The 287,933-nt window shown below is 48.8% G+C and overlaps 6 protein-coding genes across 11 annotated transcripts; 2 read left to right on the forward strand and 4 right to left on the reverse strand.

The window, feature by feature from the left end:
• Positions 1–44,598: 44,598 nt before the first annotated feature.
• LOC144718772 (receptor-type tyrosine-protein phosphatase beta-like) lies at positions 44,599–87,766 on the reverse strand. Of its 2 annotated transcripts, XM_078594298.1 has the most exons (22): positions 87,458–87,766; positions 72,985–73,324; positions 71,371–71,643; positions 68,776–69,048; positions 68,297–68,569; positions 67,809–68,081; positions 67,320–67,592; positions 66,195–66,467; positions 65,762–66,034; positions 63,679–63,945; positions 62,474–62,737; positions 61,779–61,869; positions 60,299–60,346; positions 59,175–59,201; positions 58,501–58,564; positions 57,217–57,307; positions 56,725–56,801; positions 54,988–55,122; positions 54,408–54,530; positions 52,340–52,500; positions 50,719–50,854; positions 44,599–50,223 (listed from the first exon to the last, which is right to left on the reverse strand). In XM_078594298.1, the coding sequence occupies exons 1-22, from the start codon at positions 87,545–87,547 to the stop codon at positions 50,038–50,040; spliced, it is 4,011 nt and encodes a 1,336-aa protein (XP_078450424.1). In that variant the 5' UTR covers positions 87,548–87,766; the 3' UTR covers positions 44,599–50,037. The 2 variants fall into 2 exon arrangements, with proteins under 2 accessions (XP_078450424.1, XP_078450425.1); XM_078594299.1 differs by lacking the exons at positions 67,809–68,081; positions 68,297–68,569 and having other exon boundaries at positions 87,458–87,765.
• A 7,872-nt stretch (positions 87,767–95,638) lies between these two features.
• On the reverse strand, positions 95,639–99,923 carry TSSC4 (tumor suppressing subtransferable candidate 4). Of its 2 annotated transcripts, none has more exons than XM_078594304.1 (3): positions 99,726–99,923; positions 98,370–98,439; positions 95,639–96,835 (listed from the first exon to the last, which is right to left on the reverse strand). In XM_078594304.1, the coding sequence occupies exon 3, from the start codon at positions 96,752–96,754 to the stop codon at positions 95,825–95,827; it is 930 nt and encodes a 309-aa protein (XP_078450430.1). In that variant the 5' UTR covers positions 96,755–96,835; positions 98,370–98,439; positions 99,726–99,923; the 3' UTR covers positions 95,639–95,824. The 2 variants fall into 2 exon arrangements, with proteins under 2 accessions (XP_078450430.1, XP_078450429.1); XM_078594303.1 differs by having other exon boundaries at positions 99,650–99,918.
• LOC144718773 (tRNA (cytidine(32)/guanosine(34)-2'-O)-methyltransferase-like) lies at positions 99,738–110,331 on the forward strand. 3 transcript variants are annotated; one of them, XM_078594302.1, is made up of 10 exons: positions 99,738–99,842; positions 102,188–102,359; positions 103,372–103,441; positions 104,314–104,416; positions 105,367–105,445; positions 105,963–106,015; positions 106,329–106,485; positions 107,427–107,510; positions 108,790–108,893; positions 109,399–110,331. In XM_078594302.1, the coding sequence occupies exons 2-10, from the start codon at positions 102,239–102,241 to the stop codon at positions 109,741–109,743; spliced, it is 1,116 nt and encodes a 371-aa protein (XP_078450428.1). In that variant the 5' UTR covers positions 99,738–99,842; positions 102,188–102,238; the 3' UTR covers positions 109,744–110,331. The 3 variants fall into 3 exon arrangements, with proteins under 3 accessions (XP_078450428.1, XP_078450426.1, XP_078450427.1); XM_078594300.1 differs by lacking the exon at positions 99,738–99,842 and adding an exon at positions 100,615–100,751; XM_078594301.1 differs by lacking the exon at positions 99,738–99,842 and adding an exon at positions 100,622–100,757.
• Positions 110,332–116,044: 5,713 nt separating this feature from the next.
• Positions 116,045–152,382, forward strand: BAX (BCL2 associated X, apoptosis regulator). Of its 2 annotated transcripts, XM_078594306.1 has the most exons (6): positions 116,045–116,332; positions 119,400–119,448; positions 129,606–129,773; positions 140,010–140,145; positions 148,212–148,316; positions 150,427–152,382. In XM_078594306.1, the coding sequence occupies exons 1-6, from the start codon at positions 116,221–116,223 to the stop codon at positions 150,526–150,528; spliced, it is 672 nt and encodes a 223-aa protein (XP_078450432.1). In that variant the 5' UTR covers positions 116,045–116,220; the 3' UTR covers positions 150,529–152,382. The 2 variants fall into 2 exon arrangements, with proteins under 2 accessions (XP_078450432.1, XP_078450433.1); XM_078594307.1 differs by lacking the exon at positions 116,045–116,332 and having other exon boundaries at positions 119,398–119,473.
• A 9,236-nt stretch (positions 152,383–161,618) lies between these two features.
• LOC144718777 (uncharacterized) lies at positions 161,619–168,229 on the reverse strand. Its single transcript, XM_078594309.1, has 4 exons — positions 166,256–168,229; positions 163,694–163,813; positions 163,071–163,167; positions 161,619–162,534 (listed from the first exon to the last, which is right to left on the reverse strand). The coding sequence occupies exons 1-4, from the start codon at positions 166,309–166,311 to the stop codon at positions 162,466–162,468; spliced, it is 342 nt and encodes a 113-aa protein (XP_078450435.1). The 5' UTR covers positions 166,312–168,229; the 3' UTR covers positions 161,619–162,465.
• A 110-nt stretch (positions 168,230–168,339) lies between these two features.
• On the reverse strand, positions 168,340–194,966 carry LOC144718776 (uncharacterized). The gene is made up of 6 exons (XM_078594308.1): positions 194,533–194,966; positions 193,364–193,413; positions 192,432–192,612; positions 175,800–175,945; positions 173,583–173,897; positions 168,340–172,771 (listed from the first exon to the last, which is right to left on the reverse strand). The coding sequence occupies exons 1-6, from the start codon at positions 194,547–194,549 to the stop codon at positions 172,650–172,652; spliced, it is 831 nt and encodes a 276-aa protein (XP_078450434.1). The 5' UTR covers positions 194,550–194,966; the 3' UTR covers positions 168,340–172,649.
• Positions 194,967–287,933: the final 92,967 nt, after the last annotated feature.

Below are 287,933 nucleotides of genomic sequence, written 5' to 3' on the forward strand. Positions count from 1 at the left end.
CACGGTTCTGACTCAGGGACAAGTCCGTGGGAAGGCGAACAGTCACAGGCGGAGTTTGACTTACAGCATCTATATTTTGGGGGGGGGGAGGTGGGCCAGGGGGCAGAGGTTCGATTTGTCCCTCGCATTAGGAATCGCGGGTAAATATAATTAATTAAATTTCGATTTAAAGCTTTCGTGACTGCAGGGATTCATCTTCTTGGTTCTTTCGGTAAAGTCACGTAGAATGGAAAAAAAATAATAAAAAGAAAACATAAAAAAAAAATCTAAAAATAAAAATAATAATATAATAATAGAATAAAATATTATTATGTTTTATTTTTATTTTATTATGTTTTATTTTTATTATTTTATTATTTCCATTCTACGTGACTTTACCGAAAGAACCAAGAAGATATAATTCATTAATTTATTTACTTTTTAAAATTTTATTTGCGCCGTTGAGGGTGGGGGGATAGCCCCTTTCACCCGTGCCCCCCCCCCCCCCATCGCTAACTTCACCCAACGGCTGACCGTGCGAGCGGATGGTCCCTCGGTCGCTTTCAGAAATTTCTCGCATTTGTCCAGCGGCACGCGCCTACGGGTTGTCAAACGTGATTCGGGTGAGAGTTGAGAGAGAGAGAGGCAGGTGGATCGATCGCCCACGACTCGAGGCTGCTCGGAGAGTTTGTTGAGGGTGGTGTTGGTGGTGGTTCGGGGCAGAGGGTTTTGGCGTTAATCAGCGGGGCGGGGGGCGGGATGGGGGGTTTCTTTCTCCGACTCTGGCCGCTTGTCAACGTCCTCGTTCGGCGACGGCGGCGCTGGCGGCGCCCTCTGTGGCACCGCAGCCTCAGCACCAATTTTGGTGCCGCGTGTCGCGGTGATTCACCCGCAATTTATTGTCTCTGAAACAAGCCCCTCGGTGCCAATGCGGAGCACACCCCTCTCACCCACCCACCACACCCCCCACACCCCCCACCACCCCTCACACCCCACCACCCCTAACACCCCCCAAACCCCCAAGTCCCCCACCACCCCCCACCACTCCCACCACCCACACCACCCCCACCACCCCCTACTACCCCCACACCACCCCCACCACCCCCCACACCCCTCACCACCCCCACCACCCCCACCACCCCCCACACCACCCACACCCCCACCACCACCACACCCCCCACCACTCCCACACCCCCACACCCCCACCACCCCATACCCCACCACCCCCATCACCCCCTACTACCCCCAAACCCCCACCACCACCTACACCCCCACCACCCCCACACCCCCACCACCCCCTCCACCCCATCTTTCCCCCCCTTTCCCCTCCTCCCCAGCCACGCTCCCTTGCCCCCTCCCACCACGTCACCCATCCCCGCAGTTCTGTCTCTCACCGCGGGTTATTTTGGTAGCATTGTGTGCCACCACGGTCCAGGCGACACGTGTTTTTCTTGTTACCCCCCCCACCACCACCCCGCGCGAAACAATTCAAACCAAACGCTGCGGCCATCGCGCTGCTTGTTACTGTAGACGTTTTTCAAGATGTCCGTCGGCCTGCTGCAGGAAGGGGTGAGCAGCCACATCACGGGGAGACCTCCCTTGCCAGTATCGAAATCGAATAAGACGTTGTACACTTTCTGGCAATAAAAGGAGCGTTGTTCGTATACAAGTTGAAGCGGTGTTGGGTTTTTTTATTCAACGGTTTTACTTAACTTGACTCCTCTGTTTGTCGTGGTCAAATCTTGTAATCAAAATTTCGTCCCCTTCCCGTTGTCCAATCAATTCCACATTTTGCACACGTGCTCAGATCGGGTGACAATGCATGCCTGTATCAAAATCGGCATCAATCAATTAATTAAATCGCTGCTTTAAATAAATTAGAATTTTGTATGAACGCCTTATTATGCATATATATATATATTGTGCTTAGGTCAAAAACGCCGCGGTCCCCAAACTCTCGAATCGCCTGCTCCGTGTGAACGAGTTACGGAAGGAATCAATTAAGCGTTGATGTGGGGAGCAGGCGCCTCATCATTGACGTACTTATCGACCGTGAGTGAAACGAAGTTGTTTTTAAAAAAACTTTTTTAAAGGAGTCTATTTTGTGTGGCGCTTTTTTGAGACAGAGAGAAATAGAGAACCAAAAATGTTTTTAAGCGGAGTGATTGACAGAAGGTTGAAATCCAATATTCAAAATATCATCATCACGTTACGATTTATCGATTGAAAATATACATCTGGCAGTCACCTTCATCAGCATCGTCGTGGTATTGCAGCATTGATGGATTGAGAGATGTTTGTAAGTTTGTTATTTCAGATTTAAAAATATTTTTTAGATTGTAAACTCATTCTAACCATCGAACAAAGACCGCCATCGCATCTGTGCGCCTTCACATGCGCTTCTGCGGCCGTCTGGAACGCTCTTCCTTCGGATTTTCGTAAGCCACTGGAGCTTTGCACTTTTCAATCTAAATTTAAAACTTAATTTCTTTCGAACTGCTTTTTGCGTTTCGTTTGCTGTCCTTTTCCCCGCACCTCCGACATGCGCGTCTCGGCTGCGTGCGGTGCAAAAGAAGTTCAACGCACGCGCAGAACATATGACACTTTTAAACTCGAGAGAACCCCAGAGTAGTGTTACAAGCGTGAGTACACAGCCGCCGTCGTGCGTGCGAGGCGGCGGTGACACGGTGCCAAAGGTGGTGCCACAGCTCCTGCCAAGCAGCGTCGTTGCATCATTGAAGGCCACGTGATCAAAAAAATAGTGCGTTGCGTAGTGTCGCGGTGTCATAACAAGCCTGCGTGTGCGCATTCCCATGCTATTGTTTACACCACGAACATTAAAAATCCTGGCTAGCGGTCAACTCGGTCCATCATCAATCCAGGGTGGGTAAAATGAGAACCGCTTTTTTTCGTTGGGAAGCCAACAGCGACGGTTCAATCAGAAGAGACTGTAACCCGCCATGGGATCGTGGAATGAGGGTCGCCCTAAAGTTTGTTTGGAAATTAACTCTCCATTGTTTTAACATTTTAATTATCGCGCGTCGTTCCGCATGATGTCTGATTTTTCCCATCCTTGTTCTGGGAGCTTCTTGGGGAATAGAAAAACACGTGGAACAACCTCAGCACTCACCGGGGAGCTGTACACACGCAGCACAAAGCCCTAAAACCTACGCGTTCATTTTAATATCATCACCCATCGCAAGATTGTAGGCGGGTGTGTAATGAGGCATCAATTTAACACTTAACATAAATTATTTTAGTAACAATGCGTGCACTGAATTCTGCGTGTGTGTGTGTGTGAGAGTAAATCATTTACGAGATATATAAACGAAAACTATTGTTTATTTTAGCAGGTCAAGCCCGCTGAGCTAAATAGCTCTTTTTTTAGAAGCGACCTGACCACAAATGATAAATCAACCTCGTGAAAATGTATAGCAGCCAAATACTCTAAACGTATGTTCATTCTAAATGTTGGAGGGAAAAATTGGAGGACCCGGAGGAAAATCCATGCGACCACGGGGAGAACATGCAAACTCCACATATACAGCCGTCAGGGTCGGCATCGAACGTATACCAGGCAAGGTAGTTAAATTATATCCACCGTGAGAATGATACACATTATATGCAAACAAGACAGAAAAAAACAAGAAACAATAAAAACGAGATGGTAAAAACGAGACAAAAACGAGTTGGATGGTGAGTTGATACATGTCTGGTTGCAGGACACTGCCATCGATGGATGCACCTTAGAGCAGCGATGATTAAAGTTCAGTTTATGAGAGTGCAAGGGGTTAACCAACTTCAAATGACAATATAAGGGGGCGAGTTTTATCGTGCAGCTAAATTTGATAAAGAAAAGCAACAAACAGGGTGCCAAAAGAGTAAAGTTTTCAATCAGGGAACATTGCCGACGATGAGATTCATAATCGCGAAACGTGACAAAATGGGGAAAAATACTTAAAAAAGTGTGCAAAGAATCATGCTGAGATGCATGCTGGGAATTACACTGAGATACAGAACGAGGAGCATAGTGAATGAGAGAACGAACACCAGTTAAAGACACCCGGTGGACTGTAGAGAAAGAAACAAGTATGTACCGTATGCATGCTAAACTTATTTTGCACCATATGTAGCGAAGCGTGCTAATCGGAGGCGCGGAATGTGGGCTTCGAAGGAACGAGCGTGGGCCAATGGATGAGATCAGTGACAGAATGGTAGCCAAATGAGAGGAAACGCGTCCAAGAATACAACCGCCGTGAGGATGGAGAGATGAGATTGGCTCGCGTGCAGGAGCGAGGCGGATCGTGACATCGCGTGACTACGAGGAATGGCGACGGCATCGGATCGTGTCCGTTCAGCGGCTGTCAATGACGACGATGGATGCGCCAACTTGGAAGGAACACGTGCATCTCTCTCCCTCATACCCAGAGTGTCGGCGTTCTAAGTAATTATTTATGTTCGGAAGGAATTCGAAAAGCATCGGACCGGTTTTTGTCGCTGTCACACACAGACGTCGCACGATGATTCTGGAGAGGCCATTCGATAGCGGCTGGGGTCGCCAAATGGATCCCCGCTCCCTGCAGAAGCGCGCGTGGTGGCAGTGATCGACGGTTGCGCCGTCGCGGATTTTCATTTCATCACAGTCACAATGAGTGGCTTCCCTACGGACTCACAGCGAGGCTCACAGACTCACACCGGAGACCCGCAGATACTCCGCATGCAGGCTCCGTGCGTACCCTTAAGACGCAACGCGATGCGAGTCGCGGATTGCGCATCGCCGCAGTCACGGTTAGCCTCGCAAACGGCTCGCGTTCAGACGCGCACACACGCGCACAGAGACCCATGGGCGCGCAGAGACCCGCACTGTGGAGTGCGATGTGACGTGCAGATGATGGACTGCTCGTCACCGAGGTCACAATGCGGCGGAGGGGGTGGTGGCTGCACCTGGCACGTGCTGTCCTGACCCCAGGTTTTAGTTGTGGTCCAGTGTCTTGGAGATGAGAAGCCACGCAGTTCCGTTTCGGTAACTCGGAAGGATAAACAATCGGTTTCAATTACGGCTGCCGTTTCCTGTGCTAACTCCCCCACGCGCTGGCTGCCCGGTGTCACGTGTAACGAATGACAAATGCACGTGCTTCCTCGCCACACGTTTGACATTTTTCATTGAGCTGGGGGGGGGGGGAGTCACGTTTTCTCCACTGCCACCACGAGACCGTGAACTACCACCCCAGCACCAACCCCCACATTCCACCACCCCCCCCCCCCACCACCATCACCCACCAGCACTACCGCAACCACTAAAACTATCCACCACCCAGCACCACCAACATCATCACCATCATCACCATCATCACTACCACCATTAACTACTACCAGCCACCAAGGACTACCCACCAGCCGCCAACACCATTTGGGGTGGTTGACAGGGCCCAGCGGTCGCGTGTCTGTCGCTTTCTCTAGAGGTTTATGGTTCGAATCGAGGAGGCCGCCATGGTTAATGTTGCGGGTGTATTGGAACTGCAAACATCCTTGCCGTGTGCTTTACAATGGGCATTAACGATCCCCTGCTGTTGTGTAAGACGACGAATAAGCCATTATGTGCTGGCGTCATGGTCCAGATTTGCCCAATTTGAAAAACGTGAAACTACTTGCCGGCTATGTCTGTAAGTCATTGCGTCTTTGGGATAGCTTCCAACTGTACGAATTTGCACGAATAATCCATCATTTTTACTATCCATAATTATTACTAATACCACCACCACTATCACTACACCACCACTACCAAAAGCCATCACCACCACCTCCGATTCTTGTATGTATGTTGAACTTATTTCGCACCGTACGTAACCAACCGCGCTAATCGGAGGTGTCCATTTACAATTACCCCGAATGTAACAGCAGGCTACTTTTCACATCATTTGCACACATTTTTCAATAGCTCATCTGCGATTATTTTACACTGCGTCTTGAAATACCCAATTAAGCGGCGACTAAGTTGGAATTGACCATGAATAAACCACATTCTCCACAGGTGTCCGTACAGGTACGACTGCCGCGTGTCATATGAACACGATGAACACGATCAATATGATGAACACGATGTTCATGAAGGTGAGGTCAGAGACACTGAGTGGGCAACCGTGAGACCCGAGTTCAAATTCCAGGTTTTAGCCTGTCCGTGATGAAACTAGGTTCTTTGCTCGGCTGTCAAAAGCTGATGTTCTTAGCTCAGTCACAAATGACCACTGACATGTACCCATTATGTCACATCAGTTTTTGTTCCTGCTGTACTTGATTCGGCAGAAGTTTTACTCCGAGTTGTTTGACTGTCACGCGATGAACATTTCTCGGTCTCTTGCTCTCTGGCAGGGCGCATGAGAAAATCCGCTCCCTCGTGTGGATCAGACGTCACTTGACGAGATCTCGGATTTGGTTCTGCGACATCTGCTTCTGCGGACCATTCTCCGACGCGCCGCTGATGCTCTCTGCACGAGAAGTCGCGAATGGGAGCGATCTCACGGCGCGATGCAACACCGATACCACGATGTTTTCGAATACCCACCACGTTTTGCGAGGGTGACCCCAGGTGTGTGATTGATTGTACGCGGCACGAGATGCAACGTTCGGACTCAAACGGGTTGAGATATGAGAATAGGTTTTCCCCTTTTTTTCTGGCAACAGAACAAGTGTTGAGATGTTAGAACACCGAACTGAAACCATTTACAAGGAATCATGTCTGCATTAAGCACAGTGCCTGTGGTCAGCATGCAGGCTGTCTCTGGTGTGGACCAATCAGTGTGGTTACTGCAGACATGATTCCTCGTGAAAGGTTTCAGTTCGGTGTTTTAACATCTCAACACAACTGTTTTGTTGACAGAAAAAAGGGGAAAACCTATTGTCATATTTTGGTACTGGCAAAGGGGAGGTCCCGTGATGGGTTGAGATAATCGAGGTCGTAAATCATATATCTGCGTTCGTTTAGGGAGCCCCCCAATTCCCCACTGAGACACACGCACACGCACACACCTACAACACGCAAAACAAGTACGCGTACAGTCCACAAAGACAAAGATCCCCGGTATAGCCTAAACAGACTGTTGGGGCAAGTGCCGTTAGCGAGTAGCACCTATGAAGGTCGGCACGGCGCGCGACGGGGGTTGTTTTGGTCAGCACCACGGCCGGCCGCCTTTGTCTCACACCACACCAGGCACTCATTTGAGGCTGAGTCGACTTAACGGAGACCCGGGACCGGTTCAGATAATCGTCACTCGTGTTGGCCCTGAGCGGGAATCGAACTCGGCGCGCCGGGTTCGTAGCGCAGCGTGGCGCTAACCGCTGCACCACCGCTGATGATGACCGAAACGCCGGAGATATCCGTTTTTTTTAGTGTTTAACCGAAGGAGGAGACTGGCAATGGAGCAGCACGCAACGAAGTGAAGACGCCATAAAGAGCGGAGATGGAGCAATGAAATGGGTTTGCATGGAGCAGCGCGATGGATCGTAGCACCGCGTGATGAGAGATGGCGACGGCTGGAGGTAGTCATCCAGCGGTGGATAGATCATGGCTGATGTTGGTGATGATTTCGGCGCGTGACACACGAACCGCCTTGTGCGCTTAAGAATCGGTGATACAAATCGTTGATTCCCGATTGTTGTAAATTGTTGCGCCGACATTGTCCTTACGGCTCACGGGACGAACGAGAAGAGGGCAGAGGAAGCAATACAAACGAGACGGACAATGCGAACGAGACAGACAGTACAAACAAGACAGTATTCTTGGTTCTTTCGGTAAAGTCACGTAGAAGGGAAACAATAAACACCTGATGATGATTGCTTGTGTTGCAGTCGAAACGTCGAGAGGATTTTATTGTTTTATATTTTTATTATTTCATTGTTTCCCCTCTACGTGACTTTACCGAAAGAACCAAGAATATGAATCCCTGCAGTCACGAAAGAAGCTTTAAATGAAAACAAGACAGTGTCAAACTCTTTGGTTATTTCGGTAAAGTCACGTAGGCATAAAATAAAACAAATCGCGGCGTTTCGGGCGCAACACAAGCGTCCATCATCACCTGATGATGGACGTGACTTTACCGAAAGAACCAAAGAGTATGGATGCCTGCAGTCACGAAAGCTTCAAATTAAGACGGTGTCAACGAGACAACCAGTTCAGAGGGGGCAGTCGAAACGGTGCGAAATAATGCCATCGACTCATCCCTCGAATTGCCACTGCGACTTGCGCGACGCTCCACATGGATGTGCAGTGATCAAACTATCCATCACACGCATCACCCATCACACCTGTCAGGCGGGCGCGCGTGACAATGCACACGTGACACTGTCCGCGTGACGCTGCGCGCGTGACGCTGCGCGCGTGACAATGCGCGCGTGACGCTGCGCACGTGACAAGGCACGCGTGACGCTGCGCGCGTGACAATGCGCACGTGACAAGGCACGCGTGACAATGCGCACGTGACAAGGCACGCGTGACAATGCGCGCGTGACGCTGCGCACGTGACAAGGCACGCGTGACGCTGCGCACGTGACGCTGCGCACGTGACACTGCGCACGTCACAATGCACGCGTGAAAATGCGCACGTTAAAATGATTCCCCGCCCGACAAAGACCGCTGGGCTCTTTCTTACCCCCTTGCGGCTCCACACCTCGGCGGCCGTCGCACGCAAGTTTGAAACATCGTTCGAGAATGCAAATAAAACATGTTCTCCGGTAATGTTTGATTTGTATAAAACCAAATCAATTCCACGAGGTGGCTTAGAGCGCCTATCACGATGACGATGTAACGCAGCCCTGGTCGCGTTCTCTGGGTTTCGTCTTTGTCTTCAGCCCGTGCGAAACAACTCTCTCGTCCTCGCGACCCAACGCCGGCGCTTCTTCGCCAGTTTACCAATTGCATTTTGTTGTTGTTGTTCCGTTGAAGGTACGGACACATTTCACCGCGACACGCCGAACGCGCCTGACGATTACGAATTCGTGTTGTGCACGCGAGCGCGCGGGTACCTGATTTGTGAGCGGCACGTCAACTCGACTTGACACTCGACTCCACCAAATCGCAGTCGAAAAAATAAAAATAATAATAATAACGACCTCTACGCTTCCTGCGTGCGCGTGTGTGCCTCTCTCTCTCGCGCGCGTCTGTGTTTCAGCCGTGCGAGAAAGCCTCGAAGGGCATAAATAGGTGGTCGCCGATTTACGTAAACACGTGGGCCATGCCCTAAAACTCTGCTCCTCCTCTTCCTCCCCTGAGACCCCCTCCCTCCCCACTGCCCCGCCGTTTCTCACCTCCAGCTCCCTCGTCCTGCACATCTCTAACCTCATCATTGACAGCCACCGCGAGTCAAATGTCATCTCGCCCTCCCAGCTCTTTCCCCCTCCATCCCCTCCCCTCGCAACCCGCCCCCCCCCCCTCGTCTCCCACTTCGTCCGTTAACGCGGCGAGGCACACGGAGTGTGCAATTGTACTGCACGGCACAAGAGCGTGTTTATTGGGATGCGCGTGTACGGTAAGTTTGTGTCAGCGGAGGGTTCAGATGAAACGGCGCTCGCAACAACGAGCGGAGCGCCGGGCGGATAAAACGCAGCCGGCTGGCGCAGTGGGTCGCTCAGGCGGTCCACCTACGATGCATCTCAGTCAGTCAACCCATCACACCTGGGGTCTGCCCCGCGAGCGCTAGGTTCGTGACGGACGCTGCTGGGGAGTTGGAGGCAGTCGTACTCCAGTGAACAACGGAGGGCAGAGGAGCTCAGCTCACAACAACGAGATGGAGCAACGGGCGGATGAAAGCGCGGAGAGTTGGCGCAGTGGGGAGCACAGTTGGTGCATCTGCCAGCCGTCTCAGTTAGTCGGCCCGTGGCACCTGGGTCTGTTCCGTGTCCTCCTCATGTGACACTTCAAGCGTTGCACCTCAAAGTGCACCTAGCATGGCACGAGCACTGTGGTGACGTCACCGCTATTGAGTGGTAAATGACGGCTGATGTTCTTGTCGCCCGTGAGTGGCACGTGTGTACACACACACACACGTGTATGAAACCACGTGTGTGTGTGTGTACACGTGTGTGTGGGAGCGGTGGTGTAGCAGTTAGCGCTGCGCTATGAACCTGGCGACCCAGGTTCGATTCCCGCTCACGGCCAATACCAGTGACGATTATCTGAACCGGTCCTGTGCCTCCCCTAGGTCGACTCAGCCTGAAATGAGTGCCTGGTGCGGTGTGTAAAACATCGCCACGAGGGAGACAAATGCGGTCGGGCGTGGTGCTGGCCACCCACCCCCTCGTGTACCGTTCCGGCATTCATAGGTGCTCGCTAACAGCACTTGCCCCTACAGTACGTTAAGGCTACACGGGGGATCTTTGATCTTTGTGAGTACACACGTCTTTATCAATGTTTCCATTCCGTGGTCTCGTTATTCTTCACCTGCCTCGCCGTGACGACGTGACCTGTCCCGAGCACACTTAAACAGTTTCAATCATGTAATGAACCCCTTTGCGCGGTGTAAGAGCCGCATTAGCAGCAGCAGTATGAATGTTGGGGGGGCTTGGGGGCTGGGGGGGGCTGATTGATATCACAGGTCGGTGTCACGTGTCTCCCTCCCCTTACGTGCCCTTTAACTCAATGACGTGCCCCAGCCATCGCCTTGCCTGGCCAGTGAGACCACGGGGTCTGTGGCTAAAGTTAGAAACGGACAGCCACCGCCTGCCGAGCGATGTCCTTTTGCTATTATTTACGAGCATTATGGAAAAAATAAAACATGGGGGAACACAAACAACACGAAACTATTCGTCTATTTAAGCCTTTGTGCCGGCTCGCGATGTGCGACTATCCTCGCTGCGCGGCCCGTGAAAAGTGAGCCTCGGTATTTTGGTGACGCTGGCTGCCGCTTTCGCTACCCAATCGTACTGGGTGAGAAGAAGAAAGTTTTGCTGGCTGGCTGGCTGGCTCGAGGGAGGGCACGGACGAAAGGTCACGTCCACGGGACGTTGCGGACTGCAAGTTCAAGATAATAATAATAAGCTCAGCACGCTCAAGAACACTGCCTTTAGAAGATGATGTGCCACATACAGACACATTTGCAACTGCGATTGGAAACTATCTTTGAAACTATCTTTGAAACTATCCACCGAAATCGATGATTTGATTATGAAGTGCAATGCAATCGACATTATTTTCCTGGATTATTGTTGTTGGTTTGCTGCTTTGACCAAACTCACCTTTGATGTTCACAAATCTACAACATCTTCTTGGTTCTTTCGGTAAAGTCACGTAGAAGGGAGATAATAAAATAATAAATATTAAAACATAATAAAATAATACAATTCTCACGACGTTTCGGCCACAACGCAAGCAGCCGTCCTCAGGTGAAGAACAGCTGTCTGTCGGAAAGACAGCGTCTGAATTGTATAAACAGTGGTAACCCGAACTGCCTCTCCCCCTTAAACGTCGTTTCTCAAACGCGTCGTCGCTTTATCATTAACGCCACTACCCTGAGTTGCGTCGACTCAATCCCACACTTACGTCGCTGACAGCATCATCATCCCTCCTTTCTCGTATCAGTCGCGTCTCAGCCTTCGCCACCACCACCACCACTTACCCTGTGAAAGCGCTTTGATCGACGTCGTTTCGATATTCGTCGTCGCACCTTTCAGGAACGCATCCCCGATGTTAACCGGGGTATTTCTGCACTAGTGCGACGTGTACATCCACGTAATGCTTTATCTTCATTTATTTACTCTTGACGTGTTTAACCTTTGTCTTACTCTCGTACCCTTTATGCTACTTTTTTTTTTGCTCATGTAACTTGCTGACCCGCCCTGACTGGACATCTGTGAAATAGAACTCCGTAGCTCATCAGATTTCTCCAGTATAAATAAACATCCTGATGCTGCTGTGCGTCTTGTAAGGCAGCCAGTGTACGTTTGTTGAACTTCTTTCGCGCCGTACGTAGCCAACCGTGCTAATCATAGTTTTCGGGGGAAGGACAACAAACTAAACACAAAAATCAGTTATAAATAAATGAGTTTTCAAATTAGATTCAAAAGTGCATCGCTCTAGTGGCTTCCTAGTGTAGGAAGAGCGTTCCAGACGGCCACGGAAGCCCATCTGCTAAGCGAGTGATGCAGTGGTCGTCTTTGTTGGATGGTTAGTGGCTGTTGGCAGAACCGGCCCTAGACCTTTGGGGGCCCTAAGCAAAATTTGGTTGGAGGCCCCTTTGATGTATGATTTTTTTCACCCACTAGCTAGCAGTAACTCTAGGGGGCCCTCTGCTGGCCACGGGGCCCTTTGCAATTGCAAGGGTCGCTTAGTGGCTGGGCCGGCTCTGGCTGTTGGCGAGTGCATCGAGTTGTTTTGCTCCTGGTTTGGGTTGGATGAGCAAACGGAGCAGTGTTACATGTGTAGCTACAGAGGGGGCAGGCGTACGTGGCGATCAGATACTAAAACAATATTTAAATCAAGCATTAGTCGAGATGAGTTCCGTGTTAAAGTAGATTTTACTCTTAATTTCGAAACAATTCTGGCTCTGGAATTTGACTTTAAAATGTGCGTTTGAACGTTCCCGAGTGTGAGCAGAGCAAGTTGGACAGTGCTGCCACCTAGTGGTGGACGAGAGGTCACTGTTAGGGGTCTCGCGAGTAGTTCGGTCATATCTGCTTCCGTGGACTTCTTTCGCAGCAACGTGGTGGTGTTGTTGTTGCACTGCAAGAGTTCCGAATGGATTCTTCCGTCCCGTGGCGAGATGCCGAGAGCACGAGCCGAGTTTAATTGTGAACCAGATAATAACAACAACAATACTAACAATATGAATGCAAGGCAAACGAAACATATCGCTGGTTACATATTTTAGAAACAATTGTCTCCCCCCTCGTCGACCTCGTTGTTGACACTGACTGAGCGTCGGGCGTTAACACTGAACGCGAGGAATCATAAACCCGCCGAGGTCTCTGCACCATGGGAATTGTGTTCTTACGTAGCGAGTTCAAATCCCGACCTAAGGTTCAACTCGGGCTGACAAAATAGGAACCGGGCCGTGGGTGGTCAACAGTGCGTATCGTATGAATAGACTGGCCCCTGTCACAGTAACGTGCCATTTCCACCACTGGCTTGGGTCTACCAACAAGGCTCAGCTATTGGGCGTCAATGCAATCATGTTATGGACTCATCATAAGCATCATCAGCCATGGTCAATCCACTGCTGGATCAAGGCCTAACCAAGCCACCTCCAGCAGCATCACCATCAGCCATGGTCAATCCACTGCTGGATCAAGGCCTATCCAGGCCTCCTCCAGCAGCATCACCATCAGCCATGGTCAATCCACTGCTGGATCAAGGCCTAACCAAGCCACCTCCAGCAGCATTACCATCAGCCATGGTCAATCCACTGCTGGATCAAGGCCTATCCAGGCCTCCTCCAGCAGCATTACCATCAGCCATGGTCAATCCACTGCTGGATGAAGGCCTCCTCCGCACGCAGCCTCCAACTCTGCCACCAACTCTGACGATCATCGTTGATCTGGCCGTGAGCTAACCGGGTACCCCGTGTGACCAGTTTTGTGCGTGACTCTGCGATTGTCTCCGTCAGGATCTCTGTGCGAGTCTATGGATCTCTATGAAAGTCTATGGATCTCTATGCGAGTCTATGTATCTCTAAATGTGAGTCTATGTATCTCTATATTCGAGTCTATGGATCTCTAAATGTGAGTCTATGTATCTCTATATTCGAGTCTATGGATCTCTATGCGAGGAGTCTCTGGATCTGCTCAGAGGGGCCGCATTGATCACAGCAATCATCGCGGGAATCAGCGGCGTGGGGCGATGAAAGAGTCGAAGACAGCGCGGTGATGGAACACGCGGGGACCTCTACGAGAATAGAGAGAGAGGAGGAGGAGGTGGTGGGTGGGGGTAGACTCACGGGAAGAAGCGGACGGCTCGTGAACGGTGGGGGAGAGAGAGAGAGGGAGCAAGCGAGGGTTGCGTTGGGCGCAAACAGAGACGCGCGCCGATGATGATGATGATGGTGGTGACACGACACGGTCCCGCATTTGTAAAGCTGTCAAGTCGCGCCCTGCAAGTGCTGCCCGCAGTCACTGTCAACCTACACACACACAAACACCACCACCACCACTATACACACACACAAAGACAAAATCCCCTCTACAGTCTTAACAGACTGTTGGGGCAAGTGCTGTAAGCCAGCACCTATGAAGGTCAGAACGGCACACGAGGGGGTGGGTGGCTAGCACCACGCCCGGCCGCCTTTGTCTCCCTAGTACGATGTTTTCACACCGCACCAGGTACTCATTTGAGGCTGAGTCGACCTAGGGGAGGCCCAGGACCGGTTCAGATAATCGTCACGCTGGTGTTGGCCGTGAGCGGGAATGGAATCCGGGTCGCCAGGTTCATAACGCATCGCGCTAACCGCTACACACACAAACACCGCCACTACTACACACACACACCACTACACACACACCACCACTACACACACCACCACTACACACACACACCACTACACACACCACCACCACTACTACACACAAACACCACTACACACACCGCACAAGGGACCAGCTGCCACTGGTTCGAGTGCAGCTCGGCGTCGGCACGATGGAAACGAGCCGCTGAGAACCCTCGGGCGATCTCAACTCGACGACGCCCAGGGGAGCGTCTGATGGCGACGCGACGTTTCAGGAGAAGACCACGTGCAACTTCACGCGGTTGCATTCGCGCGAGTCGGACGTGTTAAAAAATTAACCCGTAAAAACAAAGTTTTTCACTATAAATCCTTTATATGGCGTGGCGGCTAGAGTCCTCTCGTCCTCTGGCTTGAGATGGCTGCCACCTATGGGTCAGATGATTGCCTGCCACCATTAAGCAATTGGTAATTAAATATAATAAAAAAAAATTCCTATAAAGTGTAAAAATTTTGAAAAAAATTTTCACGAAAATTAATTGTCACGCACAACGAGTCTGTGTGCAAAATGTCAGCTCGATTGGATCACGGGAAGTGGGTTAAAAAACGACCGAAAGATGTGCACGGTCGTAAGCGCGCAAGCAAGCAAGCAAGTGAACTTAATATAAAGGATTTAAAAAACGGGCCGTACTCTCGTTGTTCTTGCGCCACGGCGCCGGTTACCCTTGAGAGCAGTGTTCTTCACTAGTTTTCATAGTGGGTGGGAGGGGGCCCACTTTCGCCGATCGGACATCATCAGTGTGAGGGGCCGCCGCACATTTGGAAACCACTGGGGGGGGGGGAGGGGTTGCTAGCAGGGGCCTTGGAATGAAACAAAACACTGCTTTAGATATAACTTAATCTAATGTGGGAATTCCACATTACTATGGCGGGGGACATTCTTTCCATCAAACGACCGCTAGAACCAGAACGCAACCCTCTTTATTGTAGTGCAGTGCCCGATGCAATAGGGTTAACTTGTAACGCCGTCACACAATCTGCCATAGCTTACAAAATAAATGAATGTTTTTTTAAATATGTTTTTATCAGACAATAAATCCGTTTCTCCACATTAAACAAGCCCCCCATTAGCCGCACGGCCCTCTGGGAGTGTGTCATTTCGGCAGCGTAGTTTCAAGACGAGCACACTCCGGATCGGTTTGCGTCTTATCAGAAGTCACATTTGTATGAATCAATCAATCAATAGTGGTGAACTGCGGAACTTACTGGTAAGAACCCAGAATGCGAATCAGAATATGCATTTATACTGGAGGAATCCAATGAGCTATATACAAAAAATTCACAGATGTCCGGTCCTATTTAGGCGCAAAACCATACCGTAATGTATCGTGGCACATAACTTTAAAATAATCATTAGCTCATTAGTGGTTCACCACAGTTCACGGTCTGTCGAGTAAATAAAAAAGGACACCCGGGGTTTTATTGGGCAGACTCGTAAAATTAGATCTGACCCGTTGGCTCGCGACGGCGATCAGAGGGCAGCTCGTTTTAAGCGCTCGTAAAGTGTAGGGGGAGTAATTTGGAGTTTTACTCGTCTCATTAGCGATACTAATGGGACGTTAAAAGCCACGTGGCAGGTGGGTGCAGTGGGGGTCCCGTAGCTCCTAAAGCAACATCTGCCGTGACTCGGGCGCCGGGAATCCTCTTCAGTTCATTATCTTCAAAAGCTTGTTACGATCATCGTTGCAATTACAGGCACTCCTCTAATTACGAACGAGTTAGGTTCCAGAGGTACTGCTCGTAAGTCGATTTGTTCAACTTTACTCCTGCCGATTCCAAACATGTTGTACGGCATGTACACGAAACACGGGGAATGGCTTTAAAAGTTGTTTTATCTCCTGGAGACATAGATTCCACTGGTTCTCCATGTTCTGCAGATGTGGGTGCCACTGGTTCTTCGTGTTCTGCAGATGTAGGTGCCACCACAGCTGTCTATTGCGCGGCGGTTGAACTTACGACTCTCGGTCCGAACAGGCAACTGGACATATGGACAGGTTTGTTCGTATCTCTGAAAGTTCGTAAGTCGAATGTTCGTAAGTAGAGAGAGAGAGTTACAGTATATAAAACAAAAACAGGTCCTTCGTAATGATAGAAGTCGCGTCATCATCAGCTGTGGTTTACAAGTGGGGCTTGCGGGCGTTTTGCAGAGGTGAACGGGTTCAAATTTAGTGGCCGCCCTGGGGGGTAGCAACCATAAATAAAATTACTACGGCGCTGTCTGCTTGATTCATAGTTTGGCGTTGAAGATCCAGTGACGTCATTCGCAAGAGGAGGCAATTTTGTGTGCCTTCTGTCCAATGTTGAAGAAGAAAAAGAAGCTACCTGAAAGTGACTCACTTGGAATACACAAAGCAATCATCGCCCCCCCTCCACCTTCCTGTGAAAACTTGGCAGGAGCCACCTAAACAACAAGAGTCATGAGACTCGACGAGGCTTTCCTGGGAAAAATAAGTTTAGCAACAACAACAATAATAATATCGCTGGGCTGTGGTGGCCTAAAACTTGGCCTGGAATCCAGGAACTGTGGAGGCGAGGGGTTGGAGGATCACACGCAGATGTTGTAAAAAAAAAAAGCTACTTTGGCGTGAGCGTCGATAAGGAGCCGTTAACCCTTTGCTCGCCAGGAGAAGGGCGGTGCGGCGAAAATGTGGACTCGACCCGTTTCCGTCTGTGTGGGATTGAGTGTTGCTCCCTCGCACGCGTGGATTTTTCTTTGCGTGCCCCGCTTTCCTTCCACATGTAAATATCTATTAATTGGCCGATAGGACGTTAATACATAGAGGACAGCAGAGCTTGGGCAACTGTTGGAAGCGCCGACTCAACGCATGGCTGCCTCGCCCGCTCATCTGCGCTTCCTCAACGACCCTCTGAGTCGTTCCATCTTCGAGGGTGAGCTAAATGATCATTATTATAATTAGAAGATACGTACTTGTCGCGTGACATATAGTGCCGCCTTGTATTATTGCCGTGGCGGTCAAGATCTCTTGAAAGGTGATGCAGGTAAAATTGCGCCTAAGGTCACTGCGGCCGACACACGCGGCCGCGGGGAGCATCGTCGTCCCCCCCACCCCCCCAAAAAAAAAAACATGCTTCAAATCGCTTTAAACTATTGTCATTGTAGTGGGTATTTAATGCGGCGCTGCACTCTGATGTTGTAGGAGAAAACATTTATTAAAAAGTCTATTTAATTAAGTAGAACGTGTCGTCTATATTTATTGAAAGTTGCGCATTTTGATGTGACGTCACATTTCTCAACTACCCCCCCTCGTCACACATCGTCACAAATGTCTGTCCACCCCCCCCCCCCCCAGGTGCGTGACGTCATTTATGGATGACCCCAAAGGCTCGCTGGCAGGAGGTTACGGAATGGACCCGGGTTAGCACGGGTCGACTGACTGAGATGGCTGGCAGATGCACCAACTGTGCTCCCCCCACTTTGCCAACTCTCTGCGTTTGAGTCGCCCGGCGCTCCGCTCATTGTTGTTGTTGAGCGTCGGTCCTCTGTCCTCCGTTGTTGCTGGAGGGCGACTGCCTCCAACTCCTCAGCAGCGTCCTCCACGAACCTCGCCGCCAACACGCACGCGCGCGTGTTCGTCCAGCCACGGCAATCCCCTTGATCTCGCACACGGCAAGTCAACTGCTTCTGTCGCCTGGCCAGACGTAGACGCAGAGCAATAGCTACAATTTCACGTTCAGGTGGTCAAGTCGGATAACCGAGTTGTATCATCGCTGCGATGTCTCCTTCGTATGTGTGGATCGGGCATTGCGTCGCTATATTTGTACGGTCTGTTCTGGATGACCACAGTCCCACGCTACCACTGGAGGGTTTTTGCTTTTCCATTTGTGACTTAGATATCCGCATCTACTGCCACAGTTTTGCGCAGTGGATGTGATTAAAGGTGGCCTGTGAGCTTCGTGGAAGAACGAACCCCGGGGATCTTCCGCGTTGGGTCTTTCACGACAAAGGCGTTCGTTTTGTGAGTAGCCCTTTCGAACTCCAATCGGCTCTCCGCAGTCACCGCTTTGGCGGAACTTTGAGAATTCCTCTCCGCGTAGCGCAGCTCCCAGCCCATCGCGAGACTCGGAGCCGGGGGTGGGGGCCGTAGTACAACAGCAAAAACAACAACAACAAAAACTCTCTCCGGCGAATCGCGGCCTCCTCCTCTTGCTTAGCCCCAGTGTTTGGCTACCAAACACTCCCGTGTCTCTAATCACTGACGACCACCACACGGGGACCCTCGCCCAATGTGTCCCCGGATCGCTGGTAACCAGTTGTATATCGGTCATGTGACTCGTTAGTCGGAGCCGAGAGGTGCATCCTGGATGCGGTGTTCCGGGGACAGCCCCAGCTGCATTTAAGCCCTTTGTCAATCAATCTGCTGAGTGAAGGATTTCTAACGCCTCGCCGGTAATGGGCATTCTTTGACCGTACTTCTCCACGCTGGTGAGTATGGGTTTGTGAGCGCGAGAACCCCAGAACTGGATCATCTAGAACAGTGGTCCCGGGCCGCGTAGCAGGAGGTGAGGGCGGTGAGTCCGAGCGTGGCCCGCCCCCATTGTTTTATTATTGACCACTTCTGTCAGCGCCTCTTTCCCGCACTGCGCACTTGTCTCAGTCACAGTCATGGCAAGCCCACGAGCTCTAACCCCTAGTAGCCAAACTGAGTACAAAACAAACGTCGCTGGAGAGCTTCTTTAAAAAGGTGGAAAGACCCAATGATGACCCCACCCCCGGTCCGTGAAAAATTGTCTTCCACGAAACCGGTCCCTGGTACCAAAAAGGTTGGGGACCGCTGATCTAGAGCTCAAGATGTAAATCCCAACATAAGCAAACAATCTGTCTCCTTCACACAAATCCGGCAGTCTCTGCGCGTCCAAAATATAATTTAAAAAAAGTGTTTCTTACACAACCCATTCAAGACAAGCAACAGTCGGGCACCGCTTGCGACGCGCCGTGTCTCGTCATCAGAGTCAAGATCGAAACTGGTGAACTGCCGATGTTACAGGCAAGTAAGCCTCCTCCCCTCCACCCCCCCCATTTAAAAATATATATTGCGACCTATACTTTGACGGAAACTGTTGAGTTATGTATGCTGTCGTGTTATTGTTCCTTGATGAGTATATTTGTGTGTGTGTGTGCGCGCGCCATCGCCTTTTAGCGTTGGACAGGGTCTCTACGTAGTTGACATGGAGCACTCTTGCCAAATAATCCATCGAACAGCACCTGCTCAGCTCAACAAGCCCAGGACGCTTAAACTAATACCGCTTCGCCATACCTGGTCTGCAATAGTCAATCAGTGGCTCTGGTGGATTATTAGATCGCCGTCAGTTGATTTATTAACATACGTGTCCATGTATGTGTACATATATGCGGAGACAGAACGCCGTTCTGTCACTGCATTTGCAATTCGTGACAGGTGACATCACATTGCACATTGGGTGAGACTCAGTGCCCCCACCCCCCGCCGTCTGGGCATATCGGGCAACCACGAAAATTCTACCGGTTTTAAAATAGCCCGAGTCTGCCGGGTCCCCATTGATTTATGAAAGATGCCAGTCACTGATATTTTTATTGAGGTCCGTTTGCAGTATAGCCTGCGCGGTGGCCCTGTCAGTTGATTAACGCTCGCCCTCGCCGCAGGGGTGGTAATGCATACACCATCCCTTAGTAGTCGGTGGGCGCATTTAGAACTTGTGCAGGCTTGGGTGGGGGGCAATGGAGGTGGTGGCGGGGGGGGAAAGGAATGGGGTTGTAAGAGGGGAGCGCTGTGTTCAGAACGATCGACGCACGATCGGAAATGTGAGAGTTCAAACGCCGGTCATTGCAGCCCACTATCATCAATATCATCATCTTTTTATTAAACAACATCATTGTCATCATTCCTCTAATCATCATTATAATCATCTTTTTATTCAACAACATCATTCTCTTTGGGTCTTTCGATGAAGTCACGTATATAGAAAAATAATAAATAAATCACGACGTTTTGATTGTTTTTTTTATTTTTTTATCTACGTGACTTTACCGAAAAACCCAAAGAGTATGAATTCCTGCAGTCACGAAAGCTTTAAGTCAACAACATCATTGTCATCGTTCCTCTGATCATCATCTTCTTTTTATTCTATAACATCATTGTCATCATTACTCTGATCAGCATCATCAGCATCATCACCATCATCTTCTTTTTATTCTACAACATCATTGTCATCATTACTCTGATCAGCATCATCAGCATCATCACCATCATCTTCTTTTTATTCTACAACATCATTGTCATCATTCCTCTGATCATCATCAGCTTCATCACCAGCAGCAGTGACATATCCACTGCTGGATGAATGCCTCCCCGCACGTCGCGATCGTACTTGATACAGCTCCATGCGTTACAAACAAGGCACGAAACGCACGGAGACAATTGTCTGTTATGCACAAAAAAGCACAAGAAAGTTGCGGAACACGTGCACTGTTGGCCCTCTTGGCCTTGGTGTTTAGGATCGAGACTCGAGATGAATGTGGAGCTTGTGCGACCGACCGCCTGATAGATACAGATCATCCGCACGTACTGTATGTGTGTATGTTGAACTTCTTTCGCACCGTACGTAACCAACCGTGCTCGTCGGAGGTGTGGGGGAAGGAGGATACACTACAAAACGCAGTTCAACATGCGGGGTTGCCCAAGCGATATACAGGGTAGCCCAAAAGTCAGGACACCGGGTTATTTTATTTATTTTAACAAATCTTCAAACTGGATTCCATGAACATTAATGCATGACTTATCTTTACTAATCGATTTTTTTTTACTTTTGTTGCAAAGAATACAGCTGTCTTCTTTAGCACACACTAAAACAACGAATTGATTCCGTTCGTCCTTGGTCAATTTTCATTCCATGTTTAAATGACATCTGAAAAGGAAGACGAAATATAGCCATAACATTTTTTAATCGATAAAATATTAATTTAAGTAATTAAAAAGCTATTTGAATTACAGTGTTACAATAAAATGAAATAATATTGTGTCCTGACTTTTGTGCAACCCTGTATCCAAACACCTTCCTATATTTTGTATTAATCTTAAATAGTCGTTGCTACGTGTGTAAGATATGTTTTATACATATGCTGTGAACTTATCAATCGTCATGTATCGTAAATGAATTGTATTAACCATCTTTATATGTAGAGTATGAGGTATTGTATAGAATACATTAACAGATGTAAAATGTAAGAATAGGCTTTCTGGCAATAAAACAGGATGTGTTAAGATGTTCAAACACCAAATAGAAACCTGCTGCAAGGAGTCAAGTTACTGCATTAACCGCACACAGAACTTGTGGCGAACATGCAAACAAAAACATGCTCTGATAATATATGACATTGTCTTTGAAACTGATTGGCCTACACCAGAGACAACAACCTTCTTCATGGCCTCGTCTCACCAGTATCAGACCAGAAAACGCCAAAATGCGAACAGCACCAAATGGTCGGAGTGGCAGCCAAGATCTGGATCGGATCCAAGGAGAGATGGAGCGATGGAATCATTGAACGTGCAGGCTGCAAGGTGGATTGTCACGGTGCATGATCGTGACAGCCGCATGGTGCCTTCATCCAGCAGTGGATTGACCATGGCTAATAATAATTTATGATGATGATAATTTCTGTTGACGAAATTTTTAAAAATGGACCCGTGAACTTTTCAACGATGACCTCTGACCTGGCTAAAAACAAATGACTCTCGATTGGAATATGGAGATGTGAGTCGAGCCACGCATACGAGTTGAGTCAGACGCTATCGTCTTGCCACCCACGTGCTCCACCTCCATCCACATCCTGCCCATGACCCGCACAGCGAGAAGCCCCGAGACTCGTGATGAACCTCAAGCGTGGCAGCTGACTCAGACATCGGCGAAACACACGCGCACACTACAAAGATCACCCGTATAGCCTCAACAGCCTGTTGACGCAAGTGCCTTTAGAGAGCACCTATGAAGGCCGGCACGGCACACGATGGGGAGTGGGTGGCCAGCACCACGCCCGACCGCCTTTGTCTCTCCAATGGCGATATTCACACATCGCACCAGGTTCTCGTTTGAGGCTTAGTCGACCTAGGGGAGGCTCAGGACCTGTCCAGACAATCGTCACTGGCCTTGGCTGTGAGCGGGAATCGAACTCTGGTAGCCGTGTTCGTAGCGCAGCGCGTTACAGCAACATTACCGCTCCCCTCATACACACACACACGTATAGAGACAAAGACAAAACACCCCCCTGTAGCCGCATAGGCTGTTGGGGCAAGGGCTGTTAGCCAGCACGGCACTGCTTCAGATATTACTCGTCACTGATGTTAGTCCGAGCCCGAAATCGAACTGAGGCCGTCACGTTCATAGCGCAGCGCGCCAATCGCTGCGCCACTGCTGCAACTGTAAGCAAAGATGAAGACAAAGATCCCCCGTATAGCCTTTAACAGAATGTTGTGGCAAGTTGGAGTACTTGCCCCACCCTTAAATAAACCAACACACACAATGCATCCATATCCACACACACACACACGCGGCTCACGGCCACCGATATAAGTGGCGATTATTTGAAGTGGTCCTGGGCCTCCCCTAGGTCGACTCAGCCTCAAATGAGTGTCTGGTGCGGTGTGTAAACATCGCCACAAGGGAGACGAAGGCGGCCGGGCGTGATGCTGACCATCCACCCCCTCGTGTGCCTTGCCGGCCTTCGAAATAGGTGCTCGCTCACAGCACTTGCCGCAAAAGTCTGTTAAGGCTATACGGGGGATCTTTATGTTTGTCTAAATCCAGCGCATTGGAGACGGGGTTGGTGGATCAGGCAAAGAACCTGCTTAGCTGCCGCGTGGCCAATGAAATGGCTGTTTAGGAAGTTTAATTATCCCTTAGAGAGTGTAGAATTATTTTAATTCGACGACTCCAGTTTCCTATGATTGGCTAATTTGTAAAACAAACAAAAAGAGGAAATGGTATTGTTTTAATATTCTGGACAGGTCAATGACAATGTCAACAGGCCACCACATCTCACCAACGCCTCCTTCCCTTTACTAGATGCCGCCCTTGTTGTTGTTGTTGATGTTGTTGTTGCTGTTGATGTTGTTGTTTTTGCAGAGTCGACACGCGGCCATCGACGGCCGCTCTCAGGGTTTCATCACCGCCATCATCTGGATCTGTGTGTTCCCCTCCGGGCACCGACCTCTGGATGACACTGCAATGCCCTTCTCGGTTACCTGCCCCCCCCCGCCCCGCCCCCCACCGTCTCAGCACCCGCACACGTGTCCCACCCATCACGGCCTCCTCTCTTCTCGATTGCTTCGATGCATCGTTTTCTTGACTATAGAATGGGTCTGAACTGCATAGTTCGCTCACCGTACCCTTCCAAACCGTTCCTCGTATCATCCGCACGCACTTGTATAAGCTTAAGTTGTGTTAAAATCCGAATCTATAAATAGGGATGAGCGTTGTCTGTGTTCTGACGCGAACAAAATGGAGCCCTTCCGTAACAGATGCCTCGGGAGAATCTGCTGCACCTTCTGGCCAAACAAAATCCACAACACCGAACCGGTGCAAGAAGACCGGTTGTCCTAATACCACACGCACGAGACATTCTATAGAGACGGCGACTCGGATGGCCCGGACACGTTCTCAGAGTGGACCAGGGGACAGTGTCAGAAAAAAACTGCCCCCTAAGATGGACACCGTCGGGCAAAAGGAAAACTCTGTGAGACCCGAGTCCACGTGGCTCAAGACCGTGAAGGGATGAGCTGGCAGCGGCGATCAATCTCTCTTGGAACGAGGCTCAGCGCTGCTGGCAAGGGCAGGAAGGAGTGGGAGGGAAAACTCATTGTGGCCCTACGTCTCACAGTGGATGAAGAGGATTAACTCTGTAACTTTGTCCGTCCGTGTTAATGTATATCCCAATGGTTAATTTCGTCTCTTTTTACGTATTTAACGAATGCAATGTCAGAAAATATATTATAATGTGCCAGTGAAGAACTCTGCCATCTAATATACGGTTTATTTCGTTATGGTCTTCCGTAAGGCTCAGCGCAGGCGTTCCATCTTCATAAAATGTTTTCATTATGTATCAATACGCGTTTATATTTAGACCTGGATTTACGACAATTTCGATCACCGCATCATTTTCCACGGAGTCAGATGCCTTTGACGTCGTCTATACGCAGGCCAGGCGCAATGGTAATTGATATTTATTCGTTATTTCCTAGAATCCAATTGGTGATACGGCGTGTGTGTGTGTGTGTGAGCAGTTATAGAGAAAAAAACCTTTCCTAAACCGTGACTTTAATAATTACAGACTCGTTAGTATTGCGTGAGTTGATAATTAAATTTGATATTCATTGTATATTGATCCTTGATGTTAATTATTATTTTATTGATTCACGAGAATTTTATTTTACATCTGATTGATGGTACGTATGTGGTCCATGGTAAATTAGTGGGGAGCGGTGGTGTAGTGGTTAGCGCGCTGAGCTACGAACCCGGGGACCCGAGTTCGATTCCCCCTCACAGCCAACACCAGTGACGATTGTCTGAACCGGTCCTAGGCCTCCCCTAGGTCGACTCAGCCTCAAAAGAGTAGCTGGTGCGCCGGTGTGTAAGCATCCGTATGTATACATGTTGAACTTCTTTCGCACCGTACGTTAGCCAAACGTGCTAATCGGAGGTGCGGGGGAAGGACAACAAACTCAACACAAAACGCTTTTAATCTAGGCACATTTAAAAGTGCATGGCTCCCAGTGGCATCCTAACATCGGAAGAAAGAGCGTTCCAGACGGCCACCAGCGGGGTCGGTAAAGCGAGCTCGAGGGCCTAGTAGAAGAAGGGGCCAGAGATGGAATGACAGGGACGACTTCGATTCCGCTCTGGCTGCATCGTGGCCGTGCGCTCAGGACGAACGTGAACGACGGCGCGCCGCTTGAACGCGCGCCGCGATACGCTCGTCGATGCGGTCTGGTCGCCAGACGATAAAACTGTTACATCTTGCGGAGCCGATTGCTGCGACGACGATGCCTGCAGTGACGGATGAGCATCGTCGGCGGTATGGAATGAAGTTGCGGGTCGATTAAATAGACCCCACCACCACTGCCCGAGTGTCCCACAGTCGGTTGTGTCCGTGGGAAGAAAAGAAACTATAAACTGAGCCCCGCCGTGGAAAACGTGCGAATTCCCATCGTTGGGAGCAGCTAAGGGATGGGTTAATTTGACTCTCGTCTGAAACGCCGACACGCCGGGGGAAATACGGACTTGGCCATCGTCACTCGCAGTGTTGGAGACTCCCCCTTCCTCCTCCCCCCCCTCCTCCCCCCCCCTCCTCCCCCCTCCTCCCCCTCTGCTCCACGCGTGACAGCGAGTGATCGTGTGGGTAACTGAATAAGGAACTGCGAGGAGGAGGAGGGGGTGGGTGGCAGCAGGAGGCGAGCGGGTGGGAGATTAAGTGTTGGAAAATGTTTTAAACGAACTTGACGTTTGCTTTAGACAATCCGTCGATGATCTCTGAATCTCCGTGTCCACGCCTCTCAAGGTCGTCACACGCCTGGGACCGGTTCAAATATCTCCCTCCCCCCCCGCTGGGTCTCCCCTCCCTGCAGGAAGACAGATAATTAATGCATGGTGACTGCTGCTGCTATACGCGCTACTATCGCTGCTGTGGTGGAGACACGGGGTGTCTGGCCGCCCGTCCGTGGACACTTCGTACGTGTTTCCCATAACCGACAACGCCCCTAACGCCACTCGATGCCGCAGTCGCCGCACAGGGCACCAACACCGGTGATAAACTCACCACACAGGTCACTAACACCACTGCTAAACTCACCACACAGGTCACTAACACCACTGCTAAACTCACCACACAGGTCACCAACACCACTGCTAAACTCACCACACAGGTCACTAACACCACTGCTAAACTCACCACACAGGTCACCAACACCACTGCTAAACTCACCACACAGGTCACTAACACCACTGCTAAACTCACCACACAGGGCACCAACACCACCGCTAAACTCACCACACAGGTCACCAACACCACCACTAAACTCACCACACAGGTCACCAACACCACTACTAAACTCACCACACAGGTCACCAACACCACCACTAAACTCACCACACAGGGCACCAACACCACCACTAAACTCACCACACAGGTCACCAACACCACCACTAAACTCACCACACAGGTCACCAACACCACCACTAAACTCACCACACAGGGCACCAACACCACCACTAAACTCACCACACAGGGCACCAACACCACCACTAAACTCACCCCACAGGGCACCAACACCAACACTAAACTCACCACACAGGGCACCAACACCATCACTAAACTCACCACACAGCTCACCAACACCACTGATAAACTCACCACACAGCTCACCAACACCACCACTAAACTCACCACACAGCTCACCAACACCACCACTAAACTCACCACACAGGGCACCAACACTAAACTCACCACACAGGTCACCAACACCACCACTAAACTCACCACACAGGGTACCAACACCACCACTAAACTCACCACACAGCTCACCAACACCACCGGTAAACTCACCACACAGGGCACCAACACTACCACTAAACTCACCACACAGGATACCAACACCACCACTAAACTCACCACACAGGATACCAACACTACCACTAAACTCACCACACAGCTCACCAACACCACCACTAAACTCACCACACAGGACACCAACACCACCACTAAACTCACCACACAGGGCACCAACACCACCACTAAACTCACCACACAGGACACCAACACCACCACTAAACTCACCACACAGCTCACCAACACCACCACTAAACTCACCACACAGGACACCAACACTACCACTAAACTCACCACACAGCTCACCAACACCACCACTAAACTCACCACACAGGACACCAACACCACCACTAAACTCACCACACAGGACACCAACACTACCACTAAACTCACCACACAGCTCACCAACACCACCACTAAACTCACCACACAGGACACCAACACCACCACTAAACTCACCACACAGCTCACCAACACCACCACTAAACTCACCACACAGGACACCAACACTACCACTAAACTCACCACACAGCTCACCAACACCACCACTAAACTCACCACACAGGACACCAACACCACCACTAAACTCACCACACAGGACACCAACACTACCACTAAACTCACCACACAGCTCACCAACACCACCACTAAACTCACCACACAGGACACCAACACTACCACTAAACTCACCACACAGCTCACCAACACCACCACTAAACTCACCACACAGGACACCAACACCACCACTAAACTCACCACACAGGACACCAACACTACCACTAAACTCACCACACAGCTCACCAACACCACCACTAAACTCACCACACAGGACACCAACACCACCACTAAACTCACCACACAGGACACCAACACCACCACTAAACTCACCACACAGGACACCAACACCACCACTAAACTCACCACACAGCTCACCAACACCACCACTAAACTCACCACACAGGACACCAACACCACCACTGATTTCTTTCTGGACTCCAGGGACAAGGAGAGAGAGAGGCTCACGGAGCTAAAGGCGCCTTGAGGATCTCTGATATTCGGCGCTAATGCCCCTGAGCCTACCTGTCAGCCGGCGTCGGTTAGCCGCGTCGCCACGTGCAGTCGGAGTCTATGGAATGCCACTCTGGGTGGGGATGCGGCTGTGGTGGTGGTGGTCTCTGTGTTCTCGCGGCTGGCCCCTGACACAGAAATGTGTAATTGCCAGAGGTGGCTGAAAGAAACGTAAATAAAATAGGCATCGACGGAAATAATCGCCGTCCGATGGTTTGGTTGAGCTTGGAGAAAGTTAGACTTGGGTTTTTTTTATTTGTGTCTGATTTGAAAACCAGGTCTCTCCGTCGCAGACGGATGCGAACTCTATCTTCCAGTTTCTCTCGCCTGGCTAAGTGAAGGCCGCAACGAGGACGACCTACCACGGCGTTTCCACGAACCGCACGGCTCCAGCCGCCTTAAGCATTGTTCCAGTTACGGATTAATTTCACTTGCAATCAGCACTCGGAATTTGCGCGTCTAATCCGCGTTACGGGGTAACGGAATTCGAATTAATCGCGCTGCGTATATTTAACAAATAATTTCGGCGATGCTCGCTGCTGCTGCTGTTGCTGCTGCTGCTGCGTTAGCAGCGGTGCACAAGCACACAACCACCAACCCGACACATTGAAAAGTAACACTGTGGCCCTAAGAAGGAAAATTATATTAGGTGACGTTTCGGGCAATGACCCTTCTAGACAGCGCGCGGAGAGGCCAAGATGGGGTAGGCGCGCCGCTGTGGAGGTTTACGTGAAACGCATTCTGCTCTGATCATGGTCGAAATGCAATGCTGCAGCCACGTTAATCAATCGCAATTGGACCCACGGCATCCACTGTGCGCATTGCTGCGCCAACTTTACATCGAACGCCTGACACTACACCTCCTGTACGCAAATTGAAAACTCGCCGTTATATATATATTTTTTTTTTAAAGAAAATGCTTTTCCCGTTTAGTTTGTTGTCCTTCCCCCGCCCTTGCAAATCTGCTGCCACGGTTTGTGCAGCGGATGCGGTTTCAGGGTGACCCGTGAGCGTCGTGGATGAACGAACCCCGGGCATCTTCCGCGTTGGGTCTTTCACGACAAAGGCGTTCGTTTTGTGAGGACCCCTTTCTAACTCCATTCGGCTCCCCCACAGTCACCGATTTGGCGGAACTCTGAGAATTCCTCTCCGCGTAGCGCAGCTCCCAGCCCATCGCGAGACTCGGAGCCGGGGCGGGGGATGGGGGGAGGGGACCCGCGCAGCAACAACAACAACAAAAACAACAACAACAACAACGCTCTCCGGCAAAATACCCCGCATATCTCTTATCACAAACAACCACGCAGGGCCTAAGCTCTCAACCAAACATGTCCCCGCGTCGCTGGTAACCAGTGCATACCGGGCATGTGTCTCGTAGTCACAGCGCCTCCGATTATCTCGGTTGGCTACGAAATTCATTCATTCATCGCGCACAGCCAGCGAGGGGCCGGTTGCGCCAAACGCCGTGGCCTCTTCTTGCAGCACCGGCACGGACCGCTTTTTTGCTGGCGTGTAGCGGCGTCTCGGGGGGGCGGGGTGGTGGGGGGGGTGGGGGGGGGGCGAGGGGCGGGGCGCGAGGACCCACGGGGGCGGCGCTATTCCCTTGAGGGTCGCAGTTCTCCCTTTGAACGTCGGACCTCGCCACCTGAAGGTGCGCAACTCGCTGCAGGAGTTGTGCGCATCGAGACGGGGGCTACGCGGTCCACGGAGCGACACCACAGCCGTCTCACCCCCCCCCTCCCTCCCTCCCCCTGTCGAACAAGGCTCTCAATCGCTAGGGGGAGCGGTCGCAGATGCGGTGGTGACACTTCTGACGAAAGTCGAGGATCATGCGTTTGTCACGACACCTCTCCGATCCGCCGATCCACATCTGCTCCACGTGCCGAGAACTCGACTCCGCACCTGGGGTGACCCAATCACTGCGTGCGCTGGGCCACGGCTCTGGCAGGCGCTGGTGCTTCTGCCGCTGCCACTGGTGGTGAACAAGGCGAGCGAGCGGGCGAGCTCTGTGTTCACGACTTCTTGAAAGACTCAGCCTGTTTCGCCCGCAGGCCTGCACTCTCCATGTATGGACCAGTGGACTCGGGACTACCTTGCAGTGTTTTTATATCCCCTAACTTCGTACATGGCGCACTGAGATCCCTGGATGAATTGCGTCTCATATATGTCAATTATCAAGATACAAATACTCATTATTAACATCTTGGAGATCGTTTTCAATTTTATTCATCCGTTGCAATACGCAAAAATACTCTTTTTGAAATTGAATAACAGATGGAGTTTCTGGCATCATCGGGCATGGGTGGCGCTAAAGCAGTCCTGGGAAGGTAGTGCAAGATGTTAACTACCTCGCCTGGTATACAGGAGGTCGTGAGGTTCAACCCAACCCTGGCGCCCGTAGATTTGGAGTTTGCGGTGTCTCTCCTCGTGATGGCGTGTTTTTTTGTCCGGCTCCTCGGGTTTTTCCCTCCACATTTAGAATCAACACGTGTTAAGACCATCTGGCTGCTGCTATACATTCCCACGTGATAAGCCACTTCGTTGAGCTGTCATTTGTGGCCAGGTCGCTTCTGAAAAAAGATCTACATAGCTCAGTGGGTCTTAGCTGGTAAAGAAAAATTATTTAGTTTAATTGAATTTACAAAGAGCCTCCCTCCACTCACCTCACCAAATAACAAAACTAATAATACTCGCCTCCGAGATCCCATGAAAACTCTGGTCCATTCAACTCCCACGCCCACCACAAATCCACCTACAGGTCACCCGATCTACCGCAAGGAAAATAAGGAGGAGGAGGGAGGGAGGGCGGCGGCGGAGGAGGAGGTCCTGGCACAGTCACATTCACTCCTCCTCCTCCACGTGCCTGTCCTCCACATGCCTGTCCTCCACATGCCTGCACGCCGAGCAAGGACACGCGATGCACGGCCGGCGTGCATCCCCCGCCGGGAGACGGACGAGACGAGCCCCAAGGCGGCGAGGGGGACATTAGCGGGGTCATCAATCAGTGGGCGCCGTGGGTGCAGAATGCGTCGGCTCTCAGGTTCGGGCGATCGTAGCGGAGCCGTGCCCGGCTTCCTGCTGCTGCTGGGAGTCTCGCCCGAACGAAGGGCCCAGTGTCGGCGTACTCCGGCTTGCTCTGTCCCTGTGCCCACTTGTTTCTCCAGATTTTTCTTGGTTCTTTCGGTAAAGTCACGTAGAAAAGGGAATTAAAAAAATATTAAAAATAAAACATAATAAAATAATTCTCACGACGTTTCGGCCACAACGCAAGCAGCTGTCCTCAGGTGAAGAACAGGTCTGTCGAAAAGACAGCGTCTGAACGCGTCTGTCTGAACGCTGTCTTTCCGACAGACCTGTTCTTCACCTGAGGACGGCTGCTTGCGTTGTGGCCGAAACGTCGTGAGAATTATTTTATTATGTTTTATTTTTATCATTTTATTATTTCCCTTCTACGTGACTTTACCGAAAGAACCAAGAAGATGAATCCCTGCAGTCACCAAAGCTTTAAATCGAAATGTCTCCAGCTTTGTTTACCGCTCAAAATAAATTAACCCCCATTCTCCCCCGCCGACAGAAAACACATCAGCGGTTGCCGAAGCAGCGCAAGCGTGGTCATCTCGCCCTGCCTTAGGTGGTCTGCACCGCCGAATGTGACACGTGACGCAGTGGCAGGCGCGAGCCGGTGACGTGTCGATGACATTGAGTCTGCGTGGGTGGGTGGAGGGCTTGAGATGGTGGGACACGTCGTGACCGCGTGGTCCTCAACGCGCGGCTGCGCTAACGAGACCGCCGATCCGACTTCGATTGCCGCTCGCGACCAGTAACAGTGGCGAATATTTGAACATTTCATGGGCCTCACCTACGTCGACTCAGCCTTAAATGCGTGTACCTGGTGCGGTGTGTAAACATCAGCGCTTGGGAGACAAAGGCGGTTTGGGCGTGGTTCTGGCCACCCACCCACCCCCTCGATTAAATATTATAATCGATTAATCTACGAGTCGTTACGTGCCTAACGAGAGTAGAATACCGCTCATAGTATAATAAAGCTACCTACTGATTGCTAAAATAATACTAAATAAGACAAAGATCTCCCGTATAGCCTTAACAGACTGTAGGGGCAAGTGCTGTTAGCGAGCACCTATGAAGGCCGGAACGGGCGCGAGGGGGTGGGTGGCCAGCACCACGTCCAGCCGTCTTTGTCTCCCTCGTGGCGATGTTTACACACCGCACCAGCTACTCATTTGAGGCTGATTCGACCTTAGGGAGGCCCAGGACCGGTTAAAATAATCGTCACCGGTGTTGGCCATTAATCGAACTCGGGTCGCCGGGTTCGTAGCGCAGCACGCTAACTGCTGCACTGCCGCTCCCCACGACAATACTAATACGACACCTCTATAACAGGCGCTATACCAGGTTAACAACGCATCGATACATTGATTAACATCGATTCGCGCGTGCGTCAATCCGTCTTTGGCATTCGTACGCGTTGCACGCGTTGTAGCGAGCTCACGTCACTCCCCCATCTCGCTGGAGGGACCGTAATAACTCACCCACGAGCAAATACAACAGAGGACAAAGAATTACACGTACACACCCACGCCACACCACACACCACCCACACACCCGCACCACACACCACACCCCACACCACACCCACTCCACACCACACACCACACACCACACCACAAACTACACCACACCACACACCATAAACCACACCACACCACAAACTACACCACACCACACCACACACCCACACCACATCACACACCACACCACACACCACCCCACAAACTACACCACACCACACACCACACACCACATCACACACCACACCACACACCATACACCACACCCGCACCACACCACACACATCACACGACACAACAAACTACACCACACCACATCACACACCACACCACACACTACACACCACACCACAAACTACACCACACCACACCACACACCACATCACACACCATACCACACACCACACACCACACCCGCACCACACCACACGACACAACAAACTACACCACACCACACACCACGCCACACCACACACCCACACGACACCACAAACTACACCACACCACCCACACACCCGCACCACACCACACACACCACACACCACACGACACACCAAACCACACCACACCACACCACCACACCACCACACACCACACCACACACCACACACCACACACCACACCATAAACCACACCACACCACACACCACACCACACACCATAAACCACACCACACCACACACCACACACCACACCACACACCACACCATAAACCGCACCACACACCACACCCCACACCACACCCACTCCACACCACACACCACACACCACACCACAAACTACACCACACCACACACCATAAACCACACCACACCACAAACTACACCACACCACACCACACACCCACACCACATCACACACCACACCACACACCACCCCACAAACTACACCACACCACACACCACACACCACATCACACACCACACCACACACCATACACCACACCCGCACCACACCACACACATCACACGACACAACAAACTACACCACACCACATCACACACCACACCACACACTACACACCACACCACAAACTACACCACACCACACCACACACCACATCACACACCATACCACACACCACACACCACACCCGCACCACACCACACGACACAACAAACTACACCACACCACACACCACGCCACACCACACACCCACACGACACCACAAACTATACCACACCACTCACACACCCGCACCACACCACACACACCACACACCACACGACACACCAAACCACGCCACACCACACCACCACACCACCACACCACACACCACACCACACACCACACACCACACACCACACCATAAACCACACCACACCACACACCACACCACACACCATAAACCACACCACACCACACACCACACCACACACCACACCATAAACCACACCACACACCACACCACACACCACACCACACCACACACCACACCACACACCACACCACACACCACACCATAAACCACACCACACACCATAAACCACACCACACCACACACCACACACCACACCCACACCACACCACACACACCACACGACACACCAAACCAAACCACACTACACACCACACACCACACCACACACCACACCACACTACACACCACACACCAAACCACACACCACACACCACCCCACACACCACACCACACACCACACACCATACATCACACACCCACACCACACACCACACCACAAGTGCTGTATAGCGAGCACCTGTTAAGGGCCTGGGCACGAACTTTTTGGTGTTGTGGCCAGCGCACGCAGGCCAACGTTGACGCAGAGCGCCGCTGATGATGCTTACCGGCGTGCCGACATGAGTGGAGGCCCGTGACCGGTGCAGATATCACTCGCCGTTTGAGTCTAGCCGTGGCATATGGACATTAATTGGATTTATGGGCCACCAAAATGAAATGGCATTAAATCCCCGACACTAAATGCTCGTGAGATGGGACTAAGCACCTATAAGTAGCCTGGAGGGAACATCAGTTTGAGCCAAAGGAGCCGCTGTTATCGTGTTTTACAATGGCCATTATTTTTTAATTGATGGCTGCCGTGTCTGGCGTTACGACCATAGAGTCGTTACGTATGACCGCGCTATTTAAACCGGATTGTAAATTAAGGAGTTGGCCCCGACGAGTGAGCGCGGAGGAAGGGCGCTCGCTTACAAGGGCGCCCACCGCGGTTGAAACGGGTTCTCGCGTGTTGCGAGTTGATAATCATGGTAGATAGTCTCAGCCCTGCCACCAGTGACTTACATCGGCTTACACGGGCACCCAAACACTTGCATAGAGACCCGCAGACTTAATGAGATACCCATCGACTTACATAGAGACCCACATACTTACATGGAGCCCATAGACTTAAAAAGAGACCCAGAGACTTAAAGAGATACCCATAAACTTACATCGAGATCCACATACTTATGTAGTGTCGCGATTGGGAGACAAGGGTTTCCAAGAGGCACCTTCTTTATTCAACAAGCCCACACTTCACGGGTTCGTCCTCACACTCTCCATCGTCGCCTAGCCTCGCCTAAACACGAGACAGCCAACAACGATCCGGCCGCGCAACATCTAGCGAAGACGACAGCGACGACGAGACGAGTCCACTCCCAGAACCGGCAGCCCTGAGCTCCCGCTCTCAGCTCCTTTTATGCTCCCAGTGCGGCCTGGCCCCGCCCTGACCGCGCCTCCCTTCTCGAACCCGCTAGCAGGTTCCAGGGGCCTCCAGATGGGGTCCTCCTTGACCCTTGCCCCAGTTCCACCACTCTGCCAACACCCTGTGCACGTCCTCACCGGCGTGTGTACTCTCCATCCACCGCAGTTGCCGCTGCTGTCCACTAGCCGGCCCTATTACTCTACACTTCCATAGAGAACCATAGACTTACATACAGACCCACATACTTTCATAGAGACCCATAGACGTACATAGAGACCCACAGACTTACATAGAGATCCATATACTTACAAAGACCCACAGACTTACATAGATTTACATAGAGATCCACAGACTTACATCGAGACCCACATACATAGAGGCCCATATACTGCTGACAACATTGTTACGTTTTGTGTGTTTAGTTTGTCGTCCTTCCCCCGCACCTCCGATTAGCACGGTTGGTCACGTACGGTGCGAAAGAAGTTCAACGTACACAGAGGCGCGCAGGATCACGCCGGTACTCGTAAACGTACGTAAACTGGGTCGCGATGAAACGCGTTCATCAAGTGCAGTGAGCGGATCGTCTGAGGCCGGTCATCAGTGACTCCCGCAGACACCCGGACTCACGTAGATAGCCCCCAGGCTCGCGCAGAGAACCACACAGATCACGCAGCAGGGGACGACTCGTCGACCCCCGGGGTAGGATGGGGGTTAATTTATTTTGAGCGGTAAACAAAGCTGGAGAAATTTCGATTTAAAGCTTTCGTGACTGCAGGGATTCATCTTCTTGGTTCTTTCGGTAAAGTCACGTAGAAGGGAAATAATAAAATAATACAAATAAAACATAATAAAATAATTATCACGACGTTTCGGCCACAACGCAAGCAGCCGTCCTCAGGTGAAGAACATGTCTGTCAGAAAGACAGCGTTCAGACGCGTTCAGACGCTGTCTTTCTGACAGACCTGTTCTTCACCTGAGGATGGCTGCTTGCGTTGTGGCCGAAACGTCGTGAGAATTATTTTATTCAGCTTTATTTTTATTATTTTATTATTTCCCTTCTACGTGACTTTACCGAAAGAACCAAGAAGATGCGTAGGCTGAGTTGTGATTTCAGCTGTGTCGAAGCGAGGGGGGCGCTTCTATCGTACGGCATTGGGGGGGGGGGGTTGGTGGCGGGGGAGGGGGAGAGCAAGAGTTTGTGTCGATGATGTCACAGTTGAATGTTGAGGTCCTTCAACCAATCGAAGGCAGCGGTAGACGCGCTGTACGAATTGCAGCGATTTGCCGCCAGGGTGTGCGGTGATTTGTTTGATTTGTTTGGGCGTGACCACGGTCGCGGGTTCGGCGATTCTTTGACGTTCCATTCACGGGACAAGGGTTACGCCGCAGATCTGCCGCAGCCGCTCGAACCACTGCTCAAACTAAAAAAAAACAAAGACACGGGTGCTCTGTAATAGCTTCTGGCAGGCTGTTGGGGGAAGTTCTGTAAGCGAGCACCTATGAAGGCCAGAACAGTCACACAAGGGGGGGGGGGGGTGGCCAGCACCACGCCCGACCGCCTCTGTCTCCCCAGTGGCGATGTTTTTACACTCCGCAAACAGATACTCATTTCAGGCTGAGTCGACCTAGGGGAGGCCAAGGACCGGTTCAGATCATCGTCACCGGTGTGTTGGCCGTGAGCGGGAATCGAACTCGGGTGTCCAGGTTCGTGGCGCAGCGCGCAGCACCGCCGCACTGCCGCTCCCCGAAATCGCAGCGACGCACGCGCACGCGCACGAGGCAAAAGCCGTTGAGAAAGTGAACCTTTCTCTCGGGACGCAGGGACCTCGTGATGCGGTCTACGAGTGTAGCTACACTCAATGTCACCGTGCACTTTTGTTTAGGCAGGTAAGGGAGTCCAATGAGGAACGGTATGTCTGTGGAAATCGTGACGACGATCACGGGACGCATGGACCCCCTCACTGGGCATGGAACTCATCCCCTTCGAGTTGTGAGTCATGTGCTCTGGCCACCACAGGAGAGAGAGAGAGAGACACACACACCGATGGTGAAACAGCAACAAGCCCGAAAGCCAGTCTATAACGGGAGCCTCTATTTTGTTCGTGTTTTCGACTGCACAAATGAATGCGCGCACATGACATACGCAAACGCACATGCAAATCTAACGATTTTTTTTATTCCTTTGCCAGGTAAGGCCCACTGAGCTATGTCGCACTTTTTCAGAAGCGACCTGGCCACAAAGGATGGCTCAACGAAGTTGCTTATCGTCATATGGAAATGTATTGCACCCAAATACCCGAAAGGCATGTTGGTTCTAAATGTGGAGGGGAAAAAACAGAGGACCCGGAGAAAAAGTCACTCGACCACGGGGAGAGAGACACGGGATTAAACCCACGACCTCCTGTACACCAGGCGAGGCAGTTAACATCTCTCCACCGCGGCGCCCCAAATAGAACCACGTTGCCAACGTCCCAAAGTTTAACGGATGTCGGCATTGGTGTCATCAGTAAGCCGTTCGGTGAGCTTCCAAGCGGTAGTGTAGTAGCGGTTAGCGTGCCGCACTACGAACCCGGCGACCCGAGTTCGATTCTCACTCACAGCTAACGCCAGTGACGATTGTCTGGATAGGTCCTGGGCCTCCCCTAGGTCGACTCAGCTTCAAATGAGTAAACATCGCCACTAGGGAGGCAAAGACGTCCGGGCGTGGTGTGGGTCACCCACCCCTTCGTGTGTCGTGCCGGTCTTCATAGGTGCTCGCTAACAGCACTTGCCCCCAAAAAGTCTGTTCAGGCTATACGGGGGATCTTTGTCTTTTGGTGGAGTGTGGTGGTGGTGGTGGTTTTGTGCGTGGTGAGTGTGGTGGTGGTGGTGGTGGGTTTTTTCATGGTGTTGAGTTTGATGGTTAGTGTGGTGGTGGTGGTGCACCTGCCATTCATCTCAGTCAGTCAACCCATGGCACTTGGGTCTGTCCGGTGACCTCTTGCCAGCGGGCGTTGGAGACTTAACATGGCTTTAAAGTGCACAAGGCCTGGCACAAGCGCCGTGGTGACGTCACCGACACTTAGTGACGAATGGCGGTTATTGTTGTTGTTGGTTGGTGGTATTTGTGGTGGTGTTGGTGGTGGGTTTGTGCGTGGTTGTGTGGTGGTGAGTGTGATGGTGAGTGTGGTGGTGGTGTTGGGTTTTTTTGCGTGGTGAGTGTTGTTGGTGGTGGTGTTTGGTGGTGGTGGTGCTTGGTGGTGGTGGTGGTGTTTGGTGGTGGTGGTGGTGGTGGTCGAGAGCCACGCAGGTGAAATAGAAGCCCTCCATCAGCTGTCGCGCGGGACACGTGGCCCCGTGGGGTCGGCTCTGCCAAAAAATCCGGCAGCACAAACTCTGGGCGTGGGATTCCTGTGGGGCTTAAATATAGCCCCTTTTAGTGGCGAATCGTGCCGCCAGCTCCTTCCCAGCCGGGGACCCAGGATTTACGCTGGCCACGTGTCACCCACGCCAAAACCGCACACACACACACACGCACGCGCGCACACACACACGCACGCGCGCGCGCACACACGCACAAGCGGTTGAGCATCCGTGTATGTGTGTGTAATTTCTGTCTCGAGTTCGATTCCCGCACATGGCCACCAACTCCAGTGACGATTATCTGAACCGGTCCTGGGCTTCCCGTAGGTCGACACAGCCTCAAATGTCTACCTCGTGCGGCGGTGTGTAAGCATCCGTATGCATTCCTTCACGTCGTACGTAGCCAACCGTGCTAATCGCCACTGCGGAGACAAAGGCGGCCGGGCATGGTGCTGGCCACCAGCTCCCTCGTGTGCCGTGTTGGCCTTCACATGTGCTGGCTAACAGCACTTTCCCCAAAATATGTTAGGGCTATACGGGGGATCTTTGTTGTGCTGGCCAAACCATACGCTTGAGCTCTTGCCCCAACAGGCTTTGAAGGTTACACGGGGGTTCTTTGTTTATAATACTTACATTGACGTGCAGGGAGGTTTGCACATCTCTAGATGGGTTACACGACCACACGGGCCGCGGCCAGGCCAACCCACGTGCGTTTGTATGTTTGTAAATCATAGATTGATATTTATATTGTACATGTATATATACACACATTTAGACAAAAATCATCCGAATAGCCTTGAACAAACTGTTGGGGCAAATGCTGTTCGCGAGCACCTCCGAAGGACGGCACGGCAGACGAGGGGGTTGGTGGTCAACACCACGCCCGGCCGCCTTTGTCTCCCCAGTGGCGATGTTTACACACCGCACCAGGTACTCATTTGAAGCTGAGTCGACCTTGGGGAGGCCCAGGACCGGTTCAAATAATCGTTTGAATATTTGGAGACACGTGATTTCACGTGGACATATGTTTGTACACGCACATTTATTAAGCGTGAACACGATAGTGGCTTGTCATGTATTAGATGGCAACGTCTTGGAAGAGGCCTTGATCCAGCATTAGATCAATCATGGCTGGTGACGATGAATATCAACCTCGAATTTGGGCTGGAATAGATCAATATGACGACGCAGGATTTGCTGCCATGGCGAAACAGTGAAAGCCCACTGGATGTCCAATACAGAGGGCGTTAGTTCGATCTCTCGGCGTGGCAGTTAAAACAATGGCGACGCCCCCCCCCCCCCCACCTAAATCTCCCGTCGATTGGACGCCTTTCCGGCAGCAGTGAGACGTGAGCAAAACAGCGCTGAGCCGTTACCTTTAACATGTAACAGAAGAGTGATTTCCATCTTTACAAATAGCTGTATCATCCAGGGATGATGTGTCATCACCAGGTAACGTTTGTCAAACGATGGGGAAGTTGATGGTGGGAGGTGGTAAATTGTTGCGAAAAGCGAAAGTTGGGGTTTGCGTTCCACATCCGAGGCTATGGATCCAGCGACGACATTCGCCCCCTAGCGGTCACTGAACTGAAGCCACAAACCACGACGCACCGGGGCACCGTGCGGAATGAGACAACACTCAGAAGTGACGCTCATAATACAGTGGCCCCTCTACTGACTTATATTCGACTTACGAACTTTCAGAGATACGAACAAACCCTGTCCGTATGTCCAGTTGCCTGTTCGGACCGAGAGTCGTAAGTTCAACCGCCGCCAAGCAATAGATGGCGGTGGTGGCACCTACTTCTGCAAAACGTGAAAAAAAACAGTGGAATCTACATCTACAGGGGATTATACAACTTGTAAAGCCATTCCCCGTGTTTAGTGTACATGCCGTAACAACGTGTTTGGAATCGACAGGAGTAAAATTGGATTTACGAACAAATCGACTTACGAACAAACCTCTGGAACCTAACTCGTTCGTAAGTAGAGGAGTCCCTGTCACAGTAAAACATATATATGTTTTACTAAATATCGGTACAGAACCATGGTCACATCCGATTAGCACGGTTGGTTACGTACGGTGCGAAAGAAGCCCAACGTACATAGCATCGGCGAAACAGAACAAATAAAAAATTCTAAATCAAAAAGAGATACGTGCATGGAATGACACGGAGAGACGCAAATAGGAACACGTGGACTAAGATATCGCTGGCGAGTTACATAATGTGCGTTCTTAAGAAAGTGTGGCTTGGGCAGGACACGCCATAGCTAGAAATGGTTGATGATGGCCCCATGTCTTCTTGGTTCTTTCGGTAAAGTCACGTAGAAGGGAAGTAATAAAATAATACAAATAAAACATAATAAAATAATAATTCTCACGACGTTTCGGCCACAACGCAAGCAGCCGTCCTCAGGTGAAGACCAGGTCTGTCGGGGAGAGAGCGTCTGAATTCGGCTGCTTGCGTTGTGGCCGAAACGTCGTGAGAATTATTTTATTATGTTTTATTTTTATTATTTTATTACTTCCCTTCTACGTGACTTTACCGAAAGAACCAAGAAGATGAATCCCTGCAGTCACAAAAGCTTTAAATCTAGATGGCCCCATGATCAAGAATAATACCGCAGTTGAACGAGTCCGAGATGACGTCGACCGAGAAGATGAAATCGGCTCCGGGTGGATTGTTATTGACGTCGCAAGGATCGTAAGAGGTGGCGGCGAATTGGGCATGCCATCCATCCAGACATCCAGTGGATCGACCATGGCCGATGATAAGACTATACATACCACGGCGTGTTTGTTTACCATCGTAGCTGCCCGCTTGCGCCCACGGTGTAACGTTTACCCAACTTGCGTGGTTGGGTTTTTAGTTTGGGCATCTGTGAAAAACAGCTTACAGCTCATCTTCTTGGTTCTTTCGGTAAAGTCACGTAGAAGGGAAGTAATACAATAATAAAAAGAAAACATAATAAAATAATTCTCACGACGTTTCGGCCACAACGCAAGTAGCCGTCCTTAGGTGAAACCAGGTCTGTCGAGGCGACAGCGTCTGAATGAAACAGCACACGTGCTTGGAGCATATATATATAAGCTGAGTTGGAAGGGGGGGGGGGAAAGGGGGCGCCTTGACAAAAGAATTTGCATATCAAGAGGAATCCAGCATACCCATGGGAAATGCAGGTATGTGATTAGTACTACTTGTGTCCGTGCATTATGCAGGAATAGAGGAATCCCTGCAGTCACGAAAGCTTTAAATCGAAGCTTACAGCTCATCGAATTCCTCGAGTATGAATACATATTCTCATTCTGGTTGGCAGTCACGGAACCTGCACTGTGATTGCTCACATCACACGCGGGTTCAACGCAATAGCACCGATGCCCGCGTATCGATACGAATACTTGCCTCAGCGAGGGATACCGTGGAACGCACCCTCTGTAGGCTCGTGGCAACGAAGCACTTTGCGGCTTAGCTGATGCCACAAACACGAATTTAATACATCGGCTGAGGTTACTGCCAACGTAATTATATACAGATATAATGATTCAGTCGTTCCTATTTGCAACGCATTGATTTTCTGCTGCTGCTGCTGCGGTTTCAAGATGATTTTGTTTAGCCAGATGAGAACTGTCCTCATTGAGTAAAGCTCCGGATTTGGCAAATCGAATGATGTCGACCGTCAAAGCTAAGTACAGGTATTATGGTTATTCTTGATTTGAAGCTTTCGTGACTGCAGGAATCCATACTCTTTGATTATTTCGGTAAAGTCTAAATAGGAAGACGCTGCTTCAGCAGTTCCACTGCTGGATTATATTTTTTCCGCCTGAGGACGACCGCTTGTGTTGCGATCGAAACGTCGTGATAAATTATTTTTTAATTAAAATGTTCTACCTACGTGACTTTACCGAAAGAAGCAGCACTAATAGCCAGGCTGGTCGCTAACAGCTGCGCCACCGCTCCCCACCAGAACCAGCACGACCAGCGGCAGTAGCAGCAGCACCAGCAGCCGTTCTGTGCGCGCCCTAAGGTCACTTGGAACCATCATCACAGCAGTGGCCCACTGCCTCGTGGCCTCGTCGGCTGACAGCCGGTGAGTTAGTGCGGACCCCGCTGAGATGTTGGGCGAATGCGGTGGTTGGTGTGGGTTGTGTGTGGGGTGGGGGAGGCATCAAAGCAAAGCCCCCCCCCCCCCCCGGCACTCCATCTCCTTATGTTCCACACGGGTCATGCTTTCCGAGATCTCGTGCGTGCGCGACCTTTTTTGGGGATGGCTCATCCTAAAATTCTAAGAACACTTTACGTTGTTTTTCTATCCGCTACATTTACACGGACGGACTGCGTGCATTTGCGAATGACCGTGGGCTTAGTTTCTCACCGCTGGCCCCGAAGTTGGAATTGTCGGCATCAGGCGCTACCACTCGGGTACAAAGTTCGCTTATCTATTACCTCTAAATAATAATGACGATGATACGTTTCAATCTTGATTTGAAGCTTTCGTGACTGCAGGAATCCATACCCTTTGGTTTTTTCGGTAAAGTCAGGTAGTTATATTTTATTTTATACCTACGTGACTTTACCGAAAGAACCAAGAAGAGTATGATGATGTTTGCATGCTGGAAAATAAGAGGTTTGGCGGGGGGGGGGGGGGGTAATGACGTCACGCCACGCTTGTGAGGTGGAGGGGTGGGGGTTGATTGGGCTGTTGAGAGGAGGCGAGTCCCGTCGGGACTGCACTCAGATGAGGTTGTGAAGAGGATGGGGGGGGGGGGGGGGGGGTAATGACGTCACGGGACGTAGAAGGTAATGAGGAAAGGAGTCCTGACGTCACGCATCACCGGCGAGTTGGAGCAGAAGGATGGTGACGTCACGCTCGATTTGGGGTGCGTTAGGTTGGGGGTGACGTCACCAGACGCGGGTGGGGGAGGAGTATTGGGAGTAGAGTGGGTTAATGACGTCACGCAACACGGGTGAGGTGGACAGGGAGTGATGACGTTCAAGGGACTCGGGAGTGGTGAGGAGAGGGGGCAGGGTATGACGTCACGCGACATTGGTGAGGCGTTTGCGAGGGATTGATGATAAAGTAATTCGATATCCTTTTCCCGCAGAAGTTCCTATATTATTGTACTCTACATTGTTACAATTAAATGAGCGTATTAATTACCCAATAAATATAAAATAGGGCAAAATTAGAGGATTATTTGAACATATTTTAAAGTCTCACTGAATCTCAAGACTTTTTCAGGAGAATTCCTGCCGAGTTGTCGCAGTATGGGAGGCAACGTTACTGCTGCTGCTGCTTCTGGATCCTAATTGAAGTGATACTGGTAGGAACCTCCTGGTTACACCAGCCCACAGGGGATTATTACGTCCGTCCGTCGTGCAGGGAGGGGCTGGGTGGGGAGGGAGGGGCTGGGTGGGGAGGGGAGGGTGGGGAGAAGCTGGGTGGGGCTGGGTGGGGAGGGGAGGGTGGTGAGGGGCTGAGTGGGGAGGGGCTGGGTGGGGAGGGGAGGGTGGGGCTGGGTGGGTGGGGAGGGGAGGGTGGGGCTTGGTGGGGAGGGTGGGGAGGGGCTGGGTGGGGAGGGTGGGGAGGGGCTGGGTGGGGAGGGTGGGGCTGGGTGGGGGGTGGGAGGGGCTGGGTGGGGAGGGGCTGGGTGGGGAGGGGCTGGTCACCCCGTGGTGCCCTTATAAAACTCAACGTTTAACCTACTCACGCCGGCTTGTGCCCGCCCTCACAGTCGGGCATATTTCCGGAATACACCACGCCGCCGTTGACCCTGGCCATTGACCGAGCAACCCAACGTACCTACCAGCTCCCTCCGCAGGAATGTGTTTTGCAGGTAACGTTTCAGCAAGCGGATATTGGACACAAAACAAGCTCGTCACAAGTCAAAATATATTCGTGAACTAATTTACACAGTAAAAACAATTACAGTAAAATTAAACCCAAAAAAATACAATTATGTTTGGCTGGCACAGTAGATCGAAACGCACAATCATAACATATATAACACGACATGATCATCATGAATACGATAACGACAATACCGGCACACAATCGTCGGTCCAAAGCATAGCCTCTACAATACCCAACAGCACTTTGAATCCCGCCATGCGCAAGCGACCTTCCCCGTGGTGTTCCCATAACCGTGGGGATTTGTTCCCGTGTACACGGAGGCTGGGGAACTTGACAGACTTCCCTCACTGCCTTTAAGCTGCCGCTCCGGGAGATGGGAGTCGAACAGGCGCGCTGACCATGAACAAACATTTCACTACCTGTGAGATCTTCACTCAAAACTGCCCTAGAGGAGATGTACACCCCTAGCTGCCACTGCTATTCAGTGGCCTGGAATCAAATGTATCGCTCCGGATGACCGCTGCAAAGTATGATCTTGAATTTTGATTATAGTGTGCTGATCTTTAAAGGTGCATTGAAAAAATGTCGATACTCCTACTGATACTCCTGCTGTTATGGAATGACTCATGCTGCCAGCTATGGCTGCAAAGTTTGGTCGTACATGTTATGTATATCGTTTATTGTTAAATTTGAATCACAGTTCCTATGATCACTGTTACATTGTTTTTATAGATTTATTTTAGTAATTTCGAAAACGCTTTGGTTTAGCCATATTTGTTTGTTGTAGTACAGAGTTAGACTGACAACTTTAATCTAATTTGCCTTGTGGTTGTTATTGTTTGACTTGCATCCCACTGGGATTTTTGCACACAGCGTTGATATGCGGTGCTTTTTCTGGAATATTTTTGCTGTTTTTTCCTGAAATGTTCTTGTTGCGTGTAGTCACTTTAAGATGTTTCCTTGTTCATGGCTCACAGGGCTCTACATAATAAATGAAATTGAAAAAAACTGAAACAACCACGGGCTACTGCTCGGCGAGCATAGCAAGCATCGCCACTTCACACGCGGATTCGGGAGTGTGTCGTCGAAACGCCACGCACGGCTGGAACCACAAAGTGAAAAGCGCGCATCTCTCCATGCGAACATTCGTTATTCATGTTGGTCATTTTACACAGCATCACAAAAGACAAGTTCTAATCAGTTCCGTGGAAACCCATTATCATGGCCGCAATGTGTCACGTGGCATTGAACGTTATATCGTAAACAATTAGAAATCATGAACATATATACAAATTCTTACTTTACATTTCACCCTATTTTAACATGTACACACACGTTCGGCTCACCCCGATTACTTTCGCAAAGGAAAACAAACAACTATTATCTTCAACTGTACCACGTGATAGAAGATAATGAAAATATTCCAATCTCTTTTCAAATCTGGCATGGATTCGATAGTGGGCTCGGCAACGCGAGTACCGCGCTGTGCAAAGTAAAGTGGTCATGAACAGAACACAGTGGCACCCGTCATGGGAATGTGGACTTTCCAGTGCACCAACGATGAGGGGGCACGAGCTCGTTGAGCGCAGGGGTGGTGCGGCCAGTGCCGGATTAAGCTAGTGCGGGGCCTGTAGCATTTGTTATAAAGGGGCCCTAAATAAAAAAAAAACACATAAATATTAAAACACATATTTTTACTTGCACAGTAAAGTTATTGTATTTTTTCATTTTCTATGCAGCCAGATAATACGACAAATCGCTAACTTTCAACACCCGGTCGTTCGTAAAAGTTGAAGGCGGTATAGTACTATAGTAATAGTGCAAGTGCAGAATCACTGAACCGGAATTGATAGCTTGAAAGCATTTAGCGCGGGGCCCTCGAAAGTGCGGGGCCCGTAGCATGTGTAGCTACTTGTGCTACATGTTTAGCTACTTGTGCTACTGGGATAATCCGCCACTGGGTGCAGCCACATCACAAGGCACGGTATAAACCGCGCGGCAAGTGCGTCGAAAAAATTAAAAACCCAAAACTTTTCGTGGTTTATTTTGTTTTGCTTGCCAGGGACGGAATGCACAAGTCCAATCCACTGATGGATAAGGATCTCCCCATACCGCGGGGCAATTATTTTCCTTTTATCACACTTCACCACCACGCCAGTCAGAGTGGCTCAGTGACAACGGAGTGACTATTGGGTGGAATGACAGGGCAGTGCCGGGCATCACACGCCAATTACAGCAGCGCTGGGGATGGAGACACTTCGTAGAGAGAGGCAGTGAGTCACAACAGGGAGAGAGAAGCGGAAATCCTTGCGTCTGGACTTGAACAAGCGGACATAATCTGCGGTGCGTTTGCCGTGTGAATATGTAAGTGAGTTCCCACTGTGAGTCATCTCTACTGATGTGCTCCTGCGCTCCTTAGTACGGTGGCAGTGTTACAGGAATGGAAATGGCGAGATAGTTTCCGGTTGGTGCTCATCACATCACGGTGTCATTTTTTAAACGTATTTTACACCGACGCGCGCAAGACGCAACGGCGAGCGTTGGCTCGGACGAGGGCTGCTGACGATACGGGGAACGCGAGCGAGAATCAGGCGACGGCTCAAGCGGCGTCAACGTCAATGGCCAAACGGAGCAGGCATTGGAACGGGGAGAAAGGACCAATTTACCCCACAAACCACGAGTCTAAAAAAACTTGTTTTTTTTTATTTTACCAGGTAAGGCCCACTGAGCAATATAACTCTTTGTCAAAAGTGACCTGGCCACAAATGATAGCTCAACGAAGTGGCTTATCATAACGTGGACATTTATAGCAGCTAAATAACTCTTAAACGCACGTTTCTAAATATATAGGCAAAAACCGGAGGATCCGGAGAAAAACCCACGCGACCACAGAGAGAACACGCAAACTCCAAATATACAGGCGTCGGGGTCGGGACCGAACCCACGACCTCCTGTATACCAGGCGAGTTAACATTTCGCCACCGTGGCACCCCGCATAAAAACATCGCTCGGCTGATACGGATATCTCCTACACCGACGGAGAATTGAGAATAGCTCACAGTGCAACTGCGGTCACCGATATCAAACCGCGGTACGCAGAGTGACACCACTGCCCGCTTCTATCAATCACCGGCAGCATGTCAGATATTCACCAGGCTACTTGTGAAGCTGTCCACTGGCTCACCCACCAACCTGAACATGAACAAATAAACATAAGGTGCTTGCCACAAATGGATCACAATACCTTGCTGATCTCGCCAAGGAGCATAAACCATCACGCAAACTTTGGTCATCTAGATTGAACAGTCGTTTCTTTAGAACTGCTTTGTGTGTTTAGTTTGTTGTCCTTACCCGGCAACCTCCGAATATCACGCCTGGCTACGTGCAGTGCAAAATAAGTTGAATATACATTCGTGCATAAACGTTGCTGATTGGCTTCCCTCCGCTCGCAACAAGAATGACTTGCGCCCGTCCAGGTGGCACATTGCACGAAGCGCTCGGCTCGTGATTGTAGAGGTCACGAGTTCAAATCCACGTCGGGTTATGACTGAGTGGTTAATTTTAGAGACTGGTCCCTACCATGGGAATGTGGAATGTACACCTGTGGCTCAGGGTCGTTAATCAGAGAAGAGCGGGACCCCACGGTCAGTGGGAAGGGAGGCACTGTGGCTTCTATTTTGAGGTATTTTGTTTAGACTATCAGAAATAATTGTAAATTTGTATTTTCCATCTTAAAAAAATATATTCTTTGCAGTTACTTTTTCAAGTTTCCATGATGGATGTATCTTGCACCGTAAAATATGTTTGTTCATGAGAACACATACAATTAGCAATGATAAATGCATCTGGCTGGGTGACAGTGTGGAAAAATTAGCAACTCAGAGTTGGCAGTTTGTGACTCATCACCATTATCTTATTAAAAATAAATACTAAATTGCTTGTTTTATGTCAATAGTATTTCACAACTTCTGTTGTTCCAAGGTCTCCCTTTTAAAATAATCTCTTTTGGCTCCTGAATGCACGCTGAAGCAAAAAAATGAGTGGCGATTAAATATATCCAAGTTCACTGGTGCAGAAACTACCACATGAATATTTCTTGTTTTATTTTAACCCTCCCATGCATCTCGTTCGTCCGCGCGATTTGGTGGAGAGGACTCGCTCTCTGCCCTAAATAATCGCCGATGAAATGACGTCGGTTAACACAACCGATTCAGCCGTTTGGTATGGCGTCCCGACGCTTTGTTGCACATTCTGAGAGCTTCTTCAGTCTACACCAGCGGTTCTCAAAGTGTGGTCTGCGGGCCGTCGGGTGGGCCGTGGCAGTCCTGCAGGTGATCCGCGGGGCTGTGATGAAAATGCAGGTCGACCTGGAAATAATTCACTTTTTATATACCCTTTGTTTAGGACATTAATATTTCACTCATATTTAATCTACAAAATTGAAGTTAGGTACACTACCCTGATCAAACTCTCCGAACACTAAGATCTAAATGCCACCCGAGACAAAAAAAGCTTATAGCTGCATAATTTTTTTTATGTTCCGGTAATATGAATATTTTTGTTAATTCCTGGTATTTAGAGAGAGAAGTGAATGCATGTTGTCATCAGACGGGAGGGAAGCTGGGTAGTCCACGGAAATGTTTGCATCGTCTGAGTGGTCCACGGGCCAAAACAGTTTGAGAAACACTGACCTACGCAAACGATATTGTCGGGCAAGCAGATGTACAAAAGCACCAATTAAATTTGGTAAAAAAAGAAGGAAATGAATTCAAGCTCCCAGAATATTGAGTGAATGTCATAATACAACGCTCCACGTGATGGGAACTTGTTCCGGAACGGACAAAGCATCCCAGCACGTGGAACGAAACACGGGACATCGTGCGGGAACGACACGCGCGGTACGACCGGAAAACACGCCGGAGAGCCGTACGGCGCACACCTGCGGAAATCTATGCCGAGGGCCACGTCGTTGGGACTAAATCGTACCAACATCATTCCGTGTGGAACGTGGACTCTGGCCACCGAACGACGGTATTAAATTTTGATTTAAAGCTTTCGTGACTGCAGGGATTCATATTCTTGGTTCTTTCGGTATTAAACTCGCAGTTTGTGCTGCTCATTCGTGAATTTATCCCACGATGCATCCATTGGGGGGCGAAAATTTCAATTTTGTGGCATTGCGCGGTGAAAGAAAAAAATTCTCCTGCGGATCACTCGTTACCGCTTACGATGAAAGCAGTCGCCTGCAATCGCAAGAGACGAACGTTTTGGCGACTTCAAACAAACCATCAGCTATGTACAAGAGCCAAGGATGGTGACAAGCTACAATGATCTTCTCATCTCTGCTCTCCTTCCCCAGACACCACACCCCCCTCCCCACCAACGACGATAGGAATGGATTGTCCCGACGGGTCCGTCCTGCCGACCCCCATTGCTTGGCAGGCCCCGGCTGGGCCACGCCATTTCAATTGTCGGTGAGGAATGTGTGGTTCTCGTTGTTGTTCTGGTTGCGCGGCTCCATGTGGAAGTTGTCGACGATGTTGTTCTCGTAGATGCCCTCGTTGGAGTAGATCACCTCGTAGTCGGAGTCCTTCTTCTTATCCTCCTCCAGCACTTTGAGTATACACTTGTGGATGAATATGTACTGCATCTGCAAATCGCACGTCCACCTTGGTCAGCATTCTAGTCTCTTTGGTCTCAGCCGAGCCGACGGCAGCCTGCGCAAATTTGATCAAGTCTTCGCGTGCGAATTTCATTTAACCGGCATTGTTTATTTTAATAGCCACATTACGTGCACAAAATAAGATTTTATAAAAAAAAAAATCCACAGGTTGTCATCCAGTGCGCGATTGTGTGAGCGTATGAGTGTGTAAGCCTATGAGTGTGCACCGGTGTGCAAGCGTTCGGGTGTGCGAGTGTGGCGGTGTGCGAGTGTGTTTTTGTGCGAGTATATCTTTGAGCGGGTGTGTGGGTGTCTTGAGTGTGCGAGTGAGTGTGTGTGTGAGTGTGCAAGCGAGTGGGTGTGTGAGTGCGCTGGTGTGCGGGTGTTTCTTTGAGTGGGTGTGCGGGGGTACGAGCGAGCGGATGTGTGAGTGTGCGAGTGAGCGGCGTGCGAGCATGCGAGTGCGTGGGCGTGCGGCGGCACCTCGGTTTGCACCATCAAGACGCGACTCATGCGCATGTCATGCACGATGCCGTAGATGTCGATCTCCGGCTTCTTGTCGATGTCCTGCAGGAGGTGGTCGAGCGAGATGAAGGTCCCGGTCCTCCCGACGCCCGCGCTGCTCCCACACGCGCACGGAGACGCAACACACAGAGCGCCGTCGTTTAAATTCCTTGCTTGACTTCGATTCGAACTGGGCTCGTGTTTATTCACTCTGGCAGGCTAGGGTGGCTAGAGGCAAGATGTTAACTACCTCGCCTAGTATACAGGAGGTCGCAGGTTTGATCCCGACCCTGATGCCTGTATGCGTGTTCTCCCAGTGGTCGCATGGATTTTTCTCCGGGTCCTCCGGTGTTCCCCTCCACATTTAGAATCGACACGCATTTAGAGTACTTGGCTGCAATAAATGTCCACGTGATTAGCCCCTTCGTTGAGCTATCATTTGTGGCCAGGTCGCTTCCGAACAAGAGCTATATAGCTCAGTGGCCCTTACCTGGTAAAAAATAAAAGTTTAGTTCACAGAATGCAACAACTACCTCCCGGCTCGGCAGTTGAAGCAACGGGCAAGTTTCTTTCAGTCCCACCCCCTCCCCCCCATCACCTGTCCACCCAGCAGTATAAATGGGAACACCACAGAGTTGGTCAAGCGGCAGGTCGAGTGTGGTGGGGTAAAGTGTGGGCAGTACTCCCAGACTCTTCTTCCTCCAAGACGTCCGCCCAGCGTGAAGGAGGAAGGCCAAACTGCCCGCTAGAGTTGCCCGCTAGAGTTGCCCGCTAGAGTTGCCCGCTAGAGTTGCCCACTAGAGTTGCCCGCTAGAGTTGCCCTCTCGAGCTCCGTCGAGCCGAGACCCATCTGCCAGCAGTGGCGTGAGCGACACGCACAGCAGGGCTGCACTTCTACCATTGCCCTCTATTTACTACTCCCACTACTTTCTGTGATATTTGTGAGTTTACTGCCACAGTGCACACCAGCATCAGTCAGCCTTGGTCAATCGACTGCTGGATGAAGGCGTCCCCCAAAGTCACCGCTATCTTTCACGATCCTGCGATGCGATGATCCACCTAGCACCTGTACACGAGCCGATTCCATTGCTCCATCTCCTGAGGGAACGCCTTCTTGGGTCCGTTCAGCTTCTTGGCATTTCGTTTATAATCAAGACCACAATTTTGTCGCGATTATCTTTAGTCAAATTCATGGCTGATGTGCGAGGAAAACGCAATAATTCGTGCAAAGGTCACAGAATAAGTTTCGGTGATTACCCACCTAAATTTTTCAATGTAAAAAAAAATAAGTAGGTATTTATTTCAAATAATTAAATGAATAAAATAAATGTAATAATAGAACACGACGTTTCGATTGCATCACAAGCAATCGTAATCACTTAGAACTAAATTTGAGAGAGAGACAAAACACAGACACGGAGACACACAACATAGACTGTCTAGAGAGAGACACACAAATTAACGATTTTCCATGACCATCGTGACCTCCTAGCCAAAGCCAGCGTCGATCACGGTCTATCGTCATCACGCATCATCATCGTAGTCATCGTTAAAATCATCGTCACGATCGTTAGAGTCGTTGTCGCCGCCGCCGCTGCACCTGCAGTGGACAACGATGGGGCCGCCCTTGTTCGTTGTGTTCACGTGGGTGCGGAAGATCCGCACGAAGTTGGTGAGCGAGTCCGTCGTGTCGGGGACGCCGTGGTCTGGCCACGCCGTGAAGTGGAAGTGGTACAGCGGTCGCATTTCATCTGTCTTGTGCTGAACCGGAGGATAGGGGAGGGGCGCAGGGAGAAAGCGGCGATTAGTGCGCCCGGCACGCCACATTCAATATGGAGTACATCTCGCGTTGGCTGTGCCGGCTGGTCACGTGCCTACTACTCTGGCGAGACAGCGGTTGGCATGGGAGAGGGAACGTCGTTTACGAGGAGGGAGATAGCGGTTTGCCAAGAAGGAGATGGCGGTTGAAGCGGGAGAAAGTTGTTCGTATGGGAGAGAGAAAGCGGTTTGCAAGGAGAGAGAAAGCGGTTTGCAAGGAGAGAGAAAGCGGTTTGCAAGGAGAGAGAAAGTGGTTTGCAAGGAGAGAGAAAGCGGTTTGCAAGGAGAGAGAAAGCGGTTTGCAAGGAGAGAGAAAGCGGTTTGCAAGGAGAGAGAAAGTGGTTTGCAAGGAGAGAGAAAGTGGTTTGCAAGGAGAGAGAAAGTGGTTTGCAAGGAGAGAGAAAGCGGTTTGCAAGGAGAGAGAAAGTGGTTTGCAAGGAGAGAGAAAGCGGTTTGCAAGGAGAGAGAAAGCGGTTTGCAAGGAGAGAGAAAGCGGTTTGCAAGGAGAGAGAAAGTGGTTTGCAGTCAATGGTGGGACGGCTGCAGGGGAACGGTGGTGGTAATATCTGGGGCGGGGTGAGAGTGTAAAAATAAACATTCGTAGCTGCCGTCTGTTGACAGCGTGGACCCTTAAGAGGCTGGTTGTTTGCGCTTAAGGTCATGACTAGGGCTTAATTTCTGGCGGGGGTCCATCTCAGCAAATATCAGTGGGCCCAGCACACCGTGACTAATATAATTCTCGCTGCATCGTGGCTCCCGGTCATGGTGGCACTTCCCCTGAAGACGGTCCCCGTCTCAAAGCCCCCTGCAGTCAAGGAGGACAACATTCAGTGAGACTGACGCTCTGGTGGGCACGACCGTCCATACACGAAACGTGCAGGGGGAGCGGGGATCATCGCTCATGAAGCCCTTCGCTGTGAGCACAGCAAGACATCTTAGCGGAGTTCCTGTAACAGCTGTTAGGGTTAGTGGTCTTATGCTACGGAATGTGGTCTAGAGATACGGGGGTCGGGGGGGGGAAGCTCTTTACTTAAAATCTCAAACAAATTCCCACGGTCACCAAGAATGACACTTTTTCTTTTTCGACACAGAAGAGTGCTACGACGAGTAAGGAGACTTTTAATGAAACATTTTAATTGACGCGAGGGAAATGCGCGACGACCCACAGGTGCACTTTACAAGGCACTTTTTATGTTTTTTTTTGCAACTGAAAGGTGCCTTTCTTTGTAACCTTTACACAAATGGCAGCAAAATGTACTTATTTCGCTCGTCTCATCCCCTCAAATATATTCCTCACTGACAACATCCTGCCCTTCGGTCAATGACTTATTGTGGGTTGTGTGCATTCACGCATGCACTAAGCGCGTGCGTGTGTGCGTGCGAGTGTGTACGCATGTGTGCGCACCTTGAGACCAGTTGCACAGGTATTCGGTGCTATATATATTAGATCAACTCGGCCTCAAATGAGTACCTGGTGCAGTGTGTAAACATCGCCACTGGGGAGACAAAGGTGGCCGGGTGTGGTGTTGGCAACCCACCCCCTCCTCGTGTGCCATGGCGGCCTTCATTGGTGCTCGATAACAGCACTTGCCATCAACAGTCTTTTAAAGGCTATATATGGGGCATCTCAATACAATAAACTAACATATGATAATGGTGTGTATGTGCGCTTGCATTTGCGTGCAAGCGCACATACATGTATGTGCTCACGTTTCATGGGAACGCGTGTTTCTGAGCACGTGTACGTACACGCGCATACTTGTGCGCGAATGCCTGTTGCCCGCACACGGTGTGCGTGTGTGCGTTTGTGCATGCGAGAGCGCTCGGGGGTGTGAGCGTGCGGGCCTCACGTTCTTGACCAGCAAGTGTCGGATCGTCCACTCGGGGCTCGGTTTGTCCCATTCCATTACGAGGCCGATGTCACCGTAGCGCACTGGCGTGATGTCCATGGGCCAGTAGCACTCGCACTTGGGCTGAGGGGAGCCGCGCGGACGGAGCAGAGACAGAGGAGACAGAATGCAAGGCAGCGAGCGGCAATCAGGGAGGTCAAGTATGGGTCGAGCGACCCCCATGGCCGAGGTCTTCATAGAGTGGTGGGGAGTTGGAGGGGGGTGGGGGGTGACACGTCTCGATTGTATCATCTCGTTCGCTCCACGAGCCTGAACTAAACGCTCGCGTGGAGTGTAACACATTACTGCCAATGGGCGAGATTTGTATACAGTGGAAAACTAAAACTGCTCGCTAACAGCACTTGCTCCTACGGTCTGTTTCAAGGCTATACGGCGGAACTTTGTGGGAGTAGTGGTCGGGGGGGTGGGGGAGGATGGAGTAGAGTCGGTGGGCGGGGGGGGGGTCAGTGGAGTTGGGGGTGAGGACTGAGTGAACCACTACGTAGACCGTTCCATGACCGCGGTCAGTGCTGACACTCACCTGCCCACGCTCCACACAGTTGGTGAGCATCACGATCTGGTTGACCTTCTGCTCCCACACCATCCTCCAGAAGTCCTCCCTCGTGCCCGCCAGGGGCCCCTGCGCGGCGATGTACTCCCGTGACGAGGAGTGGCCCTGCGCGCCGCACAGAGACAAAGATCCCCCATGTAGCCTCTCAACAGACCGTTGTGGCAAGTGCTGTTATTAAGGCTGACAATTGTACACGAGGGAGCGGGTGGCCAACACCACCCTTCATTCGTCGCCCCAATGCTGATGTGTATACACCACACCAGGTACTTAAATAAGGCTTAGTCGACCTAGAGAAGGCCCTGGACCTGTTCAGATATTCGTTACTGTTATTGGCCGTGAGAGGGAAACGATCTCGGGTCACCAGGTCCATAGCGCAGTGCGCTAACCGCTATACAGACAAAGATCCCCCGTATAGGCTTAATAGGCTGTTAGGGAAAGTGCTGTTAGCGAGCACCTATGAAGGCCGGCATGGCACACAAAGGGGGTGGGGTAGCCAGCACCATTACCGGCCGCCTTTGTCTCCCAAATGGCGAAGTTTGCACATCGCACCAGGCACTCATTTGAGGCCGAGTTGACCTTGTGAAGGCCCAGGACTGGTTCAGATATTCATCAGTAGTGTTGGTGATCGCCGGGTTAGTAGCGAGGGTGCTAACCGTTGCACCACCGCTCACACACACACACGCGACACTTCTTCGTGAGCTGCATGGAATGCCGCAAGTGGAGGAGAAAGGCAGTCACGTGTTTTGTTCGTCGAGGTTTAAGGGGCAAAACCTTTCTTAGAATTACTGTTGTTGTTTAAACTCGAAGACACCCCTTCACGTCTTGAGTTCTAAACACGAACCAAAGTCATCAAACCAGATGAATGGCAGCAGCTATAGCACGTGTGTAATGAAGGACTTCGCCACGCACTGCTTGGTCTCCGTCACTCTTTATTCGGGTTAACACCCGCACTCCGCTGGTCCCGACACCGGACCAGCTGCTCCTGGCGACGCGCCCCGCACGTGCTTTCCCGTCAGTCTTTCCCGCTCCCCCGCTCCGCACACCGCTGGCCGACGGTGTGCTGAAGCCCCTGCAGCCACGTGGCTGATGGCGCGGATTCCCCCCGGCCACCCAACGTGGTCCCGCTTCTTCACTCCAACAACTGACCCGGAGCCCTTCCGGGCTCCCACCTATATCCCCTTCACCAAGTGACCCTGTCTCCTCCCTCAACCACGCCCTTCCGAACCTTCCAGATCTCGCCTCCCCATCGCGCCCTGCTGGCTCCGCCCCTAGGTTCCGCCCCCACTCACCTCGCTTCCGATTGGACCCGAGGTGAGCGGGGACCTTCACATACGCCCCCATACTGGCTCCGCCCCCCAATACCCCGGGCCGTATGATTGGCCCAAAGGCCAGCAGCGAACCCCGCTTGCGCTCGCATTACACGTGCAAGGGCCAGTTGAGACCAGCCTCTATCTCTCTCCTTCTCAAGGGAGATCTGGCTATACATAAATACAGATCTGGCTATACATAAGTATTTATGACCGTGTGAATGCGTAGATTATGTGAATGGACCTTGATGTATTTGGCGTTGATGTCAGTGATGGACATCCTTGATGGAGTGTGGTAGTGGTGATGGTGGTGGCGGTCGTAGTGACGGCAACGGCCGTCGTGGTCAAGACGGCAGTGATGGTGGTTATGGTGGTGGTTGCGCAGCGTAGCGACGCTCACCTTGATGTAGTTGGCGTTGATGTAGTCCGAGTGAGGGATGTCCTCGACAGACGCAAGCTTCACTCTGGTGACGTCGACTGCGGGTGGGGCGACGGCCAACGCAAGACAAACGTCAAACGAGGTTTCTTCGAGGTTTCTTACGTTCACTGATATGTGCCATGCCGAGCCAGAACCAAACCATAATCCACTGTCCTCAGCAGACATATGAATCTGGCTCTGGAACGAGCGGAGCCAGGGTCATGGCTTACGACTCAATAATTGCCCGTGACGTATGTCACTACGCTGCGAGATCACGGCGTCATTACATCATCTACACGTGTCTCAACTCGTTCACTGTGCGTACACTAAGCACACAAGTCGCACTGCATCGTCTCATCTACATGGTCTGGTTTATTGCGTGTGAAGTCAGTAGCATGGCTAGGCATCTGTAGTGGAAAAAACTCAACCCTCACTGAGACGCTCAGGGGACAATGTCAGCAGAATGACACTCACACGGGAGGATGTTGGTGTAGCGGTTCTTGGTTCGGTTTTCAGCCAGTGTCGCCGCTTCCATCGCTTGACTCTTGCCAACGCTGCTGAGCTCCTGACAGGTGTGAAAAATTTACCAGAATTGGTGAAATTGGGTGCTCAAACGGCTCAGCATCTCAAAGCACCTTACACCACATCTCAACCACTCCAATGCCCTGCTGCAGTCTAGCCAAAGGATCCCTGGTAGCAGCTCTCTGTAGAGTACAACACAAAAACAGGACCGACTTGCCAAAGGGACGTTAGTCTCCCAGTGAGAGGCAAGTTGCTATGCGGTGTTGCCAATTAAGTTGCGAGTAACTTATCAAATGTGGCAAATTGGGACCGTGATGCCAGCACACATGGCCTTGTCTTTCTACCAACTTGACCAGATTATAAAAGGTGAGTCCAGTTTATTTTAGTTTGATGCACCAGGTGAAAGGTCAAGAGACCGGGATGAGTCTCAGATGCAACAGTGAGCCGGGTCACCAAAATGATCAAAGCAAAAAAATATAAAAGTCAAGTATTGTGGTTAATGCAGACATGATTCCTCGTAAAAGGTTTTGTTGCCAGAAAAAAGGGGAAAACCTATTCTCATATGTTGGTACTGGCAAAGGAGGTTCCATGAAAGTTTCGATCTTCAATCCTTATGTTTAAAAACATTTCATAAGAAGTTTGAAAACGAGAATCGAGCCAGATCAGGAAATATTTTCTTTTTGTTATACTTGCAGAGTGGTTATGGACAAAGTGCAGTGACATTGAACTGTCCTAGAGGTGGCGTTCCAAAAGGCAACACGTTGTTATTACATTTAGGTGGAATTCCGGCTTACACGGACACAAAGAAGGTAGCGACGGTGCATTATGGCGGGACTTCTCCATGCCCAGCGGTAGACATGTTGTGATGTGTCAATTCACTGGCTAAAGTAGGTTTTTACCATTGCGACACAAGCGTCGAATCCTGCGTGTGCGAATCACTTATTTCCGATTGGTATATGTCGCAGGGGGGATGATGGATGACGGTCATAGCATAAAAACAAAGAGGTAGACAAGCAATAGAAAAACGCCTGAGATCGACCAATGAAATGATATTGTGTACAGGCCTCTGGATGGTTTGTTACATTGCAGGTCGTGCGAGGTGGCGGCATCCTGGAGAGAATTTTATCCACCAGTGGACTAACAATGGCTGATCACAATGTGTCGCATGCGGGACTTGTTTGGCCATACTTCACCACGCTGGTCAACGCGGGTTCGTAAAGTAGGTGGCCCACTAACCTGGTATTCCTCGGAAAATAAATACCCAGAGTCGGCCTCACGCTTCTTATAATATTCCGGAAACCTGGAAAATGAGCAATCAACGAGTTTGTTGTAATGAAAGCAACCGAAAAAAACGTTCAATGTTACTCATTAAGAATATCGAATATCTAATCTGTACAATATGCAAGACTTTTAGGGGGGCAATTAATTAAGCGTGGGGCCCCTGTGCACGTACATGCGTTATGTAAAGACAGTATCGTTTTAACGTGCTCCATATCAGCGCTGGACATAACAATTGTCACAATATATTGGCCTCTATTTATTACATTAGTATTATGTATATGCTTGGTTATGCAGGAAAGACTCGCCGAGTCTCAACTATTTCAGGAGGGTCCTGTCAAGGTTTTTGCAGCAGAGGAGTTAAGCGCTATGTTCTTCCCGAGTAAATAAATTTGCGGTGTCATTTTGAACTCTGGACCATGAAGCCGACAAACAATGGTATACTTTTCTTCAAATTATGTCACAGGATCTTTAATATTCACTTTGAAGAAAACGGATTGTATTTTATGCGAATACGCCCGCAGCATTAACCAGGACGGCCTGCCAGATTTTAACCGTAAACCTGTGCAAGCAACAAGCTGTGAACACACTACCGCTCGATCAGGCCACCACTCAGACACACTCAGACTTACTTGCTAAAAGGCACTGGACTTCTTTTCCTATAATCACACAGATGCAAGAACAACTTTCGAAAATCAGCAAACAAGATCAACAAAATTCAGTATGCGACGACGCATCGATGCAACCATTAACGTGTTCTTATTCATGATCAGGGCTATTAATTTCTTACTGAACATGTTCTGGTTCACTATCAGACCGGAGTGACCAGATTACTATTAGCAGACAGCCATAGTGAGAGGAATACTGAATGTGATGTGCTGGGTGCGGCATATCTTCCGGGTAACTGTTCGTCTGAAGTAAGTGGCACGTAACTGGTAAGCCAAACTTCGTTTTCCATAATAGCTCATAGTGTAGCAGGCTGCTCCGCTTCGCGAGTATGGGAACGTTTCTGTGTGCACACAACCGCACGGGCAGGCCGAAATGCTACCTATCAAGCAATTTTTGTTATTTTACTAAGTAAGACCCCACTGAACTATCCAGCACTTTTTCAGAAGTGACTTGGCCACAAATGATCACTCAACGTAGTGGCTTGTCAAGTGGAAATTTACAGCAGCCAAAATACTCTTAAACGCGTGTTTCTAAATGTGGAGGGAAAAACTGGAGGACCCAGAGAAAAAAAATCCACGCAACCACGGAGAGAACACGCAAAAAATCTAAATAAACAGCCGTCAGGGTCGGAATCGATCCCACGACCTCCTGTGTACCAGGCCAGGTAGTTAACATCTCTCCACCATGGCAAGATGTCGATTCGAGAAAGCGTCTTCCTCTTTACCCCTATTCCAGTGGCACATCCGAGTCGAGCCAGCATGAAACCGTCACGGTTAGGGTGGTTTTCCGCATTTAGCTCTGGGCCAAGCGGGATCAGCGGCGTGGTGTTCATTATGCGTGACGTCAGTCAGTACAGCTCAACGCAGCTTCACCACACCCTTCCCAGCACAAACCGGAGCAGGGTGCAGAGGTTGCAAGCTCAGAGGTCACTAACACGGGGGTCACGTGCTTGCGTGTGACGTCAGCGTCAGTGGAATAAACAACCTGGTGTCTCCCGAGCTGCTCCGGGATGGCTCAGCACGTGGTTGTGCCAATTGCAAATGGTGGTAATTGTGCCGTGCGTGTGTTTTGGCCGTGTCTGCATTACCTCATTGAAGATAGTTTATTTGAGGGAACTTCGTTGGGTACGCGTTTCCTAAAGAAACGCAGAAATGGACAACGATGTCAATGATTTAAAGCTTTCGTGACTGCAGGGATTCATATTCTTGGTTTTTTCGGTAATGTCACGTAGAAGGGAAACAAAAACTATATATAAGACAATATTGTATTGTTTCCCTTCTACGTGACTTTACCGAAAGAACCAAGAATATGATGTCAATGATGTTGTTTTAACCCTCGGATGCACCACGTCCTTTGTGGTGTACTGCTACGATTCGTTGGCATTTCAACCACGGTGCACGCAGTTCTCTCCCTCGGGTATCACATATTTAAGGAGGATAAACCACACAAACTCCGGTCATCCTCGCAGCAGTGGCGGCTTTTGGCTGGCCATCGAACAAAGACGGTCACCGCACTCTTCCTTCCGATATTAGGAAGCTGCTGGAGCTGTGCACTTTTAAATCTGGATTTAAAACTAATTTAATTAAAACTGCTTGCATGTTTAATTTGTTGCCTTTCCCCTTGCACTGCCGATGAGCACGGCTGGCTATGTAGAGTTCCAAAAAAAGTTCAACATACATACACATATGTGGCGGCCTAGCAGTGGACAATGTGACTACTATTGCAGAAGCATTATGCAAGGTGGTGGTGGTGGCTGGAGGAATCTGTGTGTACTGTAATGGACATGATGAGAATGTTGCGTATAAATTACAAAAATATTGTTACAAAATCAACATTCACGTGGAGTTTGTTTAACTCAGCTAAATGTTGTGACACTTTTAATAATCCATACGTGAGAGAGTTCAGCACAAGGGGCCTTAGCCATCATCGTCCTCCTACATCGTGAGTTACAAATCATCTATTACCAACAAAATACAAATAGGCAGTACACAATACCATATCGGTACCTCTGCATAAACATTACGGTATTTCAGCCACACAACCTTCTGGGAGTACATACAATTCAGCAGCATTGGATCATCAACGCAAGCAAACTGATTGCATTCTGCATTTCCAAAAGGATGTGTGGCGTGTGGGATGTGCAAAAGAAACGTAACGTTTTATGTGGAGGGACAGATATGGGATCGGGACATATTGTCCGCTTATTATTTGTTTTGCTTATATCCTCCATGATGACGTGCATTATGAGAGTATAATGCATGACTAACAATTCAACTTATTTAAGAATGACAATTAAGAGACAAATAACATACTGTATATGCTACGAAAAAGAAGAATTAGAATAACATAAAAAACTTAAAATTTTCATCAATGGTCCTCTAACTATCTGAGACACTGTTCCAGTACCCAACCAGGCTGCTATTATGATTTAATTTAAAACACCGTGAGCCACCAACTGAATGCCGTGAGCAAAATGTTTGCAATTTAAAAGCAGTACTTGTACACTATCGATCTGGGTGAGCGTACGGAATGTAAATTTTCTATCTATTAAAGTGCAGGGCCATTACCTTCGTCGATAGAACAGGAATCCACTGACAGCACCAGCAATCACTACAATCATTGCAGTCGTCACGCAAGAAATCAGAATGACATCTGGGCCTGCAAAACACAGACCACATAACCATTTGCAAAGCGGTTTCAAACAAACACTTTACATTCTTCAGCAGTGTTTCTTCAACTTGTTTTGGCTCTCAGACCACTCAGCTGATGCAAACGTTTCCAAGGACCAGCCAGCCCCCCCCACCCTGGTGAGAAAATGCATTTACTGATCTCTAAATACCAGCAATAGAAAATGATTCATATTATAGAAACATAAAAAAATGTATGCAGCTCGAAGATGGTTTTTCTTAACGATTAGACGTTTGAGTTAGGGTAGTTTTAATTAGGGTAGTTTACCCAACCCAACTTCATTTTTAAATTAAATATCATAAGTAAAATATGAACATGTCCAAAAGAGAAGGTATTAACATTGTCATTATTTCCAGATCAACCTGCATTTGCGTCACAGCCCCGTGGACCACCTGGAGGACCGTCACGGACTACTATTGAGAACCACTAATCTACAGAAATGTGTTTTTTTAATCTTTAATGATATGAGATGTACGGATATGCGTACAGATTAGAAACATGGCCACTGGTAAAACAGGATGGTACAAAATGTGGCGATGAAATATCATCTTTGCTTGAAACACCATAAACTCACATGTTTTCACTAATTTGTCGACATCTGGAAAACATAAATTCTGGCAGCATGCCTCTACTGACACATTGTACGTAGTGCTGTAGGCCAATGCACCGGTGGCATGGGCATTTTTGCTTGAGTTAAAACTGCCTTCCCATTGAACCGATGAATCTTTCGATAAGACCACGTTGAAGGTTTCGACATTTCCTTCGGGTTTTTCCCACTCTATATTGATGCGATTGTAATTGTTTACTTTTGTTGTGACATTCCTCACTTGGTTTGGATCTGTTGACACATAGACGTGGAATAAAAAACAAAACACTTCACTGTTAGGAGACAAAATGGCAGGGTGGTTACTAATGCAGAGCCCTCTCGGACTGGAAAAGTTCTAAGTTCAAATCCCGGTCATGGCTCGACGCAGTCCATTCCCATATTTTCGTGGCTGATACAAACAAACACCACTGTGTGATTGTGAACAGTGGTTATCCTATGGATAGATTGGCCCCCACTATAAGAACGTGGAATTTCCACGACTGGGTTAGTGCCACCATTGGAGAAGTACCACTGAATCCCAGAGGTCATGTGCAGCGCCATGCCACAGCGTTGCATTTTCCAATGCACTCCTGACAAAGATTGTTGTTTGGCTGGTATCAGGGCCAAACCAGTACTCAAGTTGTCGAAAAGTCCATTGAAAAGGAACATCTTGCAATCCCCCAAAACTGTCACGGAAGCTCCTTGTACAAGTTACAACAAGGATTATATTTCGATTTAAAGCTTCCGTGACTGCAGGGATTCATATTCTTGGTTCTACCGAAAGAACCAAAAGAACCAATAATAATAACAAGGTTTATGGTATATCATCTGTGGGAAAGGCCAAACGCGAACATAAATAGGCACAGGAAGACCGAGCTGTGAGACATCTGAATTTCAGGTAAGCTCATAAACCCTAAAATGCCCTCTTAGAGAGGTTCTCTCAAGCTCCCCCCAGTGGGGACCCCTTCCTCCAGCAGTGGCGTAAGAAAGCAATTGCAGGGCTGCACCTTTACCTTAAATCTGTTGGCCTGCAATTCCGAATGGTTGTTACACTCATTATTTTGTATATATACACGCACGCGAGGCGCAAACAAATGTCATCATCAGAAATTACAGCATTGCCAATATTAATTGCAGACATGTTGTTTTGCGTGGATATTAACGCGACCACTTATCTTATCCGCAACACTTACATGTGAACTGTGCCGTTGGCTCGAGAGTATTTTTACAAAATGAACTGGACGTGGTAACCGAGACATGATATTTGATGCATGGCTGCAATTTTTCGAAAGAGCACTCCGTTTTGTCGGGATTTAGATGTTCTATTAAATCTAGAGATGGGTTACCGTTGGTCAGTAACACGGTATAATTATCTACATTGCCAGAAGCCTTGTCAAAGCCCACTGACAAGCTCTTATTGAGATCTGTAGTGAGATTCAAATTTCTAACCAAGTTAGGATCTGAAAAAAAGAAGACCACACAAAAACAAGCATGTTACAACCTTGACAGCAGTTGACTTCATTCGCACGAGAGAGCCTTGCTCATCTTTCGTACGGCGTGTAGCAGCAATACGCACATCGTTTTTGGAAAAGCCAGTGAAGTTATAAATCAATGGGGTTGTTTTTTGCCATTCATCGGCATCGGTGATGAGCTGACAAACACTGCTTTGGTGCCGCCGTTCTGTGGTTTCAATGGGCGGCAGAGGACCCACGCGTCGCATCGTTGGTTCTGCTCCACAGTCACAGGTGGAACTCTCTGATAGCCTCCACACAGGGCAACAGCATCACAACTGCGGCACTCGCAATTGGGCAGTGTTGAATCGTCATTTGCAACTGATGTCCACGGGGCAACAGCATCACAACTGCGGCACTCGCAATTGGGCAGTGTTGAATCGTCATTTGCAACTGATGTCCACGGGGCAACAGCATCACAACTGCGGCACTCGCAATTGGGCAGTGTTGAATCGTCATTTGCAACTGATGTTCACGCTACAAGCAGTGAGTGCCGTATACAAATAATTATGACTGACTGCACATGATATACAATGGAGGATAGAGCAGTAGTGCAGTGGTTAGCGTACTGTGCAATGAACCCAGAGACCTGAGTTTGTTTCACGACCACGGCTAACATCAGTGATGATATCTGAACGGGTCCTTGATTGCCCCTTCACTAATCTGCACTGACCAGCATGGTGAGGTATGGTCAAATAACCCCCATGACTGACATGGCATGGGGAGAACCTGCATCTAATAGTGGATTGACAAAGTCTAATGAATGGTATTATAAGATGAAAAGTATATGCTAACGCTATATTTATGTTAATACACGATTACAGCTCTTAAGCTTAAAAATAGTACAGTAGACTCTCGATTATCCGCATGTGGTTTAACTGATTCGAGGACTAACTGCGCACCTGAGATTTTGACGTAAAATAATTACTCTGATTTTCCCTTAAGCCCATATTAATAATCTAAAAACAGTTATACATTGTAATTTTTAGAAATGTTTATTAGAAGCCACGTGCTTAAACTGTGCTCCAGTTAATCCCAAACCCAAACAATAGACCTCTACAGCACAGTAGTTGCATATCTTTACAAAAGTGGGTGGCGTTCGATTGGTTATTGTCATGGCTCTGCTGTCCACTCAGTGGGCGGAATCTTCTGCACGGGAGCAGGAAAGTGTTGTCACTGGGCACGCGCATTGATCGGTTGAATCTTTACTACTAATTTTAGCTTTGCTCATTAACAGACTCAATTTTCTTAACTTAATCATCATTTACGCGTAAATTAGTGGATTTTGGCATCGACATCTGCGGAAAATTGCTATTTTGGGATTATCCGCGATTTTGAGTTATCCGCGGCCGTCCTCCCCATCGTTAGCCGAGATAATCGAGAGCCTCCCGTGGTTGGCTTGTGAGGAAATGCACCTCCTAGGTGTGTAGGTCACTGAAAATGAACTCTGAATTTAGTTCTGCAATAGCTCCTTCCACAGCCCATTCTCTAAAAACGGGGTGGTGCACTGTTCACTCCGGGAGTTCTTTATGCCGACACCACAATTGGGGATAGCATTGGGGAGAGACGTATTAAGAAAAAAGAGCCCTAAACTTCCCCTAACTTGGGTCCATGGTCTCGACTGTATCCATTCGGCGTGTAATGATTCCCAGTCTGAGCAATTTGATAATTTTCCAGAGTTCATACAACTGCATTCAAATTGGCAAACATGACATAAATTCGGAATGCGTGTGCTGTCACTCTCTGCGAGTGTCACGGGACTTACTTGTGCACATATCTTTCTTTGCCTGAATGCCCTTGCAATCTCCACCAATGGTTGTGACAATAACCTGGTACAGTTTGCCTGGATCCAGCTTCGAGAACGTGTGTGATGTTTCGTTCGCCATGAGAGATACATTTCCAACAAGGAGCTCATTATTAAGTTCCTTCAGCTCAACAGTGTAACTGGCTGTTTTGCACGTGGTCTGACTAAATTCAACCGTTAGGCTGTCGGTGGTGTCTCTATTTTCGAAAATCAAATCTTCAACAGCGGCAGGATCTGCAAAGACAACACGAGTATTGCACGCATGACAAGCAGAAGTGCAACTTGCAGGAAGACAAAAAACGGCGTGGGGCACAATGCAAATCGGAATGTGCGGAGTAAAGGGGTAGGATTTGTATGAACCGAGAAGCCACCCAGTACCCCCAATAAGACTTACCTGTACACGCTCTTTCAGTCACTTCCTTGCTGTACAATTCTCCACTTAATGTTTTTATACGGACCTCATATATCTTGCAAGGATCTAGTTCAGTAAATAAGTGGTCAGTGATGTCTTTTGATATAATTACTGGCTCAGCCAGAGATCCATTGGTTGTGTCCATCAGTTCAACTGTGTAATGAGTCACATCCCCCATGGCCTTAGTGAAGTTCACCGTCAGGCTGTTGGTGGTGCCCTTATTTTCAAGAGTCAGATTTTCAACGGCTGCAGGAACTGCAACATGAAACACGCACACAAGCACAAGAGATTAACAAAAGTGGTGGTGGCCTGGAAGGGCCATCTATATCACTGGTCAACACACTTTTTCTGGCATAAGGTATTCCAACGGGTTTAAGGTAATTTCGGGGTGCTGAGTCCAAATCTGGCATCAGTTTTTGTCTATCACATCAGGTTTTTTGAGATATCAAATATTGCATTTTCAATAAAAACTGCAGAAGAAAAATATAAAAAAAATGTGGATATCTACATAAAATAATATTATAAACACACTATCCTAAAATACAGCACCATATGTCAACACTAAAGCAGTCACTGACTCACAACTTGCAATCATAAGTGACAGAGTTAATTTCGGGTAAAATCAATGAAAATGGGGTATGCCCATAGCATAAAAATGAGATGTGATAGAGCAAATCTGAGATCAGATTTGGAATCAGCACCCTGAAATCAGTCTAAAACAGCTGCAAAAGTCCAGGCCAGAAAAAAATGTTTTTTTTGTTGACTCCCTGTTACAGCGCTCCATTCCAAATATGAAAGCTGCACATTCATTACTTTGTTTAGGATCGACTCAGAACTTCATCCATGAGGGGTCCATAAAAATGCATTCCGCTTTGTAGAAAGTCAACTGTGGTTATCCTGTGGAGATGGTGCCTACCACGATATCCATGGACAATGAATGGCCACTGATGGTAAGGAGCACTGCACCAATGTTAAATTGAACAGTGATACACTGAAGCTGGCACTGAGATAGAATCATATATTAACTGTTGAAGGTGACGACAGTTGGCAAAGTGATGCATTTGTCTTTAAGGACAATGTTATAATTTTGTAGGTGTGTAGACTCACATGTGCGCATTTCAGCAGCCACTTCAGTGCTCTTACAGTCTCCACTCACTGTGGTGACATGGACTTGGTAATGCCGGCCCGGGACTAGATCATTAAAGGTGTCCTCAGTGGTGTCTTTTGATAGATTTACTGATCTAACCACAGCTCCATTGGTTGTGTCCACCAGTTCAATTGTGTAATTAGTCACATCCCCTGTGGCACTGGTGAAGTTTACTGTCAGGTTGGTTGTGGTGCCCTTATTTTCAAGAGTCAGATTTTCAACGATTTCAGGAACTGCAACATAAAGACACGCACACGAGGTCAACAATGGTGGTTCCTGTTCAGCAGCACTTTAGTAGAGGCTTCACCTTCCCCAGTTAGAATGTTGCAGATTTAAGTCTTGCACAGGGATCAGCCCATCGTTGATTGAGAATACATTCGTATGGATAATTCTTCTTGTTTTCTTTACTTAAAAAAAAGTGCGATGACTTTTTTCGTGTGCAGACTTACCTGTGCACATTTCAGCAGCTGCTTCAGTGTTGTTACAGTCTCCACTTACTGTGGTGACAATGACCTTGTAATTCCGGCCAGGGACCAGATCATGCAAGGTGTCCTCAGTGATGTCTTTTGATAGATTTCTTGACTTAACCACAGATCCATTGGTTGTGTCCACCAGTTCAACTACGTAATGAGTCACATCCCCTGTGGCGCTGGTGAAGTTCACTGTCAGGTTGGTTGTGGTGTCGTGATTTTCAAGAGTCAGATTTTCAACGGCTGCAGGAACTGCAACATAAAGACACGCACACGAGGTCAACAATGGTGGTGCCTGTTCAGCAGCACTTTAGTAGAGGCTTCACCTTCCCCAGTCAGAATGTTGCAGATTTAAGTCTTGCACAGGAATCAGCCCATCGTTGATTGAGAATACATTCGTATGGATAATTCTTCTTGTTTTCTTTACTTAAAAAAAGTGCGATGACTTTTTTCGTGTGCAGACTTACCTGTGCACATTTCAGCAGCTGCTTCAGTGTTGTTACAGTCTCCACTTACTGTGGTGACAATGACCTTGTAATTCCGGCCAGGGACCAGATCATGCAAGGTGTCCTCAGTGATGTCTTTTGATAGATTTCTTGACTTAACCACAGATCCATTGGTTGTGTCCACCAGTTCAACTACGTAATGAGTCACATCCCCTGTGGCGCTGGTGAAGTTCACTGTCAGGTTGGTTGTGGTGTCGTGATTTTCAAGAGTCAGATTTTCAACGGCTGCAGGAACTGCAACATAAAGACACGCACACGAGGTCAACAATGGTGGTGCCTGTTCAGCAGCACTTTAGTAGAGGCTTCACCTTCCCCAGTCAGAATGTTGCAGATTTAAGTCTTGCACAGGGATCAGCCCATCGTTGATTGAGAAAACATTCATATGAATTATTCTTGTTTTCTTTACTTTAAAAAAGTGATTCTTTCGTGTGCAGACTTACCTGTGCACATTTCAGCAGTCACTGGAGGGCTGGTACAGTGTCCACTCACTGTGGTGACATTGACTTGATAACGCCGGCCCGGGACCAGATCATTAAAGATGGACACAGTTGTGTTGTTTGGAAGATTTTCTGACTTAACCACAGATCCATTGGTTGTGTCCTCCAATTCAACTACGTAATGAGTCACATCCCCCGTGCCACTGCTGAAGTTCACTGTCAGGCTGTTAGTGGTGCCCTTATTTTCAAGAGTCAGATTTTGAACAGTGTGAGGAACTGCAACATAAAACACACACGAGATAAACAATGGCGGTGGCTGTGAAGGGCCATCTTGTTGACAAAGGGGTGGATCAGTTGGTACAGTCCACCCAGTCACAACAGGAAAGCTGCACATTGACAATTTATTCACAGTGTCCAATCAGCCCCTTATCCATTCGGGGTCCGTAAAACAAAGTACTATTTTGCGAGGCACCAACAGTGGTTAGCCTAATGAGACCATGGCTCCGACTATGGATCCATGTAATTTCCACCATTGAAATGAGTGCTATCCCATAGCTCATTTGAGCAAACTATACAACTATAATAATTGTTTTATTTTACCAGGTTAAGCCCACTGAGCTATTAACACTCTTGCAGAAACGACCTGGCCACAAATGATAGCTCAACGAAGTGGCTTATCACGTGGTAATTTATAGCAGCCAAAAACTTGGAACAAATCTTTTAAAATATGGAGGGAAAAACCGGAGGAGCCGGAGAAAAATCCACGCGACCACGGGGAGATCATGCAAACTCCAAATATACAAGCATCAGGGTCGGAATAAACCCCACGACCTCCTGCATACCAGGTGATGGAGATAACATCTCATCACCATGGTGCCCCAAGCAGATACATCTTACATTTGAACCAAGATATTCTTCAAGATTTTTTCTCAGTTTATGCTTGTGTGTGTGTACAGTCTTTTCCATGCACATATCATAAGCCTATTTAATAGATTTTACAGTGAATTATATGGGATGCAGGCAGCTTGAACTAAGGACCTGCCTTTTGGGCAGGTATATGAATCCTTAATTCATCCTTAAGCATAATGAATCCTTCATAAAATCACCGTATATACACATTTTATAGGATGCTGTCATTAAGTCAACAAACACCTTTGGATTGGGAACAGATGGTTTCATCTGCACCGTACACACCCACACACCAGTAGATGAGTTATCTTATACTGGAATTCTGGTCAGGACCCCACTGACAATCGTCATCGAGACACGGTCAAGCTTGCCAGGCGTGAGGCTCTCGATGAGGGCCTCGGTTTTGTTATTCGATAGAATGCTGTTAAATTTCGATTTAAAGCTTTCGTGACTGCAGGGATTCATCTTCTTGGTTCTTTCGGTAAAGTCACGTAGAATGGAAACAATAAAAATGATACAATAAAACATAATAAAATAATTCTCACGACGTTTCGGCCACAACGCAAGCAGCCGTCATCAGGTGAAGACCAGGTCTGTCGGGGAGACAGTCTGTCGGGGAGACAGACCTGGTCTTCACCTGATGACGGCTGCTTGCGTTGTGGCCGAAACGTCGTGAGAATTATTTTATTATGTTTTATTTTATTAGAATGCTGTTGTTTATGACAGATGCAGTCATAGCATCAAACAGATTAACGTTCTAAAAGTCCACATCACCAATGGCCCTGAAGACGTTCACACGCTGGGGAGTTTGAGCTGCCTATATTGGCAACAGTCAATCGGGTAACAGGTGCTGGAACTATGAAACAACACAAAGCAAAACAAAACTGAAATGTACACATTACATTTGACAAACACATACGAGACAACATAAGCATGTTAACAACAACAACACCAACAACGCTGAAACTGTTAAGAAGAATAATAAGTGGGCTTGTGCGGAGCGTCTCTAGAAGGGATGTTGGCCGGTGGTCGAGACTTACGACAGAGTGGCAGCCAAAGGGGTGACTCAGCAGAAAGGTCGACCACCAAGGAGATGGAACAACAAGATCAACTCGCGTGACCTAGATGGATTGTGACATCGCATAGACCACGAGGGATGGCGACAGCGTGGACAGGCAATGTACGTTGAACTTCTTTCGCACCGTACGTAGCAAACCGTGCTAAGCGGAGGTGCAGAGGAAGGACAACAAACTAAACACAAAAATCAGTTCTAAAGAAATTGGCTTTCAATTTAGATTTAAAAGTGCTAAGCTCCAGTGGCTTCCGAATAGCGTTCCAGACGGCCGCAGAAGCACATCTGAAAACTCGCGATGCAGTGACCCGTCCTTTGTTTGACGGATAGCCAAAAGTCGCTTCGAGTATGACTGCAAGTTTACCTGATGGTTTATGCTCCTTGTTGAGATCAGAAAGGTGTTGTGGTTCATTTGTGGCAAGCACTTTGTGTGTAAATGAATGCGACCTTATAACGTATTAATTCGGCAACTGGAAGCCAATGCAGCTAAGCGAGCACTGGATGGACACGGTCAGATCTTGCAATATCCATCACGACACGTGCCAAATAAATGTTGTACACGCTGCATGGTTCCTGTTGATGCGATGACAACATGGGTATGGATCCTGGCTGCGTACCTGTGCACATTTCCTCTTCCACACCGGTGCTGTTCAGGTCTCCACTGACAGTTGTGACTTTTGCTCGATACAGCCTGCCCGCAGTGAGGTTCGTGAAGGTTTGTTCCGTTGTGGAATCTTGGAGAATGTACGCCTGGACAACAGAGCCACTCTGTCCGTCCACGAGATCAACTGCATATGAATCCACATATCCGATGGCCGATTGGAAGCTCAGGTGGAGGCTGTTTGTGGAGCCATTATTGTCCAATATTACATTTGAAACAGGAGCAGGCACTGCCAAACACAAACGAGTGCAACGTGTTACAAGACAACGTTTATACATTGAAAACGCATGTATTTGTTTGGTGTGCACGTGTGTTGTTTCGTTTTGCATACATGTAACTAATATGCAAATTTGAACCGGTTTAAACCAGTTTTTATGGGTTAACCTGACCCTCCCTTCCCAAGTTGGACTCCCCTGATTTTCAGTATGCGAAACACATCGTGAAGGCTCTAACCCCTCCAATTAGACCGTCTTTCCAGAGGTGTGACCGGCATCTGGCGGCGATAGCTGTCGAATCTTGCCGCTGTGCCTGTCCTTCACAGGTCACCGCTGTCACACTGGGAAGGGTGTCTTGGGTATGTTAACTTCCCCCCCCACTGGAAGGGAAGGGGTGGGAAAATAAACGTCTGTGGATTCAGGCGTCTCCAGGAGCAGCCCAGAACAGAGTACGTCTGTCAATTCTTCTCCGCTGATCCCCCAAAACGAACGCGCCGTTGTTAAAACACACGCTTCAAATAATGTATCGACCATGGGAATGCCAATCACGAGATTCCCAGAAAAAAACCCCATGTACTGTGTTAACTGGAAAGGAGATGGATCATGAAAAATGTATTAGAGATTTGTTTTGGGTTAGATCGTGTAAATATAAATATGTCGTGAAACCCGCCACCACCCGACACAGCCAATTATTAAGGTTTGTCACGTAAACAAAACATGCCAATCCATTCCTAGTTCAGCACAGCACAAAATGTACAATTTGATGAAAATTCAACTTTGCTAATTTTTTATTCCATCCTCCTGCCACTCCCCCCCTCCTCCATATTAAAAACTTGTCACACAACAAATATAAAGTTTAATGGACCAAAGAAAATAAAAAAATATTACCACTCAATGTAAAGAAGTTTGTCACGAGGTTAGTTTCACGTTAGCATGGTTGGCTATGTACGGTGTGAAAGAATTTCAACATACATTACTGAGCTATTTTTTTATTTCACCAGGTAAGGCCCACTGAGCTACATTATATAGCGTTTTTTTCAGAAGCGATTTGGCCACAAATGATAGCTCAACGAAGTGGCTTATCATGTGGAAATGTATAGCAGCTAAAATACTTTAAACGCATATTTATAAATGTGGAGGGAAAAACCAGAGGACCTGGAGAAAAATCCACGTGACCACGGGGAGAGGGACACCGCAAACTCCAAGTATACATCAGGCGTTAGGGTCGGGATCGAAACCACGACCTCCTGCATACCAGGCGAGGTAGTTAACATCTCGCCACCAGTGGCACCCCATGTACATACATACGCCATGCTAAAACTAGGCATCCCTTTTGCACAACTGTAACATCTTACTTGTCTGCGTATTGTTGTTCCACCTGACGACTGTTTGCAGCCAGATGGTGACCGTGTAGCCGGCTCCGGGGACGAGGTTGGTCAAGTTCGCTAGGTAGGGATCACTCGGCGTGACGCAAGTGCTCGATACATTTCCCCCACGGGAGCCACTCGCTGCACCAGAAGGGTTGGTGGCGTAGATGACGTTGTAGCGGCCCTCAATACACGCGGCTCCGTCTCTCCACGTCAATTCCACGGTCGTCTCAATCACGGTAACATGAACATCCAGGGGGGGCTCAGGTGTGGTGGTGGCGGTGGTGGGGATGACTGTTGGGTTAGTAGTAGTCTGTCCGAACCCGCCCTGTATGGAAACGATCAAAAGCAAAATTAAATATTTAGCAAAAGATATCATCACAAGCACGGTCTTAGGCACATCGCATATGTACAGCGTGGTTCAAGATGTCTCGAGACTCCAAAATCAATTGACCCCTAAAATGTTTGTCTCCCTTTGTATATTCATTTGTGTTTTAAATAAACCTTACTTATTAAAAAAAATTTGGAGAATTAAATTGGGGTCACAAGACATCTGGACCAAACCGCGTACTGTGTGGTCCATATGGGTGGTGGCACCAATGTCCTTTCCACAGTCTACATCCAACATTTGCACGTAAAAACATTTGTCAATAATAGTGGCAAGACGAGGTCACCGGCAATGTCAATAACACCATTAATCATACGATGAATGCCATCAGCGTTGAATGTTTTTGTTTGCTTGGTTCATCACATTTTTCCAAGCACAACCCATCTGTGAAACTCGCGAGCCCCTGGCCGCCTCCTTTTCCCTGCCATTTCTCTGAAGTTCGGCCCGGCCCAGATCTCTCGTGAGGCCAAACCACCGGCCGAGATTCCGTGAAGCGTGCAAGATATGGGGGGGGGGGGGTGGACACTGGACGTTGATAGAGTCACAAAGGGACTCATTAAAGCCCAGTATTAAAACTACTTAAATGCCTGACGGATGTCCATGGGTGTCGTGGGTGTTGATGGCGAGCGCCGGTTGGGTCGGATCTCCCGGCCGTGGCAGTTGAAGCAATGGGGGGCACGCGTGGCGTAAGTCTCTGTCCACCCAGCAAGTACGCAGTCCACACTGTAACGGAGTTATGTTGCAGTTCGTCGATCGGGAGTGTTCCGTGTGGTGGAGTGAAGTGTTAGTCCAGTGATGCTCTCCAATGATACGGGGGCGCCCCCGCGGTGGCGAGATGTTAACTCCCTCGCCTGGTGTACAGGTGGCCGTGGCTTCAATCCCGACCCTGGCGCCTGCTGTATATTTGGAGTTTGCGGTGTCTCTCTCTCTCCACCCCGTGGTCGCGTGGATTTTTCTCCGGCTCCTCTGGTTTATTCCCTCCACATTTAGAATCAACATCACCGCGCGTTTAAGAGTATACGGGAGCTATAATAGAGGTTTTTGGGTCAGATCGCGTAATTATATAAACGTGTCGTTAAAACCCGCCACCACCCGACACAGCCAACTCATAAGGGTTGTCACGTAAACAGAACGTGGCCAATTCGTCACTGGTACAGCACACCGGTGTGTTGGAGAGCCAAGCCACAATATTTACAAACCGAGTACGACGTTTCGCCAGTAATTACTACTAGTTACTGGCGAAACGTTCTGTTCAAGTTGGCTGTGTCGGGTGGCGGCGTGTTTTAACGACACATTTATATATTTACGCGATCTAACCCAAAAACCTCTATTATGGATGATATTGGTCACGAAAGCCTACGTGTTAGACTATTTGGGGGCTGCGATACATTTCCACACGATAATACACTTTGTTGAGCTATCATTTGTGGCCAGATCGCTTTTAAAAAAAGAGCTACTGTATATAGCTCAGTGGGCCTTAACTGGCAAAATAATTGTTTTATTTTTTTTTATTTCTGTCAAGACATCTTGGCCGGTGTGGAATAGTGTCATTGTCTCTAGAGTTCCTTCGAGTAGAGGCCCTTCTGCTAGCAGCGGCTTGAGAAAGTAATTGTCGTGTGATGTCGACAGATGGTGAATCCAACCGATCGGGTTTCGAGTTAATTTTGTCTAAGCAGGTGAGAACTCAAGCAATCAAATGCCCCCAACTGAACGTGTGAATCAATCGTGGACACATTTTCTTGGGTTTTTTCGGTAAAGTCACGTAGGTAAAAAATTAAAAATAAAATTAATAAAAGTAAAATAAAAATCACGACGTTTCGGAGGTTCCACCTGAAGATGGAAGCTTGTGTTGCCTCCGAAACGTCGTGATTTTTATTTTATTTTAATTAAAAATGTTTACCTACGTGACTTTACCGAAAAAACCCAAGAATATGAATCCTTGCAGTCACGAAAGCTTCAAATCTAGAATCGTGGACACCGCACTGCCTCCACATTTTAATTAGAGAGGCAGCAACGTAGAGGTCCGGAGTAGACACCAGAATGCAAATACTGTTTTGTTTTGAACACTGACCAGGAAATGAGCGTCAATGTGTAAACAGTAGTCGACGGGGCTTCTTTCCTAAGAACCATTCTGTAACGATGAACTCAAATGCGCAAACGGGGCTCGAATGTAAAAAAAAACCCAACAGCCTTGAGCCAGTGATGGAAGTTCCTCATTTCTGTGGCAGAGCTGAGTCTGGCTGTATATATGTATGTACAGCGTGGTCCACGTGTCTTGCGACCCGACAATTCATTGACCGCTTTAAACTATTGTCATTGTAGTGCGTATTTAATGTGGCGCTGCACTCTGATGTTGTAAGAGTGTTGTTATAACAATTAGTGTTGTTATAACAACTCTATATTTATTTAAAGTTGCGCATTTTGATGTGACGTCACCTTTCTCAAACCCCTCGTCACACATCGTCACAAAAATATGACCCCCCACCCAGGTGCGTGACGTCATTTATGGACGGCCCCTTACATCGAGTTTAGTGAGACATTGGTTTAGGAGTGAGAGTTTCATGATTTGAAAATAACATTTCAGACAACTTTTAAGATTATTATGACTACCTTTTTGAAACCGATGACAGCCTGCGTCTCAAGACTTTTCAGGAGGGTCCTGCCAAGTTTTCAGAATAGGATGCAAAGTTACTGATGTGTGTCATTCCATCCGAGTTATTTGCAGCATTGGGATGATTGGCTAATACCAGTGACACTGTATGCGGTTATTTTTGCGATGATTGGAAAACGGAGAACCCGGACGAAACCCATTAAGAGCAGTGGCAGTAAATACACACTCCACTCAGTCATCTTCTTGGTTCTTTTGGTAAAGTCACGTAGAAGGGAAACAATAAAATAATAAAAATAAAACATTATAAAATAATTCTCACGACGTTTCGGCCACAACGCAAGCAGCCGTCTTCCCGACAGACCTGGTCTTCACCTGAGGACGGCTGCTTGCGTTGTGGCCGAAACGTCGTGAGAATTGTATTTTATTATGTTTTATTTGTATTATTGTATTATTTCCCTTCTACGTGACTTTACCGAAAGAACCAAGAAGATGAATCCCTGCAGTCGCGACAGCTTTAAATAGAAATTTAAATCCACTCAGGCACTCACGTCAGGAATCGAACCCAGGGCCATCTTGTTGAGCCACCTTTACGTCTAAAGTTGTGGGTAATCATTCATCTAACCAGGAAGTTTGTTTTCATTACTTGAGCACACTGTCAATCAATTAGGTCTGCAATTAAGATTAAACAATGTATTAATCTTTCTTGATAACGATGCTTGTGGAATGTCGTGTGCCCTGGGTTCTAGGATAAAACGACTCCTTCACCCGGGCTGGGACGGTTGGTGATGATGCAGCGATGTGCTTATGTACAACCATTGACGTATTCCATAAATAAGACATCTTTTTTTCTGACTTTCTAAAACAGATCAACCACCTTCACAATTACAACCCTATATGCATTTCATTGTTGTGACGTCGCCTTATTTATATAACTGCCAAATAATTGTGCAGTCAGTTTCGTGTACATGCGTCACACCACTGTCCTACGCGTTTGACGTGCATTCGTGCACTGCCAACGTGCAGCCCTTTCAATCCGCTGCGGGACGAGGGCCTCCCTCCAGTGCCACGTGACTGCAAGGATCTTTGGTTCTTTCGGTAAAGTCACGTAGGTAAAGATTTTTTTTAAAGTAAAAATAAATAGATTAAATCACGACGTTTCGATTGCAACACAAGCAATCATCATCAGGTGTGACAACCACAGCAATACATTTTACTGAAGTAAACCACAGCAATACATTTTACTTCAGCAAAATTTTACTTCAGTAACATTTCTTGCTGTGGTTGTCACACCTGATGATGATTGCTTGTGTTGCAATCGAAACGTCGTGATTTAATTGATTTATTGTAACTTATTTTTTCTTTTTTTTCTTTACCTACGTGACCTTACGAAAGAACCAAACAGTATCATCCCTCGTCGATCAGTACCAGGCTCTGAGCCAGTCATCTGCTCTCGGATCAATCCCCTTGCCGTGTGGGGGTTCTTAGGGATTATTTGACCATTCTTCACCACGCAGGCCTGTAAGAGGTGGTTAAGGTGAGGGAGCCTCGATGTGGAATCATAGAATCACAGTTATAATACTGGTAGGAACCTCCTGGTTACACCAGCCCACAGGGGATTATTGTGTCCGTCCGTCGTTCAGGGAGGGGTTGGGTGGGGAGGGAGGGGCTGGGTGGGGAGGGGAGGGTGGGGAGGGTGGGGCTGGGTGGGGAGGGGAGGGTGGAGAGGGGCTGGGTGGGGAGGGGATGGGTGGGGAGGGTGGGGCTGGGTGGGGGGTGGGAGGGGTGGGGCTGGGTGGGGAGGGGAGGGGCTGGTCACCCCGTGGTGCCCTTATAAAACTCAACGTTTAACCTACTCACGCCGGCTTGTGCCCGCCCTCACAGTCGGGCATATTTGCGGAATACACCACGCCGCCGTTGACCCTGGCCATTAACCGAGCAACCCAACGTTCCTACCAGCCCTCTCCGCAGCAGGAATGTGTTACTGTATTTTGCTTCGCTACCTGGACTCAATGACCAGTTCAAAGTCGCCTCACTTTATTGTGGTTTAGGTGCCCAGTTTCAAAGGTTAAATATGATTAAGATATGCCTCGTGAATTCCGCAGTCTACAACAGTATGAACAATGAATCATTCTTTGCACAAAGTGGTACTAATTTTATCTACCCTGCAGAGATAACAGCCCCAGTCGATCTCTGACCACGATTGGAACTTATAACCCTCTGCTCGTGGGTCAAGTGCTCTGCTACACCGTCACAGTATCAGACCATTAGCCCGTTGTGTAACACACCTTAAGTGAAATATACCGCGATTGACAATGGCTTAAAAATAGGAGCTCGGGGTTGCACTTAGGTTGATTGTAAAGCTAACCCCAGGGCTTCATTTCAAGTGGGTCTGTCTGGATCAGGCACCCGCGAAATATATTCTTGCGCCCGGCACACCACACCCAGTATACCGCTCGTTATGGTTGTGCGGCTGCTTCGCACGTGCCACTGATCTGACATAATCCAGTCGACCAGCGACCCGGAAAATATTCAGCGAGGAAATTACGCCCTGAACCAGGCCTTACATGAAAAAATGTACAAAGTATTTGTATTGCTTAGGCCTTTAAAACTTTGCCATCTGGTAAGCCTAATTCTGGTTTCACGCGTAATTAAATACTAAATATCTGCAGTGCGAAGTGCATTTATGCTGTAAACAGCTCATGCAGAATAACAATTTGTTAAGAGTTCAAGGTGCGGCCCGGCAATTGCTTTACTGCTGACGGAAGGGCTTTTAGGAGAGCAAACTCGAGAGGGAATTTCACCTACTCTTCCATGCTGACCAGACGTGTTGGAAGAAGCGAGTGTGTACCAGTGACGTGCGGTGAAGTCAATGGCTGGGGAGGCACTGGCTAGTGTCAGAGCCAGATTGACACACTAAGGGGGGCGTGGCCTCACGGAGGGGGGCGTGTTAGACACGTCCCCCTCAGTGAGGCAGATGTGATAGCTGCCTCCCCTGGTGCTTTTTCATTTCAATTTCATGACGAGACCAGCGAGCCTAAATATCTTGATACACATACGTGAAATAAGTTACCTGGAGTACGGAAGGCGAGAACATGAAATGAAGTGGTCTACAAACATTACATTGGTGACATACCGAGATAGTAACAGGCACGCGCTTATTGCTCGCGCTCCATCCAGTTACTGAGGGGTTGCGCAATCAGAGGGGAGGCTGAGCTCGTCGCTGCCTCACCTCTCATCTTTTCCTGTATTTGCAGGGGAGCTCTGCAAATTTGGCGCTTTTGACTATTAAAATGATTGGAATTGTACATGAATGAAATTTATAACACAGATCAGTGGAAAAATCTTAATATTTATTTTATTTGATTATTCTTTTTTTTTACTTTTCATAACAGCTATTTTCATTGGAGTATGCCTCCCCTTCCTCCCCTGACCGCACGTCCCTGGTGTGTACCCACACTTTACCGCACCACACGCGACCTACCGATCGACTAATCAATTATACCTGCTGGGTCGGTGGACAGAGACAGGGGATTGGGATTTGAGAAACTTGCACGCTTGCTGCAAGTTCCAGTGTGCTAACCATTACACCACCGTGCCCTGTACTGAAACTTGTTTTTTGTTACCATGATGACGCAGCTCTGCAAGACTCGGATTCGTCTTCGACATGATGTCTTCCTTTTTTCAAGTTCGAATAACCATGCTCAATTTTTTGCAATGTATCAACTCTTATTTATTATATGCTCTTTGGTTCTTTCGGTAAAGTCACGTAGGTATAAAATAAAATAAATCACGACGTTTCGGGCGCAACACTAGCGTCCATCATCTGGTTATTTATTTATTACACCTTCACTGGTGCTATTTGTTGCTGGTCACTTAACGTTTATGGCCTTTAGGGCCTGTGCTCGACAACTGTCATTAAAAACAAAGAAAATCCCTTTGCTTTAATTTGAGTCAGTTTATAAATACCTTTCATTTCTCTCGGTGGTATGTTTAATCACCAATATCAACACATGGATACACTATACTGTATGTGATGTTTCTATATTGTTAAATTTAACCAACTACAAGTCAATCTCTCTCTGCCCTGAAAACAGGCCATTGTCTAAAACGTCGACCTGCTGTATATTTTCCCGTTTCAAGGCATGCAGTGTTCATGACAAACGTGGCGTGTTTTTAGAGTCGGGCCTTGTAAGTCAACCGTCTAAACGTAGTGACTTGAGGTGCCGTGTTGGCAAGAAGTTAACTACCTCGCTTGTTATACTGGAGCTCGTGGGTTTGATCCCGATCCCGACTCTGACGCCTGCTGTATATTTGGAGTTTGCATGTCTCTCTCCCCATGGTCGCATGGATTTTTCTCCGGGCCCTCCGGTTTTTCCCTCCACATTTAGAAACATGCATTCAGAGTATTTGGCTGCTATAAATTTCCACGCGATAAACCACTTCGTTGAGCTATCATTTGTGGCCAGGCCGCTTCTAAAAAATGCTACATAGCTCAGTGGGCCTTTCCTGGTAAAATGTGTTATAGTGTTTCTTAAATGGGTGGCGTCTGCCTATAAATCTGAAAACAGGATTAGTTTAACAGACTGCTGATGAGAACCTAAAAGGGTCGCACCCAGTCCATAGTTTGCCTGCCTAAACAAATTCTGAAATCAAACATGAGTCTTCAAGGCTCATTGCCTGATGGACTAGAACTTTTATTAATTTTACTCATAAGTTAGACACATTTAGGCTTAAACGAGTCACTTTAGGCGTGAAAACAAACCTAAGGGGAGCAGTGGTGGCAGTGGTAAACGCGCTGTTGTATGAACTCTGAAAACCAGAGTAACATAGATTCAAGATCCACGGCTAATATCAGTGGCCAGCAGCATCTACACCGCTCCTGGGCACCTCCATTACACCAACACACACAATGACAGTATAACACGTGGTAGGCTTTTGCGACCAATATCATTCATAATAGAGGTTTTTGGGGTTAGAACGTGTAAATATATAAATGTGTCGTTAAAACCCGCGACCACCTGACACAGCCAACTAGTAAGGGTTGTCACGTAAACAGAACGTGCCAATTCGTCACTAGCACAGCACACCGGTGTGTTGGAGAGCCAAGCCACAACATTTACAATCTGAGTACGAAGTTTCGCCAGTAATTACAACCAGTTTCATCAGGCGACAGCCAGATTTGTGGAGAAGTCCACCTGTTTCGTTCCTTATATAGAGGCGTAGATGTGGTGACCACGCTTCAGCGCTCTTGCGCCACGTGGAGGGGGATCACACACAATGACGACCAGCGTGGTGAAGTATGGTCAAACAACCGCCACGCCACCGCAACCAACACGGCATGGGGACGGGGGGCTTCATCCAGCGGTGGATCTACAACGAGCTGTTAATGTTTGTTTTTAACGAACCCGAAGGCAGTAATCCTCCTGTAAAACATTCGTTCTTAGCGCTGGACCTCAGTCTTCATTGCGCAAAGTACAATCGGTGGACGCCCCTAAACCCGTCTTCAACTTTGCCCCCTGGGTGCGTGCGTTCGTGAGCTCGACTCGCAGCTTCCTGGTGATTGCGAGTGACTCAGGGCACAACGGTGTCCTTTGTATATCCAGAAGAGTACATTGCATCACCGCGTCGATGAAAATCCCAATGTTACGCTCATCACACGCGCGTGTCGAGTTGGTCGCGCGCGCGCGCACGTGCGTGCAGATGAATTCATATTTTTCGTTGATTTTAATTGGCATTTTAATGTATCTTGATTTGAAGCTTTCGAGACTGCAGGAATCTATACTCTTTAGTTCTTTCGGTAAAGTCACCTCGTTAATAACTGTGTGACTTTAATTCCTTCGGTAAAGTCACGTAGTTAGAAACGATGTGACTTTACCGAAAGAACAAAAGAGTATTTTAATGTATGTCACGTTTTTGCGTGACCCCCGCAGCCCCCGAGAGGCGCTTTCAGTTCCATCGAATCGGAGGGACGCGAATCGAACCGCGCGGCACTTTTACCGCAGCATTTTCTCAGGGCAGAAACAAAAAGTTGTGCTGACGAATATCAGGATCTTACCCCCCCCCCCCCCCACTGCTCTCGTGGGTACAGATCATGGGAATTTCCTCTTTCAGATCACACAAAAAAACAGGCGCGTTGACATTAACTACCCTAGCCACGCGGTTCACTGCCGCGCCCGGTTACCATAGTTCGCTCAAAGATAACGTGTTGTCGCCATGACGACCGGCAGTCACGGTTGCCATGGTTTGCTCAGAGATAACGTGTCGTCGCCATAACGACCGGCCATCACGGTTACTATGGTTTGCTCAGAGATAACGTGTCGTCGCCATGACGACCGGCAGTCACGGTTGCCATGGTTCGCTCAGAGATAACGTGTCGTCGCCATGACGACCGGCAGTCACGGTTGCCATGTTTTGCTCAGAGATAACGTGTCGTCGCCATGACGACCGGCCATCACGGTTACCATGGTTTGCTCAGAGATAACGTGTCGTCGCCATGACGACCGGCAGTCACGGTTGCCATGGTTCGCTCAGAGATAACGTGTCGTCGCCATGACGACCGGCAGTCACGGTTGCCATGGTTCGCTCAGAGATAACGTGTCGTCGCCATGACGACCGGCAGTCACGGTTGCCATGGTTTGCTCAGAGATAACGTGTCGTCGCCATGACGACCGGCAGTCACGGTTACCATAAAATTACCTCTACGTCCCCTCTCCCCCCCACCTCGTGTTTGAAGAGACGTTGCAATAATTGACGATTTCCGTAATTACCGAGATGAAGACGCACCCCGAACTTTTTGCCCGGTGTCAATAAAACGTGACACGCAACATTACAGGCTCTTGAGCACACGCACACCCAGGGACACGTGGACAATATTTTAAGACTTGCACCCCCACCCCACATCTCTCTTACAACTTCTCCGCTAACACACAGGAGTGACGTAGGGGAGAGGGGGGGAGTACGTCGGATAATGTGGAGAATGTGGTCCATAATGCCGTTTTACGATTGCAGTCCACATCGAGGTTGTGTCCATTAAGGGGCCATCCATTGAGTGCGTACGCATGGAGGGCGTAGAGGGGCGGGTTAACCCAAATGCGTACGCTTGCGTATGGGGGGAGGGGGTCTACTGACGATGTACGTACGCATAGGAAACGGGGGGGGGGGGGTGAAGCCTCGATAATAATTTGTCTACATTGGCCTTCAAATGAGTTAGATAGTCCGGCGGTGTGGACGATCTGTTTGCTTAAACACGTGAATATTATTAATCCTTGATCGTTTCTGCGTGGATTAAATATCGGCCGTTCTATAGGATTCGGGGGGGGGGGTGCGTCAGTACGCAGGTGGTGAGGGGGGTCAAAAGTCCGCGTGCGTACAGGGAGGGGAGGAGTTGTCAAGTCTTGACAGATTTTTGTGGACCTACTCAATGGGTGGCCCCTAAGGCAATTTTGTGCGTGGATAACACTGGTCAACACACTTTTTCTGGCATAAACTATTCCAACGGTAATTTTGTGGTGCTGATTCCAAATCTGGCATCAGTTTTTGTCTATCACATCATGTTTTTGAGATATCAAATATTGCATTTTTCAATAAAAACTGCAGGAGAAAAATATTAAATAAATGTGGATATCTACATAAAATTATATTATAAACACTCTATCCTGAAAATACAGCACCATATTTTAACACTAAAGCAGTTACTGCCTCGCAACAACTTGCAATCATAAGTGACAGAGTTAATTTCGGGTAAAATCAATTAAAATGGGGTATGCCGATAGCATAAAAATGATGTGATAGAGCAAATCTGAGATCAGATTTGGAATCAGCACCCTGAAATTAGTCTAAAACAGCTGCAAAAGTCCAGGCCAGAAAAAAAATGTTTTTTTTGTTGACCAGTGTAATGTAGCCACTTTTCAGTTTACCACGCTCTTGCGTTTTGTTTTGGAGGGGGAGGGGTTCTGTAACTTTTAAGACTTCTGAGTTTGTGTTTCTGTTTGTATTCACGTGCATTTATTGACACAACTTCTTGAGATGATGTTTCCATTTCGATGCTATATAAACTAAAAGCAAACTCTGTTTACGGTCTTTTTTTTTGCTCGTTTCTCCAAATTATATTCCAATTAAATCATGGACACAATGTCATGAAATGGAGGATTTACCATTTTGAACTCTGCAGCGAGCGGAGCATCACGCTGTGTTCTAAAGTTGCCGCGGAGAATGGCATCATAGAACCACATCGCAAGCGACTTCAACGAACCTCTCCTATCCACGGTAGAGGGCGCATACCTTTGCATACATGATGTAAGTAGTGGCACGTATACATCCAACAGACAATTAAGTCTCAGATTTTAAATAATCCAAATTAAGTCAAATGTAGTCGTGCAGTCGTTTGGTGACGGGGCTGGTTAATTCGCGAGCAGCTGAAATCCAGAAACAAGCCCAGGTCGTAACAAATTCGGACTAAGTGTCTCTTGACCTACTAAGACACCCAACCAACTCGAATTATATTATTATTTTTGTAAACCGGTCATATAAATGCCACAATTTGAATTGTAACAGGCTGATTTTCCCATACAATAAGTACTGTTAATGTTACAGAAAGTGGTGTTTATGATCTGGCTTCACGAGCTTTTTACTGTATGGGCTGTTTTAATAACGCAAGCTGGCACAGAGGGGGAACTCCCCGCTCCGATTGTGATGATAGGCGAGTGGGGGGGGGATACTTTAACACAGTGTGATGCACTGCTAGCTGAATCCGACTGTTTTCTAATCGCAAGCCGTGTGCTCTCAGAATTGCACAATGTGGATACAATTCAACAGTGACTACAGTTTGGCATTTTGGGTTGATGTTGTGAGTCATTAAAACAAAAATCAAGTTGCTCCCGAAAGCGTTTTCATGGCGAGTGGTTTATGTACTGCATTGTAGTCTTTCATCCCCGGCCAAGTTTCATTCCTGGCCATGGTGTCGTGGCATGTGACGTCATCGCCATGGGAGAAAGGTTTGTTAATCTATCGAAAACTATGTCGGTATAAACCCTGATGTGTTTTCCTTGTTGTCGCCGGAGGACGTACCAAGCAGCATAACAACTCTGCACCAACAAATCCTCCTTCGTTTACATTAAACGAATTACATTAAACGAACTGGCAGTGGTACACAAACATACATTACCAAAAACTGAACACGTTCGTCAGTAACACTGTGGCCTTAAAGGGAAATTCGTAATAAGTAACGTTTCTGGAAATGGCCCTTCTTAACAGCACATGCAAATAATTACATGAGATAATCTTCATTTACATTGTAGATAATCTTTAACACGTTAACATTACCGTCTTTAAAAAAAAGGTTATAGTCTCCCCAGCATCCCCCAAGACACATAGCCCAGGGGTGGGGAACGTTCGGCCCGCGGGTCGTATAAGGCCCGCGAAATCATTTGGTGTGGCCCTGCCAAGGCAACCGCAGGCGGGACTCGAAATTCAATAAATCTCGGAGCAAACCTGGAAAAGCAGCTGCGAGTAGCAGCAACATCATCAACACCAGCAGCTAACATCACACGCCTCGCCAAAGAGAAACAGTTCCAGCCATCGCATTAGGGGCGAGTTAATTAAATGTTTGACCAAATATAACAGGCGAATTTTTAAGTTGATCATTTTGTATGGCCCGCGAATGATGTTATAAACATTCAAATGGCCCTTGGCAGAAGAAAGGTTCCCCACCCCTGACATAGACGGACAGGCAGGAAGAGGCAAATGCAAGGGGTTGGTTAATCACGCGGCGCTTTTTGCGAAACTGCCAACCCGTCTCCGGCGGTCGGCGAAGCAGCGAGATGGGCCAGGCGATTTCCCCTTTCGCGTTCACACGAGAGGAGGGCATCAGCAAAGCCGTACTCCAAACCGCGATGGGGACCCGCGGTAGACACAGCCCCCACCCCCCACCAGAGGCGTAGCTAGGGGGGGGGCAGGGGGGTACATATGTCCCCGGGCGCCAAGGTAAAGGGGCGCCAAAATGAGGCTTACAACGTCACATTGTAACTTATTGCGGTGGGCGCAGCAGCCTGAAACTACTGCACAAATCTACACCTCAACCTACAAGTTTATATATCCCGCCACACACAGCCTACATGTCATGTAATTACATTTTGTATGTGATTAAACGGGGGGGGGGCGCCAATTTTATAGTTCGTCCCCGGGCGCAAAATATCCTAGCTACGCCACTGCCCCCCACCCACCAACACCACCCCAGGGACCTCTTAACTCATCTCGGTCATTCATGCGCAATTGGGACGGAGACAAAGATTCCCCCGTGTAGCCTGAACAGACGTTTGTGGAAAGTGCTGTTGGCGGGTATCAATGAAGGCCGGCACGGCACACGATGTGGCGGGTATCCAGCACCACGCCCGGCCGCCTTTGTCTCCCTAGTGGCGATGTTTTACGCACCGCACCAGCTACTCATTTGAGGCTGAGTCGACCTACGGGAGGCCCAGGACCGGTTCAGACAATCGTCGCTGGTGTTGGCCGTAAACGGGAATCGAACTCGTGTCGCCGGGTTAGCAGTGCTGCGCGATAACCGCTGCGTAACAGAGACGCCCACACAGACACGGAGACACCCAGAGACAAAGATCCCCCGTACAGACTTAACAGACTGTTGGGGCAAGTGCTGTTGGCGAGTATCACCTTTGAAGGCCGGCACGATACACGAGGCCGTGGGTGGCCAAGCACCACGACCGCAGAGACACGCAGACACACACACAGACACGCAGAGAGACACACACACACATACGCAGACACACACACATAGACACACACACAGACACGCAGACACACACAGGCACGGAGATACGCACACATACACACAAAGAAACAAAGACACACACAGAGACACGCTGACACACATACATACACGTGTACATAGTGTGTGTGTGTGCCCGCATCTCCGATTTAGCACGGTTGGATACGTACGTTGCGAAAGAAGTTCACTATACGCACACACATACATGCAGTACCGTACGTAGCGCCGTGGAATTTAAAAAAAAGGTTGAGAAGCACCGGTAACTATAGCGCATTGCGAGAATAATAGCAATACCTTTATAGTAGTCCAAGAATAATAACAATTACATAATTGCCGAAAAATATCCAGATGTGCCCAGACACGCCTGAAAACGATTACTGAGATTCAATGAGGCTTTCCTGGACATATATAAACAGCATCACAATATTCAGCATCTTCATCACGATCACGTACTTATTCGAACAGGAATTGGTCGCACAAAATAAGGACCATGCTGACCAAGTATTGAGACTTTCTTGGGATAAATAATCAAAATAATAATAATAATAAAAAACTGTGAATATCTGTCGATCCACGGTAGGTTGAAAGCCTCCCCCACGCCGTCTCGGTCGTGGGTGTTGATGTTTTTTAACCATACTTCACCAGTGAACGTGACAATTATACCGGCAAAGGGTTTGTGTACCTGTATGAGCAGAACGGCCATTAGGATCAGGTACTTCACCAACGCCGGCCACGCCGATCCCATCTTCGTCGTATCTGTGCGGCTTCTCATCTGTTCACCAAGCCAAATTCAACACGAATTCCAGAATCATCTACGATCTCGGCTGATAACTGCAACTCGAAGAGAGATATGTATAAGATAGATGTAATTTCTGGGAACTATTATCCCAGTTGGCGAGGCTGTCAAACGGCGGTTGTGTAGAGAGCAGTGGAGTGGAAAGCTCCACAAACAGTGAGAGGACTTTACTCGCGGCTGCCGCTCTTCCTTATGTGATACTTCCTTCTACTCGACCAATTGCAGCTTCCACCAGCGTAGAATTAGTGACTAATTAATGAACACGTAACGAGTCACCTATCCCTCCCACCTCCAACCCCACCCCCCACCGCCCGGCTCAATTCATGGTCGCGACTCGATTAAAGAGACCGATGATGATTTTTGTTTGTTTGTTTCAAGTCCGTGGTGACCGTAGCGGCATCTTGTGGCTGGGGTACTCGCCACGTGAACGTATTGCGTGTACGACTGAGACAATATCGATTCGCTTCTCCCCCCCACCCCACTCGCGTTTCGATGAATGTTTCGTTTAGTTTTTATATTAATCGATTAAGGTGCCGTCCATAAATGACGTCACGCACCTGGGGGGGGGGGGGGGTCAGACATTTGTGACGATGTGTGACGAGGGGGGGGGGGGTGAGAAATGTGACGACACATCAAAACGCGCAACTTTAAATATAGACAACACGTTCTACTTAATTAAATCGACTTTTTAAATAAATGTATTCTCCTACAACATCAGAGTGCAGTGCCACATTAAATAGGCACTACAATGACAATAGTTTAAAGCGATTTGAAGCATTTTGGGGGGGGGGGCAGAGCTTTGTGACGTCATATTTGACGGGGGGGGGTCTGACTTTTTGTGACGCCATGTGACGACGGGGGGGGGGGGGTCAAGAATCGTCCAAAATCGCGTGACGTCATTTATGGACGGCCCCAAATATACTGCAGATCCGCCGTTCCACCGAGTTAATTCATGATGGACAATTTGAGCTTAACTGCAAGCCGCACGCGTTTACAGAGGCATTACAAACCCGCTCACGTCCATACAAAGCCACAACAATAACAACAACAACCACCGTTCGCCACTATAAGTGGCGGGGACATCACCACGGTGCTTTGTGCCAGTCTAGGTGCACCTTGCGGTCGGGCGGGGTGGGGAAGGCTCGCTGACAGGTCACGGGACAGATCCAGGTGCCATGGGTTAACTGACTGAGATGACTGAATATGCACCACCTCATCACTGTGCCAACTTGCTGCGTTTTATCCGCCCGGCGCTCCGCTCGTTTGTTGTGAGCGTCGTTCATTTAACCCTCCGTTGTTGCTGGAGGGCGACTGCCTCCAACGGCCCAGTAGCAGCGTCCTTCACGAGCCTCCTCCAAAGAAGCCGATCTTGACACCGCTTGTACGAGTCACACGCGCATACAAAGACAATGTATAATAGTCTACATAGACGGTGGGGCAATTGCTATCAGCGAGTACTTATTAAGGCATGATGTGGGGTGGGGGAACACCAGAATCGAAGGCTTAGAAGGATCGGTGCAAATATCCCTCGCCACTGACACCGGCAGTGGTCTGGAATCTAAACAAATAAATTCGTTCTCTGTGGCTCGGACCACCACTGCTCCTCCAACAACAAAGACAAAGCTCTCCCGTATAGCCTTAACAGACTGCTAGGGGAGGGGGGGCAAGTGCTGTTAGCGAGCACGCACGCACATTCAAAGACCCTAACATTTACAGACACACGGACACTTCCCTTTTAATAAAATCTGTCAATGACGAGAAAAGCCCATCATAGCGGAACTGCGGGTTAGGGTGGAAAGTTTAACACAACACAACAGACACGCGTAACAATCTTCCCCTTCTGCCCTTAAGTCTGTATGTTAAACTTCTTTCGCACCGTACGTAGCCAGCCGTGCTAGTTGGAGGCGCACACGGACTCACGGTCGGATGTTAGTGCTGTTAGTGAGCACCGATTTAGCGCGACGACAAACTACCGCCACGTCCTGCCGCCGCTGTCTCATGTTGCTCACACGCCAAACGCAGGTACGGTATTTATTATCTTGTTTTCGTCGAAGCCGATCTAGGAGGAGGCACATGTCAAGTTAACATTTTTACTTTCCACGTTACCTGATTTATCGACCCTAGAGGAACGATGGGCTGAGTCGACTCGACCCCCACCCCCCCCGCCCCCAATTGGGATTTGAACTTGCACAGCAATTGTTGTTGACCGTGAACTATGCTGGAGCACGTAAGACAATGAAGAGTCCGTTGACTTTCTTCCAGATGTATGTCTCCCAGTAACGTTTAAGCAAAGTAACTTTGGACCGGTTTCAATTTCGCTGTGTCTCATCAGCAAGCCGTGGCCTCCATAAAGCAATGCCACTGGGCGATCGTTACGTTATGGGCACAAACAGACACAATTGTACACACGCATGACCTATTTTCACGGTGTTTATGGTACTGTGCGCTTTTATCCAGGTCTCTCGTGATGATTAGACACAATTAATTCTCACATGGTGATAAATCGAGTTCACGAATCAATAAATGAGTGAATGAAAAGATGGTTCGTCTCAGTGCGTTCTCACTTGGGTTATAGTAGATATGTGAATTAAGGCGTGAACTCGATTGGGCTCTCGCATGGTTACGAATAAAGTTCACGAATGGATGAGTTAAAGAGGCAAACTCAATGGGCTCTCGCCTGGCTCTAGCGAAAGTGAATGAATGAGTTAAAGAGCTGGTTAGCGGTGGCCAACTGGCGTCTCCAGAGCCGCATGCGGTTATTTAATCCACCACGTGCGACTAACGAAGAACGTACATCATGGGACCTCCTTTGCCAGTACCAAAATATACTAATAGGGTTTTTCCCCTTTTTTCTGGCAACAAAACTGACACCTTTTGCAAGGAATCATGCTTACATTAACCACAATACTTGCAGTCAAATGCAAACAAAAAACAATACTCTGATAATTATGCACCAGTTTCAAAGACAATGCATACATTATCAGAGTATTGTTTTTTGTTTGCATTTGACTGCAAGTATTGCGGTTAATGTAAGCATGATTCCTTGCAAAAGGTGTCAGTTTTGTTGCCAGAAAAAAGGGGAAAAACCCTATTAGTAGAACGTACTGTCACAGTATCGAATGTCTTCCGCGCTGTCCAAAAAACTGTCTACATATACACAAATATACACTGGGCTCTTTGCAAAACTCACGGGTACTTTTTGGCCCTTGGTTGGCCCACCCCTGGCTAGGCTGATGCGTAGGTTCATGGTTAGTGCACACGCAGGATGTCAAGCTTGCGGTGAAGGAGAGGCACGCACGTGGTCCACTAACTCGTCTCGACTCTTCAGAGTAGCGGAGGCCCTTCGACCAGCAGTGGCGTGAGCTCAGCTAATTGGAGGGCCCCGCCTGTACAAACTCTACGTGCATACTTATACTGCCCTGCCAAAGGTATGCACTGCACAGACACCGCTCCTATGGGAGGCCAACTGACGATCGTTGAGAGGACAAGGCGATAACGAGTCCAGTCACATCGCTGGCGATAAGAACCCTGACACGCAGTGCCGGCTGCGCAGTCTTTAAGGAAATAATTCACAATTTGTCAAGTGTGCGTGCAAGCCAAGAGAGAGCTGGGTGGCTCGGGAGACGAATGCTGTGTCCGTGCCACGGAGCCGGCATCGCTGGGACCCTCGGTTACGATTCGGGTTTCGAGCCACCAACGATTAAACGGCATTGTCAAAAAGTAGTGAGATGGATGGTTTTTCAGCCATGCCACCCATGAATGCACTTAAGCTGTATGTTGTTTACATTGGTTGTTACTTGATTCGGCTCATTTGGGCTATTGGGACTGAAAATGATCAGGGCGATTGGCAGGGCACGCCGCTAGAAGGAATGAAGGTCGGTGGGCGAGATTAGCGAGAGGAGGGAACGCACCTTAGAGGGCTTTCGATTAAGTGATGAGATACGCGCGTGTGCAGGTGCTGGGTGGATTGTTATACATCCTGGGACCATGACGCGGGATGGCGACAGCTTTGGGAGGACTATGTTTCCAGCAGTGGATTGATCACGGTTGGGGCACGATGTGGGATAGGCATGTGACAAACAGCGTGTGAGAATGAGCACCGTTCTGCGTGATGTAATCCTCCAGAGGCCGTTCTCTAACACGCGGTGATGTAAGAACAATATTCACTGCAATAATTAATTATCTCATGACCACATGGCCCCAACTGTATGGACAGAATATTGAGAGAGGAAAGAAAAATCTTTAAAATATTAAAGTCTGCACCCTCACACTACATTGGCACTACTCTTTGGTACTTTCGGTAAAGTCACGTCGGTGAAAAAAGGAATAAAATAAAAATAAATAAATGCAGTTATTTTTATTTCTTATTTTTATGTATTATTTATTTTATATTTTATTCTTCTATTTTATTATTTTTTCAACTACGTGACTTTACCCAAAGAACCAAAGAGTATGGATCCTTGCAGTCACGAAAACTTAAAATCTACATTGTCATTAATACGAATGTGTATGCTCTTTGTCAATACACGGCTAGATGAAGGGAACAACCCCATGTTCGTGTCAGCCATGGAGGTTTTTAAAGAACACTTCACCACACTGGTCAGTGCGGCTTATTGAGAGCAAGGGGCCAGGGACCGTGCAGGAAATATGTACAGTCACGAAGGTCCATAAAATTAATATTATTCGTGTTTTTTATTGATACAAATGGGTCCCTCATTAGTATATCTTTTTTCGACCTCAGCAAATGCATCCAGAAATAGAATCGACACACGTCGACCACAATGCACTGCTCCTGTCATTGACGTCATTGTGGATGAGAGCACATTGAGATACTCCTTTATGCAACAGACATCGAACAAAGAAGTAACCAACGTGCAGTTATTAGTATTATTATTGTCGTTATTACTGAGTTTAGTTGTGGGTACATTTTTAGCAATTCGAACTGGGCTATGACATCAAGTAACACGCAATGGACAACACAGTTGTAACGTTCGAGTTGATGTGCGATGGTAAACAGCTACAAAGCTACAAAGCTGTTTAGCTACAAAGCTGTTTACTCTTTCTTAAACCTGCGTCTCCTCGTCCTCAATAATTAACAAGTGAGCCATCAGAATCCTAATCGTGCATTACATTTGGCTGTACAAGATTCGGACATGAACACCAAACCCCTGAATGAACCCCAACAATGGCCATGACCAGTGGGTTAGTACATGAACACCGAGCACTGAGAATCCCAAGTTGATGCCTTAGTCTGGCTCCTAAAGAGCATTTTGGAATTAGCATCTCGCAACATAATTATGCCTTAATCTCGCTCTGAACCTCAAGATATTTACAATGAACCTTAACGTGACATCAGAAACCGATGAGCTTCGTAGATGATCAGATTCTTCAAATATGAATGAAGATTCTGAATTCTGTGCATTGAAGACCCTCTATGAGCCTCATCTGTTCACAACAAACCCAACGGATGCACACGTCCGTGGTGTTTGTACATCCGGGTGTCCTCCTGTGTTCTGCTCAGGCATTATCAGTCCAATGTGCATGTTTCTTGCTTGCGCAACAACCCACACGGATATGTTGTTTTTAATGTTAAACTTTTAAAACCATAAAAGTGAACTGCCGATAAAATTATTGAGGAAGACCAGTTGTGAAGAAGGAACTTGTACTGTACTTTGTTGACTAATTCAGCAAAATAGTATACTAAACAAAAATGCATATTTCATGGAAGGGCACAATGCTGATGGTTGATGGCATCTTCTGGGCCGTCTTGCTACCGCAAGTGCGTAGGCAGGAGGGCGGCAGTGTGCACATCGACTCAAGCGTGTGCGACCTACAGCTCAAGCAAAAAAAACAGATCCTACGTGTACCCTGAACAGACTGTTGGGGCAAGTGCTGTTAGCGAGCACCTATGAAGGTCGGTACAGAACACAAGGAGGTTGGCGGCAAGCACCACGCCCGGCCGCCTTTGTCTCCCTAGTGGCGATGATTACACACCGCACCAAGTACTTATTTGAGGCTGAGTCGACCTAGGGGAGGCCGAGGACCGGTTCAGATAATCGTCAATGGTGGTGGCTGTGAGCGGGAATCGAACCCGGGTCACCGTGTTCGTAGCGCAGTGCACTAAAATTACATCCCCTGGTCCCCACGCAAAACGACACGCATCTTTCAATAAATGAGAAAGACAGTATTATATTAAATAACTAATTTACAGCGACTTGTCATTCCACTGCTAGAAGAAGGCCGTGCCAGTGTAGGTTGTATCCATGTACTCTTGTTCCTCCGACAACAAAAATGCTCAAGGAATTGGATAAATATTCTAATGCAGGACTCTCCATAAAAATTGACAATTTAGACTAAGTCAGACTCAGATGGAACACGTTCCTTCGGAGTGGGCAGGTAGGAACTTGGTTGGGCAGCGCATTCGTGCGATCCGTGTCACGCGGCGCAAGCTGCGTGACATGAAACAAAAGTTTGTCGGTGGGCTTGGAGATTTGACACCAAGCTATGTGACCACAAATAAAAAAAATCCAGTTTCCACCAGAGATAAAGCCAAGTGTAAAGAGTGGGCAGCGCTTTTTGTGTTTGGTTTGTTGTTCTTCCTCCGCACCTCCGATTAAAACAGTTGGCTAATTACAGTGGGAAGGAAGTTTAACAGGGAAACCGTCAGTCACGGATGGAAGCGTCATACTCCTCATTGTCATCCGTGAATTTGTTGGAAGGTGACGATGCCAATCCAACATTTGAGCCCATCATCAACAAACTACGAGACAATACTAGACCAGAAACTTTAACTGCAACATGGAAACTGGCCAGCTTTCAGGCACTGTACTTAAAAGCAGTCTCAGTGGATTCGTATGGAGCAAAAGAAAAAAGCATTCAGGTGTAAACTTTTTATGAGTGACGTTGATGAATGTAGGTGTGGGCCACTAATTATAATTGCAATCTCAAGGTCGGGAGTTCAATTTCTAATGGGATTGGAGGGAGCCGAGTGCATCACCTCTCTGGTTGATAAAATGAATTCCACTTCGTGAGAAGTCAACATTAGTTGTCCTAAAAGAGACTTGCCCTAGCCACAGAAAGGTGGAATCTTCACTACTGGCATATAGCAAGTAATTTGGATGAGCACTGCTCAATGCTCGCCGTGTGTATTGAACACCGCAGGCACCATTTGCAACCAAAAGCTATTTATACAAAATGAATTACACAAACCAGCGAGTATATTGATTAAAAGCGAGAGGTGTATTTGACCAAAGCGAAGTGTACCGTTGCAAGTTGCTAATGTTGCCTAGTCAAGCACTACGTGTACGTCACTCTGATAAATATAGGATTCCAATAAGGGCTACATTATGAGCGTTATCTGTGGGCATTGTTTACCTCCGCAATATAACGAAGGCCAAGCTGGAAGACTTTGGCCTAGCTTTCGTTCTCTTGGGAGCCTTTACTGCCACTACCCTGTAATGATGGACTCTTGCTCTGGTTCGTCTGTAAACAGATACCGTGAATATTTGCACAGAAACCGGTGTGTATTGCGTGTGGTTAATTAAAAGCGTGGCGCGATAAAATAAAGCTACGCAAGAACAGCACCCACCAAAAGCAATATGATTTCGGTCAATATTATCCGAACCTTATTAGTGTTTGCGGGGCGAAACGTAAAACTACGCGAAACAGTGCGTCAATGCTCGCTTTAATTTGTAAATTTGCATCGCAGAGTTATGAGCGACATTTCCAAAATACGAAGCGCTGTTCTGTTGAAACACGTGGTACTTATGTCCCCTTATGTCAAAAGGAAATCTCAGTCTCAGTACTCATCAGGAGGGTGCTGGGGTTAGACTCAAAACGTGATGAGTTGATGAACCCACTCGCTGCATTGGCTTCTTCCTGGCCACCTAGTAGCTTAAACGATACAGTAGATTCAAAGCATATAATAATAATTTCTGAATAATCCACCATCACCTGGATTTTAAAGGCAGAATTACATGTGTATGCCCATAATCCATATGCTGCAATAGAATATTTTTCTTTAGGAAGCTGATATAAAATCAAACGAGTCTCAAAAACAAATTCACGTACATTTCTCATGAGTGATGTTTATTCCGGGAATGGACATATAATTTTCCATTTACTATGATGAAACGTTTCCATAAATCGGAGACACCAAAGCTAAACGACGTTGGAAAAACAAACAGAAAAGCTAATTATAATCCAAACACTCAAAAACAAAGCCAATGAAATGCAATGTTTCTTTGCACAATCTTAATCACTATCCGAGCCCTCTTTGGCACGAATGTTGGCAATCTTCCTCTTTTTGCTCGTGAGGAACGCAGATGGTGCCAACCCGCTTCCCGTTCCACTTGCTTTTTTGGGTTTCTTTCCACTGTCCTCTGCATCTTCCTCTTCTGCCATGTGGCTTTCCATATCGCCCAAATGCTGCAGAGTAATTCCTCTCCCTGGAAACTCGTCCACGCCCAGCGATCCCACACTGTGCCCCTTTGGCTCCCACGTGCCTCCTCCATCCCCTGCATTGGCTGCTTCAATTGAGCCCTTCTGATGCTCCGCTGGCTCCTGCTCCCTCATTGGCTTAGAGAACTTGATCCTCTTGGAAGCATCACCTGTGAGCGGTTGATTAAACGCGATCACTCCATCACCGTCGTCGGTCATTCCTGACCCTGACCCGTGACCCCTTGCGTGCACGTTTCTCCCGTGCATCTCGCTCAGAAAAGCGTGCGCTACCGAAGCGTTGGACACGTTGGTGCCGTCGTCCTCCACATCCTCTAGCGAGTAGCGCGTCCAGCGTGATGGGTTGACCTGGAAGTCCGGCGTGGCGCCAGGCGCTGGTGGAGGGAGGCTGTTGAAGCTGTCGAGCGGCGTGCGTGGCTCGCGGCCCGCGGTCTCGTTGGACGCCACCCAGCTCCGCTTGCCTCGACCACTCCTCGGTGGCCGAGCAGCCGGTGGTGGTCGCTTGAACTCGCCATCGAGCAGGTTGTCGTTGGACAGAGAGGGGAGAGAGGTTTTGGCCGCAGTCTCCAGACTGTCAAAAATTCCACGGGTGCGGGAGCTGAAGGCAAGCGAAGTGCCCATCAGCATAAACGGGACGTTGGGCTTTGATGGGATCTCGACCGGAGCATCCTCCACGTCACTGTCACTGCTAGATTCGGAGTCCAGTTGGGGAGGATTTGCAGCCATTTTAAAATGCGTCCAAATCTACTCGTCCTCGTCGTCAGGCAGCTGGAAGAGGGCTTTCCAGATGTGACCTGACGCTTTAGCCTGAAATGAGACCAACCATTTGTCTGTTATTCATCCAGGAAATCCTTACTCATTTTTAAGACTCTTATTCATGAGGGCACTTTATAACCCACACGGTGTGGACAGGCCCGCATCGATCAATTGACAAATGTACTTCATTAGCATGTTTGACCAATTCCTTTATGCATGAGTTTTTGCTCGTGCGAGGAAACAAGAGTACGCAGAAAAATCCCATACGAGGGGATAACACAATGAAAGGTCTGCAGAGATGGGTATCAAGAATTACTTTTTGTACTGTCATCTGGCCATCCCACAGCATACAGTCTAAGTGTTCAAATCAACTTTTGCCTAAAAAACATTGGGATTACAGCTGTGAAACCACCCCAGGTTCCACAAATAAATAAATCTCCTTCTTACCTAAATGAAACATATATGGATGACCTTTAATTTTTTTACTTACAAATGCCTCTACTTATATGTTGGTTGTTCAGGGGTGTGCATTTATTAATGCATATGCGACAGCAAATATATGCAGGCTAGCGTTGGGTTGTGGCAGGCAATATAAGATGCTGTGAAAATGAACTTGATTCCTTTGAATCTTTGCAATACCACAAATAAACACCACAAACGGAAGCCTAAACACTGCACTTTCAGATACCATCATTGAACCTCTGGTCAATAATGTTAGATACTGGTGAAATGATACTGTGGTTAGATAGCTAGAGCCCCATTTCAGAATGTTGCACGTTCAATTCCTGTTTGAGACTGGCTTAGGCCCAGCTATAAGAATGTGGAATTTCCACAGTTGGTTCAGGGCCAACAGGGGTGATGAGGAGCACAAGTGATTGTTCATCCGAGGCATGGAGAAAATGTTTTATGCCTGTAAATGCACACAAGTGGGGAGGCCCTCATCCAGTATCAGATAATTCTCGGTTGGTGACTATGAAATCCAACCGCACCTCCATACCCCAAAAGAGTATATTTTGGGGTGCAGAGAATAAAGTGCACAATACACGAGGCAACAGGGAAAAGGGACAATGTATAGGTGTGAATAAAGAGAACTGGAAGGCCTTTAGCCTTGACTTAGGGTGTTAGCAGCTTGGATGGGCAGTGGAAGAGAATTCAAGATAGCAGAGGAGTGTCCTCACGTCAAGTGGATGTTAGTGGAGAGTTTTGGAAGCCCTTTTTTAAAATAACCAGTCTTCTTTTACATTCCTGCAGTTTTCAAACGCGTAGTGCCCTCTATGGGCGATCACGCAATGCCTCAACAGAGGAGGTAAGCTGGGCTTTTATAACTCCATTGGTTTTGATCGACCATGGTAGTGTTTGCCAATGTACCTCTGTTAAAATACAAATTAAGTCATTACATGTCCCTGATGCGACGAAAGAAAAACGTCAAAGGCCATTGGAATGTTGTTGTAGACCAGAATGTAACTTTATTTTCACAGTGTTGCACCCTATGTTAGACAGAGAAGCCGGTCAACAACAACTGTTGTTATCAACAGGACAGCTTTATGCGTCAACTCCTGGGTACAAACGGTGAGGTGTCGCTCACCTGTCCAAGGGTCTTTACGAACTCTCCATCTGGGTTCGTGAAGGCGACCAGCGTCTCTAACTCCGACACCCTGCCAAGTGTAAGGGGAGAGAATTATAATGAGTTATATTGCAAGGAAGACAAATGTCACGTGTTGGCAAAGTAATGTGACAAAATGTGTACGTACATATGCAAGTACAGCCTTTTATTTTTAATTCACAGCGAGATGGTGGGCCTTTCCACGGTTTGTAAGACATCTGATCACACTGGTCGGTGCTGGTTGAGGGTGGGGGGCACATACACCACATGGGGACATGGAAGTACGGTATAACAACACCAATGTATGTTTCTGCACCCACAACGTAGCTCCGCATGTTGGTCGTGGGACGTACGACTCGGGCATGCCATGAAGTAGCCCAGGAAACATTACAAATATAGGTAGGCGGTGTGTGCGAATCAGGTGGCTCAGTCATTGTGCCATTAATAAAAATCCGTACAATACACACTTGTAATGTACGGAGGGATCTTAACGCAGCTTTAACCACCCCACGTGGCCTTCGCGGTTTAATCCTCCACAAATATCTAGAGCAGTGGTTGAGCTATCAGTGTCATTGTGAAACTTAAATCTTGCATATCAGTCCGGTCTATTAAAACAAGGGGCTCTTAGGGAGCTGGAATAATTAATGTTTATAGTTTAAGGGTTCTGAAAGGCAGAATAAGTTACATTTGTGTTTCTCAGGGTTGTTTTAAAAATTGATCGCATAACCAGGCCAAGGAACCCTGACGATTCTTATGTTAAAGCCCAAGGCTCGGAGACAGATTAAATAACTTTTATTGTTCCACGGTTTGTTTTAAACGATGCTCGAGTGAAACCCTTAAAATTAATACTTTTTGTAGAACCAAACAAACTGAGTTTTTATAATTCCCAAGCTAAATCGCAAATAACCTAATTTCTTCGCGCCAGAATTGGATAACCATTTGGTTATCACTCTTCCCGTGTTAATTCACACAGCTCAGTGGGTATATTTAAGACTTCTTAGCGGGGGGAAGGGGATCAGCGTTAATTCCCAATTCGAGACTTGAAACATTTTTTTTCTCTAAATTAAATCTTCAGCGACTTGCCGTCGACGTTGGAGCCACGTGTTCAGGCGATGCGCCTCGTCGAAAACAAACCAAACGCAACCACCCCCCTCCCGGTTTCTTTCTCCGAGTGATCATTGCAAGCGAAGAGAAACCCCCCACACACAACAACCACAACAACAACAACAACCACAGCGCTGGAGGCACGCGGTGGCACTCACAGCGCCTTGGACGCGTCCAGGACGCGACCGAGTTCGGCGAGCGCGGCGGCGGCGGCGGGGCCTGGGCGGCTGCTACCGGGCGGGGAGGGGGAGCCGCGTGTCTGATGAGCAGCGGGGCCCGCAGAGTGAGGCGCCGTCGCCTCGGCCGCCTCCATCGCCGCCCGGCCCACGACGCGAGCGAAGATTGTTGGAGGTGAGAATGGTGAGCGCCGTGGGTGGGTGGTTGGGCCCCGCGCGCGCGCGCGTCCGCTGTGGGAAATGTGAAGGAGAGTTCGGGGGTGGTGGTGGGGGAGTCGATAAAGCGCGGGAAGAGAGAGAGGGAGGCGAGCGTGGTGAAGGTGTCGCCATCTTGGTAAGGGGGGACAAGATGGGGGGAGGTAGGGGGGGGGATTGGAGGGTGGGGGGGGGGGATTGGAGGGTGGGGGGGATTGGAGGGTGGGGGGGATTGGAGGGTGGGGGGGATTGGAGGGTGGGGGGGGGATTGGAGGGTGGGGGGGGATTGGAGGGTGGGGGGGGATTGGAGGGTGGGGGGGGATTGGAGGGGTGGGGATTGGAGGGGTGGGGATTGGAGGGGTGGGGATTGGAGGGGTGGGGTGGGGATTGGAGGGGTGGGGATTGGAGGGGTGGGGGGGGGATTGGAGGGGTGGGGGGGGATTGGAGGGGTGGGGGGGGATTGGAGGGGTGGGGGGGGATTGGAGGGGTGGGGGGGGGGGATTGGAGGGGTGGGGGGGGGGATTGGAGGGGTGGGGGGGGGATTGGAGGGGTGGAGGGGGGATTGGAGGGGTGGAGGGGGGATTGGAGGGGTGGGGGGGATTGGAGGGGTGGGGGGGATTGGAGGGGTGGGATTGGAGGGGTGGGATTGGAGGGGTGGGATTGGAGGGGTGGGGGGGGAAATTATTGGGAGGATCCGTCATGTGTTCGTGGTGACGTCACAACGCATCACAATACGCACGCCTCCCCTACGTAAGATGGCCGTTAAATGTCGATTGCTTTGCGACGTCGTGACGACCACGCGTCTGTTATAGTCACTAACATGGACAGTCCTGTGGAGTCTAGTTAAGAGCTTAGCCACTCTGATTGAAACGGAAGTCTTCGTAAAAGGGTGCGGGTAAAATGTGTTTGTGTGTTTTTATTTCGTTGTGTGTGTGTTGTTAAAAAGGCTGCAGTCGATGTGTCCACGATTTCCGGCGTGTAAAGCCCCCACGTGTCACTAAACCCCTTTTCTTATCTTAGCGCTGTTAGAATGTCTATGAATTACACCGTACGCACGTAAATCTACGCTGTTATTGAATTTTTTTTTATTGTGCATCTCTTTGTCAATCTACTGCTGTGTCGATTGTTACAACTTTAGTAGTTTAAATCCATACAGCGCCGAATACAACCGCCTATATATTCATTAAAACATTTTAAGTTTACCGTTCATAATGTATTTAATATCCCTCGAGCACGTTGATTAATCATTGCCGTATGAGAGCCGTGACTTTATAACTCGGTGGTGGCGGGGAGTGTGGTAACGCTTTAATGAATAATTTCAAAATAATTCATGAAACAAACCCCCTTATCATTATATTATTCCAGGTACAGTATTGACAACAGGATGAATCTGCCATTTCAGAGTTACTTTTACCAACGAAAACGCGGATTTTTAATGTTTTACGCTTCCAGGAGACACCGGCTAATTTCGAGGGTAAATGTGGGGTAATGATGGTAAAGATTGGCATTTCCCACCACTTATAGAGATCACTTCTGTGATTTGCAAAACACGGATAATTTAGGGAGACTTCGTTTACGGATAATGGGATTTCCCCAGAGCGAATGGGCTCCTCTGAGTGAAATCGGAGTCAAGGATGATAGCACGTGCTGCTTGGGAGCTGATGGCTGTGAGGGTATTTACCGTGGTCATCATGAGAGTTATTCATGAAATCGCAGCTCTCTGTCAACCAGTGTTACACATATCGTGGTGCCAGAACAAAGCAGTACCGCAAAGGAGGTCTAATGATGTAGAAGATGCTCACCCCGAGCCCTCATTACTTTGATGGTGCGTTGTCTTTGAGCTGTGGGCGCCTTTTGGCGTCCTCTGGTCGAGCACCAATTGGGTCGAGGCTCAAAAGAAAGCCGTCCCTTGGTGTGGACCAATCAGTTTCAAGGACAATTATCATAGTATGTTTTTGTTTGCATTTTGACTGCAAGTATTGTGGTTAATGCAGACATGAACCCTTGTAAAAAGGTTTCAGTTTTGTTGCCAGAAAAAAGGGGAAAAACCCTATTATTAAAGCAGTACCGTATTTGAGATGCAGGGTGTTTGAAAAAGATGGACCCGATTTGAAATCGCAATATCTCTGAAATTGGGTCCATCTTTTTGAAACACCCTGTATAATATCACCTAGCAAGCAGCCGCGATTGCAGACCAAATACAATGTTCAAAAACAATACGGTATCGACAACATACACAGTAGACGAGTATTCAAAGATTAAAGAGGAAAAAAAACCCATAACGTGTGCTTAATGAGCTCTTGATTTCTTTCATTTTTATGGCAGGAGATTGGCTAAAAGTAAGGGCACTCCAAAGTGTTGGCCACCCACAGGACAATGGGGCGCTCTTCGAAGGACAAGCGAGACATCTATTACCGTCTAGCCAAGGAGGAGGGCTGGCGTGCTCGCAGTGCGTTCAAGCTCCTGCAGCTGGACGAGGAATTTAATCTGTTCCAAGGTGATGACAAAATACAAATAGGTTTGACCCCTTTCTGGCAATACAAGAGATGTCAAGATCTTGATTTGAAGCTTTCGTGACTGCAGGAATCCATACTCTTTGGTTCTTTCGGTAAAGTCACGCAGGTATAAAATAAAATAAATCACGACGTTTCGGGCGCAACACAAGCGTCCGTCATCAGGTGGGAAAGCATGGTCTGCTGCTGAGGCAGACTGTTTTAAAAATCTTTTTAATGTCAAGATGTTCAAACACCTAACGGGTACCTTTTACAAGGCATAAAGTCTGCATTAACCACACATACCTGTAGCAAAACATGCAAACAGACATGCACTGATAATTTATGTGCGTTGTCCTTGAAACTGATTGGCCTACACCAGAGACAGCCTTCTTTATGGCCTTGTCTCACCATTGTTAGACCAGAGAACGCCAAAAGGCAAACAGTACAAAGACAATGGAAGTCTCAGAACACTTTTTTTTGAAAGCCCAGGGGACGTTTGTTACATCGGCCATAAGATATTGAATATTGAAGCAAAAGTAGGTTCTGTGTGTGTGATACCAGATTTGTGCTCGCTAACAGCACTTTCCCCAACAGTCTGTTAGGGCTATACCAGGGGATCTTTTTATTTGTCAAGATTTGAATAACTTTATTGACACCAGGCACAAGTTAGGTGTACGTCTGGCATTTACGGGCGTCTTATAATCAGGAGAATGTGATTATTGATTTGTGAATTACAATATTGTTTTGACCACAAACATCTATGATTTACTTACAAAAAAAACAGCGTTAGAATAAGTTTATTGCGGAACATGGCCCTGATGTTTCTATGATTGGGAAAATAACTTATTCCCCACTCTGTGGTGCATATGCAAATTATATGGTAAAGAATATAGGGAATCATGGAACTATAAATGTAGGTATGTTAAACCTCTTTCGCACTGTACGTAGCCAACTGGAGTAATCTGGGTTGTACATGTACGGCGTGTATTTGTGTGTGTGCGCATCGGATCGCAGGAGTAAGCCACGCCGTGGATCTATGTGCAGCACCAGGAAGCTGGAGCCAGGTCTTGAGCCGCAAACTGCGGTCAGTACTAGTTTTAAGTATTTACAAATTCCTTGTATCCCTTGTATAAAGGTGTCAGTTTTGTACCAGTTGAAAGGGTAAAAACCTATTACTATATTTACAAATTGCAATAAAAGACAAACATCCTTTCATCATCATCACCCATCACCATCTTCAGCCAATGTATAACCAATGCTGATTGAAGGCTTCTACATGCTCTCACCAGGCAAGATGGTCCTGCAATGCCATTGCGCATCTTACTCCTGCACATGCACTGACCTCATCGCTCTCATTCTGGAGAGTCCTGTTATTAGCATGACCTCTTATTGAATGGCATGTAAGTCAAAGTGTTTCCCTGCTCAAACGAGCAAGCTGGGTAGGACTCATTTTTATCAGCGGCCCTGAATTAGTGATATAAATTACATATTCCCATATGTGGGAGACAGTCTATCCATGGACTAAAAAAACTCAACATCTACAACACTGCCTTATAAGGAACAGGATATAAAAGGTGATGTTTCGGGCAATGGCCCCTCATAGAACGTGATCAAATAATGTATCCATGGATTGACCACTTCATATTCCACATGACAGTATTGTATCAACACCCCAGCTGAGTCAATGCCCAACAGAGGTCTGAAATAATCTTTGCTCTGCAGTGGAATAACCACTGTGGGTAACCACGCCTGGATGTGATCAATAGCCTGCAAAGATGGGTTCGTGAACTAAATTGCTGCACTGCCATCTTCTGGCCAACTGACAGCTTTGTGAGTTTAGGAGTTTCACCAACCCTCACCTCGAAAGCTCTCCGTTACAGGTGAATGCCACCACACCCAGCAAATGATGGAAAACATAAATTATGCATGCCTAAGTTGTCATTCTTGATTTCACAGTGGGGAAGATGGGAAGAAGTCCGATGCCAAAATAGTCGCTGTGGATCTGCAGGCCATGGCACCCCTGCCGGGTGTCATTCAACTGCAGGGAGACATAACTAAGGTGAGCAGACAGCCAGGTTAAGTGGATGGTATGTGTAAAAATAAATATTTCACTTTAAGTGGAAATTCATGGAAATGTTTGCATCATGACCAAATGACACAGTTTAGCCGAAAACATAGCAACGTAAAAATGGAAAGGTACAAAAGACACAGTTCCTACAGTACAAATTAGATCGTACAAATGAGTAACAGTAAAACATGAAATGGTAAAAGTGTCTCTTTAAATTTCGATTTAAAGCTTTCGTGACTGCAGGGATTCATCTTCTTGGTTCTTTCGGTAAAGTCACGTAGAATGGAAATAATAAAAATAAAACATTAAATAATTCTCACGACGTTTCGGCCACAACGCAAGCAGTCGTCCTCAGGTGAAGAACAGGTCTGTCGAGAAGACAGAGTCTGAATGACACACCCCAGGCTTGGAGCGTCTATTTAAGCTGGGTTGGAGGGGGGGAGAGCGCCTTGACAAAATAATTTGCAAGGCGCCTTGACAAAAGAATTTGCAAGGCGCTCACCCCCTTCCAACCCAGCTTAAATAGACGCTCCAAGCCTGGGGTGTGTCATTCAGACTCTGTCTTCTCGACAGACCTGTTCATCACCTGAGGACTGCTGCTTGCGTTGTGGCCGAAACGTCGTGAGAATAATTTTTATTTTTATTATTTTATTATTTCCATTCTACGTGACTTTACCGAAAGAACCAAGAAGTGTCTCCTTACTCAAATTATAATGTGAATGGGCTCATCTCTGCTGGCAGCTGAGCCAGCGTTGGAAATGCCATATTCATACGTCAGAGGCAGGTTTAATCACGCCAAAACTACTTGACACAAATCAATACACATTTAACCACTGGCTTTGTAGGTGGGCAGAGAGGCAATGTCTATAATGACTGTGTGCATGTTTCATTCGTTCTGAGGTTATTTTATCGTCTGTGACCAAAATGTATTTTACTGATAGGTCTCCACAGCTCAGGAGATCATCAAGCACTTTGAAGGACAGCCAGCAGATTTGGTGGTCTGCGACGGAGCACCAGATGGTACGCTTGAGTGCTCGAGTGAGAAATGCAGCACGTTGAAAAGAAACTGATAGATCACAGATGAGCCATGTGTGTTACAGCACTGAGCCAGCTACCTCTAAGCCGGCCGTGATTAAACTGGTTTCACAAGTGTAGGGAGTTGATGGTCCCAGCATGGTCACCAATGATTGCACACAAAAAAACTGTCATTAAATAATTTTTCACTTCATTTGGCTTAATCCACTTCTGATAATTAACACTGCTCAATTTAATTGACATACCAGAAACATTCCTTAGATGCCAAATCTAAGGTGTGTCGCCAGTGTCTAGTTTGAATAATTTGGCTATTAAAGTGGCTTAGATGTAGTTTTGTAACGTCATATTCCAGGATTGTTTTCTGCGACAGTTCCGAATGGAAAGTTCTCCCAACTCATGATATGGCACCGCTGGTGCACTTGTGAAATATTGGGATGAACAAGAATCTGTTGTCGTCATGGTCGTGTTTATTTGGCTATTTACTTTGCATGTTATGTTCCAGTCACAGGACTTCATGACATCGACGAGTACATTCAAGCACAGCTGCTTCTGGCGGTGAGTTCATATTGAACACAATCCTCACAATTATCACAAGTGGTTAGTTCACAAGTAAGCAGAATAATCAATATTAATAAATTAATTGGATGCATCATTACACACCTAGCATTGCTTCTCTAAGCAAATGGTGCTATTTATAGATTTGAGAAACGAATTTAATAATTGTGGGCAGGATCCCGGATCTAAACCCAGTATATCAGTAGTAACATGCCTCTGCCCTGGCAAAGTAACAACCTCCTGCTACCCCTCAAACCCCTTGATCCACACCTCCGGTTTCAGCTTTTCCATTTTGGCCGCTGTGTTACCGCAGGCCCTGAATATCACCAGCCACGTGCTGAAGCGGGGAGGCACGTTCGTGGCGAAGATTTTCCGTGGCAAGGACGTGACGCTGCTCTTCTCACAGCTCAAGGTCTTCTTCCCGCTCGTGACGTGTGCCAAGCCCCGCAGCAGCCGCCACTCCAGCATAGGTACGAGCGCCTACAGCAGCAACAACAGCATCTAGGGCAACGGCTTGAGCAACAGCCACAGCAGCATTCAGAGCAACAGCGACAGTAGCACCTAGGGCAGCAGTATGCACAAAAACTACAACATGTACAACACTTTTGTCAATCCACTGCTGGATGAAGGCCTCCCAATGCATTGCGGGTCATAGGGATTATTTGATCTTACTTCATCATGCTGGTCAGTGGCTCAAACCTACTGTTTTTCTGAGATTTTATGAGATTCGGTGCATTCTGGGTGATTTGGCCATAGGCAGCGAACACAACAGTAAAAAAATCTGCCAGTCTAGTCCATTAGGGGAACCTCTGTTTTGTTAGAAAATTCTCAGGCTGTTAAGAACATAAAAATGCACATCTCTGTACACAGATACGTTGCACACACTAAAATACCGGTGTGTGACAATTTAAGAATGGCGTCCTCTGGCGATTCTAAGAGCTTGCACGTTTGGATGGAAGACGTCTTCCACAGTCTCTCATAGGCACAAGGTTATACCCATACGTTGGCACATGGTCTAACACCCACGTGCTTATATTGTAACGCATGCGTGATGATGTGGGGAGGCCTTCATTACAGCAGTAAAAAGAGCAAGGTTGATGGTGATATGAAATACAAATATTTAATAAAAATACAGAACTTCTGAGGCAATTAATCGAAAAGAGACAAAAATTATATTCTTAGGTTTTTTCGGTAAAGTCACCTACGTGACTTTACCGAAAAAACCTAAGAATATGAATCCTTGCAGTCACGAAAGCTTCAAATCTAGAGAAAAAATTGCTTGATTCTTGAATGGAATCCTGACCCCGAAGCATGAAAATTCATAGACTATAGGAGGAGTGGAGTTAATTTTCACATGCATACTTCCACGCAATGACTGTTGACATTTTTTTGCATTTGCCTGTTGTCCCAGAGGCGTTTGTGGTATGCCAGAACTACGATCCTCCCGAAGGTTACATCCCCAACATGTGCAACCCCTTGCTCGACCATGAATACGGTAGGAGCCCACTCGGCAGTCTTCCTGCCGCACTCATCAGTACAGTCTGGCTTTGCCGCACAACTTGACATAATTGTTCCTGCAGCTGTTATTTTATTTAGGTGATGAAGTACGTAACTTTGCCTGTTATATATATTGCTTTATACTGGTTTCGGTAGTGCGTTGGGTACCATTGTGACCGCGTGCACAGGAAAGCTTCCGTGTACTCATCCTTGTTTTATTTCTGATTCTCAAGTTACGGACAAACATTTTTCCATACATCAACAGTAAGATGAATTTGAAACAAACATTTTCCAGTAAATTAACAGTCAGGTGATGATGTTTAAAATACTCGAAAGCAGCTGGGAATATCCATCGGCTGAAAATAAAGTTACAGACTAAAATAAAAACATAAATAGATCCACGTGATGAAAGACAAAGAAAGTTGCATAGCATCATGGAGACAACCCAGAATACTTTTCAAATGTATTTTGTGAATTTAAGAAAGTAACAAGACTGACATAGGTATTGAAAACCCAAAACTTTGTTCACTAATGTCTCCTCGACAGACCTGTTCTCCACCTGAGGACGGCTACTTGCGTTGTGGCCGAAACGTCGTGAGAATTATTTTATTATGTTTTATTTTTATTATTTTATTATTTCCATTCTACGTTACTTTACCGAAAGAACCAAGAAGATGAATCCCTGCAGTCACGAAAGCTTTAAATCGAAAAATCTGTAGCATACATATGGGTTTGTCATGTTACGCTCTTCAGAATCAGAATCTTTATTTAGACAGGAGGAATCCGATGAGCTATGAAGCTCTTTCTCACAGATGCTCAGTAGGGGTGGGTCAAAAAGTTCCAACAACAAGGCAAAAACCGAGAGGATTGTAAAGTATAGGAAAGGTAAAGAATTCAATAAATTGTAAAAGTATATCAATTCCTGCCGATGTTTCAACAATAAATGTAAGCTTTACCAAGGAATACTTTATCAAGGACACAAGACCATAGGCTGCACCTCCGATCTGTACGGTTGGTTACGTACGGTGCAATAGAAGTTCAACATACATAGTCTAATGTGTGATAATAAGCCTTTTGGATTGTCTCTTGAAGTACGTTACATCAGCTTGCAGCGATCGTGCACTGCTGTCTGCGAGAGCTCGGTTTGTAAATTTCTTCATCTCCTGACGTGACAGCTTTACCTCATTTCGAATGCAGCATGATTGAGATTTTTTTTTTTATTCTTCAAAAATATTTTGATATATAAAAAAAATGCTCCCCTGTGCATCTCCCTGCAGATGTGGACTTTAACCAACTGGAAGGACCCAACCGAATCATCGTGCCGTTCCTAGCATGTGGGGATCTCAGCGCCTATGACTCCGATCGCACCTACCCACTTCAGGTACGGTAACTATCCCACAGAAGCCCTGCTGTGCCTTTGTTATAGAGCATCTTGATTGATAAGTACCTGCCTGCTTATTAAAGAAAGGACACAGTCCAAAAAACAAACAGCTCTTACCTCTTGGTTCCACACCCAGGCTATGTGCAAACATGTTAAAGGGGAAGGATGATGTATTCGGTTTTGTGTATTTGTCAAACCGTTGACCTATTCCATAAATAAACAAATCAAATGAGGCAAAACGGCAGAATGGAACGGCACCACAAATGATGCTGGGCCCCAGTTGCTTCAGTTGATGTGTTTGCTCTAAGTTGCGATATAAATTCCAAATATTATAAATTCAATCAAAGAACCAATTCTTAAAATTAATTCGCGACCTTGTATCTTGACACTTTATTGAATCGCGCCAAGGGCGAATCGTAACACATTTAGCGAGGTGCGGTGACATCGGGCCTGGATGACCTGTCGATGTAACTGTTAATGCTCACCCACCTTGACGTGCGCACAGCTCGAGGAGGGCAAGCAGTACGTGTACACGCCGCCAACGCAGCCGCCCATCAACCCACCCTACCGTGAGGCCTGCAGCCTCCGCAAGAACAACCTGCTCGCCAGGGAAGAGCAGCCGACGACGGGCTCGACCGCGAGTGACCTGAGCGCGTTGCGAGGGCAGGGCGATGCCGCCCGCCGTGCAGGCAACGCGAGTATTCGGCAGGAGGGAGGCACGACCGACGAAGTTGTGCAGGGCCCATCGTTGGGAGCTGAAGCTGAACTGGCCGAGGTGGCAGAGGGCGGAGGGCAGGCGTGCGGCGGTTTGGTTGAAATGATGGAAAACGTGCGAAACATATCTTTGTGAAGGACATTGCCCTATTTGTTCTGCCTTTAACTGCGTATAAAGTGTTTTCGAATGTAGCCGAGGGGTGGGTAATTACGGACATATTGGAAAAAGACGACAACAAAGAGTTCCTGGGTAAGGCTGGAGCAGGCTACATGTTTCACGGAGGAGAGACGTTAGTTCGGTTTCAGCACGTCGCAACCCACTTACTGTGACACTTCGTGTCTTTGGAATGCATTTTGTGCACTTGGATCTTTGTTCTGGTTATACTGATGTGTCGCTTTAGGTGCTGGGAGCTGAAGACAACTGCAACAACCCACGGAGTACTGTGCCACACGCAACTTTTGTGCTGGAGTATGTTAGTTGATCTTATTTCGCAGCGTACATCGTCAACTGTGCTTATCGTATGTGCGAGTCATTGCTTCCTCCTCCTCCTGCCTGGGACCCTGAATTCAACAAGGGGCATACAGTGTCTTGCAACATCGTTTTTATTCTAATATTTTTAAAATAATACTGAGTACAGTGTGTAAACAAAATGTTGGATACATTTGTGTGAAAGAAATAAGTTATTTTATTGCGAGTGTAAGGGTTATTAAATCTATGAATACATGGCACGACTATTACCTTTTTGTTTTTGGTTTTTACGACCATATCATTTGGGCAGTTTTACGCATGCACACCCTTAATTTTGCAATGACTTGGGTGTCCTGAACAAATGCAATGCTGCACAAGTGTGAGGCTCCCAGTAGAGGGCAGTGCAGCAAAGTGTGTTGTACCCAACGTCTCCGCTCCCTGTTTTCACAAACCAGCGATACAATTAACCAGCATGGTGAAGTATGGTTAAGTCGCCCTCATGAACCACACGGCAGCCCAGTAAACATGCAACGTTTGACAAGGTTGGCATGTGGTTGGTCCACGTTCAATTTTAATTGGGATGGGCAGACCCTCATCCAGCAGTCAATGGAGCTGTACAGTACATGCACTAATAAGACGAGTTCACGTCAGGATTAAATACCGTGGATTAGAGGCCGACCGAAATTCGGTTTCGGCACCGAAAGTTGGCAAATGGCCACTTTGGGAATACTTTCGGTTTCGGCCGAAAGTCAATGTTTAACTTTCGGCCTGGTTTCGGTTTCGGCCAAAACCAGAAATTCAGTTTCGGTCGGCCTCTGCCGTAGATTGAACGATCCCACCTTTTGAGTTGAATACACCTCCAAACGTCAAAGTGGAAATTCAAAGGCCCTCAAGTGGAAGCACAACTTTTTTTAAAAAGCAAGCTGTATAGTGGTTGCTTTTAAATTTTTAACAATTAAAAAGTGTTTTTTTTATCCCCCATCTCTGTCCACTAAGTAGCACCTTGGTCAGCTACTCAGGCAAGTATCTGGGTCAACCGCTGGAATGTAAGATTGTAGAGTTCTACATCAACATCGGTCAATGGGGGACGTATAAAGATGGGTGCACCGCAGTCTATCGGCAGGTGGCGTGTCGCGGGGGTCAATTGAGGATACTCTCCATCTTAAATCGTTACGTATTGCCAGTGTGGAAAAGTTGACCAAATACATAACCCTTCAACAGCGGTGTGATGAAGCAATTACAGGGCTGTACTTTTACCACTCGATGAAATGTGTGATTTTATTTAGCTCATGGGGCCCTAAGATATTTAATTATATAGAACTTACTCCGTAAACCACGGTACGCCGGGCCAACGTTGATCCAACATGATGACGTTGGCCTAACCGCGTGCCAACGTTGACCCAACCTCGTGCCAACGTTGACCCAACAGGGTGCCAGCGTTGACCCAACCTCATGCCAACGTTGACCCAACCTCATGTCAACGTTGACCCAACCGCGTGCCAACGTTGACCCAACCTCGTGCCAGCGTTGACCCAACCTCATGCCAACGTTGACCCAACCGCGTGCCAATGTTGACCTAACCTCATGCCAACGTTGACCCAACCTCGTGCCAACGTTGACCCAACAGGGTGCCAGCGTTGACCCAACAGGGTGCCAGCGTTGACCCAACAGGGTGCCAGCGTTGACCCAACAGGGTGCCAGCGTTGACCCAACCGCGTGCCAACGTTGACCCAACAGGGTGCCAGCGTTGACCCAACAGGGTGCCAACGTTGACCCAACAGGGTGCCAGCGTTGACCCAACAGGGTGCCAGCGTTGACCCAACCGCGTGCCAACGTTGACCCAACAGGGTGCCAGCGTTGACCCAACAGGGTGCCAGCGTTGACCCAACAGGGTGCCAGCGTTGACCCAACAGGGTGCCAGCGTTGACCCAACAGGGTGCCAACGTTGACCCAACCTCATGCCAACGTTGACCCAACAGGGTGCCAACGTTGACCCAACCGCGTGCCAGCGTAGACCCAACAGGGTGCCAGCGTTGACCCAACCTCGTGCCAACGTTGACCCAACGGTGCCAGCGTTGACCCAACCTCGTGCCAACGTTGACCCAACAGGGTGCCAGCGTTGACCCAACCGCGTGCCAACGTTGACCCAACAGGGTGCCAGCGTTGACCCAACCGCGTGCCAACGTTGACCCAACAGGGTGCCAGCGTTGACCCAACCTCATGCCAACGTTGACCCAACCTCATGCCAACGTTGACCCAACCGCGTGCCAGCGTTGACCCAACCTCATGCCAACGTTGACCCAATCTCATGCCAACGTTGACCCAACCTCATGCCAACGTTGACCCAACAGGATGCCAACGTTGACCCAACCGCGTGCCAACGTTGACCCAACCTCGTGCCAACGTTGACCCAACAGGATGCCAACGTTGACCCAACCGCGTGCCAACGTTGACCCAACCTCATGCCAACGTTGACCCAACCTCATGCCAACGTTGACCCAACCTCATGCCAACGTTGACCCAACCTCATGCCAACGTTGACCCAACCGCGTGCCAACGTTGACCCAACCTCATGCCAACGTTGACCCAACAGGATGCCAACGTTGACCCAACCGCGTGCCAGTGTTGACCCAACCTCATGCCAACGTTGACCCAACCTCGTGCCAGTGTTGACCAAACCTCATGCCAACGTTGACCCAACCGCGTGCCAGTGTTGACCCAACCTCATGCCAACGTTGACCCAACCGCGTGCCAGTGTTGACCAAACCTCATGCCAACGTTGACCCAACCTCATGCCAACGTTGACCCAACCACGTGCCAACGTTGACCCAACCTCGTGCCAGCGTTGACCCAACCTCATGCCAACGTTGACCCAACCGCGTGCCAATGTTGACCTAACTTCATGCCAACGTTGACCTAACCTCGTGCCAACGTTGACCCAACAGGGTGCCAGCGTTGACCCAACAGGGTGCCAGCGTTGACCCAACCGCGTGCCAACGTTGACCCAACAGGGTGCCAGCGTTGACCCAACAGGGTGCCAACGTTGACCCAACAGGGTGCCAGCATTGACCCAACAGGGTGCCAGCGTTGACCCAACCGCGTGCCAACGTTGACCCAACAGGGTGCCAGCGTTGACCCAACAGGGTGCCAGCGTTGACCCAACAGGGTGCCAGCATTGACCCAACAGGGTGCCAGCGTTGACCCAACAGGGTGCCAACGTTGACCCAACCTCATGCCAACGTTGACCCAACAGGGTGCCAACGTTGACCCAACCGCGTGCCAGCGTAGACCCAACAGGGTGCCAGCGTTGACCCAACCTCGTGCCAACGTTGACCCAACGGTGCCAGCGTTGACCCAACCTCGTGCCAACGTTGACCCAACAGGGTGCCAGCGTTGACCCAACCGCGTGCCAACGTTGACCCAACAGGGTGCCAGTGTTGACCCAACCGCGTGCCAACGTTGACCCAACAGGGTGCCAGCGTTGACCCAACCTCATGCCAACGTTGACCCAACCTCATACCAACGTTGACCCAACCGCGTGCCAGCGTTGACCCAACCTCATGCCAATGTTGACCCAACCTCATGCCAACGTTGACCCAACCTCATGCCAACGTTGACCCAACAGGATGCCAACGTTGACCCAACCGCGTGCCAACGTTGACCCAACCTCGTGCCAACGTTGACCCAACAGGATGCCAACGTTGACCCAACCGCGTGCCAACGTTGACCCAACCTCATGCCAACGTTGACCCAACCTCATGCCAACGTTGACCCAACCTCATGCCAACGTTGACCCAACCTCATGCCAACGTTGACCCAACAGGATGCCAACGTTGCCCAACCGCGTGCCAACGTTGACCCAACAGGATGCCAACGTTGACCCAACCGCGTGCCAACGTTGACCCAACAGGATGCCAACGTTGCCCAACCGCGTGCCAGTGTTGACCCAACCTCATGCCAACGTTGACCCAACCTCGTGCCAGTGTTGACCAAACCTCATGCCAACGTTGACCCAACCGCGTGCCAGTGTTGACCCAACCTCATGCCAACGTTGACCCAACCTCATGCCAACGTTGACCCAACAGGATGCCAACGTTGCCCAACCGCGTGCCAGTGTTGACCCAACCTCATGCCAACGTTGACCCAACCTCGTGCCAGTGTTGACCAAACCTCATGCCAACGTTGACCCAACCGCGTGCCAGTGTTGACCCAACCTCATGCCAACGTTGACCCAACCGCGTGCCAGTGTTGATCAAACCTCATGCCAACGTTGACCCAACCTCATGCCAACGTTGACCCAACCACGTGCCAACGTTGACCCAACCTCATGCCAACGTTGACCCAACCTCATGCCAACGTTGACCCAACCTCGTGCCAACGTTGACTCAACAGGGTGCCAGCGTTGACCCAACAGGGTGCCAGCATTGACCCAACCGCGTGCCAACGTTGACCCAACCTCATGCCAACGTTGACCCAACCTCATGCCAGCGTTGACCCAACCTCGTGCCAACGTTGACCCAACAGGGTGCCAGCGTTGACCCAACAGGGTGCCAGTGTTGACCCAACCTCATGCCAACGTTGACGCAACATGCCAACGTTGACCCAACCGCGTGCCAACGTTGACCCAACCTCATGCCAACGTTGACCCAACCGCGTGCCAACGTTGACCCAACAGGGTGCCAACGTTGACCCAACTTCATGCCAACGTTGACCCAACCGCGTGCCAACGTTGACCCAACAGGGTGCCAACGTTGACCCAACATGCCAACGTTGACCCAACCGCGTGCCAACGTTGACCCAACCTCATGCCAACGTTGACCCAACCGCGTGCCAACGTTGACCCAACAGGATGCCAGCGTTGGGCGAACGTCTGGGTTCATTGGGAGTTGGTCTTGAAGCAGTGTCGGCATTTTGTGGGGCATGCCCAGGCATGCCCGCCTGGACACTGCAATTGGGACGCACTTTGGACGGTGATCAGGGCACGCTTCTCTCGGGAGAAAGAGTTTTGATTTCACCGCGGTGATATTATCGGGATATAACCACTTTGGAGATCTGTGAGAAGTCTTCGTGAGGCGTACGTATGCATACCTGTCGACCCATACGTTTTATCCGCATTCTTGTAGAGGGGAATTGAGTGTTCAGGTCCACACGGTGTACAGCCGTCGTCAATACGGGCAATATTTGTTTTGTACATTTTGTTTGTGTTTCTCCCTTGTGGTGGGACTGTGTGGGATGAACGTTGAGATTTATAAGGGCACGGGGTGACCAATAAGGTCTGTAATAAGGTAGGGCACTGATAAGGGGTTGACATGTATGACGTGTGTATGTGTTTCAGTCATTCTCTTAAGCCTTAAGCTACGAGAAACGCCCATAAACTGTTAAAATCAGCCATGATCAATCCGCTGCTAGACGACGGCTGAAGTGTTGTATTGTACTTAAGAACACAAACATTTTGAGGGTGTGCGTTGCAACTGGGAACCGGTTATGGCTATATTTTTGTCAATTGTCGCTGCTAATTTTGCTCCGTAAGGCGTCACCGCACGATTGGTTCCACACTCCAGACCGCATTATTGTCGCCGTTATTATTGTTAACATTAACCCCCAACGTAATGAGGCCACACTACCTGCTTTATGGACACCTCTGATATCTGCGAAACAATTTCGCTTTCAAAAAATTGCCACTGCGATGCCACGCTATGACGTCATTCGCCACTAAGTGACGGTACCGTCACCACGTCGCCTGTGCCAGGCTAGGTGCACTTCGAGTCCAACACCATCGCCCCCTCCTTATTTTACTCCTCTAGGGGCAACACGACGTCGTGATCAGTGAACTCCATCGCGCTAGGTGACGTCATGTCACCGTTATTAAGACGATGCCCCGCCACCCCCCCGCTGACCTCCCGGTGACGTCACGCGGAGTTGGCCCCGCCCTGTATACACCCCTCCACCCCCCCCGGAAGTGGCTCGCGCGCGCGCGCGTGTGCGCGGCTCCGTAGTGCTTCGTGCTCAAGAAGAACAACAACAACAACTTCTAAACTCCTTAAACTTGTTCCGTAGTCGTCGTCGTCGTCTTTCATCGTCGTAGTCGTCGGTGTCGTCGCCGGTGCAGTGAGGGGAGGCGAGAGGTTCTAAGACCGGCGCGTCATGTCCGAGGGAGCGTCGGGGGACGCGGCGCGGGTGAACGCCGAGGCCGGCGGCGGGAGCCGGGCGCTGGCGGCAGGCGGGGAGGACGCAGCCGGGAGAGCGGCGAGGAGAGGTGAGACGGCGGTCTGCAGAGACGTACAACACACACACGCACACGGCTCTTTGGCTATCCACTGCTGGATGATGGTCTTCCACCCACTCACCCACTCACTCACCCACCCACTCACCCACTCACCCACCCACTCACCCACCCACCCACCCACCCGCTCACTCACTCACCCACCCGCTCACCCACTCACTCACCCATCCACGCATCAACTCACCCACTCATCCACTCATCCACTCATCCACTCACCCACTCACTCACCCACTCACCCAGGGATGGTGTTTGGAGCAAAGGTACCGTGGATTGTTGCTGCGCTGTCATGCGCTAAAAACGTAGCCTATAGCGCCTGGCTATGCACGGTGATGGGCCAGGCTTGGCTTCTTCCAAGGTGAAGCGCTTTGCGGGTGATGAGATGATCATTATTGACAAGACAGGGTACCAACTGAGACTGGGGGGCTCGTCTAGCGGCGGGGTAGGAGGTCATACGGGGAGGTGGTGGTGGGGGGGTTTGAAGTGTTTAAGTGAGAGTTCGTAAACAACATTGTAAACACAGACGTTCATTGCTTTGTGTCAATCCACTGCTGGATGGAGGCCTCCCGCGGTGGTGAGATGTTAACTACATCGCCTGGCATACAGGAGGTCGTGGGTTCGATCCCGACCTCCCTGTGACACCGGTTGTAAATTTGTAGTTTGCGTGTCTGTCTCTCTTTCCCCGTGATCGCGTGTATTCTTCTCCGGATCCTCCGGTTTTCCATCCACATTTAGAAACGTGCGTTTAGCGTATTTGTCCGTTATGCATTTCCACACGATGAGCCATTTCGTTGAGCTATTATTATTATCTGTGGCTAGGTCGCTTCTTCTAAAAAAAAAACGGCGACATAGCTCAAGTTGGCCATTTACCTGTTAAACAAAAAACATTCCCAACTTATTCCAACCCTGCCACCATCATCTCTCTCCTTCGGTGGACAGCATCTCGGGCTCGTTCCCGTTCCTTGGCGTGCCGCGCTGCCGTGAACCGAAACCACCCGCCATCGATCATCATTCTAGCGACGTGCCCCCTGCCCGATCGCACTTTCGGTTCTTAGAGTAAAAAAAAATCATGTATTTAACTCGCGTATGTTGTATAATCCACGTGTTCCTCTTTCTATCTCTCTGTGTAATTCCCCGCATGCATGTATCTCTGAAAACGAATTTCTGTAGAACTGCTTTTTGTATTTGGTTTGTGGTGCTTCTCCTGCACCTCTGATTAGCACGAAATAAGTTCAACATACATATCGATCGAGGCTTCTTAGCATAATTATAGTGTATGTACTTTGACATCCGAACTATTAATATCATACTATAGTGGTCATAAATAAATATACTCAAAACACGTCAACAAATAATAAATTAGCGACGTTTCGGGCAATGACCCTTCTTCATAGCACATGTTGTATTTTGGAAACGCATGTAAGCCAGAATCAGATTTAAGAAATTATGCCTCTACCTACACCCAAGACTCTACCCACACTGACCTGCAGATGACAGCCTTTATAGCGCTTATCAGGAGATGGTACTTCGATTTATGACTCATGTGTCTGCCCAACTTTAACCAGACGAGTTTGCTCGTCACTGAACTTCCAGCTGGGCGACTCGGCATTAGAGCGAGATTCTCGTAACCAGGGGAGGGTTTGCCAGTTAAAATCCTGGTTAGGGGTTGACGCAGCCCATCATCCCTCCTAGATGGATGAAATAGGACCGAGTGTGGGTAAGCAATCATCAATATGTGTCTGATGATTGCACAAGCCTCCCACCATAAGAATGTGGAATTTCCACCACTGGCTCAGAACGTTGAACAGGAGAGGAAATACATATTGATACTCATTTTCAAAATAAATCACTTCTTGAGTTTTGATCACTGAAAAAATGTATCGGTCATTAACTAGCTGCCTTTGAGAATACACACGAAAAAATGTGTGTATTCATATTCGTTTTTATATTTGTATGATTATAAATGATGGCATATTTGGTAAACGTAGACATGCATTGAATGCACGTTTATATGTAAAGGGAAAAAAGCATGCAGGGCAGTTGTATATACTCCTATATGCTAAAAGACATTGACGACACACATGCACTACATACTATATGTTGTGTACATCCAGCAGTGGATTGGTCATGACTGATGAAGATGAACATACATTATTTTGCTGCAGTAAACTTGTACAAACAATAGCTGGTTGATTAAAATAACACATGTTTTAATGTTACCTAGAGGAAACGAAAATCTCGACGTTTTGTCCCACTGGCCTTTTTCAGGAAATACACCTAAATATTGTATGTATATTGAACTTATTTTGCAACGTACGTAGCCAACTGTGCTAATCGGAGGTGCGGGTGAAGGACCACAAACTAAACACAAAAAGCAGTTCTCAAGAAATGAGTGTTCAATCGAGATGATGATTTAAAAGTGCATCGCCCCTAGTGGATTCCTAATATTGGAATGAAGAGCGTTCCAGATGGCCGCAGAAGCGTATCTGAAAGCGCGAGATGCAGTGACCATCTTTGTTCGATGATAATTGTAAATTTACAGGTTAAATAAAAACTTTGAGTTTTCTGTGATTACTGTGAGGAATGGCAGATTGAGATATATATAGCAAACTGGCCTGCCTACGGGCTGGGAAGTTGCCACCAGATAACAACAGCCAGTTAGTGGGTTTGTGAACCCAATTTTTGCTAAACCTTAGAATGGTATCCCCTCTGGCTTGTGAGTTTTCTCCAGGCATTCTAGTTTCCTCCCACACAGCAACACCACAAAAATGAATTGTCGAATAGAACAAATGCAAAACTCTCTTAAAAATGAGTCTTGAGGCTCAGCGAGGTTCTTCTAAGTAAATAAATTAATATTATTCTTACGATTTACAGACCCTAAAGCTGTCTGCCTGGCTTTGAGCCTCAGACCTTTACACCTAATTATAAACGTTCCCAATGTGCCTCAGTCTAGCTAATGAAGCATGGGGCATGATTGCAGAAGCCTAAGGAACCTAAGTGTGTCTGAGGCATATACGTTCCTGTGTTTGTGTCACCCTCGCAGGCTCCGTGAGCGACCACATCAACGTTCAGGCCGGGCAGCTCCTCCGCAGGTATGGACTTGGGAACCTGTGTGAAGTACGTATGTAACGGTTGATCAAGCTACTTGCTGCCACCTCGCAGCAGTGTCGTCCTTCCCCCACACCTCCGATTAGCACGGTTGGCTACGTACGGTGCAAAAGAAGTTCAACATACATACAGTGGGTTTCAGTCTCACAGACTTGCAGTGCGTGAACCACCTAGCCTTGCCTGTAAATCATAGGCGTGCAGTACCACCACACCTATGGCATGTAGCTGGAGATGCAGCATGTCAAAATTGGCCCATTTTTTGAACAGATGCTGCTGGGTACAACAACAACATATTTTCGGTTGGTGGATCACAAGGATGTTGTCAAACTCCATTTCCGTAGGGTGTCAACATGGCTTTGCCAGAAAACTGCACAGCAAATGTGGACTCCATATGTTCCACCTTTATGGGATAGAGTGTGGCCCCCTTTCACGTGGGGATTTTATCCTGATGTTGCGGTTTCCTCCCACATGTAAACACTCAATAATTGGCTAATAGTACCTTAATGTATAGAGGACCACAGAGCTTGGAGGGGGGGATTTGGCAACGACTCACCGCCTGGCTGCCTTTCCCGCTTGTCCGTTGTTCTTCTCACCTCTAAGTTCTTCTATTTCTTTGAGACTGTGCCTCGCATTACAATTTGAAATTATTCTTCGATTTTTATTGTATTTTATTATATTTTTCATGCACTCACAACATCTCAATTGTCTCGGAGCACAGGATATTGTTGGTACGGAAGACCCATAGGCTGATGGACTCAACATTTTATTTAATTAAGCGGGTAGACAGAAGGAAGTTATTTGATAGAATTACTACCTCCAGTGCTTGACAGCAGCACAAAATGAGCTTTTGTTTGGTATTTGTCTTAGTTTGGTTTTAACAGTGGAGTGGCATTCAAAGTAGGGAACGTGGCTATTGTTGGTGGAGATGGAACGATTAAGTCAGCTCGTTTGCATGAAGCTATGTGGATAGTTGCAAGGCAAGATGATGAAAGATGCTGGCGGTTTGGGGAAGTATCTTCAGCAGTAGATAGATCATGATTATGATCATGATGGTGAAGATTTAGAATCACATTACATCAGTGTGGTTGAAACATTACCTGGTCATACATGGATGGGCAATTTGAATTGATAGTGGTGTAAGTAGTTGATTGTGTACTCGCATGCGCAACAAATACAATAAAAAGTTAAATCGCCAAGTACAGGTGCAATAACTGTTAAATATGTACAAAATATTGGATAAGCTTGCATTGAAATATTTATCATTCGCTTGGTGTTAGTAGCCTGAAGGGTCTTGACTTTTCCTGTGGCGCGCGGTATTGCTGACCAGGGGAAGCTTTTAGCGAACAATTCTGTCCCTATGGAAGATGGGGGGAAATACCCTCCTTTTATACTTGTGACGTCAAGTGTGAAGTCGCTTTGTCGTAAACATATTTATTGTGGCTGTGGTGCAAGACGTGTAGAAACCTCGTAACCCCCCCTAAGGCTGTTAATTCCTTGAAATTCACCCACCAAGCAGTAAAATATGGTGAGACAAAACATCAGCATGTACGGAGATGAAAAACAATTGAGTAAAAAGGCATCACATTTAAAGTATTAGGGAACGACCCTGCAATTGCTTGTTCACGTCAATGCTGTTGGAAGGCCATCTAAGAGAGAGAGCTCCCTCTAGAGGACACTACGCATATTGTCTGCCACGCTGCCGTAATCATCTTGGTAGATGAGGGACTACCCAAACTTTATCCTATTACTCAAGACCGGGGTGGGGGGGGGGCAAGGGAATTTAGAAACTTGTCCATTCTTTCAAATACTGCACTGAGGGATTGAACCGGTGATCTCTGGGTTCATAGAAAAACCCCCAGAAAAAAGCCAAAGCATACTCGGGGATGAGACTCATCAGTCGGTGAAGACCATGAATTTAGCCGTGTGTGTACACACACAACTGGCACGGAACGTTGAGTGTTGGCACTCGCTGGGTGGATGAATGGAAAGATTAGGTCCCCAAGCATGTAGCTGCTTGTGTCTGTTAATTGTTTTTGACGTTCCTTGGCAGCGTGAATCTGCCAGTGGCCATCTGGGCATGCCGGACCACTACATACAAATGTTGGGAGCTGAGTGTTAAGTGATGGTGATGCAGACTCGTTTATTACTAGCAGTGAGATCGTTATTCTGCATTGTAAGGCTGTGGTTGACCACAGGTCTGTGGCTTCATTCGGATATGCCAACAATCATCGCCACCTTTATCACTGACTGTGCTTCATGACAGAAAAATGCAAATAGTTGCAGGCTGACATTTCAATAAATTATCCTTTGAACAGTACTTAAATAAAGGGTGAACTTTATGCTTGGACTCCACTGGCAACACAAAAATGTACGGGTGGAGTGGTGGCATGGTGGTGAGCGCATTGCGCTATGAACTCGGCGAACTGGGTTTGATCCCTGGCCTCAGAGCTGAGTTGCCCATGTGTGACTATATTATGGTGAACAAGAGTTGCGCAGATTTAGGGTAACCCTGTCGCCGTGAAAGCATTAATCAAACAGCAGGAGCCTCACGACAGTCAAGACAGCCTGTCATTTGGGACGTTACCAGGGTCTGGCACGTGGAGCCACTCCTGGCCACGGCTAACATCGGTGGTGAGGCCTGGGCCCCCTTCAACCCGCACTGACCAGCGTGAAGTATGCTCAAACATCCCCAGTGACGGACGTGGCATGAGAATGCCTTCACGTCGTAGTGGAATAACAAAGGGCTATAAATAATTTGTATAGGTTAATGCCACCTATGGATTTTATAGGTTTATACCATTGAACATTCTATAGAGTCACACAACTACAGAGTCTAAGTGTACCACAATAACAAAAAAAAACATTGTTTTGTAAATCGAACCGAGACCTTGAAACTTGACAATTTGTTGAAACAATGAAATATGAATATTCCAATCGAAATCCAGGAATGCACTTAACTAAAATAATTCAGCAATCAAGGTCGGCAGTAATAGCAACCCTGCATTCATATCCCTGACTTCAGCCATCCGTGTATAAATCGGGTGCTCAAGTGTCGTGAGTTGAAGGTCTCAGCCTGGTCACTAATGATTGAGACATTTTATTTTCTTTGTCCTTTAATTGCGCGTGAATTATTTAATCAAGCCATCTGCTCGTTCACCAGGGATTGTACCAAAGAGCCAATCATTTACATGTTTGTGATCTGGATTTGAAGCTTTCGTAACTGCAGGAATCCATACTCTTTGGTTCTTTCGGTAAAGTTACGTAGGTATAAAATAAAATAAATCACGACGTTTCGATCGCAACACAAGCAATCGTCATCAGGTGGCTGCCACTTTGTAATCATTCTTGACTGTTGTACATCGTCCCCTCTCGCCATCACGTGTCGTGCGAAAGCCCCCTTTTCTTCATAGTTTGGACGATGTTATTAACCTACGTATGGTTTCAAATCCATGTGTTCTTCTTTCTGTCAATGTTAAGCATGTACGATTCACGGAAGTTATATACCATAGTTTAATTTAGCCCAAATGACAAGTGAGGCTGAACAAACGAAAAACAATATGAACAAGGGAACAAATATGTAGGTTTTATCAAATTGTGATGCAGTGGGGGGGGGGGGTGAATCGCTCCAAGTCCAATGCCGAGCTTACTGTAGGGGATGTGATGATTCCTCCCCTGGTGAAACGATAAATTGTCGTGATTCAAACCAATCACACACTCTCTATAACCTTCGTGTGAACGCAGCATTCATGAGCGGATTCTGGCGTGACCCGAACCTGTTACGTACAACATTGCCATCTTTGTCAGCCATGATCTGTCCACAGGTCTCCCCAAGCCATTGCCATCCCTCCTGCTAATGCACAATCCGGTCGTATTACCTGCCTTGAAAAAAATAACACTGACAGAAATTGCATCAAAAAGTTGAACATTGCGCAAGAAAAGGGACGGAGAGGTGCATGCTGGGAATAATCAGAATCTTTATCCTTAAGCTTCTTTTTCACAGATGCCCAGTAGGGGCGGGTGAGAAACTTACAACAATACGAAGCGACACAAAGAGGCACAAACATGTACGAATAGAATAAAATCGCCACTTGCACGTATCGTGTACCTAAGATGCGATTTTGCACGATGTGTCATTATACCGTGACCTTACTGTATACGTTATATCCCAGCCGTAGTGGACAGCTTATCTGTATTTAATGGGTGGCTAGGTTTGCACATGCGTTGCGGTGATTGATGCCCAGGTGTGTGAACTTTGAATGCCTTTCAGAGCCTGTGTTTGCACAAGTGTGTCAGTTGCCCGCCTGGTCTGACTCATAGGCAAGACTGCACTCTAACCAAAACAACATCACGAATTATTTCATAATTTTTTGCTATTTCCTTTTACGCGCAGCATAACCTTCGGATTGTTCACCGCTGATGTGACTCGGATGGTTGAAACCGTTTCAGAGTTTGCTTCCTTAAATAAGTGGTGCTGGTAAAATGAAGGGTAATCCATTTACGGATACCCTACGCGATTGTTCAACACACAAATGTATTGCATGAGACGAGGGTTATTAGTAATCAGTGGGGTGTCCGTAAAATGATCACTCGGGGCTTTTGATTCCAAAAGCCCCATAGGCCGATAGAACACGACACATTGTATTTCATTGTTACTTTTAGGTATTTTGTCATGATCTGAAAACACTCTTTTAGTAATTAATCCTTTATAGCAGTAAAATGTTTCACAAATGTTATATATCTTAATACAATAGCCTTAGAATGTTCAGCGCAAAATAATATGTTGGAGACCACTTTCATTTGTTTGAGTTCCTCCTCACGCCATACGGGTCGTGGAGGGCTATTTGACCATACTTCCCCATGCTGGCTGTGCGGATTGGTGAAGGTGGGGGGCAATGGTAGCATAGTACGGTACAATAATGAATTTTACTGCACTGAGCTCTGCTGACGAAATGTCAGCCCAACACTTTTATCACTTGTTCTGAATAATTAATTATATTTAAGGAGTTAAAAATATAAAATAAGCTAATGTTTAAGGCCAACGGGCCCTTTGTCCGGAGCTCATAGAGACAAAGTGCAATCGTGACTGACTCACTGTTGTGCCTTAAAATGCACTACGCTAATAGTTAAACATAATGCAGATTCAGCCTTGCAATTTTGGTTTAAAATGTAATCTGTGAAACATGTGCGTTGTCATTATTTAAAAATGTGTTACGGTAACATCTATCAATCATGTAACCAATTCATAGCCCCCCAACAATTCTATGAATCACAACAATAAAATAATCGCACATTTTTTTCTTGTTTTTATCATCTCGTTTGTATTTTCTTTCTCTCGTTTGCACAGTTTTGTTCGCTCCCTTAGCCTAAAAGCAATAGTAGCACCTCCATTTACATTTTATTTGCTTTAATTGTAAATTAAACAAAAATGAGCACACGTATACTTTTAAACATGTTGGGTAGAGCAGTGGTGCACTGTAGTACGAAGCTTGTATTCGATTCCTGGCCACGGATAACATCAGTAGCAAGCGATATCTGAACCGATGCTCGGTCACAGCCTTTACCAACCCATACTGACCAGGTCAGCATGGTGAAGTATGGTCAAACAGGTCCCATGACCGATACGGCATGGAATGGCCTTCATCCAGCAGTGGATTGATAAAAGGCTGAAACAAAAGAGAGACAGGTGGCTGAGCGGGGAGCCTAGGAGTCTGTGTGCTTGCTGCCGAGACTGTTTGCACATCCGATAGTTCAATTTACCACACAGCCTGCAATTGAAGTGTGTGCTGTGTGCTGCATCATCATGAACACGACCAAGGTTCTTCGCTCTTGTAAAGTGGATGTTAAAGCTGGACAAGTAACGACGCATTGATTTCAAATTCGATTACTATGCTCGCTCAGCGGGTATCAAATTGTGCGCGCGAGTATTAGTGCATTTATTTGACCAACATAAAGGACACACACATTTTCATCCTGGAAGGACATGTCCAATGTTATCTGACCGATCGATTTTTACTGTCAACTTTTAGTCAAATAAAATGGCACGTCTTCAAATGAACGTATGAACTGGAAACCCGATTTAAGTGTTTTTTTTCTTTTCATTATAACCGCACCCTGAATCACTACTACAGATTCGCAGGGCTGCATGCGCTAGTGACCATTTGTTTCGATATCCCCACTCGCTTTCATCACGTTTGAGCATGTTGTCGGCAGTAAGCGGTGGAGTGTCTTGAATCATCGGTTAAATATAAACTGAATGGTGAGAATAAGGCGCGTGCTGTAGTGATTTACATTATTTTCGCTCTTTCCCATCTTTGAGTTGAGTATTATTTGCGTCGTGTGTCGTTCAGTGTTTGTTCAGCCGTTTTACTGCAGGGCTTTCTCTTTGTAGTCGACAAAACCTGATGGATTGAGTTTATATATATATTTTTTTACAATTTCATTATTTTCTTGTCTCCACTCAGGATAAATTAGGGGTGTTGTAAAAGTCTGTGGTCTGACCCAGAGAACAATGAGTGGAGTGACCTTGATGAAGCTGGGTTATGTCTGTACATGGTCTCCTTGAAGTGCAGTCTACTTGGTCAGTCATCATCATCGCCGATGTCCAAAGTTCTCACCCAGAACTCCTTGTCTCACTCGTCAAACCACTCGGTCCAGGTTGCTTCATGTTCATGAGAAATTCGCCTTTCTTGGGAGCGATTCTTTAAAGAAACGAACCTCGTTTTTAGCCCCTTTTGTCGATGCCCTGTTGGAGGATGGTGTCTTCTATACCGTGTAGATCATGGGGGCTGGTGAGGAAAGGAGGGGGCAGCAAGACCAGTTGAGACATCGCTCGCCACCGATGTTAGCTGTGGCCCTGAATCAAACTCGCATCACTGAGTTCACCGAGCAGTGATATTATGTTTTCAATACTTACCTAATTTATGCATCCTGAGCTGTACGACACAGGTTTAATGTCTTGTTTGCTATAATCCTAAAAAAAGTCCTAGGACTCGGTGTGCATTCCTGCGTAAGTAGTTGATATTATAATACTGTACGTTGAAAAACAATGGAAATGACTCAAAAGCACTCCAGATAGACATCAATGCAGGAATATATAAAATTAGCAAAAAGCGTGATGCTGCATTGACACATGCACCACAGCCCTTAACCCCACCATCGCTGACGTCACTGTCATCGGTTACCCTACCGCCGCCACTTAGTGTCAACCCAACTCTCATCGGTAATAAATTACTCGCTTCGCTGACGGCTTTGGCGCCGTCTAGCTACCATGAGCATAGCTGTAATCTATCCGCCTTGGTTGATCTATGAATCTTGAATGACCTGCAATCCCCATCCTGTCTCCTTGCCGTGTCCAAACACCCAACTGTTGCTGCTGCTGCTGCTCTGGTATTTGCCCAATGCAAATTGCTTTGCGACTTGCAGATGGTGGATGGCGGTGGACTCTGAGCTATTAATTTGGTCCCATAAAAGTGTTTGCCCACTCTCCATGCCAGGCCATGCCTGCTGCAAAAAAAAACTTGCAATTAATAAAGGGGATTTTGTCGTATTCATTTCAAAAGGGAACCCTGAGAGAATAACCCACTTTCGATTTAAAGCTTTCGTGACTGCAGGAATTCATCTTCTTGGTTCTTTCGGTAAAGTCACGTAGAATGGAAATAATATACCTGCTCTCCACCTGAGGACGGCTGCTTGCGTTGTGGCCGAAACGTCGTGAGAATTATTTTATTATTTCCATTCTACGTGACTTTACTGAAAGAACCAAGAAAATAACCCACTTGTGAAGTAGATTTTGCCACATTCGGGACAATCATTATGACATAATGCCGGTGCACTTCATGTTTGCTCTTTTCAAGAATGTTGTTGATGACAATGGGACAATGTCGTACTTTTTTTTAATTAATTGACCATGGTCTTTCACATCTACTGAACAACATCAACTTGATGCGCTCTGACAGCATGTCCCATTGTGAAAGAAGTGTCCTTGAACTGTGTGAAAGTTCATTGCCAATGCCTTACCTTTTTATGTCGGTTTTCTGAGTGAATACAGCTGTGTATAGACACTTATTAACACCTGGCGGTTTACTTACATGCTGATTTGAGCAATTGCATCACGCTTGTTTGGGTTGCAGTGTCATGTCGTCCGTAGCTTTTCCCCGGGTTTAACGGCGGGCGTAATAACCTCGAACTGCAATTACGTGTTTAGCTTTGGTTGGGATCAGGCCCATCGGTCGGCCGTTTATGCATGGGCATATTGACTCAGAGGCAAGAATGCTGACTGCCAGGGTACACAGCTGCCTGAGATGTGGGGAGGGAGTGTCCCAGAAAACCTTGATGACCCGTAACATGTCATAATCCAAGGCAGTTGGATTTTTTGTGTTGGGAATTGGCAGCTTCAGAGGATGTAAATTGTCTATTATTAAATCAATTATTGAGTGTGGCCATCCGTGTGGAGGTGATGTAAGGAGAGGTTGAATGTGAAGTGTAAACCTTAAAAAATTAAGCGAGCACGGGGCATCCTGAATTGATACAGTAGACTCGATTTTCCACACAAATGATGGGGAGAATGGCCGGGGATAAATAAAATAATCCAAAAACAAGTAATTTCTGTGTATCTCGATGCCAAAAACCACAAATATAGGTTGAAATTATGTTTAGGTTAAGAAAATTTAATTTATGATTTAAAGTTAAAACAACACTCTTACGTTTTCTCTGCCATCACACAGTTTAGTAAATTAAAACTCGCAAAATAAATGATCGGATAAGTCACTCAAAATGAAGCACAACTGATCATTTTGATCGTTCCTCTTTCAATTCAGAACAAATACTAACGATCACCGATCGAAGCTTGTGCCATGTGATCATACTTTCCTGCTCCCGTGCATTAAGTGGACAGCAGAGCCACGCCAATCAAAATCAATCCAACACCCCTGCTGTTGTAAAGATATGCAACGACTGTATTGTAGTGGCGATCATGTGGATTTTCGATTAACCTGAGCACATCTTTGTTCAGTTTAAGCACAGTGACTTGTGGTGTAAACATTTCCAAGAATAACAAAGTATAACTGTTTTAGGTTATTAATCTGGGCTTAAGGGAAAATCCATCAGTTATTAATTAATGTCAAAATCTCAGGTACGCAGTTAATCCGCAAATCGGATAAACCACAACTCGGATAATCGAGTCAACTTTAAAAATGGTTGTTGTAAAAAAAAAATCAGAGGCCCCACATTCAACTACCACCTTGCCAACAATATACCTTGTAGTGAATGTGCAGCCTCTTTGGCTGCAGGGTTGAATTTAACAAAAATCATTCAGACCGACGCAAATTATAATAAATGGTCACTTTACTTGCACACACGTGTCGTGTGTGAGAATCGATTCGAAGCCACGTGCCCATCTTTATCGGCAGGCATGAGGCAGTGGCAAAAACAAATATTTTGATCGGTTGAAACTCCTAATGTGCTACTGTCTCCATCATCACAGACGATGGGGAAAATCGGCAAGGCGATGTGTTTTGGCCATTTCGTCAAGGTGTGAAAGCTGTAATTAATTAAGTTGTAAATCTGGTTCATAGTTTTGGTCGTGTATGTTATCTGGCTTGGTGGCAGAAAGATCAAGTCACGCGTCTAAGTTTTTGGAGTTCATTTCGGCCCATCAACCTCCTAATCTTTGTCATCATTAGCTATGAACATTCCACTGCTGGATAAATGCCTCTCCGAGCCGTTGACATACGTCATTGTCCTGCGATGTATAAAATCACGCCTCCCTGGGGTGCATAAAATAAGTACCACTTGCAGCTGTTTTGCGAAAACGTGTGTGTCTATATATATCAGGGAGCGGTAGTGTAGCGGTTAGTGTGCTGCACTACGAACTCGGGGACCTGAGTTCGATTCTTATTCGCGGTCAAAACCATCGGAACTGGTTCTTGGCCTTCCCTAGGTTGATGCAACCTCAAAGGAACACGTGGTGTGGTGTGTAAACAGTGCCACTGGGGAAACAAAGGCGGCAGGGTGTGGTGCTATGCCGTGCTGACCTTCATAGGTGCTCGCTAACGGCACTTGCTCCAACAGTCTTAAGGCTATAGGGGGATCTATACCTTTGTCTTGTATATATCTTTTGCTGACCCTGGCTTGTCTCTGTCAGGTTTATTTTGGACCGCGCGGAGAGGGAGACGGAGACGGTGGGGCCCGCACCCACGCTGGAGGAGTTGGGGGGGTCGCCTGCCGAGCAGGAGGACAAGGGCGTAATCGAGGTGGCCAACTGCCTGCGCCTCATCGGGGACGAGCTCGACCGAGACCAGAAACTGCAGGAGTCAGTGTCCCTGCACACACGCACGCTTCGATGCACACGCTTGCTCGCTCACTCACAAGCGCTCGCTCGCACGCTTGTACGAGCGCGCTCGGCACGCATGCGTGCGACGTTCATGCTGGCGCGCACACCATGTAACGCACACACGTACGTGCAATGCAACACTCGGACACAATGAAAATGATCGCGCGCACACACACGCGTACACATGGAGGTCAGGCAAAAATACGTATATCCCCGAATCTCTTGACAGACTGCGGCAGATCGTGTTATTAGTGAGCACATGTGAAGGATGGCACGGGGCACGAGAGGGCGGTGTGACAAGCACTCCGTCCGACCACCTTTATCTCTCAAGTGCCGGTGTTTACACACCATACCTAGTACTGATTTGAAGTTCAGTCTACCAAGGGGGGAGGCCCCGAACTGGTTCAGATATTCGCCACAGATATAAGTTATGGCCACGAATCGTGGTTAGCATGCGGTTTGTCCATAGCACCGTTATGCTAACCACTACGCCACCACTCCACTCGGTAAGACACACACACACACACTCGCTCGCATTTTCTAAAATACCAAATCGCTTGGGTCTTCCCTGGCGTGACCCTTCCATGGAAACACCACGGAGGATGCTGGTGGGTGAATGGGTGCCAGGACTGCGGTCTGGTTTTGTGGCAAGAGGAGGAAATGGGCCCACGGGCACGGTGCCCAGATGTCCGTGCGTCCAGGAAGCCGTTCCGAGCGAGGTGGCCAGGTAGCTCTGTGGGTTAATACCGTGTCAGCCGCATTGACAGCGAGTGACTGATGAGTGAGATATTGGATCCGTATCCGGGGTTTCAGCCGCCCACAGTTACACACCGGGTTCTGAAGTGGAGTGAATTGGTCGTCTCAGCATGACCATCAATTTTAGACAAAAAAGATCGAATTAAATGTTGTTGTGCATTTAAATTTGGCTACATTGTTGTTGATGGTCTCAGCCCAGTTATCATTGGCTGCACGACAAAAGTTTTGCAAAGTTTGGCTTATTGTAGGTTTGGCTTCAGAAACCCCCCCCCCCCTCCCCCCCCATTAAACTTACATTTGGAGTTTCACTTATTTCATGCTTCGTGGCATAGTAATTGTATGCCCCCTCATTAAGGGACTCGGAATGTAACGATTAAGTGTCATGATTTTAAGTATGAATTCAAGAGTCAATTGTTAAACATTGTGGTGAATGTAGCATTGGTAGATCCTTGGTGTGAACCCAGTACATGCCACATACACAAAAGAAATATGAATTCTGAGCGTGATCGGATGCACGCATCCTGAGCGTTAGGATCGATTTTCATCGACGAATGAATGCGACGCTGCCTGCCTCTCTGTGATGTCATCTCCCGGGGCCATTCTCGTAACACATGGTGGTACACTGCTAGCTGCGTTGCTTGGGAAATGAGATGTATTTGTGTCGTAACAACAGAGCTCCGTTAGCACAATTGCGATATGTTGTTGTTCAGCCCTTAATCAATCTACTGCTGGATGAAGGCCTCGCCACGCCATGTTGGTTATGGGAGGCTTGTCGGACCAAACTTCAACATGCTGTGGTCAGTCCAGCTTGGTGAAGGGGAGGGTAGGCCCATAACTGCGTCAGATTATCACTCGCCGCTGATATTTGCCGAGGCCCGTTCGTCAATAAAACTCGGCTTGCTGGTTTTACAGCACGAGGCGCTACCTCCTGCGTAACCAGCCTCATTTGAATATAATTGTGGAGGGGGGGGGGGGAACTTTTCGAAGTGCATTCAAGGGGAGGCTAAGGAGGGGTTTTGGAAGGCAGAGAGCAGGAGATTGTGTCTGGCACTGGTTTGTGGATGCCGGAGGCATCTCTCCGAGCTGGAGGGGGGGGGAGCATGCGTTTCGATAGGACCAGAACCGGTTTGACCAGGTGCTGTGCCGTGTAATGGAATAGCTGTGTACAAAGACAAAGATCTCCCGATAGTTATACAAGCTGTCTGGGCAAGTGTTGCTGTTTGCAAACGCATTATTGATGGCTGGCACAACACACGATGGAGTAGTGTGGCGGCCAGAACTGCAATCGGCCGACTTTGTCTCACCAGCGCTAATGGTTACATGCCGCGCAAGGTACTCCGTTAGGGCTGGGTCTTCCTAGGCGAGGCGCGGAATCGGTTCAGGTATCCTCCACTGATGTTAGCCATGGTCGGGGATCAAACTCGTGTTGCTGGATTTGTAGTGCAGTGCCCTAACCACGACACTACCGATCCACTCACGTCTTAATCACACAAGACATAGATTGAACACTCTTGGGACAAATGCTGTTAGCGACCACAGAAGTGGGGTGAGTCGCCAGCTCCACACACGGGCGCCTTTGCCTCTAGAGTTGTGATATTTACACATCGCACAAGGTACTCCTTTAACGCGGAGTCTACCTAAGGGAGGCCTCCGGACCAATGTAGATATTCATCACCGAAGTTGGCTGCGAGCGGAAATTTAACTCCTGTCTCGGGGTTCGTAGCGCAGTGCGCCACTTGTTACGCTAGCACTCCCGACTTGCACCCGCACATTCGTACACGTGTGCGCATGAGCCACCGAGGTGGAAAATATTACCGCTTGCAGTTAAAAACATAATAATAATAAAGCGGCTGAAACAAACCCCGCGATGCCGTGTTGATGAAACTGAGCTGCTGCTGCTGTGTAGGAACACGCGTGACTCATCTCTCTATTTTTGTTGTTGCTGAATTTATTTAACCCAATGAAACTAAACATACAAAAAACTATTAAAACATTCAACTATTTTTATTTTACCAGATAAGGCCCACTGAGCTTTCTAGCTATTTTTTAGAAGTAACCTGGCCACAAATGATAGCTCAGCGAAGTGGCTTATCATGTGGAAATTTATGGCAGCCAAGTACTCCAAATCCATGTTTCTAAATGCAGAGGGAAAACCTGGAGGATCTGCAAGAAGAATCCACGCCACCACGGGGAGAGAGACATGCAAACTCCATATATACAGGCGTCAGGGTCGGGATCAAACTCATGACCTCTTGTTTCCCAGGCTAGGTAGTTAACATCTCGCCACCACGGCGCTCTGATCTCAGGACACCCACTTTGGTGTTTGCATGTTCAGCCACTGTGCATAAATGAGGTGTTCTAGGCAGCTTGTTGGGCTATATTGTACGCAAGGTCAATTGCGGCAAAATCTATTGTTGTACTGTACTTACCGACCCACCTCCAACCCACCCTGACCATCATGGTGAAGTATGGTCAAATAACCCCGATGATGCCCACGGTGGAGTGAGGCCCCTCTGATCCAGCAGTGGATTGACAAAAGGGCTGTCCATCTCCGTATCCCAGTTGTACTGCTGGCCTCATTTGAAGTGGTAAATAACTTTTCCATTAGGAACTCGTCGAGTGAGCAGTGCATCACCTTTTCAGAGGAGGGTCCCGTGGATGCCGATATCACAACTAATTTTCGAATGTCCATTTATCGCTTCAATAGATCTGTTATCCACACTTTGCACACACCTTGTATACTCCCTGACAAGAGTGTTGGTCGCATTAAATTAAAGCAACATTTAACTATGAATATGATGCATTGAGTTAAGGCAGGGGTCGGCAACCTACGGCTCCGGAGCCGCATGCGGCTCTTTACGGGCTGCTTCTTGACGATATGTACGTATGTACATAGATGCATTGCGGCTCTTGAAATACTGAATTTTGTACCGAATTGGAAAGAAATGGCTCTTCTTGTTATTTTGGTTGCCGACCCCTGAGTTAAGGTGTGACAGGGCATCCTTCCCCCTTCCCCCCCGGCCTTGGCGATTTGATTATTAGTCGTGACGAGACTCAAGAATTTGCTGGAGGGGGGGGGAACGTAGCAGCCTCCAATGACCAGAGCGGGAGCCTCTTGAACCCCATTGCATGCAACATATATGAATTTAGAAACATTTATTCTGACACAAGTGATTGCTTAAAGCATCGATATTCATAAACTCACCATTGCACCCCACTAATAAGGTGGCAAACCAAAGGTAATACGATGTTTTTTTTATGCAGTAATCAATATACTGGGACTGACACCGTACTCTTTGGTTCTTTCGGTAAAGTCACGTAGATAGAAAAATAATAGATCACGACGTTTCGATCGCAACACAAGCAATCGTCATCAGGTGACTAAGCGTATGGATTCCTGCAGTCACGAAAGCTTCAAATCAAGATTGGGACTGACACCATCAAAAACTCTCTACGCTTGAGAGAGCCCTGTTTAGTCACAGGTGGCTGAACCTGGATTTGAACCCAGGCTCACCATTGGTGTCGACTCAGTGTTTTGGCATGAAATCCTCCCCCGGGGCAATCCGGGACCTCAGCCGTGACTCATGCCAAGGAACAAACACAGCGCGCATAGCCATTTGCTGGCCGCATTTCAAAGCTTCCTCTTCTGCTTTGTGAAGAACTTGTGTTGTAAGCGTTGTGGTGTGTATGTGTATGTTTTTTTAAAGCTTATCTTCACTCACAATTGTTCACATATTCGTTTCTCATGACTGACTTTCACGAGGTCAAAAATAAACCATAAATCTTTGCAATCTTTGAAAAGATACAAACTAACCCACACTGACCAGCGTGGTGAGGTCTGGTCAAACGGCCCCACATGGACGGCACAGCGGGGGAGGTCTTTGTGCAGCAGTGGTTTGAAACGGGCTGTAATTGCAACAATTGTTACTCGTTTTATAAAGTGTCTACCTCATGGCGAAGACCTATTCTCATATTTTGGTACTGACAAAGGAGGTCCCATGATGTAGATGCTCGCCCCGAGCTCTCATTACTCTGATAGTGCATTGCTGTTTTTCTGTACGCTTTTTGGCGTCCTCTGGTCTAACACCGTTTTGAGACGAGGCTCAAAAGGAGCTGTCTCTGGTGTGGACCAATCAGTTTCATGTATTATCAGAGTACGTTTTTTGTTTGCATTCCGACCACAAGTATTGTGGTTAATGCAGGCATGATTCCTTATAAAAGGTTTCAGTTTCGTGTTTTAACACCTTAAGACCTACTCTTTGGTTCTTTTGGTGGAGTCACGTAGAAAAAAAAATAGATCACGACGTTTCGATTGCAACACAAGCAACCGTCAGGTGGGAACTGTATGTTAATGCAAGCTCGGAGAGAGACAGAGAGAGACACACAGATAGAGAGAGAGAGACATACACAGAGAGACACACAGAGAGACACACGCAGAAAGAGAGACACACAGAGAGAGACAGAGACACAGAGAGAGACACACACGCAGAGAGAGACACACACACATAGAGAGACACGCAGAGAGAGACACAGAGAAACAGCGCCTCTGACGAGGTATTATATAGATCCCAGAGGGGGAGGGAGGGGGGGGAGAAGGGGCTGCAGTAGCAGGAGAGATCGGCAGCATGGGGGAGAGTGAGGGGGGGGGACAGAGAAATTAGCATGTCAATGAGAGACAAGGGGGGGGATATTTTTTCTTTCTACGCGACTTTTACCGAAAGAACTAAAGAGTAATTCCTGCAGCCACGAAAGCTTCAAATCAATCTTAACACCTGTTTGTTGCCAGATAAACTCCTTTAAAAAGGTTTTTTTTTTAAACAACGGTTTTATTAGCAACTTCCTTTAACTCACGGTCGAGAAGTACGTCAATGATGCGGTGCCTGCTCCAACATCAACGCTGACTTCAATTAATTGATTCCTTCCGTAACTCGTTCACACGGTTGGGCGAGGCGAATCGAGAGTTTAGGGACCGCGGCGTGTTTTACCTACACAAATATATATTAGTAATAAGGCGCCCATAAAAAAATGTAAATTGCTTTAAAGTAGTGAATTAATTGATTAATTGATGGCGATTTTGATACAGGCATGCATTGTCATAGGAAACGGGGGTGGGGGGCGGAAGCCTCGATAATAACAATGCAGCCGGCGGTGGACTATCTGTTTGCTTAAACACGTTAATATGATTAATCATTGATCGTTTCTGCGTGGATTAGATATCGACCGTTCTATAGGATTGGGGGGGGGGGGGGTTCGTCAGGCGTACGTACGCACGCAGGTGGTGGGGGGGGAGTGTAAAAGTTTGCGTGCCTACAGGGAGGGGTCAAGGTTTGACAGATTTTTGCGTACCTACTAAATGGATGGTCCCTATACAGCTCTCTTTCAGAAGCGACCTGGCCACAAATGATAGCTCAACGAAGAGACTCATGACATGAAATTGTATTGTGGGCAAGTACTCTAAATGCGTGTTTCTAAATCCACTCGACCACGGAGAGAACATGCACAATTCCAAATAGACAGGCGTTACAGTCGGGATCGAACCGCCTTATGTGGCCGCACCATTGTATGAATGGAAGTTGTTGCAGGCCGTATGAAATTAATGTAAGAGGGCTCCCCACCCCTGCCGTACAGGAACACCGCGCGTGTCTTTGTCGCGTTGTGAATGCTGAAATTTCCTGGCTTTTTGCGCGCGAGTGAAAACTCCTCGCCTCACTCACGCCGGATTGTGTCTCTGTCTCCTCACGCTGCCGCTCACCCCTAAAGACTCTGCTGCTCACCCGCAGGTGAGGTCTCCTCCGCTACTCACACTTCCTTCCCACTCCCGTTTCTTCCTTTTGCTATTTCCCTTGGGCTGACGATCGCGGCCGACGAGTAGGAACGCTCGTTTAAAGTGAGACGAAGCCCAAAATAACCAAAAGGCACCGACCTTGTAGAGATGTCTGCACGTCCACGTCAGGTGTCCCTGGCTGTACGATGTGAATTTAAAGCTTCATTAGTGAGAAAAGTCCCTTTGAAGTGACATTCAGGTACATAGCGAGGACGTAACTAGCGGCTCTGCAATGCTTTTGGAATGTGACTCTGTACTCGTTGCAGAGCACACTGCAGAAAGAATTTTGTTCTACTGTACTTCTGTGCTCCCAGCCTTGATTAGCCTGTACGGACCAGCACGTTGAAGTATGGTCAAATAACCCCAAAGGGTTAAACGTCATGGGAAAGGGGACATCCTTTTCCGGCAGTGGATTGACCGGGCGCTGTGCATGTACTCACTCATTGGGTCTTTGCGAGGCCACGTACCTTTTGACGACCTCTCCCGCTTACATCTGCACAGTTTAACCGCCTAAAGTTTAATGTTCATAAAACCAATCGATGGATGTTGTATTTGTTACACGCAAAGTCCCATTTAGCCAGTTACCCAGCCTGAGTTTGCAAGGGAGATCTGTGGTGCATCGGCACAGAACAAAAACGGCAACATCAAAGCGACACGATTCGACAATGGGCTTCCTTCGCTCGAAATTTGCGGATCGAGTGGATGTCGCGAGTGAATGGGTGCCGTTCATAGTGCAGCCACCTGTAGGGTTATTCTACAATCAAAGAGTCCGATTGTATTTATGTTACAATGAGGTTAACGTGGTGGGGTTTCTTTACAATATATCTGTGCGGGGTTATCAACGTTTTTAGAGTATGCGCCTCAATAGTTGATAACACTGCCGTGCAATGCACGACTGCAGAGGAGGGTTACTCAAGCTGCTTGATATGATTGGCAGTCTTGTCGATGATTCGATCGATTTATTGTGATTGTGAGCCGTAATTGAAATCACAATATACCCTTGCGAACAACATCAAGAATAATGTTATTCTGAAAGCAAGATGAACCCTTGAGATTTGCATTTCATCTACAAAGGAAGGGGGGTGGGTCCTGGCAAACGTATGCATGTTTCAAAGAATATTTGTATAGTACAGTCCACACAAGGCTGGGCTACGAGCTTGCGCTATTTATTGTTCCACTACAACCGACTAACAAAGAGTGTCTAATTTTTTAAGTGCCAACTTCAGGAGAGTGCTCAATATAGTTGAACCCCTGCTCAACGTTAGTTGAGCACCGGTGTGCTTTCGGCTTGTACCGCATGCTGTAACCCCACGTTGTCCGCTCTGACACCCAACGTATCGCTTCACGCGCTGTTCGGTGCCTGGAGTAGCTGCCATCACGTGGAGCGAAACGTCGGACGTCGTGCCAAACGCCACGTGATCCGACCCGAAAACACACGAGAGAGCTGAATGTAGTCGATGTAGAGCTAAAGCTGCACGGACTAGAATTATTCCCTACGGAGATTAGTTACTTTGAGCGGGGATTCTTCAAGCGCAATTCCTTGCGATATGCCGCACGGGTACTGCCTTGTGGGTCCACGCAGATATGGATTAATGACGACGACGACGACGACGACGTGACGCACCACTACAGAGTGACTGTCGTGATGTGGTACAGCAAGTTGGGGGTTCGTCTCTCTGTTGTGACGTGTTAGAGTGCTGTGATCATCGCACGTGTGCGCTGGTTTCCTCCAGACACACCTTGGCTGTTGTCGCACGCAAAACAACAAAATCCCATTCGGGCCACTCGGTGAGAGGGTACATTATAAAACGCGTACAGTGCTCTGGAGCGAACCGCACAGAAGCTGTGCTCATTTGTTTGCGTTTGCTGGAAGTGTGTGAGCTCAATGTTTTGCGAAGCCATTGGCGGCCCGCTCTTGCTCCCACGCACGCGCTCACGCTCATTGATCAGCCTTTGTTTCCCTCCTCCTCCTCCGCACCTTCATTTTTCCCTCCCGTTCATGTGAATTCCCCCCCACCGCGGTAATTAGTACGGTTGGCTACGTGTGGTGCGAAAGAAGTTCAACATACTTACGGAAGTGCTTATCAGTGTCGGATTAACTGCAAAATACGCCAATGCACGGGGAGTTTTAGTCCTTGAAGAAATAAGCTGACCGTAGCACTACAATTAAGACATTGTTCACATTCGGCGGCAGTGGCATCTCCAGAACACCCTTTTTTCTTCTTTCTTTTGCTGTCGAAGCAGCTTAAATCCTAGGCAGTTGCAGAAGTTTAATTGTCATCCTCTAATTATAAACCAAGTAGTGTTGTGTGTTCCTTCAGTCCGGCCTGGCATGAATGAGGTGCATTGGCACAGTCCCGTAGTGCCATAGTGAATCGGATATTGGCCCAACCATTTTACACTATTTCCCAGATGGCATGGTTTAAATAGAATGCTAGATCAAAATCAGAATCAGAAATCTTGATTTATCCTGGAGGTATCCGATGAGCCTATAAAGCTGTTTTTTTTTACAGATGTACAGATGCAATGTACCGCAGAGATATTCACACCTCCGATTAGCACGGTTAGCTCTGTACGGTGCAAAGCATGTTCAACATACATACAAACTTATTCCATGTCATACTAAACCAATGGGTTCCGTCATACAAATATGGCGATCTTTTCTTTCAATTACATGTGCGCACACCGAGCTTAATTGGCCTGATTGGCTCAATGTGGTTGCCAACATGAATGCTATCTTGCCAACTCTCACAATGCACTGCGTATCTTGTTGTCATCGTGCCAGGTCCCACAATGCACCACTTATGATCGTGTTCTATGAAATGTAGTCGCGCCGCAGTTTTGACAGCACTCCTAAGAGTCAATTAACTTCCTTTGTGGGACATTCTGAGATGACACAGCCTCGGGGGATGCAGCTACAGAATAAGAGCTGCTTGGATTTTGGGAGTTGTCTTCCTTTAATCAGTCATAACTTTAAAGTAAGAAGTGCAGTCCAAATGTGTTTTGCTTGGCAAACATTGTGTTGCGTTGAAAAATCCCTTAGCATTGTTTAGGGTAGTGATTTAAAAATATATATTTGTAGAGTGTTTACTTTGTAAGTAGAGGGGTGAAGCGATACACCGATTAATTTATTAACTTAACACTTAGGTGTTCGCAGCCAATATTACGATTCGTAGTTATATTTTTTTGATTGAGGCCACACCATGATCTGGTCAAATTTCTGTCCTGAGATGCTGCATCACCCAAAATTAAAATTAAAATTCCGTGTCGTGTGCAACAGTTTCAACGTGCCAGTAATTTGAAGACGATGCACCAAATTTCGTATCTTAATTGCTACCACCAAAAATTTACTTACACCACATAATGAATAAGTAACATTTAGGTGCATCGTTCGAAACACCTTCCAGGCCCATGTCTTCCAGCAGCATTTGTTTTTGCAGAAAAAACCCCCCGCCACTGAGTTTCGACTTTCGTGGCTTCACCAGCAGAGTACGGCCTATTTAAACAAATTCCGCCAGTGATACATTTTGTACGTACGTTGAACTTTTGCACCATACGTAGCCAACTGCACTATATCGGAGGTGCATGACGGTAACCCGTTTGTCTGTCACCGCCGTTGTGTTTTTCTCACGCAGGATGATCCGCAATATGCCCATCGAGTCTCCGCGGGAGCTCTTCATGAGAGTCGCCATACAGATCTTTGCCGACGGAACCTTCAACTGGGGCCGCGTCGTTGCCCTCTTCTACTTTGCCTATCGCCTTGTGATGAAGGTACGTCCCTGGGGGAACACACACGCACGCTACCAGACCCTTTGGCTCGATGGTAAACTACAATAATAAACATTCTTTTTTATTTAAGAGGTAAAGGCCCGCTGAGTGATATATAGCTTTTTTTCAGAAGTGACCTGGCCACAAATTATAGCTCAATGAAGTGGCAGATGTGCAAATGTATAGCAGCAGCGAAATACTCTAAACACATACTCTTTGGTTCTTTTGGTAAAGTCACGTAGGTAGAAAAACCGTTTTTCTTGCTGTGGTTGTCCTACCTGATGACGATTGCTTGTGTTGCGATCGAAACGTCGTGATCTATTATTTTTTTACCTACGTGACTTACCGAAAGAACCAAAGAGTATGGATTCCTGCAGTCACGAAAGCTTCAAATCAAGACTCTAAATACATGTTTCTACATGTGGAGGGAAAACTGAAGGAACCGGAGAAAAATCCACGCGATCATGGGGAGAACATGCAAACTCCAAATATACCAGCGTCAGGGTTTGGATCGAAGCCACGACCTCCTGTATGCTAGGCAAGGTAGTGAACATCTTGTCACTTTAATGATGATAATCCACAGCCCTTTGTCCGTCTACGACTGGACAGAAGCTGTCTCTTGCAGTGTCGGTTGTAGCAGCTGTTTGACCGTACTTTACCGCGCTGGTCAATGCAGGGGTGGCGAGGGGAAGGCTAAGATGGGTCTCTCGTGGTCTCATCGTCGATACAACAATCCACCTAGCTCCCTACATGCAAGCTGATTTCATCGCTCCATCTCCACTGTGGGTGCTCTCTCGGGCAGGTTTCTGCCAGCATACAGTAGAAGCTGGATATAAGCACAGCTGTCATATTAGCAACCACATGCTTAGATTACACTGGGCAACTTCTGCTACAAGCACACGGCTGTGAATGTAATCACAGCTGTCCTTGCTCCTAACGGGTATGCTTCTATCCGGCCTCTGCTATATATGATTCGGAACAAAATGTATTCTTGCGTGCATGACTTGTTTCATCATGAGTGTGAGAATTTATTGAAATCAAAGATGCATTGTGCCTAATAGAGAACCGTTTGTAATTCCAAATAACCATTTTCAGGCTCCAGTATTTATTCACGTTTGTCCTGTTTGCATTGTCTCCATTTCATTGTCAGTCTCCTTCGTTCTGGGTTGTTTGTTCTGTCTGCATCGTTAGGTTAGCCTAAAGGTGACATTTGCATGCAATTTGCACTGGACCCGCCTATAGATTCAGTGCATCTACTGTGAGCATAATAGAGGACTTTAATCAATGCAACATTTCAACACCTTCCTTCGGAGTGGGCAGGTAGGAACTTGGTTGGACAACGCATTTGTGCGATCCGTGTCACGCGGCGCAAGCTGCGTGGGGCGGCGCGTCACGCGGTGCTGAGCCCACCCGAAGCGCTCTATGAAATACAAATGGAGGGCGTGGCTATGCACGACAGACAGACAAATAATCCCTGGTGGGCAGTGTGGAACTGTTGTTCCTACCTGTATTATTTACATCGTCAGTCATAGACAGCGTCAGTCATGGACACAAGGGGAGAGGGAGGTCTTGAGCCTTGACACGGCCCAGCGTCTGTGCGTTCGCCACTTGTTGCAGAGGTTCACTATTCGAATCCGGTGGCCGCCCTGGTCATATTTGCTGGGGTAGCACCCGTAATAATTCACGCCGTCTGCCTCACAGCGGACGCTAAAGACCTCCTGACGTCATTTGCAAGAGTAGGCTATTGTTTTGCCACCGTTAGGGATCGAATTTTCCAAATTCTAATGTTTCCCACAAATTACTCAATTGGAATTATCCATAGCAATGGTTGCTCCCTAATGGCAGACCAAATGCCCCAGGTCACTTGCAAATTATACTATCCTGGTCTCCGTGGGTTCTCACCTGCTTTTAAGCAAAATGAACTGCAAACTGACCAGGGGGAATTATCTCAACAGTATGAATTTCCAGAGAAAAGGGAATTCCGGAAAAGGTGGCAAACGGCAGAGAAAGGGGGATTTTTCCATCGGGCAAAGATTGAAGTGGGGTTTTGACACGGGACCTCGATTGCTGCAGCACAGAGCTCTGTCGAAGGCTTGGTGCGAGATGAGAGGGGGGGAGAGAGGTAGGCAGAGATGAGCTCACGGAGAATCTTGACTTAAACGGGTGAGTGCATTCTTGAGGTTAATCCATGGCTGGCCTGGGACTCGGTGGAATAATCTAACTATTTGGGTGACTTGATCTCGTTTGCTGGTGAGGACTCTTGTGGAGTTCGTTGTGTGTGTGGGGGGAGATCCGGGGGGGTCGTCGGGGGTCACGTGCGCGCACGTGTGCGTGCGTGCTTGCGAGCATGCGTCACACCTTCGCCCTTTGTCTAATGCCTGCGCCTGTTGTTTGTTGATTTGTGTCCAGTTGCCGAGCTTCTTTGTGGTGCAGGCCTTAAGAGAGCGAAGCACCGTGACACTGATTATTAGAGTGGATGAGGGGGGGGGGGCGCTGCTTGTGTTGAGTCAGCGGTGAATACATTTACAAACCGCAGCGGCGCGGCCAGAGCAACGCTTCACTTCCCGAAAAAAGCAAAGGCTTTTGCAGGCAGGAGAATGTTTTCTTACATGCTTGTTTTATGAGCTTTCATTTTGCTCCGTGTTATCCCCCCACCTGTGCTCGTTGTCACCTGATACTGCAAAACGCAGGGCAGAGTCTGGGAGTCTCGCCTACCTCCACCTAACCCTGTCTACCCCTCCCCCCACCCATGCACCTACCCCAACTTTGCCGGGCATACATTGCAATTTTTTAGTTTCCAGCTTTGCGCAATCATGTTCCAGTACAACATTGGCCATGCACCTGCTTGTCTGGTTTTAAGTCAGCACTTTACGACGTGGCCTGGAAGTGCCCTGGGACTTGTTGGTACTGCCCTGGTTGCCCTGGCTGTCTGTGGGGTTTGTCGTCATTATCACCATTGTCGTTGTTGTCGTCATTGTTGTCGTTGTTGTTGTGTCGCCAGCGTTGCTCCTTCTCCCCTCTCCCGTGTCTCCCCGCACTGAACACCTCCCGCGGCACCCCCTTTTGTTTTCTTAATTTTTAAGAAACGTCTTGAGGTGCAATTGTGACTCATGTAGTTGTTGTGACTCGTTGACAGGTATGTAATGATTCAATTTTGAGAAATAATTTGGCGAGACAGGCCGTTGGCAGTGGTCCATGGCCACAAATAGCCCAAAACAACAACCAAAACTCTACATTTACGTCAATAACACCGCCATACAAAATAAAAGGTATATAATAGGTAATGTTACGGGCGATGGCCCTCCACAGCACAGAGAGAGAGAGAGAGGGCAGAGCGTTCGATGCAGGAGCGGAAGAGGCAGGTTTAGGAAGCTGACTGCAAGTCCGTTTTGATCGTTTTAGGTCTTATCAGCAGCAAGCGCAGTGCGTTTGCCACACGTTATTGGCAGGAACACTGTGTCTCTATAGTCTTGTCAGCACGACAAGTTGTAGCATATAAAAACTTCATTTTGCACTGCGTGACTTTCTACTGTATAACATAAGACTGGAAGACCCCTGGGCCGATGGACTAAATATGTTTTATTTAATTTGTTTGTGTCTTTTTAATTAAGTCGATTTTTATTTGACGCAATTCTCTACAGTGGCATAATAATGATTTTTAATGCGACATTGGTCTGTGCTGACAAGGTCCGCATTGTTGAGATGCAGTGCTCTCGGCAATAACATCTGGCAACCCTGCAGCTTCTTTTGTTCAGGCATGACTGTTGTTGACGAGACCCAGGCGGTCATGCCCGGTCCAGAGTTTTACTTAGTTAAAATAATCAAACAAATGTTGCCCGATAATATTATTCTCACTGCTGCCCATGATGTTGATGAACTTCGTGGACAATTGACAAAGTCTGTTAATTTATTATAACGAAAATCCCACTTGGAGCCTTAACAGACATTGGGGCAAGTGCTGTTTGTGAGCACCTAATGAAGGCTGGCATGGGGAGGATTGGCCAGCACCACGCCCGGCCATATTTGTCTCCTTAGTGGCGATGTTTAAACACTGCACCAGGTACTCATTTGTGGCCAAGTCGACCTTGGGGAGACCGAGGACCTGTTCAAATAATCGTTCCTGGTGTTGGCCACGAACAGTAATTAAACTCGGGTCACGGGGTTCGTTTTCGAACCCGGCGACCCGAATGGAGCCGCGAGCTGCTGCTGCTGCTGTGTGAGTCATCCCCACCTCCGCTGTATGAGTGATGCCACCGCTGTGGCCTTACACCACAACGGTTTAGAGGGATTGGCCTTGTACGATGAAATGTTCACACTGCCGAGCGTGTACCCGTGCGCGTGTGTGCATAACTCTATCAACGTCTGTCAAACTGCGGTCTAATTCCTTCGTAATAAATAATACCGGGATGGTGATCGCTTGCGGAGGCCTTTATCCAGCAGGGGATTGATCATGATCAGTGGTGCTTAACTTTGTTGAGACTTTGAATTGTTTCAAACATAGTTTTTCATCTGTCGTTTCAAATGTTATCTCCCTCGCCTAGTAAACAGCAGGTCGTGGCTTTGATCCCGACCGACCCTGATGCTTGTTGTATATTTGGAGTTGGCATCTTTGAAGTTGGCGTATTCTTTCTCTCCGTGGTGGTCGCGTGGATTTTTCTCCGGGTCCTCTGGTTTTTCCCTCCACACGTAGAAAACATGCGTTGAGATTATTAGACTATTACTTTAAATTCCCAAATATGGTGATAAGCCTCTTCGATTAACTGTCATGTGTGATCAGGTCACCCCTGAAAAAGAGCTAATAGCTCAGTGGGCTTTGCCTGGTTAAATAAAATAGTTTAGTTTTTAGTTTAAAGACTGTGTCACATGTAGGCGCTGTATTAATCCCAACACTAACCATATTGTATCGTATAGCCCCTCCCTACTTCTACCCTCATCGCACTCTACTCCCCTCTGTGCACTCTCCGCTTCAACGGCAGCAGCAGCCAAAGATTCCTGTCGAAGCCTCTCGTCAACCATCAATGGGAAGTCGCTCATTCTCTCTCTCTCTATTAAACAAGTATTCCCGCTGTAATGGCATTTTGAGATGGAGTCGCATTTCTACGCGGTATATAAATCCACATTGCACCGGCACGCATGTAGCACGCCAGCAAAGGTTACAGTGCGTGTGGGAGAGGCGTCCAAGCGTCTGCTGCGAGGGTTTACCCGCAGGTGTGAGTGGAGCCTTTGGCCCGCCGCTGCTGCCGCTGCGTGAGTCATCCCCGCCTCCCTGTGGGGGCGCTGCGTCCTGTCGCTCTGGCGCCCTTGAGCGCAGCGCGTCGTCGGGTCTTGCTGCGCACTTGAGCAGCACTGGGCTGCCGATTGCAGCCAGGAGCGTGTTTCACTGCCGAGGTGTCGCGCTGCTGTAACTCGGTCGCGCTGGCCGGTTTCACTTTGGCGGTCACGTGACAGATTTAATCTGTTTGACTTGTTCTGATTGAGTGAGTGTGGTTGATTCGAATGAAAGTCGTTTATATGATGGATATTCATGCATGTGTGCTTCCAAAAAAACCTTCTACTTGCTAACAGGATAAACATTGGTTAAGTTATATTTTTTCCATCACTTTTTTGTTTGAACAAGGTAAGGGGGTTCTATTTGAATCACAGCCTCATGCAGAAGGAAGCGATGGCGAAGTGTGGTGGCATCGGCGGTATTAGCCGTGACGACCTCTGACCCTTGACAATTTCCCTACAGTGCAGCTGTTTTGACTCCAGTGAACATTATTCTTTTTTAACACCACAGAGGTTCTGAATCCAGGGCGTATGATCATGATTGCTTGCTTGGCTGCAAATCACGAGATTGTATTCTGTCAAAGTAGTGCCGCCTGGTTTGTGTTTCTCCCCTGAGCAGGGTGGGGACTGCTCCTTTCTGTGGCTTCAGCCTGACCTCTGCCCTCTGCCGTGTGTCTGTTCTCCTGTGTGTGTACATCGTGCTGTCTGCTGCGTACAGCTCTCGCAGTCTCGAGTGGGCTCTGCTGCAGTGGGACGATTCACCCCTGTGCCTACTCAATTTAAGCGTCGTGCTTTTGACATCGCTGTGAATGGTTCTGCCTCCAGTGGCTGCAGGGCTGATGCAAACCCATTGCATGCTCTCAGAGGCGCGGTCACAATTTAGACGCGGTAAAAATACAAATCGTTGATTGTAATTGCAACACAAACAAAACGAAAAACGTCAATTCTTGCGCACTCCCGACGCGCGTATCGTGCGCTTGAAAATCGGAATTAATCGTTGATGCGAAGCATCCTCCCCGCACATTCTTCTCTGCCTTCTCGGTGGCGGCGGTATCAACTCGTGAGGTTCATGAGATCAGTAACGAAGGCCTTTCGCTTGCAACTACTTTGTCCCGCACCGCCGCCCCGCAAACCCCCCCCCCCCCCCCCCCATAACTGTGCAGTGGCGAAACTCACACCGGTCCAGTGTTGTGCGACCTTTGAGGCAGCGTTAGTCATTCCGCAGACTCGTAGGAGGCCGCTTGTGGTCAGCTTGAGGTGTTTGCTTTTGCCCCCTTTGCCGAGCCCGTCATCCGAACAAAGACCTCGGAATTGCTTCGGCCAGCTGTATTAGCGTTTGCCCACGGGCTGGGCCGCTCTCAATGTGACGCATTCTAATTCCTCCCCCTGTTTGTGTCGGAGTGCTTCACTCGTCAATGCGTTGTCAATGCTGCTACATGGGGAGGTGTTTGGGATGGGGGGGGGTGAGCGATATCTGAGCCCGGTCCCCACCCACCCACTTCAGCAACTCACACGGATGACCGGCACGGTGAAGTATGGTTTAAAACAACATTCATCACTGACGAGGCGTGGTGTGGAGGGGGTGGATGCCTACATCCAGAAGCGTGTGGTGGGGGAAGAAACAAACGTACCCGTTGGGCACGAGTTCTAACGAACGCTTGGCAGCGCACCGGTGTTTGCAAGCGAAGGGGGTCGCGGCTAAGAGGGATTTTTTTCGAGCGGGCGGTGGCGTTGCGGTCGTTAATTCAAACGCGATGACTCACTCGCGCTCCCCCCCACCGCTACACCGGGCGGTCGGCGAGTAATGAAACTCGAGCGGTCTGCGTGCAGCAGACCTCGCCCGCCCCTCCACAGCCACACCATTGTCCACAGTAACATTTACCTACTGCAGTCCTTATTCAAGACGTGACTTCCGCACACCGCCCCCCCCCACCCACCTCCCAAATGTGTACACTGCATGCACTCGTAAATATGGTTGAACTTATTTCGCACCGTACCTATTCGACCGTGATTATTGGAGGTGCGGGGGAAGGACAACAAAATAAAGCGGTTCTAAAGATATGAGTTTTAAATCTACATGATTTAAAGTGCGAAGCTCCCAGTGGCTTCCGAATCTCAGAAGGAAGAGTGTTCCAGACGGCCGCAGAAGCATATCTGAAAGTGCTACACATTGACCGTCTTTATTCGATGTTTAGGGAAAAAGCCACTGCGAGGATGACTGGAGTTTCGCACGATGATGGTTTATGCTGCTTGACAATATCCGCAAGGTATTAAGGTTAATTTTTGGCAAGCACTTTGTGTGTAATGAGTTTTTCTTACCAGCCAGTCAACAAAAGATGCTCGCAAAGCACTTTACTCTATTATTACGATGACTTTGTGTTTTGGGTTTTTTACATTTTAGTGTTGGCGGCATATTTTGACAGAGTTGGTATTATTGACCAATGTCTGTGTTTAATGTTGGCACTCATTGTTATGCTCTCATAAAAAAAAATTGTGTTTTGTTTCCTTCGCTTTTGTTCCTCAAACAGGGGGAGGTTGATTGTGCTCCCAATTATGTATTTAATATTTGTGTGTGCGTGGACATGTCACGTTTGTCTAGTGTGCATTTAATGTGTTTTGTCTTGTCATATGTTCTGTGTGTGCGTGTCGTGTGTGCATCAAAAGCAAACAGTGCGTGTGCAGGCTTACTGGTTGTCAGTCCTCCGTATGTGTGAGTTTTGCGTGTGTTACGTGTGTGCTAACACGTGCGCTAATACGTGTGCTAACGTGTGCATGCGTGTGCTGTGCGTGTTGGCGTGTAGGCCTACAGTAGACAACTGCTGGACATTGTGAAGACGATCATCAGCTGGGCCGTTGACTTTATTCGCGAGAACGTTATTCAATGGATACGCGAACAGGGAGGATGGGTGAGTTGAGATGCGAGCTCGTGCACAAAGACAAAGATCCCCCGTTTTGCCTTAACAGACTGTTGGGGCAAGTGCTGTTAGCGAGCACCTAAGAAGCCCGGCACGGCACACAAAGGGGTGGGTGGCCAACTCCACGCCCAGCCTGCCTTTGTCTCCCCAGTAGCGATGTGTTACACACTGAGTCGACCTAGGGGAGTCCCATGACCGGTTCAGATAATAGTCACTCGTATTGTGCTGTGAGCGAGAATCGAACTCCTACTCGGCCATTGAAGTCGCCCAACAAGATGACTCTATCCCGAGGGGCTACTTTAGCTTGCACCTGTGACAGGAGGTCATAGAAGGCATCTCTGACTCATCGGCCTTGCCTGCATCCCTCCACGGATGTTCGTCTTCGGTGGGGGCATAAGTAACCACGGCCACCACTCCTCGCCTCTGGTTGATGGGAAGGCGAGCCCAAAGTAGCCTGGGGCTTACTGCTTCCCACACCTCACCGCCACGCTCCCACGCCCCCTTCATTAATTTGTTCAGAAGAAGAGCCACTCCCTGTTGTTTGGCAGTCTCCTGCCCCGAGTAGAGGACTGTCCACCCCTTATGGTGGCAGGAGCCAGAGCCGGTCCACCGAACCTCCTGAATACCAGAGATCCAGGCGGTACCGGTCCAGCTCCCGACAGAGGAGTGGCAGTCTCTCCTCCACAGTGAGCGTTCGGACATTCCACGTGGCCACCCGCAGTGGTTTTTTGTTGTTTCTGGAGGAGCCCGAGGGTAAGGATTCAGTCTCCTGGCTCTGCTAAATGGGGTTTGGCCAGGAGACGTCATCGACGCCTGTCCCCCCTGGGCCTCCGGCAGAAGCTTAATTAAAGTTTTAATTTAGTGGTAATCAATTGAATGTGGAGGGGTTACCAGCCCCTCGCACTCGTCCAGAGCCCCAATTTGGCCGCTGTGGTGGTTACAAACGCCATGAGGGGAATGGCCAATCTAAATTGGCTCTCCCCCCACGGTAATGCTCACCACAGCGTTGCCGTCCGGCACCAATGAGGAGGTAGGGGGTTGTTTTTGCCGCTCTCCACACACGCATACTCACGCATAACGATGGCAACAACAGCAGCTGCCATTCGCCACCATTTGATGGCGACGCGACCACGGCGCTTGCGCCAGGCTAGACGCACTTCGAGGCCACTTGGAAGTGTCGAAGGCTTGCTGAGCAGGAAGGCGCAGGATGGACATGGATTGTTATGGGTTTAAGGGACGAAGGCGACCGGCAGATGCACCAACCTCCGCTCCTCGCTGCGGCCACTTCCTGCATTGTAACCACCGACACTCCGATCGTTGTCGTGAACATCGCGTATACGCGCGCGCACACGTCAGAGGCCACATGGTGCGTCATTCCTGGAAGATGGCGTGCTTACGTGGAAGCAGAATGTTGCGTGCGCCCACGCTCATGAATTTTGTATAGATAGATATCTTTGGCCAGGTCAATGTCTATTGTTACACATCTCGTTTTCAAGAGACACCTATAGGAATATTGGAAATTACAAGCAGGGAGACACAAATGCCAGGTTAGTTAGAGTCGTGATGTACAGTTTAGTAACAGCCTTTATTTTACTTTTTTCACAAGCTCGGAACCCGTTGAGGCTACGAGTTTATTTTTCAATAAACAAATAACCAATTTAATATCATAAACCTGATATATCAATGGCAATTACAATGTCAGTAAATTAAAGAACACAGAATAGGTTATATACATGTTCAAGGATGTACCAATTAACAGTAAAATTAATATTAGCTGTGGAATAGGGTAATGAAGAGATTACGATTTTTATTTACACAGTTGCTGAGTGAAGGCCGAAAGGCCCAAAGCATCGAGCAGCCAGCAACCAACAGCACTACCAAAGTTGTACTGTACTATATAAGAGTTAACAAGTTACATGATATTATTTAAATGAATGAAACGATTACATCTGCGCTGATGAACGTTTTAAGTTTGACCGCATCAAGACAAGACGGACACAGAAATCGGTTTACTTGCTCGCACTTTTGAACGTGGAGAAACATTCCTGAATGCACTTTTACAAGTGACGGTGCTCTCTCTCTCACTCTCGCGTTCCTGCAGGAGGGCGTGCGGACATACTTCGGCACCCAGACCTGGCATTCGTTGACCATGTTCGCGGCCGGAGCGCTGGTGAGCGCCCTCGTCTTGTGGAGGATAAGATGAAAAACGCCTCCCCGACCGATCCCACCGCCACCTGTCGCGATTACACGACGGCGGCCGCCTTTGCGACGTTGTCGTCCTCCCGTCTTCTTCCCAGGGGTATCCTACCGTCTTCTTCGTCTTCTTCTGCGGCGCTGTGGTGGCGAGATGTTAACTCCCTCGCCTGGTATGCAGGAAATCGTGGGTTCGATCCCGACCCCGACGCCTGCATGTTTGGAGTTTGCATGTTCTCCTCAGTGGTCACGTGGATTTTTCTCCGGGTCCTCTGGTTTTTCCCCCCACATTTATTAACGTGCTCTTAGAGCATTTGGCGGCTATAAATGTCCACACGATAAGCCACTCCATGGAGCTTTCATTTGTGGCCAGGTTGCTTCTGAAAAAGTGCTACATAGCTCAGTGGGCCTTGGCTGATAAAATAAAAAATAGTTTAAATAGTTAAGTTTAGTATCCCGTCCCTAACCACTCTTTCGCCGGACAAGTCTTAACGCGTCCGCCGCCCCCCTCCCCCTCGCGTGTGTATCCGTGTGGTCACTGCTCTCCTGGAGCGTGAGCTCCTGGCGTCGGTGGATGAGCCCCGCTGGTGGTGATGGGAAGCGAAGTCAGTCTGTCGGTCAGTTATGTCTTTCCGTCTCGTGCCGATGTTGAGTGAAGAAGAGTTCTTGTTGCTTGGCTCTACTGTAAGCCCAGACACTGTGAATTTAACCAACTTGATGGGGTTTTTTTAAGGCGGCTGATGGAGTTGTTGACTTAACGTGATCATGTCGGATGAATTTGATTAGCAGGACTCACACCGGTAGCAAAAATTATAATTTTCATTGTCATATAATGGCAGTAATTACAATAATAAAAGTCATATTTTCCTTTACTAATCAAACTTATTTTAAAACAGCCTAATTTTCGTAATTAGTGTCAGGTATAACACCTTTACAAACATCGACTATGTATTAACATTCATAGAGAGTAATGTGTTTATTTTAACGGACTAAGAACCAAATTAGTATTTTAACGGTTTACGGGAAGTGTAGTAGAAAGTGTGCTTTTTACTAAACATTTTTTTTATGAACTAATCAGCGCTCGATAATGCCCTCGGCTTATAGATGCAGAGCAGCAGCGCAATTTAAATCGGGATGGAGCGGCATCGCAATTGGACGTCGTTACAAGCCTTTCCCTAACACCCTGTCAAAATCGCCCTTCTCATCACCAAATTGAGCATGGCGCGGCTCGGCCATTTGAGATGCGTGAGTGGTGTGAGTGATATGAGACTGTGTAGCAGTCAGCGCGCCACGCTACGAACATGAGGACTGGAGTTCGATTTCCGCTCACGACCAAAAAACTATATTTGAACCGGTCCTAGGCCTGCCCTAGGGTGACTCGGCCTCAAATGAGTAGCTGGTTTGATACGTAAATGTCGCCGCTAGGGAGACGAAGGCGGGGCATGGTGCTGGCCACCAACCCCCTCGTGCAGCGTGCCGGCCTTAAACAGGTGCTCGCTAACAGCACTTGCCCCGACAGTCTGTTAAGGCTAACACAGGGGATCTTTATCTTGGTGCTGGGGACTAACAACTAATAATAAGCACAAACGTATGCAACTCTCTCTTTGCGTAGCCTTCAAGTGCCGGGGCTAAAACCGTTAAATGCTACAAATACGAACCTCTTTAATCTCAGGTGGGAGTGGGGGATTTTTTCTTATTTTTTGTTATCAAGAATTCAGTGATCGCCTCCCGAGCCTCTCTCGTGCAGCTCCGAGGGAAAATTTTTGTTTTACAATGAAAGCACAAAGACAACGGTGTTTGCGGTGGGAAGCCAGGGTGGCGCGGTGCCGTGTGTGGAGACAGTGGTGGGGGGTGTGGGGGAGGTCACTGGAACAGACGGAGGGAGAAGGCGTGCAAGGAAGGGGGGGGGGGTGGGAGATACGGCTGACGTGTGTTAGGAACGTCTCAGGAAAATTAAGCGTTGAGCTAATTTTCACGCTCATCGTTTATTTTTTATGTATACCTTTAATCAATAATTTGTAACAAATGCATTTGAAGGTTTTAGTTGTTGTATCGTGTTTTCGCCGTGTTCACGTTGTTGTTACGTGCGCGTAATGGTGTGGTCCAGGGGTTTTAAGTTTAGCCACTTCTGTTCGGGTCGCTGACCCAGACAATATTTCTGCGCCCGACACACCACATCCAGTATACCTCTCAATATGGCTTGTGGCTACTAGTCACGCTTGTACAAGTCTTACCACCGAACCCAAAAAATATTGAGCCTGAAATTAAGCCCTGGTGTGGTGCCACTCTTCGGAACGATGCATGGGAATCGTGCGAAAGCGCCAGGCTAATTTGTTTCAAAGGCAAAGGTGCATCCCTGCAGTGTCTTGCTCACGCCACTGCAGGCCGAAGAAGGGCCTGCAAGCGAGGGAGCTCGGGCGAGCCCCTGGAGGCCAACTTGCCTGCTGACGAAATGTCTTGGAAGAAGGCGGTAGGATTAACCATTTTTTATTTATTGTATTGAGCTGCTGCAGACGTAGCAACAGCAGCAGTAGCAGCAACAACAGAAGCCGCCAACACACCACGATGGGGTCCCCAGTGGTGAAACTTTCTGGGTAGCAAGACAAAGGACAGACCTCGGTTATTATTGGTAAAGTGCTAGAAAGGGGGGTGACCATGGAATGAGACAAAGATGTTAGGTGTTATCATGGTAGGGAGGCTAAACCACAGCGAATGCCTCTTTTGCATTCATCAGTGCCATCGCCCTCTGCATGTTAACATTCCGACACTGCTCGCCGTGCGCGTCGCTCCCCCCGCCTCGTGTTCTTGTTGTTGTTATTGAGGCGATTACCAGCATGCTATTCCGTGCACTTAACAAAAGTACGAAACTCCAAATTGGGCGATTTGGAGATTCTGGGTAAGCGCCTATTGGGAGTTGGATAAATGTTATCGGAGCCGAGCCAAGGAGCATTTCGAGACTTGTGTCGTTAGGGCGGTTGTGTATTTACCACTTGATGACACAAGCTGAAGTGAATGACGTTGATGCCCGCACAGCATCATGGATAGTCCCACAATGCCACATGAGCCCTGCGGAGGGCATCGGGTTCACAGAGAGCAGACCGATTGCTATCCCCACCAGCATCGAACGTGTGCACGTGTTTAACATGAATGGTCGATGAGGTTACATGCCAACTTTGTACCGGTTTCACGCTTATTAGAGATCATCGGTTCGACTGATGATGTCTTTGGAGAGCTGAATGGAGTTCAAAATAACTGGCAAACAAATACCTCGTGAAAGACCCAACGCAGAAGATCCCTGGGTTTGATATTCCGCGAAGCTCATGGTCCGCCATAAATCGCATCCGCACAAACCATTGTAGATGCGAATACCTGATGCACGAATGGAAAACTGTGGTCATCCAGAACACACCGTACAACATGTAACAACGCAATGGCCGATCCACAAATACAAAGGAGACATCGCAGCGATACCCGTGCACTCCGCTGCTTCTGGAGCGGTTGACCACCTGAATGTGAGCTTGTAGTTGTTGCTCTGCATCGACATCAGGCATACGAAAGGAGAAGATGACTTCAACATAGCACTGCGTCTGTAATTAGCAGTTTTCTCGTGGTTTCACACCTTGTTAGGGACCGTAGCCGTGTTAAGACTCGTTTGACCAGTGCAACACAAGCACACTGTGCCAGGATAATCAACAGTTCGGCGTCCCCCTGCCAACATCCGCTAGCTCCGCCTTTGTCGACACAAAACAGCCATCTCCACCAACCTGTTGCTACAGATCGGCTTATGAACGCCATCTGTCGGACCTGCGAAGCAATGTGGGTTTTCCTCCATCGTGCTGTGTGTTTAATTATTATGTTTTCACCTTAACGTGTTTACTACTGTGAGGTTTTGTCTTGGCTTGCGATACAACACTTTTCTTTTAAGTCGATAGGATGGAAGAAATTGAACGTTTACAGAAAAGGATGTGCCGGTGGTGTTTTAAGTGTGTTGTTACAGTGGAACAACTAATTGCCTCCTGGTTGTTGAGCCATGTGCTTGGTGAAGGTGTCAGGGGCAGCACGGATTTAAGAGCCGCGTTAGTGTGCCTGGCTGGCAGCCACCTTTGCTCAGTCTTTTTATTGTTGTAAACTTATAGCGCCTCCAGTGTTGAAATGTATTTTCCCACCATCGTCATCCCCAATTACTGAGTTACAGACATCATCGTCGTCGTCATCATCATCGGTAAACTGAACAATTTCCTGTTGCGTTCCCATGACCACCGACTGATTTCTTGTCCCAGCGCCACATGAGCTGTCCAGCTGCATATGGACTCGACTTTCCCGCTCCATCTCCCTACCCAATCACACTCCCTCCCCACACCGTCACCTCCGCCCACCCTGTCCTCGACCCTCCATCGCTGGAGGGGAAACAATCTTTAAACAAAAACATTTACTGTGCGCTTTGGGTTGGGTGACATCATCCCAAAAAAAGATGTGATATGTTATAATAAAAATGTTTTGCCACCGTCGAGTTGAACTATGCGAGTGATGCCACTGCCCACTCGTGGCATTACAGCGTTCAGCCCGCGGCATCACGACGCGTTTCGTGTGCCGCCTGGTAAAGCGGCCAGGTTTATCAGCTCGTTGGTGCCGAATCTGGGCTGAGTGAGCCCACTGGCCCGGTCCACGTACGTGGGCCAGCTCGCTTCCCCCCCCCCCCCCTGGTCATGGGAACACGGTGGCGAGATGTTAACTACCTCGCCTGGTATGCAGGAGGTCATGGGTTCGATCCCCACCCTGATGCCTGTATATTTGGAGTTTGCATGTTCTCCCCTGTGGTTGCGTGGATTTTTCTCCAGGTCCTCCCGGTTTTTCCCTCCACATTTAGAAACGTGCGTTTAGAACATTTGGCTGCTTTAAATTTCCACATTATAAGCTACTTCGTTGAGTTATAATCTGTGGCCAGGTCGCTTCTGAAAAAGAGCACTATATACCTCAGTGGGTCTCACCTGGTCAAAAAAAAAAATAGTTTGTTTAGTTTACGGCAGCAATGACCCTGTTTGGCAGTGGTTTTTGCTTCGGGGAGAATAATGGCCATTCTGCGTTAAAATAGGACAGTTGTCTGAAATGTCAGACGATGCGTTGCATCCCAGTTTGTGAGGAATGCCATTAACAACGGCGGTTGGCAATGTGTTTTCAGTCAATATTTGTCGCTGAATGAAAGAATGAATCCGTAGAAAGCAAAGGTACGTTTCACCGCCAAACGATAACATTTAGGTCCGTCAACAAATAGGCCTTCTCGACCACAATGTTTTCCATCTGCATTGGCTTGAGCTGCTAAATATCAAAATGTTGGCGAACAAATGAAATAAATACACGATCGATGTATTTCAAAGAAACCTATAGATAAGTATGTTCATTTGTGAAGCATCCTAAATTTGTCACGCTTTTAAGACAATGATTGCAAAGCACTCCCCGCGTATCGACCGTCTGCTTTCAATGCCAGTGAGTGCGGTCGACACTTTATGGAAGTGGGCTAGCGCAAGAGGCGTGCCAGTCGCTCGGTGTTTCGGTGGACAGTTGAGGCACGAGGCTGAACAACTCCACCGATTCCAATAAAACATTTGTCCGGAATAAGCCAAGTTGACTTGAACTATTTCCCACGACGGAATGGTAATCCATCCACTGCCTCTGGTGCCATGTGATGGTTAATGATTTACACGGCATGTTTGCACCTTCATCCAAATTATAATCGTTTGGTAGAATCCGTCATGTGTGGCTTATTTCGGATTAAAATTTGAGTCCAAATGTATTTTCTTCGTAAGAAAGTTTTGGTCTATTACATGCACACTTTTAGCCGCCCTATAAATTTCCCGAACAACTTTTATGCAAATAAAACGTAAATCATTGGTGACGCGGTAAATACAACTATACCTTAATGAAATATACGGAACTAACGTTTCAGTTTGCGTTGGGCAATGATTTAACCGCAGTACGCAGCACGTGCTTCGTCGTTGATGATTCTTCAAAACCTCTAAAGATCCAAAACAGTACGGCCACTGCGACCGTGGACTAACACATTTTCAAAATATTGTGCGCTATTAAGATACTCGCATGAATAAATTACTTACTTTTTAATTGAAGGCCATTTAGATAACACGCCTCGTTTTAAAGTATTGCCCTTCGCCAGTGCATCGGCAATAGTAAAATAAAATTATTGCCTTATTTGCGCGGACAAGTAAAGGATATCAAAGCAACTTAATGTAGAGCAAAGCTACATTTTTTACACGACGTTTTCGCAATACAAATGTTGGAACAACTTTATTGCCATTCTCACCAGTTCCCCATTCCAGGCCTCGCAATGAATTGCTTAATCAATTGTTAAACTTGTATCTTTTTTATGTATATCTCGCTGACTCTAATTCAACAAATGCTCACAAAACATCTAACTGCTGTTTCCTTAAAAAAAAAATACCTACGTCACAAATATCTAAAATGAAATCCATAGCAATTGTGTCTACCACCGCTGGATGAAGGCCTCCCTCATGCCATCACCATCCCTCACGATCTCCAGTGCTGTTACCGTCCATCCCACTCCTACAGAACGAGCTGCTCCCATCACTCCATCTCCCCCGGTGGTTGTCCCCTCGGATGTGTTCTTTCCTTTGCAATTCCGCCACCCGTCTTATCCGTCGGCCATCATCCCACCTGGCGATGCGTCCTGCCCAAGCCCATTCACGTTTCTCATTTGCCCGTACGGCGTCTACGATGTTGTGTTTGGTGTATAGCGATGGTATTAAGTTTGTAAGACATCCTCGTTCAAAAGTGTGGCTGCCAGCTGCTCACGCCATGAGCTTGAGCGCAGGCCACCGTGGACACAGTGTTAATTGTGATGTGCAATGAGTGTTTGTGTTTTAAAGCAGTGAAGTCCGTGTACTATGAAACCGTGTTAGGGCTCGGGGGTAGGGAGGGGAGGGGGAAGTTGGGGGGGAAAGGTTTGGGGGTGAAGAGGCGTCCATTCGGAATTCTCAGAACAGGGTTGTCAAACGTGCGGGGGGCCTGCTGGCCTCATTAGAAGTGTGGGGTGGATGACACACCGAAAGGTCCACACAGACAGGTTCATGAACCCACTTGCTGTACTCCCTTCCGGCCTCCTCTTAGTGCAACAGGTTTGGGGGTTTAACCGATTGCACGATCCACCCTCATTCATAACGCATAGTCAGCGAAGGACCGTTGCGCCAAACGTGTGACCTCTTGCGACAGCATTCGCATCAACTGCTCTTGCTGCCATACCAGTGTCTCGAGTAATTTGTTTGATCCACATTAATCCATCTACTGCCTTTGGAAATTATCGGCCCCCGTATCTGTGGGTTTTTCTCTGGGTACTCTGCTTCCCTCCCTGCGTGCCAAAACCTTAATAAGCATTCGGTCAAATACAGCGCTGAAAAATAATATTGAGACTGATGTTGTCCTTGATGCATAGAGTACATTATTATCATTCTGCGAATATGCCATCAATGGCCCAAAGCATCTTGAGTTTGGGTTGCATCTAGATGCTTCATGAATCCAAATTATAAATTAATCGTGGCTTAAACTGGAAAAGTGTTCTTTGTAATTCTTCGTGCTTCTGGCTGGAGATGGCTCCTCTGAGGAGTAAATGTGGAAGAGTTTAACTGATGCGAACTGTGAATGGTGAAATCTCTTTGAGGCCATATAATGAGGCTCTACAATGTTCATTTATTGGTTAATGTGGCCCGCAGATCAATATGACTTTGACACCCCTGTTTTACAAGCGCACAGTAGCTGCGAGCGAACTCGATTAACCGTGGGCAGATTATCCTCGTTGCAGATGACCTTGCTTACAAGTAATTAGAATACATTTTTATGGTCATTCTGGTCCAAATACCAGCTGCTCGTCATCGAGGGTCTGCGGATTCGGAGCGCACGCGACCCGCAGACGTGTCGGAAAGTAAAACCGATTGCTTTCAAAAGCACAGCGAAAACAGACTATATACATATTCACCCCCCTATTCTACTTGGGTAAACATGAAATACTTTTGAATTCGCTTCACTTACACGCGCCGATCCTGCGCCGTGCGTACGTCAATCCTGCACCGATTCTGCACCGTACGTGCGCCGATCCTGTGCCGTACATGTCCTGATCTTGCGCCGTACGTGCGCCAGTCCGGCACGGCGACACAGGTTTGATCCAGTGCTTTGTGGGGCAGGGTTGGTGTATCGCACGGAGATTGTCCTTGTGCCTGAGGCAGTCCACGCATGGCGCCCGATCGGAAGAGGTGGATGTAGGAAGCAGTGCAATAAGTCGCTGGCCTGTCTGTACGGAATTTTTTTACTATTTTCACTTCCCCGACTTTGCTGGGTGTTCCAAAGTTTCTCGTATTGGAAGGAAAAAAAAGGAAAGGTTTTGGCTAAACTTCGACAGTAGGACCCACCAGAAATTCTTAAGAATCTCTGCGGCTTTTATTGCTACAAGAGCGTTATTATTTGTCTGATTCCATAACACTTTACCCAACTTTTAGCAACTTATGAAATCATCAGCCAGACACATGCCATTCCGCTACGTGTGGTATGGTTGAACGTCTCTCCTTCCTGGTGAGACAATGAACCGTCATGATTATGATTCAGGGTCGTCGATTCGGCTTAAAATATATTCTCTGTTTTTTATAACATTATGGTGAAGGATAGTGCCTTCTGTGGTGTCATGAACTCATTTACGTACATCAACGCGATTCAAAACACATCGATTTCTATGCACGTGATTGCATGCATGCGTGTACATCTTGGGCATCAGGATCGATATTAATCTGTGAGTCGATGCATTGTTCTATCCATAATTCTTAAACTTTGCCCAATGCAAGATCTGGTTCATCTGCTTTCCGCTGTCTTGTATCTGTAATGACTTCACACGGCGTTAATTCCAGTGGGCCTCTTTTGCCCGGTGTGGCATCCTTCCATGTACAGCACTGTTTGTAACGAATGTGAACCTCTTCCTATTTTTAATATAGACAGGCGAGTGGCATTGTGATCAGATTGTGAAACTAGTATTCGGAAGACTGCGGGTTTAAATAATGGTCGGACTTGACTCATCATCCATCCTTCTGTAGCGATTTAAAATGAGTGCAACCGCTTTGTGGAAAGCTAACAGTGGTCGTCATATAAAGGAAAACTTGGCTCTGCCATAGGAATGCGGAATTTCCATCGGGCTGTAAACAGGAGGATGTGTAATCTCACCTTACTCGTTTTAACGGGAAACCGCTTGATTTGATATAAGTTTTAGAAAGGCTGCTGGGCGATTGTAGAATGATAATAAAAGACAAATCCCACATTCACCCGCTCACTTCCACACCCACGTCTCAATTGTTATCCGAAATCATTCTGCCGAACATCAGCTGGCCAGCAGCTGACCCCTCAAAGTGTTGAGGCTTTGTTCACACCTGGTAAATGGAGATTCCAATTGGGCCAATTCCAAAGCAAGGGTGTGTCATTCCAAGTATTCCCCTCATCACGCTCCATACATCTGTAGAGTTCCTTTCAAACAATCTCATCCAATTACTTGGAAATAAAGAATTATCACATGCTTTAATTTATACTTGTCTCGTGAGCATAAGGATGGATTTTAATCTCTAAATCATTATCATCAGCCGTGATCATTCAACTGCTGGATGAAGGCCTTCCCTAGCCGTCGCCATCTCTTGATCTTGCAAATTAATCATTACGTGCCCGTTTTGCTATTGCAAAGAAGCCATTTTTGACCACTTGAAATTTTAAAATAAAATGTTCTAAACCAGCCTGTGAAGTCCAGGAATATATTCCCTCTTACACGAACAGCTCAGGAACAGCCATATTCAAGACTGGTCATGTCATCTTGGCACTGGGGGCGTGCTGATATTCCCGTTATGTTGAAAACAGCCCATTGCGTCCGCTTGTTATGAGGAATAGCGTGATGGTGTGACCACACCGCCAATGGCATCGTGTGACCCGACCGCAATATCTTGAGTTGCGTGCAATGAATTGAGATCAATGTGTGACTACGTTTGGTCGGTGACGTCAGGAGTGATCGTTTCGAAGGTGCAGTTGCGCTTCCAGTTTGTTCTTAGGGAGGGGGGGGGGGGGTTGTTGTACTAAACATCGTGTTGCCGCAGCGATTTACTTAACGTGGGCACGGCTCTTTCGTCTGTTTAGTAGCAAATCCGCCGTGTGTCGTTCAGAACCATGCGGTCTTTGTTGTGTTCCGCCTGAAATTGCCTTTCATCCGATGTTGCCAGCAACTTGCACCCGCGAAGTGACATTGAGACCATGGAATGAGCACAGGGCCTAACGCGGGACAGCACTTGGGCTGTGAGGCGGCATGGGGGATATGTCCAAAAGAAGGCCGCAATGCCGCCCGTTGGCCTGCATGTGGACGACTGTGATTGTTAGTCACTGGTCTTGCAAATGTTTAAACTGTGGCCTTGTATATTTTTGTTAGATTGTTTTTTCTATATATATACTGTCAGTATATTTACCGTTTTACTAGTGTCCTTGTGGAAAGCTCCTCTCGGATAGCAAGCTACGTTGATGTATAAACACTCGAGGAAAGCTCACGACAGCAAGTGAATCAGCACGTGCTGTGACATTTTGACTACCGCAAGGAGATATATCGTAGTAGGAATTGGGCGAGGTTTTTCCGTGTTATTGTGGCTGGCTTCAGTCGGCAGCCGTGAAAGGTTTACGTGGAAATGCGCTTTATGCTTTGGCATATTTTCGCTAAGGTTTTGCAGCAAACAAAAAAAAATCGGCAAAAAACACCCTCTACTTTTTTTTACACAATTCATGAATATCGGGCCCTCCCACGGACTCAACCCACGCGTGTGCTTTCCACGGGTGCCAGCAAGCATCAACTTCAAGCTTAGGCATTATGGCTTGAGTGTGCATTACTTGGTACAATACATTCCATCATTGTTAATGTTTGTAGTCACAGGCTTCCGATGTGTGCGAGTGTAAAACGCGTGTAGACTGTGTTCAGATATAGACAATGTATTATTGCTATTGTTTCTCTAACCAGTGCTTTGTTCATCATTTCTTTGTAATCTTTGTACGAAATAAACACGTGCAAAAATGTATGAGGTTTTAAATGTTTATTTATATTTTAATGTTTAGCTTTCGTCTGCGTTTAGCTGATGAACATTCTGGAAGAAAACACAAAAATGTCACGCAGCTTTGTCTTGATGCTACTTAAATAGCGATTTTTCAATCGAATCATGACCTCTTATCGTGACGAGGTAGAGCGAATTATTTCATGCTTAACGTAATGTGCAAATCAATAAATACGGTACTTAGTTCATAAATAAAATGCTCAAACAATTTAAATATAGCATCTATATCATGACATCTCAAGATACTTGTCCGACATGAAATTAATCACAGTTGGGCGGGGTGGGGGGGGAGCGAACCTCATGCCAAGCACTAACAACAAACGAGCCCCAGGGCAGCCAGGGCAGTACCAATGAGTCCTAGGGCACCCTCGGGGTGCCGTGATACCTTCCAACCCACTTCAGGACATTCACAAGGAGGTGTCACGTGTGACATCGTCTTGCGGTGGATTTTCCTTGGCGCACGGCGACGTCACACTGATCTCACACTGCTCATTGCGAAAGTTCCAAATGTCAACCTCTTCATGTCGTCAACACATGATGCAGAGGGCAACGCAATTGTTGGAGGCAAAAATGGGGCGAAACAAATATAACATGAATAGGTAGTTGAAGTTGTCGTCGTTCATCTGCCGTCTTCGAATGAACCACAATGCCGTCCGGTGGCGTCGCCGTCGAGTGTGCAGGCGGTGCAACTGCGCTCAGACCCAGGCGCCGGGCTGCAAAGAGTGGGGCGGAATATTGCACGGGATGCCCCATTGTCGTTCCTTGCACCAGGGGCCCGTGCCAACCACACGCTACGCCACCGACAGCCGCCATCATTTCTTTGGCCTCCAGTCGAAGAGCGGTGCCGCCGTGTAGACTCCCACCACCCAGCTGAACAGCGACTGGAATGAAGAGGGTGGCAAAGATTTCCAATTGAGTGAGCGAGAGTTAACGCCGATAACTCGCCGTCTGACGATGTAATGCTCCCCCTCTCCACCGGCCCACCCCCACCCACCACATCGTGATGGCCTTAATAGATGCTTACTGAAGAGTTGTAAAGGGAATATGTACCATGCTGTCTCCATTAATAATAATTGATGTTATTTGTTTATTCACGAAAGCCTTACCAAGTCCCAATACCATGTTGATGGCTGGTGCTGATTGCATTAGGACGTTTGGCCAATTCCATGAATGTGAGTTTGGCTTCATGTCGTAGGGAACTGGGGAACCCGGAGAAAACCTACTGCTCGGCACTGCCATCCGAAGGCCACAACCTCACAGCGCAACGCCAAAAACACCTGGCAAGCCCCGGTGATGGTCACCACCGGTCCAAAAAACTAACAAGGATGAAACCTCCGTCTGAGCACTGATGGGCTTGACCATCGTTTTATGGTTTGGTGTAGGTTGCAGGACGATGGGAACCCAGGTGACGTTTTACCTGCAGAATCCGGTTGCAGGAGGAGGGCAGCAGCAGGAGCGTCCCTTGGGAAATCACGGAACATGGGACACATGGGGCAGCCCTGACACCACACGTCCTAGCGGGGGAAAGAGTCATGCACAAGTTAGGCCCGCGTTACACATACAATGTGGATGTATACATCGTGTCTTAATGCCATGACATCGCACCTTAGCCAGGCCCGGATTTGCTAATGTCATTTGTAACTTTCATCCTTAACCATGTATCGATAGTTAAGATTTTTATTTTACTGAGGGACGTTGTGTTGTCTCGGTGTAATCTGGAACTGTTTTGTTTTGCTACCTTGGCCAAGATTGCATTTGGTCTTGAAAATTTTACAGGAATTGATATGCTTATGCAATTTGTACTTTAGTGTTTTATTTATTATTTTCATTTAGTGAGTTGCTTAGTTTTCATGTCCTTTACACTCCTATCGTTTTTGTATTGGTTCTTTGGTAACTTTCTGATCCGCCCCAACTGGACATCTGTGAAAAAGAGCTGCATAGCTCATTGGATTCTTCCAGTCTAAATAAAGATTCTGATTCAGAGGCCCCTGTTACAATGCAGTGTGGATGTGTGTATATATAAATGCCACCGCATCTCACCTCCTTAGCTTGCACTCCTTGTGAAAGTCATCTCCCAGCCCCCGCAGGAGCAAGGCTATCAGACTCAGGTGCGAAGACTCCGAGGAGCTCGGCTCGTCATCTCCCGTCGACGTCAAGGACCTGGGGAGGGAGGGGAGAGAGGGAGGGGAGAGGCAATGGAGAGAAAATAAGGAAGGAGTAAGGGTTGACGAATTTACATAACGGATGCTAATGGTATGAAATCATACGAACGATTTGAACTTGTAATTGACCGCACAGTATTTGCTCGCTCTTGCAGAGAGAAAGAGGACGACTCAAGAGGCACAAGGAGGAGCCGCAGGCAAGCGGGAGAGGCAGCAGCCAGGCACCAAGTTTTCCCTTCCTCTCCCAAACTCTGCAGTCCTCTATGCATGAAGGTGGTATTGGCCAATTATAGTTAATTACCCAAGCATCCCATTGCAGCAGATAACCTCGTGCAAGGGTCTTCCTTCACCTTTTTAAATTAACTTGAATTGGAAAGTTGAACACGTCAGCTTTCGCGATCAATATTATCCATAAGAGGATTTTTGGTGAGATCGTGTAAATATAAATGTGTCGTTAAACCCACCACTACCCGACACAGCCAATTAGTAATTTTTTTCATGTAAAAAAGACATGCAAATTCGTTACTAGTTCAACACGCCGGCGTGTTGGCGAGTAAATCCACAACATTTACAATTCGAGTACGACGTTTCGCCGGTAATTACAACCAGCCTCCATCGTGAATTGGAAAGTCATGAAAAGTTTCCACTTAGATGCATTCCAACTGGAATTCTAAGGACCCGTATGTGTGTGTTTACACACACTTCTCGAGAGAGAAAAAAACATCTCACACGCATCCTTTTCCTCTGTGGCTCGTTCTCAGCATCTGAAGCAATACCAGCAGGGGCCACCAAAGGGCAAGGTTTCACCGACTACGCAGTAACAATCGATTAGACTGGAGTACAATGTCGTTCTGTCATTATTGTGCACAGGGTACGGCCATCGATTGTCATCAATTTGCGTTACTCACAAAGTGAGTGCTGCGTGTCACGCCGCGCGATTTATATGCAAGGAAATGCAAATGTGTTATCTCGGTGAATGGAACGCATGAGATGGGAAAAGTCCGATACAGAACAAAGGATAGAGAGCATAAACGAGACATAATACAAACGAGACAATACAAACGAGACAGACAATACAAACGAGACAATACAAACGAGACGGACAATACAAACGAGACAATACAAACGAGACAATACAAACGAGAAAGAATACAAACGAGACAATACAAACGAGACAATGCAAACGAGAAAGAATACAAACGAGACAATACAAACGAGAGAGACAATACAAACGAGACAATACAAACGAGACAATACAAACGAGACATAATACAAACGAGACAATACAAACAAGACAATACAAACGAGAAAGACAATACAAACGAGACAATACAAACAAGACAATACAAACGAGAAAGACAATACAAACGAGATAATACAAACGAGAGAGACAATACAAACGAGACAATACAAACGAGACGGACAATACAAACGAGACAATACAAACGAGATAATACAAACGAGAAAGACAATACAAACGAGTCAGACAATACAATCGAGAAAGAATACAAACGAGACAATACAAACGAGAGAGACAATACAAACGAGACAATACAAACGAGAGAGACAATACAAACGAGACAATACAAACGAGACAATACAAACGAGACATAATACAAACGAGACAATATAAAAAAGACAATACAAACGAGAAAGACAATACAAACGAGACAATACAAACAAGACAATACAAACGAGAAAGACAATACAAACGAGATAATACAAACGAGAGAGACAATACAAACGAGACAATACAAACGAGACGGACAATACAAACGAGACATAATACAAACGAGGCAATACAAACGAGACAGACAATACAAACGAGTCAGACAATACAAACGAGAACGCACAAACTAGATAGACGCTGCACACGGGGGGACGGTGCAGGCGAGAAGGATTGATAAACCGGCTGTTGCCCCACGTGAGTTTGATGACAAAAAAAATACTATCAATTTACGATTGCTTTGGGTTACGTTTTTTTCTCTCCATTAACACTGCGGTACAGTGTGTCACCTGATAAAGCCTATGGCATTTATTGAGACGTTGCCGTGCAGACAGACGCGAGCTCTACTCTACAGCATGAATTACACTCGTCGTCATTATACTTAAGCCTGAGTGACACCAAACAAAGCCATTCGCGTTGATGAAGATGATCTTTACATCTCATCGCATCCATCCGCCCAGCAGTGTAAACCGGTACATCGCAGCCAATCGGCGGGTCACGTGCGGTCAGGTAAATCGTGGAAGAGTAGGCCAAACATCCCTCCTCTCTAGACTCGAGCTCTTGTCAAGTGAAGGAGGCCCTTCCACCAGCAGTGGTCCGAGGAAGCAATTGCAAGGCTGCGCCTTTACCTCCGTATAACTTTGTTTCACCAAAAAAATATTGAATTCCAGAACTGATTAAGTGTAAAACTTGTTCGACGAAGTGAGGACTCACCTGCCAGCAAAGAGCGTAGTTTTCCCAAAGCCTTGGTCAAGTTGATTGAGAGACATCTTAACCCTACAGTTCGCAGTGTGTGTATATTTAGAAATACTTCTTATTTTCTGCCACGCTTAAACAGAGGCAGCGATTTGTTTTGTTCACGGACGATACTGAAGCAGCTTGGCAGCCTCTCGGTCTATATATGCACACACCTGTGTCACCTGGGTCACCTGGGTGTGTCACGCGCGTGACGCGTCGCAGAGTCTCGTTGGGCGTTGGGTTTTTTCTCTTTTCTTTCAGCATCTCCTGGCAGATGAGAAAGCAAGAGAGAATCATGCGAAAGCCCAATCCACCACCACCATCAGCCTCAGCAGCAGCAAGCAGGGCAGCACTTCTAAAGGGGCCGGACTTGCTGTGTGCCGTGTAGCAAAGGTTGGAGGACATTGCCCTGTGCGAAACTCGGTTTATAGACAGAGGGTTTTACGACTTTAGACATTATAGCCTCTCTCTCTCCGGTGAGGAGAGGGGTGGCGGTCCTCACCTTTGACCACAGACAAACTCTTGTTGTCACCAGCGACGTAAAGTCGTGAGCCGCAACGATCGGTGTTGCTTGTAATGATGATGCGTCGTCGTCGTTATAATCATAGACCCAGGGGAGATCGAAAAACAGAAAATAACAAGAAGAGCATGTGCTTTTGTTTGCGAAGGGTGAACACGAGAGGGTCGTCCTTAATGAATAAGTTCACGAAGCAGTCACTTTAAAGAGCCGACCCCTTCACCCAGTTGCTTTGGGGGTGATCGACACTGCGCCAACGAACCCGGCGACCAGAGTTCGATTCCCCGCCCACGGCCACCAGCATCGTTGACGAATATATCCGAAGCGGTCCTGACCGAACCCCCTTAGGTCGAGTCCCGTCTTAAATGTGTAAACATCAACACTGGGGAGACAAAGGCGGCCGGGCGTGGTTGTTAAGCCACACACCCCCTCGTAGTGCCGTGCCGACCTACAGAACTTGCTTCAACAGTCTATTTCAGATGTTACGGGGTGGGGGGGCAGGAGATATTTGTCTGTTACGCCTTGCCCATTTTCCAAGGTGGCCCGTTTGTAAATCCGCTGCTGCGTGAGGGTTTCCCTACGCTGTGCGGAGCATGAGGTGGTGTGGGGTAATTTCGCCATACTTCACCCACGTTTGTCATTGCAGGCTGGTGAAACCTTGCCGCACATTATTACGGGTGGAACGATGCATGCCATGGATCGACCGATTTGATACGGAGATTGGCCAAACATCCAAATTGTTAGCAAGACCCTCGTTAAAAAAAAAAAAGATTCTTGAGACTCCGTCAGCCTATCCTGGGTAAAACGAACGGGCATTGCTATCATTGTTACAAGTCGTTGCCCATAGCCAACGAAGGTCTGGCTTTTCCACCGTCGGGAGGGGTAGAATTTCTCACCAATGGCTCGGGAGGCTGAATGTTGTCGTATGGCCATGTGCCTCCCGAGGGCCCCCCAAGGCCATTCGTTGCGCTGAGCGTCACTGCTGACGTTTTCGACCGATGGCAGCGGTGGGGGGTTTCTCTCTGAACGCAAAGTCGAAAGGTGACGAGCGCACACGTGTAGACGTAAACAAGGTAAACCCGTCACTCCACGTGTAGTAGAAGCAAAATAAGATGTTCGTTCACATTTTTATAGCGTGACACCACGCGACAGGTGACTTGCTGGATGGGCTCAAGAGTTCGGGGACATTTTTTGAGCTGAGCTGAATTTGAGTCTTGCGGTGGCTGGACATGCGGGTTGCATGAATATAACTGCACACGCACAGATGCATTTGACCGCCACAAGCGATATGAATTACTAAACACCAGAGGTGTGGACTCGAGTCATGTGACTTGGACTCGAGTCAGACTCGAGTCATGAATTTGATGACTTGCGACTCGACTTGGACTTGCATAACAATGACTTTGTCCCACCTATGAGATGTGGACTCGAGTCATGTGACTTGGACTCGAGTCAGACTCGAGTCATGAATTTGATGACTTGCGACTCGACTTGGACTTGCATAACAATGACTTTGTCCCACCTCTGCTAAACACTCAACAACGCCAATAAACACGTTTTATTCACAAATACCTCTTCTTCATTACAAGATGCATGTGTAATTTAATATATTCTTTGACAATAAAACATGCTTTTAAAGATGTTCACACAATCGATAATACAGTACATTAACTAAGTTTAGTCTGTCAAGTCCAGCTGACTGACCAATGTTTCCCAAGCGGCATTTATTTAACTGCACAGACAGCACGGTGTGGCCTGTTCGGAAAACGGCACCGGGTCTATGAACATTGAGGAGTCTGCGAATACTGGGACCCAAACGTATAAATGATGCAGAAGTATCCAGAACATGACGAATTTATACTTTTCTGCTTTGGTGATATTTAAGCGTTCAGGTGGCAGACTGAATGCCACCCTCTTCTCTTCTGTCTATGACTCCCCAATGAAGTGCCTCTCTTCCCTGACGTCTCCTCCTCCTCTATCTACCATTCTCTCTGAACACAGCCTGAACAACCATATCTGTCTCATGTTCCCACTACGTGCACGTTCGCGTTGTGTGTACAGCGTTTTAAGATGTAGTCGCAGTACAGAGGAAACCGTACAGCCAACATACAGTCAACGGTCAAGTTAATATTTGACATGCCATTGGATGATTTGCAAGTACAATTCAGGCATAGAGGCTGCACGTGACGATTTAGAAGGGCTCTGTTATCATTCGCACTGCACTGCCATGGGAATGTGGAATTTCAGAGCGACATGGACTTCCCAGCATAGATATGCGCAACACCATTGGTCATTGGATCATAACAGCGTGTGAAAACGACGATATTTTAAGCTGTTAACATCTTCCACACGTGACGAAAAATATTCATGAAATAGCAAAACCTTGCAAAGTAGGAATCCTCCAAAAACAAACACTTTAGGATTTGTTGAGGCTGCCTCGGGTAAATAAATTACGACGCAATTAGGCGGATTACAAGTACGATTATAACGGAGTTAACAAGGTTTCCACAACTTAAATAAACACCACTTGGAAACATTAACCTATTTTGTGTTATCAGAAGACAATGTTATGCCCATGCCTGCACACTTTTTTGTGCAGCCGTGCGAGAGGAGCAATGGAGGTTGTCGCGGTTATGCTGCTGCCGAGTGGCTCTCTCGATCGTTTTCGGGTTGTAACACGTGCAGCGAAACATCGGACATCACGCCGCGCAACACGCGGCCAAGCCTGACGAAACACTGGCGAGCGATCGTGGATTCTCATCCTTCATGCCACGCAACAACAAAATGAGAGTTTTGATTAGTTTGTCGTTTCCATGGTGAACTCTGCAAACGTGGCTTTAGTAGCCAATTTGGCACACGCTTCACGGCAAATGGGTACGACGAAGAAAACAAAATCACGCAACTATGCAAACAGCTTCTTTCGCGGGCACGACAGTAATTGTGCGTGCACTCACACGCCCGGTTACGCAGCAGTTACCAAGCCGAAAACGGAGTGGTAATCCAGTATGTTGTGTGTGTGTGTGTGTCAAGTTCGATTCACCTTGCCAGTCATTTAATGAACTGTCAGGATTCGAGCTATGATTACACTGGTTACACTGTTTGAGACTAATTTCAGGGTGCTGATTCCAAATCTGATCTCAGATTTGCTCTATCACATCTAATTTTTAAGCGATCGGCATACTCCATTTTCATTGATTTTACCCGAAATTAACTGTCACTTATGATTGCAAGTTGTTGCGAGTCAGTGACTGCTTTAGTGTTAAAATGTGGTGCTGTATTTTTAGGATAGTGTGTTTATAATATCATTTTATGTAGATATCCAGATTTATTTAATATTTTTCTTCTGCAGTTTTTTATTAAAAATGCAATATTTGATACTTCACAAACCTGATGTGATAGACAAAAACTGATGCAGATTTGGAATCAGCACCCCAAAATTACCTTAAAACCGTTTTATTGCCAGAAAAAGTGTGTTGACCAGTGTTATGATTCAATAAATTTGTATTTGTCACTTGAATACTCATTTATTATATTTCCTGTTTCGTATTTTGTATTCCGTCACGTCTTGCTTGTTCCATTAGACAAAAATTCCACGAGTAGATGATTTGCAGGTAATTTACGTAAACAGTTAAGACATTTTTAAGATGCCGAAATCGATGTAGGTAACCCTAATCGATGTCAATCGATGGAACAATTTACATGCCCAGCACACAGCGCAACGTATCAGCTCCAGGGAGAGGCCACTCACCATAGGTAAAGCATTAGCAAGGTCTGACAGCCACGGCAGCCTTCACTACCATCACAACAACCGTTTGAGGCCATTCTTATTCATGAAGGCCACTGACGTCGAGATTTTTCTTTTTCACTCACGAAGCATATTAAAAACCGTTGTGTTAAATCGACCGAATTGCTTTATATAGACTGACATAATAATACAGTATTCTCATGCAATGTCTTATAAAAGATACATTAAATGTCCACATCTAAGGGCCCCTGTACAGTCCAGCTTTATACACTGACCGGTCTTCTCTATGAAAATGCAAATAAAACCGTTACCTGTTGCTGCTGCACTAATCTTATTTGTGTATACAGTCATACCTCGGTATACGGCCGCTTTAGAATACGTCGAATTTGGTATACGTCGTGTTTTGACGAGAAAAAAATGTCTTGGGATACGACGTCTTGCTTGGGATACGACGCGCTTGCTAGAACTTGTATGGGTCGGGATGAGTCACCGCGTACCCACGTAGACCCCATTCACGACTCCTCCCCTTCCTCACCACCATCCTCGTAGGCTATCAACTCCTCTCAGCAAGGTAAAGTGATGTTACATTTTATTAAAATTTATTTTGATTTATGCATTTATTTTAATTTATGTATGCATTTTAGTAATAAGTAGTGTCTAAATTATTTTATACAACCCAATTAAAGTATAATATGCCATATAAAATATAATTTCTTATACTCTGGAATGGATTATTTCCTTTCCCTTTATTTCTTATGGGAAAAATTTGTTTGGTATACGTCATTTTCGGTATAAGTCCTACCTTCTGGAACGAATTAACGACGTATACCGAGGTACCACTGTATATTTAAACGTGGATTGTATTTCTGAGGGCAGGCGTTTGGAATGTCTTGTGGTAAAGGAGCACGAAGCCACATTGCATCCAGACCCCTAAACCCTTCTAGATGCAAGCAAAACATAACAAGGACAGGTTTTCCTAGATTTATGCGGTAGTAGTAGATGCGTTCCAAAAAAAGGGCACACAAAGCGAAACCGCACAAGGATACAGCTGCCTGCCGAGTAGCGTGTACAGTACACGCACACAATGTTTCCCACGTCCGACCGCATAGCCGTGAAACCGCATATAACGAATTTTGGGTATAAATATACAGCGCAAAATCGCACAAACCGAACCCGCATAATGCGAGGAAAATCTGTAGCTCTTCTCTTTCAGACGCATCCCTAGGCTGCGTGTCCTGGGAACACAATATCAGTATGTAGCTGCAAGATAACATCCGTTTGAGTTTTGGGTCACATCTTTAAGTTTCAGGACAATGGGTTGAGAGTTGTGCAGTGAGCCCAGGATGAAAACATTTCTAGTTTCCTGAAACCGAGTGAGAGTCCAGGCAATATCTCGCGACGTCATACGGAATTATAACCGGTCTTGCGTCAAAGTTTACACCAAATACTCGTGGTATATAATAACAGTATGCAAAATTCAGTACTAAGCTGCTCTACAGACTCTAACAAAAATCATTCAAACTAAGTTATTCAGATGATTTTCAACCACGTGCAAAAAAAAACCGTGCTATTAAAATGGAATAAAGGGCTTTCACTGTTAAACCGTGCCTCAGATTTCAGCTGTGGCCGGTCAGGGCAGCCAGGGAAAAGCCATGGCAGGTGAAGTTGACTTCGGCGGTGGTTCAAGTCAGTCTAGAAGCCACGTTTTAGGCCGTCGCTGCAGGCAAGTAGCAGTCACCTCACAGCGGGCTGTGGCAATCTCTACGGTAGCTTGTATGGCAGAGAGTGCACTCGTGGCAAGTCAGGTTAGCTTATATCAGACCATACCTAGTGAGGCATGGCGGGTCTTGTATATGTTGAGTAATGGCAAGTTGAGTTGCACTTGGGCTGTCAGTGGTAGTAGCCCTTGGCAGTTGAATGGGTCAGTGGTTGTCCCAGACAAGGCCATGGTTCAGTGGCAGACTGTGACAGTGATTGGTATTTGGAATGGCTCAGTCGCAGACCGTGGCAAGTGGAATGGCGTAGTGGCTGACTGTGGGACAGTCCATGGCATGTGGAAAGAGTCAGTGGCTGGCGGCTGTGGCAGGCCGTGTTGGTCCGTGGCAGTTTCACGTAGAGCCGGGGTGGAGTGGCGTCAGCTTGGCTCGTTTCGAGAGGCCAAGACGCAAGGTCGGACCTGGCGATTGGTTTGTTGTGCCCGGTGACAGGCCATTGTTTTTACTCGCTGGAGCTGTAATTGAGCAGAAAAGGAAATTCAGATGTGAAATATTTTGATCGCATGACGGGTGGTTAAAGGGTGTTGTTGGGGTTAGGTTAGGAGAGTAACACATGCTAACTCACGTTTAATATTTTTTAAGTCATCATTATTTTTGCCGTGGCATGGAGAAGCCTTCGTCCATGAGTGGATAATCAAAGGACTGCAAGCTATCGGGGGTTTAAAAACAAAAAATTCTATTTACTCTTGAGGATTACACATATTTAGTTGCCAAGTGACCATTGACTCCTCCAAAGTAATTAGAATCATGTCTTTATTTGGAGTCACAATTCGATTCGAAAATATATTCTCTTTTTGCATCTCTTTTTGTGTTTTCTGCCTCCTTTAAAGAGTTTTGTCTGCACCATTAGCATATCGTACGTATCATCAGACATTCTCTATCCACTGCTAGATGAAGGCCTCCCCAAACTCGCCACCCCTCACGCTCACACAACAATTAATCTAGCACACACTCCGATATCCTCGCTCCATCTCCGCAGTGGATGGCCTAGTGTTACCGCTCCGTCGCGAGTCTCGCATATGAGGTAATAACACTCAGCACTGCCACGTCCAGACCATCTCGCAGTCTCACACCTACATCACCTGGAAAGCTCTGGTGGTCATCACTTATCAAGGTACTAAGCAGGCTCAAACTCCTACTGAGCTTCCTAGACCCAGTCGAGATCAGGCACATTCATTGATGGTTTCATCGTGGGAAAACGTGCAAGAAATGCGAGTTAGAAACACGTGTGCTTGTGCCAGTCGTGGTCCGATGCTTTTTCCTTACCTGGAGGAACCCACTTGGGTTTACGCGATGCCGTGGCACGAGCTGTGACACCGGCTTTATTGACGACAGGCGGGGGGGGGCTGCGTTTCGGTGATTGTCGAGGTGCAGGATCTGGCCCGACATCCGCCCTGGCTCCACGTGCCGCACCCTTTGTTCTGCTGCCCCTGGCCACGGCTGCTTTGGTCCCTCTCCTGTCGGCGGCGGTGGCGGCAGCAGTGGCCCTGGGCGCCTTGGACCTCCTGACGGGCTTCTTGTAGTCGCTGCCATCGCTGTCCGACTCCCCAGCAGACTCGGAGGACTCGCCCGTCTCTTCGTCTGATGCGGCGTGACGCGATCGAAAATATAATTCGGAGGAACAAATACATATAAAAAGGTTTAAAAACAGAGTAATGTTTTATCATATACAAAATTGGCTTGCTCGTTGTGGTCATTGCATTGTGGTCACTGTAGTTTCATATTTCTGATCGATCACAATTACTTTCCAACTCAAAATAAAACCACGTGTTCCAAAATAGTCATGGCACATATTGAATGTTTGCCAAATATTACTTTAGAAAAAAAATTCAGGAACATAATATGTACATTAGGCATAGTACGATAGTAATAGTGCTGCAGAGTCAACTTAAAATATTTTTTCTCACTAATGATGCTGCAGCATCACAAGATACATCCCAGAACACACAGCCTACGTGTGTAATTGCAAGGTAAGAGCTGTTTGATGTAACGGTTGTGCGGATCCTTAACTAACTGACTACTTCATCCCACATCTTAAAATGTGGTTGCATTTAGACACGAAGTATCCGGACTATAAAAACAAATAAAGAAGACAATGTAGGAAAAAGCCAGCAGGAGAATTTGGTGCAGAAGATGCAGACCTGTTTGGTTTGCACAGAGGGCAACAAATCAGCATCATCAGTGGCCTTGCACGGCCATGTAAACTAAACTACTTTTTTTTAAATCCTTTATATTAAGTTCGCGTGCTTGCTTGCTTGCTTGCGTGCTTGCTTGCTTGCTTAGGACCGTGCAAATCTTTCGGTCGTTTTTTAACCCACTTCCCGTGATCCAATCGAGCTGACATTTTCCACACAGACTCGTTGTGCCAGACAATTATTGTTCGTGAAAAAAAATTCCCAAAAATTTACACTTTTTAGGCAAAAAAAATTTATTTTACATATATTCAAATAGAACGCATTCATGGCTTTGGCTGAACGTCAGAGTGTAAGAGCCCAGAGCGTAACCCCTCCACAGGCCGTGGCGGAGTAGCGCAGTTGGTAGCGCCCTCGCTTCCCATGCCAAAGGTGGCGGGATCGATCCCCGCGTCCTCCACAGGCGAATATATTTTTAAATCCTTTATATTAAGTTCGCTTGCTTGCTTAGGACCGTGCAAATCTTTCGCTCGTTTTTTAACCCACTTCCCGTGATCCAATCGAGCTGACATTTTCCACACAGACTCGTTGTGTGACAATAAATTTTCGTGAAAAAAACAAATCCAAAATTTTACAGTTTAGGGAAAACAAATTAAATATTTAATTACCAATTGCTTAATGGTGGCAGACAATCATCTGACGCATAGGTGGCAGCCATCTCAAGCCAGAGGACGAGAGGACTCTAGCCGCCACGCATATAAAGGATTTATAGTGAAAAACGTTGTTTTTACGGGTTTACTTGTTATCAGGTAAGGCCCACTGAGCTTTTTATCTCTTCTTCAGAAGCTACTTCGTTATCACAAATGATAGCTCAAGCAAGTGGCTTATTATCATGTGGAAATGTATAGCAGTCAAATATGCATGTTGATTTTAAATGTGGAGGGGAAAACCGGAGGACCTGGAGAAAAATCAACGTGACCACGGGGAGAACATGCAAACTCCAAATATACAGGCATCAGTGTCGGGATCGAACCCACGACATCCTGTGTACCAGGAAAGGTAGTTAAAAAATCTCGCCATCGTACAAACACATAGATTCCTCGTATAGCCATTCACAAGCTATTGTGGCAACTGCTGTTAGCAAGGACCTATGAAGATCGGCACAACACACGTGGGGGTGGATGGCCAGCACCATGCCTGGATTTGCACCAGGTACTCATTTGCGGCTCAGTCGACCTAGGAGAGGCCCTGGACTGGTTCATATAATCGTTACTGGTGTTGGCAGTGAGCACTATACATGTCCACACACGTGTAAACATACAGAAAGCCACAAATCTGCAGAATCTCATACCGGGTGCGTCGTCAGTGTTGACGTTGGCACTGCCCATGGCTTCCTGTGAACTCTCCCGCGAAGACACCGCGATTTCCGTCTGATCACCAGCGAGGGCAAGGACCTTCTTGAGGTCCCTCTCAAAGAGACGCTCATCCAGGGATGGTCTGCGCAGAGTGGCGCAAAGTGCGATTGCAAACGACGACAATGCACATAAGTTGGTGTGGGCAACTGCACAGTGGCTTGTGTGGGCAGTGCAATAATGTTATAAATAAAAGGTTCATCTTCTTGGTTCTTTCGGTAAAGTCACGTAGAAGGGAAGTAATAAAATAATAAAAATAAAACATAATAAAACAATTCTCACGACGTTTCGGCCACAACGCAAGCAGCCGTCCTCAGGCGAAGAATGAGAACATTATCAAGCTAGGAGCTTATATAGGTGTAGCGAGGAGGAGCGCCTTAACAAAAGAATGTGCATATGAAGAGGAATTTAGCATACCAATGGGCAATGCATAGGAGGTGGGCGGAGGGGTTTCAAAGTCGCATTATGCCCATGCATTATGCAGGATCAACAGCACCACGGGGGGGCGCAAGGAACAGCGTTAATAAAGGAAAGGAATGTTAGTGATATGTAGCTGCATTTGCCAAACAACCACGTAGAAAACCAAAGTGAAAACTACATAAAAAAAAAAACTAAAATATAAACTGATACTTACTATACTCTACAATAAGCTGAGTTACTAACAACAAATAATAAATTACAATTCTACGTCGTAAGAAGTATATAATATACTTCCATCTAAACTTTATTCTCTTAGCATATACAGTACTATATACTGCCATAGATAAACCCAACATTAAATTATATACTGTATTGCTGTAAACCACCCTATACTTTATACATTTTAATATAACACTATGTATTATTTAACTCACCCTAATGTGTATCGAAATGGTTTATTACGTCCTTCCAATGATTGCTAAGCCTGAATCCATCTTCTCGGTTAAAATTGTCTCTGTGTTTGTATATGTGGATCGCCTCATGAACGAATCTCTCATGATAGCCAGATGGCTTGCAGAGAACCTCCGTCTTGGAGAAGTCAATGTCATGTGAGCCCACTGAGTTGTAACAGTGGTCTGCCACGGCTGAGGTGTTTGTCCTACCGTGTTTTAGATCAGCTTTATGTTCACGAATGCGGTCTGAGACGTGTCGTTTGGTTTCCCCAATGTAACTGCTACCACAGAGGCAACTTAGTTTGTAGACGCCAGGGTACTGTATGTCTGGAATCACATCTTTTACAGACGGTACCAGATCACGGATTTTATGTACTGTGTTGAATCGGACCTGGATCTTGTGTTTAATCAGGATTTTGGAGATCTTTTTTGTGACCCCAGCAATGTAGGGTAAGGTGATGGTCTTGAAAGGCTCCTCAACAGGATCTTTCTTGATGGTTGGAGTGATGGCTTTGCGGATTGTGTAGTCGGAGTAACCATTAGCTTTAAGAGCTTGGCGTACGTGTTTGAGTTCACTGGAAATGTGTTCATGGTCGGAGATGCATTGGGCTCTATGATATAGAGTCTTGATGAGGGAATTCTTCTGGGATGGATGGTGGTGGGAATCCGGTTTTAGATAAGCATCCGTGTGGGTGGCTTTCCTGTAGACAGAGTGGCTCATTGAACCATCAGGTCTCCTTTTGATTAGGACATCCAAAAAGGGTAGCTTGCCATCATTTTCGACTTCCATGGTGAATCTGATGGCTGGGTGTATGGAATTGATGTGGTCGAGAAATTGGTCTAGAGCAGGCCGGCCATGTGGCCAGATGACAAAAGTGTCGTCTACGTATCTCTTCCATAAGGTCGGGCGTAGAGTGGCAGTCTGGATGGCGTCCGTCTCAAATTTCTCCATGAAGATGTTGGCTACAACCGGAGATAGGGGGGAGCCCATTGGGGTGCCCTCAATTTGCTTGTAGAAGGTTCCATTCCAGGTGAAGTATGTATTGGTTAAGCAGTGTCTCACCAGGGGGGGTACCCCAGCATTTAGTCCTTGATGAACCAAGTCTTCAATGATTGCGATGGTGTCAGGCACAGGCACCTTGGTGAACAAGGAAACCACATCAAAACTGACAAGCAGGTCGTCTGGGGACAGGGCAATCCCCTTGATTGTCGATACCAGGTCAGTAGAGTTTAGTACTGCAGAGGTGGTTTTTCCAGTGAAAGGCCGTAGGATTTCGGACAAAAAACGAGCCAGTTTGTAAGTGGGGGAGTTGATAGTAGAGACAATGGGACGAAGAGGTGTATCTTCTTTATGTATCTTTGGCAAGCCGTACAATCTTGGTGGCCTGGCTGCAGAAGGTTTCAACGAGAACTGTTTGGTCTGATCAATTAATGCGGTTGAAGCAGAGATGATGTTGTTGGTTTTGGAGACGAGGCTGTTGGTGGGGTCTCTTTTTATTTTTGTATAGCTGCCATCGTTGAGTAGTTCTTGAATTTTGTTGTTGTATTCTATTTTGTCCATGATGACAGTGGCATTGCCTTTGTCGGCTGAGAGGATGACAACGTCATCCCTCTTTTTTAATTGAGCTAATTCAAAACGCTCATCTTTGCTGATGTTGCTAGCTGGCATCTTAGCGTTTTTGAGGGTTACAGAGATTTCAGATCTTGCTACGTCTGCAGCGATGTGACTCAAGCCCTTGAGAGCTACATCTACTCGAGCAATTATATCATTAACTGGTATGTGTCTAGGTGTGACTGCAAAGTTTAGTCCTTTAGCTAAAACGGATTTCAAACCTTCAGAAATAGGACTGTTACTGCGATTAATTACGACTTTGTTAACATCTAGCTTTTCAATGTGTGGGTCCGGTTTCTTGTTTGAGAGGCGGTTGAATTTGGAAATCAAGTTGTCCTTACATTTAGTCGACATAGCCGCAGCTGAAGAGGCAGTCATTTTTTCCACGTGTTCCCAATCCGATGTGGACATTGTTGCACTCAAAGATAAGTGTGATTTGTAGAGTGTCTTGTCTAACTGATCTAGTTCGGTGCGCGTAAGTCTGATTTTCTCTGAGATAAGAGCTAAGCTAGTTCTAGACAGAATTCGTTTCGCATTAGAAGAAGTTACAGCAGCAGATGTTAGTGTAAATGCGTTTGGTATTACCTTAGAGTCGCGGCATCTCTTCAGAAAGGTGAGAGACTCGATTAGCTGAGCCTTCTTATCCCGGAGCTTGTTGAAGGATCTCAAAGTTATGTGGAAACCCTCCCCGTAGAGGCGGTTAAATTTCGATTTAAAGCTTTCGTGACTGCAGGGATTCATCTTCTTGGTTCTTAGAGTCGCGGCATCTCTTCAGAAAGGTGAGAGACTCGATTAGCTGAGCCTTCTTATCCCGGAGCTTGTTGAAGGATCTCAAAGTTATGTGGAAACCCTCCCCGTAGAGGCGGTTAAATTTCGATTTAAAGCTTTCGTGACTGCAGGGATTCATCTTCTTGGTTCTTTCGGTAAAGTCACGTAGAAGGGAAGTAATAAAATAATAAAAATAAAACATAATAAAACAATTCTCACGACGTTTCGGCCACAACGCAAGCAGCCGTCCTCAGGCGAAGAATGAGAACATTATCAAGCTAGGAGCTTATATAGGTGTAGCGAGGAGGAGCGCCTTAACAAAAGAATGTGCATATGAAGAGGAATTTAGCATACCAATGGGCAATGCATAGGAGGTGGGCGGAGGGGTTTCAAAGTCGCATTATGCCCATGCATTATGCAGGATCAACAGCACCACGGGGGGGCGCAAGGAACAGCGTTAATAAAGGAAAGGAATGTTAGTGATATGTAGCTGCATTTGCCAAACAACCACGTAGAAAACCAAAGTGAAAACTACATAAAAAAAAAAACTAAAATATAAACTGATACTTACTATACTCTACAATAAGCTGAGTTACTAACAACAAATAATAAATTACAATTCTACGTCGTAAGAAGTATATAATATACTTCCATCTAAACTTTATTCTCTTAGCATATACAGTACTATATACTGCCATAGATAAACCCAACATTAAATTATATACTGTATTGCTGTAAACCACCCTATACTTTATACATTTTAATATAACACTATGTATTATTTAACTCACCCTAATGTGTATCGAAATGGTTTATTACGTCCTTCCAATGATTGCTAAGCCTGAATCCATCTTCTCGGTTAAAATTGTCTCTGTGTTTGTATATGTGGATCGCCTCATGAACGAATCTCTCATGATAGCCAGATGGCTTGCAGAGAACCTCCGTCTTGGAGAAGTCAATGTCATGTGAGCCCACTGAGTTGTAACAGTGGTCTGCCACGGCTGAGGTGTTTGTCCTACCGTGTTTTAGATCAGCTTTATGTTCACGAATGCGGTCTGAGACGTGTCGTTTGGTTTCCCCAATGTAACTGCTACCACAGAGGCAACTTAGTTTGTAGACGCCAGGGTACTGTATGTCTGGAATCACATCTTTTACAGACGGTACCAGATCACGGATTTTATGTACTGTGTTGAATCGGACCTGGATCTTGTGTTTAATCAGGATTTTGGAGATCTTTTTTGTGACCCCAGCAATGTAGGGTAAGGTGATGGTCTTGAAAGGCTCCTCAACAGGATCTTTCTTGATGGTTGGAGTGATGGCTTTGCGGATTGTGTAGTCGGAGTAACCATTAGCTTTAAGAGCTTGGCGTACGTGTTTGAGTTCACTGGAAATGTGTTCATGGTCGGAGATGCATTGGGCTCTATGATATAGAGTCTTGATGAGGGAATTCTTCTGGGATGGATGGTGGTGGGAATCCGGTTTTAGATAAGCATCCGTGTGGGTGGCTTTCCTGTAGACAGAGTGGCTCATTGAACCATCAGGTCTCCTTTTGATTAGGACATCCAAAAAGGGTAGCTTGCCATCATTTTCGACTTCCATGGTGAATCTGATGGCTGGGTGTATGGAATTGATGTGGTCGAGAAATTGGTCTAGAGCAGGCCGGCCATGTGGCCAGATGACAAAAGTGTCGTCTACGTATCTCTTCCATAAGGTCGGGCGTAGAGTGGCAGTCTGGATGGCGTCCGTCTCAAATTTCTCCATGAAGATGTTGGCTACAACCGGAGATAGGGGGGAGCCCATTGGGGTGCCCTCAATTTGCTTGTAGAAGGTTCCATTCCAGGTGAAGTATGTATTGGTTAAGCAGTGTCTCACCAGGGGGGGTACCCCAGCATTTAGTCCTTGATGAACCAAGTCTTCAATGATTGCGATGGTGTCAGGCACAGGCACCTTGGTGAACAAGGAAACCACATCAAAACTGACAAGCAGGTCGTCTGGGGACAGGGCAATCCCCTTGATTGTCGATACCAGGTCAGTAGAGTTTAGTACTGCAGAGGTGGTTTTTCCAGTGAAAGGCCGTAGGATTTCGGACAAAAAACGAGCCAGTTTGTAAGTGGGGGAGTTGATAGTAGAGACAATGGGACGAAGAGGTGTATCTTCTTTATGTATTTTTCGATTTAAAGCTTTCGTGACTGCAGGGATTCATCTTCTTGGTTCTTTCGGTAAAGTCACGTAGAAGGGAAGTAATAAAATAATAAAAATAAAACATAATAAAACAATTCTCACGACGTTTCGGCCACAACGCAAGCAGCCATCCTCAGGCGAAGAATGAAACACCCCAAGCTTGGAGCGTATATTTAAGCTGGGTTAGAGGGGGGGGAGGTGGGAAGAAGAGCGCCTAAACAAAATAATTTGCATATCAAGAGGAATTCAGCATATGGAAAATGCGTAGGAGGTGGGCGGGGGGGGTTCCAAATCAATACTATGCCCGTGCATTATGCAGGATTAGCAGCATCAAAGGGGGGGGGGGAAGGGGGGGAGCATTAACAAAGGAAAGGAATGTTAATAGTATGTAGCTGTAGTTACTAAACAACCACGTAAAAAACTACAGTATAAACTGCATGACAAACTAAAGTATAAACTACATAGCATCATCAGTAAACTTACTATACTCTACAATAAGCTGAGTTACTAACAGTAAGTAATACATGAAAAATTCTACGTTGTAAAAAATTATATAATATGCTTCCATCTAAACTTTATTCTCTTACATCACACGCGTCTATACCGTACTATATACTTCCATAGGCAAAACCAACATTCTTTATGTATCTTTGGCAAGCCGTACAATCTTGGTGGCCTGGCTGCAGAAGGTTTCAACGAGAACTGTTTGGTCTGATCAATTAATGCGGTTGAAGCAGAGATGATGTTGTTGGTTTTGGAGACGAGGCTGTTGGTGGGGTCTCTTTTTATTTTTGTATAGCTGCCATCGTTGAGTAGTTCTTGAATTTTGTTGTTGTATTCTATTTTGTCCATGATGACAGTGGCATTGCCTTTGTCGGCTGAGAGGATGACAATGTCATCCCTCTTTTTTAATTGAGCTAATTCAAAACGCTCATCTTTGCTGATGTTGCTAGCTGGCATCTTAGCGTTTTTGAGGGTTACAGAGATTTCAGATCTTGCTACGTCTGCAGCGATGTGACTCAAGCCCTTGAGAGCTACATCTACTCGAGCAATTATATCATTAACTGGTATGTGTCTAGGTGTGACTGCAAAGTTTAGTCCTTTAGCTAAAACGGATTTCAAACCTTCAGAAATAGGACTGTTACTGCGATTAATTACGACTTTGTTAACATCTAGCTTTTCAATGTGTGGGTCCGGTTTCTTGTTTGAGAGGCGGTTGAATTTGGAAATCAAGTTGTCCTTACATTTAGTCGACATAGCCGCAGCTGAAGAGGCAGTCATTTTTTCCACGTGTTCCCAATCCGATGTGGACATTGTTGCACTCAAAGATAAGTGTGATTTGTAGAGTGTCTTGTCTAACTGATCTAGTTCGGTGCGCGTAAGTCTGATTTTCTCTGAGATAAGAGCTAAGCTAGTTCTAGACAGAATTCGTTTCGCATTAGAAGAAGTTACAGCAGCAGATGTTAGTGTAAATGCGTTTGGTATTACCTTAGAGTCGCGGCATCTCTTCAGAAAGGTGAGAGACTCGATTAGCTGAGCCTTCTTATCCCGGAGCTTGTTGAAGGATCTCAAAGTTATGTGGAAACCCTCCCCGTAGAGGCGGTTAAATTTCGATTTAAAGCTTTCGTGACTGCAGGGATTCATCTTCTTGGTTCTTAGAGTCGCGGCATCTCTTCAGAAAGGTGAGAGACTCGATTAGCTGAGCCTTCTTATCCCGGAGCTTGTTGAAGGATCTCAAAGTTATGTGGAAACCCTCCCCGTAGAGGCGGTTAAATTTCGATTTAAAGCTTTCGTGACTGCAGGGATTCATCTTCTTGGTTCTTTCGGTAAAGTCACGTAGAAGGGAAGTAATAAAATAATAAAAATAAAACATAATAAAACAATTCTCACGACGTTTCGGCCACAACGCAAGCAGCCGTCCTCAGGCGAAGAATGAGAACATTATCAAGCTAGGAGCTTATATAGGTGTAGCGAGGAGGAGCGCCTTAACAAAAGAATGTGCATATGAAGAGGAATTTAGCATACCAATGGGCAATGCATAGGAGGTGGGCGGAGGGGTTTCAAAGTCGCATTATGCCCATGCATTATGCAGGATCAACAGCACCACGGGGGGGCGCAAGGAACAGCGTTAATAAAGGAAAGGAATGTTAGTGATATGTAGCTGCATTTGCCAAACAACCACGTAGAAAACCAAAGTGAAAACTACATAAAAAAAAAAACTAAAATATAAACTGATACTTACTATACTCTACAATAAGCTGAGTTACTAACAACAAATAATAATTTGAGACGGACGCCATCCAGACTGCCACTCTACGCCCGACCTTATGGAAGAGATACGTAGACGACACTTTTGTCATCTGGCCACATGGCCGGCCTGCTCTAGACCAATTTCTCGACCACATCAATTCCATACACCCAGCCATCAGATTCACCATGGAAGTCGAAAATGATGGCAAGCTACCCTTTTTGGATGTCCTAATCAAAAGGAGACCTGATGGTTCAATGAGCCACTCTGTCTACAGGAAAGCCACCCACACGGATGCTTATCTAAAACCGGATTCCCACCACCATCCATCCCAGAAGAATTCCCTCATCAAGACTCTATATCATAGAGCCCAATGCATCTCCGACCATGAACACATTTCCAGTGAACTCAAACACGTACGCCAAGCTCTTAAAGCTAATGGTTACTCCGACTACACAATCCGCAAAGCCATCACTCCAACCATCAAGAAAGATCCTGTTGAGGAGCCTTTCAAGACCATCACCTTACCCTACATTGCTGGGGTCACAAAAAAGATCTCCAAAATCCTGATTAAACACAAGATCCAGGTCCGATTCAACACAGTACATAAAATCCGTGATCTGGTACCGTCTGTAAAAGATGTGATTCCAGACATACAGTACCCTGGCGTCTACAAACTAAGTTGCCTCTGTGGTAGCAGTTACATTGGGGAAACCAAACGACACGTCTCAGACCGCATTCGTGAACATAAAGCTGATCTAAAACACGGTAGGACAAACACCTCAGCCGTGGCAGACCACTGTTACAACTCAGTGGGCTCACATGACATTGACTTCTCCAAGACGGAGGTTCTCTGCAAGCCATCTGGCTATCATGAGAGATTCGTTCATGAGGCGATCCACATATACAAACACAGAGACAATTTTAACCGAGAAGATGGATTCAGGCTTAGCAATCATTGGAAGGACGTAATAAACCATTTCGATACACATTAGGGTGAGTTAAATAATACATAGTGTTATATTAAAATGTATAAAGTATAGGGTGGTTTACAGCAATACAGTATATAATTTAATGTTGGGTTTATCTATGGCAGTATATAGTACTGTATATGCTAAGAGAATAAAGTTTAGATGGAAGTATATTATATACTTCTTACGACGTAGAATTGTAATTTATTATTTGTTGTTAGTAACTCAGCTTATTGTAGAGTATAGTAAGTATCAGTTTATATTTTAGTTTTTTTTTTTATGTAGTTTTCACTTTGGTTTTCTACGTGGTTGTTTGGCAAATGCAGCTACATATCACTAACATTCCTTTCCTTTATTAACGCTGTTCCTTGCGCCCCCCCGTGGTGCTGTTGATCCTGCATAATGCATGGGCATAATGCGACTTTGAAACCCCTCCGCCCACCTCCTATGCATTGCCCATTGGTATGCTAAATTCCTCTTCATATGCACATTCTTTTGTTAAGGCGCTCCTCCTCGCTACACCTATATAAGCTCCTAGCTTGATAATGTTCTCATTCTTCGCCTGAGGACGGCTGCTTGCGTTGTGGCCGAAACGTCGTGAGAATTGTTTTATTATGTTTTATTTTTATTATTTTATTACTTCCCTTCTACGTGACTTTACCGAAAGAACCAAGAAGATGAATCCCTGCAGTCACGAAAGCTTTAAATCGAAATTTAACCGCCTCTACGGGGAGGGTTTCCACATAACTTTGAGATCCTTCAACAAGCTCCGGGATAAGAAGGCTCAGCTAATCGAGTCTCTCACCTTTCTGAAGAGATGCCGCGACTCTAAGAACCAAGAAGATGAATCCCTGCAGTCACGAAAGCTTTAAATCGAAATTTAACCGCCTCTACGGGGAGGGTTTCCACATAACTTTGAGATCCTTCAACAAGCTCCGGGATAAGAAGGCTCAGCTAATCGAGTCTCTCACCTTTCTGAAGAGATGCCGCGACTCTAAGGTAATACCAAACGCATTTACACTAACATCTGCTGCTGTAACTTCTTCTAATGCGAAACGAATTCTGTCTAGAACTAGCTTAGCTCTTATCTCAGAGAAAATCAGACTTACGCGCACCGAACTAGATCAGTTAGACAAGACACTCTACAAATCACACTTATCTTTGAGTGCAACAATGTCCACATCGGATTGGGAACACGTGGAAAAAATGACTGCCTCTTCAGCTGCGGCTATGTCGACTAAATGTAAGGACAACTTGATTTCCAAATTCAACCGCCTCTCAAACAAGAAACCGGACCCACACATTGAAAAGCTAGATGTTAACAAAGTCGTAATTAATCGCAGTAACAGTCCTATTTCTGAAGGTTTGAAATCCGTTTTAGCTAAAGGACTAAACTTTGCAGTCACACCTAGACACATACCAGTTAATGATATAATTGCTCGAGTAGATGTAGCTCTCAAGGGCTTGAGTCACATCGCTGCAGACGTAGCAAGATCTGAAATCTCTGTAACCCTCAAAAACGCTAAGATGCCAGCTAGCAACATCAGCAAAGATGAGCGTTTTGAATTAGCTCAATTAAAAAAGAGGGATGACGTTGTCATCCTCTCAGCCGACAAAGGCAATGCCACTGTCATCATGGACAAAATAGAATACAACAACAAAATTCAAGAACTACTCAACGATGGCAGCTATACAAAAATAAAAAGAGACCCCACCAACAGCCTCGTCTCCAAAACCAACAACATCATCTCTGCTTCAACCGCATTAATTGATCAGACCAAACAGTTCTCGTTGAAACCTTCTGCAGCCAGGCCACCAAGATTGTACGGCTTGCCAAAGATACATAAAGAAGATACACCTCTTCGTCCCATTGTCTCTACTATCAACTCCCCCACTTACAAACTGGCTCGTTTTTTGTCCGAAATCCTACGGCCTTTCACTGGAAAAACCACCTCTGCAGTACTAAACTCTACTGACCTGGTATCGACAATCAAGGGGATTGCCCTGTCCCCAGACGACCTGCTTGTCAGTTTTGATGTGGTTTCCTTGTTCACCAAGGTGCCTGTGCCTGACACCATCGCAATCATTGAAGACTTGGTTCATCAAGGACTAAATGCTGGGGTACCCCCCCTGGTGAGACACTGCTTAACCAATACATACTTCACCTGGAATGGAACCTTCTACAAGCAAATTGAGGGCACCCCAATGGGCTCCCCCCTATCTCCGGTTGTAGCCAACATCTTCATGGAGAAATTTGAGACGGACGCCATCCAGACTGCCACTCTACGCCCGACCTTATGGAAGAGATACGTAGACGACACTTTTGTCATCTGGCCACATGGCCGGCCTGCTCTAGACCAATTTCTCGACCACATCAATTCCATACACCCAGCCATCAGATTCACCATGGAAGTCGAAAATGATGGCAAGCTACCCTTTTTGGATGTCCTAATCAAAAGGAGACCTGATGGTTCAATGAGCCACTCTGTCTACAGGAAAGCCACCCACACGGATGCTTATCTAAAACCGGATTCCCACCACCATCCATCCCAGAAGAATTCCCTCATCAAGACTCTATATCATAGAGCCCAATGCATCTCCGACCATGAACACATTTCCAGTGAACTCAAACACGTACGCCAAGCTCTTAAAGCTAATGGTTACTCCGACTACACAATCCGCAAAGCCATCACTCCAACCATCAAGAAAGATCCTGTTGAGGAGCCTTTCAAGACCATCACCTTACCCTACATTGCTGGGGTCACAAAAAAGATCTCCAAAATCCTGATTAAACACAAGATCCAGGTCCGATTCAACACAGTACATAAAATCCGTGATCTGGTACCGTCTGTAAAAGATGTGATTCCAGACATACAGTACCCTGGCGTCTACAAACTAAGTTGCCTCTGTGGTAGCAGTTACATTGGGGAAACCAAACGACACGTCTCAGACCGCATTCGTGAACATAAAGCTGATCTAAAACACGGTAGGACAAACACCTCAGCCGTGGCAGACCACTGTTACAACTCAGTGGGCTCACATGACATTGACTTCTCCAAGACGGAGGTTCTCTGCAAGCCATCTGGCTATCATGAGAGATTCGTTCATGAGGCGATCCACATATACAAACACAGAGACAATTTTAACCGAGAAGATGGATTCAGGCTTAGCAATCATTGGAAGGACGTAATAAACCATTTCGATACACATTAGGGTGAGTTAAATAATACATAGTGTTATATTAAAATGTATAAAGTATAGGGTGGTTTACAGCAATACAGTATATAATTTAATGTTGGGTTTATCTATGGCAGTATATAGTACTGTATATGCTAAGAGAATAAAGTTTAGATGGAAGTATATTATATACTTCTTACGACGTAGAATTGTAATTTATTATTTGTTGTTAGTAACTCAGCTTATTGTAGAGTATAGTAAGTATCAGTTTATATTTTAGTTTTTTTTTTTTTTTTTTATGTAGTTTTCACTTTGGTTTTCTACGTGGTTGTTTGGCAAATGCAGCTACATATCACTAACATTCCTTTCCTTTATTAACGCTGTTCCTTGCGCCCCCCCGTGGTGCTGTTGATCCTGCATAATGCATGGGCATAATGCGACTTTGAAACCCCTCCGCCCACCTCCTATGCATTGCCCATTGGTATGCTAAATTCCTCTTCATATGCACATTCTTTTGTTAAGGCGCTCCTCCTCGCTACACCTATATAAGCTCCTAGCTTGATAATGTTCTCATTCTTCGCCTGAGGACGGCTGCTTGCGTTGTGGCCGAAACGTCGTGAGAATTGTTTTATTATGTTTTATTTTTATTATTTTATTACTTCCCTTCTACGTGACTTTACCGAAAGAACCAAGAAGATGAATCCCTGCAGTCACGAAAGCTTTAAATCGAAAAATAAAAGGTTGCTACTTAATATTCTCAGGTTTTTTCGGTAAAGTCACGTAGGTAAAACATTAAAAGTAATGAAAGTAAAATAAAAACAAAACAAAAATAAAAATAAAATTCACGACGTTTCGGAGGCAACACAAGTCTCCGTCATCAGGTGGGACCGTCACAGCCAGATTAGCTGCATCAAGTGAAGCAATGATTCAAAATGTAATCCCTTATAAGCAAGTTGAAGGGGGGGAGGAGAGGGGGGGGGAGTTCATCAGAATGTGGTAGCCAATGAATGGAACGTATCGGGAGGGAGGGGGGGTGGGAGGGGGAGGGAGCCAACAAAACATTTGGCGACGGCTTGGACGCGGCTGCTGCGCACGCCAACACAATGGGCAGAAAGGGGGGAGGGGAGGTCTGATACACATGATAGAACAAAGGAACGAAAATGCCCATGTTTATACCAATGCAGGCTGAAAAATGAAGAGAGTACTGTTAAAAATAACTGGGGATGTTAACACTCGGTGAAGTAAATTAAAATAGTGCCTGTCAGATAAGATGGTCCAAAAAGTGTAATTAAGTCTTTTTTGCGTGGTTAATAACATCTTTCCAGTGATTACTGAGTTTGTACCCATCATCACGGTTGAAATTATGTCTGTGTTTGTATATTTGTATGGCTTCGTGTACAAACCTTTGATGGTAGCCAGGAGGCTTGCAGAGAACCTTGGTCTCGGAAAAGACAATATCATGAGAGCCCGCCGAGTTGTAGCAATGATCGGCAACGGCCGAAGAATCAGTTCTGCCGTGTTTCAGATCTGACTTGTGCTCGCGGACACGATCAGCAACATGACGTTTTGTTTCTCCAATGTAGCAATCACCACAAATGCAACTCCATTTGTAGACTCCAGGATACTGTAAGTCAGGAACGACATCCTTCACAGATGGAATCAGATCACGGATTTTATGCACTGTGCTGAATCGGACTTGGATCTTATGTTTGTTTAGAATTTTGGAGATCTTTTTGGTCACGCCTGCTATGTATGGTAACGTGATAGTTTTGGTCGGAGTTTCATGTGGTTGTTTCTGTGTGGTGGGAGAGACAGCTTGGCGGATAGTACGGTCAGAGTATCCGTTCATCCTGAGGGCCCGATGTACATGTCTTAATTCATCAGTCAGGTGGTGTTGGTCAGAAATGCCATGGGCTCTGTGGTATAGCGTTTTGATGAGAGAATTCTTTTGAGATGGGTGGTGGTGGGAATCCGGTTTCAGGTAGGAATCTGTGTGGGTGGCTTTCCTGTAGACAGAATGTCCCAAGGATCCGTCAAGCCTCCTCTTAAACAGAATATCCAAGAATGGTAGTTTACCGTCTTTCTCCACTTCCATGGTGAATCTGATAGATGGGTGTCTAGAATTGATGTGGTCCAAGAAGTGGTTCAATGCTGGGAGGCCATGTGGCCAGATGACGAAAGTGTCATCCACATATCTCTTCCACAGGGAAGGACGCAGGGTGGATGTCTGGATGGTGTCTGATTCAAACTTTTCCATGAAAATGTTGGCTATAACTGGTGACAAGGGGGAGCCCATAGGGGTACCCTCATTCTGTTTGTAGAAGGTGCCATTCCAGGTAAAATAGGTGTTGGTGAGGCAATGCCTAACCAGCGCAGGTACATCAGAATTCAATCCCTGTTGGACTAAGTCCTCAATTATTGTTAGGGTGTCCGGTACTGGGACTTTGGTAAACAAAGATACTACATCAAAGCTGACGAGAATGTCATCAGGAGATAGTACCATGTCCTTAACCATAGAGACTAATTGGGTTGAGTTGAGTACTGCCAATTAGTCTCTATGGTTAAGGACATGGTACTATCTCCTGATGACATTCTCGTCAGCTTTGATGTAGTATCTTTGTTTACCAAAGTCCCAGTACCGGACACCCTAACAATAATTGAGGACTTAGTCCAACAGGGATTGAATTCTGATGTACCTGCGCTGGTTAGGCATTGCCTCACCAACACCTATTTTACCTGGAATGGCACCTTCTACAAACAGAATGAGGGTACCCCTATGGGCTCCCCCTTGTCACCAGTTATAGCCAACATTTTCATGGAAAAGTTTGAATCAGACACCATCCAGACATCCACCCTGCGTCCTTCCCTGTGGAAGAGATATGTGGATGACACTTTCGTCATCTGGCCACATGGCCTCCCAGCATTGAACCACTTCTTGGACCACATCAATTCTAGACACCCATCTATCAGATTCACCATGGAAGTGGAGAAAGACGGTAAACTACCATTCTTGGATATTCTGTTTAAGAGGAGGCTTGACGGATCCTTGGGACATTCTGTCTACAGGAAAGCCACCCACACAGATTCCTACCTGAAACCGGATTCCCACCACCACCCATCTCAAAAGAATTCTCTCATCAAAACGCTATACCACAGAGCCCATGGCATTTCTGACCAACACCACCTGACTGATGAATTAAGACATGTACATCGGGCCCTCAGGATGAACGGATACTCTGACCGTACTATCCGCCAAGCTGTCTCTCCCACCACACAGAAACAACCACATGAAACTCCGACCAAAACTATCACGTTACCATACATAGCAGGCGTGACCAAAAAGATCTCCAAAATTCTAAACAAACATAAGATCCAAGTCCGATTCAGCACAGTGCATAAAATCCGTGATCTGATTCCATCTGTGAAGGATGTCGTTCCTGACTTACAGTATCCTGGAGTCTACAAATTGAGTTGCATTTGTGGTGATTGCTACATTGGAGAAACAAAACGTCATGTTGCTGATCGTGTCCGCGAGCACAAGTCAGATCTGAAACACGGCAGAACTGATTCTTCGGCCGTTGCCGATCATTGCTACAACTCGGCGGGCTCTCATGATATTGTCTTTTCCGAGACCAAGGTTCTCTGCAAGCCTCCTGGCTACCATCAAAGGTTTGTACACGAAGCCATACAAATATACAAACACAGACATAATTTCAACCGTGATGATGGGTACAAACTCAGTAATCACTGGAAAGATGTTATTAACCACGCAAAAAAGACTTAATTACACTTTTTGGACCATCTTATCTGACAGGCACTATTTTAATTTACTTCACCGAGTGTTAACATCCCCAGTTATTTTTAACAGTACTCTCTTCATTTTTCAGCCTGCATTGGTATAAACATGGGCATTTTCGTTCCTTTGTTCTATCATGTGTATCAGACCTCCCCTCCCCCCTTTCTGCCCATTGTGTTGGCGTGCGCAGCAGCCGCGTCCAAGCCGTCGCCAAATGTTTTGTTGGCTCCCTCCCCCTCCCACCCCCCCTCCCTCCCGATACGTTCCATTCATTGGCTACCACATTCTGATGAACTCCCCCCCCCCTCTCCTCCCCCCCTTCAACTTGCTTATAAGGGATTACATTTTGAATCATTGCTTCACTTGATGCAGCTAATCTGGCTGTGACGGTCCCACCTGATGACGGAGACTTGTGTTGCCTCCGAAACGTCGTGAATTTTATTTTTATTTTTGTTTTGTTTTTATTTTACTTTCATTACTTTTAATGTTTTACCTACGTGACTTTACCGAAAAAACCTGAGAATATGAATCATTGCAGTCACGAAAGCTTCAAATCTAGAATTAGTTGCTACTTAACATGATGGAGCAGGTGGAAGGAGGGAATCCAAACTAGGCATGCAAGGAATTGCCCTCCTGATGGATGAATGAATTGTCATGATTTAGGATTGCAATTCGGCTCAAGAATCTGTTCTTTTGTTACCATTGTAGTGAATGTAGCGGCTACTAGTGATTATAGGAAACAACTGCGAACCCATGAGATATAACATATACAATCCAAAAAACGCTAAACTGGAAAAAATGACGAGGCGATGCACTCCGCCTGGTGAGCGTTCCAAAGGGACATGTCTTTATCTCACGACATGATGTAACGGCACAAATTATAATGTACTCTTTGAAATGTCTTGTAAGCATATCGTTCATTTATTAGTTTCACTGTTGTTATTACCTTTCATCTCTTGCTGTTTTTGCTGCTGTGTTCAAGGCCGTGTCTTGACTGGACTTCTTGGTTCCGATCAAGGCCCTCTTTTCAGGCTTTCTCTTTGCCTTGTCGCCATCTCCATCGTCAGAATTGGTCACCACCCGAGATCTTTTGCTTGGCGGAAGAGAGGCCGATGAGAAATCATCGTCTGTGGTAATGTAACACACACGCACACGGACACATTGATGCGTGCACATCGCAGGGTTGTTAAACCGATAACCATTTTCAGAATCAAATCGCGGTTATGAAAGTTAGGAACTGGCAATTGTTTACAGTGGGATTCTAGTGAATGCATTGACTGGCACGTGCGGACGTACAGTGGCACCATACCCTTGTGCGCACCTCCGATTAGCAAGGTTGGCTACGTACGGTGCGAAAAAAGCTCAACATACAAACGTGCACACAACATACAAAAGGTAAAGGTGCAACCTTACAATCACTTGCTGGTGGAAAGGGCCTCCACAAGAAGCAGCTGTAAAGAGTAAAAGGCCGACTCTTCCATGCTGGTCAGACACATTGGTAGAGGTGGAAAAGTGCCCACATTTTCCTCGACCACACGCGATCAAGCGCGGTGGACTCATTTACCCCGCTGGGCAGAAGAGAGGTCCTCAGGGGATTTAAGAAACTTGCCACATTTTTTTTACTTGCCGTGCCGGGATATGGAATTGAACTTCTGGATTGCAAGCCTATCGTGCTAACCATTGCACCACGGTAGCTTCCCTTGTGGATGGATCTAATGTTATTTAACTTTGACAATGAAATATGACTTTTCATTATTTAAATAAGCGAACGAGTCAATGACCATAATAACAATATAATAATCATAACCATCACTACTGTCCATCACGTCATCTGCCCATAAACATCATGTATATATAGATATCCCACATTCTACTCACCGTCGTCTTCAAAGTCCTTAGGCTGAGTGTAATCAACTGCTTTCTTGATTCTGCAACAATCATTGGGATAAAAAAACACAATTCAAGATTAATTAAGGAATAACTCACGTTATTACGTACACGGAATTCACGAGCCTACTTGCTGTACTGCCAGAACACCTGTGGCCACTGAATTACGACACAATGCGAAGCAAGTTGCCAATCAATGACATTGACGCCGCATTGAAACTCGTCATAATCGATGAACATGACACGGAGCCCACCAACAACTCTCCCAACTGATCCGACGCACCAATGTCATCGATTGATCATCAACGTGACGCAGCGTTTGGCCACCATCGGTCAATCAACATCGATGCGCCAAACCAATCGCATCTCCGATGAGCGACGTACGGCGCGAAATAAGTTCAACGTACATGCGTAATGAATTAAGGACGATCGATGAACATTACACCGTGCCAATAATGTAGGCGAGCCGTGTATACATCTACTAAAAGTTGCCAATGAATGTATTGTTCATTAACAGTGTCAAATAAGCGATTCACGTTGTAAATCAATTAACCGTGCCAGTGAATCAATAATCAGTGGCAATTAATCAAGTTACAGTGGCAATGAAGTAACAGTGCCAATCGATTAAGTGTTAATTAACAGTGCCAAAGAGTTAAGTGTCAATTAATTAACAGTGCAAATCAATTAACACAAGCGTGGTCACATCTACGCCTCTATGTAAGGAACGAAACAGGTGGACTTCTCCACATATCTGGCAGTCGCCTGATGAAGCTGGTTGTATTTACTGTCGAAACGTCGTTCTTAGTTTGTAAATGTTGTGGCTTGGCTCTCCAACACACCGGTGTGCTGTACTAGTATACTACACTATACACCACACTATACACTACACTACTATACACTATACCACACACTACACTACTATACACTACATTATACACTACTATACACTACACTACTATACACTACACTATACACTACACACTAGTGTTGTACCAGTGACGAATTGGCACGTTCTGTTTACGTGACAACCCTTACTGGTTGGCTGTGTCGGGTGGTGGAGGGTTTTAACGACACATTTATACGTTTACGCGATCTAACCCCAAAAAAACCTCTTATTATGAATTAACACCGAGCTCACAGAGACACTGCCGCTCACGTACCTGAGTGATCGGGACATATCGATTCAAGTTAAAATCCGCTCATCCCCCCCCCCGCCCCCCCCCCCAATAAAACAACCACGACGCAACTAATTATGCCGAGCAATCCAACTCTTAATTAATTAGCGCTCATTCATTAATTGCCGCAGCTCGGCAGAACTTCGCGTTCGCTTCAGGCGGTGAAGGCAAAGAAAGAGGGCCCTGCCTGCCTTTCGGTCACGGCGCATGAAATAAAAAAAAAACGCGGATAAGAACCGCGGTTACGACAGTAACAATAGCGATGAGGGTATTTTCCCTCAAACGTGAGGGAAGTGAACGTTAAATATTAATAAAATATAAACATTTAGTGATTAACGCGTTGCGGAGTTGGCGCGAAAGCGGCTTTGCAACACACGGGGGCGAGAAGCCGCCCGTTTCGACGAAAGCAGTTTCGTCACGACGCTGATTGAGTGGTGGTGGTCACGGTACAATTTAAAAACCTACGTTTACAATATCGTAAGTATTGATTTAATCTCGTTTAAAATGTGTACAGATAAATAATTAATGTTTTGGGGGGAGGAGATGTTTTAAAATATGCAAATGTTGTGTATTGCGTCAAGTAAGGCATAAATATCGGGTGAATGTGTTAACGAATGCGGTACACGAATGATCGGTTGGCAGCGTCTTATCCACGTGGTTGGGCGAATGAATGAATGGGTGGATGAGTGAGTTTATAATGAATGAATTCATGGATTGGATTGGAGTGAGTTCATTATTAATGGATAGGTAATACATAGCATGGAAGGGTGGGTGAATTGGTGAATTAATATATGGTTTGATGACTGAGTTAGAAAAAGAAAGTGATTGATCAATTTCATAGTTGGTATGCATTCATGGTTGAAGGAATTGCGATCAATAAATTATTGGGTTGCACAATGGCCGGTTTGGTGGAAGTGATGTGTAGAATGTTAAAGGAACCGACAGGTTATAATAATAGGTTTTTACCCTTTCAACTGGTACAAAAACTGACACCTTTATACAAGGCATCTTGTTTGCAATAACCACAACACAAGCAGTCAAAATGCATTTGAAAGGGTAAAAACCTATTACTATATTTTGCCACTGGTAAAGGAGGTCTCATAGTGAACCAACAGGTTATTGATTGAAGGATATATCATTGATTTCGAGCCCTGTTTTGGAACCGTGGTGATAACCCAAAAAAGTGCAACATTTGGAGACCTGGGAGTTGAAATGCAAATAGTGGTTCAGGCAGACACATCGGTGATACTGTAAATGACGCAGCCGAGATACACTATGAGATCACTTGAAGATGTTCAATCAAAATATTCAGACACGTCAGTTCTTGACTCACCGTGGTGGACACTAAGTGGTGGACACTGCACGTGGTGGACACTGCAAGTGGTGGACACTGCCATGTGGTGGACACTGCACGTGGTGGACACTGACTATGGTGGACACTGCAAGTGGTGGACACTGAGTGGTGGACACTGAGAGTGGTGGACACTGCTCGTGGTGGACACTGACTATGGTGGACACTGCACGTGGTGGACACTGAGTGGTGGACACTGCTCATGGTGGACACTGCTCATGGTGGACACTGAGTGGTGGACACTGCAGGTGGTGGACACTGCTCATGGTGGGCACTGCACGTGGTGGACACTGCTCATGGTGGACACTCCCCGTGGTAGACACTGAGTGGTGGACACTGCCCGTGGTGGACACTCCCCGTGGTGGACACTGCCCGTGGTGGACACTGTCCGTGGTGGACACTGGTAGCAATTTCCACCGTAGGGGGTACAGACCACAACCAATCTGGCGTCCTGGGCTGTCTCTCTCCTCCCCAGATATTTCACGGGCGAACTGCTGCTGAAGGCTTCCGCCAACAGCAGGGGGCCGCATGCAGCGACATCACTGCGGCGTTTGAATTGATGCAAGTTGCTACTTTCACCCGATGCTTACGGGTCGATGCATCGATTACCGGCAATGCTGAAGCTCACGCTGCGTGTATCGAATCTGACGGATTTTTGTTTCTCTCTCCGTGCTTCTTGTACGTAACGGAGGCCGCTATACAATCACCGCAGGGGTTTCAAAGAGGGTTGATAATAATGATTGAATCGTAACGCGACCCGTGATTCGTGACGATCCACCATCCCTTTGGGCACATTTTTTTTTTATCTTTCTGAGAATGAACGTGGGACAAAAGGTGCAGAGCAGTCAACGAAGCGTGAATAGAAGAGCACTTCTTGGAAGAGGGCTCCTTGGTTTGGCTCGCGTGGGAGCCACGACGCGCATTTCACACTGACTGCGTCAGGAGGAGCGTGGAGGGGTGGTGCATCATCATCGCTGTGATGATGCCTCCTCTTCCTCGCGTACTCTTTGGTTCTTTCGGTAAATTCTAGATTTGAAGCTTTCGTGACTGCAAGGATTCATACTCTTAGGTTTTTCGGTAAAGTCACGTCGGTAAAAAGTTAATGATACATAATATAATTGAAAAACTTATAGAAATAAAATAATAAATCACTTTCGGTGAAGTCACGTAGGTAAAAAATAAAATAAAATAAAAATAAGAGATAAAAATAGAAATAAATAAAATCACGACATTTCGATTGCAACACAAGTAAAGCAATCGTCATCAGGTGTGAAAATGACAGCTAGATTTTTTTTTTTACTAAAGTGGGAGAAATGCCGAGGCTAAGGAGTTTATATAAGTGTGGACGTCAGACTCCGTTCTGGGTGACCACAGTCCATAAATGACGTCACGCACATAGGGGGGAGGGGGGGGGGGTCAGATTTTTGTGAAGATGTGTGACGGGGGGTGGGTTTGAGAAATGTGACGTCACATAAAAATGCGCAACTTTAAATAAATATATAATTGTTATAACAACACTGATTGTTATAGCAACACTCCTACAACATCAGAGTGCAGCGCCACATTAAATACGCACTACAATGACAATAGTTTAAAGCGATCTGAAGCATGTTTTATTTTCAAAATGGAAATATGGTTGGGGGGGGGGCGGCAGAGCTTTGTGACGTCATATTTGAGGGGGGGGTCTGACTTTTTGTGACGCCGTGTGACGAGGGGGGGGGGGTCAAAAATCGATCAAAATCGCGTGACGTCATTTATGGACGGCCCTTGACCGTCGAGAGATGTGGTTTTTTTACTTTCTATTTGTGCATCAAGTATCCGCATCATCAGCTGCTGCTGCTGCTGCTGCCATGGTTTGTGTGTGGGTAGCGGTTTAGGGGTTGTGGCCCCAGACGTTTCGCGGAGAGATCTTTGGGTCTTTCACGAGGTTATTTGTGACTTTTTGTGAATTCCTTTCTGGATTTCCCAGCAGCATCAGCATCATCAGCCTCATCAACAACAACAAGCAGGGCTGTAGTTGCACTTTTGAAGGTTACGCGACATGCGTCCAAAAGGGACCGCGCGACTTCAAGGAGGGTGGCCAGGCACGTGACTTTGATCCTGGTGGGTGGGGATCACGTCGAGGGATAGGAAGAGAGGCGCACACGGATATGGGATCAGCGGTAACGTCAGGGACGGCATTTACTGTCGGGGCTTGAGCAGGAGACGTCGCGAGAAGGCGATGGTGGAAGCCAGCGGAACGAGACTGGTCACGGCATGAGAGCCAAAGGTTGCAAACGTTGCCCGAGATGGCCAACCAAACCACGAGGCGGATTGTGACATCGCAATGCTGTGGAGGATGATTACACCATGGGGAGAGAGAGAGGCATTCATCCATCGGTAGATAGACATTGGCTGCTGCTGATGATACCGATGATACTAATGACGATGATACTGATGAGGATGATATTGATGATTATACTGATAACTATGATACTGATATTGATGATACTGATAATGATGACGGTTATGATAACGATGATGATACCACTGATGATGATACCTGACTCACCATCGCATGGCCACGTGGACGTCTTGCTGGTGTCAGGAATGAATTAGCTTTCGCCTGACTCGGGGTGCGCACGCCCGCACTGCTGGCGGGGGTGCTCGTGTTTTATTGGAGCTCTCTCAAACCCCCCCACTCTCTCCAAGCCCTCTCTCTCTCTGTGTCTCTGAGGATGCATTAATTGCCTTCCCAGTCCTTGCCAAGAACGGGGAGTGTAGGGGGGGGGGTTCTGGATTCCAGAGTGCAAAAAATGCCTCGGGCCCCGCTTAGGTCATGCCCGGCCAGCGGAGTGTAACTCAACAACACGTCGACGATAAACGGGCGCAACAACAACAACACTAATAACACTGATACCGAGGGATAAAATAAAGGGGCAGCCCTGCAACGGCACGCCCGCTGGCGGAAAGAGGGCTCCAGTGGAGAGAGTTCTGGAGTGCCCGGTCTCGAGGAAATGTGGGTCTGCGCTTCCACACTGGCCAGGCGTGCTTGCTGATCGGTTAGCTGCGGTATAACCCCGTGTGTAACTGGGGTATAACCCCGTGTGTAGCTGCGGTATAACCCCGTGTGTAACTGGGGTATAACCCGTGTGTAACTGGGGTATAACCCCGTGTGTAACTGGGGTATAACCCGTGTGTAACTGGGGTATAACCCCGTGTGTAGCTGCGGTATAACCCCGTGTGTAGCTGCGGTATAACCCCGTGTGTAACTGGGGTATAACCCCGTGTGTAGCTGCGGTATAAACCCGTGTGTAGCTGCGGTATAACCCGTGTGTAACTGGGGTATAACCCCGTGTGTAACTGGGGTATAACCCGTGTGTAACTGGGGTATAACCCCGTGTGTAGCTGCGGTATAACCCCGTGTGTAGCTGCGGTATAACCCCGTGTGTAACTGGGGTATAACCCCGTGTGTAGCTGCGGTATAAACCCGTGTGTAGCTGCGGTATAACCCCGTGTGTAACTGTGGTATAACCCCGTGTGTAACTGCGGTATAACCCCGTGTGTAGCTGCGGTATAAACCCGTGTGTAACTGTGGTATAACCCCGTGTGTAACTGCGGTATAACCCCGTGTGTAGCTGGGGTATAACCCCGTGTGTAACTGTGGTATAACCCCGTGTGTAACTGTGGTATAACCCCGTGTGTAACTGCGGTATAACCCCGTGTGTAACTGTGGTATAACCCCGTGTGTAGCTGTGGTATAACCCCGTGTGTAACTGCGGTATAACCCCGTGTGTAACTGTGGTATAACCCCGTGTGTAGCTGCGGTATAACCCCGTGTGTAACTGTGGTATAACCCCGTGTGTAACTGGGGTATAACCCCGTGTGTAACTGTGGTATAACCCCGTGTGTAGCTGTGGTATAACCCGTGTGTAACTGTGGTATAACCCGTGTGTAACTGTGGTATAACCCCGTGTGTAACTGTGGTATAACCCGTGTGTAACTGGGGTATAACCCGTGTGTAACTGTGGTATAACCCCGTGTGTAACTGGGGTATAACCCCGTGTGTAACTGTGGTATAACCCCGTGTGTAACTGTGGTATAACCCGTGTGTAACTGCGGTATAACCCGTGTGTAACTGGGGTATAACCCCGTGTGTAACTGCGGTATAACCCCGTGTGTAACTGTGGTATAACCCGTGTGTAACTGGGGTATAACCCCGTGTGTAACTGGGGTATAACCCGTGTGTAACTGGGGTATAACCCCGTGTGTAACTGCGGTATAACCCCGTGTGTAACTGTGGTATAACCCCGTGTGTAACTGCGGTATAACCCGTGTGTAACTGGGGTATAACCCCGTGTGTAACTGCGGTATAACCCCGTGTGTAACTGGGGTATAACCCCGTGTGTAACTGTGGTATAACCCCGTGTGTAACTGCGGTATAACCCGTGTGTAACTGGGGTATAACCCCGTGTGTAACTGTGGTATAACCCCGTGTGTAACTGCGGTATAACCCCGTGTGTAACTGTGGTATAACCCCGTGTGTAACTGCGGTATAACCCCGTGTGTAACTGTGGTATAACCCGTGTGTAACTGGGGTATAACCCCGTGTGTAACTGTGGTATAACCCCGTGTGTAACTGCGGTATAACCCCGTGTGTAACTGTGGTATAACCCGTGTGTAACTGTGGTATAACCCGTGTGTAACTGCGGTATAACCCCGTGTGTAACTGTGGTATAACCCCGTGTGTAACTGCGGTATAACCCCGTGTGTAACTGTGGTATAACCCCGTGTGTAACTGTGGTATAACCCCGTGTGTAACTGCGGTATAACCCGTGTGTAACTGGGGTATAACCCGTGTGTAACTGGGGTATAACCCGTGTGTAACTGTGGTATAACCCGTGTGTAACTGGGGTATAACCCCGTGTGTAACTGGGGTATAACCCGTGTGTAACTGTGGTATAACCCGTGTGTAACTGTGGTATAACCCGTGTGTAACTGGGGTATAACCCGTGTGTAACTGTGGTATAACCCGTGTGTAACTGTGGTATAACCCGTGTGTAACTGTGGTATAACCCCGTGTGTAACTGCGGTATAACCCCGTGTGTAACTGCGGTATAACCCCGTGTGTAACTGGGGTATAACCCGTGTGTAACTGTGGTATAACCCCGTGTGTAACTGTGGTATAACCCCGTGTGTAACTGTGGTATAACCCGTGTGTAACTGTGGTATAACCCCGTGTGTAACTGTGGTATAACCCGTGTGTAACTGTGGTATAACCCCGTGTGTAACTGTGGTATAACCCGTGTGTAACTGTGGTATAACCCCGTGTGTAACTGTGGTATAACCCGTGTGTAACTGTGGTATAACCCCGTGTGTAACTGTGGTATAACCCCGTGTGTAACTGCGGTATAACCTCGTGTGTAACTGTGGTATAACCCCGTGTGTAACTGCGGTATAACCCCGTGTGTAACTGGGGTATAACCCGTGTGTAACTGTGGTATAACCCCGTGTGTAACTGTGGTATAACCCCGTGTGTAACTGTGCTATAACCCGTGTGTAACTGTGGTATAACCCCGTGTGTAACTGGGGTATAACCCGTGTGTAACTGGGGTATAACCCGTGTGTAACTGGGGTATAACCCGTGTGTAACTGTGGTATAACCCGTGTGTAACTGGGGTATAACCCGTGTGTAACTGGGGTATAACCCGTGTGTAACTGTGGTATAACCCGTGTGTAACTGGGGTATAACCCGTGTGTAACTGCGGTATAACCCGTGTGTAACTGGGGTATAACCCGTGTGTAACTGGGGTATAACCCGTGTGTAACTGTGGTATAACCCGTGTGTAACTGTGGTATAACCCGTGTGTAACTGGGGTATAACCCGTGTGTAACTGGGGTATAACCCGTGTGTAACTGTGGTATAACCCGTGTGTAACTGTGGTATAACCCGTGTGTAACTGGGGTATAACCCCGTGTGTAACTGGGGTATAACCCGTGTGTAACTGTGGTATAACCCCGTGTGTAACTGTGGTATAACCCGTGTGTAACTGTGGTATAACCCGTGTGTAACTGGGGTATAACCCCGTGTGTAACTGGGGTATAACCCGTGTGTAACTGTGGTATAACCCGTGTGTAACTGTGGTATAACCCGTGTGTAACTGGGGTATAACCCGTGTGTAACTGGGGTATAACCCGTGTGTAACTGTGGTATAACCCGTGTGTAACTGTGGTATAACCCGTGTGTAACTGGGGTATAACCCCGTGTGTAACTGGGGTATAACCCGTGTGTAACTGGGGTATAACCCGTGTGTAACTGGGGTATAACCCGTGTGTAACTGTGGTATAACCCGTGTGTAACTGTGGTATAACCCGTGTGTAACTGGGGTATAACCCGTGTGTAACTGGGGTATAACCCGTGTGTAACTGTGGTATAACCCGTGTGTAACTGTGGTATAACCCGTGTGTAACTGGGGTATAACCCCGTGTGTAACTGTGGTATAACCCGTGTGAAACTGTGGTATAACCCCGTGTGTAACTGTGGTATAACCCCGTGTGTAACTGTGGTATAACCCGTGTGTAACTGTGGTATAACCCGTGTGTAACTGGGGTATAACCCCGTGTGTAACTGTGGTATAACCCGTGTGTAACTGTGGTATAACCCGTGTGTAACTGGGGTATAACCCGTGTGTAACTGTGGTATAACCCGTGTGTAACTGTGGTATAACCCGTGTGTAACTGGGGTATAACCCCGTGTGTAACTGGGGTATAACCCCGTGTGTAACTGTGGTATAACACGTGTGTAACTGTGGTATAACCCCGTGTGTAACTGTGGTATAACCCGTGTGTAACTGGGGTATAACCCGTGTGTAACTGTGGTATAACCCGTGTGTAACTGCGGTATAACCCCGTGTGTAACTGTGGTATAACCCCGTGTGTAACTGGGGTATAACCCGTGTGTAACTGGGGTATAACCCCGTGTGTAACTGGGGTATAACCCCGTGTGTAACTGCGGTATAACCCGTGTGTAACTGTGGTATAACCCGTGTGTAACTGTGGTATAACCCCGTGTGTAGCTGTGGTATAACCCGTGTGTAACTGTGGTATAACCCGTGTGTAACTGTGGTATAACCCGTGTGTAACTGTGGTATAACCCGTGTGTAACTGTGGTATAACCCCGTGTGTAACTGGGGTATAACCTCGTGTGTAACTGTGGTATAACCCCGTGTGTAACTGGGGTATAACCTCGTGTGTAACTGTGGTATAACCCCGTGTGTAACTGGGGTATAACCCGTGTGTAACTGTGGTATAACCCCGTGTGTAACTGGGTGGACAGAGGCGGGGGAGGGGAGGGGCATTTAAGAAATCCTCCTCCATTGCTTCGCCTGCCACGCTGGGAGATTGAACCGGCGACCTCTGCCATGGAATTGCCCGAGAAAGCCTCACTGAGTGCTGAAGTCTCTTAGTCAGGAGAGTGTCCCGCCTGCTGCATTGGGATAATTTAGCCAATGCCATGAAGGAGTGTTTGACTTTTCTTCTTGGTTCTTTCGGTAAAATCACGTAGAATGGAAATAATAAAATAATAAAAATAAAACATAATAAAATAATTCTCACGACGTTTCGGCCACAACGCAAGCAGCCGTCCTCAGGTGAAGAACAGGTCTGTCTACGTGACTTTACCGAAAGAACCAAGAAGATGAATCCCTGCAGTCACGAAAGCTTTAAATCGAGTGTTTGATTGTTGTGGAGGGGATGGTAGAACACAGAAACCCGGAGAAAACCCACCGGGCATACGAGGAGTGACACTCAGCCGTGCCATCTCCGAGCCTCAGCTCGTACCCCACGCCTTCGACAGCCGGTAAGCCCCCCTAGCTGGTAGTCACCATTCATCCGAGCAACGAACCGGACTCAGCCCCCGAGATCCGACGAGGGTTCCCCGGTGGATTCGGGGGGTGATTTGTTTTTGCGGCGGGGAAAATGGGAGAAAAAAAATGAAAATTACTGCTGAAACAAAACTAAAAAACTCGTGCAACATGAATCTGCGCTCCTTATGCTGCAGATGTCTTGCACGTGGTGTGTGTGCGCGCGCGCGCGCGGGGTCCCACATCTCCGCCAGTCTCTACGTTCCCCACCGAGATTTGGAAAATCCACAGCGTTCTCGTGACGTGGCTGTGGTGCAAGTGCCATATATTTTCATTAGCGGGCTCGTATAATAATAGCCTTGTCGGCAGCCTGTAAAGACCGCACTTTTTTACGTTTAACCAAAATACTTTGAAAGATATAGTAGTTGGGAACGGAGTGTTTTGTGTGTGTCTGGGTGTAGCGGTGAGCGCGCTGCGCTACGAACCCGGCATCGGGAGTTCGATTCCCGCTCACGGCCAACACCCAGTGACGATTATCTGGAACTGGTCCTGGGCCTCCCCTAGGTCGATTCAGCCTCAAATGAGTACCTCGTGCGATGCGTAAAACATCGCCACTGGGGAGACAAAGGCGGCCGGGCGTGGTGCTGGCCACCCACCACCTCGTGTACCGTGCCGGACTTCATAGGTGCTCACTAACAACACTTGCCCTAACAGTCTGCTGAGATTATACGGGGGACCTTTGTATTTGTCTTTTGTCTGTGTTACTCGGGGGTCGAAACCACTGGAGTCAAACGCCGCCGACATCCTGGATTTGAGTCCTGGTTCTTAGCCGCGTGTGTCGCGAGTTTATGGTCCCAGCCTAGTCACCAATCACTCAACACACACACACACACAAAACAAACCCCCATCGTTACATGTACATTCTCACTTAATTGATCTTATTCCAGGCTCTGAGATTACAACAAAAATGCTCTAAACACTCCTTTTTCCGGGTGCATGTGAAAAACCGTGGGCGTTTTATTAATTTTCTTCACCCGAACCGTGTCTCGCGTGCTTTGCGCGCGGTCCCCGGCTGTCGTATTTTCCTTCACTTTGTTCGCTTTTTAAATCCTTTATATTAAGTTCGCTTGCTTGCTTGCGTGCTTGCGTGCTTGTTTGCTTGCGTGCCTGCTTGCTTGCTTACGACCGTGCAAATCTTTCGGTCGTTTTTTAACCCACTTCCCGTGATCCAATCGAGCTGACATTTTCCACACAGACTCGTTGTGCGAGACAATTAATGTTCGTGAAGATTTTTTTCAAAAATTTTACACTTTTTAGGCAAAAAAAAAATATTTTACATATATTCAAATAGAACTCATTCATGGCTTTGGCTGAACGTCACAGTATAAGAGCCCAGAGCGTAACCCCTCCACAGGCCGTGGCGGAGTAGCGCAGTTGGTAGTGCCCTCGCTTCCCATGCCAAAGGTCGCGGGATCGATCCCCGCGTCCTCCACAGGCGAATATATTTTTAAATCCTTTATATTAAGTTCGCTTGCTTGCTTAGGACCGTGCAAATCTTTCGCTCGTTTTTTAACCCACTTCCCGTGATCCAATCGAGCTGACATTTTCCACACAGACTCGTTGTGTGTGACAATTAATTTTTGTGAAAAATAATTTCAAAAATTTTACACTATTTAGGGAAAACAAATTAAATATTTAATTACCAATTGCTTAATATTGGCAGACAATAATCTGACCCATAGGTGGCAGCCATCTCAAGCCAGAGGACGAGAGGACTCTAGCCGCCACGCATATAAAGGATTTAGAGTGAAAAACTTTGTTTTTACGGGTTTATTGTTAGAGTTCCCAGTGCCACCGCCGTGCTGCCCAGCTGAGAACCGCCAAGCGAAAGAGACGCGCTCATCCCTGGTCTGCGAGCGATGGAGCGTCACGGGGCCTTGAGCCGCGCCGTTTAAATGTTGCATCGGCCAAGCACCTGCACGCAGCGAGCGCTCGAGTTGGGTGACACGCGCACTCGGATGTGCGCTACGGCGAACTTCGTGGCCCACGCGGTGGCCGTAGCTGGAGGCGTCGCGGGAGAGCCGGGCGTGCACGGATGATGTTCGTGAACGGTGCCTACGAACACCGCAGACCCGAGTTCGATTCCCGGGCCACTACGAACATCAGCGGCGAGTGTTCGCTCATGCAGGGCACTTTAGCGAACACTCACCGCTGATGTTAGCAGTGAGACTCTAAGGGCACTGCCCTTAGAGTATCACTATTAACCCTTAGAGTCTCAACGGTGAAAGGCAAATATGGTATGGGCCGTGGAAGGGGGAGTGGGAGGGGGTGATATATTTGTGCGCGCGCGCGTTTCAAGGTGAGCGTCGCGCTACGGACGGCGCTAAGACGCTCCAATTGTCTCGCTCGGCTGCAGGAATTCCAAACAATAGCGACGAGGCGGACGAGCAGAAGAGGAGCCGTGCGTGCGCCGTCGGCGTGCGTTTGGGCGTGACGGGCCCCACAGGGTGGCCGCGCGCGTGCGGTCCTCGATCGCTCGTTCGCTCGCTCCTGCCAAGCGGCAGGGCGACTCCAGCTGCTGAGTAAACAAAAAAACATCGTGATTTACAGCACCGAGTGTGTTTTTTTGTCGTTGTGCCGCACGCCTCTGCGATGCGTCTTCGGGTCGTCCCGTGCGTTGCTCAGCGGCACGATGTCCGACGCTTCGCTCCACGTGCGCTGGGAGATTTTTTCGGGGGGGGGGAGTGGGATTGTTGAAATTCCTGAAATTCAATTCCCGAAGAAGCTCCCAAGCGTGCAGAGGGAGACGTGGGGCACCACATCGGATAGCTCCACACTAGATTTATGATGGGGTTTATTCGTGAATGTTTTTGTTGTTGTTGATCTTGTGGTTGAGTTGTCTTCATCCACCGTGCCACCTCGCGTCCATGAATCATCGCGTGAACTCCGGTCATCCTCGCAGCAGCGGCTCTTGATTCAGCCGTCGAGCAAAGACGGTCTTTCAGATGCGCTTCTGCGGCCGTCCGGAACGCTCTTCCTACTGAAAGGAAGCCATTGGAGCTGTGCACTTTAAAATCGTCTAGATTGAAAACTCATTTCCTTACAACTGCTTTTTGTATTTAGTTTGCCGTCCTTCGCCCGCACCTAGCGCGGTTGGCTACGTACATTGTGCGAAAGAAGTTAAATATAGATACATACGTTTAACACGTAGGCTTTCGCGACCAATATCTTGCATAATGCAGGTTTTTTAGAAATTAGATTGCGTAAATATATAAATGTGTCGTTAAACCCGCCACCACCCGACACAGCCAATTTAGTAAGGTTTGTCGCTTGGCATGTTCTGTTTACATGACAAACCTTACTAAATTGGCTGTGTTGGGTGGTGACGGGTTTAACGACACATTTACGCGATTTAACCCCCAAAAAAACATGTATTATGGATACATACATACATCCAGTCACTCAACCACCACCCAGCCGTGTGTGCTCCGTGGCTCTAGTTTAATACCTCTGGGGGCACATTTTCACCGCGTTATAAGCGGGGCGCCACGTTGTACGCGATCGTTTGACGTCACGGTTCTCCAGCAGTTCTGCTCGGAATGTTGGTGGACGATCGGCCCAGCATTGTGAATGGCCTTGTCATTCTGGCCGTCCAGAAAAATGTCTCGCAGAGTCTTGGGGCTCTTGGTCGTCAGGAGAGGGGTCTTGCTACTTTGAGATGATTGGATAATGCATCTTTTTTTAAATTTTATTTTCAACCGGCGTTTGGTTTGGCGCGGGAAGAGACCGGAATGTCCGGAGAAATCCGCACAACGAGGAGATAAACACTCAAGGTTTTTTTGTTATGTTTTCCACACGGGCTGGTTTCACGATCCCACTTGCTGTGCTGCCTTCCCCATTGACCACCGGGGTTTGAGAGTTTCACCCAATCGGCGGCGCGTCGCCTTGCCCGTCTCGCAATCGCCCTCGCGTCGCCACCGCCGCCTGGACAGGTGCTCGCTAACACAGTGCACGTGACTCGTCGCGTGCACCTCCCTGGCCAACCGCGAATGCACATGTGGAACACTTTTGCGGGCTCCCCTTTAGCCTAAGATGCCTTGGGGCCAACTGTTATATTGCCAGGCTCCGTGTGTGTGTGTTAAAGTACTTACCCAGTCTGCAAATCAGCCCTCCGGGATAATAAGATGAAGGTGGGGTGAATGGTTGGGTGAGGTGGGGTGAAGCGGTGAGTGTGGAGGTGGGGAGGGAGATTTGAGATGCCGGCCTGGGCAGCGGCTCTTAGTGACCGCACGTGCGCGCGCGCGCGCGTCCGTGGTGTGTGCGCGCGTGTGCGTTTGTTTGGGGAGCGGTGGCGTAGTGGTTAGCGCGCTGCGCTACGAACCCGGCCACCCGAATTCGATTCCCGCTCATGGCCAGCGCCGCCACTGACGAGCATCTGCACCGGTCCTGGGTTCACCCTGGGTCGACGCAGCCTCTAATGAGTACCTGATGCGATGTGTAAACATCGCCACTTGGGAGACAAAGGCGGCCAGGAGTGGTGCTATCCACCCAACAACCTCGTGTGTCGTGCCGGCATTCATAGGTGCTCGCTAACAGCACTTGCCCCAAAACTCTGTTAAGGCTATACGGGGGATCTTTGCCTTTGTGTGTGATGAGCGGTGACGCACCAGTTGGCGTGCTCCTGCACAATAGCAGCACCTGAGTTTGATTCGTGGCCGTGGCTAATATGGGTTGCCGCTAGAGGCACTACCGATTAAAGCAGTGCTAAAAACCAAAACAACAAAACAGTGTCGTTTTTTTGTTGCTAGTATCAAAGTATGAAAAATTAAGAATAGATTTTTACCCTTTTTGACAATAAAACAGGTGTTAAGACGTTCAAAGACCAAATAGAAACCTTTTGCAAGGCATCATGTCTGTAATAACCACGCAAGTACGTGTGGTTATTTGGTGTTTAAAATCTTAACACCTGTTTTATTGCCAGAAAGGGTGAAACCTATTCTTACATTTTCATACGGAGAATCGGTTCTTGAAGCAAATTTGTGAACCGCGACAATTCAACAAATCGTTGGGTGAATTGGAAAAACAAGACGAGAAAAAAAAGTCACGTAGCCCGGTTGTCTACACACACTGTTGTTGCCACGTGAGGCTTCCCTTCAGCACCCTTGCAAAGAGGATCTTGGTCAATCCTCACCAGGATTGTTGACTCGCCGATCAGAGAGATGCCCTTTCTCCTCCCCCCTCCCCCCCCGTACATTTGGTCCGGTGTCTTCGACAGAGGCGGCACGACCTTGCGATCGTGCGCAACTCGTCCTGCGGTCCAAGCAGCTGCGATGACGTCGCGAGAGGCAGCCTGCAACACGACCGCCACGATTCCCCCGGTTGAGGTCATCCCAACCCCGGCGATTTTTGTCCTGCTCGGGGACCTCGGCGGAGGAGAGCATTGTGAGAGCCAGCCACTGGCAAGGGGTGGGTGGGTGGGGGTGACTACTTCCAATTCGAGGAAATGCCGCATCCCCCTGAACAACGGGGTCGCCTTCACTCGTTTTTGTCCCACGATTGTGCAGCGGGGGTCAGGGGGGGCGGGGCCGGGGGGGGGGAAGGGGGATTGTACCCCCCTCCCCCTCCTCCTCCTCCTCCGAGGAATTCACAGAAATGCTCGGCAAAATATGCGAACCCGACCCTAGGGGTCACGTATCAGATTGCCGTTCTTCCCCTTGATGGTGGCGGTGGTAGGGGCTCGTACTGAAGGTGAATTTTTTTTGTCTACGCTATGTATATACAAAAAGAAACGGCTCTGATTTGTGGTCACAGGCTGCCGACAGACTCTCCGTCTCAAGAGGCGACCTGTGGTCGCTACCACCACAACAACCACCACCACCTCAACCACCACAACAATCACCACAACAACCACCACTACCACAGCAACCACCACCACAACAACCACCACAACAATCGCCACAACAACTACCACAACAACCACCACCACAACCACCACCTCAACCACCACAACAACCACCACAACAACCACCAGCACCTCAACCACCACAACAACCACCACCTCAACCACCTTGAAGGGGTTTTGGAGGCCCGGAGTAAAATATCACGTGATGCCACATCTGATGCCCTCTGGGACTTTCTGGGGTCGCCTCACATCTGAGGCTCTTTACAAACTGCTCCAACTATCCCCCCCCCCTTCTCCCCCTATGTGGCCCAATAATGATATTGTTTTGTTATTGTTGTCACATTTATATTTTCAGATTGCTTTTCCCCTCTCTCTCTCTTTGTTCCGTTTTGAACAGCTTCCTTTGCTTAAATGTACCATTTAGACGTATACGACTCATTTAAATGGGCGCCACGGTGGGGAAAGTTAACTACCTCGCCTGGTATACGGGAGGTCATGGGTTCGATCCCGACCCTTACGCCTGCTGTATATTTGGAGTTTGCATGTTCTCCCAGTGGTCGCGTTGATTAATCTCCAGGTCCTCCGAATTTTCCCTCCACAATTTTAAACACGCGTTTACAGTATTTGGCTGCTATATATTTCCACGTGATAAGCCACTTCGTTGAGCTATCATTTGTGGCCAGGTCGCCTCTGACAAAGAGCTACATTACTCAGTGGGACTTACCTGGTAAAATAAAAAGTTTACTTTAGTTTACAGCCCTTTGTCTATAGAATCGTGGATGAAGTCCACACCCTGTTGGGCATGGGTGCTTTTTGCCATATTTAACCATGCTGATCAGTGGGAGTTAGTGGGGAAGAGGCCTAGGACTGGCTCAGGTATCACTCGCTACTGATCGTTAGCCGTGGCTAGGAAACGAACCCAGATTACTGAGTTCATAGCGTACATAAACAACCCCCCCCCCACCCATCATTGGCATACAATTTGTACAAACAGAAAGTTATATAATTTCACTCACACGATCCTCTGAATATATCCTGATCTTTAGAATCGATTTTAATCAATTGCTCGGGGAGGCCTTCATCCAGCAGTGTATAGATAATGACGGATGCCGATGATAATTACAATAATAATGATGATGATCGTTACATTCCGATCAGCGAATATTATTTCTCGTCAGATTTTTGGCCCAAGAAAAACCCCCCAAACTTGTGTTCTTTGGTCCATTTCTTGAATCTGTTAGCCCCGAGCCGCTGTGCTCTCTGGCTGACAGATTCATGAAACCGCGCGCGTTGCTCGCCAATGTTTTTTTCTGGGGAGACCTGGACTGAGAATCCGACATTGCCCGAGCAGCTGTGTGGGCCAGAGTCCAAAACTCAACCCCCAGTGCTTCCCCCTCGGGCATCGAGAGGGGAGTGGAGCAGATGCCAGCCGTCACTGACAACGATGATAACATTTTCATTTTCGGCTTTCAATAGCTGGTCGTGAGCGGCCTGTTTCTGAGTTTTGTATGGGGGGGGGGGTCCGCGATGGATGGGTTAAGAGGCAAGTCACGACGCATCGATTCGTCGTCGGTTTTATCTCGATTGTTACCCCCACGATGCAGCACATCAGAGTTGTGCGTGTTGGAAATCAGTTGGATAGCGTGCTTGCAATTCGTATGCCGACGTGAAAATTAGGATAATGAAGTGGACACGACTCACGATGCAGTGCCCCCCGCCAGGTGAAAGTCATCTTGAAAAAATGCAAATCCAAGCAGCAGCCCTGCATTTTAATTACCAACACGATTTAGTTTCAGTTCGTCGTCCGATGGGCAGACCGATGTCACTGAGCAGCACGTGTTTGAGGCGAGCATACTCTGGCCCGGGTTTTGTCCTTCTGGGTCTCATCAGCAGCCAGATGCTATTGGCAAGAGCACTCGTTTGAAATTATGGGACCCCACCCCCCCTGCTCAATGCAAAAAATCTATTCCGTACAGCCAACACGGTGATGGAATGATTCTAAAAGAATAATTGTTCTCAATTACAAATTAATAACAATTATAAAAATGTATTTGTGAGGCAGAAAGGAGTTCTGCATATATATATAAACTTTTACCCGAAGAAAAAAACATCGAACAATTTAAAAAAAGGCTTGGGATACGTTAGTCGAGTGGTTCTTAACCTCCACTGCAGCCTTTCGTCCCTTTGGTTCTCAATCGTAAAAAAAGGGTGTAGAATGTTAATGAACACACAGCTTTGATGAAACAAAGTAGTTGTACTTACGTGCCAGTGCTTGATTTGGCCATGTCTCGCACCCCCCGGGGTGGCATGAGTCACGGTCAGTTACGTCTGTGAAACATCGTGCGCATTAGCAATCGCTCTATTGACATTATTATTGTTGTTATCCCAAACTAAAGGAGAGCGTTTTGTAAATGTTCCTGTTTAAGGAACAAAACACAGAAAAAGACACGCGGCGTTGAATTTGACCGTCAGCGAAGGGAGGTCGTTTTTTCTCGCTCCCCATTCCTGCGTTGACCCCAACAATCTCACGGCCAGTGCCGGTTTCAGTGTCTGCGGATCTCTTGTGACAGCGAGTTCGTGGTGGGGGCGTTTTGGGGGGCAGGGGGGGCGTAGGGGGCGGGGTGGGGGGCACCAATACTAAACTCACCACACAGCTCACCACCACCAATACTCAACTCACCACACAGCTCACCACCACCAATACTAAACTCACCACACAGCTCACCAGCACCAATACTAAACTCACCACACAGCTCACCACCACCAATACTCAACTCACCACACAGCTCACCACCACCAATACTCAACTCACCACACAGCTCACCACCACCAATACTCAACTCACCACACAGCTCACCAGCACCAATACTAAACTCACCACACAGCTCACCAGCACCAATACTCAACTCACCACACAGCTCACCAGCACCAATACTAAACTCACCACACAGCTCACCAGCACCAATACTAAACTCACCACACAGCTCACCACCACCAATACTCAACTCACCACACAGCTCACCAGCACCAATACTCAACTCACCACACAGCTCACCACCACCAATACTCAACTCACCACACAGCTCACCAGCACCAATACTCAACTCACCACACAGCTCACCAGCACCAATACTAAACTCACCACACAGCTCACCAGCACCAATACTAAACTCACCACACAGCTCACCACCACCAATACTCAACTCACCACACAGCTCACCACCACCAATACTCAACTCACCACACAGCTCACCACCACCAATACTCAACTCACCACACAGCTCACCAGCACCAATACTAAACTCACCACACAGCTCACCAGCACCAATACTAAACTCACCACACAGCTCACCACCACCAATACTCAACTCACCACACAGCTCACCACCACCAATACTCAACTCACCACACAGCTCACCACCACCAATACTCAACTCACCAAACAGCTCACCAGCACCAATCCTAAACTCACCACACAGCTCACCAGCACCAATACTAAACTCACCACACAGCTCACCACCACCAATACTCAACTCACCACACAGCTCACCACCACCAATACTCAACTCACCACACAGCTCACCAGCACCAATACTCAACTCACCACACAGCTCACCACCACCAATACTCAACTCACCACACAGCTCACCAGCACCAATACTAAACTCACCACACAGCTCACCACCACCAATACTTAACTCACCACACAGCTCGCTTTAGCGGGCCCGCTGTCTGTCGGATTCGTAATGTTGCCGTGGGAACACGGCCCGACCCTGCGAGGCCGCTTCACGCACCGAGCCTGCAACCCTTCCGAGCGGTCGTGGAGACGTTGTTTCTTGTTTGAAAAGCACTTTTTTTTTCATTTGCCACCGAGATCGTGCCACGGGACCGAGGATCCGTTCAGATCACTCGCAGAGCGGTGCGAGTCTTCTTCGTGTCAAGAGAACGGTCCACGGAAGCGGATGTCGAAGGGCTACCACCGAGCTCTCGTCAAGCGGTGTCTGGTCCACGGAGTAGAGGGGTAACACGTGGAAGCGCGCTTTGAGACTTCTCATTTCTGGAAGGCCAATCGGCCGAAACGTCAAAATCTGTATTTTTCTTCTCGGGGAAAGTTGGTGGGAAAAAAAAGACCCCACGCTGGTCAGTAGGAGGCAGCACGTGCGCTGTTATATAAAATAACCTAAACATTGCAGAAACGTTATTGTTATATCACCACAGTATATTTTTTTAAATGATAAATTGACGTTGAGATTGGGTCATTGATAGAGCCACTGGGCTACTGATGACTGCTGTGCCTGGGAAACATCACCGTCGTCCGTGTGTCTGTGTGTCCCTGTGTGCGTGTGTCTGTGTGCCAGTGTGTGCGTGTGTCTTTGCCAGTGTGTGCGTGTGTCTGTGTGTCTGTGTGTGTCTGTGTGTCAGTGTGTGCATGTGTCTGTGTCAGTGTGTCAGTGTGTGCGTGTGTCTGTGTGTGCGTGTCTGTGTGTGCCTGTGTGCGTGTGTCTGTGTGTCAGTGTGTGTCTGTGTGTCAGTGTGTGCGTGTGTCTGTATGTCAGTGTGTGCGTGTGTGTCTGTGTGTGCGTGTGTCTGTGTGTCTGTGTGTCAGTGTGTGCGTGTGTCAGTGTGTGCGTGTGTCTGTGTGTCTGTGTGTCAGTGTGTGCGTGTGTCTGTGTGTCAGTGTGTGCGTGTGTCTGTGTGCGTGTGTCTGTGTGCGTGTGTCTGTGTGTCAGTGTGTGCATGTGTCTGTGTGTCAGTGTGTGTTTGTGTGTCAGTGTGTGCGTGTGTCTGTGTGTCAGTGTGTGCGTGTGTGTCTGTCTGTGCGTGTGTCAGTGTGTGCGTGTGTCTGTGTGCGTGTGTCTGTGTGTCAGTGTGTGCATGTGTCTGTGTGTCAGTGTGTGCGTGTTTCTGTGTGTCTGTGTCAGTGTGTGCGTGTGTCTGTGTGTCAGTGTGTGCGTGTGTCTGTGTGTCTGTGTGCGTGTGTCTGTGTGTCAGTGTGTCAGTGTGTCTGTGTGTCAGTGTGTGCGTGTGTCTGTGTGTCTGTGTGCGTGTGTCTGTGTGTCAGTGTGTGCGTGTTTCTGTGTGTCTGTGTGCGTGTGTCTGTGTGTCAGTGTGTGCGTGTGTCTGTGTGTCAGTGTGTGCGTGTGTCTGTGTGTCAGTGTGTGCGTGTGTCTGTGTGTCTGTGTGTGCGTGCGTGCGTGCGTCTGATCGCCCATCCGTTTGTGTGCACAATGTCACGTGTTCAGGATAACTGCGACACTTAAAAATACATCGCTACGAGAATCACCACACAGTTCACCAGCACCAATCGTAAACTCACCACACAGCTCACGAACACCTATACTAAACTCACCACACAGCTCACAAAGCATCAATTAAAAAACACCACACAGATCACCAGAATCAATAATAAACTCATCACAGCTCACCAGCACCAATGCTAAACTCACCACACAGCTCACAAGCACTAATCGTAAACTCACCACGCAGCTCACCAGGACGAAGTTGCGAATGACGCGCCCTAGTGGAGGGTCAACACGGTTCGAATCTAGATGGACGCCCTAATTAATGCCGCGGGTGTAACGACCACAAATGGTGATGACATGTACCATGCGCGCCGTCCGCTGTGGAGCGGACGTTGAAGAGCCCCTGACGTCATTCGCAAGAGCAGGCCATCGCGTGCCGGTGTCAGGGGGTCCACATTTAGCAACATTCTAAAATTACACCGCAAATGACCACAAATTGGGATTTATGCACACGGCAGCAATCATCGCCGGCTCGTGGCACCGTCCCAGGTCACTCGTTGCAGATGAGACTCATCCTGGCCTCTCCGATTCTCACCTGGTTAAACAAAAACACATCAGTCTAACTTTAACTGTCAGACTTTAATCGTTTTTGGGCAGGAACGGCAACGAAATACCTGGGATTTTTTTTTTGTAAATGCCTCTTAATGAAAGATATATATTTGTTTCGACTCGTTGCTCGGGGAACCGGTGTCGTGACTTCGCGCGCGCGCGCTGCAGAACGCGAGCGGCCCCCCTTCCATCCGCTGACGAGCGAAGGCTCACTCAACGAAGGCTCACTCAACGAAGGCTCACTCAACGAAGGCTCACTCAACGAAGGCTCACTCACTGGGCCGGCTTGCTTCCCAGGTTGGTCTCTCGCGAGAGAGGACCTTGGCTCTCTCTGTAACGCACGTTGACTATTACCGCACTTATTTAATTACCGGTAATTTTTTTGTAAGTTGGAGTTTTGTTTTGTTTGGTGTGAATACACCAGTTGCGCGATGGCCTGCGCTTGCGAGTGGGTGATGTAACAGGGTCTTTAGGGTACTTTGTATTACATTCGATGGCGTTTTTTGTTAATGCCCTGTATAAATGTCAGGGTGTCTGTTGCGAAATTCAAGCCGGGTGGACACGTGCTTTAACTCGGTGCCTGGGTGGGTGGCTCTATGGACGGATGAATGGGTGTCTGGATCGATTGGTGTATCCGTGTGTGGACATGTGGCTAGTTGGCTTGCCGGATGTGGGCCCACGTGACTAAACGTGTGGCAAGATGCATGTCGGGGTGGGTGGCTAGCTGGATAAGTGTTGGCCCAAATAGGTGGCCAGGTAGATAGATTAATGGCTGGGTGAGAAGAAGAGTCAATGGTTAGATGAATGGGCGAGCAGCTGGGTGAGTGGTGAGGTGAGTGGCTGATGGTGTGCTTAGGTGAGTGGGTGTGTGGCTGGGTGAGTGGCTGGGTGAGTGGGTTAGCATCTATGTGTGTGTGTGTGGCTAAAGTGTGAACTACACAATTGCTCACAGATTTTCAAAATAATAAGCACGGAGCCTGTTTATGTTAGGGTATAAGTGCTGTGTAGGGAATTGTCGGTTTCGTTACAGTTGTATTTTTACGCATGTTTTTCCCATATTGAACATAAACAAGCAGAGAACACACACACGCACACTAATACAAAGATCCCCCGTATCGTCTTCACAGTCTGTTGGGGCAAGTGCTATTTGCAACCAGCTATGGCACACGAATGAGTGAATGGCCAGTACCACACCCAGGCCGCCTTAGTCTCCCGAGTGGCGATGTTTACACATCGCACAAGGTACTTATTTGATGCTGAGTCGACCTAGGGAAGCCCCAGGACCGGTTCAAATAATCGTCACTTGGTGTTGGCCGTGATCGGGAATCGAACTCGGGTCACCGGGTTGGTAGCGCAACGCACTAACCGCTACACCACCGCTCCCCAACACGCACACATATGCACATAAAAAGACAAAGATCCCCCATATAGCCTTAACAGACTTTCGGGGCAAGTGCTGTTAGCAAGCACCTATGAAGGCCGGCACGGCACACGAGGGGGTGAATGGCCAGCGCCATACACAACCACCACAAACCCCCACACACACAACCAAGCTACAAAAAACATCCACAACTACAACAACCCACACACCAACACACACACAAACCAAGCCGTACTCTGACACACCACAACTCACACAGACACACACACCACAACTCACACAGACACAGACACACACACCCTCGCACACCACCAACCCACACACATAAAACCCTCACACACCACCAAACGCATACACTCACCACCAGCCCACACAGACACCCATACACACCACAAGCCCTCACACACACACCACCACCAACCCACACACACAAACCCTCACACACCACCAAACCCACAAACTCACCAACATAATTTTGCAGGTTGCCCACAAATTCCACGCATACCACAATGACGTATTATAAACAAGTATGAACATCTGATTCCCTTGCCTGCTCTGCTCGTGTAAATAGAGCTGCTTTTTAATTTATTTACGCGTTTCTCCTTTCGTCGTCTGTTGTTGCCGAGTGGTGTTGTGGTTTTTTTGCAATCCACTTTCTTCGTCTTATAGTTTGGGAAATCGATACGGCACCGTCAAAAAAAGAAAGTTACGTGCGTACGATGTTTTGGGTTTAAAACTCGCCGTACTTGTCCAACGTTTCGCACGTCCGCCCCCCCCCCCCCGCCCGCCCTTTCGAATTTTGGTCGAGGAAATATAAGTTGAACGCGGGACGCACAGTGAATTTAGAAACGTGCGCGTTGAGATGATTTTGATTATTTTCGTGATTTCGATTTAAAGCTTTCGTGACTGCAGGGATTCATCTTCTTGGTTCTTTCGGTAAAGTCACGTAGAAAGGAAATAATAAAATAATAAAAATAAAACAAAATAGAATTGTATTTTATAGAATTGTATTTTATTATGTTTTATGTTTATTATTGTATTATTTCCCTTCTACGTGACTTTACCGAAAGAACCGAGAAGATATTTTCGTGATGTGAATGTCCAAACGACAGGACCGCTTTGTTGAGCTTTCACTTGTGGGTGGCCAAGTCGCCTCCGAAAAAAATAAGTTGACACGTCAGTGGGCTTTGCCTGGTAGGATGGGGATGGTTTAGTTGTATGCGTATGTGTTGGTGTTCTTTGTTTACCTTTCTTGTACCTTGCACCACTGTCATGTTTTTTTTTTTGTACTCTTTCTTGTTGGGACGTTCTTACCCGCACCCTACGAGACATCTGTGAAAAAAAGAGCTTCATAGGTCATCGGATTTCTCCAGGAGAAATACATATTCTGATTCTGAATTATGGTTAAAGTCGAAATAAGCCACGCGTGACGGATTCCGCCCAAACACAGTTGTGACGAAGGCACAGAGGTTGTCTAAATCGACGGTGAATGTAACAGGGTGGTCCAGGTGTCTTGTGACCACCCAATCCATTGGCCCCCTAACATGTTTTTTCTTTCATTTCTGTTTGAAATAAGCCTTACTTTAAAAATATATATAAAGGTTTAAAATAATTTTAATAACGATCACAAGATATCTGGACCACCGTAGACTGAAGTAGTCAATTGTTCGATTACTCAATCGAGGAATTACACCAGCATAGTTGTGCCGCTGGACGGGAGGTGATGCGGTGGTGTAGCGGGGGGGGGGGGTGCGTCGTGTGATATGGGCATCATCAGCCTCGGTCATGCTTGCTGCATTTGAACACAAAAAGAAAGCGATAATCGATTATTATCCCGAGTCTATGAACGGAGATCATGAGCGGACTTCATCGACGAATCGTCCCGGTTGTCATCAGGAGGTGATTCACAGCTACACGGCGCCACGGGTAGCCGCTACGAGGAAATCGTTCACTTTGGGGGGTGCGGGGGGGGGGGCAGGGGGGGTGAGATAGTTAAAAGTACCGCTCGACTTTGTCGTACGAATAAAACCGGACAAGCAAATTTGATTCCAATAAGTTGAGTAATTTCTCCTGCTTCTTGACGAGAAAATCCAGGGCATCTGTCTCTCGTCCCTGCCCCCCCGCCCCGCTCCGCTCTGTCTCGCTCGTTCTCGATCGCTCCTCTCTCTCTCCTCTCCGCGGCCTTTCAGAACGAGCGCGATTTTAAATGAAACCAGGTTCGTGAGCCTCAACGCCGTGAGCTCACTGCCCGTAATAATAATCATACCCCAAACCCAACAAAAAACACACACACACACATCGGTGGATAATTTGGGAAACCTAACAGGTGTGCTTTTACAGCAGCAGACGACAGGTTATATAAGGAAACACAATGAACCAGGCCAGCCAAAAGTTCCCCTGGGGTCCCATGCCTATAGACTGAGTTGAGAAATTCCTCCCAAACGCAAACCCTCGTCTGAGGCTGTGGCCTTTCGCACAACAACAACAACAAAAACGATTCCCCGCGCAGTTATCGAGAACGATGATAGTTAAAGGCGTAATGATGCACCCCCTCTCTCCCGATTCGGTCATTCAATGAAATTGTTGTGATCCCATTCAAGAATCGAGTTATGCCCCCCCCCCGCCCCCGTCTCGTGCGTTTTGCCGGATCATTCGTGTCGTGTTCCCCGCAGTTTTGTTAGCTCCATCAACGTGAGATTTCACGAAGTTAACTTGCATTGGGTTTTCTTTTTTTGGTTCGAATATTATTATTTTTATTTGCGACTCGCAGCATCGATCAGAGACACCGGGCCACAACCTGGCTTGAGAATCCGGGTCACAGTTTCCCCACTGAATAAATCGTGGATTCTCAAGGGCAGTGAGTTGATTGTCTAAGCCCCGGTCACCAAGGACTGTACACACATAAAACTAAACACACACGCACACGCACGCATCACATTGAATTTGCTTTTTCACGTCGGCAAAAAAAGTCAGCTCTATTTAGAATGATTTTTTCTGGGTTTGACTGAATGTTTATTTCTGGGTTTACCTGAATTATTCTTTCTGGGTTTAACTGAATGTTTATTTCTGGGTTTAACTGAATGTTTATTTTTGGGTTTAATTGAGTGTTTCTTTTTGGGTTTAACTGAATGTTTATTTCTGGGTTTAACTGAATGTTTATTTCTGGGTTTAACTGAATGTTTCATTTTGGGTTTAACTAAATGTTTATTTTTGGGTTTAACTGAATGTTTATTTCTGACTTTAATTGAATGTTTATTTCTGGGTTTAACTGAATGTTTATTTCTGGGTTTATCTAAATGTTTATTTCTGGGTTTAACTGAATGTTTCTTTCTGGCTTTAACTGAATGTTTCTTTCTGGGTTTAACTGAATGTTTTTTTCTGTGTTTAACTGTCATGCGACACGAAAGAAGTATCTTGCTATCGAGCGGAACGTGCGAGAAAGTTTGCAGTGTGGGGCGCCGCGGTGGCGAGATGATAACTACCTCGCCTGGTATGCAGGAGTTCATGGGTTCGATCCCGACCCTGAAATCTTTATATATGGAGTTTGAATGTCTCTCTCACCGTGGTCGCGTGGATTTTTCTCCGGGTCCTCCGTTCTTTTCCCTGCACATTTATAATCGACATGCGATTAGAGTATTTGGCTGCTATAAATGTCCACGTGACGCTAAGTTCATTCGCTGAGCTATCATTTGCAGGTCCCTTCTGAAGACGAGCTATGTGGCTCAGTGAGCCTTATTTGGAAATAAATTAAATACAACGTTTAGTTTTAGTATGTAAACAAAAGACAAATGCCACTAGAAGGGCCGTTCTGTGCACGGCTTGGCATGCCGTGAGAGTTGCCATTGGACACTTGTGTCGAATGACACGGGGCACACCGAAACCACTGGGACGAGAGACCAGCAATGCCATGCACGTGACAATGTATCGAGCAGCGACCCGAGTTCGATTCCCCTAGGTCGACTCAGCCTCAAATGAGTACTGTACCTGGTTGCGGTGTGCGAATATCACCACTTCGGAGACAAAGGCAGGCCGAGCGTGGTGCAGGCCAACCACCCCATATCGCGTGCCGTTCCGGCCTTCATAGGTGCTCGCTAACAGACCTTGCCCCTCCCCCCCAACAGCCTGTTCATGGCTATACGGGGTGAAATCTGTCTTGCTCCGACTGTTGCGCGTAGTGACAGCCTGCGTGCGACTGTGTGACTGAGCGCGCGTGTGACAGTGTCTCTTTGTCTGACCGAGTGTGTGCGCGCGCGCGTTTGCGGATGCGCGTGCGACTGTCTGTGGCAGTGTGCGCGGCTGAAATGCGTGCGAGTGTGCGCGCGAGGGAGTGTGTGTGTGCGCGCGAGTGAGTGCGTGTGCGCGTGCGAGTGAGTGTGCGCGCGAGTGAGTGTGTGTGCGCGTGCGAGTGAGTGTGCGCGTGCGAGTGTGAGTGTGCGTGCGAGTGAGTGTGCGCGTGCGAGTGAGTGTGCGCGTGCGAGTGTGTGTGCGCGTGCGAGTGAGTGTGAGTGTGCGCGCGAGTGAGTGCGTGTGCGCGTGCGAGTGAGTGTGCGCGCGAGTGAGTGTGTGTGCGCGTGCGAGTGAGTGTGCGCGTGCGAGTGTGAGTGTGCGTGCGAGTGAGTGTGTGTGCGCGTGCGAGTGAGTGTGCGCGTGCGAGTGTGTGTGCGCGTGCGAGTGAGTGTGAGTGTGCGCGCGAGTGAGTGTGTGTGCGCGTGCGAGTGAGTGTGCGTGCGAGTGAGTGTGTGTGCGCGTGCGAGTGAGTGTGCCCGTGTGTGTGGAGTGAGTGCGTGTGCGCGTGCGAGTGTGAGTGTGCGTGCGAGTGAGTGTGTGTGCGCGTGCGAGTGAGTGTGTGTGCGCGTGCGTGTGTGTGCGCGTGCGAGTGAGTGTGCGCGCGAGTGAGTGTGTGTGTGCGCGTGCGCGTGTGTGCGCGTGCGTCAGTGCGTGTGTGTGCGCGTGCGTGTGTGTGCGTCAGTGTGCGCGTGCGCGTGTGTGCGCGTGCGTCAGTGCGTGTGTGTGCGCGTGTGTGTGTGTGCGTGTGTGTGCGCGTGTGGATACTTTTTTTTGTTTGAGTCGGGGTGAAGGTTTACGCGCTGCGACTGACACAGCCGCGACAGCTGCACGCGGCCGCGCTGGCGACACAAATCTGCGAGCCGGGGCGAAGCCGGGACACACACGAGCCGCAGCTCTGATCCCCAGCGACGCGCGCGTCTGCGTGTCGTCTGTGTGTGTCTGTGTCTGTGTGTGTGTGTCTGTCTGTGTGTGTGTCTGTCTGTGTGTGTGTCTGTCTGTGTGTGTGTGTCTGTCTGTGTGTGTGTGTCTGTCTGTGTGTCTGTCTGTCTGTGTGTGTGTCTGTCTGTCTGTGTGTGTGTCTGTCAGTGTGTGTGTGTCTGTCTGTGTGTGTGTCTGTGCGTGTCTGTCTGTGTGTCTGTCTGTGTGTGCGCGTGTGTGTCTGTGTGTGTGTGTCTGTCTGTGTGTGCGCGCGTGTGTGTGTCTGACTGTCTCTGTGTGTGTCTGTCTGTCTGTCTGTGTGTGCGCGTGTGTGTGTGTCTGTCTGTGTGTGTGTGTCTGTCTGTGTGTCTTTCTGTGTGTGCGCGTGTGTGTCTGTCTGTGTGTGTCTGTCTGTCTGTGCGCGTGTGTGTGTGTGTCTGTCTGTCTGTGCGCGTGTGTGTGTGTGTCTGTCTGTCTGTGCGCGTGTGTGTGTGTGTGTCTGTCTGTGCGCGTGTGTGTGTCTGTCTATCTGTGCGTGTGCGTGTGTCGGTTAGCGCTGCGGTATGAACCCGGTGACCCGAAATCGATTCCCGCTCATGGCCACCGACACCAGTGGCGATTATGTGAACCGGTGCTGGGCCTCCCCTAGGTCGACTCAGCCTCAAATGTGTACCCGGTGCGGTTTGAAAACATTGTCACTGGGGAGGCAAAGGCGGTCGGGCGTGGCGTTGGCCACCCACCCCCTCGTGTGCCGTGACGCTAACAGCACTTGCCCCAAAAGCCTGCTAAGGCTATACGGGGGATCTTTGTTTTTGTATGTGACTTGCATGCGTGTCTGTCTGTCTGCGTGTGTCCCTTCTCATGTCACTCTCCTTTCCACGCTCCAGCAGCCACGGCCTTCCGTTGAAGACCCAAGTCAACCTTTCTTCATTGGGGGGGAGGGCAGGGGGGTCACTCATTCTCTTCTGCTGCCCTCACCGTCTGGAACTCCCTTCCCACAGTCATCCATGATGTCACCTCCCTGTCCAAGTCCAGACTCAAGACGTTCTTTCTTTCCCCCACCAATGACCGACTGTCTCTCTCTCTAAAATACAAATAAAACGTGCGCTCTGTACATTATTTCGATGTGCGATTCCGTATAGAGGCCACACACATCCACGTTACATCGGCATTGTTTACTCACTGGGATTCCTACGCTGCTTTGCCGTTCTCGTTTAATGCCACGTGTCCCTTGAAGGAGAGAAGAGAGAGAGATACTTCTGGTCCCAACGGGGCTCTGGCCTGGTCTAGAATCCCAGCTCATCGACGTGCCGATTAACATTCTCGCAGCAGTGTGGAAATCTCCGGCTGACGATGATGACAATGATGACGATGATGACGATGACTGCGATCCCCATTTGCTGTTGTCGACTCGTCTCGCTTTATAGGCGAGAGACTGAGCACTGTTCCCCGGCTCCTCGTCATGAGTATCGACATCCACAGCTGCCCTCTGTGGTATGCCTCTGCGTTATTCAGCTGCCCTCTGTTGTGCTGGTGGACATCTGAATCTTATGGCGAGACCCCGGAGTCCCATAAGCCCCCGGCTCTCGCATGAACTGCGTTGCGACGTCATTTTACGTCTGGTGAAGGCGAACGACACGACGATCTATTCCTCTCGACGAGCTCTACACGATGCGCTAATCAAAGTTTCCAAGTTTTCTTTCTTCTGCGCATTCGTCCTCGCCGCTGCGCTTGGACGACACGACAACAGAACGATCCGCGCCAGGTGGGTCGCGGCGTCTATGTGCGCGGTGGGACGGAGTCGCCAAAATACATTAATCCATGACGATTCCTCCAGTATATACATACATACTCTGATTCTGACTCAGACCCAAGCGGCAACTTGAGTGCAGCTCCGGTGATCACCCGCAGCGCTTCGAGAGCCGTCCAGCTCCAAACCCGCGTTAGCCTCCCTCCCTCCTCCTCGTTTCCCTCCAAATGGCCGAAAGAGGCGAGTGTGAATTGTTTCTTACATTTTTTCTCAGCAGGGTGTAATGTTGGATTGGGTTAGATTTCGCCGCCATGCAAGCACAAATTTTTTATTTTTTTAAATCCACTTGCAAAAAAAAACACACCTCCTAGAAGTCTGACGGATGCGTCTCTTCGCTGTTATAGAAACACCCGCGTGCATCCCCAGGTAGAAAAAAAAAAACTAAAAATTTGCCAGCCAGGTCCCGTGCGTCAACGAGCTGCCCTGGTCATGGTTGATGCTGGCCGGGCCTGGCCGGGGACTGACGTGGTGATGAATCCAAGCCGGGCAAGAACGGCGGCGACGGCGGCAGCGGTTCGCGGATCGGCCCAAGCGGCCTGCCAAGCTCGCCAGCACCCGTGGGAAACGCCGCGCTGTAGTCCCCCCCCCCCCCCCCACGGGTTACAGGATCATGAAGCGTTGCGGGGAGCGTGGACGCCACCCAGGTACCTCACCCAGTCAGGGTCCCCCCCTACTCCCCCCACGGGCCCTCTCCCTCCCGACATAATCCCAGGGTTTCATCGCAAGTCCAATAATAATCAGACGTCGCTGCCGCCGTGCCCGCCCGCCCGCCCGCCTGCAGGTCGGTCCGACTAGCTCGGCCACATACCTGCCCCGTGTCGCGACGATGATGATGATGAGAGGGCGGAGCACGAGGGATTCGTGTGGTGGAACTGCGAGAAAGGGCAGAGGGCGAGGCGGTGGGGGCAAGTGAGAAAGGGCGCCACGGTGGTGAGGCGTGGACTACCTCGCCTGGTCCGTGGGTTCGATCCCGACCCTGGCACCTGCTGTAAATGTGCAGTTTGCGGTGTCTCTCTCTCTCTCTCTCCCTCCCTCCCCGTGGTCGCGTGGATTTCTCTCCGGGTCCTCCGGGTTTTCCCTCCACGTTTAGAATCAACACCACGCGCTTCGAGTATTTGGCTGCGAAACATTTCCACGTGATGATAAGCCACATTCGTTGAGCTGCCACTTGTGATAGCCAGGTCGCTTCTGAAAAAGAGTGATGTAGCTCAGTGGGCCTTAATTGGTCAAATAAAATGTCATAGTTTCATCTTCTTGGTTCTTTCGGTAAAGTCACGTAGAATGGAAATAATAAAATAATAAAAATAAAAATAATAAAATAATTCTCACGACGTTTTGGCAACAACGCAAGCAGCCGTCCTCAGGTGAAGAACAGGTCTGTCGACAAGACAGAGTCTGAAATTCAGACTCTATCTTATCGATAAGACACTGTCTGAAATTCAGACTCTGTCTTATCGACAGACATGTTCTTCACCTGAGGACGGCTGCTTGCGTTGTGGCCGAAACGTCGTGAGAATTATTTTATTATGTTTTATTTTTATTATTTTGTCATAGTTTCGTTTAGAAATGAGGGGGGGGGGAGGCGGCGGCTGGAGAGTGAGTTGAGTGAGATCGCTCGGAGAGTTGCGGGGACGATAGATGACAAAAATTGCACCCCCACCCCTTCTCCCTCCCTCCCTCCTCCTCCGGAACGGGCCCGATCATCTCGGAGGTGAAGCAAAGGGGTTGAGCCAGGCCAGTACTCCGGACGGGCGAGCACCAGGTGCTGTAGGCGCGGGCAGCCGTGGAATTCACCGCGATGGAGCGAGCGAACGCCGTCGAAGCAATTGCGTGCAGAGCTTTTGAGTTGCTATCCGCTGCTCTGCAATGCTGGGCTGTCTCTCTCTCTCTCTGTGTGTGTCCGGGTCCCTCCTGTAGGCGCCACGCGTTTGTACACGTGGGCTACGAAGGGCGCGGGACGTGGCAGTTGAGCATTGGGTTATTGAATCCATCTGTGATGGGAGCTTTAAGTGTTGTACTCTCGTGTTTTGTTGGTGGGTATTTGCTCGGGGGGGGGGTCCCTCGGGTTTTCCTCCCACGTGAAAACAAAGGCTTCGTCAATCGGAGTGGTCAAGCAACCCAATGTAGCAGCAACTCCTCCTGCAAGGGTGTCTTGAGACTCGGTGACGATCTCCTGGGTAAGCAAGGTGCATCGTTGTTATTGGTAGTATTTGTATTATCACAGACGTGGCTGAAAGAAAGGTGGAGGATGCCTGTTTGGGCGCCACGGTGGCGAGATGTTAACTACCTCGCCTGGTATACAGGAGGTCGCGGGTTCGATCCCGACCCTGACGATGCCTAAATATTTAGAGTTTGCACGTCTCTCTCTCTCCGTGGTGGCGTGGATTTTCTCCGGGTCCTCTGGGTTCTCCCTCCACATTTAGAAACATGCGCGTTTAGTATTTTGCTGCTATACATTTCCACGTGATAAGCCACTTCGTTGGGCTATCATTTGTGAAATCCAGGTGGCTTCTGAAATAACAGCGATCCAGCTCAATTGGCCTTACCTAATAAAATGGAAAATAGTTTTAGTTTGATGTTGTGGGGGTACAGACTTATAGTTAGATAATGGGTCGACGCACGCATCTCAATACATGCCCGAATGCACGATCTGTGGATTTAAGCTTTAAATTGGAGAGGTTTGCCACAAAGCCACGTGTGACGTTGCAGTTCCTCTCGTGAAAAATAGGACACGGAGATTTTGCCGGTCAACTACCTGCTAACACGCCTACTAACCTTCTTACCTATCTACCCACTCACCTACCTACCTGCCTGCCATCCTACCTACGTATGTATCTACCCACGTACCCACCTACCTCCATACATATCCACCAAACGCACACGTCTACCTACATGCCAACCTAACTACCTACCCACAATGCCTGCTTCACCCACGCGCCTGGCTAGCTACCAGCCTACTCACCCACCCACCCACTCACCTGCATGCCAACCTACCGACTTTACCAACCTTAACAGCCACCTACAACGCGGCCGTGAGACCACAAGGGTGAGGGACTAAAATAGTATTTTATATTTAGTGCCGATATAAACCATTTCCCACTCATTTATTGCTTGAAGGCAACGAAAGTGTTGCGTAATCGTGAGCCACGAATCTCCCTCGACCCAGTCGAGGTATTGACTCAGGTGCCCGGGTCGCTCAGGGGGGTTGGTTCGGAGTGGCCGTGCCAGAGACACGGCGATGGCATCACTGAGGTGCTGCTGCCCTCTAAAATCCGGGGTGTAAATCTCCCCGTGATCACACCGGGGTCTCAGAGGTGGTGGGCGAGGTGAGGTGCGTCTCAGTTACCAGTCACAAAGCGCCTGCATCGTGTTACATTTTTGGTTTTTCGATGTTGGCGTTACCCAGGGAATTGCACTCCTTGGTCTGGCATTCGACGGGCACTCTTTGCAAGGCACGTACAACAAGCCGAACCTCTGGCGTAGCTAAAGATGCGGTGGATATGTGTGTGTGTGCATATCTGTGTGTGTAAAAGTGTGTGTGCATGTGTGTGGGTAGCGGTAGTGTGGCGGTTAGTGCGCTGCGCTACGAATCTGGCGGGCCGAGTTCGAATCCCGCTCACGGCTAACACCGGCGACGATTATTTAAACCGGGACTGCGCCTCCCCTAGGTCGACTCAGCCTCAAATGAGTACTTGGGTGCGGTGCGTAAACACCGCCGGGCGTGGTGTGCCCTGTCGCCCTTCACAGGTGCTCGCTCATAACAGCACTTGCCCCAAAAGTATGTGAAGTCTATACGGGAGATCTTTGTCTTTTGTTGTGTGCGCGTGTATGTGCACGCGTGCGTGTGTGTGCGCACGTCTGTGTGTGTGAAACACAAGTCCGTCCGTTTCCCAAGCAGCAGAGAGAGGGAAAGAGGGGGGAAAAACCGCACACAACTGAAATTCTAAAGCAAACCAAAAAAAATATTGTTACTCAGCCGAGACTTCATCACGCAACACATTTCGAGCAGAATTTGAGACAGCGGGGAGAAGGCGCACCTTTAAAGTCCTTTTTGAAACATTGCCAACTCCGTGGAGCGAGCGCATTATGGCTCTTACAGATGTTCACGCTGGCGTGCGGGAGGGGAATTGAATGTTCGTGGTGGGAGGTGGTCGAAGAGGAGGGGTAGAGGTAACGGGGGGTGGGTGGGGGGGGAGTGGGGGCAGGTGGTGGTGAGGAGGAGGTGAAAGATGTGGAGTCAGGAGCAAGCGTGGGGAGATATGATAGCTACGGTAATGATGGTTGTAGTGGCAATGATAACGATGACAAAAGTGGTGGTGGCGATGATGATTGATTGATGATGCTATTGGTAGTGATGAGTGTGGTGATAAAGACGAAGGTATTGATGGTGGTCGTGATAATGAGACAAACAGTGGAAGTGGTGGCTATGATGAAAACGATGTTGCATAGTGATGGCAATGATGATGATTGATGATGCTATTGGGTATGGTGGCAATGATGATGATTACGGTGATGGTGATGACGGTTGAGTCTGAAACAGGAATGGCAACGGCGATGACTTGCAAACGACGACGTCCATCTCGGGGCTCTCTCTCTCCTTATCGTCGGTCAATTTCAGCTCTCTGTCTCTCTCTCTCGGCCTCCGAAGTTATTTTCTCAATCTGCGATTCCGCGCAGCCGCTCCCCACCCCCCCCCCAAATCTCCGCGCCCGGGGCCCGCGGCGTGGCCCCCCGGGCCCTGTCACGGCGCACTTAGCGCTGGGGCTGCGTGCAATTTCGATGGGCTGTGCATTATCACTGAAGCCGCTTCCTGGAAAAAAAAAAGTACAAAAAAAATGTTACTGGCCTCATTCCCATCATTTGGTGAAAGTAATTCTTTTTTTTCTCTCTCTCTCTCTCCGGGCGCGCGCGCGCGTGTGTGTGTGTGGGACCAGTTGTTTTGGCCGAAAGAAAGAAAAGCCACTTTTGCTATAATTCACCGCCTGCGCAACTCGCGCACCGCTGAGATTTTAATCGCCGCTGCTCTGCGAATTTGCGCCGGTGTCCTCGAGCGATGTATTATTAAAGCTGCATCTCCGAGTTTGTCTTTCATTATTTTATTTGTGATCGCGTTACTGAAATAATGGAGAGAGAGAGAGAAGATAAAATATACAATAAAAGAAAGCAAGCGATTGAATTACGGTCGTGGAGGCGATAGAATTCAAGCAGTTTGACCATGGATTATGTTAAATACGTGACTTCATTTGGATGTGGAAAAACATAATCACGAGGCAACATCGCCCACCAACCCCCCGAAAAACGAACCGAATATACCCATCTGCAGGCCGGTGCTGGGTACACATTTCCCCACTAGGAGACAGTTGCCCCTAATGAGGGATGGGGGGGTTGGTGGGGGGGGTTGGTGGGGGGGGGTTGGTGGGGGGGGGGCGTCCCCTCTGGCTAGACTGCGGCAGTCCGGCTTTGTTCACGGTGGAGATGAGGTATGCGATGTCAGGCGCTTTGAGAGGAGGCTGGGGATTTTTTTACGCAAGCGCCCGGTGCGTGCAACTTGCGTGTGCGAGCAAGGACGGGGAAGTGTGCGGCTGGCATCCCCCGCGCAGAAACGTAAATGCTGTGAATGTTGTGAAGCTACAATCTGCTGATCATCATCATCATCGTCGTCGTCATCATCATCACGTGACCGACCACCGTTGTGTACCCACGACTGGACATCTGTGAGAGAGAGCTTCATAGCTCATCGGATTCCTCCCGTGTAACCACGTGTTCTGATTCCGATCATCCGCTTCGGCAGAAGGCCACGGACGCTGCACACGAGGCATTCCACAGTGCTGTGGCAGAGGCAAGGACGTTTGAAGCCCAGTGGCAGTTTGGGAATCACTTTGGCCCCCAGATGTTAGCCGTGGTCAGGAATTGGACCAACATTCTCACATTCATAGCACAGCACTTACAGGATGCACATTCCAATTTGGAAACATTTAGCTGCAGATTTTAAAAAAACACGTAATTAAAATTAATTTGATTTAACAAATACATTGCCCTCCCAGCGGAGTAATCTCCCCACTCCGCCTTGTATCAGCATTTTGTTGAGAAGATTAAAGTTGAACCTTATGGCGGGACCCCGGGGTCCCATAAGCCCCCGGCTCTCACATGAACTGCGTTGCGACGTCATTGTATGTCTGTTGAAGGCGAACGACACGGCGATTTATTCCTCTCGACGAGCTCTGCACGATGCGCTAATCAAAGTTTCAACGTTTTTTTTCTTCTGCGCATTCGTCCTCGCCGCTGCGCTTGGACGACACGACAACAGAATGATCCGCGCCAGGTGGGCCACGGCGTTTATGTGCGCGGTGGGACGGAGTCGCCAAAAAGTAACTAATTAATTACGATTTTGACTTCCTATTCTTAGGTTTTTTCAGTAAAGTCACGTAGGTAAAAACATTAAAATTAATAAAAGTAAAATAAAATAAAAATCACGACGTTTCGGAGGCAACACAAGCTTCCGTCTTCAGGTGGAACCGTCACAGCCACGACAGCTGTATCAAGTAAATGAGAGATTGCAGGAGCTACCACTCCGTTTATATAATGGTTGGAGAGTGGGGAAGGGCCAAGTACAGCACACTTTTTATTCATATGGTAAGGTGAGGCTTAAGAGGGTGAGCCTTTGTTATGGTTTGTGACAACTAAACATGGTGAACATGGTAAACATGGTACACCTGTAATAGTTGTCCTAAGAATATGAATCCTTGCAGTCACGAAAGCTTCAAATCTAGGATTTTGACTTCCATTTATTCGGGACCCCGGGGTCCCGCCATAAGATTCAGTTGTCGTTCTTGTAAAAATTGTTTTTATAATTCTACAGCATTGAGGAGTGGTGGCGCAGTGGTTCACACACAAAATTGGAAACCAGGCCACCCGAGGTCGATTCCCAGCCACGACCAACATTCGCGACGAGTGAAACCTGAACCGAACCTGTACAGTAAACCATGCTGACCAGCGTGGTGAAGTATGGCCAAGCGATTCTTGTGAGCAGAGTATTTACAATACAATATGTGTTTATACGGGGTCTAAATGTGAACATTTTTCAAGACGCTGTACGAATGGATTGGCGATATCTGGCTGGCTGGGATAGTTGGGCTGACTGTCTGAGCTGGATGGGTGGCAGGAGGGAACGGACCATACCGGATCAAACAGCTGCAAACCGGACCAAAGCGGACCAAACTATATCAAACCGGTCCAAACCATACCAAAAGACCCAACCGAATCAAACCGGATCCAACCCGGTTCAAAGCAGACCGGATCGATTGAGAGAAAGTCGTGCAGTTATGGGCAGCAGCAGCAGCAGCAGCTGAATGTGACATTGTCGCTGTTGCTTTGGGTCTCCACCAGCAGCCAGACGAAACGAAAGAGAGATATCTTCTTGGTTCTTTCGGTAAAGTCACGTAGAAGGGAAATAATAAAATAATAAAATAATAAAACATAATAAAATAATTCTCACGACGTTTCGGCCACAACGCAAGCAGCCGTCCTCAGGTGAAGAACAGGTCTGTCGAGAAGACAGAGCGCCAATCGACGACTCCCAATGCCATCGAATGCGTTACCAGACTCAACAACGCGGATTTCGTGCCGTGCCAGTTACTCTTCATCACACGCCGTGCACACGACCGAGGGATTGTTGCACATCCCTCGGATAAAATGTGCGCGTGTGTCTGTGGGTTGTCAGGTTGCTTTCATTGACACCGCTCATGCGACGAGGATTCAGTTGGGTTGCGGGTGGAGCGGCCACCTCGAGCCGCGCCGCTCGCTTCACTCACGTCCTGTGGCCGAAGCGGAATGTGCCGCTCGGTCTGACGGCGGCACGCCCACCCGCAGGGGCTGAGTGGGACGCGCGTGCGTGGGTGTGCGTGTGTGTGCGTGGGTGAGAGTGCGCGCGTGGGTGAGAGTGTGCGCGTGCGTGGGTGTGCGTGTGTGTGCGTGGGTGAGAGTGCACGCGTGCGTGGGTGTGCGTGGGTGTGCGTGGGTGAGAGTGCGCGCGTGCGTGGGTGTGCGTGGGTGTACGTGGGTGAGAGTGCGCGCGTGCGTGGGTGTGCGTGGGTGTGCGTGGGTGAGAGTGCGCGCGTGCGTGGGTGTGCGTGGGTGAGAGTGCGCGCGTGCGTGGGTGTGTGTGCGTGGGTGAGAGTGCGCGCGTGCGTGGGTGTGCGTGGGTGTGCGTGGGTGAGAGTGCGCGCGTGCGTGGGTGTGCGTGGGTGAGAGTGTGCGTGGGTGTGCGTGGGTGAGAGTGTGGGTGTGCGTGGGTGAGAGTGCGCGCGTGCGTGGGTGTATGTGCGTGGGTGAGAGCGCGCGCGTGCGTGGGTGTGCGTGGGTGAGAGTTCGCGCGTGCGTGGGTGTGCGTGGATGAGAGTGCGCGCGTGCGTGTGTGTGCGTGGGTGTGCGCGTGCGTGGGTGTGCGTGCGTGTGCGTGGATGAGAGTGCGCGCGTGCGTGTGTGTGCGTGGGTGTGCGCGTGCGTGTGTGTGCGTGGGTGTGCGTGGGTTAGAGTGTGCGTGTGCGTGGGTGTGCGTCGGTGAGAGTGCACGCGTGCGTGGGTGTGCGTGGGTGTGCGTGGGTGAGAGTGTGCGCGTGTGTGCGTGGGTGTGCGTGGGTGAGAGTGTGCGCGCGCGTGGGTGTTGTGGGAAGTGGTAGCGGCGAGCGCTATGCTGCGCTACGAACCCGGCGACTCGAGTTCGATTTCCGCTAGATGGCCACCAACACTAAAGTGACAATTTTTTTTATCTGAACCGGTCGTGGGCCTCCCCTCAATCGACTCAGCTTTCAAATGTGTGCCCGGTGCGGTGTGTAAACCCTCGCCACGAGGGAGACAAAGGCGGCCGGGCGTGGTGTTGGTCACCCATCCCCTCGTGTGCCGTGCATTGTATGGGGAGCGGTAATGTCGCGGCGTATGTTTATACAATGCATGATTTTCACATTTAAACATTTTGGATCTTGGGATACATTTTTTTTCTCATGACAATGTCGGATATTTTTGTTTGTTCGAATTCGGCGGATCTTTTTATATTCCGTAACAATGCTCGTCGCGATCCTTCTGGCACATTCGCGCGAGCTGAATCATTGCTGCGTCCTCTCGGGCGCATTCCCTCCACCCCCCGCCCGCCCGCTTGTGGGAGGCGAGATTTGAAGGGTCCGAAATTGCGTGGGAAACGTCTCTTTGCCCAACTAATTCGCTATCCCGGGAGTCCCGTGACGAAGCCGCTCGCAGCGTTGCTCGCCTCGACCCTCGCGGGCGAGAGAGGCGTAGAAAGCGGTCGGCTGGTGGCGATGTTTCTGCCGCTGCACGCGTAACCCCAGCCCCCCCCCCCCCCCACAGACGACGAGAATACTGACGCGTCGATTCTGTTGGTGCAATCATTCACATGTGTACGTGTGGAGGTACGTACGCGTGTTGAACTTCTTTCAACGTCCATTGGATTGGCGAAGAAAGGCGCAACAGAAATGTGGCTTTGTGTGGTTGTGGTGGTGGAGGTGGTGGTGGTGGTGGTGATGACGAGTGATACTGATTGATGGTGATGTATGTCGGGGGTGCGGAAAATATAACGAATATAATAATATATGGGTTTTGTAAGAAATAATGTTTTTTTGTTGACGTGGAGATACAGATTTGTGAACGAGACGTTTTGTTTTGGCTTTGTTTTTTATTTATTTTGTTACAGTATTCGTCTTCTGCACAACAATGCAGATTAGTTTGTGTCACGTGATAAATATGTTTATATTCATAATTTCGAGTCGAACTATGACCCCCCCCCCCCCATATCGGTAAGAGAGACAATCCTTGCCTTGATGAGGTGGCGATTCACCAGCATTGATTCAAGGGAGCCTGACTCTGCCGGAGTTTGCTTGTCCTGAACCAATGCTGCTGAACCTGTGTACTCACGGAAGGCCGCTGGGATCGGTGGAATCGTGTCAAGAAAACATTTGTTTTGTTGTATTTGTTACGTGGAAAGACAGATCGATAATGGAGACGTATTGCCTGCTTTTTTCAGAATCTATATTTGGCCTCCCGCTGCCAATCGACCAGCTGCAGGGTGAAGGCCTCCCCACGCCGTGTCAATCATTGGGGGGGGTGCGGGGGGAGTTGTTTGACCATACTGCACCATGTTGCTCACTGCGGGTGGGTGAAGGTGGGGGAAGCCCCGGACCGCTTCGCCTCTTGGCGCTGCTCTGACACTGCTAGTGAGACAAGACCTTGCAGAAGGCCGTCTCTGGTGTTGGCCAATCAGTTTCAAAGACAATGCCATATATTCATAATTATCAGAGCATGTTTGTTAGCATGTTTTTTTTTTCCCGACACAAGAATGGACGGCTAACGCGGACTTGAAGCCTTGTCATAGGTTGTCCATTTGGTGTTTGAACTTCTTAACGCCAGTTTGATTGCCAGCAAGGGGTAAAGCCTCGTCTTATTTTTTCCATCCCCCCAAACATTTCGATGGTGGCAAAAATAATCCCGTAGACGTCGCTCGTCATCACCGATGTGAGCCCGTGGCTGGGAATGGCGTTTCACGCGGGGCCGGATCCATTCGCGGCGCGGTGCGCTAACCGCTGCGCCACCGCTCGCACCCTCTGCGGTCAGCCGGAGCGGGTTGCACGCCCCCCCCCCCCCGGGGAACCTGTTCCGTCGCGTGCGAGTCTATGGGTGTTGTCCGCCTGTCGCACGAGAGATTGAGTAGCGTTCGCTACCCCGGTAAACTGTACCGTTTAAAATGTTTAAATAAATAAATATCTAAGATGTGACCGCTTTGCGAGACCACCACTGTACGTCCAGGGGACGAGTGCGTTGAGGTGGAGGACCGAGCCGGGCGCCGCTGAGGTCGTCTGCCTTCCCATCCGGGTTGCAGCCACCCGAGTGGTTACAACCGCGTCCACCAGTGGCAGTCGCATTGGATGGGCTCAGCCCAGCCACCAATGACCGCGCGAAACAACCGATCGCCTTCGATCGTTTATTTTATTTTATTTTCAGTTCGGGCGAATTCATGTCAACGTTGTGACGCGCCACAGCCACCACCGCACGCGGAGAGGAGGAGAGGACGACTCGGAGGCGCTCGGAGGAACCACGGGCAAGCGGGGAAGGCGCAGAGGTCGCAACCGGGTACCCGATACCCGTACCCTACCCGATACCCGGCTACCTGTACCCGGCCGGGTACGGGTACAGGTAGCCGTTTGTGACCCTGGTGCGGCCGGGTACGGGTACGGGTAGGCCGTGAGTCACTGGTGAGTAACCGTTTGTCACTCATTTCGGGTAGGGTACGGGTAGGGAACGGCTACCCGGGTACGGGTACCCATTTGCGACCCTGGTGCGGCCGGGTACGGGTACGGGTAAGGAATCAAACCCCGTTTGCGACCTCTGGGAAGGCGGCAGCCGCGCGGGTGAGCAGGCGCCATACAATTGCCCAAGCTCTGCGCTCCTCGACATGTGAAGGTGTCATCGTCCGATGAATCCGTGCATGACACGTGCGAGGAAACTGGAAAGACACGCGGAGATAAAAGACACGCCCTGAGAACGACATCTCTGAGAATTATAAAAAGCACACACACAATGATATACGACGAACGGAAACGGTTTTCGGGCGTGTAAATTGGCGCGCCCCTCTCGTGTCTTGGATGAGAGACGCCAATTCGCGGTGACTTCGGAAGTGCTTTTTTGGCGTCATCTTCCGGAGGCCGTTTGCAGACTCCAGGTGGTGGTGGGTGGACGGCTCGCTGCATGATTTCTGAATCGAAAAATCTTCACCTGTAGGACGCGGAGCCAATGGCAACTCGTGGAATTTATATTAAAGAATACCCCGCTTTACGTGGGGGATGCGTTCCTGAAAGGTGCGACGACGAATATCGAAACGACGTCTCAGCGATTTACAGGGTAGGTGGAGGCGAAAGCTTAGAGGCGACGGATACGAGAAGGGAGGGATGATGATGATGCTGTCAGCGACGTAAGTGTGGGGCTGAGCCGACGAAAATCAAGTCGTGGTGTCAATAAGTAAAGCGACGACGTATTTGCGAAACGACGTAGAAGAGGGAGACGTAAATCGGTGTATTACCGTAATCTCAAAAATAAAAAAAATCACACAGAGGCCCACGATGCGCAATAATGGTGGTGGCAATTGATAGTCCATTTTCGCCTGAGCCCCTATCCCCTCGCCCCTTTAGGTTGACTCAGACTCAAATAAACGGCTGGCGTGGCCCTGCGTTGAACATGAGCACTGGGGAGACAAAGGCGGATGAGTGTGCGCGATGCCGGCGGATTCTGTTGGTGTCTGGAGCAGCTGTGAACACACAATAAACCCACGTCTTGTTTTACACGGGAGGCCCTCACCAATTCCCAACACTCGTATTCCACGAGCGGCCTCCATTGAGATCTTTGGAGTTTATTATTTTTAATGGAGCGTTTATCGTCTGAACGGGAGAACCCGGAGGAATCCCCACCACACCCGTGCGAGGGGTTGACACTCAACAGTCCTGGAACCCACTTGCTGTACTGCCATTCCCTGGCCATCTCGCAAAGCCAGTGGAGTGATTTCTTCATGATACCGGGAATTCTGCCTCCGCAGCGCTGGATTGTTGGCGTGAGCCAGTCACTCCACGCCGGTGGGTGATCCGTAAAGAGGTGGATGATGATGATGAGGCAATGGTAGATGATGATGGAGCAGGGATGAATAGCAATGGGAGCTGTGGGGTGGATAGCGATGGGAGTTGGGGTGTGGTAGCGATGGGAGCTGTGGTGTGTATAGCGATGGGCGCTGTGGTGTGTATAGCGATGGGAGTTGTAGTGTGGATAGCGATGGGCGCTGTGGTGTGGATAGCGATGGGCGCTGTGGTGTGTATAGCGATGGGAGTTGGGGTGTGGTAGCGATGAGAGCTGTAGTGTGGATAGCGATGGGCGCTGGGTTGTAGGTAGCGATGGGAGCCGGGTTGAGTATAGGCGGGGTAGGAGGCTGGGTCCACGCATTCGCTCGCATTATCTCCCCGCGGCGGCGGCGGTCTGGCGAATGTGAGTGACTTATTTTAAGTGTTTTAAAGTGCTCTGTGTAAACACACGAGCGAGCAAATAAAAAGACCACGGACACAAGCGCGCACACTCAAACGCACGCACGCACGCACAGGCACACACGCGCACGTGCCACAACCACTTACTCCACAGCACACACACACACCACAGCGGTCGAGGTCCTTCAGCTAAAACGATGACTGCCATTCCTTCTCAACAGTTATATATTTTTTTATGTACCCACGTTATCTCCGGCCACTCATCGCCTCGCTAATGCAGCGATGATTTAGCTCCCAGCGGCAGCGAGATCGCCCCGACGATACAGGGAACGGCGAGCGCTGCGGTGCAAGCAAGAGGCTCGTGATGAGTTTAACATCGTGGCTGGCTCTGGTCTGGGCGCAAATAAACATTGGCGGAGCTATCTGCCGACGAGTGTACAGGCGGTGCAGCTGCACCCGGCGCCTACGGTGCAGGAGGGGAATTGTTAGCGGGGGGGGGGGGGATAAGGGGGTCGGGTTGGGACAGGGGCCTCTCTATTTAACTCCTTTCACCAAGGCCCATGCCAGCCACGCTATGCCACACTGGTGCAAAGGGCATTCATTTTCCGTCGTGACGTTTGAAGTTGGTTTCCTCCACGCGTGCCCGAATGTTGTTATTCCTTTAAAGTGCAATGACAACACAGGCATGGAATTGTTTTCCTTTATACGGTCAAAGAAAAAATGCCAGCTTTAATAGTAATCATGAATAATAATAATAATAATAATGTAATTTATTTAACTAGGAGAGAGGCTCACCGAGGTCTCAAGGCTCTCTTTGATCAAGAGGGCCCTGCTGCATTGGGACGTTTTGGCCAATTCCATCAGCGAGAATTCGAGGAAACCAGAGTATCCGGAGAAAACCGAAGCTTTAATTTTTAGAATTTCCATTGTGAGGCTTTTCCTGACGAGTACTATATAGATTTCAGGCGAGAATCAGGCCAGGCGCCCAAATATTTACACTCGTTCACCATTTTCAATGCTCGAGTCACGCATACTAATTACTACGCAGTGAAATTGGACAGGAATTGAGCACCTGTAGTGATGGTTATGGCTCAGGAAGGACACGCGTTTATTTTTGCTTGCATTTAGCAGGAGTCTTACAACACACAATGATGATGCCACAGTGGTGCGTGCGATGGTTGCCGCGCTGGACTTGCAGGCCAGAGGTTCGATTCCATTTCCTGGCGCTTAAAACAACGGCGCAAGTTTCTGAAATTCATCTCACTTCTGAGACACCCAGCAGTAGAAACGAATGCACCACATTGAGTCGAACGGCAGGTCTCATATTGTGGGGTTAAGTGCGGGTACTCCGACCTCATCCAAAGGCATCTGGCCAACGTGGAAGAGTAGGCCAAATACCCTCTCTTTATAGAGCTCCATCTAGTGGAGGCCCCCTTCCACCAGCACATGGCGTGAGCAAGCAGTTTGCAGGGCTCCACCTTTGCCTTTTCTACCTGTGCGTTGTGGCACAAGGTCCTGTCGAATGTCACTAAAATGCAAACGTCACTTTGTGTGAACTCCAAGTCCAGGGGTGACACGGTGGGGGTGGGGGTGGGGTGTACAACAACCACACGACTAGGGGTCAACTGGAACACTCACAGCCAGCGTCACCGCTCCTTTCTACCGTCACCACTGACCCCCAAATTCGCCCCCCACCCCTCCCCATAATAACCGCATGACCATTCCCGCACTCACATGAACGCATTCCACGGCAGAGAGCATTGCGAGGTTTACGCAGAGAGGGTCACGTGTGCTGTCAGATGCCCGCCCGCCCGCCCGCTCGCTCAACCGATGAGCCAAGAGGTCGCAACGGTAATATTTATGCAATCGGCGCCGGGGCACAAATGGAACCGTGGTTTCAAACAAAACGCGTCCACTAGAGCGCCCCCCCCCCACTCATCGCTTCCACCCCCCCCCCCCCATCGCTTCCCCCCCCCCCCCCCCAGAGTGGGGACGGCGTGATTGATCGACCACGCCGATCGTTGCAAAATTGACTCCGTTTCACGTCGAGCTACTATTGCGATACGATAATCATCCTCCTCCTCTCCCTCATTATCATCATGATCATTATTATCGTCATCGGCCGTGATCGGTCCACTGCTGGATGAGGACCTGTCACCGGGTGGTCGCCGCACCGCTGCACGGGTGCGGCGACGAAACGACGTCAACTTAGCGCATGAGTCTCGAGCATTCCCAGCCAAGGGGCCGTCCATAAATGACGTCACGCGATTTTGGACGATTTTTGACCCCCCCCCCCCCTCGTCACACGGCGTCACAAAAAGTCACACCTCCCCTCTCAAATATGACGTCACAAAGCTCTGCCAAAATATAAAACATGCTTCAAATCGCTTTAAACTATTGTCATTTTAGTGCGTATTTAATGTGGCGCTCTGATGTTGTAAGAAAAAACATTTATTAAAAAGTATTTTTAACTAAGTAGAACGTGTTGTCTACATTTATTTAAAGTTGCGCATTTTTACGTGACGTCACATTCCCCACCCCCCCCTTGTCACACATCGTCACAAATGTCTGACCCCCCCCCCTCCCCCTAGGTGCGTGACGTCATTTATGGACGGCATCTAAGTACGGTGCCGTGAAACTCCCGGACGAGAACCGTGATGTTTACGAGCGGAGATGATTGTCGATGCCGCCGCTGCTGCTGCGGTTATCTAAGCTGAGGCGTGTGCATCATCACAAGATGATTTTTTTGCGTATCCGTGAGCCCACTGCCCTCGATCATCATTATCATCATCAGCAGCAGCAGTAGCCATGATATATCCACATATATCCACAAACTTATTGCATCGCTCCTCTTCTACAACTAACGGTTTTTTTTTTATTTTACCAGATAAGGCCCAATGAGCTATACAGATCTTTTTCAGAAGCGACCTGGCCACAGATGAGAGCTCAACGAAGTGGCTCATCGTGTGGAAGTGCATAGCAGCCACATACTCCAAACGCGTGTTTCTAAATGTGGAAGGGAAAACCCGGAGGACCCAGAAAGAAATCTACACGACCACGGGGAGAGAGAGAGAGAGAGACGCAAACTCCAAACATACATTCAGGCGTCAGAGTCGGGATTGAACCTCCTGTATACCAGGCGAGGTAGTTAACATCTCAGCTCGAACGCGTTCCATTCCTTGACCACGGGCGACGTGTCTTGCCCAAGCCCCACTTTTTTTCGCGGTCCGCATGATGCCATTCACCTGCGTACCTCCTCTCATCCGCGTGTTCCTCTTTTGCGTCTCGCAGTGCAATTCCCAGAATGCGATCTGTCCAACGCTTCGTTTGCGCAAATCGCTCGTTGTTTGTCTTCTCCCAAGTTGTTCGTGAACGACCGCGGTGTTTCTGAACGGATCTGTAATTGCAAATAATTAGAAAAAAAAATGTCTTACGGCGTCTGGGTGACCCCTCTAAGCTGTGAGAATACGCGGATGAAAAAAAGAGAAATATCGTTCGTAATCCTTAATGCCTCGTGCGTTCACTCGCTTCTAAAACACAACGAAGCACCGCCCTTTGGTTAATGCGTGTTGCCCTTTGATTGGGCCCAGCAAGCTATCTGTGCCCACGGCGCAGCTGCCATTGTCTTCGCAGACGTTCGCACATCCGATCATTTCACAAATCCGCCTGTACCGCTGTCCCTGGCAGAGTCCGATACGGAGCGTCGCCACGTGACTTGAACCGTGCCCCCTTCTCCCTCCCCCCCTCCCCCACCTCCCCCACCTCCCCACGCCTCCACGACCTCCACTCCGTGTGCCCCGGGGCCGCCTACCCCAGCGCCCCCCCCCTCTCTCTCTCTCGCCCCCGGGTTGAGCCGCGTCTGACCCGGCTGTCGGCACGCGGGCGATTGGTGTGCCTGCCCTTTTAAGTTCACATCACCGCCGTCTTCGCGCTCGAGACGGAGTTGTTTTGACTGCGCGCCGGCCGTGCCACGCGCTAGGCCGTGTTTTGGAAACACGCACTCATCAGCCCCACTCCCCGTGCGTCCTGGCCGCTTCCCCTCTCCCTTGCTCTCTCTCTCTCTCCCTCTGCTTCTCTCTCTCTCCGACTCCTCTCTTCTTTGTGACCTCTCGTCTCCTCCTCCTTGGGGCTCTTCATATTGCGCTCATCCCTCTCTCCCTCCCTCCCTCCCCGTTTCTTTGTCAACCTTTTTCTTCGAACGCATCTATTTTTATCGGCCACTGTGCGCATAACTCATGGCGCAGGGGCCGTACGTTGCACTGTGACTCTGGCGACTCGGGTTCGATTCCTGTCCATGATTGGCGAGCGATATCTTAGCTGGACTTGGGTCTCCCCGTGGACTTCATCAGTAGTGGTCGATAAGGGGCTGGGTATTTGGTGGCACGATACGGTCAGCAACTTGGAAGTCCAGGAGTAGGAAGTGGCAGGATATTGGCGAGTTCTTTTCTGAGATTGCAATGGATGGCCAACGCGTGTCGGAGAAAGAAGGGCAGGCCACCTACACGACGAGCATTGGAGTGGCACCCAGAGGTCTCCAATCAGGAGGGAGACCTGACGGTGGTGGTGGCAGTGGTGATGGTGATTACTTTCGTTGTCTTTGCAACATTTGCTGAATGTAGGAGAAGGAGGGGACGGAATCAGTGGCGATGGCCGTGATGACCTCTTGACCTCGAGGTGAAGCCGCGCCCTGCAGACACCTCCGACGGGTCACGGAGCAGCCCCGCAAAAGATGACACCACCACGAAGCCACGACTCGCGTCGCATTCAGTGGCCTGCTCAGGGTGGGCCCGGGGTGAAACCCGCGCGGACCAGAGGAAAAGGCTCTAACGTCCGATGCATGAAAACCTACTTGCTGTACTGCCCGCGACATACAGCAACCCCACGTTCGAGTTGGGCATTGGCCGAGGTTAGAAAACGCACGCATTTAGAATGTGGTAGTCGACGGTCGATACGTATATTATCATCGTCATGCTAATAAGAGTTCGATTACATCTCAGGATGTTGTGTAAGTTGTAACGCGGCGCAGTTTTTGCACGGTGGCGCCGGGTGGCAAAGACAAGCGGGAAGGCAGCCAGAAGCAGCGCTACCAACAGTTGCCCCGAGCTCTGTGGCCCTATCATGGCATGTTTGGCCAACTCCGTTGGTGACTGTTGTCAATGCACACGGTAGATCGTCAACGCAACGAGCCATTGCGGCGTTCCGTACCAGGCGAGATTTCCAAGGGTGGGAGAAGTCTCCTCTACTTCGCTATCCCAAGCGGTATTCACGGCAGCAGCCTCTCACAGCGTTGGTCATTTTCATCGATGCTGTTTTTTGTTTTTACATCGTAGCGGGAGGCCAACATTCGCCCAAGCAAATGTTAATTCGGCGAATTGATGAGCGTTCATTTTGCATGGAGGAAACTTGAGCACCCGGAAAAATGTCACGCCGGTCCACGGGGGGGGGCGGGGGGGGGGGGGTTAGGAGTCTATCCCATACAGAAGGGAAAGATGATATTAGTCTACATTTTTGCTGTACTGGCTTCTGCTGGCAAGCCAGGGTTTGGCACCTTCCTTGACGCCCAAGGGAAGGGAGTTTCGCAACGTTCGTGTGATCCACCAACCGTCGCCTCCACGATGCTGGATGACAGGCCACGTGCGTGGCCACCGTCTCGGGGGTTTACGACGTGATCCCCTCTAACCGCTGCAAGCCGCTATATTGACCTAATGTTTTATATATTAAAAAAAACACACACACAAATATTCTTGAGTCGAATCGTGACCGGGACACGCGCCAGAGAGGACGTCCACTGGAGAGACGTCGGGCGCGCTGAGCCACCGATTGTTGCACCTCGCGAGACCGTGATGGTGCTTTATCCAGCAGTGCATAGGACCATGGCTGATGATGATGTTGTTGTTGATGCTGATGAGAGCTCGTCATTGTGGGATGAGCTGGCCGGACGGAGCCGCCGACACCCACCGCGGGCCACGTGACTACGCCCGTGATGACCGTCAGATCTCGCGCCAGCCCCCCAATTACGCTCGCGGGCTGTCCTCGCGCTGCCCTCGGCACAGCGAGGGGCCCTCGCGACACGCGCGGCCCTCTGCTGAGGGACGCGCGCGCGCGCGTGCGCGTGAGCGTGGGGAGTGGCAGCGCTGCGCTACGAACCCGGCGACCCGAGTTCGTATCCCGCTCACGGTCAACGCCAATGAAGACTGTCTGAATCGGTCCTGGGCCTTCCCTAGGCCGACTCGGCCTCAAATGAGTCGCTGTTACGGTGCGTAAACATCGCCACTGGGGAGACAAATGCGGCCGGGCGTGGTGTCGTTCCGACCTTCATTAGCTGCTCCTCGCGAGCAGCACTTGCCCCAATAGTCTGTTAAAGGCTACACGAGTAGCTTTGTCTTTGTGAGCAGAGGTGCTCGTGTGAATGAATGCGCCTCAGTCTATTCTATCCCTTGCCATCGGCGGCTGCGGACAGATGCAGTGCTCAAGAGTTGAAGAGTCATCGTCGTTATTACCATTCACAGTGGAACAATCCATCACATCCCTCCCCCCCCCCCAACACACACACCTCCACACCACAGAGATTCGATAAATCGTCGCGATTAATATCAAGCAATCGATTTAGAGGGCACTGCACCGAGCCAGCGCCGCTGAGGACCTGGGTTCGAATCCAGTCATTGTTGTCGCTGTGATTAAACTGGGTCCTCAAACGCCTCAGCCTGGTCACCAATGACACAACACACACACGGACAAAACATCAACAATAACTCTGTGAATTAAAAATATTGATGAACATCACTGTCAGTGGTAAAGCTGGTGGGAAACTGCTGCCCCCCCCCCCCCCCGAATGTGTGAGATCTGCGAGGTAGCTCTTTGGTATCCGCTTCCGTGGGTCGCCCACTACCGCACGGAGAGAGTTCTGAATGGATTCCGCGTCTCATTTCATTTTTGTTGCATTTTTACGAAAGCGCACAGAGGTCACAAATGTTCACGTGCGCGCATTTCCACACGGTTCCGACCACGCCACGACCCCCTTTGTCCGCGAGACTCCTCCTCGCCCTTCACCACCTCCACCCGCCCCGCAACAGCAAGCGCACGCGAGCGCGTAATCACACGGCCAAGAGGGACGGGATGGATAAAATAAACACACACGCACGCACGGACACACGGAGGCGCGCACAAGAAAGCGGGCAGCGTGAAGGTTAAGGGCTGTAATTTGCGAGAATTAGTGGCTTGTGTTGTAACCTGCTCTTAAGAGTCGGCTCTGCCGAGCCGCCCTCTGATCTCAGTATGCTGGAAGGCAAAATGTGTTTCAAGGGGGCCAGGTGGACGGAGTGAGTGGGTGGGTGAGTGGGTGGGTGAGTGAGCCGAGTTAGTGGGCGGGGTGGGTGATTGGGTGAGTGAGCGGAGTGAGTAAGTGGGTGAGTGGGTGGGTGAGTGAGTGAGTGAGTGAGTGGGTGGGTGAGTGGGTGGGTGAATGGGGTGAGTGATTGGGTGGGTGAGTCGGTGGGTGAGTGAGCGGAGTGAGTAAGTGGGTGGGTGAGTGGGTGGGTTAATGGGTAGGTGAGAGTGAGTGGGGTGAGTGAGTGGGTGGGTGGGTGAGTGAGCGGGGTGAGTGAGTGGGTGGGTGAGTGGGTGGGTGAGTGAGCGGGGTGACTGAGTGGGTGGGTGAGTGAGCGGGTGGGTGAGTGAATTAATGGCTGAGTGAGTGAGTGTGCGGGGGTGAGCGAGTGAGAGCGGTGGCATTACATTTCCATCGCCACGTTTACAGTCACGGCGCCGTCGGCCGTGCCGGAGAAGAAGCGAGGCCCCACGAAGAATCGCTGAGCTCTGAACGACGACTCGTGCTGGAGGTGACTTCTCTTACCGCACGCGACGTGCGGACGGACTCACACCCGACGAACGAAAAAAAAATTTCCCGCTCGTGACACAAACCGCGGCGTTTGTTGGGGCTCAGTGAGTGCGTGGAGGGAAGAAGTCCGTTCGTGTGAAACAGCGGCGACCTTTTCTCTCACGCAGGGGAGAGATTGGGAGCAATTACGGAGGAGTGAGAGTCTCAGCTCTGCTGCCCCCTGAATCAAAGACGCCACTTGAGGATGTGATTTTTTCACGAGACCTTCACAGAGATGGAGAGAGAGAGAGAGAGTCTCCCGGCTAACGTTAAGTATCTCGATCCACCGCAAATGTAACGATAATTCAGCCGTGACGACGCGCAAGTGTCCCGAATGCGAGAAGATGAACTTTAGGAGATGTGTGTTGAACTTCTTTCGCACCCTACGTAGCCAACCGTGCTAATCGGAGGTGTGCGGGGGACAGGACACTTTAAGGGATGGTGGCAAGACGCACCTTCCATCACGATAATGGGAATTTTTCGTCTTCTTCCTATGGCTGGGGAAGCAGTTGTAGTTTGGCGTCGAGGTTGAGCAATACCCTGCAACGGCTTCAGGTGACGCAGAGTGAGTGAGTGGTCGCTACGCCACCGGGAACGGACCTCTCAGTTCAGTACGCGGGGCGATTGTCCGACTTGGGTGGTGGCCACAGAACAGATTTGCTTTTGTGTTTAGTTTGCTGTCCTTCCCCCGCGCCTCCGACGAGCACGGTTGGCTGCGTACGGTGCGAAAGAAGTTCAACATACAAACAAAGACAAAGATCCCCCATATAGCCTCAACAGACTGTTGGGGCAAGTGCTGTTAGCGAGCACCTATGAAGGACAGAACGGCACACGAGGGGGTGGGTGGCCAGCTCCACACCCAGCCGCCTTTGTCTCCCGAGTGACGAAGTTTTTATGCACCAAGTACTCGTTTTTTAGGCTAAGTCGACCTAGGGGAGACTCAGGACCGGCTCAGATAATCAGCACCGGTGTTGGCCGCGAGCGGGAATCGAACTCGGGTCACCGGGTTCGTAGCGCAGCGCGCTAACCGCTGCACCATCGCTCTACTGTCATTGCATATGTACACACACACGTACACACACACACACGTACACACACACATACACACACACACGTACACACTCACACACGTACACACACACACACGTACACACACGTACACACACACACGTACACACACGTACACACACACACGCACACACACACATACACACGTACACACACACACGTACACACACACGTACACACACACACACACAGTCACGATTTGGGGCCGCTCCTCACGCTGCCGCACCTTCCCCTGGGCTTGTCCCCAAGCGCTTCGAGGGTTTTTTAAAATTATTTTTTGTCGTCGTCTCAAGAGGGAGGCAACAGCGGCGAGGTTGGCTTGCCCGGGGGGGGGGGGGGAGAATACAGCGGTCAGAATCAGAATCTGTTATATTTTAGATATACCGGAGGAATCCGATGAGCCGTGAAGCTCTTATTTTTGTCACGGGTGTCCAGTCGGGGCGGGGCCAGAAAGTCACAGCAACAAAAGCACGTAAAACAATCGGAGTTGCAACGTATACGGTGAGATGGGGACTAATGTCACCTGTGTCCGTCTATACGGGGCGGAGTGTTGGCATCCTCGCACGCGTGGGTGGCTCCGGTTACCTCTCCCACCAATCAACGGTCATTAATTGGCTGAAAAGCCTCGCCGTGTTCTCACGACTCTCTCTCTCTGTCTGTCTCTCTCTGTCGTGTTGTGCGCGCTGCATTTAGCGCCACGGCGCGTGGATTTATAGCGATGATTTGTTCGCTGGTGACTGTCTATTTCATATCGGAATCGCCTCCAATGCTGTTGCTGCTGGCGGCAATAAAAGTTGTTGAAAAGTCAAAGTCTCTGTCTCGGGAGGGATGCTGCGACAAAGCCCCGCGCACGGCTGAGATTGGTGAATCCGTTTGCTTCACTGCCACGTCACGAGCACTTCTGCGGACCAAAGATGACGACGTCCGTTGGCTCGAGTGAGTCTCCCACCATCCATACCCAGGCACTGACCAGGATCTTGGCCGGGTTTAGCTTTCGAGATCCGACGAGACCCGGGGCGCATTTTGGGAGGGGTGGTGGGGAGGGGGGTGGTGGTGGTGGGGGGGAAGGTGTGATTTGATTGGAGGCCACCTTTTTTGTCGTGCCGAAGGATAAAATATATATTTTTTGAACACATCTGTGTTGCGTCCTGGGAATAATTCACAACAACGCGAAATTAAAACCCGGCTCAATAAATTTACATCGCGAATAAATTTCCCTCCCCCCGCCTCCTCCCCCCCCCCTCCCTAAAAAAAAAGTGGCAAAAATCCGTCGAGACTCGGTGGCAGATCTGTGCCAAAGAATTCGTGCGAGAAAAGTCAATGCCGATGTGTTTTTGTTTCTGCTCACCAAAAGAAAAAAAACCTCAGGTTACGTATAACAACAAGAGCGCGTGGGGGTTGGGGTGGGGGAGCGAGTAAAACATAATAATTAAACGTCCCGACGACGAGGAATGCTGGCGAACTTATTGTGATTGCGTTGCGTGGAGACGTTTTGAAAATGACGTTCGTTTCCAGGGTAAGATGGTCCCGCGGTTAATAAGGCGCGGTGGAGAGGATTAGCGCGGAATTTGAGCGCTTTACCCGTGTACGTCCCTATATAAATAAGTGCGCGTGTAAGAGCTTGCGGAAGCGTGCGCGCGTGTGTGTGCGTGCGTGCGTGTATGAACCCGGCGACCCGAGTTCGATTCCCGCTCGCGACCAATACGAGCGGCGAACATTTAAACCGGTTTCTCGCACCTCGCCTAGGTCGACTCGGCCTCAAATGAGTATTGTACCTGGTGCGGTCTGTAAACATTGGCACCAGGGAGACAAAGGCGGCCGGGGGTGGTGCTGGCCAGCCCACCCCCTCGTGTGCCGTGCCGGCCTATATACGTGCCTGCTCAGAGCACTTGCCCCGAAAATATGTTTGTTTTTGCGTCTTTTTGTTGTTGCGGTAGTGTCGGGGTGGTTCGCGTGCTGCGCGCCGAACCCGGCGACCTGAATTTTCTTCCCTGCTCACGGCCGACGTCAGTGACGACAATGCGAACTGGTCCTGCGGCTTGGCCACAAATGGGCATCGTGAACTTGATTATAATGGATCGCTGAGAGAGCGGGACGTGAGCCTCTTCGTTTCTCGCGAACGAAGCCCCGGCTCGCGTTGGACATGACTAAGTGGACACACGAGTTGGGTTGGACCCACGTGTTGGACCCACGAGTTGGACACACGAGTTGGACCCACGTGTTGGACCCACGAGTTGGACTAACGTGTTGGACCCACGTGTTGGACCCACGAGTTGGACTAACGTGTTGGACTAACGTGTTGGACCCACGTGTTGGACCCACGAGTTGGACTAACGTGTTGGACCCACGTGTTGGACCCACGTGTTGGACCCACGAGTTGGACTAACGTGTTGGACCCACGTGTTGGACCCACGAGTTGGACTAACGTGTTGGACGCACGAGTTGGACACACGTGTTGGACCCACGAGTTGGACACACGTGTTGGACGCACGAGTTGGACACACGTGTTGGACACACGTGTTGGACCCACGAGTTGGACTCACGAGTTGGACCCACGAGTTGGACACACGTGTTGGACACACGTGTTGGACCCACGAGTTGGACCCACGTGTTGGACCCACGAGTCAGACGCACGAGTCAGACACACGAGTTTGCGGCCCGCGTACACGTGATCAGGCCGCGTAAAGCAGCCCAGCCCACGCAAGGAGACGTCTTGTGGAACTCGACGTGCCTGTGGAGAGATCGGTCTCTGGGGTAGCGTTGGCATCTTTTAAGTCCCGTCTACAAATCCATCATGAAAACACAAATCCAGATTCGCGTTGTTCATCTTTGCCAGTGGCCTAGCGGACCGCCAGCCCGTGCGGGAACGCACTGCTCCAGAAAATAGGAGCATCCAAGTGTACGCGACGAGACATTTGTGATTGGAAACACGATGCCTTGTGCGTGCGGGATTTAGCAATCGCTGGGTTCTTTTTTATTTCACTTCGACCGTGTTGGAATGAAATGCCGGTAATGCTTCGGCGAAAATTGTTTGGAAATGTTGATATATGAGGGAACACAAATGTATTTGCCCTTTCGTAAAAGTTAGCCCGCTCAAATAAAAACAAACTAAAATCTAAAAACACGATTCAGATGTACGTGTTCGTGTTTATTTTGCTGCGTGAATGGGTTTAGGACGCAGTGACTGCATATTGTGTTTACGCGATATCGTGACATTCCATCCAATCACAGTTAACAATTAATGTAAATCAATGACTGTCATTTGGCATCACAGACAGTTATCAACCACAGACAGTTGTCAATTACAGTTATCAATAACAGACGGTCACCAGTGTCTAATAATTATCAATTATAACCGGCGTACAACTGTAAAATAAAAACTGCGTGTAACTTGCAGCGCACGACGCTGTAGGAGCAGCAGCAGACGTTACAGAGAAACAATCTCAACGTCGGGAAACACAAAATAAAACGGAACAAAAACATTTTCCTCGAATCATCCCAACGATAATTACACGAAAAAACACACACACGGCGACTTTTATCCGGATACTTTGAAAAAATATCGTAATGGGACACGGGGCGCATGCATCGTGCATGCGAAGTAAGCTGGCTAAGGTAGCGAACTGGCCGTGTTGTCTTGTGGCGTTTTGCGACTTGGCTCACGGAGAAAGCTGCCAGCACTCGCAGGCCCGCGTCGGCGGGCAGGGCGCCGTTCACCCGCCCGTCCGTCCGTCCGTCCGCACGACGACAACAACTCAGCCTCGTCACAGCTCGTCTGCGCCCTCCAGGGCGATCTGTCCGTCCGTCTGTGCCGCCGGAATTAAGGCTAAACGCGCGTGTGTTGAACTTATTTCGCCAACGACCGTAAGCGACCGACCGTGCGTCGTGATAATTGCCACCTGTCCTGGCTTTTCCCCGAGATCGTCCTCTTCGCAGTTGTTGTTGTTGTTGTTGTGTATGTGTGTGTGTTGAACTTCTTTCGACACCGTACGTAAGCAACCGTGCGTCGTGATGATTGCCACCTGTCCTGGCTTTTCCCTGGAATCGTTTCTCTCATGTTGTTGTGTATGTGTGTTTGCGTATGTTGAACTTCTTTCGCACCGTACGTAAGCAAGCGTGCTAATCGGAGGTGCGGTGGAAGGACAACAACCCAATCACTAAAATCGGTTCGAAAGAAATTAGTTTTAAATTTAGATTTAAATGGTGCGTAGTTCGAGTGGGAGATGTCACAGTCGTTCCGAGGGCGTTGACAATGCCCGGGTTTTGTCAGTTGCGTGCTGATGGCAACGATGACGATACACCACTCAGGACTATGCATTCACTTTCAATCCTCCAAATCTTCTGGTGGTTCTGAGGCAGGAGTCTTCTTTTCATCCGTGAGATATACGGGGTGGCTCAAATGGCAGTACTCATCGGGTGATTATATTTATTTTAATAAATCACGTAGGGTTGTTTCATTTATTTTAACAAATGTTCAAACTGACTTTCATGAACATTTTAATGCATGAGTTAGATTTTTTTTATGTATTTCAGACTTTGTTTTTAAGATTACAGCTACCGGGATTAACATACATTAAAAAAAACATAATTGAAGTTGTTCGTCTCTCGTCAATGTTCCTTTCCATTTTAAAATATTATCTGAAAAAGAAGATGAAAAACAGATATGAATAATGATACTCGACAACACGTGAGTGGGCGGGATGGGTTGGGTGGCTGGCAGAGAGGGTGGATGGGAGGCCCCGGGAGATGCGTCGCGGACCGAAGGCGCCGGAGCCACGGGGCTACCGCGAGTGTTTGAGTTGCGAGGAGGTGGCCGGGAGTTTGCGGTGCGGGCGAACACATGGCTCGTGAAACCCACTCGTGCGAACGGGCGGAGGTGGCTGTTCAAGAAGCACCGCTTGCTTGCTTGCACGGGGCTCCCTTCTCTGACGCACCGCAGTGTTTCTCGTAAGGGATTCTTCACCTCGGAAAAGTGGTGCTCGTGGCACAGGTGGACTAAGTTGTGGTGGGGAGGGCCCTCTGACAAAAAATGTTCCAGAGAAAAAAAGCAAATTTGATCTTAAATACCGCTGAGCTTTGAACCTGTCTGAGATGACCTTTCACCCCCTCACCCGCCCCACGTATGCAAGGCCGGTTGTTTCCGGATACTCCAGTTACCTCCCGCAAGCAAACCACTCATTAAGAAGGATAAACGAACAGACGGACGCTCCATACCCAAAAACATCTCTCTCTCTCTCGCTTTTTGCCCATCAGCCTGTGAGTGTTCGGGCCGCATGTTGGGAAAACTCTGGACGGGGTTTCAACATTCTAAATCTCATCAGCAGTCAGAAAGTTTGTCTTTGTTGTTGTTGTTGGAAGTTTTCAAAATAACCTTTAAAAGGAATTGGCCAAACATCCCGATCGATGTACGACCCTCGTGATGGATTCTTGAATTCATCTTGAATGATGCTTTATTTAATGGCGTTGGACAAACATCTCGATGCAGCATCCGCCTGGAATCTAGTCTTGGGATTCCTGAGAGCAGATTTTGGCTAGCCATTGAGCAAAGACGAGCACCGCACTGTGCGTGTTCACATGCGCCTCCGCGTCCGTCTGGAACGCTCTTCCTTCCGATATTAGAAAGTCACTGAAGCTATGCACTTTTAAAACTAGATTGAAAACTCATTTATTTAGAACTGCTTTTTTTCTGTTTAGTTTGTTGTCCTTCCCGCGCACCTCCAATTAGCACGGTTGGCTAAGTACGGTGAGGAAGAAGTTCATCATACAGCAATGGCTTGCGGTCGCCTTAATCCAGCCGTGAATTTATCACGGCTGATGCGTGGTAGGAATTATCCTGCAGGGTCTCCAGTTTCTTCCGGCACGAAGTCAAACGCGCATTTAAAACGGAATGCACCAACCATATAAACGTAGCAGAGCCCTCGTGAAAACTAAAAAGAATCTTGAGGCTTTATTATTTATTTATTCATTCATTCAGGTAAGGCCCACTGAACAAAAGAGCTATTTTTCAGAAGCGACCTGGCCACATATGATAGCTCAACGAAGTGGCTTATCAGGTGGAAATGTACAGCAGCTTAATACTTTAAACTCGGCGGGGCTATCCCGGCTCTAAGGGCAGCGCAGCACAGCGGAAGTTTCAACTGTCCACACTCCTTCTGTGGCACAGTTTATATTCGCCAGCACAAGTCTATCCCGTGACAACATTTGTCAATACGTGGGAGAGCACGTAACTTTGAACCCACCCAAATTCTCTCTCGTCCGTCCCGAACAAGGTCTGTGTCCTCTTTGTCCGTCTGTTTGTCCCGAACAAGGTCCGTGTGTTTTTGTTGCTTATCTGTTTGTATTTACCTACAATCAGCTTTTGGTCCCTCTCATTGGGCCACGATGAAGCGCAACTTCGCATCGCGCCGGGCCTCCTCCCTGCGGTCGCATCCTGTGTCCAAGTGGCCGAGGACCAAGAGACGTCTCTGACAACCCTGGGCTTTGTTCGCTGAGAATGAAGTCAATCGCGTTTCCAAATAAAGGGCTCTCTCACAGCCTTCATAAGTGCAGCGTCTTTGTCCCCATTGTTGCGCTCCTTGACCTGGGTAGGACCTCGCCCAGGTTTCCTTCATCACAGGCAGCGATGCTGTTGCGCGCGTGAGTGTGCGTGGGGGTGTTTCTGCTGGTGGTGGCGGTACAATTTTTTTTGTTCCCGAGGCATGCTACGCTGACAGACCTTCTCTCCCCTCGGCTTTGAAGCCGACCTCGCCAATTATCGTGCTCCAGCCAGGTGTGCCAGGTGGCTTGAAATTAGCTTCATAGTCGGGCTCTCCCCACGAATGCACTACCCCCACAACTCCCACACCCCCCCCCCCCCCCCCCCCACGTACTCCCCGTGCTCGCCGCACACTAAACTAAAACTAAACGTTGCTTTTATTTCAGCAGGTAAGGCCCGCTGAACTACGTAGCTCTCTTTCAGAAGCGACCTGGCTCCCACAAATGACAGCTCAACGAAGTGGCTTCATGGTCACGTGGACATTTATAGCAGCGGCCAAATACTCTGAACGCGGGGTGCTGAGAGAGACACCGCAAACTCCAAATATACAGCAGCAGACGTCAGGGTCGGGATAGAACCCGCGACCTCCCGCATGCCAGGCGAGGTAGTTAACATCTCGCCACCACGGCTATGACAGCGGAGAAGTTGGGGGTAAGCTGTCCGATGATGCACACACCACGTTTTGACGTCCGACGTTCCGCCCCCCCCCTCGCGTGCTGGGGGGGGGGGTGGGGTGGGGTGGGGGCGTGCAGCTCGACCACGAAGAGCCATCCCCTCTGCGGGTCCCACTTTTTACGATCTTCTTCTGATTTGCTGTTTATGATCGTGATGTACATGCACATATATACACAATATTTCCTATATAGCTACACACATATACACAATATTTACTATATAGATACACACATATATACACAATATATACTATACAGATACACACATATATGCACAACTAGCGGGAAGTACCCGGCGTTGCCCGGGTCTTAAAAATATTTCAAAACTGGTTATTGTTTTTGTACACCAACCCCACCGTTGGAGAGCCAAGCGAGCGACCACACACAAACCCACACACATTTTTGACTTTTATATATTTCGATATTTACGTTATAGATACACACACACACACACGAGGTGGAGCAATGGCGCAGTGATGAGCGCCCTGTACCGTGTGCTGAAGTATGGTCAGATATCCACCACGATCCGCACGGCGTTAGGGAGGTGGCCCTCATCATGTAGCAGTGGGCTGACAAAAGGGCTTTGTGTAGACTTTTGAAAACGCGGCGCTTGGAAGGCAGGACTCCGTAGGTCTTTGTAAGCTGCAGGTGCACGAACACGACGCTGTGCTGTCAGCTTGTAGGGTGGACTGATACGAACTCATAATCGGTGAAAACATTGAATGTGTCGTGCGTCGCGGCTGATTGCTGACCGTCGGCTGTCATTTTAAAAAAAATCCTGACCTTTGACCTTTGTACCTGGTGGCTCAGGAACTGAGTGAGCGGCTCAGCGATCGGAAATGGTTGCGAGCTCAAATCCTGCTTGAAGGTTGACTCAGCCCATCATCATCATCCCTTCATTTCCATGTCGATAAAATGAGGACCACTTTCGGGAGAAATCCCAAGCGGTTGTGCTACGGATAGATCTTAGGAAGCCATTGGAGCTGTGCAATTAGAAAGGCTTTTTGTTTTTAGTTTGTTGTCCTTCCCCCCACACCTCCGATTACCACGGTTGGCTACGTACGGTGCCAAAAAAGTGCAACATACATACACGGCAACCCATAGACTCAACACTGCTACCCATAGAGTCCTCAACACCGCTACCCATAGACTCAACACTGCACCTCCGATTATCGCAATTCGCTATGTACGGTGCGAAATAATTGCAACATACATACGTGGAGACATCTCTGCCATAGAAGCGTGGAGTTTTACACCACTGGCCCGCGGGTCTGTAAGCAGGAGGTGAGCAGCGATGCCTCGATGATCGGTTGAGCAGCAAAGTCTCGTTGACTCATTGTCTGCAGCGTCCGCAAGCAGCACTGGGGAGGGCCCATTAAGAGGGCCCTTTGGGAGGGTGCATTGGGAGGGCCCATTGGTAGGGCACATTGGGAGGGCACATTGAGAAGGCACATTGAGAGGGCACTTTGGGAGGGTGCATTGGGAGGGCACATTGAGAGGGCACATTGGGAGGGCACATTGAGAGGGCACTTTAGGAGGGTGCATTGGGAGGGCACATTGTGGGGGCACATTGATAGGGCCCATTGGGAGGGCACTTTGGGAGGGTACATTGGGAGGGCACATTGGGGGAGGGCCCCCAATCCCACGAGAGTGACGTCTCCTCTGATTCTCTCAATAGCCTCTTCCCGAACGAGGGAGGACGTAAGCTGCTTCACTCAGTTCATGAAGAAGCTCCCAGCACGTCCTGGAGCGAAACGTCGGGCATCGTGTATCGAACGCAACCCACATTGCGTTCGATACACTTCTGTACATACGGGCGTATGTTAGATTCGGATATGTGGAGCAAAAGAAAAAACACGTTTTAATTACTTACTTCTCGGTGAATTAAAACAAAAAAGTTGGTTTGACCATCGTGCGACGACGGACTTATCTTCATCAGCAGGGCGTGTGGGTGAGTGCAGCACCCCCAGCGTGTGATTGCGAGATCACCGGGAGGGGCCTCGGAAGTAGTTCTACGATATCTCCTTACGCATGGTCGTTCTTCGACACACAGGGTGTATACACCGTATCTAACGCGCTGCTGCGCGCGAGTTTCCCAGCGAATAGTTCATCTTATAACGCGACTCCAACGGCGCGATTGGAAGAGACATTTATAAAAAATCATAAACCAGCAAAAAAAAACCGCCACAATTTATTTTGGAACCAAACACCCGCATGCAAGCAGAGGGAGTGCTCAACGGCATATGGGACATCGCATCATCGCATCATGTACGACCCCCCACCCGCCCCCCTACCACTCGTCTCCTCTCGCAGTCAAGACACAAAGTGTTCTGTTACAAAGCATCTGCAGATTAGCCTTCTGTCATCACTCACATCGCAAAATAAATTCTAGAGACAAAAGAACTCTATCCCTCCCCCTCCACATCGCCATCTCTCTCCTCTCTTTCTCTCTCTCTCTCCTGCCTGCCAGCCCCCACCACCTCTCTCCCCACTCTTACTCTGCTCTCTCTCTCTCAACTCGAAAGAACACGGGCAAGAATAATAATAAATGAAAGGAATGAGAATGAGAGAGAGGGGGGGGGGAATGTTTGGCTCGAATCCATCGCTGGTTAAATTCCAAAAAATGTCATCATGATTTAAGCTGGCTGCCTTGCCCTAATGTAGCTCTATTGATTGCCGAATTCTTTAGAAACTCTGCGAACATGCAGACGCACATCCAATAATAATAATAAAAAACGATACTGGGACGAAGCCACATTAGGACTTTCTCATCAGCCCCTCTCTCTGGATCTCATCCCAGATCTCTGTAGCTTCGTGCGTGCAGGGGTCAAACGAGTTTGTGACACTTCGCTCTTGAAAGCGCTGTCATTGTCGCCGGTCCCGTCGCTTGTAGTGTTCCCCCGCCCCCAAATCGTGTTCTTCCTCCTCCTCGAGTGGTCGGGTGGTTCAAGGGTCATAGGTCAGAGAGACGCTGAGCCGGCATCGTCGAGATCTTCGGTTCAGCCGCCCAACCACCGCGATTGAACTGGGTTCTCAAGGGCAAGCGAGTTGATAGTTTCAGCTTGGCCACAAATTAATGAATTAATCAATGTACAAACAATCCCCATCACGTTGAATTTGAGCTTCGCTTTTTAACTGGCTACTTTTCTGGCGTGAGAATTTTACGAAAAAATACAAGTTTGACCGCCGCGTTATGAACGCCTATCTGTGTGCGTGTAGTAGTAGTAGAGGGCGTGCGGTAAAGCGTGGCACGCCGATTGAAAGGACCTCACGAGTAGTTCCGAGATGTCTCCTTCCGCGGGACGTTCTCAAACGCGCAGGGCGAGGCGCTGTGTGTGCCGATGGTACGGCCGGAATAAAATATCGGGGGAGGGGGGCGGAACACAAAATCAATTCCAAACCCGGATTGCACATTGCGATTGACACACTCAGATTTCCGACAAATTGTTGCAATATTAAACGTAACTCAATTTTCGCGAATTTCCCAAAAAGAAACGTCACATTTTGTAAAAAAAAAAAACCTATCTGTATTATTGTACGCCGATTCACTTGTGTGGACTCATATTACATCTGCAATATACGTATCGCATTTGTCGACTCAGTCAAGTTTAAATTTGCAAGTTGACTCGTTGATTGACATTCAATAATGTCAAACCACAACGATCCATTCATAGCCCTCCCTCCCTCCCCCGCCTCCCCTCCTCTTCCCGCCATCAATCTCTCTTCTCCAACCGATAAAGTAATCTCCGACTTGAACATTGACCACCGTCTCTATGCCTATTCACAGCCTGGAAACTCCCTCCCCTAAGCTATCCGTGCTGTCGATCTCCTTACTCCAGTGCAAGTTCAGGCTCCAACCCTCCCCGTGTCGTCTGTGTATCTGGAGGTGGGGTCACAGCACTATATGCATTAACCTCGGGCGCTACGGTGGCGAGATGTGAACTTCCTACGCCTGGTATACAGGAGGTCGTGGGTTCGACCCTGACGCCTGTATTTTTGGAGTTTGCGTGTCTCTCTCCCCGTGGTCGTGTATTTTTCTCCGGGTCCTCCGGTTTTTTCCCTCCAAAATTTAGAATCAACAACACGCGTTTAGAGTATTTGGTTGCGATACATTTCCACGTGATAAGCCACTTGGTTGAGTTATCATTTGTGGCCAAGCCACTTCTGAAAAAGAGCTATACAGCTCAGTGGGCCTTACCTGGTAAAATAAAACATGTTTTAGCTTTAATATAATTGTGCTATTGTATAGACTCACAGACTCGCATAGAGACCCATAGACTAGCATAGAAACCCACAGACTCGCATAGAGACCCACAGACCGCCTCTCTTTGGATACAATAAATGTGCCAGCTACTTCTATACAGATTCTTGAGATGCGGTCGTATTTGCACGCCGTATAAATCCACATTGTGTCCGTAGCTTATCGTCTGTACATACCCATCAACTTTACTTCATCTCAACGTTTTCCTCTGGCCGTCATAGCGATTCTATTAATTATAACGATTCGTGAGCCAGGATTGGATTCAGGAATTCATTCTTTTTAGTCAAAATTGTATCCCTCTCCTAACCTCGGGTTTCTTCCCCCGCCCCCCCCCATTCACAACCTTAAATGGAACAGAAGCATGTCATGTGCAGATGATTTACATGTATCAAAAATAAGAATCTACTCTAAGACACGATGCGATTCAACTCGAAGCGGAAACAGGCACGTCGGTCAATGCATCGACGCATCGTCGGGAACACGCCTCACTGACGCGGCCTCGTCTAACACTTCTGCGAACATTCTCCACCTGAGTGCCTCCCTGAAGCAGAGGTCCTCGGTATTGCGTTGACCGAGAGCGAGGCGTCAAGCCAAGATTTCACCTTCCAGAGCCTTCGATCCAAACACGCAACGCGCAATTACACGCACGGCGCTTTCCACGAAATGAACCATCACAACACCTTGCCGATGCCGTCGGTGAGCGTGAACCATCACCACGCGAACCCGGTCACTCTGAGCCAAAAAGCGGCCGCTGGTTTTTTGGCTCAGCCGTCACCGCGACACGGCGCTTTCGGATGGCCGCATCTGCGGGCCGTCTGGAAGGCGCTTCCTTCCGATATTAGGAAGCCCACTGGGAAAATCCGCGCGCTTTTAAATGACCATTGGAAAGTCATTTCTTTAGGACCGCTTTTTTGCGTTTGCTTTGATCTCCTTTCCACCGCACCTCCGAAAATCAGGGTTGGTTATGTATGGCGCGACAGAATTTCAACAAACATTAGATACACGCATGCACCTACAATCATCCGGGTCAGAGCCTCAACCCATACAGTAGCTCGTCGCTCATCTCCTCCATCCCTCAACCGTGAAAAAACCCCTCGTGCCTCGCACCTAACAAAAGAACATCACTCGCCTCGTCTCTTTCTCTTTTGCCCCGTCGCCTCATCGAAACTGCTCACGCAACGCACCTTTCTCCTCGCATCACCGGCCTCGAGCGGCTGCGACTCTCCGCTGTCGGCTCACATTTGCTCCCTGCTCCTCCCTACACTCGTGATCTCCTTCAGCCACGAATTCCACCGGGATCGCGGAGATCCTCGGGTTGTGCATTGCTCGCCGTCACGCGGTCGAGGCTTCACGCTCGGGGGTGGCGGTGACTTTTGCGATTGCGGCACCAACAAATTCTGGAACTCGTTGCTCTTCGAGGTCAGGACTTCCAAGACGGTTACACATATTCCCATCGCAGACTAAAACTAATATTTGCTTAACATGGCATTGTCTCTTTAGGTATTTTCAAACGTCTTTCTCACTTTTTCTTCTGTCCTTGGTTGATGTTAACTATGTCCGCCTTTTCATGCGTAGCGCCCTGAGAACCATTAGTTTAAAGGCGCTTTATACATTGAAAGTATTATTATTATTGCACAACTGCTAATTAGAAGAGCAGTGGTGTGCAGTCACGGCTCCGGGGGTAAAATCTACAAGACTCCTTTGCTGCTGCTGCTGCTGCTGCGGCTGCTGCTGCTGCGGCTGCTGCGGCTGCTGCTGCAGCTGCTGATGCTGCTGCTGCTGCGGCTGTTGCTGCTACTGCTGCTGCTGCTGCGGCTGTTGCTGCTGCTGCTGCTGCGGGCATTGGGAAGCCCATGGGCCCCTGCTGCCGCACGGCGGACTACGCGGGCAGAAGTCGTTCCCGTTCGTCAAGAACGAGAGTCGAGCGAATGATGATTTTTTTTTTGCTGAAACACGGCTGCGGTGGGGCCTTTATTGAGAGGCATTTCTGAATCCCGTGCAGAGAGGGGGTAAGGAGGGCACCGTGTAGTTAGTTGGTGGTGGTGTGCGGTGAGAGGAGGCGCGTGTCGAGGCCGTGACCTCGCACATAGCTCGGCTTTCGCGAGAATTTGACGCGCGTGCGTTGTGTGCGGTGCGCGTTGTGCGGTGCGCGCGCGTTGTGTGCGCGTGCGTTGTGTACCCACGTGGTGTGCGCGCGTTGTGTGCGCGTGCGTTGTGTACTCACGTGGTGTGCGCGCGTTGTGTGCGCGTGCGTTGTGTACCCACGTGGTGTGCGCGCGTTGTGTGCGCGTGCGTTGTGTACTCACGTGGTGTGCGCGCGTTGTGTGCGCGTGCGTTGTGTACCCACGTGGTGTGCGCGCGTTGTGTGCGCGTGCGTTGTGTACTCACGTGGTGTGCGCGCGTTGTGTGCGCGTGCGTTGTGCGCGCACGTGGTGTGCGTGCGTTGTGCGCGCACGTGGTGTGCACGCGTTGTGTGCGCACGTGGTTTTGCGCGCGTTGTGTGCTCGCGTGCGTTGTGTACTCGCGTTCTGGGTGAACGCGGTTAGCGCACCGCCCTACTAGCCCGGGGTCCCGAGTTCGATTCCCGCTCAAGGTCAACGACCAGTGTGACGATTATCTGAACCCGGCCCTGAGCCTCCCCTATATCGACTAACCCTCAAATGAGTATCTGGTGCGGTGTGGTAGTAAAACATCGCCACGAGGGATACAAAGGCGGCCTCGTGCGCCGTGCCGGCCTTCACATGTGCTCACTCAGCAATTGCCCCAACAGTCCGTTAAACAGGCTACAGTTGGGAATTTCTGTCTTTTTTGCGTCAGCGTATTTGTCTATGTTCGCGTGTTTGTGTGTGAGGAGCGGTGAGTGTAGCCGTGAGCGCACTGTGCTTGTGAACCAGGCACACTGCGTTAGATTCCTGGCCACAGCTCACAAAGAATCAGTGGCGAGAGATATCTGAACCAGACCTGGGACTACCTAAGGATATCTCGGCGCTATCCCTTCCCATATACCCTCTCGACAGAGACGTCAATTTGCTTGACAGGCAACGTGACTTTTTTTTTAATGCTCAGAGCTAACAATTGTTGTTGAAAAATTACGCGACACACCACGTGTACAATCATTAGTTTTCGTGACCGAGTTCAGAGGTCACCACCACCCGATTTGAGATCATCAGCTCGATGTGTGGCTGAAAACACTGGGAGTTGAAACCATGCGGCTCCAAGGTCAGTGCCTTGAACCGCCCTGAGTAACCCGGTCACTTCAAAACGTACTTCTTTTGACCAATGTTTTCTAGAGTTTGGCTCCTTGAAGAACTCTCCGCAACTCCTTTATACAAACCAGGCGTCTGCAACATTTGTAATGTTTTTTTGTCATCATGTCCACCCCTCTAATCCCAATTGGGCTGCTCCATCAGCATTTGTGGCAACTGTTTAATCCATTCGAGCTTAAGGCAAATGTAACTCTGCTCACAGCAAATGTGTTGTTGTTGTTGTCATTATTGTTGTTGTTGAGAGATGGATAGCAGGTGGCAACACTGCGAGTGTATTCAAGAGAAACGCTGGACTGTGGGGTTTTATAGAAATGTTTCCTTGCTGGAGCAGAGAGTGCGTGGACCGGCAGTAGAGTGAGATGAGAAGGGAGAGGTAGAGGCATGCGTGGAGGGGGGTGGAGTGAGATGAGAGGGGAGAGGTAGGAGAGTGCGTGGAGGGGAGTGGAGTGAGATGAGAGGGGAGAGGTAGGAGAGTGCGTGGAGGGGAGTGGAGTGAGATGAGAGGGGAGAGGTAGGAGGGTGCGTGGAGGGGAGTGGAGAGAGATGAGAGGGGAGATGAAGGAGAGTGCGTGGAGGGGAGTGGAGAGAGATGAGAGGGGAGATGAAGGAGAGTGTGTGGAGGGGAGTGAAGTGAGATGAGACGGGAGACGTATACAGAGGGCGAATCTATGGAGGATATTTGAAGAGATGTTAGAATGTATCCCGACTTGGACTGAGGGTCTGTGGAGGGATCGAGTGTTGGGGGTCTCGTGGACGGGTGTGAGTGAGAAGTCTGGCAGAGCCATTGCGGATCATATGGAGTTTAAAGATAAGGATTATATTTTTGTATGGGCTGTCGTAGAGGAGACAGTTGCAGTAGTGGGGTCGGGATGTGATGATGATGACGGCAATGAATTAGACCCAGGGTCCCGGTAGCATTTGTGGTAAATAAACTAATCTATTAAGATCGTATCTGCCCACACATGAAAGCTCAAAGAAGTGGCCGTTCGTGGTTCTTACCACCCACCCCCTCGTGTGCTGCTCGCTAACAGCACTCTCCCCAACAGTCTGTTGAGGCTACACGGGGCATCTTTGTCTTTGCGTAGATTTGCCAGCATGCGTTGGGTTCCTGCCTATGGCCGCACGCGTGAAGCGTTGACTTGGGACTCACATAAAACGGTCCGAACATGTTCACGATGAAGGAGCGAGTAGACCCAGGGGAGAGAAAAATAATATTTTTTTAGAGGTAATTTTGTTGTTGTTGTTGCAGCGTGCGTTTCGGCTCACGGAGAGATTGCGGGACATTGAGTAAGGGTTGGGTGAGGTGGGTGGGGGGTGAGAGAGAAGAGGTGAAGGGGGGATGGGTGCTCTCGTACATACACACACGTGACGGAGTGGCTGGGCTGGATGGTCGTACACGCACAGAGTGTAATCAAATACTGTGTCACGGTAGGTTGCCAAGCCTCGACCGTGGGTCTCCTCGGTTAACTCAGAAGTTATCGAGCGCGCGAGTGAGCGTCCAGCAGCTGGCGGCGTGATGATGAATTATCCCGCGAGCCGGTGGAGAGCGAGAGAGCGAGAGAGAGAGAAAAAGTGAGCGAGAGACACACACAGAGAGAGAGGGAGAAAGAGCGAGCGGAGTAAGAGGGGAGAGAAGAGAGCGAGACCGCGCCGAGTAAAAATATCTCCTGCGGCACCGGGACCATTTCGCTCGCTCAAAGGATTCCTGCGTTTCGCGCGTGTGTGTAAAGTGTGTGAGTGACTGCGTGTGTGTGTGCGGTTTGCTAACAGCACTTGCCTCAACAATCTGTCAAGGCTATACGGGGGGGATCTTTGTCTTTTTGTGTGTGTGTGGTGAGCCGTGGCGCAGCGGTTAGCGCGCTGCGCCACGGACCCAGGGATCAGAGTTTGATTCCCGCTCAGGGTCAACACCAGTGACGATGATCTCAACCGGTCCTGGGCCTCCCCTAGATCGACTCAGCCTCAAATGAGTACCGGGTGCGGTGTGTAGTAAACATCGTCACAAGAGAGAAAAAAGCGGCCGGGGGTGGTGCTGGCCACCCATCCCATCGTGTGCCGTGCCGTGGTGGTCGCGAACAGCACTTGCCCAAACAGTCTGTTAAAGGCTACACGGGGGAATCGTTTGTCTTTGTTTTGGGTGAGTGGGTCCGTGTCACATGGGTATTGCGTGTAGGTGTCTGAGAGAGTGGCTGAGTGAGTTTTGCGAGAGAGAGTGAATGCGTGTAGGTGTGGGAGTGTGTATGTGTTGTGGCTGTGCAGGTGTGTGTGTAAGTAAGTGTGTGTGTGTGTTGAGATTGTGTATGACGAAGCGTGTGTGTGTAAGTGGGTGTGTGTGTGTTGAGATTGTGTATGACAGAGCGTGTGTGTGCAAGTGTGTGTTTGTGTTTGAGATTGTGTATGACAGAGCGTGTGTGTGTAAGTGTGTGTGTTTGAGATTGTGTATGGCAGAGCGTGTGTGTGTGTAAGTGGGTGTGTGTGTGTGATGAGATTGTGTATGACGGAGCGTGTGTGTGTAAGTGGGGTGTGTGTGTGTGATGAGATTGTGTATGACGGAGCGTGGTGTGTGTAAGTGGGTGTGCGTGTGGTTGAGATTGTGTATGACAGAGCGTGTGTGTGTAAGTGTGCGTGCGTGTGTGTTGAGATTGTGTATGACAGAGGCGTGTGTGTGTAAGTGTGGCGTGCGTGTGTTTGAGATTGTGTATGACAGAGCGTGTGTGTGTCTCATGCAGCGTCCACGGGACACGATCCGTATTTCGACAGAGGTGGCGTGGGCAGATCGCAGGAGCTCGGCTCGATGTTGTCGTCGCAAGATCTGTCCAACATTGGATTGACCCATGGCCGATGTTGGTTGAAAACACATTTCCTCCCTTCGCACATTTGAGTACATCCACGCGTGGACCCTTTTCTCGCCAACGCCAGCCACCTTACCCATCAATCAAGACCCCCCCCCTCCTCTCCCCATACAACAACAACAATGACACCTCGCACACCAACTCAAGTCCCGATCGTCCCCGTCCCCCCCTCCCCCCAAACCCCAGCACCTTCCGCATTGGAGTCGCGCTGCTGTCACCATCCCAGAGTCTCACCCAGATCGGGAAGAACGACGGACAGTCATGACAGTCATGAAGAAACCTCCTCATTCGAGACCCAAACGGCATCGCAAGCACCTCCTCTCTGGCTTCGACATTCCGACTCCTCGTTATCGTCGTCGAGGGCACCGGCTGTGGCACCATCAGCCGCATCAGAAGATCGACGGCAGGCCGATGCCTAACGTCTCCCTTCGTGACTGACGGCAGTGCCGGGTTATCGTAGGAACAAAAGTAGCCACATATGCAGCTACACAAGCAACAATGCGATTAGCTACACAAGCAGCTACACAAGTAACAATGCGATTAGCTACACAAGCAGCTACACAAGCAGCTACATATGTCGCTACGGGCCCCGCACTTTTCAAGGGCCCCGCGCCAAATGCTTCCAAGCTATCAATTCCGGTTTCAGTGATGCTGCACTTGCTCTGTTACTATAGTACTATACCGCCTTCAACTTTATGAACGACCGGGTGTTTAAGGTTAGCGATTTGTCCTATTATCTGGCTGTATAGCAAATGAAAAAGAATACAATTACTTTACTATGCAAGTTATACCGTTTTTTTATTTATTTAGGGCCGCTTCATAACATATGCTACAGGCCCCGCGCTAGCTTCATCCGGCACTGGAGTCATGGGCTCGAGGCGTGGCCACGATTTGTGCGGACTGCGGCCATGTGACCCGAGCTATAGACCGATTAATCGATTTCAAATCGATAACTCGATTTTAAATCGATTAATCGCAATTTGAAACGATGCGATTAGCAATTCGCAAAGGCTGCGATTTTTTGCGATTTGAAAAGTACTTTTACTTATTGGAATTGTTTTATTATTTTATTATTATAACTTTATTTATTTAACGTAACAATTGTTTCTATGTTTGATTGTTCTATTTCAATTAAAACATTTTAATAAATGCATGTTGGAAGGAATTAATATATTTTAAGTTCTCATCCATGCATTAGAATATATAGAGCAGCTCATATTTTGATGGTATCATGTAGTAACGTTCCATCACATGTTTTAAATCTATCACACAGTGAATATTGAACTGAAGCTTGACTTTCAATTTTATTATCGCAAAATCAAATCGCAATGGCAATATCTGTCAGAAAAATCGCAACGAGATATTTTCCCCAAATCGTTGAGCCCTAGCGCAGAGTGTGCCGCTGTCGCCTGCGCTCCATCAACGGCGGCGTTGCAACACACCACGAACTCCCTCCTCTCTCTCTCCTCTCTCCTTTCTCTCTCTCCTCTCTCACGAAGCCCTCTCGCCGTGGCTGGCAGCCTGCGGCATTGGCATCTCGCTCCCGAACATCTTGCTGCCAAACGCAAGCAGAGAAAAACCGGCGGCGACAACGCCACAAAAATTTGAGGCGTAGAAAAGAAACGAGGGAGGAGGGAGCGAGAGAGGAGGAGAGGGGGGGTGTGGGGGGGGAGGAGTGGTGGGGAGGTGGGGAGGGGTGGTGGGGTGGTGGGGAGGGGTGGTGGGGAGGGGTGGTGGGGAGGGGTGGTGGGGTGGAGTGGTGGGGAGGGGTGGTGGGGAGTGGTGGTGGGGAGAGGTGGTGGGGAGGGATGGTGGTGGGGTGGTGGGGAGGGGTGGTGGGGTGGTGGGGAGGGGTGGGGTGGTGAAGAGGGATGGTGGTGGGGTGGTGGGGAGGTGTGGTGGGGTGGAGTGGTGGGGTGTGGTGGTGGGGTGGTGGGGTGGAGTGGTGGGGAGGGTTGGTGGGGAGGGGTGGTGTGGTGGGGAGGGGTGGTGGGGTGTGGTGGTGGGGTGGTGGGGTGGAGTGGTGGGGAGGGGTGGGGAGGGGTGGTGGGGGTGTGGTGGTGGGGGGTGGGGTGGTGGGGTGGTGGGTGGTTTAGGATGAATCTGTAATCGCGTGAGTCCAATGGAGCAGGGGGGGGTGGTCTCTGTGATGTCGTCTCCAGAGAGAGGCTGTGAAGGTCTCCGTCACGGCTCTCGCAGGTCACGTGATGTACGTGACCTTCTCTGTGGAGTGCGTGGGGGGCGGGGTTGGTATTCTTGACCAATGTACTTCTCACACAAAGGCAAAAGTTATCTCGTAAAGAATAATAGACTCTCGTGATTTTATTGTTATAAAAGGACAAAGATTCCCCCGTGTAGCCTTACAGATATTTTCTCACTCTCTCTCACACACAAAGCTAAATGAGCATCGTTATGACTTAAAGCCTGTTGAGACGTTTCACAAATATTCACGAATATCAATCGTCAAGATATATATATTTTTTTATTTTATAAGCATTCACACAGAGACAAATGCCCCTCATTAAGACTTTATGCCGTATACTGTTATTTGTTTTACACAAAGACAAATATCTCCCGTATAGCCTTAACAAACTGGAGGGGCAAGTGCTGTTAACGAGAACCTATGAAGGTCGGAACGGCACACGAGTGGGTGGGTGGCCAACACCACGCCCGGCCGCCTTTGTCTCCCTCGTGACGATAATTTCACACACCGTACCAGGTACTCATTTGAGTCTGAGTCGACCTAGGGGAGGCCCAGGACCGATTCAGATAATCGTCACCGGTGTTGACCGTGAGTGGGAGTCGAACTCGGTCCGCTGGGCATGTAGCGCGGCGCGATAACCATTGCACTACGGGCTGATGACACAGCCGGTAGTGCTGATGACACAGCCGGTAGTGCTGATGACACAAACACACGCGAGAAATACTTGTTCTTTTGTAAAGTACGTACACGCCACAGGAAGACAACTCAAGAAGGTGAACTCTCGACTTGATTGCAGTGATTCCTCGCTCAGACTTGTTGGAGCAAGCGCTGCTCGCGAGCCACGCGGTCAACACGGATGGAGCGTTCCGTCAACGTTGGACCGACGTTGGCACATTTACAGGGATCGCAATGCAGACAGCCGTCATTCATATGTGTCGGCCGTCTCTCTCTTTGCGTCGCTCGGGTTGGGTTTATTTGTATTTGAAGTCAGGGGGTTGGTGAGCGTGTGAAGATGGGCTGTAGTAGAAGGGCGGCGGCGGGGGGAGGGGGAGATAGCGAGGACCGGAGTCTGGCAACCCCCGCGGTAGGGTCCGGCTAGTTAGGGTCTATAGGGGAGAGTGAGGTCACGGGGCTTAACTCGGTGTTGGGTTGAGAGCGGGGGCAGGGATTGGGGAAGCGGAGAGGGAAGAGAGGTAGAGAGAGGGGTGGGGGGGGGGAGATGGAAGACAGGGGAGGGAGGGGGGGATAGGAGGGATGGAGATGTGAGAGAGAGAGAGGGGGGAGAGACGGGGGAGAGAGCCATCGCAGCTGCCAATCAGATCTGTGAGCACCTGTCCCCCTGGCTGATGTATGTGCACGCGTGGTGTGTGGCGCTTGTGTTTCAGACCTCAACTTCTCCTGCAGACCACGCGGAGAGGGAGAGGGGGGGGGTGAGAGAGAGGGAGGGGGGGGGGGAAAGGGGGTGAGAGAGAGGGAGGGGGGGAGAAGGGGGTGAGAGAGAGGGAGAGGGGGGGGGTGAGAGAGAGGGAGGGGGGGAGAAGGGGGTGAGAGAGAGGGGAGGGGGGGAGAAGGGGGTGAGAGAGAGGGAGGGGGGGGAGAAGGGGGTGAGAGAGAGGGAGAGGGGGGGGGTGAGAGAGAGGGGAGGGGGGGGAGAAGGGGGTGAGAGAGAGGGAGGGGGGGGAGAAGGGGGTGAGAGAGAGGGAGGGGGGGGAGAAGGGGGTGAGAGAGAGGGAGAGGGGGGGGGAGGGGGTGAGAGAGAGGGAGGGGGGGGAGAAGGGGGTGAGAGAGAGGGAGAGGGGGGGGGAGGGGGTGAGAGAGAGGGAGGGGGGGGAGAAGGGGGTGAGAGAGAGGGAGAGGGGGGGGGAGGGGGTGAGAGAGAGGGAGAGGGGGAGAAGGGGGGTGAGAGAGAGGGAGGGGGGGGGAGAAGGGGGTGAGAGAGAGGGAGGGGGGGGAGAAGGGGGTGAGAGAGAGGGAGGGGGGGAGACGCGGGCAGATCGCAGGGAAAGCGAAGACATGCGACTCGCAGTGCCGATGCTTGAGCGTTTATTTTGGACGAGAGGCGGTCGGATTTGGTTAATTTGGCATCGCCGCCGTACCGAAGATGAAATCAGCTCGCACGAATTGTTACGGCGTGACACCGTGAGATAGAGTGGTAGCTCGGGGGTGGGAGGGCCTTCAGCCAACAAGAGAGCATGGGTGGCATGGGCCCTGGCGGTACAAAGGAACACAACGGGAGCCCCCTGCACAATCTCCCCCTCTCGTCGTAGCCCGACGTCTGGCGCAGTTGCACCGCCTGCACACTCCATGGCTACGCCACTGCGTTTTATAACCGCTGAACGGCCGTTGAACGTTGTTCATTTTGTCACAATGCGATCGATGCAAAAGAAGAGGAGAGACGCGAGGACGGGGAGGTAAGGCAGGACACGGGGCAAGAGAGAGAAGGGAGAGGGTGAAAGAGTGGGAGACGACGGAGAGAAATAGAGAGAGAGGGGGGAGAGAGAGAGCCAGGCCACCAACGCTGTTTCCACCACCACCTTCCTCGCCCCAACCCACCCACTCACTCCCCAAACTCTCCCCTCCTCCTTGAGCACAACTCAACACCCGCCACCACCACCATCATCACCACAACCACCACCAGCGCCGAGCCTGCACCCCCCCCCCACTCGCCACCCATATCGCAGTCTCGTGCCTGACGCAGACAGAGACGACTCGTTGGCGGCACGCTGCGAGCATTGCGAACAGCGGCTGTCCTGCAAGAGACCCGTCCACATATTTAGACACCCATAGACTTGTATATATGTATATTTTGTAAAAAGCTGAATAGATTGGTATTTAGAAGCACCCCGTAGACTTGCAACGAGATCCACGGATTGACATGGACACCAACCGTAGACTTATAATGAGAGTCACGGACAAAACGCTGATAGGCACAAACTTACAGTAATAAAGGCCAACGCACTTGCATTGTGACCCACAGACTGATACAGAGACCCGCAAATACACAATAACAACCCGATTTACGTCTCGCTTTTTTTTACGTCGTTTCGCAAATACGTTGCCACTTTATTATTATTATCATTAATACAACGACCCTGAGTTGCGTCGCCTCAACCCATACTTACGTCGCTGACAGCATCATCGTCCCTCCTTTCTCGTATCCGTCGCCTCTCAGCCTTCGCCTCGACCACCACCACCTACCCTGTGAAATCGCTTTGATCGACGTCGTTTCGATATACGTCGTCGCACCTTTCAGGAACGAATCCCCGACGGAAAACCGGGGTGTTACTGTAAAATGATACACACGCACTGAGATCCACATATTTTAGAGCATGAGACTGCTATCCATTTCCACGTGGTAAGCCTCTTCGTTGAGCCATCATTTGTGGCCAGGTCGCTTTTGAAAAAAAGCTACTTAGCTCAGTGGGCCTGGTAAAATATACTAAAATGTTTATCGTTTAGATTTACATAACAAGCCGCATACTTACAGTGAGACCCAGAGATTTACACATCGGATAATTCACATGTTGAAATGACGCCTGCGGATATACATCGAGACCATGGGACGTGCACAGACTGACACTCAAAGACTTACATGTATGAGCAATGAGACATGAGAATCATGTGGCGATGGTATGTATAGATGTTGAACTTCGTTTGCGCCGTACGTAGCCAAACGCGCTAATCGGAGGTGCGGGGGGAGAACATCCCCACAAAGTGGTACTCATTTATCGGCCTCGGAGGGAGGGAGTGATGATGGGCCGAGTCAACCCACACACACACGCACGTGCGCAAAACCTCGATTTGAACTCGGTGACAATTCCCGAACCGTTATGTAACCAAGTCGACGACTCACGTATTTATATTGTTTTAATTACTAATACGGGCACGCACACACACACACGCGGACAAGGTGCGGTGTGCGTGGGAGGGAGGGGGGTCAAGAAATCCTGAAACTGATTCCCCCCCCGCCCCTCCACCCCGACTCAAGTCAGCGGGGTCAATGGTAAGAAAACATTTTTAAATTCACGTTTGTTATGACCGCGGGGGACATCCACGTGACGGAGAGCCACGGCTTTGTCCAATCAGCCTCGCCACGTAAAAAAACACACCAAACCCCGAAGTCGCTCCCGCAGCTGTTAAGCAGCACGAGTCGCGGGACCCCTCCACGGACTCCCCCCCCTCTCCTCTCCCGCCCCCCGTGTTTACGTAGCTGTGCCGAGCTCGACGTGGGGGGGGGGGCGGCGGCTCTGGACGGTGGGAGGGGGTGTGGTGGCGGGGTTGGGGGGTACGGATTTTTTTCGTGTGAAACTTTTACAAACGCGCACGTGCGCTCTCGATCCCTCGTGTACGTATCTCCCCATCACCTCCACTTTCCCCCTGATGCATCTCTTTGCCGGTGAGTTTCTTAGAAATCTGCGGAAGCGCCTCGTGTGCATCTCCCCATCACCTCAATGCATTTCTTGCCAGTGGGGTGCAGTATTTGTACTGATAGAAATACGCGGAAGCACCTCCTGTCATATTCCCACCACGTCCACTCTCCACCTGATGCATCTCTTTGCCGGTGAGTTTTTTTGTAGAAATCTGCGGAAGCGCTTCGAGTGAATCTCCCATCATCTTACTGCATCTCTCCCAATGCTAATTAAGCACTAATTAATTGCCCTCTTCTCCTATAGAGAGGGGGGGGAGAGATGGTCGGTGAGCTTCAATCCACTGCCAAAGACACTCGGTCACTCACAGCCACACCCTCCTTCCACTCCCATAGAGGCCTCCTATCACAGTGGCAGAGGTATTATGGGAAATATAATGGTAATTTTGCATGGGGTTAGTGTTAGTGAGGATGTGATGAATCGTCAATTAATTGATCACAATATTCGATTCGGCTCACGTTGCATGAACCGATATGTGTGTGTGTGTGGAGCGGTAGTGTAACGGTTAGCGCGCCGCACTACGAACCCGGCGGACCCGGGTTCAATTTCCGCTCACGGTCAACACCAGTGACGATGATCTGAACCGGTCCTGGGCCTCCCCTATGTCAGCTCAGCCTCAAATGAGTACCTAGTGCTGTGTGTAAACATCGCCACTAGGAAGACAAAGGCGGTCGGGCGTGGTTCTAGCCACCCACCCACCTCATGTGCCTTGCCGGCCTTAATAGGTGCTCGCTAACAGCACGCGCCCCAACAGTCTATTAAGGCCACGCGGTGGCTTCTTCGTCTTGGTACGAATCGATTCTTTTCCATCGCGTGCGTTTATGTCACTCGAAAGATGACGCCGCCTCGTAGGGCTCTCGATTCTCTGCATGGATCACCAGGACGAGAGATGCGACAGACAGACGCACCACGCCCGTGGAGATGCAATGCATTGGCATCACGAAGGATTCCACAGATTAACACCACCACTACCACCGCCGCCACCACGATACGGTGCCTATGTTTGCACCATGACACGGACCACTCGGTTGAATCGCGAGGCGGCGGCCGAAACCCCCGATTCGAATTCAAGTTGTTCAGCTTTCGCCAGCTCAGTGTCTCTGACGTTGCAGCGACAAAGCCGCCGCTAGCGAGCATCCAAATTTAGTTCGGCATGTTATTTGGGTCTTTCGGTAAAGTCACCGAGATAGGTTTTCTTTGAACCCATCTACGTGACTTTACCGAAAGACCCAAAGAACATGAATTTCTGCAGTCACGACAGCTTTAAGTCAAGATCTAATTCCGCAGTCAAAATATTTGTCGTGAAATGATTAATCACCATTTGACGAGCCACTGCTGGATGAAGGCTTATTCTGCCAGGTAAGGCCCACTGAGCTATGTAACTCATTTTCCGAAACGATCTGGCCACAATTTAATGCTCAACGAAGTGGCTTATCATCATGTGGACATTTATCGGGGGCGAATAACACTGAAGGCACGTTGAAAACCCGGAGGACCCGAAGAAAACCCACGTCGACCACGGAGAGAGAGACACCGCAAACTCTAAATATGAAAGCATCGTCAAGGTCCGGGTCGAACCCACGACCTCCCGTATACCAGGCGAGGTAGTTAACATCTCCTAGCCACCGTGGCGCCCCGCATAAAAACATCGCTCGGCTGACACGGATAACTCCTACACTGACGGAGAATTGAGAATGTCTCACAGTGTTGGCTCCGTGCGGTGAAAGCGAAGTTCAACGGAGGCACGCGCACGCGGCACGAGCAGGACACGCACCAGAGGACTCATTCATTTCACGAAGTACTCTTAGGTTTTTTCGGTAAAGTCACGTAGGGACAAATAAATAATAATAATAATAATAATAGAAATAATAATAGAAATAAAATTAGAAATTATAGTGATTTATAATTTTATTTATAATTGTATTTCTATTATTATTTCTTTTATTTTTATTTTTATTATTTATTTTTACCTACGTGACTTTACCGAAAAAACCTCAGAGTATGAATCCTTGCAGTCACGAAAGCTTCAAATCTAGAATTTCACGAAGTGTTTTGACCATCGACAAGGTCGCAATTCTTATCCCCATGTTGCTCGAATCATTGCACCGCTCTCTTCATCTGTCTCTTGAACATCGTTACCGTTTCTCGGAGGTTGTTTTTTTTGTCTTGGTCTTTTGTGAAAAGATGCTGCCCTCGATCGCCTTACCTGCAGCGTGCCGTTCTGTCTCGCTACTTCAAGCCCAAGCAAGATGTTCTTCCTCTCCCCGTAACATAGATACACATCGAACGAGTCCACGTTCATCTCCGGCCTGACACAGGACCGATGCCCGAAACGTCGCCTATTGTTCTTCTCCGGCCTGACGCAGGACATCGTCGTTTGCTTTTTTTTTTATCGCCGTCCAACTTATTTTCGTAGCTCCCCCCGCCCGCCACCGCAAAACGAGAGCTCTTGGGATTAACAGCAAAAAAAAAGGGGGATTCACAGCAGTAAAAACAAAAGTCGGCGAGACTCTTAACTCGACAGGGCGGCGTCGGAGGTCTCTCGTGGGTGCTGACATCCTTCCTGGAAACTAAAAAAAAAATCCGAACGCAACCGGACGGGAACCTACGATCCGTGAGGCCGCCTCGTCTCGGGATTTTCGTTTTTGTAGCGGCGTTAGCAGGAATTTATCAGCCACGCAGGAGCGAGTTAAAGGACATTCGCCGGTGTAAAAGAAAATATATGTAGATACATTAATTTACGTTGGACCACGTGACAATTGTCGCGGAGCCGTGGTGCCGTGGTGGTCGGCACACCGCACTATGAACCTGGCCGCCCTGAGTTTGAGTCCGGGCCGCAAGTAACGTCAGCGGCGAGTGATATCTGCACTAATCCAGGATGCACCCCCCCCCTCCTCCCCCGCCACACATCTCATCACCAACCCGCGCTGACCAACGTGCAGGAAGTTTGGTCAAAACAGCCCCATGGTTAACGCTGCGTGGGGAGGGCGGTGGTGGCGGCTTCGCCCGCGGCCTGTGATCCAGCACCGCAGCGAGGGGTGGGTGGATCATCGCATCAGATGATGTGGAACTCCCTTCCCGTGGCCATCGAGGTGCCATGTACCCTGGCTCACCAGGAGAATGCAGTGCAGCAAATTGGAGAGGGGATAGAGTGTTGCCCCCTCGCACGCGTGGGGGCTTTCTCCGGGTGCTCTGGTTTTGTCCCGCGTGTCAAACATTGGTTTGAAAACATCTTAAAATAGAAACGCGACGCGGCGTGTCTCTCCCGAAAAAGGGATTCCTTGGACTCGGCGTGGCTTTTCTTGGATAAATAACTAATTCATAATAATTCTAACACACGTAAATACATAAATATTTGTACAAAAAAAGAGCAAGCTAAAAATGGCAGCACATGGTGTGGCCCAAGTCGCTGCTGGCACCGCCCACGAGAGAGAGATCGTGGAGAAAGCGAGAGAGGGGGAGAGATCGAGCGGAGAAAGGGAGCGAGACTTTCGACTTTTGAACAACTTTTATTGCCGCCAGCAGCAACAGCACTGGAGGCGATTTCGATACGAAACACACAAAGTCACCAGCAAACAAGTAAACAAACACTATACATCCACGCGCTGTGGCGCTAAATGCGCCGCGCACAACACGAAATAAAAGTCACGTGGTGGTGGTGTTCATCGCGCACGCCACGGTGACGAGCGAGCGCTTCAGAAGGTGAACACGAGGGTGCCGTCCACGTTGGTACAGAAGAGGGCTTTTCCGGCTCCCCAGCGTTCGAAGACGACGTGCGCATCACCGGCATGTGTGTGGTACGCGTGCTCTAGCCGGAGCCGCGTCTTGAGCAGGCCCCTGAGTGAGAGAGAGAGATGTAAAATCCCCGAGTGTCAGCCGTTTATTGCGACGTCTGCTTTCGTGGAATTGCGGACAGGGACTTGTGATCTCAAGCGATTTGTGCGGAATGAGCGGTGGGCAGGGCAAGGCGAGCGAGCGAGAGAGAGAGACAAAGACGCGTGGGGTAAACGCGCGTTGATTGGCTGCGGCCACTGATGCTGCTGCTGCTGATGATGATACCCTCTGCGCGCGCGAGCGAAAACTATATCGGGGCGTGGGCGAATTGTCTCCTCGTGTGTTCACATTCAGAGTCGCTCGTTTCTCTAAAACGAAATCGATTGCTCGTACACGTGGCGTTTTATCTACGGGATACCCCCCCCCCGACCCTTTTTTTGTGGCCATAATTCGGGTGTGAAGATTTATTTATTTTTTTAACACCAACGAATGGACACCTGTTTTCAAAAGGCGTCAAGTTTGGAATACGTACATTGTGGTACAACATGCAAAACAAATACGCGTTGATAATTATTGATGCAGTGTCATTGAAACCGATTGGCCTACAATAGAGGCATTCTTTCTCGTGCCTTTGTCTCACCATCAAAATGCGAACAGTACAAGGGCGATGCAAACGCCAAAGCTAGAATAGCTTTTATATATATATGGGTCCCATAGATATGTGCGGTTAATGCAGAATTGATGTCTTGTAATAATAGGTGTCCACTTGGTGTTTGAACATCTTGACACCTCCTGCATTATTGCCAGAGATAGCAAAGCCTTTCTTTCTCTTTTAAATCAAGCTAAGTTTTCTTTGTGTGATACGAGTTGAACAATATTCCTTAAGAACCCTTGCGGAAGTCGTTCTCTCTAATGTTGATGTCGTTGTCTTTGTTGTTGCTGAAGACGAAGATGAAGATGATCTCAGCAGTAGCTTTGCAATAGCCACTTCAGTGGTCCGTTCTCTAACAGGGCTTTTTTCGCAAAGCATACGGGGGAAAAAGAAAACTGACGAAAAGAAGCGTGGAGAGATGCACGCTTGGCACCACTTTGAGAGACAGAAAGACGAGCGCGTGGTTGAGAGAACACGAGGATGGAGAACGCGCGCAGGTGAGCTACATCATTCAAACTGTTTAAGAAGAGTGCCCTTCCCCTCACCTACGATTACCACGGTTGGCTACGTACGGTGCGAAAGAAGTTCAACATACTGACATACAAAGGCTAGAGACGTCGATGGTCAAATTGTATAGAATAATAGACAGTGTTGCAGCCAGCAAAATAAATAAGCAAAATAAATATGAACGTGTGCAAGGTGCTCGGTTGCATCATTACTTCGCAGGATCGTGACTTGCGGAGGCCTTCATCCAGCAGTGGATCTACCGTGGATGATGATTGTGACATAACGGCCATCACATCACAGGATAGCACCGCTCGCATTGAATAGGGTCAGGTCGGGTACGGTGAGGTCAGGTGAGGTCGGAGAAGGTAGGGTCGCGTTGGGTCAGAATGGGTCATCAGATTTGGGCAAGGTCCGGTCGGCCAGTTCGGGTCAGGTTGCGTGGGGTGGTCTCTGGTCGGCTTGGGCAGAGTTACGGGGTGGAGTTGGGGTTGGGGGGGGGGGTGCTGGATACGAGAGAGGCTCAGATAGCCACAACAACAGGATATGGAATCTTGCGCCGAATGGAGAGAAGACCGAGGGCTGAGGTTCCATGGAACATCCCAGTGCTGTGTTGCTAAGCGGTGAGAACCGCCTGTGATGTGTAAGTACAGAGCACGTGTGTGCAATGTAAACATCCAGCACTGGGGGAGACAAAGGCGGCCGGGTGTGTGTGTGCGATCAGTTCACACACCCATTCGTGCGCTGTTCTGGCCTTAATAGGAGCTTGCCAGTGGCACTTGCCCTTGACACGCGGGGTTTTTGTTGTTGTCCTGTGTGTGTGTGGGTACCTGGGTGGTTTGTGCCACCAAACACTCCACCCCCTTAACTCTCCATTGGTGATGGGGCAGTTGTGGAGAGAGTGGAGAGTTGTCCCATACGTGGGTAGTGTGTTCATGACTAGCTCCGATGTGGCAGCAGAGGTCTCACTACGAATCAGTCGAGCGCCTTATCTTTTCAGCGGCTGCGTAACGCAGTGTGGGAGCTACCTGGTCTGTCGCTTCACACGAAGCTCCGGGTCTTCTCGGCCGCTGTCATGCCCTCCCTTCTCTATGCTTGAAAAATGTGGGCCCCACCCCTTATTGAACATCTTCGCCGGTTAGACACATTTAGGCTGGCCTGCTTACGAGCCATCCTGGGTTTAACCAGGCTGGATTGTGTGAGGAGCTCAGAAATCATTGAAAGATCTGGACAAAGTCCCATCGGTGAGCTCCTCCGGCAGGCAATGCTACGTTGGTTGGGTCATGTAGCCCACATGCCCAGCTACCGCATGCCTAAACAGCTTTTGTTCGGCCGGATAGAGGAAGCTAAACGGGCGAGGCATGGGCTAGAGAAGAGATGGAGTGATGTGGTACAGGAGGATGTGGAGCTGAGTGGACTTGCCGATGACTGGTACCAGCGATGATGTTGAGGAGGCTCGTGAAGGACGCTGCTACTGGGCAGTTGGAGTCAGTTGCCCTCCAGCAACAACGGAGAGCAGAGCAGCGACGCTCACAACAACGAGCGGAGTGTCGGGTAGCTAAAACACAGCAAGTTGGCACAATAGGGGGCACACGTGGTGCATCGGTCAGTCATCTCTGTTGGTCATACCCTTGGCACCCGAGTCTGTCCCGTCACCTCCTGCCAGCGTGCGATCGATACTTCACGTGGCCTCAAAGTGCACATAGCTTGGCACGAGCGCCGTGGTGACGTCACTCAGCCTTACATGAGTAGCTGGTGCGGTGTGTCAACATCGCCACTTGGGAGACAAAGGTGGCCGGGCGGGGTTCTGACCACCCCACCCCCTCGTGTGCCACAGCGCCGACCTTCAGAGGTGCTACTCAACGATAGCACTTGCCCCAGAATAAAAAAATGAGAATAGGTTTTTACCCTTTCTGGCCATAAAACTGTTTTATTTGCCTGACAGGGTTAAAACATATTCTTATTTTATTTACCAGACAGGGTGAAACCTCGACTTAAAGCTTTCGTGACTGCAGGAATTAATATTCTTTGGGTCTCTCAGTAAAATCACGTAGATAGGTTCAAAGAAAATAATGTATTGTTTTTTTAAACTTTGATACTGGCAAAAAATTAAAAGGTCCCACGTAGCACTTGCCCCAACAGTCTGTTATGAAGGCCATTACGGGGGGATCTTTGCCTATGAGGGGGGTTGAAGGAGATTGCACCGTTGTTTAAACCACCGCGCGCAGGAGATAGGATCGTCACCGACCAAACATCAGGTTCGTGGAGTGCGCGCAACCGTTGCGCCGCTTGTGACAGGCATCCCTCGAGTGTAGGAGGGATGTGACCTTCCTGGGCAAACATAACAATTACACTTGACAATCAGGCGAGGCCGTTTCTGGGTAGAGATCCCTTCGCGAGATTGCGTTCATATACATTTTTTTACCGGAAAGTGGGACACATGTTCACACGTCCGTCAAAAGCCACGGTTCGTGGGCTGTGTCACACATTACAGCGCTCAATGCTATTTGCACAGCGATAAGGGGGTTATCTCCGCAGATATTTACTCAGCAATGAGGGCCCCATCGCGTCGTGAATTCTCTCTTTCCTGTGCCAAACTTTTCATTCCGTAAGCAAAAGAAACACCCCCCCCCCTACCACCCCCCCCTACCACCTCCCCCCCACACGCCCCACCCCTCCATCCCCTGTCCCACCACCTCCCACCCTCACAGTCATTGTGTTTACGCTCCTCGAGGTGGAATGAGGGACGTTCCACTTTGTTGAAATGTCAGCCGTGCATCAATGGCTCTGGGTCCTGTTGCGGCGGTGTAGTGGCTAGCGCGCTGCGCTATGAACCCGGAGACCCGAGTTCGATTCCCGCTCACGGCCAACACCGGTGACGATTTTCTGCGCCAGACCCGGGCCTCCACTAGGTCGACTCAGCCTGCAATGAGTAGCTGGTGCGGGGAGACAAAGGCGGTCGGGGGTGGTGCTGGCCACCCAACCCCTTCGTGTGCCGTGCCGACCTTCATAGGTGCTCGCTAACAGCACTTGCCCCAATAGTCTGCTAGCTAACAGCACTTGCCCCAACAGTCTGTTACAGGCTACACGGGGGGTCTTTGGTTGCTAGAGGTGGTGGTGGTCGGGGCGTGGGGGGTGCGTGGGGGTGCGTGGGGGGTGCGTGGGGGGTGCGTGGGGGGGCGTGGGGGGGAGCAGTCTCCCGCCGGTGTCGTGGGTCCCGAGTTACTGTCAGGCTGCGTGATCGTCGTGATTAGAGAGGCGCGCCGTCTATCATCGTGTCAACATTGACCATTCGTCATCGCGGTCACGTGCAGATATGATCGCTTCGTCTTCAGGCGCGTGATTAATCATCACTAAGCGATTTGATCAATCGGCAAATGTTACATAATCATTATCATCACCATCACCATCATCACCACCATCATCATCAGCATCATCGTCTTAATACTATATAGTTCATGGGCCGCAGCAGAAATCGGTAACCACTCAGTAGTACCCATCTAATTATATTGCTCATGACGGTGAATTTATGGGTTTACTACATGGTCCAGAGTTGGGGGTTGCACGACCCCAATTGCACAGGCGGTGCATTATCTCCCATGTATCTCTTGTAGCTCTACAATTATCTGTGTATCTCTACGAGTCTCCGTGTATGAGTCTCCATGAATCTCTCTGCGTCTCTGTGGGTTTACTACATGGTCCAGAGTTGGGGGTTGCACGACCCCAATCGCACAGGCGGTGCATTCCTAAACGAGATGTCCGCATCGACCTGGCGATGTTTACATTGCAACAGCAGACGTGGCAGACGTCGCATTCGCTCTGCGGTAACATCATGGACGTGACTGTAATGATATGGAGAATGTGCAGCCCCCCTTTGTCAATCCACGCTCCCCGATCTCCAACCGCCCCCCCCCCCCCGAGCAGCAATTTGTTACAACTTAAAGGAGAACAACTTCAGGAGCAGCGATTTATGTATATGTCCAATAAGAGCGAATTACTTGATAAGACAACTAATTTCAAATTATTATTACATAATTAGCTGTTATCGGCCAAGTGAGATATCCGCTCTTGGCTCATGCGTTAATAAGTGCAATTGTGATTAAATATAACCAGCCGCAATTGTGATCGCGGGATAAGATACATTATCCAATTACGGCAGCATTGTTAGTAGCTACGATCAGCCATGGTTGTGATGATATGATTCCGATAGTGATAAACTTATTACAAAGAATCATCATCGAAGATCACAAAGCATCATCACGCAATATGATACACCATAATCATGAAATAATCTAAAGAGTTCGATCAGTCAATAGCATCGCCATCATCAAACAACGTAAGCATCATCATGGCCACATCGTCGAACATGAGAGTGTCGTCATCATCGTCTTCGTTCTAACATTGCCTGCTCAATAATCATCATCATCATGAAATATGTTCAACCTTCACTTAATATTCACCATACAACGACGTCATCATCATCATCATCGCCATTACGTTTCGCGATCAATCATCGGCACTACACATGTTCGTCATCAAATATGATCAAACGTCGTTATCGTCGACGTGAAATATCATCATCAGCAGCAGCATCAGCAGCCGGGGCTGTTTTTTGACCCTGGATGTAAATGTATTTTGTTGTTGTTGTTGTCGAATGACGCGCGACGCCGATGGAGCCATTGGAGCAACATTGCAATTGCTGTGAAAACAAAAATCCGCGCCTAAATGTGTGAAATGTGTCTGTGTTGGGCAACTAAAATATAACAAGGTGCGTGGTTCGATAAATAAATAAATCCCCGAGAGAAATGACACAAACTTGTCGGCTTAAAATATTCACGCAAGAAAAACTAAATACATATACTCTTTGGTTCTTTCGGTAAAGTCACGTAGGTAGAAAAATAATAGATCACGACGTTTCGATCGCAACGCAAGCAAAGCAATCGTCATCAGACGTCGTCAGACGATCGCTTGCGTTGCGATCGAAGCGTCGTGATCTATTATTTTTTTCAACCTACGTGACTTTCCTGCGATCACGAAAGCTTCAAATTAAGTCTAGATTTGAAGCTTTCGTGACTGCAAGGAATCATATTCTTAGGTTTTTTCGGTAAAGTCACGTAGGTAAAACATCAAAATTAATGAAAATAAAATAAAATAAAACAAAAATCACGACGTTTCGGAGGCAACACAAGTCTCCGTCATCAGGTGGGACCGTCACAGCCGAATTAGCTGATGATGGAGACTTGTGTTGCCTCCGAAACGTCGTGATTTTTGTTTAATTTTATTTTCATTAATTTTGATGTTTTACCTACGTGACTTTACCGAAAAAACCTAAGAATATACTTCAAATTAAGATTACATAAATATATTTATCAAATTTAACACGCGTAGGCAGGGTCACTGCGACTGCTCAGTAAGCTCCACATCCAGCAATAGATCGTGCATGGCTGCTGCTGCTGCTGCCACTGCTGATGATGATAAAACATCCTACGGGCGGGGGGAGCGGTGGCGCGGCGGTTAGCGCGCAGCATGCGCTGTGAAACTCGACCGGCTCGCGTTAAATTGTCAGCCACGGTCAAAATCAGTGACGAGCGCTATCTGAGCCACCAACCCCCCCACCCCACCATCGCCCCCCGCCCCCCATTCCACCCACGCCTTCGCCAAGCCCAATCCGTAGCCACCACAGCGCGTTGGCGAACGAAACGAGGCCCCCGTAACGTGACCTGGCCGTGGGGAGGTTTTCATCCAGCAGCGAATTAAAATGATCAACGCGTGCATTTCTACAACTGGCCGGACCGAGACCCTTGTCGTGTTACCGGCGCGTCGTTTGTGGACGTTCGAACGGAGCAGCGTCTGTCAGTGCGGGGTGAGATGTACAGTGTCCGCACCAACACATTCCTACAATTCCTCCCGCTCTCGGCACCGATAGCCGTAGCCGAGTGTGAGTGAACGGAAATCTAAGAGCCACTCCACCCCGTGTCTCCTCCACGTGTGAACACGGGCCCAGTCCGTCGGCCTACGAGGGGGGTTTGCGGATCCACGTTTATGCAGCGACAACCACAAAAAATAACAACCTGTGGAATTAAATAAAAACTTAACGCACTCGCACAACAATATATATACAACGGGCACTCGCCCGTCTTCGTCGTCAATGTGCTACGAATAAGGGGCATTTCCCAAAACATCTTCGATAAAAAAAATGTAAGGCCTCAATGTTAATGACAAATTTGTTGTTTTATTTTTTTCAAAACTGCACCTGTGCACCTGTGTTGCTATCGTAGTAGCAGCAGCGGCGTCACGGAATAATTTGTTAAAATTATCCATCGGCAACGTTCTGTTTACGCAAGCGCACTCTGCACCGGCTTTGACCTTCTTGGGTGTCATCGGCAGAGTCAGACTTGATGAACCCAAAGACAATGATGTATTTACATGGGGAGACACAGGATGGAGTTCTGCTTATGTATGCGGGGTGTATTTTGACCCAAAATGCACCACGACAGCGCATAACGAGTTCTTGTACCGGCGCGTGTGTCCTTGTCACTCAGATGGGGAGCGGTGGTGTAGTGGTTAGCTGCGCTATGAACCCGGTCACCCGGGCCACCACCAGTGACGATTATCTGAACCGGTCCTGGGCCTGCCCTAGGTCGACTCAGCCTCAAATGAGTACCTGGTGCGGTGTGTAGTAAACATCGCCATTGGGGAGACAAAGGCGGTCGGGCGTGGTGCTGGCCACCCACCCCTCGTGTGCCGTGCCGGCCTTCATAGGTGCTCGCTAACAGCACTTGCCTCAACAATCGGTTCAGGCTACACGGGGGAGCTTTGTCTTTGTTCCACTCGGTTGGCACAGTAGAGGGGTCCAACTGGGTGCATCTGCCAGTCATCTCAGTCAGCCAACCCACGGCACCGCCTGGCTCTGTCCCGTGACCTCCCTGTCGGCAGCGGAGCTTTCGACACTTCGCCGTGACCTCAAAAGTGCCACCTAGCCTGGCACAGGCGGCGCCGCGGTGAACTCGGAGTCACTTTTAGTGGCGAGTTGCGGGCATTGGAGTGAGGTTGCCACCCGTCCCGAGTTTTCCCGGGATCGTCCTCCTGTTGAGTTGAGGCAGCTGCCGCCGCTGCTGCTGCCCTCCGGGAAATGTGTCCGTCTTGCCGTGGGGAGACACGACACGTGGCGGCTGCTTCATAGTGACGACGACGACGATGACGACACCGCTCTAGACGACGGCGTTGTTGTTGCCGCATCGCCCGGGTTATAAGACGCTTGGGAAAGTGAGAGTGGCACCGCAGACGTGTAGCCCGGGCTGCCAAAGTTTCCGCCGATCAGGTCTCGCACAAAGACTTGCCGGATTATAAGACGCACGCCCAACTTTAGTTTAAGTTACAGCGGTAGGGGGGAAGGATGTAAGTGCGTCGAATCGTGGAAAAAAAACCGGTGTATCTCCTCACTCAGTTCACAAAGCCTGTTAGAACATCATTAGAATTAACATCACTCAGAACGCGAGCTATTCCAGAGCATCATTAGAAAAAACGTCATTCACTCAGATGTTTTGAGCCTTCTAGAGCATCACTAGAACTCAGTCGCGCTCAACCGGCTCTCTAGCCCTTCTGAAGCACAATTTTTTTGGTTTTAAATCACGGAACCCACCACACTCCGTCCGGTTGTTAGTGGAGTGGCAATGCACGTGTGTGGTAGAGTGTGGCGGTTAGCGCGTTGCGCTACGAACCTGGCTATCCGGGTTCGATTCCCGCTCACGGCCAACACCAAGTGACGATTATCTTAACCGGTCCTGGACCTCCCCTAGGTCGACTCAGCCTCAAAATGAGTACCCGGTGCGATGTGTAAACATCGCCGCTAGGGAGAAAAAGGCGGCCGGGCGTGGTGTTGGCCACCCACCCCCTCGTGTGCCGTGCCGGCCTTTATAGGTGCTCGCTAACAGCACTTGCCCCTACAGTCTGTTAAGGCTATACGGGGGATCTTTGTCTTTGTAACTCCCACCTCTTTTAAAAAAAAAAACCGTCTGGCCAGCTTGTAAGAGTAGGCCAAATACCCACTAGAGGGCGGGGTGGGGTGGGGGGGGGGCTCTCAAGAACTCCCTCTGACCCTAATCCTTCCGCCAGCGGTGACGTGAGCGAGCAGTTGCAGGCGCTGCGCCTTTGCCATTGTCCTGACTCAGGGCAGGTTGGTCTCGCGCGCGCGCACGAATCAGACGCCACCGAGTGTTTTGAGGAATTTCTGAACGATACCACTCGGCCAAAACACACACACACACGGAGGAGAGCATACGTTCTCTGTAAAAATAAATCATCTCTCTGCCGACGGCACGTCTCGATATGGTTTGTACTCGAGCGCTGTTGCCCGTGCTGGGCGTAGGGAGCTCATCCATAAGCTGAGGCCGACGGTGGCCGTCAAAGCAGGGATAAGACGCCCGAGAAGGGAGACGGAGCGACGGAATCAGCTCCGTGCGGATGGGATTGTGACATCGCGAGGCTTTGAGAAATGTCAGTGGCTAGAATGTGGCTGAAGAGGAGGACGACGACGACGTTGATGATGATGATGATTACAGGGATGCGTACTTGACTTCCCGGAGCTTCCCATCATTCAGACAGGACTGGCGAAGGCACATTGTCTCGTCTCGTGTCTCATTATCGTCAGCAGCAGCAGCAGCAGCGTCGTCACCACCATTGTTATTGTTACGCGACCGACATCGACCCGGAGGGTTTGTGTCGCCCCGGGAAAGACTGACAGATCGCCCAGGACAGCTGCTGCCAAACTTAATTTAGAGAGCGATCCTGAGAAAACCAGGACAGGTGGCAACCCACGTCTGATCTAGAGACAAAGATCATCCGTATAGCCTTTGACAGACTGTTGGGGCAAGTGCTTTTCGCGAGCGCCAAATTGAGGCCGGAACGGCGCACAAAAGGGTGGTGGGGCCAGACCCATGTACACCCGGCCGTCTTTGTTTCTCTAGTGGCGATGTTTACACACCGCACGAGGTACTCATTTGAGGCTGAGTCGGCGACCAGGACCGGTTCAGATAATCGTTGCTGATGTTGGCCGTGAGCTCGAATCGAACTCGGTTCGCCGGATTCGTAGCGCAGCACGCTAACAAAGACCCCCCGTATAGCCTTAACAGACTGTTGGGGCAAGTGCTGTTAGCGAGCACCTATGAAGGCAGGAACGGTACACGAGCGGGTGGGTGACCAGCACCACGCCCGACCGCCTTTGTCCCCCTAGTGGCGATGTTTACTACACAACCCACTAGGTACACGCGCTAACACACACACACACCTGCACACCTGCACACACATACACACGCTAACACACACACACACACACACCTGCACACCGGTACACACATACACGCGCTAACACACACACACACACCTACACACCTGCACACACATACACGCGCTAACACACACACGTACCAGTACACACACACCTACACACATGCACACACATACACACGCTAACACACACACACACCTGCACACCTGCACACACATACACACGCTAACACACACGTACCAGTACACACACACCTACACACCTACACACCTACACACACATACACACGCTAACACACACACACACACCTGCACACCTGCACACACATACACACGCTAACACACACACCTGCACACACATACACACGCTGACACGCACACACACACACACATCTGCACACCTGCACACACATACACACGCTAACACACACACACACCTGCACACACATGCACACGCTGACACGCACACATACACACACACATCTGCACACCGGCACACACATACACACGCTAGCACACACCAGTACACACATACACACGCTAACACACACACCTGCACACACATACACACGCTGACACGCACACACACACACCTGCACACCAGTACACACATACACACGCTAACACACACACCTGCACACACATACACGCGCTCATTGCGCGTTTGCGTGGAGCCATGATCCTATCCCTTCGCTGCCCCTGAGCCAGAGGCGACAATTTCCACATTCGTATGGCCGGGGCCCGGCCCCTCACCCACTGTGCAGGGAGGATAGGGGCCAACCGCCGAACGAGCGGCAAAGCGAACGACTTGTTGTTGTTGTTTCCACAGGGACAGCGGTAACCCCTCGAGAAAGTGGAAATCCCAGTTTAGAATTCCCAGGCGCCCTCCCCCCGTTTGCCGCACGCTTACACCCAGCTTCCTGGTAGACCCCCGTTTCCTAAAGCTCCTCGCCCTCGTAACAGCCCACGTCTCTCTGTGTAGCCCACGTCTCTCTGTGTAGCCCACGTCTCTCTGTGTAGCCCACGTCTCTCTGTGTAGCCCACGTCTCTCTGTGTAGAGCACGTCTCTCTGTGTAGCCCACGTCTCTCGCTGTAGCCCACGTCTCTCTGTGTAGCCCACGTCTCTCTGTGTAGCCCACGTCTCTCTGTAGAGCACGTCTCTCGCTGTAGCCCACGTCTCTCTGTGTAGCCCACGTCTCTCTGTGTAGCCCACGTCTCTCTGTGTAGCCCACGTCTCTCGCTGTAGCCCACGTCTCTCTGTGTAGCCCACTTCTCTCGCTGTAGCCCACGTCTCTCTGTGTAGAGCACGTCTCTCTGTGTAGCCCACGTCTCTCTGTGTAGCCCACGTCTCTCTGTGTAGCCCACGACTCTCTGTGTAGAGCACGTCTCTCGCTGTAGCCCACGTCTCTCTGTGTAGCCCACGTCTCTCTGTGTAGCCCACGTCTCTCTGTGTAGCCCACGACTCTCTGTGTAGAGCACGTCTCTCGCTGTAGCCCACGTCTCTCTGTGTAGCCCACGTCTCTCTGTGTAGCCCACGACTCTCTGTGTAGCCCACGTCTCTCGCTGTAGCCCACGTCTCTCGCTGTAGCCCACGTCTCTCTGTGTAGCCCACGACTCTCTGTGTAGAGCACGTCTCTCTGTGTAGCCCACGACTCTCGCTGTAGCCCACGTCTCTCTGTGTAGCCCACGTCTCTCTGTAGAGCACGTCTCTCGCTGTAGCCCACGTCTCTCTGTGTAGCCCACGTCTCTCTGTGTAGCCCACGTCTCTCTGTGTAGCCCACGACTCTCTGTGTAGAGCACGTCTCTCGCTGTAGCCCACGTCTCTCTGTGTAGCCCACGACTCTCTGTGTAGCCCACGTCTCTCGCTGTAGCCCACGTCTCTCGCTGTAGCCCACGTCTCTCTGTGTAGCCCACGACTCTCTGTGTAGAGCACGTCTCTCTGTGTAGCCCACGACTCTCGCTGTAGCCCACGTCTCTCTGTGTAGCCCACGACTCTCTGTGTAGAGCACGTCTCTCGCTGTAGCCCACGTCTCTCGCTGTAGCCCACGTCTCTCTGTGTAGCCCACGTCTCTCTGTGTAGCCCACGTCTCTCTGTGTAGAGCACGTCTCTCGCTGTAGCCCACGTCTCTCGCTGTAGCCCACGTCTCTCTGTGTAGCCCACGTCTCTCTGTGTAGCCCACGTCTCTCTGTGTAGCCCACGTCTCTCGCTGTAGCCCACGTCTCTCTGTGTAGCCCACGTCTCTCTGTGTAGCCCACGTCTCTCTGTGTAGCCCACGTCTCTCTGTGTAGCCCACGTCTCTCGCTGTAGCCCACGTCTCTCTGTGTAGCCCACGTCTCTCTGTGTAGCCCACGACTCTCTGTGTAGAGCACGTCTCTCGCTGTAGCCCACGTCTCTCTGTGTAGCCCACGTCTCTCGCTGTAGCCCACGTCTCTCTGTGTAGCCCACGTCTCTCTGTGTAGCCCACGTCTCTCTGTGTAGCCCACGTCTCTCTGTGTAGCCCACGACTCTCTGTGTAGAGCACGTCTCTCGCTGTAGCCCACGTCTCTCGCTGTAGCCCACGTCTCTCTGTGTAGCCCACGTCTCTCTGTGTAGCCCACGTCTCTCTGTGTAGCCCACGTCTCTCTGTGTAGCCCACGTCTCTCGCTGTAGCCCACGTCTCTCGGTGTAGCCCACGTCTCTCGCTGTAGCCCACGTCTCTCTGTGTAGCCCACGTCTCTCTGTGTAGCCCACGTCTCTCGCTGTAGCCCACGTCTCTCGCTGTAGCCCACGTCTCTCTGTGTAGCCCACGTCTCTCTGTGTAGCCCACGTCTCTCTGTGTAGCCCACGACTCTCTGTGTAGAGCACGTCTCTCGCTGTAGCCCACGTCTCTCGCTGTAGCCCACGTCTCTCGCTGTAGCCCACGTCTCTCTGTGTAGCCCACGTCTCTCTGTGTAGCCCACGTCTCTCTGTGTAGAGCACGTCTCTCGCTGTAGCCCACGTCTCTCTCTCGCTCTGTACCCTCCGTGGGGAGCCGGACAAGCGCTCTTCTGTACCAGCGTGGACGGCACCCTCGTGTTCACCTTCCGAAGCGCTCGCTCGTCACCGTGGCGTGCGCGATGAACACCTCCACCACCACGTGGCTTTTATTTCGTATTGTGCGCGCTGCATTTAGCACCACAGCGCGTTGATTTATATCGTTTGTTTGCTGGTGACTTTGTGTATTTCATATCGGAATCGCCTCCAGTGCTGTTGCTGCTGGCGGCAATACAAGTTGTTTAAAAGTCAAAAAGTCTGTGGCCCACGTCTTTCTGTACCCACGTCCCGCTCCCTTGGGGTTGGTGTAGGCTTCATTATTATTTTTAGTCAAATTGTTTTTTTAATATATATAGGAATCTTCTTCCCTTCACTAACTTCCTGCTGCTGACTGACACACGCCCTCGGAAAGAGAGGCGATAAGTCTTTTCCACACCAGATGGAACAGATGAGGAGGCGCGCCCTCGTGACGCGTGCGTGTGGTTGTCTTGCCGTGTGTGGGGAGCGGTGGCGCAGCGGTTAGCGCTGCGCTACGAACCCGCCTACTCGAGTTCGATTCCCGCTCGCGGGACAACATCGGTGACGAGTGTCTGAACCGGTCTTGGGCCTCCCCTAGGTCGACTCAG

Source organism: Lampetra planeri, chromosome 5 (assembly GCF_965212315.1).
Source record: "Lampetra planeri chromosome 5, kcLamPlan1.2.h2, whole genome shotgun sequence".
Classification (NCBI taxonomy): domain Eukaryota; kingdom Metazoa; phylum Chordata; class Hyperoartia; order Petromyzontiformes; family Petromyzontidae; genus Lampetra; species Lampetra planeri.

Coding starts and splice junctions, on each gene's coding strand:
- LOC144718772 (XM_078594298.1), bottom strand. CDS start 87,547: ATGAGAAGCCGCACAGATACGACGAAGATGGGATCGGCGTGGCCGGCG. Junction 54,531..54,987: donor ACTGTGTGGAGCGTGGGCAG/GTGAGTGTCAGC, acceptor GGCTCCCCTCAG/CCCAAGTGCGAGTGCTACTG. Junction 50,224..50,718: donor TCTTGATGGTGCAAACCGAG/GTGCCGCCGCAC, acceptor TGCGATTTGCAG/ATGCAGTACATATTCATCCA.
- TSSC4 (XM_078594304.1), bottom strand. CDS start 96,754: ATGGCTGCAAATCCTCCCCAACTGGACTCCGAATCTAGCAGTGACAGT.
- LOC144718773 (XM_078594302.1), top strand. CDS start 102,239: ATGGGGCGCTCTTCGAAGGACAAGCGAGACATCTATTACCGTCTAGCC. Junction 104,417..105,366: donor TGCAGGGAGACATAACTAAG/GTGAGCAGACAG, acceptor TTTTACTGATAG/GTCTCCACAGCTCAGGAGAT. Junction 106,016..106,328: donor AAGCACAGCTGCTTCTGGCG/GTGAGTTCATAT, acceptor GTGTTACCGCAG/GCCCTGAATATCACCAGCCA.
- BAX (XM_078594306.1), top strand. CDS start 116,221: ATGTCCGAGGGAGCGTCGGGGGACGCGGCGCGGGTGAACGCCGAGGCC. Junction 129,774..140,009: donor CGAGACCAGAAACTGCAGGA/GTCAGTGTCCCT, acceptor TTTCTCACGCAG/GATGATCCGCAATATGCCCA. Junction 148,317..150,426: donor TACGCGAACAGGGAGGATGG/GTGAGTTGAGAT, acceptor GCGTTCCTGCAG/GAGGGCGTGCGGACATACTT.
- LOC144718777 (XM_078594309.1), bottom strand. CDS start 166,311: ATGTCTCTCAATCAACTTGACCAAGGCTTTGGGAAAACTACGCTCTTT. Junction 163,168..163,693: donor AAGGAGTGCAAGCTAAGGAG/GTGAGATGCGGT, acceptor TTCCCCCGCTAG/GACGTGTGGTGTCAGGGCTG. Junction 162,535..163,070: donor CCTGCAACCGGATTCTGCAG/GTAAAACGTCAC, acceptor TCTTCATTCCAG/TCGCTGTTCAGCTGGGTGGT.
- LOC144718776 (XM_078594308.1), bottom strand. Junction 175,946..192,431: donor AAAACAGCAAGAGATGAAAG/GTAATAACAACA, acceptor CACTCTGCGCAG/ACCATCCCTGGATGAGCGTC. Junction 173,898..175,799: donor CAACACTGACGACGCACCCG/GTATGAGATTCT, acceptor ACGCCGCATCAG/ACGAAGAGACGGGCGAGTCC.